At 41.8% G+C, this 288,358-nt stretch overlaps 8 protein-coding genes across 20 annotated transcripts in view; 4 read left to right on the top strand and 4 right to left on the bottom strand.

Annotated features, from left to right (window-relative positions):
• The window catches only part of hdhd5 (haloacid dehalogenase like hydrolase domain containing 5), a 4,688-nt gene extending 4,131 nt beyond the window's left edge, over positions 1 to 557 (bottom strand). The window contains exon 1 of the mRNA XM_037767901.1: positions 183 to 557. Coding sequence (XP_037623829.1) covers positions 183 to 293 — 111 coding nt within the window. The 5' untranslated portion in view covers positions 294 to 557. The remainder of the gene's footprint in view (positions 1 to 182) is intronic.
• A 2,113-nt stretch (positions 558 to 2,670) lies between these two features.
• ccdc77 (coiled-coil domain containing 77) lies at positions 2,671 to 9,185 on the top strand. Of its 3 annotated transcripts, XM_037767898.1 has the most exons (13): positions 2,700 to 2,782; positions 3,989 to 4,007; positions 4,087 to 4,135; positions 4,510 to 4,696; positions 4,826 to 4,968; positions 5,501 to 5,597; positions 6,226 to 6,316; positions 6,563 to 6,654; positions 7,444 to 7,592; positions 7,811 to 8,051; positions 8,222 to 8,347; positions 8,465 to 8,617; positions 8,877 to 9,185. In XM_037767898.1, the coding sequence occupies exons 3-13, from the start codon at positions 4,101 to 4,103 to the stop codon at positions 9,021 to 9,023; spliced, it is 1,461 nt and encodes a 486-aa protein (XP_037623826.1). In that variant the 5' UTR covers positions 2,700 to 2,782; positions 3,989 to 4,007; positions 4,087 to 4,100; the 3' UTR covers positions 9,024 to 9,185. The 3 variants fall into 3 exon arrangements, with proteins under 3 accessions (XP_037623827.1, XP_037623825.1, XP_037623826.1); XM_037767899.1 differs by lacking the exon at positions 3,989 to 4,007 and having other exon boundaries at positions 2,671 to 2,782; positions 6,566 to 6,654; XM_037767897.1 differs by lacking the exon at positions 3,989 to 4,007 and having other exon boundaries at positions 2,671 to 2,782.
• Positions 9,186 to 10,309: 1,124 nt separating this feature from the next.
• Positions 10,310 to 35,988, top strand: ush1c (Usher syndrome 1C). 2 transcript variants are annotated; one of them, XM_037767893.1, is made up of 23 exons: positions 10,310 to 10,417; positions 12,754 to 12,821; positions 15,245 to 15,388; positions 15,634 to 15,772; positions 17,149 to 17,257; positions 17,380 to 17,404; positions 17,515 to 17,572; positions 17,671 to 17,859; positions 17,955 to 18,014; positions 18,489 to 18,545; positions 19,709 to 19,851; positions 21,410 to 21,475; positions 21,886 to 22,034; positions 22,769 to 22,818; positions 23,093 to 23,257; positions 23,445 to 23,561; positions 28,167 to 28,232; positions 29,254 to 29,295; positions 31,927 to 31,980; positions 32,113 to 32,212; positions 33,547 to 33,656; positions 33,889 to 33,944; positions 35,552 to 35,988. In XM_037767893.1, the coding sequence occupies exons 1-23, from the start codon at positions 10,382 to 10,384 to the stop codon at positions 35,562 to 35,564; spliced, it is 2,016 nt and encodes a 671-aa protein (XP_037623821.1). In that variant the 5' UTR covers positions 10,310 to 10,381; the 3' UTR covers positions 35,565 to 35,988. The 2 variants fall into 2 exon arrangements, with proteins under 2 accessions (XP_037623821.1, XP_037623819.1); XM_037767891.1 differs by lacking the exons at positions 22,769 to 22,818; positions 23,093 to 23,257; positions 23,445 to 23,561; positions 28,167 to 28,232 and adding an exon at positions 22,249 to 22,304.
• A 2,334-nt stretch (positions 35,989 to 38,322) lies between these two features.
• Positions 38,323 to 100,349, top strand: abcc8 (ATP-binding cassette, sub-family C (CFTR/MRP), member 8). Of its 3 annotated transcripts, XM_037767847.1 has the most exons (40): positions 38,323 to 38,479; positions 42,356 to 42,518; positions 45,317 to 45,458; positions 46,549 to 46,670; positions 48,894 to 49,060; positions 51,632 to 51,874; positions 55,348 to 55,536; positions 57,242 to 57,406; positions 57,511 to 57,666; positions 61,440 to 61,574; positions 62,822 to 62,984; positions 64,770 to 64,810; positions 65,356 to 65,501; positions 67,747 to 67,861; positions 68,877 to 68,996; positions 70,249 to 70,321; positions 70,428 to 70,533; positions 75,608 to 75,640; positions 77,846 to 77,884; positions 78,274 to 78,372; positions 82,257 to 82,341; positions 82,693 to 82,773; positions 83,639 to 83,776; positions 84,042 to 84,167; positions 84,317 to 84,413; positions 84,878 to 84,946; positions 85,795 to 86,033; positions 89,050 to 89,216; positions 89,747 to 89,974; positions 91,227 to 91,319; positions 91,872 to 91,974; positions 92,430 to 92,543; positions 93,285 to 93,405; positions 95,157 to 95,287; positions 95,382 to 95,460; positions 95,648 to 95,756; positions 96,403 to 96,506; positions 97,858 to 97,991; positions 99,346 to 99,408; positions 100,062 to 100,349. In XM_037767847.1, exons 1-40 carry the CDS (start codon positions 38,459 to 38,461, stop codon positions 100,197 to 100,199), a joined length of 4,857 nt encoding a protein of 1,618 aa, XP_037623775.1. In that variant the 5' UTR covers positions 38,323 to 38,458; the 3' UTR covers positions 100,200 to 100,349. The 3 variants fall into 3 exon arrangements, with proteins under 3 accessions (XP_037623775.1, XP_037623776.1, XP_037623777.1); XM_037767848.1 differs by lacking the exon at positions 84,878 to 84,946 and having other exon boundaries at positions 38,324 to 38,479; XM_037767849.1 differs by lacking the exon at positions 38,323 to 38,479 and having other exon boundaries at positions 42,420 to 42,535.
• A 2,051-nt stretch (positions 100,350 to 102,400) lies between these two features.
• kcnj11 (potassium inwardly rectifying channel subfamily J member 11) lies at positions 102,401 to 104,412 on the top strand. Its single transcript, XM_037767909.1, has one exon. It carries the CDS (start codon positions 103,067 to 103,069, stop codon positions 104,237 to 104,239), a length of 1,173 nt encoding a protein of 390 aa, XP_037623837.1. The 5' UTR covers positions 102,401 to 103,066; the 3' UTR covers positions 104,240 to 104,412.
• Positions 104,413 to 109,828: 5,416 nt separating this feature from the next.
• mob2a (MOB kinase activator 2a) lies at positions 109,829 to 181,088 on the bottom strand. Of its 4 annotated transcripts, none has more exons than XM_037767920.1 (5): positions 180,533 to 181,088; positions 119,462 to 119,622; positions 117,307 to 117,400; positions 112,915 to 113,039; positions 109,829 to 111,736 (listed from the first exon to the last, which is right to left on the bottom strand). In XM_037767920.1, exons 1-5 carry the CDS (start codon positions 180,547 to 180,549, stop codon positions 111,417 to 111,419), a joined length of 717 nt encoding a protein of 238 aa, XP_037623848.1. In that variant the 5' UTR covers positions 180,550 to 181,088; the 3' UTR covers positions 109,829 to 111,416. The 4 variants fall into 4 exon arrangements, with proteins under 4 accessions (XP_037623848.1, XP_037623847.1, XP_037623846.1 ...); XM_037767919.1 differs by lacking the exon at positions 180,533 to 181,088 and adding an exon at positions 151,053 to 151,601; XM_037767918.1 differs by lacking the exon at positions 180,533 to 181,088 and adding an exon at positions 147,507 to 148,031.
• A 15,967-nt stretch (positions 181,089 to 197,055) lies between these two features.
• Positions 197,056 to 246,207, bottom strand: dusp8a (dual specificity phosphatase 8a). 4 transcript variants are annotated; one of them, XM_037767878.1, is made up of 7 exons: positions 245,914 to 246,207; positions 238,651 to 239,065; positions 225,432 to 225,570; positions 202,094 to 202,260; positions 201,819 to 201,978; positions 201,383 to 201,506; positions 197,056 to 200,790 (listed from the first exon to the last, which is right to left on the bottom strand). In XM_037767878.1, exons 2-7 carry the CDS (start codon positions 238,885 to 238,887, stop codon positions 199,560 to 199,562), a joined length of 2,058 nt encoding a protein of 685 aa, XP_037623806.1. In that variant the 5' UTR covers positions 238,888 to 239,065; positions 245,914 to 246,207; the 3' UTR covers positions 197,056 to 199,559. The 4 variants fall into 4 exon arrangements, with proteins under 4 accessions (XP_037623806.1, XP_037623807.1, XP_037623808.1 ...); XM_037767879.1 differs by lacking the exon at positions 245,914 to 246,207 and adding an exon at positions 245,601 to 245,743; XM_037767880.1 differs by lacking the exon at positions 245,914 to 246,207 and adding an exon at positions 241,307 to 241,510.
• A 2,829-nt stretch (positions 246,208 to 249,036) lies between these two features.
• ptpn5 (protein tyrosine phosphatase non-receptor type 5) lies at positions 249,037 to 267,767 on the bottom strand. 2 transcript variants are annotated; one of them, XM_037767888.1, is made up of 14 exons: positions 267,425 to 267,767; positions 263,836 to 263,944; positions 261,959 to 262,235; positions 261,265 to 261,387; positions 261,057 to 261,152; positions 259,987 to 260,243; positions 259,720 to 259,912; positions 259,177 to 259,261; positions 258,764 to 258,843; positions 258,414 to 258,551; positions 258,173 to 258,283; positions 254,870 to 255,030; positions 254,437 to 254,550; positions 249,037 to 251,518 (listed from the first exon to the last, which is right to left on the bottom strand). In XM_037767888.1, exons 3-14 carry the CDS (start codon positions 262,226 to 262,228, stop codon positions 251,425 to 251,427), a joined length of 1,722 nt encoding a protein of 573 aa, XP_037623816.1. In that variant the 5' UTR covers positions 262,229 to 262,235; positions 263,836 to 263,944; positions 267,425 to 267,767; the 3' UTR covers positions 249,037 to 251,424. The 2 variants fall into 2 exon arrangements, with proteins under 2 accessions (XP_037623816.1, XP_037623817.1); XM_037767889.1 differs by lacking the exon at positions 267,425 to 267,767 and adding an exon at positions 267,248 to 267,401.
• Positions 267,768 to 288,358: the final 20,591 nt, after the last annotated feature.

Raw genomic sequence — 288,358 nt, 5'->3', positions numbered from 1 at the left:
ATACAGGCATATTCAGGCAGACAGAAAATAATGTTGTTGTTTTTTAACATTACAGCATGTAAACATGTTCTAGTAGAAACACAAAATACAAGTATGAACCTGAAAATGAGCACGATATGGGACCTTTAACTTTGTCTTCATTCACCTCTATCTTAATGTAAATAAAGTTTGCATCTACTTACATGGCTGTAATTTCGTGAGGTCGAAGGCGAGATGTTGACTTGTTTTGCTGCTTCCTCACAGCTGGATTTCAGCAGCTGCCAGGCGGTTTTCAGAGACCTTATTCTCTGCATGTCTGCGGGCACTTTGTGAGTAAAAGCCGGGCTGCTAAACAAGAGACAGTAAAAGCTCAGAGCTGAGCTACTAGTAGCTGAGTTAACGGTAACCGGCTACCTGCGAGTGTAGAAATGAGTCATGGTAACAGTGAGAGTGAATACTGGGCTCAGCGTTATCTCCTCATGGCTGGTAGTGTAGTTAGAGTAGCTGCTGCCATTATTCAGTAACGTTACACGCTGACCGACAGTCTGTAACCTCTAGTGAACGCGCATGCGCAGAGCCGGTTCTCTACCGGAAACACTAGGTTTGTTTATGATGGGAGTTTATGTAGAAATGAAACCTATAATATATAATAAATATATATAACCTCGCTTAACTGGAACTTACATTTTCATTTTCAACATTAACACAATGTAAACACATAAACACAATTTAGACTTTCTGTAAGATGTCATAATACAGTATATTTTCAGTGTAAAGTAATGATGTGATATTAATAAATATTAATAAGACAACAATAATAATAATGTATTAGTTAATACATAATAAAAACAATAATAACATTGTTAGTAAAAAATTAAATATATAGTTGATATATAAAGTAAACTCTTTTTAATAAGAACAAATGTTACTACATTTGTGAACATACTTGATGTTTAAATTTTCAACATTATAAACACAATTCAGACTTTCTGTAAGTTGTCATAATACAGTATGTTTTCAGTGTAAAGTAATGAGGTGATATTAATAAATAATAATACAACAACAATAACAATAATTGTATTAGTTAATACATAATAAAAACAATAATAAAATTGTTAATGAAAAAAATAAAATATATAGTTCATATATACAATAAACTCTTTTTATAAAAACAAATGTTACTACATTTGTGAACATACTTAATTGAATCTGCCTTCATTTCATTTAAGTTTTTAATGAATTAATTTATTTACTAATTTTCTCTTTCATTGCCTTTGTCCTTTCTGTTTTATATTTCAGAGCCGGTTATCTACCGGAAACACTGTAGGTTTGTTTATGATGGGAGTTTTTGTAGAAATGAAACCTAATCCCCTCTTAACTGAAACTTAAATTTTAATTTTCAACATTATAAACACAATTTAGACTTTCTGTAAGATGTATGGCATTGATGTATGTATATATTTATATTAATATTTAATCATGACTTTTTATAGTGCTTCCTGTATTGTTATGTATTATATGTAATGTATTGGTTTTATTTTTCCTTTTTATTATGTGGACCTTGAGTCTGCAATAAAGTTTGAATTGAATGTCATAATACAGTATATTTTCAGTGTAAAGTAATGAGGTGATATTAATAAATAATAATAAAACAACAATAATAATAATAACAAAAACAATAACAATAATGTATTAGTTAATACATAATAAAAACAATAATACAATTGTTGATAAAAAATAAAATATATAGTTGATAAATACAATTAACTCTTTTTTTTTTTATAAAAACAAATGTTACTACATTTGTGAATATACTTAATTTAATCTGCCTTCCTTTCATTTCAGTTTTTAATGAATTCATTTATTTATTAATTTTCTCCTTCATTGCCATTTTCCTTTCTGTTTAATATTTCAGAGCTGGTTATCTACCGGAAACACTGTAGGTTTGTTTATGATGGGAGTTTATATAGAAATGAAACCTAATCCTCTCTTAACTGAAACTTTAATTTTCATTTTCAACATTAAAAACACAATTTAGACTTTCTGTAAGATGTATGGCATTGATGTATGTATATATTTATATTAATATTAATATTTTTAATATCTTTTAATCATGACTTTTTTTTATAGTGCTTCCTGTATTGTAATATATGTAATGCATTGTTGTTGTTGTTTTTTTCTTTTTTTCTTATCTGGCCCCTTGAGTCTGCAATAAAGTTTGAATTGAATGTCATAATACAGTACATTTTCAGTGTAAAGTAATGAGGTGATATTAATAAATAATAATATAACAACAATTGCAAAAAAAATATTTATTAGTTAATACATAATAAAAACAGTAATAAAATTGTTGATAAAAAAGAAAATATATAGTTGATAAATACAATAAACTCTTTTTTTTTTATAAAAACAAATGTTACTACATTTGTGAACAAGAACAAAGAGGGTCAGGTCCGGGTAACAATAATCATAATACATTAATAACTGCAGTATAATAATATAATATAATAATGTAATATATATATAACCCTAACCCTAATATATATAATATAATATAAATAATTATCCCTTACCATCTTATATTTGCCTGTGTTATTAATGTTTTCATGACACTTCACCACTCACACAGTGCAGCAGCCCGGCCGGCCGCTGGAGGGCACAACAACGGAAAATAACAACAACAATTTACCACGAAGAAGAAGAAGAGGCGGTAACGTCCGGGTTTCAAAAGCTCGATAGCAACGATCACATCAACAACAACAAGCTGCCAGACCCCGAGGAGTTCAGTGTTTACACACTCTGGGTATGTAACATGTATTAATATGTTAGCCAGAAAACACCAGAGATACATGTACTTTAGCCATGTTGTTGTATTTATTCATGTGCTTCCTTTATTTTCGCAGAATCTGAAGTTACATCTGTAAATACATATCATGAGAGACAGACATATCTGCTTTGCAACGATAATAATGGACATTGTGAATTTGTTTTACTCATGAAGTACAACTTCATTCTGCTACAACTGAGTCTTGTCTTTTAGCTGAACATGTGTCAGAGTTAAAGTGTGTTATACTTATAAGAATAGTAGACTTATTACTTAATGGTAGATAACCCATGGCAACTGAAATACAAAGTGGATACTTTCCTTATAGATATCAATCAATCAATCAATCAATCAATCAATCAATCAGTCAATCAGTCAAGCTTTATGTATATAGAACCTTTCAAACAAGTCAAATTAAATTCAAAGTGCTGTACAGACAAAAATGTAGAATGTTAAAAATTGATTTAGAGACTAATGCAACACCAAAACAACCAATATAAAAGTTCATTGAATAAGAGAGCAATAAAAGATGGGTATTTAAGATAATAAAAGATAAATAAAATACAAGGAAAATAAAAATAACAATATAAATAAATAAATAAAAATGATGGAACTACACAAAATAAGCAGATTTTATAAAAAATAAAATAATGACATTTTAATAAAATAGAATAAAAGAGATAATGATCAACAATAAAATGTTGATTAAACAAAATATAGTAAAATAAACACTATAATGATGATGATAAATAAAATAAGTATAAACAATAAAACCATAAAATTATAAAACATAAAAGCCAGACTAAATAGATGGGTTTTTAGTTTCGGTTTAAAAATATCAATATTTATTATATATATTTATTATATTATATATATATTTTAGATAGATAGATATATAGATAGATTATTGATCCCGAGGGAAATTCAAGACAGTGTGTATCACATTTTCCTTTTACATTTTACTAACTTTCTGTTACCTCGGATATCCTAACCCGTATCCCAACACCTCTTGAGTATTGGCATGTTTGACAACAGTCTTGGACAGAGGTTTTGCTGTAAATATCTCCGTATTCAGTTAATAATGATTTCTCACAGGTGCTCCCCAAGCTGACATCTCTGTATTAACATGTATATTCCATCTCTTACTCAATTTGCAAAGCTTTATCTGCTGGCCTCTTGTTACAGAGTTGGCCGTAGGAAATCGGTGAGTGTTGGACCTGCAACAACAAACCATTTTGCAATATTGCTGAGTGACAGTATTTTTTTTCCACTTTTGTTTTCAGTGTTGTGTGCTGGGATGGGATCGCCAACAAAAGATGCTACACCACACAGGTAGGACCACATAATCAACAGGAGAACAGACATCCTTGTGGTCTCTCTGCAAGAGAAATGTTACTGTAGCACTGAGAGTGTCCATTGTGAGAAAGATGCTAAAGCTTTTAACTAATCTCCCTGAATGATGCTTAGACTTATTTTCTCAGTCTGGTCCCCCACTGTTAAAGTCCTAAGTCTTATCCCACATGGATTTAGTCTCACTCCTTAAGTGGGTTTTAATGCCTGGGTAATCATTCATTTAAATGTTTTGCTGTTTCTAAAATTCGTTGCAGACATGTACTGTACATGCACAGAATATAATGTTATATGTTAAAAGATACCACAGGCCTTATAGTTGAGTCCTAATAAAGTCTTTTCTTTTCTTACCACAGAGCCAACATGCGTACCCCTGGTCGAGAACCTGACTCCCCACTTCCCCCCATCAATGAGCGGCTGGCGTACCTCCGCCCCTCAAGGGAGCTACTGGAGTTCTACAGACAGAAGATCGCCCAGTTTGACGGAGAACATGAGGAGCTGCTGCAGATGCTGGAGAAGTACAAAAGCATCGCAGAGGACCAGGTGAGACAAAGCCAGGAGTCGTATGTGATTGCTTTGTATGTGATGCTGCTTTTCAGGTATGACGGAGTATATTCACCTTTTTTTTTTTTTAACTGATCTTCTCTCCGTCCTGGAATTATTATACCTCAGCATAAACTACACTGGGAGGTACGACAGCGTGAGGGAGAGATTACGGAGCTGCAAAACGCTCTGAGTGACATGCAGGTCTACCTTTTCCAAGAGAGAGAACAGTCTCTTCGGCTGTATGCAGAAAATGACCGACTAAAGATCAGGTGGGTGCACGGTTGATAATGAATCCAGCAGATATTTGAACATGTGATAGCAGGAAAAGCACAGGTGTTATTAATATCATTAATAATTAGGGTTTGATCACTGACAGGGCTTACTGGGACACTTAAATGTAACATTAATGTTAGTAGTTATTAGTTCCACCTTGAATGTTCCTGAAATTTTGCAACCATAGTAGTTATACCTGTGCTTTTCCTGATATGACAAGTGTAAATGCCTGTCATATAAAAAAGGCCTATTAGATGTTAATAGGTTACTGGGCTATATGATTGGCTGCCATTGGACATACTGCTGCATATTATTTCTGATGATTTAAAGCCCTTACAGACTGCGTAGGCATATACAAACTGTTCTTGATTGACCGAGGTGTAATCAGCCAGAGTAAAAGAAAACACTAGTGTTGGTGCGCAGGGCCTTTAATATCTGTCTCACTCTTCAGTATTGTATTACCATTATTCTTTTTTTCTTTGCACTTCTGTACATACGAGCTATCTAACCTAATTCACTGTTGTACAGAGAATTGGAGGACAGGAAGAAAATCCAGCACCTTCTTGCCCTGGTGGGTCCTGATGTAGAAGAGATCACATATTTCCATCGGGAACCTCCTCACAAGGTACACATGTTTATTTCATCATAGACCTTTCTCACAGCAGACGTCTTGACCTGTCAAACACAGGTGCCTTAATAAATACTGCATTGGCTGGCACGCCTAAATGGAACAGAGCCATTGTTGATTATTTCCACCTGTATTTTTCCAAAATATCTGCAGTGAAAAAGTTTGACTAACCATAACATAATTACAATGTAATTTCCTGTATTTTCAAACATAATTTTCAGTGAGGGTCATTACTCAATTTTGTTCCACTTACATGTATAAGCAAACTGACGAAGGAATGCTCATCGCTTGTTATTTCTAACAATAACTTGTGCTGTAAGAGGGCATGTAAATTGGCATGTTAAATCTCATAAATTGCGATTTTGTGTTTTCTGACTTGCTGCTTACTTGACTACATGACTTAGCTATAGCTCTAACAGCGGCTCAAGAAGTCTCCAAACCTTTGCCTGCATATTTGAATGACACAGTGACATATAAATACTATACGTTTTTTCTTCTTTTTTGTGGGATGACAAAAAAACAGTCTATTCCACTGTGATTAAGTCTGTGGCCGCAAAAAAAGGCAAAGAAAAAAAAAATCAATGTTTTGAAGACAGCTATATGTGATGTGATGACCGTATTTCAGGTTACTGTCAGACAGAAGAAGGCTGAATCCTGTTCGGAAGAAAATCTCAATCTCAGGCCTACAAAGTTAAGACCTGCTGCGACCAGGAAAGGTTTGCAAATGTCTTTTCTACATTTATTATTTAAATTGTGTGAAATGACTTATGAAAGATGTGAATATGATTATTTGTTGTTTGTTGTGTTCTTTAATCAAGATATCAACACTATTAACGTGTTTAAGCAAACCTGAATAATGACAGTATCTGATCTGGTAATGTTTTCTGTTTAGTCAAACTCAAGCACAGTAAGCTTAATTGCTCCAGACAGACTGTGCCATTCTGATTTTATGTCTGTTTAAGCAGAGAGCAGCAGGAAAACAAAATCAGCAGACGGGGTAAATGGAGAGAGCCTGGAACAATACAAGAACGACAAACAGACGTTGTTACTACAGGTAGGTCTAGGTGTCCACTTTCTGAATGCATATGTTTAACAAGGGACTGAATTTTGTTTTCCCCCTTCTCCTGTCTTCATGGCTTTGCTGATGAGTGTACCAACCATAGACTGTATATATACAGTATATTGGAGCCAGAGTCTGCGCAGTAGGTATCAAGGTCCCGCCCACACATCCGCCCGGGCCAATCACGAGCCGAGCATGGCCGCAGCTTGTTAGCATGAGCCACCTCACTGCTACATTAGCAACACGGTAGCCGTTTAGTTTGAAAGACACAACAACTAACCATAATATCTCTATAACTACATTCATGATCAAATTGACACGTGTTCTATTACACAGACTTGTGACGGTTATGGAAAGTTAAAGTTACATCTCCTCTCTTTACAATTCCCGAGCCCGCGGCTCAGCAACTACTTCACTCAGAGCAGCTGTCAATCACAGCTGTCAATCATGACGTCTCACCCCCTTTTTATAGCATCAAATTACTAATTAAAACCAAACTTATCGGAAAAATGAACACTTGAACATACATCAGTGTGATAAGAACTACCTAAAATTACAGAAACCGTATTTGGGAAAATGTTATTTGATGTGTACTTTGACTTTTAGTTTGGCTCATGTCCCATCCTCTAACATGGAGGGGGTGGGATTTATGACCTATACTGCAGCCAGCCACCAGGGGGCGATCCAGATGATTTGACTTCACTTTTGGGGAGCTGTCATGTCTTCCATCTTTATATACAGTCTATGGCACCAAGCTATTATTTTTGTGGCTCATGTTTGCAGGTGGAGGCTCTGCAGGCTCAGATGGGGGAACAAACCCGTCTGGTTAAAGAGCAGGTAGAGTCTCTGCTGGAGGATCGAAGGATTCAAACAGAAGAGGGACAGGCACAACGACAGAGAGATCAGGAGCGAGTCACAGTTCTGACTGACAAGTGGGTCTGCGTTCTTAGTCGTTCACAACAACTGTACTACAGCTGACTGTATTTTAGGAATGATGCTCTTTCAACCCTTTTTCACGTTGTGAAAGGTGGATCGTGACTTGTTTTTCTTCTTTCTGGAATCATACTCATTACTTTAAATGTTAATAAGTACAGTCTTCAGCCTCATCTCAATGTATAACTCACCCTTTCTCTCACATTTGACACCTCAGGCTCCAGCGAACCCAGAACCTGTTGTATGAGAGCACCAGAGATTTCTTACAGCTAAAGTTTGCCACACGGGCTAATGAGAAGGGCTGGATGGTGGAGAAAGACCGGCTGCTGAAGGAGCTGGACTCTTGCCACAACCGTCTGAGGAAGACGGGCCCAACGTGGCAGCCCAGCAGCAGCACAGCCCTGCTCCTCACCCGGCCTCAGCCAGAGTTACAGCAGACACACAAAGAGGAGCTAAAAGTAACATAATTTATATATATATATTTTTTTTATATCCCAAAAGAAGAACTAAAAACTTAAAAGAAATCGTTCCTGCTAAATTATCCCTTTTGTAAACAAGCTCTTATTGCTTTGAGGTGTTTGTTGGAGTTTTTTTTTATTTACCTTTTTTTTAAATGAATCATCATCAGGCAATGCAGGAGGATCTGAAGCAAGCCCACCGTCTGGCAGAGATGTACAGAGAGCAGTGCATTACGCTGGAGACAGAACTGTCCCAAATCAGAGAGGAAGGGGATGTGGGCAGGGAATTATTTAAGGTACTATGGTTGGACTATACTCATGCACATCTCTGGTTGATTGTTCATATTTTATGGCGATCCCCAAGTTTCTTGTTACTGATGTTTTTCATCGTACCAAATCCGTTTGTGTGTAAGGACCGTTCGGACAAAATGGCCAGGCGTCTCCAGCTGATGACTCAGCGCTATGAGGCGCTGGAGAAGAGGAGGGCCATGGAGGTGGAGGGCTTCAAGACGGACCTGAAGCACCTCAGACAGAAATTCAAAGATGTCGAAAAACAACTCCTCAAGGTAAAAAGACTTTCTGAATAGTCTACTAGTGTCTTGATCAGGAGAATATATATTATATTGTGATTTCAACACAACACGCATGTTTTGAGCTCTTTCAAAGAAAATATGTGATGTGAACAGATCATAAATTATTACCTTTTATTAAAGAAAACTAAATTAGAAATAGTTTCACAATTGTCGCCTCCAGCCTTGCATTCCGTTGATATCATAGTTAACATTTAAACTGTTTAACCAGGTGTATATGTATCCACTGTTTCAGGCTACTCTGAATATTGGGCCCAACCAGGACTTAGCCATTCTGCATGAGGTACGCCAGACCAACAGCAGGACAAAGAAGGTTCAGGGTGAGCTGCTGGCGCTGAAGGCAAAGATCTATGGACTGGAAAACGAGCTGAGGTTTAGCTGAGGACTGGACTGTGGTGTCTCCTGTCTGCCTATAGAGGACGATCTATATGAGATTTATCCCATATGTTTGTGCTACTGTGCTTATTACTGAAACTTAGAGTGAATGTTATTTCTATTTTGTACTTTTGGACTAATAAATATGTTTTGCTACAATGATTTTAAATGAACGAGCACCCACAGTTATTTACAGAATGAATTCTGCAAACAGGCTTCTTCACAGCAGACATCTTGAATTGTCATAGCAGGAAAAGCACAGGTGTGATCTGTTCTATTCAAGTGTCCCAATGAATGATGGGTAACACATCATTTAGTGCAGCTATTCTCAACCACTGGTCCGAGACCCACTGCTGGGCCTCAGAGCCCCACCTAGTGGGCCGGGAGGTACTGCCAAATGGTTAGATCAACCTCTTCAAAATCCAATGGCCACTGTTCTGTTTTTTTCAGAGGTTGTAGCGGGCGGGTTTTAAAGCTACCGTAGATTAAAGGATACTGGAATGATATGAAACTAAAAATCCTAAGGAATCCATCGGTCCCAACCATGTCATGCTAGCTTTTCGGGAAGGAGGCTAAATAACACTTCAAAGTTACGCTAAATTTTGGTGAGGAAAACCGGTCATGGCCATTTTCAAAGGGGTCCCTTGACTAATGACCTCAAGATATGTGAATGAAAATGGGTTCTATGGTACCCACAAGTCTCCCCTTTACAGACATAAATGTCTCGGATGCAGTGACACAAAATGGAGCGTTTTTTGAAACGAAAAGTGATGTTGGAGACAACCCTGCATCAGTAAAAGCGCCAAAGCGTGTCGAGAGGAAATATGCCCCTGAATAGTTTGGATTCATAATGTCAGGCAGTGATGGGTGAGGGTAAGCTGAATATGTATGTGGGTCATTACACCTAACTGTGGCATATAACACATACTTATAGCCCAGTTTGTCATTTATTGGGGAAAGTGGTCCTTGAAATTATTTTAACAATCAGAAGTGGGCCTCAAGTTACAAAAGGCTGAGAACCCCTGATTTAGTGGGACAAGTTTGCTTAAAAACAGAAAGTAAGTGTTTATCCCTTCAAAATAAAAGTCTGAATTTGAAATGTGTGGGAAACAAGAAGTATCGTTATATTAAAAACAAATGGCTTATTTACTTGAGAGTAGAATAGTTTTTGTAAATATTCAGCTTAGTCGTATTCATTACCCAACCTATTTTATCCTCGTTAATTGTGGTCTTAATCTGAAAATCTTAACTGGAAGCTGTAATTGTACTAGGACTAGCTTGACGTGCTGACGTCAGTCCAGTCTCCAGTCAACCTGAGATCTCACGTTGGTGCGTCTGCTACTATCTCTCTACTATCTCTCAGCGATGGAGCGCAAAGTTGCTCGGGAATTCAGGCACAAGGTAAGAAACAAACATTGTTTTCTTGTTATATTGATTTAAATTTCTATTAAATAGCCTTTTAAAAAGCTTTGTGTTCCTACCTGGTTGTCACCTACCTGTCTCAGGTGTCTCTTTCAGTGACATAACAGTTAACAGCTAGTTAGGCCTCATGATAAAGGAACAGTTTGCTAAAATCACTCAAAATGTAATTTAAGAGTAAATCAAAAAGCAAGTTTATATAAGTTTAACACGAATTAGAAGTTGTATGGCAGTTGTAGGCTAGATTCAGGGTTAAAGTATAATGTAACCTTTCATAACTAGCCTATATATCTTGTCCTAATTGTTTTGTTATCACTATTATGTAGTCATTTTATTTCTTTATATTAATCTTATCTCTAGGTGGAGGCCTCAGATAAGCCCAGTGTTTTTTTTTTAGCCTCTTCCTGCACTGTATATTATGTATTTATGTTTTTGTTATGTTGTATAGTCTTAAATTGTGCAAAACAAATAAACAAAAAACAACAACAAATAATCCTATCACTAACTATAGTTAAAACTATAATAGAAAAAAACTATTAGAGTTGCTAATGGATGAGTTTTCATTCAACTGAAATAACTTATTTTCTTGGATTGTCTAGGATGAAATTAATTTCATAGTGTTTTTGGTCTTAAAGTTCCCACAACTGTTCTGTTAGATGGTGTTTTATGAGCATAATTTGAGCTACAGTGGATCTATTGTCTGTTCTAATAGAGGACATCCTTTCTGTATCTGTCCCATGACTGCTCTGGCTCAGGTAAACATCATACAGCTGAGTTAAATAATTTGAATCCATGGTATGTAGCTCCATAAATTAAGCACACATTATACTATGTTTTGTGCTTGGTGTTGGCACATAACAGCCTGAATAGGTAACTATGAGTAAAACAATAAGAGTGGAAGGGAACATGATATGTTCAGGCTGTTTCAGCCCACAGAGCATGTAGGGATCATCACACAGCCATCTGTGCTGCATGGAGGCAGACAGGCAGGCAGACAGGCAGGCAGTGTCACATATTGCTGGCTGCTCTCAAAGGGCATCTTAGCATAAGATAATGTAGACCGTGTCAGAGATGAGCAGCTGAGCGGAAGGGATGGGACAATTTACGGGTTTAATTAGAGGCTGAGGGGCCAACAGGGCACAATCAGGCTTTGTTTCTTTTTGGGGACATTATCATAGTCACTGTATCTCTGTATGGTTGAGTGTGTGCGTAGTTTCATTGTACATTCACAGAAGAATTGCATTTTTATCGGTTTTGTCAATTTATATCAGGTGTTTTTTTTCCTCTGGGGGTTTATTGTATGTGCTGCAATCTATGTACAAAGTTATATATTTTATTCTGTGAAAACAATCTGAACTTCTAAACTAGACCGTACACTTTTAAAATGGCTATCTGACTGACCAATGATCTCTTACCTTATTGGTTTATGGTGCCAAAGTCTGCATGCAGTTCAGGCTGCGGGAGTGGCTGACTGTGCTTCACTAGAGACATTTATGACAGTCATAAAGACCACGTCACGCACACACACACCCACAGCGACCTCACAGCAGAGTCCATGTAGTGCAGTCTTACATTTATGATAACTATAGTGAGTCTTAAACAATCTACCAATGCTTTAATCCCTACATAATATGGTACAGAAGTGTCTGAATGTGCATGTTTATATGAGTTTTTGCTCTCTATAAGACTTGAGTACCCACTGCTTTAGAAGAGGTGTGTGTGTGTGTGTGTGTGTGTGTGTGTGTGTGTGTGTGTGAGTGTGTGTGTGTGTGTGTGTGTGTGTGTGTGTGTGTGTGTGAATGTTGGGTGTGAATGTTCACCTCTGTTTTGTGTCTGAGATGTAAGATGACACTGCTGACCTTCCTACTGCAGCCTCTCTTCAGCTGTACTGCCATTATTCCCTCCCAGTGGTGTGATGGTTAGGGTAGGGTTGCCCATTATACCTGCTTTAGTCCAAGGAGCCTCATCATCCCTAAAGCGTTCTTTGAACTACCACTCTGATAAAAAAAAAAAAAAGCAACTCAGGTTGGATTTGAAGCGCGCAGCTTTTAGTTTAGGACAGATTTAGTCAGACGAAGAGTGAAATGTGTTATATCAGCGATTGGCCTAAGCGTTTCCTCAAAACCCTTCTGCTGCAGCTGAGCCACCATCAGGTTTGTATAACTCCTAAACACACACAGGCACACACTGATGGCTCACCCCCCTGTGGTGTTGACAGGACCACAGGAGAGAGGTACAGTGTGTGCTCGTTGCCTGACATCTCTTCTGATTCAGCGGTGAGACGAAGGATGACACCAGATGTTTGTCCTTTCTTGTAGGTGGAGTTGCTGATTGAAAATGAAGCAGAGAAGGATTACCTGTATGATGTCCTCCGCATGTATCACCAGTGAGTACCATCTGTCACTGTTCGCTGTGGTTTAAGTGTGCGTTTGTCTGTGAGAAAGTTGCATTTTTGAATTGTCTCTGTCATGCACGCATCTGCATATTCACACCTCTATGTTCCTATATGAATAAAATGTTGATGGTTATTGAATAGATTGTGTCCTTAAATAACTACACTTTGAACCAGAACTGATAAAGTGCTATTAGTAAAGCCCATGTGTTTCAATATGTGGTATTTAGCATATACAAATATGAAAAAAGACAACAGATAAACGGCTACTTTTGCTCTCATTTGCTGCAATGTCTTCTTGTTCCATGTTAGCTGCAGGTGAAATGATGCCTTTTAACTTCTACTAACACCTCACCAACTTTTAAAAGGTTCATGATTAGTTTTCAAAAGCTCCTTATCTTTTCACACCCATTTCTGATTCACACAGACCTCCAGTTTAAACTGTGTGCTCCGTCAGGGTTTCTGATAACAGACTGGTCTCAGAAGGGTCTAGGTTGGGGGGGCTGCAAGTCTAGGTTTCAATTAATCTTTGTACAAAGCCAGAGCTCTGTGGCTCCACCGGTTAAGCCTCTGATCAGTTTCCACTGTGCTCCGACAAGCCTGGCCAGTTATCCACAAAAGCTCTTTTTATGTTCATCCTCCAAACAGGGCTGAAAGACACTTGTTAATAATTTAAAGAGGAGGCCAGGTGGACAGATTTTACACAGTAGCTTTTAATTTGCTGCTTTAATTGCTGTTCTAGTTGCCTTTTGACTTCCTTATGAATTGTGAAAGAAAGATGATTGGTTTGTTTTTTTCCATCAGCATTTAGATATTATAGTTATATACTTTACTGTAGTTTAGAATTGAATATTAAAGGGGAACTCCAGCAATTTGACACATCAAAGTCTGTTTACAGGTCTAGGGGAGTACTACTGTATATGTGAAAAAAAAGTTGTATAAAGCCTTTTGAATGATGTCACTTGAATCAGCATGAGTCACTTGAGTCACTTGAGATGTCACGGTGAGGACATTTTCCCACCGGTTAATAAACTTGTGACAATACCGGTGTTACTGATTACACTGGACATTTTACAAGAAAAGATGACGCTCAACATCTATAGAGTGCTTACTTTGATCTTCTGGTCGAACTTTCCCTGTGGGGTCGCAGCTTTCCAACCGGCGCTGCTGCGACCTGCACACCAGCTGTGACCGCTCCATCCTCCTCACAGCGCTTGCCTCATTAACGTTATGGTTCCCTTATAGCATTGGGTATTAAATCCGAAATGTTGCCAAATAAGCGCTTTTGCTTTTCGCTTTGACACCAAATCCTCCGCCATCGCCTTGTCTGTCAACTCTCTCTTATCCCGTGTGTGATTTCACTTTGCTTTCAGTTTGTAGCGTCTGTCGTCCGACTATGTGTTGATAACACAGCGCTGATATGTGAAAATGAAACAAAACGACGGTGGGGGCGGTGGGCAAGTCATGTAATCGGTGTATGCCCGAACACTGTGTAACACTGTGTAACACTGTGTAACACCGGTTACACCGACTACCGGAGCAAGCCTAGTCTGAAGACTACACATTTGAAAAAGTAAAACATTTAGGGGTGTGGAGTTAGAAAGAAGTTACCAGACTTCAGGAGTGGTTGAGTTGCATTGTGTGTAATGTAGACACCAGGTTTTGACAAGGAATAAGAATGTGTGGGATAAAAAAGACAATATGTCTGGTTCCGTTGCAGCAATTTTGACACACAAAAAAAATGCCCATCTTAAGTCCAACAATGTTATAGGAGTGCCATGCTAAATCAGTGGAGTACTCTGATAAGATCTTCTGAAGGTCATTATTATTACTTGTAACTTTAGACTACAGTTAATATCACACTCAGTATCTCTAAATCTGACCAGTCGATATCATAAAGCCTGGCTATGTGCATACTATAAAACAATGCAAGTATTGAATTTTTCCTCCAGAATTACATTCTCGTCAGGGTAGAAAAGCCTCTGAAACAGCACCTTTGGAAACCTAAAACTCTATAGTGCAGTGCTCTTGTGATGTGTTGATTTGACTTCATTCAGAAAAACATCATCAGATAGTAATAAACAAATGAATAAAACGAGCAAAGAAAATTTCCAGTGTTATATCGGATTTCATTATATTGTCAGGTTTTTGTCTACCCCATGTTCAATTCATTCTCAATTCTAGGTTATCATACTGGCATTTATTGGCAGATAACAAAACATTTTCATTTCCTTATTCTTGTTATAGTAAACTGCAGTACAAACTGTATTTCTACTACAAACCCTATTTCTTGTAGTCACTTGGACTTGACCAGGGGACCTTATATTATATAGTATCTTCCCATAAGGTAAAGTCATTGTATTTAATAAAAAACATACAAAACATAACAACATAGTTGTGGCCCTCTCCTCTTTCAGGTCGATGGATTTGATAGTGTTGGTGGGGGACCTGAAGCTGGTCATCAACGAACCAAGGCGCTTGCCCTTGTTTGATGCCATCCGACCTCTCATCCCACTCAAACACCAGGTGGAGTACGACCTGCTCACCCCAAAGAGGTCACGGTGAGTACAGCATAGACTCATGTCCTGGTACTGGTTTATATCTGGTCTGTATCACATACGTATGTACCTACCTAATGTAAACACCCTACAAAGATGATTCTATACCATAATATCCCTGAGCATCCCCATGCTCTCTGTAGTCTCCTGGTTTACATACTGAAACCATCCCCCTTCTCCCTTTTTAAATGTTACCTGGCTCATACATCCTGTTTTTATATCTTCCTCTCTCTCTCCTGATTGTGCAGGAAGCTGAAAGAGGTGCGTTTGGATCGGACACACCGTGATGGACTGGGTCTGAGTGTCAGAGGAGGGCTGGAGTTTGGCAGCGGTCTCTATATATCTCAGATTGTCAAAGACGGTCAGGCCGGGAATGTCGGCCTTCAGGTATATTCGTATGATTTAACTGTGATGTTTCCATTTTTATTTTTCATTTCTTTTTATATTGCTGTGTATGTTTACACTCCTAAAACACAAAATGCTGATTTGTATTATTTAAAACAAATTTTAATTTAACCTTTATTTAGTTAAAGTACCAAATAAAGAGCTATTCGTATGTAGAATAATTATTTGCCATGATAGTAGCAGTAGTTCTTTTAATCATATTAGTTTTGTTTAAAGTATACCAACACTATTTTTATTCAGTTACATGGTATAAATGTGCATACATATATATTGTATTTCATTAGTGTGTTTTTGTATATAACATGCCATACCAACCAGTATATTTATTAATATGAAGGCAAGGGACCCATTGTTGTGTCTGTGGAGTGGGTCAAATTAATTTTCTAAGGCCATGTGTCTTATATGTCAGTCATAATGCAATAATCCACTAGGTGGGGTAAAGCACCATGTTTTTAAACTCTCACAGAGCTTGCATGTCTGTCACTGATGGTCCAGTTTCACCCAGATGAACATTAAATACAATTAACAACTTCTGTCATGAAAGAAAAAGTAAATATCCGGTTTACTATGTATTAATACAGATACAGACACTGTGATTCATTGTGTATTATGACAGATGTGCAATACACTTTGTAACTACATCCAAGGTGAGGTTAGTGTCCTGTCTGATATCTGGACAAAACACAGAGAGACACAGCCAATGTAAAACATGGCAGCATTACTACTGGTACTTATGGAAATGTTAGGGGGAAAAATAAATACTTTTATTAAAATTATTCTACATTCAAAGGAATATTGTAGTACAATGCATTATTACCTGCTAAAAGACATATCGAGTAGGTTAGCTTAAAATGTATTTCCTTAGTTATTATTCATTTTATTTATACAGATGAACATTTCTAAATATAGATAAGCAATGCAACAGATGTACTGTATGTAGGGCATCTAGCTGAGGCTAATTTGCAACCCCTGCCCGTGGTCAGGCTTTTAAATCTAGTTTGAAACAGCCAAACAAATGAATTGATAAAACTGAATCAGGATAAAAACAACAGAACAGATAAAGCCGACGTGTGTATATAATGCATATGTCTATGTCCGTGTGTGTATTGTACATGACTGGAGACATTGGCATATACGTGTGATAGCTAAGCTCAGTTATGTAAACGGCTAAAACATCTAAATGTAAATAGATGACACAGATCAGATCAATAAGTCATTTTGTGTGTTGTATATTCAACAGACAGGGATGTAAATTGTTAGTGTAGCAATAACTCCATGTCTCGATGGTGTGTAAGTGCGCTTGACATATTGAAAGTGAAGGTGTCATCCATAACATCCCATCCTGTCTTGATTCACAGGTTGGTGATGAGATTGTGCGCATCAATGGATACTCCATCTCCTCCTGTATCCACGAGGAAGTCATCAGTCTCATCAAGACCAAGAAGATTGTGTCACTCAAAGTCAGGCGTATGTCATACAAACACAAACTCGTTTTCCAGTAGCATGATTGATGTGCATCAAAATGAATATTGTTTATCATCAATGGCATCATTCATTTGATTTTATTTGTTGTTTTTCCATATGTGCAGATGTGGGGATGATCCCAGTGAAAAGGTAAGATAATTGTAATATGGTAATATAGTTTCTATCTGCTGATTGAATGGTGAAATGGAGAATTAATGTGCTGAGATTGCATTCTCATTCGCTTCCTTTCATTTCTCCAGCTCATCAGATGAACCCCTCAAGTGGCAGTTTGTCGACCAGTTTGTGTCTGAGTCAGGGGTAGGAGACAGATTTAGTTTTTGCTTCAAGTTGTTTTTCAGTTTCAAAGGTTGCATCACATCAGCAGACAGCTTATGAACTTTCTGTAACTGCTGCAGGAGAAAAAAAGCAGCATTGCAGGCTTGGCGTCCATTGGAGGCAAAGAAATCAAGGAGAAGAAGGTTTTCCTCAGCCTCGTGGGTACCAAGGGTATGGGCATCAGCATCTCCAGTGGTCCAACCCAGAAACCTGGTATCTATATCAGTAACGTCAAGCCAGGCTCCCTTTCTGCAGAAGTTGGACTTGAGGTGCTCAGAATGACCAGAACACCTCTATGAAAGTGTGACACTCGTATACTCATGTACTGCTGTGAACTACATCTATGTCTTATCCCAAAATGTAGACTGGAGACCAGATTGTGGAGGTGAACGGGGTGGATTTCACCAATGCAGACCACAAAGAGGTGCATTTTTAATTAATTGTCCACTTGCAATAATGGCAGCTAGAGTCTAAAGTCATTTTTATTTAAACATAGATTTACAATTTTATACATTTTGTCCTTTTTATCCAAAGCACCCACAGCGCCATCTGTTTTAACTGTGCCACTGGCAGTGTTTGTTCTACGCTCAGCTCACTGAGCTGCAGATCCACCGCCAAATTAGCGTTTAACCAGCCAAATGGTTTTGCAGTAGAAAAGAAATCCCTCATGGACTGTTGTTTTTCTTTTGCCAAAGTGTCTGATGGAGAAAACAAAGCCTGCAGTATTTACCAGGATTTGGTTGTAATATGACACCCTGATAAATACACATAACACATACGTCACACAGGCCTTGTCTTTCTAAGAGACTGTTGTTGTATCGCCCTTAATTTTATTCATGAAATATATCTTTGAAAATAAAGGGGCATTATTTGAAGTTTTCTGTTATCACATTCCCAGGCTGTGAGAGTCCTGAAGAGCAGCAGGAGTCTGACGATTACTGTTCTGACCGGAGCTGTAAGTACACTCTAGCTGCATTATGTTTAATGAAAAATAATAATATATTATAGATAATACTATAATCAATACTACATTGTCTTTTGCAGTTCAACTCATAATTCTTGTGCTTTTTTCTCATATAACTCTTGTGAATATTGTTGAATTCACTCAAAGACACAACATAATGCATCACTGACTTTAAGATACAGTATATATGATCACATCTGTATATGAGACACTCAACCCTTTAAAATTAATAATCCTAGATAAAGTGACACCTATGTGTTTCAACAGGTAGAGTATTTACATTTAAAGGGATTCCCAGAGATTTCCAAGTCTCTGGGAGATAAAATGTCTCTAATGAGTCAAGAAGAAATGCATAGTAAAGTTAAGTTATAATCATGACATAGTGGTGATAGGCAAACAAAATGGAATATATAAAATGCCTTGAATTGTTTTGCATATTGTGATCGGGATCACATGATAATATGTAGATGAGGAAAAACCTGAGACACAGATAAAATCTGCGCCATTACCTTTGAATCCACTTATGAGGAAATGTATTTCTCTCAGAAGGTAAATCAGTGAAGGGATTTATCTGTTATGGATGTGGGAACACAAACCCTTTGCATTCCTGCACCCCACAGATTAATGTGTGTTTTATTTTGGAGACATCACATCATGAGCCTGTGCCTGCAGGAGCAACATTTATCATCCATCAAGTCACTCGGCAGGTTGTTTGCCCTCGGGACTCAGTGACGGCGACTGTGTAACCGAGACAAGCAGTCCCCTCTTATTTACTGTTTTCCTTGATGGCTGTCTGATGCATTTATTTATGTGCATCTACATAAACAGGGAGCCCTGCAACAGAAAATATTTGGGACTATCTACAGTACAGTATTTCTTTTCTAGTATCTATTTTATATGTTTTTGTACCTGCATATATATAGTAATTATGTACTAATTATAGAAATGCTCACCCACTGTCGATCAATTATTCTTAGGTTGCGAACGAGGCTTCAAAGAGGACAAAAACAGACATGTCTCCTCTCTCCCTGGTTGGGGACGGAGACTTATTTGGGCATGCCTGTTGGTCTCCAGAGCCCAAAAAAGTTTTTGGACCCCTGCTGTACACAAAGTCTTTCTCTGATTGTCGTCTCTGGCTGTTGTCACCCTCTCAGGGCAGAGATCTGTTCATGACAGACGAGGAGCGTCTGGCAGTGGAGGCCCGCAGGGAGCTGGACAGGCAGGAGCTGATGCACCAGAAGAGGGTGGCACTGGAGACCAACAAAATCATTAAAGAGCAGCAGGAGAAGGAGAAGCAGTGAGTGAACAGCACAAAACTTTCCTCTTCTTGAAATCTACCCTTCTTTTTCTGTCCATCCATACGTCTGTCCGTCCATCCCATTCTCCTGAACGCGATATCTCAGGAACGCTTGGAGGGAATTTCTTCAAATTTGATTTGAGGATGACCTGATTAGATTTTGGTGGTAAAAGGGTAAAGGTCAAGATCACTGTGACCTCGCAAAACACGTTTTTGGCCATAACTCAAGAACTCATATGCTAATTTTGACGATTTCACACAAATGTCTGATATAATAATGAAGTGATGACATTTTGGACAGACATGGATGCAAACTGCAACTTGACTGGCTGGCGGAGGCGTACAACAAGCTGTTCTTGTTGTATGGCAGAAGAATGACAGCTGTCTTGTTGTACCTGTACACGAGACAGATGTTTTAGTGTTTGTGTCGTGATGTATGTGAGGTATATCGTCTATCTAATCTTGAAATGTAAGAAGTAGTCTCCATGGTAGTGCAATTTTGATCTAATTCAGTTTTAAAAATTATTGTCACACAATCCTAAATCATAGCACAATTACAAAATAATATAAAAAGAGAAACCATATTTATTTCAACGACAGTTTTCTTTCATTTTTGACCAGTTAGGAAATCATTTGATGTATACACACAAGGTTTAACCGAATATGAAATACCCCCCCGCCCCCCACACACACACACACACACACTTGCACAATTAGAATTCATGCTCTACTTCTCCAAAGAAGCTCTGCAAGTTAAGTAGCTTCAACTCTGGCTGCCCAACAAATAACTAAATCCTCACCCTGAAATTGAGAACACTAACTGATAAAAAATTGCTTTACTGACTAGAAGCAAGTGTTTGTTTTCGGAAATTAGCTGACATTTTGACACAGCTCAACATAAAAATCCAATTTCAGCTGCAAGACTCAGTTTGTCTAATTAACTTGGCGGATAGCAAGTCATCACCCAATATCAAAGGCTTTGACTGACATTACTTTGATGTTTTACAGAAATCCCTCTGTGCATTTTAGAGGCAGCCTCCAACGTGTTTGGTCAGTCAGTGCCATATTCTGGATTTACAATAGCCTGGTTCTTTCCTTTACCTTTGTAGATCAAACCTTTCCTGTCACCCCAAATTCAAAAGCCTCAAATGCATCCAGGTCATTGCATGACCTCCTTACAACACAACACAACAGACAAACCGAGTACTCCACATGTGTGAAGATAATTTCCCTGTCAACTAGGCATATGTTTCATGAACATACATATATTTGGTGTGAAGAAAGTAAACAGGATTTACATTGATTTTTCCGTCTCACTGAGGACCTTATATTGTTGTGTTGTTACATCACTTTATAGATTTATGTTCACAGGCGTTTGTAAATTCAGAGGACAGACTCTTCTTTTCGTTTTCTCTGGGGATGAATAATGGGATTGCATATTACATGTTGCAGGGCTGACACTCTCAATTGCAGCCATAAACTGGATATCTATAGCCCCGTGCTATAGCATGTTGAGTGGACAGAGATTTATTTTGTATATTTATTATGTGTTTAACAGGAGAAAGATGGAGATCTCTCAGAAAGCTGCAGAGGAAGAGGAGCGCTATAAAAAGGAGATGGAGAAGTATACAACTAATATTGCATTTTTAAAGAGGACTTATTATGCTTTTGTGCTTTTCCCCTTTCCTTTAGTGTGTAATATAGTTTGTTTGTGCATGTAAAAGGTCTGCAAAGTTACAAAGCCCAAAGTCCACACCGAAAGGGAGTTACTCTCCCCCACAGAAACACTGCTCCTGAACTGCCTGAAACACCTTAATTGAAGCCCGCCCTTTCTTCAAACAGAGCGTTTCAGACAGAGGGTGAAAAGAAGTGCTGCAGCACAGCCTGTATGAGAAAAGTAAAGTGTTTGGAAGTATGCACCTGAAAATAAGCATAATAGGTCCTCTCTTTAATGTCCATAAAGTGCAAATTCAGTATTGTTTTGGCACGTATAAAATATCTGACATCTCTCATGTGTTTTGTCGTCCTCTGTAGGATTGAGGCGGTGGAGAAGAAGCACAGCAGAGAGTGGGAGGAGGACTGGGGAGCCAAAGACAGGCCCAAGAGCCCTAAGAGCCCCCGCACCCCAAAGAGCCCATCACCCGCCCCACCTGACACAAAAACCTCCAAGGCCAAGAGTTCTCGTAAGGATACCTGAAAGCGTCTTCGTCTTGAAATGCATGAACACTCTATTTACTCCTGAACCTACGTATTTACTTTTCCTCTGAAACTATAGAGTTGTAGAAGTTACTCTTGCCTGGGTTTCACCTCATCTCTCCTCCTCTTTTCCGCACGCTCTTTGTGTCTCTTCCTGTCACTTCTGTGTGCTGTGCTGCTTTTTATGGCCTCTTCTCTAAGCTGATGAAGCCAGCTCCCTCACAGAGGAAGACAAGGAGGAAGAACAGGATAGACAAGTGAGTCTGGCGCCTCAGCTGCCATTGTCACAGCTGTTGTCGGGAGGATGTTCGTGCACACTGGCGTACACACAGACTGGTGCTAGATTTCCTTTGACAACCAAAATGTAACCATTAGAGAGCGCTCAGTATCATTTCAATCAGTTGCATTTCTTTGTAAGATGCTGCTGAAAATTAATGATACACAACCAAAATCAAGCTTTTGAAAGCTGTCTGTTTTGCATCACTAAAACGCAGTTAGCATCTTTGGTTTTCAATGTAGTTATTCAGAGTGCCTGAATGGAGCAGGCTTAATCTTTTTTTCTCATTTTTCTCTTTGAGTGCTGTGTTGTGGTTCTTTAGTGTGATGTTGTATTTGTTTTATTTAAATAGATGCACTGCTTGGAGTTTGCTGAGACTGTGTTAGACATTGGATCTTATTTAACAAACTTGTGAGAGTCACCTGTGTTCATCTCCGTCCTCAGCATTTGGCTGGTTTTATCGATATGAGGGAAAACTGCCGTCACTCCGCAAGGTACTGTCAGCTGCCTGAGTACAGTGTGGTGTGAGAGTGGCTACAAAGGAAAGATAACCTTATGTCATCATGACAAAGTGGCTGTTACATATTCAAGATCAGAGCTTTTGTTCTTAGAAATATTTATAAAACTTCCTGTTGTTTGTTGGGCTTTTTATCCATCATACTCAGCCTGGTGTCACTAGCTAGTTCTGCATGTCATGCTGTGTGGTTTGGAGTGGCAGATTTGTCTGTCCCCTGCTTTTATTATTTTGACTAACTGATGATACATCAGAAAGGAGAAAAGAAGAGGAAAAAGAAGAAAGTGTCCAACACGGACACACTGCAGGAGCAGAGAAAGAACAAGAAGGAGATGGAGTTTGAGCTGAAACTTGCCAAGGAGAAGGAAGAGATGCATGAACGAGAGAAGCAACTGAAGATCAATCGGCTGGTTCAGGAGGTACGAAAAGAGGGGAGTGGACTTGTTCTTAAATACTGAACAAAGTGACAATGTGGCTCAAACCATTTGATATTTATAATGTACTTTATGGCAGAGTTAACTTTCAGGGTGTCAAGCTGAGCATGTGAATGTGTGTAAAGGGCTAATTCCTTTTGTCTGACGCTGCCCGGCTCTGCCTCTGTGCCAGGTCTCAGAGACGGAGAGGGAAGACCTCGAGGAGTCGGAGAAAGTGCAACACTGGGTGGAGCGTCTTTGTCAGACTCGGTTGGAGCAGATATCCTGTGTGGAGAATGAATCCCCAGAGGTACAGAGTGAGACCTCCTCTGTCCAAACTCTCTCTGCACTCAGAGAGCTATGTTATAAGCCATTTTTTTACTGTTGCAAGGAGATAAATAGGGCTCTAATAAGTAGCATAGCATTGATGATCACATTGAGGCAACTCCTTCCCGCCATTTTTAGCTGGTGACAGTTCAGAAAGCATTTCTTCCCAGCCATTAGAATTCAGCAAGGTGGGGTTTACACCACTATGAATGCCATTTTGTTACTTTTTCATTTCAAATGTTAAGTTGCATGATTTATATGATGCATGTGGTGAATGTGTAGTTGGAAATTTTATTTTCATCTGCTCATACCACTAAAAATAACTTATTTTTCAGCAAGAAATTGGTAGGAAAGTACAAGAGAGGTGTAACATTATGAATTTTTGAATATAAATTGTGAAATACCACAAATAGACAAAAAATACCCATGCTCTATTATCCCATTCCCATTTTTATTCATGGACATGACAATGTTTTGGCACAAATGATCTTCTTCAGGTAGCCGCAGACCATTTGTCATAAAGCGACAACATGTCCATGTAGAATAAAAGACCAACAGGGAATGAGACGATAATCTGCATGAAAGAATTTATGGTTTGCCTCCTGAATTGTTTAAAAGGTCAACAGAAGAATTGACACGAGATGAAACAAATCATTTTTCATGTCATTGTGACTTTAAGCTCTCCCCGCCGCGCTCTCCTGCTTTGGCGCCCAAGGTGAAGCGTTTCGCTGGCGGCCTCCACCTGGCCACCACTGATCTGGATGACATTAACCTGGATGAAGTGGATCAGAGCCTGAGGGGCCCTCTGAAGAGACTGGCCCCCACCCAGGCCAGCACTAGCCAGCCTCCACCTCCCTTGCCTCTCCCTCCACCCTTGCCCAAGCTGAACCCCACAATACCCAACTACTCCCCTCCCCCCTCTCGAGCGCCCCCTCAGCGACGGCCACCTTCACAACCCAACGCTAGAAGACCTCCCTCTGCCCCGTCTACCTTGACCAACAAGGGGCGCAGGCCTCACCCTCAGCCTCCCCAACCACAACCCCAACCCCCTCGCCAACCTTCCTCCCACTATCCTCCTCCGCCTCAGTCGTCTCGGCCTCCATCCTCCCCTCAGCCTGCTCCACGGCCTCCTCCGCCACCACCCCCTCCTCCACCACCTCCTCCGCCTCCCCCTCCGCCCCCACCCCCACAACACTCAGGAGAGCAAGTAGGAGCCCTCAGCGGGTACCGCCAGCATCAGCACCATCACCTCCAACACCCTCCCAGTCCACCAGAGCACAGGAGCGAGTGGGAGACAGGCGGCTACCTGCCAAGAGGAGGGCTTTACTCGTCCAACACCAGTGAAATGTCCTACCCCTCTAGTCCAAAGGTTAGAGAGATGATGTGTTGGATTGGCTTTTCCTCTTTGTATAATTGCTTTGTTGATCTGATAGATGGCAACGATTCTTTTTTTCCATCTATAAAACGTTGCATCAGCAGTTTAAAGAAATATGTAGAGCGCTCAGAGAGTTTTGCATTTTCAAGGCGGCAGGATTCTCTGTAATGCTTATGTTTATGTGCATGTTCTGTTTTATGTATTAGTATGTTTTATGCATGAAGAGAGAGCGAGACTCCGCATTAGCATGACTGACTTGTGCAGTCATTGATTTCCAATTTACTTCTCGCTGAGGGAATGGCATGCAGAGATGCAGTTTCTTGTTATTGATGTGTGCTTTGCCTTGTAGCTGTGTGAATTGTTATACAGAGTGGAGTGTTGCATTGTGTGAGGTGCTGATGAAAGCAGCATGTTGATTGCTCATGAGAGGAGCTGATTTTTTAAGAAGAATGCGTGTGCTCGCATTTGTTTGAACATTTGCATTTCATCCAATGGGTTATGCATTGAATGCGTTTGAAACCTCATGCCATGCTTTGATATCTGAGGAGATGGGAGTGAGTCTGGGTGATATTGGGTGATATTCCTGCAGTGCTCTCTGCTCTGTATGTGCCAGGGGGCTGAAAGATTCATTTTATTTCACTGTGGTTCAGGTAATGAGAAATACCTCCCATGCCAGCCATATTTCCACCTCAAGCACCCCCTTGGTGAGTGTCTTTCTGTAAAAATATAATGCCAAGTTTTACAAACACCCCTTCCATTTTTCGTAAAAATGATGAGCTTTATACATTTTGTGAAATCTTATCAAAATAAGATGCTTTTTGTTGTAAAATGACTTATTGAATGAACATACTGTATGAATCCAAACCTATGCTCAGCTGTTGCATGGAAACATGGTCTTTCCCCAATAGCAACTAGCTCCTAGTCCCCCCAACCAGAGGCGTCAGATGGCCCCCGTCATGTCTAAACCTGTCATGCTGCCGCAGTCCCAGACCCACCGACCAGATCCACTCAGATCTGCACTCCGTTCTGATGTCCTGGTATGAAACACACCACACTGCAATCACCAGCTCCCTGTATAAATCCTCCCTCATTCAGCGTAATAGGGTCCTAAAGGATTCAGACACCTGACACAGGAAGCCATCATCTGGGTGAGAGACTCATCTCTGCCTCTTTTTTCAAGTCTTCCAGACTCTCCAGCTGTTTCGCAGAAAGCCAATCTGCAGTTATTAGATCACACAGGGGAGCCATTTCCCCTTCTTGTCAAAAAGCTCCAATGAAACTGGGCATATTGACTATTTTTCAAACAGCATTTACTTTAGAGAAACCCTTTCCAGTTCCAGTAACCCTCTGCATCACATTAATAGCACCTGAGAGCACAACCACACACTTCTACTTTCAGTTCGGCAGCACTTCTGCAGCTGGAGGAGAAATGCTCCGCTGAGAGGCACCTTGCCTGTAATAGCTGAAGCAGGGGGCGCCATAAATCATTCACTTTCCCCTGACATGTTTTACCCTAATCGTCAGAGTGGACTACACTGCTGCAGCACACAGCTATGCTATTGATGTTTATAAATACAATATTATATGTTGTTTTTCATAAGCTGAATTGAAAGATGCACATAAAAAAATGCTTCTAAGTGCTTTATTTTCCCAGAGACTGTGGTGTACCATATGCTGTAGTATTTACAAAGGATTTCTGTTGGTCATTGTTTTTCATCGGCCTGGAGAAAGGGGCCAAAGAACTTAAAGGATAAGGCTGTTAATAGTATTTAGTTTTCTTATTGTCAACAAATTCCATGAAAAGACCAAAACCAACATTGAACTGATCTACTAACAAGCCTGACATAACTTATTCCTCTATTGGACTTCCATATGTTGTGCAAAAACGATTAAACAGATGCAGACATGTTCCTTTGTGACAATCAACATGAGCATTTGAGCCAATACATCATCCTGTTATCCTATTATCCCATTATGTCTAAGTGACTAATGGAGACAACACTTTTTGGAATTGGTCCAGTATTGAGGGAGAATGCTGCAGCCGCTAAACAAGCTGTAATGTAATCATTTGGGGCAACCTGGTACCGTCAGTTTACATCCACTAAAAGTGCTTGTTTTTGCCACTGACAGGTTCAGATTGTTATTATTAGTGTCTGACAACATTATGGAAAGTAACTTACTGAGAAATTAAACATTTTTCCTACCTTTTGCTTGATCCGATCTGTTTGTTGTGTGTTGTGTGTCTCGCTCTGAGAAGTCTTGCTCAGCTATGACATTGAAAATCTTTTAGATAACACTTAGCTTTCTGTAGTCCAACACAACAAACTCTGACATCACCGATGTCCTGTGGCACTCCTCTCTCCACTCTCACTCAGGTTTCCACTGTTGTCTGTCGTCAGATACTTATAATAACAATCTAAGCCTGTCAGTGGCAAAAACAATCACTTTTAGTGGACGTAAAATGATGGTACCAGGTTGCCCCAAATGATTCCATTACAGCTTGTTTAACGGCTGCAGTGCTCTCTCTCAATATTGGACCAGTTTCAAAAGGTGTTGTCCCAATTGTCGCTTAGACACAAAAACATGGGTCCTGGTTGAAAAATAATTTAAGCAACGACTGAAAATACTCTCCAACAAATGCACTATTTTCTACTGTTTGAGTAATGTTTGCTAAAAACTAGAGTCCAGCTGTTAAAGAACATTTTTTAGCCTTTTTTAAAAATGAAACTACTGGACTATTACATAATTGGTTTTGGTCTTTTCATGGGATGTCTTGACAATGATAAAAAATTTAGTAGCCAGTCTCAGCCTTTAATCACAATACTGATCTTAGTTTTGTAACTTTGGCAATTGGACCAAAACTCTTCACATTTTTATGATAGATATGACTTTTTATATATTGTTAGAAAGAATTGTCTTTACCTACAGTTGTATAGCGTGGTTGACTCACCCTCCAGTGGTTTAACTTCTCACCTTGCTGCAGTGATGTATAGGTGTACTCCATGGTGCGTCAGTACACCGGCCATCACTGTTGCTGGGTGTGTTCAGAGGCAAAGCACACTTAAAACGTTAAACCAGAGAGGGTTGTAAAACACTGCTAGTTACTCTTTAACATGTATGGTATGTATATAGAAAATAATTACAGCATAGGAGTGAGGGTTGTTTTTGTTTTTATTTGCTCGCTAAAAGCTGCTACCTGGTCTTGTGTTTCAGCCTCAGGAAATGCTGAAACGAATGGTGCCTTTCAACTCGTCTTTTAAATCAAACAGCAGACGACAAGTAATCCATACCTATCGCCACCTCTATTGATTTATTGTTATACTCCTGAGTGCTTTTTTCTCATGTTCTTTCTGTACTTTGTCTCCGTGTTCTCACACACCAGGTTTCCTCATGGTTGTCTTCCTTTATTTTGTCTCTTTTTGGCTGCATCACTTCCTTTAGGTGTAGCTTTTGCATGAGTGCACTTTTATTGATTTGGAGCACACAACAGTACTGTGAACATGCAGTGTGGGAATGTATGTTACAGTCTACTGTTATTGGTTTTGATCTTTACTGGCAACAGATGGTTTGTACGTAAAGGATTGTCCTCCCACTGGTTGTAATCTGTATCTCTCTATGTTGGTTGGTCCAGCGTGCATTACTAAAAGAAAAGAAGGTGGCTGTTTTACCTTTTCTTGTATCTGCACTTTGCTTAGAGACCGAGAACATCAGTCTCATTAGATTTACTGTATCTATTATTCCAAATAGCGCATCAGTTAGATTTGTTTGGGCTGATTTCAACTGCTGCCTCAAGACACAACAAATAAAAACGTATATATTACAATTGGGTTCATTCATTATGGCCAATGTTGAGCAAAACAACAGGAAATGAAGAGTTAGATTAATGTGTGTTTATTCTGCAGGGAGAAAATGTCTCTCTGAGTCATGGTAGCTGGATAAATGCAACGTCCTTTGTTCTGTTTCCTTCCCCTGAAATTAAATGGCTGTCGACTTTGGTAGGAATGATTAGGAATTATTTTCTGTGCGTGCGCTTGTTCCCTTTAATTATTCTTGTCATTATTGAATTAAAGTGTGAGGCTTTGAAAGCCACTGTGCTTTTTTAATAATTGGCTCTGGGGTCTCCATGGTTTCCGTTTGTTCAGGACGGTATTAAAACTTTAACATAGAACTGGTTGTCAAAGGAAATCTTGATACACCGCTGACATTCACAGAGATTTCTTAGAGATTTTCTTTTGTTTCATTGTGTCCACCATTGAAGTATTGATCAGTTTTAATGAACTGCATGTTGATTCTCTTCCAGGGATTTCAGAAATACGAGGAAGGTTTTGATCCCTACTCCATGGTATTGTATGCCTGTTCTTGTTAGCACTACAACAATGCAGAAAATGCAACACATATTTGGCAGTTTAAGATAGTGGAATAGAAAGTAGTATTTAGCTAACAGGCCTTAGCTCCTGCTAACTAGAAATGCTAGGATCAATGAACCAAAACAGCTAATGTTTCTAAAGGTTACAAAATATGATATTCCCATATCAGCCATTGTGAATTATGTTACACCAGGGATTCCTTAAAACTAGCATTGCAACAACAATTAAGACAACTTTAACAGTTAAAACATTACAAAATAATTACACATAATTGCATTAACTGTCAGGGTTCAGAAGGGAAGTTAGCTAGACCTGCGAATTTATTGATAGCTAAACAAGCTAACTTCTGGTAGCTAGCTAGTGAGTCAAACTAGTCAATTAACAGGACCTATTATGCTTATTTTCAGTTGCATACATATATTTTGGGTTTCTACTAGAACATGTTTGAGTATGTGCCAAATAAACCGCTAGGTAGGTATTATGCAGATGTGTTACTTGGTGACATCACCACGTTACAGAACAAAAGCCAGGACTTCAAGCGAGGCGTTTCAGGTAGTTCAGGAGCACTGTTTCTGTGGGGGAGAGTAACACCCTTTGCTGTCCACTTTGTGACTTTGCAGACTTTTTACATGCACAAAAACCTATATAACACATTTAAGGAAAGGGTAAAAGCACAAAAGCACAATAGGTCCCCTTTAATTGTCTATTTCCAGTTTGTTTACCTAAAGAACATGAAGAACTCTCCTGAGGTAAACTATTCTGGAGCAGCCTCTCTTTATAAGTTATAGCTTACCATGGTTAATAACTCCCAAAGGGTATATTATACAGACGTAGGCAAAATTGTTGGTACTCTTCCGTTAAAGAAAGAAAACCCCACAATGGTCACTGAAATAACTTGAAACTGACAAAAGTAATAATAAATAAAAATTTACTGAAAATTAACTAATGAAAATCAGCTGTTGCTTTTGAATTGTGGTTCAACAGAATCATTTTAAAAAACAAACTGATGAAACTGGCCTAGACAAAAATGATGGTACCCCTAGAAAAGATGTAAAATAATGTGACCATAGGGACATGTTAAACTAAGGTGTGTCCTGTAAATAGCATCACAGGTGTCTTCAAACTTGTAATCAGTCAGTCTGCCTATTTAAAGGGTGAAAAGTAGTCACTGTGCTGTTTGGTATCATGGTGTGTACCACACTGAACATGGACCACAGAAAGCTAAGGAGAGAGTTGTCTCAGGAGATCAGAAAGAACATTATAGACCTTCATGTTAAAGGTAAAGGCTATAAGACCATCTCCAAGCAGCTTGATGTTCCTGTGACTACAGCTGCACATATTATTCAGAAGTTTAAGGTCCATGGGACTGTAGCCAACCTCCCTGGACGTGACCGCAAGAGGAAAATTGATGACAAATTGAAGAGACGGATAATACGAATGGTAACCAAAGAGCCCAGAACAACTTCCAAAGAGATTAGAGGTGAACTCCAAGGTCAAGGTACATCAGTGTCAGATCGCACCATCCGTCGCTGTTTGAGCCAAAGTGGACTTAATGGAAGACGACCGAGGAGGACACCACTGTTGAAAGCAAATCATAAAAAAGCGAGACTGGAATATGCCAAAATGCATATTGACAAGCCACAAAGCTTCTGGGAGAATGTCCTTTGGACAGATGAGACAAAACTGGAGCTTTTTGGCAAGTCAAATCAGCTCTATGTTTACAGACGCAAAAATGAAGCATACAAAGAAAAGAACACTGTACCTACAGTGAAACATGGAGGAGGCTCGGTTATGTTCTGGGGCTGCTTTGCTGCATCTGGCACAGGGTGTCTTGAATCTGTGCCGGGTGCAATGAAATCTCAAGACTATCAAGGCATTCTGGAGCGAAATGTGCTGCCCAGTGTCAGAAAGCTTGGTCTCAGTTGCAGGTCATGGGTCCTCAAGCAGGATAATGACCCAAAACACAGCTAAAAACACCCAAGAATGGCTAAGAACAAAACATTGGACTATTCTGAAGTGGCCTTCTATGAGCCCTGATCTAAATCCTATTGAACATCTGTGGAAGGAGCTGAAACATGCTGTCTGGAGAAGGCACCCTTCAAACCTGAGACAGCTGGAGCAGTTTGCTCAAGAGGAGTGGGCCAACATACCTGTCGACAGGTGCAGAAGTCTCATTGAGAGTTACAGAAATCACTTGTTTGCAGTGATTGCCTCAAAAGGTTGTGCAACTAAATATTAAGTTAAGAGTACCATCATTTTTGTCTAGGCCAGTTTCATTAGTTTGTTTTTTAAAATGATTCTGTTGAACCAAAATTCAAAAGCAATGTCTCATTTTCATTAGTTAATTTTCAATACATTTTTATTTATTATTACTTTTCTCAGTTTCAAGTTATTTCAGTGACCTTTGTGGGTTTTTCTTTCTTTAACGGAAGAGTACCAACAATTTTGCCTACGTCTGTACGTCTCTTGTTTTTTGCTGAGCACATTTTCAGGGAGTAGACAGACATTCTTTATGTTGGTATCTCTGTTTATTGTTTTACTACTTACTTAGCAACTGCAGTGTTGTTTTTTGTTTTCCTCCTCTTCAATCCTTTCTTTGTTAATAGTTCTCCTCGGACCAGATTGACGGGCGAGATGTGAGACTGCTGAGAATCAAAAAGGTACTGACTGCATCTTCTGCCTTCACTTCAGATAACTCACTTTATTGACGAGAGGAATCTCACATATCACTTTTAAATTAGATTTCTAAAACATGACTGATGGTGTTGATGCTTTTGTTCATTGTTCTTAAGATTGGGCAGCTTGACATTGCTCTGGAGGGAGGTGCAGACTCTCCCTTGGGAAAGTTGGTGATATCTTCTGTGTATGAAGGTGGTGCTGCTGATAAGCACGGTCAGTTCATTTTTTATTTTCAAATATTTACTTAAAGGGTAACTTTGGTATTTTTTTAAACCTGGATTTTCCTTTTATTTTACCATGTTATTTTGTCTAAGTGACTAATGGGGAAAGCAATTTTTTAAAGTGGTCCAGTATTGAGTGAGAACACTGCAGACGGCAGCTGCTAAACAAGCTGTAATGTAATCGGTCAGGGCAGTTCCACACCATCAATATAATACAATCCACTTAAAGTGCTTGTGTTTCCAGATTGTTATTATAAGTGTCTGACAACATTATGGAAAGGACCCTGAAGAGAAATACAATGTTTTTCTTACATTTTGCTTGATCCGGTCTGTTTGTTACTTGTTGCCAGAAAAATTATATCCACTAGATCAGTGTCCGTTCTAAATGTGCCTGGTCAGAACAAGCTGAATGCTTGGCCTCCGGTATTGCTGCTTGCAGCTTTCTCGAGAACCGCTCATCAAAACAACTTCATAATCGATACTTTGCTTCCTTGGGTCCTGAGCAATACACCTGCCATGACATAGTTGCGTCCCCTAGCAGTGCTAGAGTATACACGTCATTTGGGTGCAAAAGCTCACACGAACATCAACAGAGAGCGAGCTGTACCCAGCATGCAGTTCGGCGGTGTAACAGTTAATGTAGTGAGCGACGCAGAGCGAGCTGTACTACCCACGGATGTATTATAGAACTGGATACTGGACTCCAAGATGGCGCCTATTCAGTCCATTCAGAATTGCTCGCCTGGCGCATACGCCAATAATGTTTTCTAGCTTTCGGGTTACTTACAGGTTTATGGGGCCGACTGAATATGCGCAGTGATGTGAATCCCATCATGCCTCTGGCCCAGCCAGCGTGTTTGTACACAGCGGTGACATCATACAGAAAAAAAGGGTCCTCGATCACTAAACCCGCCAAGGGTGAAGTCGATCGGAAGAACTGTTGTCGAGAAAATCGAACGACAGGCAGACAGACAGACAGTGAGACTCTTTCCATTTCAGTTAGATGAACACTGCAAATCAAATATTAGTGAAAACATTTTATATATGAATGTGCCAATGAATGACACATGCTTGTTGACTTTCCCTCTAGTGCATACCGTTGAGACAGATGCAGCCGTTTAGATGAATTTCCCCACTTCAACACTGCATCACTGTGGGGGACAACATGTTCATGGTTTACTTGTTTACTTGAGTCGATGGAGGGATTTTTGTGTGCCTCTTCACGCAGTCTATATTTATCTCTGCAGTTGGCACTTGCTCTCTGTGCGTCACTGTTGTGAATAAACATGTTTGACAGTGAACCATCTCTGATGTGTCTGTTTGCAGGTGGCGTTGTACCCGGAGATGAACTAATGGCTGTGAATGGGAAGATCCTGATTGATGCCACATTGACTGAGGGACAAAACTCTCTGGCTCGGGCCTGGAATAGTGGAGGGGTAGGACACAGATCAGAGGAAAACTAAATGCCATACTTTACACACATTACATACATTATTGTTTACCCTAGTAGCTACAATAGCAGGGTGTTTAATTGATTGTACTTAAATCCCATCCACCTTGATTGATTGATTGTGCTTCACACTCTAATTTGCAGATTCAGTCAGGCTTCATATTTTCTATTGCTTCAGTCAAGTGCAAAATGAAAGTAAATTTTGTTTTTACCTTTAGGACTGGATCGATGTTGTGATTACTGTTTCCCCTCCGAAAGACTATGAAGATGAAGTGTAAGCATTCCTGATCATTATTTATGTTCTAGTCCAAACGTGTATATAATAATGTATTTTTCATATATACTGTTATTCAAATGCACATCTGGTGCATTTTTGTGATAATTTTGGCCATAATCTAATTTAACTGGCCCAGTAGTGTACAGTATTGTGACTGTGTGGCTTGTGTGTCTGTGTGTGCATGTATGCAGCCCTAAGTCAGCATCAGTCAGTCCCACTGTGAACAGAAAGGTGTTTGAAGGCAATGCAACACTGTACAGACACGGCTACCTACTTCAGCACTAGCGCTCCCTCTCCTCCTACCTCACCCTCGTCCCGGTAATCAACTTAGTCTTCAAACCTCCTCCTCCTCACTGCACGTCTCAGAGGGGATGTTTGGTGTGGCATTTGTTTTTGTTTGGCCCCGTTCTCTGTTCTTGAGCACATGTGACAGTCTCCCTGTCAATCAGAGGGAAACGAGCAGAGTATTTTGGTATTTGTTTCCCCTCATCTTTGTCAAACTGTCAGATTTATGCATTGCTGTTACAGCTTGGTTATTAAAAGAAAAGCTAGTGTGTTAGTTAATGTATGTAGCATATACAGTATGCAGTTTTTCTGTTTGAAAAATGCCTCGAGGCGATGTTTCTTAATTGCTGAAACACGTGCTCTACAACTAAACAGCCATGCTATTCTAGTGAAGACATTTATAGCTAATGCAATCAGTGACCCTTCCCACCATATATCTGCCAAGTCCTGACCCAGTGAGCCGTATATAAACACATATGTACAGGTGTGGCCTCTGTGGTATTGTTCTGGGTCGTCAGGTCATGGCCGCTGATAGAAGCAGGCTTCCTAGGACTCCTGTCAGCCTTCAGCAGTTGGTCTGATTGATGTTGTTCCTCAGGACTGTTAGATATTCTGACATACATAGGCACTAAGTGACAGCGGGTGGTCTGTAGGGAGGATTCCTCCTCTGCTACAGTAAAAATTCACATGAACCCAGTGTTTGATCAGGGTTATTCTCTAAGTTGACATGATAAAGTTTAAATAAGTTATTTCCATGGCCTAGGAAAGTTCGATCAATATTTGTGAACATGAGCTGCTCTCTCAAAGCCAGAAACCAGAGAAGTAAGTCTCAAATGTGTGATGTCATAGGGTATAAAATGTGGAGCTGCTCCATAGACAATGAATGGAGACTGATTTTGTGGACCCACTGAATGTTTGTTTTCTTTTTTATATCCAAATGAGCTTTATTCACTTTAGTGTTGTGAAACAGAAAATATATATACTCATAACATTTCCCTGGGTGCTCTCAGTCAGACTCTAGTTTTTGGATTTGGGAGACAGTTGTTCATGTTTACTAATATTTTTTGGACTGTCTTAGACCATAAGAATAACATGTATGAATTTTTAAAATGGGCGTATTTCCCCTTTAGGCCCTAATTATCTTATGTTTCTAAAACTCACCTGCATGTGTCTTGGTCTGTTGTGTTTAATGTGCAGTGACTGAAGTAAGCACGGTATAAAAAAATCTTTTCCTCATGCAGGTTTAACATCTTTTATTTGGTGCTACTGCCATGGTTATCTTACATGTTGCTTATTAATTATTTTTTCTCCTCCTGCAGAACGTTCTTCTAGTCTCATCAACAGCCCGCCAAGAAAACCACACTAATGAAGAAGCTTTTTATTATTGATGATTCCTTCAGGATTCACCGTCACACTGAAGATGGTCTTTTGTTTTTACTCAGCATCACTATAACCTCTGTGTCATGTATCAAGATATTGACACCTTACAGTCGACACGTATCCCCACTGTCTTCTTTTGTTAATCCGGTCAATATTCAGTTGTCTCCAGTAATCTTCCTCACCTCTGTCAAGCCCGTATGAGGTTGACCTCATTTAGATCCGCACGGCCACGCTGATTGTTCCTACAGACATCTGTCAGTATAACAATGAAGGGCAAATTAAAACAGGCAATAATCAATAGCAGCTCTGTAATCTGCATTTTCAAAGCCCCAATAAAGGACTGCTCATGATCACAGAATTGAGATTCTGTTGTGCATACAGATTGTCTGCTCCCTCTGCTTTGCTTTTTTTCATCTTGAAAGACAAGATATAAGTTAATGTGTAGATTTGTGTGCTTTTATAGGTCCTTATTTACTCTCTAGTTTGGCAGCCAGGCTCTGCCATAGGATTTTTTCTTATTGTTTTAAATCAATTTCAAGCCAACTTGTGACTTTATGTCCATGACTGACAATGTAAAATTTCTTAGTTTCTAAGTTATATTATTTTGTTTCCCCCATTTTTGGTTGTTTTAAAGGTGGATAAACAATGTTCTACTCATTTACAAGGAGCTTGAGGTAATAATGTTGCTCACATGCATCACGTCCTTCACCTTCTCTATCTGCTGTTTTCACCTGCTCTGCATCGATTCACGTGGAGCCTGGGGAGCCATGTAATTTTGTAATTAAATGTCCACAGGGGGCAATAGAGCTCCTTCTTGAATACCAAGCTATACTGAGTGAGGGAGTCCCAGCTGTGTTTATAATTCTGCTTCTAATGAACCAGAATCTCAGTAAATAGGCTTAAATCAGATGTATAATCAGAGTTCATGCCTGAATTGTGGTAAATGTAAATTTACCATCGTGAATTAGGTTACACAGATACCTTAAAACTAGCATTATAACAACAAATAAGTAAAATATAACAATAATAATTACACATTATTGCATTAACTGTCCAGGCTCAGAAGGGAAGTTAGCTAGACTTGCAAGTTTGTTAATAGCTAAATAAGCTAACTTCTGGTAGCTAGCTAGTGAAATAGAAATAGACTATTGTCAATTTGGCTTTTATTTTTAAAGAGGACCCATATGCTTATTTTCAGTTGCATACGTATGTGTATTGTAGGTTTCTACTAGAACATGTTTACATCCTTTTAATGTTCAAAAAATGCTTTATTTTTCTCATACCGGCTGTGCTACAGCACCTCTTTTCACCCTTTGTCTGAAACGCTCTGTTTTAGCTCCTGATTGGTCAGCTGGCCCACTGTTGTGATTGATCAACCGAATCAAACTCTTCAGACTGCGCTCCAGCTCCGCTCTAACTAGCTTTGTCTTAGGAAGTGTGCCGAAACAGCCGCTAGGCAGATATTATGCAAATGTGTTACTTGGTGACATCACCACGTTACGGAAGAAAAAGCAAGACTTCAAGCGAGGTGTTTCAGGCAGTTCAGGAGCAGTGTTTCTGTGGGGCTGAGTAACTCCCTTTGGCGTGGACTTTGGGCTTTGTAACTTTGCAGACCTTTTACATGCACACAAAAAAAAACTATATAACGCACTAAAGGAAAGAGGGGAAGCATAATAGGTCCTTGTTAATTGGTTATTTCCAGTTTGTTTCCCTAAAGAACATAAATAATTGTGTGAACTATTCTGGAGCAGCATTCTTTATAAGTTATAGCCTACCATCCATGGTTAATAACTCCAGAAGGGTATATTATAAGTCTCTTTTGTTTTTTTGCTGAGCATTGCCATAAACACATACTGTACATAGAGAGTAGAACTCCATTCTTTATGTTGGGGAGCCATACAGTTTTGTAATTAAATGTCCACAGGGGGCAATACAGTGCTCCTTCTTGAATACCAAGCTAGAGAGAGTCCAGCTGTGTTTATAATTCTGCTTTTAATAAACCTGAATGTCAGTAAACATACTTAAATTAGATTTATAATCAGAGTGCAGGAGTGAATTGTGGTAAATGTAAATTTACCATTGTGAATTAGGTTACACAGATATCTTAAAACTAGCATTATAACAACAATTAAGTCAAATCTAACAATAATAATTACACATAATTGCATTACCTGTCCAGGTTTAGAAGGGAAGCGATACTAGACTTGCAAGTTTGCTAGTTTTTGAATACCAAGCTAGAGAGAGTCCAGCTGTGTTTAGAATTCTACTTTGAATAAACCTGAATGTCAGTAAATAGGCTTAAATTAGATTTATAATCGGGAGTGAATTGTGATAAATGTACATTTTAGTTCATCTTAAATAAAAAAAAACGATAAAAAAAAAAAAGAAATCCATCATGTAATGTTACCCGTGTGTTGCTTCGCTGTGCAGCATCCCACCACATCAGTGTTATATAACCGCTTTACATGATGACATACATGTACGTGACTGCTGTCTGCTGCGCGTTTCAACGTCGCATCGACCAGCTGTTGGTGTGTTTGGTTGCTACTATAACCCGCCGGTCGACGGTTCATGACAGACACCAAAGGTGGCCTTGGGTGGAACATCTGCCCTCCTCTTCCTCCTCCTCCTCCTCCTCCTCCTCGGTACTCGGTTCAGCACCGTGGACAGCTCCTCTCTGCCTCCTCCACCCTCACAACACCGCCTGCTGTTGGACGCTCAAACACAAAGTGGGACATCAAGAAGTCGGCTGCTCTGTGGACACATGAGAGACCTGCAGGCTGGGAGATTTTTTACCACCTTTCTGTTCTTAACATCCGAGCGACGGATGTGACAGTATTGAAGAGATGATCTCACGATATAAACCGGTAAGTGCTGCTGGTGCTGCTGCTGGTTGGTTGGTTGGTTGTGTCACCTGGTGTCTCACACTGATCGATACTCTCACTTTGCACTGCTTTGCATTTCATGCACAGCATTATAAGGTGTTGACATTTTGAAGTATTTCTCAATTACACGCACACATAATATATATATATAAATACCCACCGAGGACATAAATGTTTTCATTTGCATACATCATTTTGCAGATCTAAACTGGACGCAGATTAAGGCCTATCCTATATCTAATGATGTTACAAGTCATTTTTAGGTCACAGTTAGTTAAGGAATCCCTGTGTGTGCTGTAATGGGATTATACATCACTGGGATTCATGATCGATACTCTCACTTTGGAAAAGACATGAACTGCTTTGCATTTCCTGCACATGCACAGCATTATAAGGTGTTGACATCTTGGAAGTATTTCTCAATTACGCACACATAATTGTATATAAATACCAACTGAGGACATTTTAATTTTTTTAATTTAATTGTTTTTAATTTAATTTAACCTTTATTTAATCAGGTTAGTCCCATTGAGATTAAGAACCTCTTTTCCAAGGGAGACCTGGCCAAGACGGTCAGCAGCAAGAACACAAAGTTGCAGACGCAGACACAAATAGAGATAAAATACAATTCACAAACACTAAAGCACTCAAATTTGCATTAAAACAGAACTATCTTAAAACAAATGGGGGGTCAAAAAGGAACTTTTCTGGGAGTCAGCTGTACAACAAGGGGGCTAAAAACATTGGCATGCCATAGAGTCTGCTCCTAAAGCTTTCATTTTAGATTTAATAATGTTTAATGATACATAGACATAGATGTTTTCATTTGCATACATCATTTTACAGATCTAAACTGGATGCAGATTAAGGCCTATCCTATATTTAATGATGTTACAAGTCATTTTAGGTCACAGTTAGTTAAGGAATCCCTGTGTGTGTGCTGTAATGGGATCATGCATCACTGGGATTCATGTATTTCTTAGGGGCGAGTTATGGGAGAGTGTGAAATATTGGGCTGTTACAGTGTGGTAACACATTATCACAGCCAGATGGAGGACATTTTCATTCTTTGAATAGGCCGAGAGAGACCTGGATTTACATAGATCAATGCATGATACATCATTCAATTCAATTCAATTCAATTCAAACTTTATTGCAGACTCTAGGTCCAGATAAGAAAAAAGAAAAAACAGCAACAACACATTACATATAATACATTACAATACAGGAAGCACTATAAAAGTCATGATTAAAAGATATTAAAAATATTAATATTAATATAAGTATATACATACATCAATGCCTTACATATAAAGACCAGTGCCTCCACAGCTGTGATTGGTACCGTGTAGTGCTAAATCTGATGTTAGACAACCGCAAGATTATGTCATTCTCAGAGTGATTAAGCTGGCATATAATCATTCACCTCTTTCCCTCACTTTACTCCCACAAACAAAATCACCACAGTGATGTCTGCATCTGTGCTACAATGGCAGAGTCTGTTCTGACATTTATCGATTTTAAGAATGCATTGTTCTTCATCTTTGCTGTAAGCCCCTCAGCTATACTAACCTCTTCCCTTTCTGAGGGTCTCTGTGAGAGGCCGCTGCTTTTCCTCTTTCTTTGTTTCTACACACACTGAAGCTTCAACTCTCCCCAGGCAATCCACTGATGGACAGTGCTTATCTGTGATGTAGGCCACCACAGGACTATAGCTCAGCCAGTTTTCCCAGCTGTAATAAAAAGATAGTAAAACAGACACAGTGCATGATAGAGCTGTTACCTGTATAGTTGAGATGCTGATTCCAAGATGAAATCCATTCTCATTTATGTTGGTGAAACCCCTGCTGACAACACATCTGGTTAGTCGTGCTATGCTGTGCCATTTGGATAAGCAGATTCCAGTTGTTTTTGGAATCACCCCTCTTATTGGCTTCATTTATTAAAAATCCCATGTCTGTTTACTGTCAGCTGGTGTCAGTATGGTCTTCAGAGTAAGAAGATAATTAACGTGTGACAGGAAGTGAGAGGACATGGGTGTACATTGACCTTCAATGTATATCAGAACTGCTTATTTTCTCTACGACGGCCTGTCAAAAGATAACAATTGTGTTTTTCTTTTCCCTCAGTAGGCTACTCCTTCAACCCTAAAAGAGAAATCTGGACAAAGCTATGTGCTTGCAGTGAAAAGCTTAATCTGTCTGCAGGTTTGCAAACCCCACCGAGAAAAAGCTTGCAAAGACATATGGCAGCATTCACACGAACAATCCAACATTTCATGTTTTTCCTAACATGAAGATAAAGTCAGACTACTACAGTGGACTGTAATGGAAAAGTAAACAGCATCGCTAGTCATTTTTAGGACAAAATGAAATAAACATACTACATAACATTATATCATATCAGGAGCTATGATAGCAGCATGTCTCTCTGAGACGTTACGTCTAATGCAGAATGCAAACCTGCAGTCAAACAGGCATTTAAATGGGGGGAAAAAAATGAATGTCTCTTTAAAGTTGGTCCCCATCAAGAGCATTTTTATTGCTCTTATAAGTGTGGTATTGCAAGCACAGGATCACATTTTGTTAACCACTTACAACAAGAAGTGTTGAATACATTATCGTTTACTGTATTCTTATGTTACCTCAGCACATATCTGTGTGTGTAAACAATCATGTAAACTGCTCCTTTACATTTAAGCGTATCTCCCTGTTGTTATTATGTAAAGGTCACCGTGGCGTGGATTACATTAAACATAAATCATTTCAACCAGTGAGAAAAAGGCCACGAGTCTGTTCCTGTTGATACATGGATTATCAAAATCTGCTCCCATGTGGCTCTTTGCTGATCCCTCTGAGCAAAACAGCTGCCATTGGCTGCAGCGGGATCACTCCCTGCAGGACCGGACGGACGCACAATGCATCCGCTAATATTTTATGTCTATTTCTTTTTTTTTTTATGTGTGCAGCATATTCTGTCACCGGTGTGCTCCTTCTCTTGTAGGTATAATGTGAACTCAAGTAATAAACAACTGAGGGGTAGAGTTATGTAGTTCCTGAAAACGTGGTGTTGGGATTTAGATTAGAGCGCTTGCTCATGCTTCACACGTACCTTCTTCACGACGTTTGTACTGCTCATTCAGCAGCTATACCCCCCCATCTCTCTCCTCTCTCCTCTCTCTCTCTCGCTCTCTTTCTTCATCATTCACTGCTCCCTCCTGCCTTCGCCCCCCCTACCTTCAGTCAGTGGCTCTCAGTCCTCCAGCTCGCCTGCACACTCTTCCCATTCTGCTCTCGTTCTCCAAGGTCGACTTCGAGCTCTGGTTTTCAAAGAGACAGGAATAGCAGGCGCACTGCAGAATGCAACCGCTGCTCTAGCTGTGTGTGTGTGTGCTTGGTGTGTGTGCTTGGTGTGTGTGTGTGTGTGTGAATGCATTCCAGTGGAGCTGTGCAGCGCCGAGGGAAGCTTCAGTTTTAGAGGATGTCTGAGGGCTGCGGGCAGACGGGATGCAGATGTTTCTCACCAGCATGGCAGCTTAGTCTGCCGGAGAGAAGAGAGAGCTGTTACCGCTGTTCTGGACTGTGACTGCCTCTGACCCCCATCTCCCTCCTTCCTTCCCTCCCTCTCTCTTTTTCATTGGATCCGATATTTGGGAGCTGGATTTGAGATTTGAGAGAGAGCAGGAAGGAGATCACTTTGGGAATTATCTCTACTGAAGACGCCATCAGTGCTCCCTTTGAAACAGACGACATGCTCTGAGAGTCTCTATTTAAAATCTCTCTGTCTCTCCTTTGTCTCTGGTCCTCCTCCCCTCCTCCTCCTCCCCCTCCCCCTCTTCCTCCGGCCGGTTCCCTGCAGAGTCCCGGTTCCACCATGCCCTTGGCGTTCTGTGGGAACGAGAACAAGTCGGTGGCCTACAACGTAGATGGGGGGGTTCTGAACAACGGCTGTTTCCTGGACGCGCTCAATGTGGTGCCACATGTCTTCCTCCTCTTCATCACCTTCCCCATCCTCTTCATCGGTGAGTGTCGCTGGGAGGTGAGATGCTCAGCCTCTTCGCAACACACCTCCCTGCCCCCACACACACACACACACACACACACACACACACACACGCACACACACACACACACACACACACACACACACACACACACACACACACACACACGCACACACACACACACACACACACACACACAGAGATGATATATCAGCACAACTCTCTGAGGATCTGTTGTAAGACTGATGGGCTTCAACATGCTCTCTATCTGCCCTACACACTTTAATACACTTAACTTTTATTTTATGAATGAGCTAGTTTGACTGAGTTAAAACACGTTCTCTGCAAGCGCTGGCTATCCCATAGACAATATTAGAATTATGAGTCTCTTGAGTATAGTAGGTCGAGGTAAGGCAGGACATATTTCTTGAGCTGCAAGCAAATGTGACTCCTCTGATGAATGTACAGAGGCAAACAGATGCCATTACGCTGATATTAGGTTACACCAACGTCGCTCTCCTTCCTGGCTGCTGGCCATTCCATTAGTGTCATCATCGGTGTATATCAGACCAGCGCACACTGCTGCTGCTGCTTACAGTCACACATGCTCCTACTTCATCATCTACCCTCTCACGTCATGGTGTATGCACACACCATGTGTACCTTTTTTCAAGCAGGAGCAACACATTGTCACTTCATACAACTGGTTTGACAGTGGCTCTGTTGTTCATTGAATATGCAACCTATATATCTGATTATATTTAACACACAGAGACATTAACTAACACATTACAATTCATTCTGTTTGGTTTGTCTTTGAACTGCATGCATACATGCTTTCATGTATTAGCTTACTAGATTTCTATTTTTTTGTTTATTTGTGATTTGGATGTTTTTGTAGTAGGATATTCTCCCACACTTCAAATTTCAGTGTTATTTCTGTCACTATGTTATGTGTTATATATATTATGTTAGATGACGTTAGATGACTCTTTAGCCATGCTAGCGGCTTGGCTCTGTGGATGGCAGTGTCGGTCTGTCCAGACTGAAAAATATCTCAACAACATCAGATGGATTGCCATGAAGTTTAAACTAAGATAATAAACATGGTAAACATTATACCTGCTAACCATCAGCATGTTAACATAGTTCACAGAAACGCTATGGCTGTAGACTAATACTCTTATTTTGTCTCATTCACAAGGTGAGATGTTCCTAGAAACCCTGTTGACGTTGCCTCCATAAATGTTTCTCATTTTTAAAACATTTTCCTTCTTTAACAAGAGCAAAGAAATTCAACTAAATTATGCTAATTAGCAGACTGAAAGTGGAAAGGCAAAAGCCCTCATTAATAGGCAGTGTGAGTCTGTTGTTAGAGGATAACCCAAGATGATCTGGCTGGAAGCTGGAAGCTGGAAGCTGCAGTGATTTCTCTCTCTCTTCTGTCACCTTGAGCTGCACTGCTTTCACTAACAACTTTGTCACCAAAGACAAACCTCAGGGGTCTGTCCACCTTTACAAAATGTATTCTGCGCCCCATTCTGCCCTGCAGCTATATACTGTAATGTGTTGCTCTTTACAGTGCTGGCTCATGAGTAATAGTCACATCGAGGTAACCAGGATTCTGTGGATTCATGCACCACAACACCTTCATACGGCAGTTTGCTTTACAGTCAGAGAAGAGGATTATTGTACCTCACTTAGGGCTGCAACTGATGATTATTTTCACTATCAATTGATCTGTTAACATTTTTTTTCAATTAGTCAATTCATTATTCAGCCTATAAAATGTGAGAAAATGGGGAAAAATGTCCATCGCAGCTTCCCAGAGCACGAGTTGACGTATTCAAATGTCTGTTTTTGTCCGACCAGCAGTCCAGAACCCAGATGTTTCATTTAATATCACATAAGACAAAGAAAACCATCAAATCTTCACATGTGAGAAGCTGGAACCAGCGAATCCTTGGGATTTTGCTAAAAAAATGACACTTGACAACAATTAATTGACTATTCAAAGTAGTTGCCGATTAATTTTCTGTCAATCGACTAATCATTTCAGCTCTAACCTCAGTCTTCTTTACTGTCAAACCAACAACCCTGAACATCCCACATTCCTAATAAGCTGCTGTTGGCCAAATGAATATGAGTGTTTGTGTGTGTGTTAGTGTGTGTGTGTGTGTGTGTGTGTGTGTGTGTGTTGTGTGTGTGCGACTCCCAGCCTGTGCCAACACTTCTCAGAGAGACAAATGGTCCAACAGCTAAGGTGCCAACAAGAGAGGAGTCATTAACATAATCTTGTTTGCAGAGATGTGTTTTATGACTCACATTAATGACATAAATTGCACTTTGATGACTGAATCATTGTTATATTATAGTCTGAGTTGAGACAAACACCTGGCAAAGTGAAGGGAAGGGACAAAGAACAAAGGACAAAGAAGCTGTAGACACAATAAGAGCTAAAATAATTGACTTGAGGTTTTAAGAACAGCAGCCATCTGGCCACTGTCATTGGCTTACCTGCCAAGCATCGAGCGATGTGATGAAAGTGATTATGAGAGCACTGTCATGTAGCTCATGATGTTCAAGGTGGCACTGGGAGTAGAAAGCACTAAATCAAGACTGTTTTTGAGTTGTTTTTTTTAGTGCAAATGTACAGCTACTCGCTGATAACTGAGTCAAGAAAAAAACAACTTTACATTTCTGACTGATCTACTGAAGTCCTTCTTTTATTTTACTGTCTCTGACTGTATGGTCAAAGTAATACACCCCTGATGCGTTTTTTATTTAAAACTTGTATTTCCTGTCTCCTGTTTGAGGCTGGGGCAGCCAGAGTTCAAAGGTCCACATCCACCACAGCACCTGGCTTCACTTCCCTGGTCACAACCTGCGCTGGCTCCTCACCTTCGTCCTGCTCTTCGTCCTCGTCTGTGAGATTGCAGAGGGCATTGTCTCCGATGGGTATGTTTGACACACTAACTAATCTAACCTGCAAGTGTAGGTGATGTCTTTGTCCTCTGACACAGATGATTAAATTGTTCCAATTATTATTATTTACTCACCTTTAAAAGTTTTGTGTAAAACACTTTACAATAATTTGAGTGTATTCATGCTACAATATAATAATGAGCCATACTGCATTTTATTTGGTGTTATTTGGAGTGTGCTGCTTCATTGTTGGGTGACGGTGGTTTACTAGTCACCTAATCTAAGACTATTTGACACCTGGGATGGCAGGTGATTACAATTAATTGCAATTAACACTTCACTATTTCTCACCTTCATCTCCAACTACCATGCAACCAGGCTCTTCAGATTAACCCAATTTCAAACAGGACTAAATATATATATATTTGTTTTTTTTCTATAGTATATGCACAGTTAGTTTATAATTGATTTACTTTATATTGACGTAAAAAATTAACATAGAAGCAAAAAAAAAAGGAAAGCAAGTATGTTTTTTTGTTGTGCAGGCATCTGTCATGTTATAATGTTGTTACAGCGGTTTTCCGACCATATTCTTTACTAAATATATTATTATTATATATATATTTTCCAATATGTTTTATCCTCCTCTACCTTCTAACTCAGCAGCAGTTTATAAACCTTTTGTCACTGAGGTAAATGTCAGAGAGTTCACCTGCCAATCACAGGTTTTAGGCATGTTGAAACCCAGAGAGACACGGTTTGACAGATAATCCATCTCTGCCCTTTCTCTCTTTAAATCTCCCATCTCCTTGTTATCTGTTACCCTCTCCTTCTCTCTGCCTGGGCTATAAGTCCTGTTGTTGTCTAATGTAGTGATGCATATAACAGGATCCAGTAAACACTCAGGATTACTGTTTATCAGCCGTTTCTGCAGACTGTGGAGGGTAACTGCATGTGAGTAATTGTTACTGAAGTGAATAGAGGAGCTCTCCATCTGCTCTCCACTTCACTGGTCTTTTCACACTGACTTCAGCGCTGTTGCTGAAAGAGCCTTTCACAGTTGTGAGAATAATTTTGTGCTGACTCTAAGCCTTTTCTTCTTTTATCTGGTTTTCATTTGCAGGTTCAGCCAGTCCCTCCATCTTCACCTGTACATGCCCGCAGCTCTGGCCTTCATGGCTGGCATCACCTCTATTGTCTACTATCACAACATCGAGACCTCCAACTTCCCCAAACTACTAATAGGTACAGTATTCTTAAATTCAGCTATTCTTTGTTTATTAATCATCCACACTCCCCCTTATTGTTGCATCAAAATTTGATTAAGTCTTGTGAAAACATTGCTGGATAGTGATCAGGGCTTGCAAAGCCTGGATGAAGCAAACTATTAGGTCTGTACCGAATGTCATTTTTCTATTGAGATTTTCAAAAGAAGCTTTTATGTCTGTTGTTATATTTTATGACGTGATAACCCGAAAAAAAAGCTGGAGAAAATAGATCTTTTGCTATTGTGGTTATATAAATGGAAATTATGGTGCTGTTACATTGCTGCTAGTACACTCCGTTAAAACAGGTACATAACTCCCTTTGTGTGCGGCAAGCAGGAGAGCAAACAGTTTTGTTTTTTTATGATTTATATTTTATTAACGTTTTAGCAAACAGTTTTTTGACCGTAGTGAAAATGTTGTTTTTGAAAGGCTAAACGCCAACAAACGTGGATTGAAGCAGAATATTTCATTACATACATTTTTTTTGTGAATTTTGGAAATTAATACATCTATCTTTTTTCAAGACATTTTGAGTTTTGGACTTTCCAACGCTCTGGAGTGATTGGAAATGTTTAGATCACACAAGTCAGAAACAATCCTATGCAACCATCACTGGAATCTAATTCTACAAATAGTATAATACTAATAATATGAGTGTAGCCCAATCTTTATTAGCAAATGTTCAGAAATACCGTGTTTAAAGTTTAAACAGAATGAATAGACATACAAAAAAACAATAAAAAAACAAAACAAAGCTGCACAGCATTTAAATGTTGATTTAGAATTTTACTGTCAACGTTATGAATGAAGCTTCGAACTATTTGGCACAGCCCTCCAAACTATGTAATATAAAACTGACCCTTGTCATCTATTTTACCTCGTAGTGTCAGAACAGCAGCAGATTCAAATTACATAAGCCCCTTAGGATGATATATAATTATAAACTGAGTCAGTGCAACCGTTTACAGATGAATGGTTCATTACAATCAGACAAGATTGTAAAATGATTGAGGGCATTATCATCTAGTGTAATTGTTCTGCTGTGGGTGGATATTAATTATCCCTTTTCATTAGGAAAATTAGTTTCTGGTGAAAGATCTGCACAGTTTTCTGTATTTTCAACAAAAATAAATTCCTTGCTTGTGATTATTTTCATTGTAACCCTTTATGACCTGTGAGAATTAATACACTATAATAAAACATCCCCATAGCAACAATATAGTGTTTTCATGTTAATTAAGAGATACATTAGGACATACACTGTATTCTTCCTAGTCAGCTGTTAACCAGTGATATCTCTTTATAGTTCTGTATCTCACCCATCTATTGTGAAATGCATCAGTTAACATTATTTCACAACAATATCACCCTTCACCTTAGTCCATTAGCTTCCATCCCATGTTTGCCCCTGTAATGATCACCCGGTTGCTTCTCTTCGACTGTTAATACTCTCCGCACGCATCATTAACTCATCTAGAGTTCAGCTGTCAATGCTTTACTCGCTACTCCCATCACGGCGCTGAGCCATATCACAGTCAGTTTCTTGATGGAAGTTGGTGGAGCGGCGCTGGGCTCATCATTGCATGAACAGAAATTAATCTTATGTATCGAGACTCTACCATTGACCTGCACGCTGCCACTATTGTCACGGTATAGATGCTCTTCATAATAAAGAAGTAAACTCTGTATAACAGTCCGAGTGGATGATCTTATTACCCTGCAGTGTAATCGTTCCCTGACAGCTTTCTCATCTTTTATCACAATCAATCTCTCAATATTTGCCCCATTAAACATCTTAAACTGACTAAAGATCAAAAGATCTACATGGAGTGAAGACAATTGACTTACTTGCTATTTACTGGATTAAAGTTGACCTTGAAAGCTGTTAGACACACATCGCTGAGGTGTTGCTGTTGACATCTGAGGAGAGGAGGAAGGCACTTACTGTATAATTAATAGGGAGCACTATAGTTAAAAGGACTAAAACAAGAAATTAAATGATGCCTACATAGAAAACATTACTCAGTAAAAAACATGAATTAAGCCATGGCTATATAGTTTCAAACAAACTGACAAACATTATTAAACGCCAGCTCTAAAATAACAGTTGGCCAGCTCTAAAATAACAGTTGGGTTATTTATCCTTTTGGCTTGTCCAGTGATTTACTGTCTTTTTCCGATCCCTGCTAAATCTCCTCAGCCCTGCTGATCTACTGGGTGCTGGCCTTCATCATGAAGACCACTAAGTTTGCCAAGTACACCGAGCATGGCATCGGCCCAAGGCAGCTACGCTACTGCCTCACCGGACTGCTGATGCTGCTGTATGGACTCCTACTAGCTGTGGAGATCAGAGTCATCCTGGGAAGGGTGAGTCTGTGTGTGTGTGTTTTGTTTCATGTGTGAAGTTGTGTGTAGCCATCTGACTGTTGAAGGTTTTTAGCTTTAGTCACCTCTTTCTTCTTTTATTCTGAAATCCAAATGGCTCCAGTGGTCAGGGATCAGTAAAGCTGCCCAGGGTAAGATAAAAAATAGGTTGGATGCAATGAAACTACATGTTTATTTTTCCTTGTCACAGATGTTGAATTGTTTGGAAATTAATGTTTATGTTGGTGCGTGTCATAGTGGTGAATGTAGCAATTCATAGTGAAGGAATAACCCGTTAACGCAAATTCGTTTTAATGCCACTAATTTCTTTAAAACATTAATGCAACTTGCAATTTTTAGGTTGTAGCGCGTCTCAGATTTAAAGCTAGAGTGAAGATACTGGTATGATATAAAACTTGAAAACCTAAGGAATCCATTGGCATACTCGCTTGTCGTGAAGGAGGCTCAATAACGCTAAAAACTTATGCAAAATTTTGGCGATGAAAACTGTCATGGCTATTTTCAGAGGGGTGAAAAACGTAGAAGAAAACGTCAGACCTTAGTCTGAAGAAGAGCTTGTGCTTGAAACTTCACCTATTAAGATGTGCCAATAAATTGCACTTAAAGGGAGCTACAATGAACAGACTTTTATGTGCGTGACCACTTTACATTGTTTTCAAAGGGGTCCCTTGACCTCTGACATCAAGATCTGTGAATGAAAATGGGTTCTATGAGTACCCACGAGTCTCCCCTTTACAGACATGCCCACTTTATGATACTCACATGTAGTTTGGGGCAAGTCATAGTCAAGTCAGCACACTGACACACTGACAGCTGTTGTTGCCTGTTGGGCTGCAGTTTGTCATGTTATAATTTGAGCATAATTTTTATGTTAAAGGCATGATTTCCAATTATAAATATATACATACATTTGCATAAATCAGCATATTTGCCCACTCCCATGACGATCAGAGTATTAAATACTTGACAAATCTCCCTTTAAGGTACATTTTGAACAGATAAGAAATGTATGATTAATTTGCGATTAATCGTGATAAAGAAATGTAATCAATTGACAGCCCTACTAAAAACACATTATTAAAGGAACAAAAACTCAAACTTCTCAAGAAAAATGCAGCAAAAATAAGGCAAGAAAAATAGAAAAAATCATAAAAAGGAAGGACAGAATAAAAAATAAAGATAACAACATGAAAGCCAGATCCTCTCAGCTTTATGAAACCGACAATAAGAGCCTCAGGCTGCCATCTGGCTCATACTGTACGTGGTTCAAAGGTGTGCCAGACTGCTGCCACGCTAAACTGTGATCAACATCTTTAAAACTGATTTTGACAGCTGAGGAAACTTTTCATTATCTGGCTGTATTCTATTGATTGCAGAACAAACCAATCACGGCCACATCTTTTGATTATTCAGTTTTTTACATTTTCGTCATGTAACCCTTTTTGAACAGGAACGAGAAAATGTCAGACTCTTTTTTTCCTCTTTTCCTCTGGGCAATTTAGAGTGTCTTTGTCGCGGTTAACCTCTGCACTGAGCACGCGTCTGTCATTGGATCTGACTCCCCTGGGTGAACAGCAAAGAAAGGGGTTCTCCCATCATGCCCTGCACTCAGTCTGTTGAGGCACACGCTCTAAACCTTTTTCACTGGATGTGTAATTCTTTGAGCAGTACATTTTAAATTAGCTCTTTCATAGGATTTCTTTGGTTATATGATCAAAAAAAATTTGCTTTGTAAATGCATTGTTATAATTCAATGTTACTTAAGTGATTTTCAATAATCCTCTCTTGACATTGCTGCAAACTGCTAATCCTTCAATTGTTCAATCAAATTCAACTAATTAATACACTTCAAAACATGAATTTGCAAAACATAATTGGTGTATATTATTCTTATCTGGACCCATTTTAAAACAAAACCACAAAAACAGAATATTATGAGGCTTACAGTATAATGAAATAAATATAATTTGTGTTTGTGTGTATAAATAGTAACCAGTATTTGGACGTGTTCTTTGATTCATCTGCCAGTCACTGACCTAGTTTCCATAAAGCTTAAAAACAAGCGTCGACTCTGTTTCACTGTCTTCATATGATATTTTGTGAAGCTTAATTTCACTGCACCACATTTATTATTTTCTATTTCTTCTATTCTGTTGTTATTTCTATTCTGTTCAGCCTAATGGTTGTGAAAGGAGAACATATGTAATGTCAAGCTTTGCCGAGATTCAGCAATTGCCACAGTGACACCAGACAACCTGTAATTAATACACACTAGAGACAATTTATCTTTCAGCAGCTATAATTAATCCTACTAATAAGAGTGTGTTCAACTGTCATATCCACTGTGTTGTAGCTCTAATATGCAGCTATGGAGTACATTATAATTATTATCTCTAGATGTTGTCACAGTTGAGCTGATGTTTCTGTTTCATTGGATGTCTAATCAGCGTTTGCGTGTGTTTATATTCACCCTTTATTTTCAGGCCACTGCAGATGACACAGTGAGTCGAATACTAATTCAAAATTGTCTTCCTTTCCTTCCTTTTCTCACAGCGCTACATGTGTTTCGCCAATCCCACAGAGGTGAAGCCCCCAGAGGACCTCCAGGACCTGGGTGTTCGTTTCCTGCAGCCCTTCGTCAACCTGTTGTCCAAAGCCACCTACTGGTGGATGAACACCTTCATCACCGCCGCTCACAGACGACCCATCGACCTCAAGGTCATCGGCAAGCTGCCCATTGCCATGAGAGCCCTCACCAACTACATAAAGCTACGCAAGGCCTTCGAAAACCAGAAGGTTAGTGCATCGACTGACTGGTTTAGTGTTGGTAATCTCTTCTTCTTGGGCAACATGGGATTACCGCTTAGTGCTTGAATCATTTTAGCCCATAGACAAGTGTGAAAAGGCCTCATAGAACACACAGCTCAACCAATACAATGTACATTAGACGTATCACATCAGTAAATGTTTCTTGACTATGCTGTGCCATTTTCCACCACGTGCATTTGCAAAGAAACTGAAGGGCTCCTCTTCATTCTGTAATATACAGAATGTATAAAAACAGCCATTATAACATTTTCTTCAGATCATTTCAAATGTGGGAGATCTGTTTAATTTTAGATCTGAGATCCTGTAACTGATGTGGTAGAAATCAAAAGCTTCACTCTGCTTCTTGCGTCATTGGTGCTGAATAAATAATCGTGGATGTATCAGGCAGTGGTGCAGATGGCAACAGAAAGTGGTAGAAGATGGTCTGTATGTTGGAAAGAAAAACTGGAGAAAGTGAGTGATAATATTGGGCTGTTCCTCCCATGACTTGTAGTTTCTGTGAGAAGTGAAATGGTAAATTATTTTGTACACAAATGACAAAGCAAATGTCTGCATGTGAAGGGTCCTGGTGTTATTTTAAGCAACGGGCAAACCAGATTACGAAATAGGAGAAAAGTGCTGTCTCATTCTGAATGTGGTGATTCATCAATAAATCAACTTGGATCTCCCACTCACAGACACAAATAAGAATATACAGTAAGTATTTATGTAAGAGCTTAGAGTGCAGCTCAAGCCTTGTTGTGCCCCACTTCACTTCACTTCACTTTGAGCCCAGTTGATAGTTTAACCCTCTTAATAAATGTTGTTTGTAATGTTGAATTTGCTATTTGTTGGTCAGTCCTATATGTGCATGAAGTGATATGGGAATCTTACCGTAGGTTTTTTTGTTTGTTTTTTGATACAGCTGTTCTCATAAAAGACGCTGATCTCTGTCCTGTGATGACGCAGCCCTGAACTGGGACCATTAAACTGTATCCAGACGTCACAGAGATAATTAGTCAGTAGTGTAAACACTGAAAATGTCACCGTGCCTTCAAACATGCACACATCTCAGTCCTATTAAGTTGTCTGTTATTTGGAAAAACACATTTCCACTTCACAAATTGAATATGGTTCCTCCACTTCATACCTTTAGAACTACTTTTGTGAAACATTTTTGTTGGTGCTGTGTCAGAGAGGTGCTGATTAAACCTTAAGCTTATGATTTGTAAGGCTGCTGTCTTTGGTGGTGGCGTTTTGGTTTGTTTTACTGTATGCTGTGAGGTGTTTTTAATATTTTTGTCTTCCATGAATGTAATGGAGGTGGAGAAAAATACTAGACACCTTTTGTGCCACAGTGGGTCAGTGGTTAGCACAGCTGCCCGGCCAGTTCGGGCCTTTCTGGGTGGATGCTGTCGCTGTATCTTTGTGGGTTTCCTCTTACAGTTAAAAGACATGTAGATTTAGTGAACTGGACACTGTAAATTATGATAGACTTCCCGTCTTGGGATTACCTCAGGCTCTCAGCCATAGCATGCTGGAATACTTGAGCCCCCTACGACTCTAAGCTGGTATATAGTAGAAAGTGGGTGGATGGATGGAAGCAACAAGGATTTGATGGTTTGATGAAATGAAATGAAATCTAAGTCGCTTTGGACAAAAGTGATGCAATGCAGCACAATAAAAAAGACTTAAAAAAAGGTTTTTCACTGAGTGTATCCCCATATGCTCTCATAAGCATATACCCATTTATAAATGTACCAATAGAATAGCTACTATTTTGACAATCAAACAACGCTTCCTCCCATAAGATTAAGTATTTACACTTTTTCAGTTCCTCCTCTTCTTTTGCAAAATTGATACATGGGCTAGTTTGCAGTACAGCTCTTCAAAATTCATAAATAATGTAGATGTTTGGTAGAGAATTGAACAGGTGGATGAAACTGCTTTTGTCCCTTCTGTCTATTTCCACACTGCGCTCGTCCCAAGACGGTGTGTTGATCCGTCTTATTAATTCAGTCTGAACTGGGGATGTTGCCGTGCTACATATCGTTTCTCCTTCTTTCCTCTCTCCCTCTTTTTGCATCTCCCTCTCCGTCTCACTTTTGGAGCACGTGTGAGGGGTCGGAGGTGAAGGGCCTACTGTACAGGGTCATTGTTTTCCAGTGTTTGGGAGGTCACGGAGATTCGTCACTGCTGCATGTGCGTCCGGTGTGAACGCAACCCCACTTCCTTCCGGCAGAAGCGAGGGATGAGAGGGATTGAGAGATCCCAGTGGAGAGGTGGGGGGGTGGTGGTGGGGGTCGGGCATTAAGAGGAGAGCCCGGAGGCGACGGGTCATTCCCATTCTACTGTGAACGAGGCGACATCCCGACCCCTGTGGGGGTGAAAGCACTGCACTTCATGGGAAGCTAGTTTCACTCTGCGTGTGTGAGAAGAAACGTCCTCCTTCCTTCTCGTTTGAACCCAAGGTAGAAAGAAAGGATGTGTGGGTGTGTGTTTGTTTGTGTGTGACGCGCGCAGTGACACATGTTTCTTATGAAGGTTCAACAAGAGCTCTAATGGAAATATAGACACACATGACGACAGTCGCGTCTGTTCTCACAGTTCTGTGAATCTCACACACACACAGTGGAAATGTTCTGGGAGTGTTTACTGCACCGTGACAGTCCAGATGTTTTCCTCTGATCATTGCTAACTCACTGAACCAGGCTGTTGTGTTGTTTGTGAAATTAATATATTTTGAACGTTATAAATCAATATAAATTAAGATCAGTAGCTCCTCCAGTCTGCCTTGAAAAACATCAATTTAATTCTCAAAGTGATTTCTAATGACTTGACATTTTCTTTTGTCATCTCAAGTCATTTTAAAAGCTTGTTTTCATTTGCTGTTTAATCCTCATCCTCGTCCAGCATCATTAGTTATAGAGCAGTTAAACATGCCTGACTGAGCTCCACTGTGAAACTCACCATTAATAACCACATCCCACGATGCAGCAGCAGCGGGAAGGATGGCAGCCCCTAACTTGACCTCATTCTGCCGGTTTCTGTTGCAGTGGTGGAGCGACTCTTGAGTTAATGGTGTCGATTCAGCTTTTATGTTCAAGAAATTACTTTCTCTTGCTCCGTTAGCAGCCTGTATTGTCTAACCTTGCTTCCTTTTCTTTTGTTGTGCTGCCAGTACAGCTCCACAGAGAAATGACTGTTCATAATATTTTGGTAACAAACCAGTTTACTCCTCGCTTCAACAGCAGCCTTCTTCATTACACTAATGGAACAGTGTGAATGTTCTGATAGCTGATGATTTATGTTTGTGATTTAGATTTTAAGAGTCCAAATCCTTTAAAGTAGACAACATCCTTATTCAGTCACTGTCGATTAGCTGTATTCAGCAAATCCTCCTCAACGTATTCACTCAGCATGCTGATATATTTCCACATCTGTCCCCTCTCTTCCCCCAGAGGCCTCAAGGGACAACACCCCAGAGCCCAAAGTTGATCTGGCAGGCTTTGAGGAAAGCATTCGGCCGACCTCTCATCCTCAGCATCACATTCCGCTTCCTGGCCGACCTGCTGGGCTTCGCCGGCCCTCTCTGCATCTCCGGCATCGTCCACCACATCAGCAAGGACAACCGCACCAGTCAGCAGCCGGTGAGGGGTCAACCACACTGCAATGCACACAATAGGGTAGCATAGAATAACATAACAGAGGGAATAAAACTCTATGGTTCATGAGCAAATGTGGCTGTTGAATTGGTTACTTATTTTCACTCGTCACAACATCATCATCAACATCATCACCTTCTTTATTGCTTGTGATTTGTGATAACATCTGAAATACACCCCATTCCCTGAATAAGGCTGTGAGATACAGTCATAAGCTCAAGAGCTAGTAAGTAAAACTTGAGTTTAGAATATTTGAACACATTGTAATAGAGAAGTGAAATACAGATTTTACATTTTGTGTGTGCTGCCATATCACACCATGTTTTAAAGTTGAAAAATGAAACAACTCTGTCTCGTCTTTGATTAATTTTCTGGTTAAGTTTAGGATGTTTCACCGAAATCTTGCAGTCAAACTTTATATTGTTTTCTTTGCAAAGATAAACCAGTCTTCAGTCTTTTTGCCCCATTAATGGATCCCTACGTTCTGTCTTAAAGACCCTAAAAACTTGGTTTCAAATCTTTTGTGTATAACATTACACTCATGACTAAATAGGCAGCACTATAAGCAAAATTTGGGTAAAAAGGTTATCCTTAGTTATTATCTATTAAGAGCTTCATCCGAACTGTGTGTGGTTTGATCAGATTTGACTGACAGTGCTGACGGCATAAGCAAACGTCCACTTCAAACCAGTGAGATGAGCACAGACTGAGATTCTGGGGAAAGGTTAACTCTTCCTGAGAAAGCATGTAGATGTTGTCAGAAATAAACCCAGCTTCAGTAGACCTGACAGACACGTCACATGGCTTCTTTCTGCCTCTCAAAGGTCATCAAAAACGTTTCATGAGACGTTCATGATGCCCTCTCTCCCCGGTACACCTGCCTCAATGGTGTACTAATTTAATCCTCATCAAATATTAATGAGGCTTATTGCTGGCGGGGCTGTCTCGGTTTCTTAGATTCCACACAGCCCAGACGGCCGTATCAGACGGCCACTCAGGCATCCTTCTGTAAGAATAACTCTTCCATTATTCGTTTGAAAGTCCCATCCACGCGAGCCAGTGGAATATTAAAAGTTAATTGGAAAATGGTTAAAAGACTTGCCAAGCATTCAAAGTAAAGACTCTCGACGGTGTCAGTTTGGAGAGAAGACTGAAAATAGGCCTATTAGTGACAGCAATTGGTAGCAGGATACTGTTTATGGGCAGTAGGATAAGAAAGAGACCAGATAAATTTCAAGGATGAGTGGAGTTGAGGCACATTTCTAATCAATAATTTGTAATCTCTCCTGAGTGAATGATCTCTCCCTGATGCAGAATTAATTAATCTTTGCAGGAGATACCTTAGCCGTGTCTTGTAGCTGAAACACATTCTCATTTGGTTTCCAGCTTAGACTCCACATCTCTGCTGCTGTGTGATACTCTGAGGGCTCCACTTCGCTTCAGTTTTATTGAGTTTCACATGCGATGTTGTCGCCTGCTGTGAAATGGAAATGATGCATTTTAAATGGATACCCTCGACTTTTGAAGTGAATTGGAACAATCTTAGTTGAAGGCCATCACTGACAGAGTTGAATCCAATCCTGCAGAGTTCAGCTTGTGTTACTGACCTTGCCAAGGTCCCTTCCCATCTAACAATGATAAACTGATCGATACCTCTACCTTCCCTCTCCCTACCTGTCTGTGCTTCCAGATGAGGTTGCTGGGGATCTATTTCATTTCCTCCAAGGAGTTTCTAGAGAACGCGTACGTGCTGGCCGTGCTGCTCTTCTTCGCCCTGCTCCTGCAGAGGACCTTCCTCCAGGCCTCCTACTATGTGGCTATTGAAACAGGCATCAACCTGCGCGGGGCCATACAGGTACAGCACATACTCCATGTAACACATGACTTTTTACCAAAACATTATTATTGACTCTCTACTGTTTGTCCACATGGTGGTGAATGTGGTTGTCTTCTCACCAGACCAAAATCTACAACAAGATCATGCGTCTGTGCACCTCCAACATGTCAATGGGCGAGTTAACTGTTGCTCAGATCTGCAACCTGGTTGCCATAGATACCAACCAGCTCATGTGGTTCTTCTTCCTCTGTCCCAACCTGTGGGCCATGCCAGTACAGGTAAGAAACATGTTTGTTTACTCTATTAAGTAATCTTGCGTTCTCATGTGTTATCTCTGTAAGAGCTGTAGCCCCGACTTGTAGTTACCTTTTCAAGTAGGCAGCGCACGTCAGCGACATGCGTAGGCTTCGTAGCTACGCCGTAATCCCTTAACTCACAACTATGAATCAATTTTACATTGCGTTACAATGCATTGTGTAGTATAATTTTGTTATTTTTCCCATTTGCTGTCTTTCTGTTATTGCATTGCTCTTTTGTTGTATTTTGCTGCACTGTTTATTGAAGTATATGTGCATGCCGCAAATATTTATTATTTATTTTTATATTATTATTATTCAGTGTGTTTTATTTTCTATCTTATGTTATGTATTCTATTCCATCTTATTTTTTATTTTTTTTAATCTTATTTATTTATTTTACATTAACTATGGTATTCTATCCCTGTTTTTATGTTAATTTTATGTCTTGTTTATGTATTTTATATAGCTGCAACAATTAATCGATTAGTTGTCAATTATTAAATTAATGGCCAACTATTTTGTTAATTGATTGATCAGTTTGAGTAATTTTTTTTAAAGAAGAAAAAGTCAAAATTCTCTGATTCCAGCTTCTTAAATGTGAATATTTTTGGTTTCTTTACTCCTCTATGACAGTAAACGTCTTTGAATTGTGGTCAGTCTTGGGCTTTGGGAAACACTGATCAACATGTTTCACAATTTTCTGACATTTTATCAACCAAACAACGAATCGATTAATCAAGAAAATAATCCACTGATTAATTGACAGTGAAAATAATTGTTAGTTGCAGCCCTACTATTTTTTTTTTTTGTGTTTTCAAAGGTGTTTGTTGCTCTGCATTTTTTCCACTGGATTGTTGTGTTGTGTTGTGCTGCATATACTGTATATCATGGCATGCATCAGCCTCATGAAGCAAAGCTCACTTTACGATCATGTGGGGAATAAAGGATTGTACACAGAGATGTGAAGGCTGAGAAAGGAGCGTCAGGTGTTATAGCCCCTGTGGGAGTTAGAAAAGATACACTGCAAATGTGTGCAGTCGATTGCACTCCTGTGACCTTCCCGCTTGGTAAAGCTGTCCTATAAATGGATTGTGTAATTCATAGCACACAGTAGTACTGTATAAGCAATGTTATTATTCATTTAGTATTAAGTCCTCAGGAGAATTTAGAGGTGAAACCAGACATCCCTGTAAATCATAAAAATAATATTTCAGCAAACCCTGGAGGTCAGTTAGTTTCTCAAGGAAATGCAGCGTCCCAGGAAACCTGCTGGATATACAGCTTTGTCTTTGAAACTGGAGTTTATTTTGTTCCTTTTTCTCTATTCCTTCTGCTCTATTCGAGATATTCTCTTGTCATATTTACCCGCTGTTTCTTTCTTCCCTCTGGCCTCTATCATTTCATCCATATCAAATGTGAAACCAATTTTGCCTGAAATAGAAATACATTTGTTACACACATTGCCACATTTACGTTTACCTGCTGCTGCTGCATATTGTTCATTTATTTACACTTCATGTCAGTGGAGGTGCATGGAAATCAAAGCTCTGAGAAACCAGAGATAGCTGGCACGACTCGGAAGAACAACAACCATAGCTGTGGCAAAGATGACTGAGAATATATGAGGATTTTGAAGCCTTTTGAATACTGATTGACCGCAAGACTTTAAAGAACACATTCATTTCATGTTATTGTCATTTAGAGAGGGAAATGGAGATGATTTAGACATAGAAACACAATCAGTCACATGATATTTTTGACGGCAAATAGTCGTACAACGCTTTTGTAATTCAATGTTGGCATAATGTATATAATGTGCCTGCTGATTTACAACCTGTTAAAGCAAATCTTTTCATTAGTGAAGTAAACAGATCTTTTTTTTGTCACAGCAGCACAGGTAAAACATTATTATTTCATTAACAATGGCTAAATTCCATCAAGTGTCCCAGTAAGCCAGTGAGGCAACTTGCGCAATACCAGGATCCTGGAACTAGCCCACCTAAATGTAATGCAGCTGTTTTTAATGTTGTCTCCTCCACTTCTGTTTTTCCTGCTATGACAAGCCAAACTGTCTGCTGTGAAAAAGGTCTTTTATGTATCAAAGGCTCAGTAGACTGGAGCTACCAGCTTATTTAGCTCACATACTGTGTAAACGAAACACACGACTCTTTTGCTCAAATTTATTTCAGTGTCTCCAATTTCCCAAGCCTGTCAGGTTTAGACATTCTTTACATTTTAAGCTGCTGCAGTTAATTAGGAAGTAAAGGGTTTAAAGCTGCTTATTGAATCGCTTGTAGGTGAGATAATCACCAATTACAGAAACATTGTTAACATTTAACTCAAAGCACAACTCTGCCTAAATATAGCCGCTAACATTGTTTTTTAGACATGAGGTGTTGAGGGAAATACTGCAGTTAGGAAGCAGTATGGCAAATTAGAGAGAGTGAAGATACTGTTACTGTATGCAGTTTGAAGCTTTCTTTGTATTACTATGGCAGGCGTGCGTGCGTGTGTGTGTGAACGTTTATGCATGTGACGAATGTTGCATGCACCGTTTTGAGAGCTGCACAGCAAATTTTATTGTACAGAAAAATGTTTGCAATGACAATAAAATCATTCTATTCTAGTTTTACAACCACACGCTTAAGTCAGGTGTGATTTATGTGAGAAGCTGACTGAAACCACGTGGGGGTTGGTGGCTCCACAACTTAACATTGCCATGTAAATGCCATGGTTACATAAGACTCATACCTAAGAGGCAGCCAGCCTCTGTAAAAAGGTGTTAGTTTTTATAGAGTTATTAAAAAGGAACTGAAATCACATCCTGCTGTTCTTCAATCCATCACTCACCTCGTCCCCAGTGGCATGCATTATACTGTGACAGATAAAAGAGAGACAGGGTGTGTGAAATGTCATCCATCTCCATCTGGTTCTCTGTGTCCTGGGGATTCCTGAATCAGGCATGTGTTCAGCGTGATGCCAAAGACGGTGGGTTGGCTGGCTAGGAGCCAAGGACAGGTGGAGACGTGACTCATCTCTGTTGTTGGACAGAGAGAGAAGAGAGAGAGAGTTAATATATGTAGAGGATGAAAAAAGCTTTCAATTTGATCATTCGTAATTCATTGTTCAATTTAGTGATGTTGGATTAAAGAGTTGTGTATTTGAAATCCAGAACCTTGTAAAAGATGTGCTGCTTTGCTTTTTCCTTCACATGTAAGCATGTATGTCAGTGCCTTGATTGGAGTCTGACAATATCACATCATTCAAATCCCTCCTCAAAACCCACCTGTTTAAACTGGCATACTCTCTCTAGTACTCATCCGCACCCATCATATGTGTCTGTACAAATATGTCTCTGTCATGTCCTGTTGTTTTAATATTGTTTTATCTGTCTATGTTTTAATTGATTCTTGTAAGGTGTCCTTGGGTGTCCAGAAAGGCGCCACTAAATAAAATGTATTATTATTATTTATTATGAATGTCAGTGTGTACATCCAGTTAAATAATGTCTCTTCAAAGGCTGCAGAAATGAGGGTTTTAAGCTGTATGTCCCTTGCGTGACGTATTCTTGCATGTATGCTCAAGGTCACTGCTTCTCACAAAGCGGTGCACTGTGGTGGTATGGTTTTCAGACGGTCAGTGGGGAGCGTTGTGTAACTGAAGACCGCCTCTTTGGAAACCTTGTATTTCTTATTTTTCTCTCCACAAGGTTAATATATATATTTTCTTTCTTTTTTATCCTCAACTCTCAGATAATTGTGGGAGTGATCCTGCTCTACTACCTCTTGGGAATCAGTGCCTTGATTGGAGCGACCGTCATCACTGTGTTAGCTCCTGTACAATACTTTGTGGCCACAAAGCTTTCCCAAACACAAAAGACCACCCTGGTGAGTAACATTTATTGGCTCTTTGCTAGCGGCTTTGGATGGCAATGTCTGCTGGCTGGGCAGGCAGTTGTGCGGTCAGTCCACCACTTTGGTCCAGACTGAAATATCTCAATAACTATTGAATGCATTGCCATGAAATGTTGTACAGACATTCACGGTCCTTAGAGGATGAAGCCCGCTGACTTTGGTCACCCACTTACTAACGCCACCATGTTTTTAGAAAAATGTTGCATGAATTTGTAAGAAATTTTGTACACACAATCAGGGTGACCAGAGGATGTATCCTAATGACTTTGCTTGTTGCTTGCTTGATTCTCCTGAATTTTTAGCTACCATCGGCAGGTCAGATTTTTCAGCTTTCCTGTAAAATAGCTCAACATCTACTGAATGGATTGGCACAATTTTTTGGTACAGACATTCATGAGCCCCTGAGGATGAAATTGGACTTTGGTAATCCCTGACTTTTCATCTAGTACCACAATGAGGTTGACATTTGTTGTTCAGAGTGAAATTTCTATAGGATGGAATACCATGCAATTTGCTACTCCGTCATCGGGTCAAAACTTCAATTTCTACAATACTTTGGTTTACTTTGCAATGAGCATTAACAGAAACATGTTATTCCACCGTGTGTGGTTACCAACAATCTATTCACATGTTGAAATGAAATGCAAACAGTGTCTTCAATGTGTGTGGGCTCTGAGCTGCGTCTGTTTCAAAGAGATCATGCAGAAACTTTGCAAACAGATTTGGTCAATATTGGTTTGTCCACATCACCAGGTAATGAAGTGGATGTAATGATGGTGTTGAATCGTGACATTACATGCTTCTCTCTCTCTCTGTCTCTCTCTCTCTCTCTCGCTCTCTCATTTTGTCTCTCTATCTCTCACACACGCACACACGCACGCACACGCACACACACACACACACACACACACACACACACAAACACCTCAAAACATAATTATTTATCTCCTTGACACAAGATATCACACAAGGTATACTCAGTTTGCCTCAAGCCCACTGCTACAAAGCAGCTATTCAATAAGCCCAGTCAAACGTAATGATACTGTTTCCTTCAGTCCTTGATAGAGCATGATGTTATACCAGGGAAAAACACTTTTTTTGATAGCTTCGATGTTTGAATCGGCAATTGAACCCAGGAAGTAGAGGTGATTACGCTCATGTTGCCCTCTGGCTGCTCCTCTTCATGGTTGTTTAATCAAAGTCTTTTTTTCCACTTGCAGGAATACTCCAGTGAACGTCTAAAGAAGACCAACGAGCTGCTGCGGGGCATCAAGCTGCTGAAGCTGTACGCCTGGGAACACATCTTCTGTGACAGCGTGGAGGGGACCAGGGGCAAAGAGCTCACCAGCCTGAAGGCCTTCGCTCTTTACTCATCCATATCCAGTAAGGCATTTTGCTTCCTCTACACACACTGAACTTTGCTCCTTCACATTTGAGCTTCATGAAATAATGCACAAAATTAAATGTTTCTTCCTCAGAAAAAACATCCACAGGAAGGCACATAGCTTTAGGCTACTTCACTATTTACTTGGCCAGTGTGTTTCTATTGTAGTTCCAACTTTATTGAACCTCACAATTTCCAGTCAACATCTATAATTCAACACATAAGTGTAAAAATAACTGGATGTAAAGGTAACTAATTATTTATTTACGGCTAAAATGTCCCATTTACAGTACCTAAGATGTAGCTGCACAATATGGTCACTCAATACTTATTTGTTTTCTAAAGATTGCTACCTTATCTTCTTCCAGGTGAACAGCTGCTACAGTCTGCATGGCTCCAGTCCTGTAATAGACTGTGTCCGATCTAAATTCAATAATTGCAGATTTAAAAGGAGTAAGCGTCAAGCGACCATAATTTCCTCCCTGCCGAGAGGGAATAATGGAATAAAACAAATTTCATGACAGTAATAGGAGCCAAGATTTATTCACCAATAATTCAAAGCTGAGACTAAACTGTCACTGCAGGAACAGCTTGTTTTTATCTTGACATCCATTCATTTCTTTGATAATATTTCATGACATTTTGAATATACTGCATAGTAGACAATGGAGGAATCACAGAAAAAAATTGGAAGAAAAAAGGAAAATTGTCCTTACACGGGTCTGTTGTTATTACCTAGTATGCTCTAGAGCTACAACTTATCGACTGAAAAAATAATCTCTGTAAATCATCAATTAATTGTTAAAGGTCCAGTATGTAGGATTTAGGTGGATTTATTGGCAGAAATGGAATATAATGTTCATATGTTTTCATTAGTGTATAATCATGTGAGATTTGTTGTGTGTTCGTTAGCTTAGAATGAGCCCTTCATATCTACATAGGGAGCGGGTCCTCTTCATGGTGTCCACCATGTTGCTCCACCATGTTGCTCCACCATGTTTCTACAGTAGCACAGAACGGACAAACCAAACACTGGCTCTAGAGAGAGCCTATCACATTTTTACATTACCTGCAGGCCACCGTAGTTCTATGACACGCTTGAAAAGGAATGGGTGAGCAGAGGGGTATTCAGTTGGTTGCAATCTGTAACCTCACTACTAGATGTCACTAATCCTACAAACTAATCCTTTGACGTAATTTTTCATTCAAAAATGGCAGAAAATCATGTTTTTGGCCTCTCAAACATGGAGAGTTCCTGCTTTTCTCTGTTTTATATCATATTAAACAGAATATCTTTGGGTTTTGGCCTGACAAAACAAGACATTTAAAGACATCACCGTGGACTTTGAGAAACTGGGATGGATATTTTTCAGTATTTTTCAGACATTTTATAGACCAAACGATTCCTTGATTAATCTAGAAAATAATGGTTAGTTGCAGCCCTGGTATGAACTTGCAGACTGCTGATCTAACAGAACAAACCAGTCTTGTATTTATGAGTCTGTCTAATTGGTTACAAAAAGGTTTATGAAATCGAAAAATGTTGAATATTCTCATCCCATATGTAAACAAGTAATCATTCAATTTAAATGAACCTTAGAAAACAAAACAACATTTTAACAGAATATCTGAGTTGACATGGATGAACTACTGCCTTTTTGTGAGAATGTACCGTAGCAATAGAAAAAAAATAGTTCTTCTCTACTTTACATTGTTTATTTTCACTGGTTGAAGTCTTGTAACATGCCTTCACATTCTCCTGTCTGTTTCTTTTCTGCTTTCAGTTTTCATGAATGCAGCTATTCCTATCGCAGCTGTGTTGACGGTGAGTTTATATTAGCTCTACCATTAATTCACCTAAATGTAAATTATCCAATATGCTCGAAGATGCTTATAGTTGTGTCTAGTTAAAAACCGAGCCGATAACTACTGAGCAGAGTGCATCCTGTTGACTTCCCACTGTGTGAAGGACAGAGCAGAGACAGTGCCAGCGTCCAGTGACATTTCACAGTGACTCTCTGACAGCATCACACTAAATCCTGTCTGTATTTATAGAAGTCCTTCATGGTTGTAGACTTGAGCGGTGACAAATTAAAAAAGTCCGACAGATACCAAGGAGAGGGGCGATTATAAACGACAGACGTAGACAAGTGATTCATCTTTGATTCGATGTTATCATGCTCCTCAAACTCTAACTTAATAGGACGTCTCAAGTTCAACAGCAACTTGATGCTGACAACCAGAGAGGGATTTCTGTTTCTCCTTGAACGGGCCTCGAGAGACTATCAGCCAGTCAAACAGTTCAACGGTTTAAGTATCTAAATCCATGAGACTAACCTCAGTCATTCTGTCCTCCCTCTCATCCTGCAGACGTTTGTGGTTCATGTTCACATCTCTGAGGACGCTGATCTGTCCCCAGCTGTGGCCTTTGCCTCTCTGTCCCTCTTCCACATCCTGGTCACCCCGCTCTTCCTGCTCTCCAGCGTGGTGCGCTCCACCGTCAAGGCTCTTGTTAGGTGAGAAACTAAAATAGTGCAATGTCCGATTTATTATCTTCATGCAGATTTCTTTTTAAAATAATGACAAAGAATGCAGTTTCATAATCTGAGCTAGGAAAGACTGGTTTGTTTTTGTTTTTGAATGTTAATTGGTTATGAAATAGTCTTGCGGAAGGAGATGTTAACTGCGATAACAGAAACACTACTGACAATTAATAGAGTAGTGAAAAGTCACATTATTAGACGAAATGCTTGACCTTTTCTTGCAGCCATTATTGGATCGACCTTTCTTCATGTAACGAAGTGCTTAATTTCTCTGTTGTTTTAGTGCACTTGTCTCTGGCACTAGAACGTTGTGCCTGTTTATTTTCAATTAGCTTGGCAGTCAAGACATCTGTTGTGATTAGGCTGCTGCAGAGTTACAGATCTCTCTCCCTCCGTTACTGAGGATGCACAAGTCAAGAACTCTCCATGTGATGAAGTTGATGCACAGTGTAGTGGAGGGTATATGTAGGTATATGGGGTATACGCACCCCTTTTTCTGTCGGTTTACAGTACAGTATACCCACCTATCGGCCAAAAAGCCATTGGAATATATAGGAGAGTATAACCATATCCTCTTCGGTAACCTACTTATCTACCTACATGTATTACACCCTATCAACGACCACTACATCACTGCTTATGTCTGCAGAGAGGAGTGCTAAACTGCACAAGATGTCTTGATACATTTTAGGTAGAAAACAAGTAACTTGAGAATGACGGCCGGGTATCCAGCGTACAGCAGACTTAACTTTCTAAGGTAAACTTTCACCACTCTTAAAGGTTAAGTGTTCATAAAAAGGCAATAGAAAATGAAAAACACAACATACTGTACTGAACATTAAAATGGTTCCCCTGAGCTATGAGTGAGTATATAAGTGCAAAATAATTTAAGTATTCGCTTTCCATATATAATTAGACAGGAAAATGAGACAAAGAAAAAAAAAGGAATTTTCAACATTTGGCTGTTTGGTGAATAACCTGAGGTGGTTATTAAGGCATCTAGATGTATAATCTCTACATGTGGATTATTAACAAAATCAATTATAAATTAATTAACTGCTTAAAAAAAAAAACAGTCTTAGAAGGATGTCTCATAGTCGATGAAGCAGAACTGTTTTCCTTGAGACTGTACAGGCAATGAGAGCATGTCACTTTAAATCCCATCATCTCCGTCTTTATGTCTGTGAAAATGATCACAGGTCAGGAGTGTAATGAGATGGGATGATTAAACTGACATCACACATTTTCTGTATGGGCCTTTAGGAGGCCAGCTAATACAACTGTGCTGGTGTACAATAAGCACCTGATTTTAACTATAGTGGCTTTTCTTTCTTGAATGCGGAAGCTGCCTGTGATCCTTTGAGATGTCTATTTTGGGACTATGTGATCTGACACACTTTGTTAGACACCAGGAATAAAAAAAGCTTACAGTTTATATTCAGTTTATCTTCACACCTCAACATGAGAAAATGTCTCTGTTGTGGGAGAAAAGGCTAATTAGGTAATATTGTAAATGCAAAGTCATTGTGCAACTTTAAATATATTTAGAGTTGTCATTTGGTGCTGAATAAGCATCAGTTATTCTTCTTGGACTGAAACTCTTCATGTTTCAAAACTCATTCTCATTTCATAATGCTCTTGTGATAATATCCATCATAGTGACGTCACTACTGCAGTGTATTTGCTCTAACACACAGGCTTCACTGTGACATGTTACCTGTACTTCTCTACTGTATACTGAATGTCTTAATCAATGAGACTTATGGTCACTCAGATGAGTAAATTGAAGGGAATGAGTTTCAGTGTCAGATCTGACATTTAGCACAGATTTAGTAATCAGATTTAGATTACCTGTATCAGGGGAGCATTTGTTCTCATTTGGGTAGTGAAGTAGAAATTAGGTGATTTAGCTCAGAGATGTAGAGTTATGTGAGCGTGTGTGACAGGGAGAGAAAGTGAAAGCTCGTTGTTAGTGAACCATGTCCCATAGATTTTCCAATTTGTTTCACTGAATGAACGACGTGACAGCAAACAGCAGGGATGCTACATGAATTAAAGTGATCTCATTCAAAGTCTGTGTTGCTTGTGTGTGTTTACTGTGGTAGTTGAATACAGCATAAATGATCCATTAGTATGCTTTGAATATATTATACAGATTAATTTTAGTTTTCATCATTTAGTGACTTGATTTCTCTGTTTCTTTCTGTTTAATCTTTAGCGTTCAGAAGCTCAGCGAGTTTTTCTCAAGTGATGAGATTGGAGAGGAACAGGAGCCCAGAGCGATGTTAACCTCTGGCTCCAGCAATCACAACCAAAATAGATACCAGGCTGTGGTAAGTACATGTGCACACGTTTTTTGGGGTTGGCTTGATTTAGGCAACAAGGTAGACAACGTCTGTTTCCAGGGATGTTTTTGAAACGTTTTTATTCATGACAATAACTCACAAACCACAGTGGGCCTATATAGATATAAAGCATGCTATTTTAATCCATTTTTTAAATTTAAGTAATGAAGTAGCGCGATGTTTTCACTCTCTTGCCTTGTCCTTTCCTAATGTGGACACATAGGGGATGTGATCATACACAACAAAACAAAAGGTTAAATGCTAATTTAACATGGCAGATTGAAATTCCCTTTTCAGTACCATGGATAGCACCACTCAGCCAGGTGTACCAAAACGTTTATGAACTTCAATAATAAGAAAATAATCACTAAAAGGAATAGCACAACGTGCTGTCAACATAAAATAAATAGGCTACAGTATATGCGTACTTGTCAGTCTGCTTTGATGATGACTTCTGTCTTCCTTTTCTGCTTTCCTGTGGAGGGTTCATCATGTGTCGCCCCTCTTTTACCCACATCTCTGCAAATCTCTGGACCAACCCCTGGTCCATTGACTGAGATGAACAGTAGACTTTTCAGCGTTGAGACGTTCATCATGTAGCCTAGACGTGGTGTCTTCTCTTGACACACAAGCATGAGCGCTGACAGTGAAAGTCCATTTCTGATGTTATTGTTGTTTGCACTATAGACAGTTCTCAGATGCAGCAAATTACTTAGATACATTTTTATTTTAGCTATTTTATAGGGTCTATTGATGAAGTAGCATTAATAACTGTGGTACCGGCAAATCACAACCTGTTTGTTTCTTACTATCCCCCCTGCCTCTGCGTCCAGACTGTCTCACTTTGCTGTGAATGTTGTTTTCTTCCTCCACCTTATTGTCTTCCTATTAATATCCCCATTTACCCCTTTGTGCGTGATGTTACACAACCCTCCTCTAGTCATCCTCTAAACCTTTCCCTTCATCCTCCTCCTCTTCCTCGTCTTTGTCCCGACACCTCAAGCCCCTGAAGGTGGTGAACCGGAAGCGCCCCCCGAGGGACGACTGGAACAACTACAGCTCACAGGGGGACCATGAGGGCGACATACCCTTCCAGGACGTGGACCAAGACATCTGTATCAAGGTGAGAGAGAGACAGACGGACAGAGTGTGTCATCCTCCACCAGATGCCATCTGGTCAGAAACAAGATGCAATATTCCTCCAGGTTTTATCAAAAAGCTGATGTGGTGATGTAGCAGTTAGAATGGTCTTTACAATTGTGAACATTTTACCTTTTGTTAAAGGTCAATCTTTTCAAATTACACAGACTGAGTTAATGGGGACAAACAGACTCTCTCTCCAGGTTTTGTTATGACCTTTAGAGATTTCTATGCTATGAAGAACAAGAATCAGTGAATGATGTTTTATAGTTTTCCTGTTACGTTTTCCACCCTCTGCTGGTTTGGAATAATCCAAAAGATGTTATAGATTAGAAGTGTAATTGTAAATTATTCCAATCAAAAGGGAGCCTGAAAACACAGAGCTTTTTACGCCTCTCTGTGGAGCCTGAGGGAACAGAAAGGCACAGCTGGTCAGAGAGTGTTAATAAATACACTGATGTTTTTTGACTGTAAAAAAGCTTCAGGTAAATTGGTTATTTAAGATGAATGCATTTGAAAATGAATATGAACCTACAGAATAAGTTCTTTTCTGGTATTTAAAGACAGCAAATTAAAACCATATCTCATATCATACATATATAGTCATGGGTGTGAAATGGAGATTGACAAGTTAAAAGAAGAACAATGCTTGGACTTTGGATGAATGCCCAGACCTACATCTACATAGTGTTATATATATACTGTATTTTATACAGTACATACTGTGCCTATTTTTTACGTAACAGATAAATCCCATCCACAGTATCTCTGACTTTTCTGAATGGAGACTGATTGCTCTTCAACAGCCTTTTCAGATTTGAAATAAATGGCCTGAGGTTTCGTCATCACAACACAGTCTGTACGTCATACCGCCGAATCGCAGATCACATTTTGACAAAACTTGGAATGATTTGAATAATTTCTTGGCACTGCTGTTTTCAACGTTGCACTGACTTGCACTATCGACATTTGTTATTAATGTAGGAGAATTATCTTTCTAGCTCTGGACAATTTCAAACTGCAGTGATTCGCCTGCTCAATTAATTCTCTGTATGTCAATCATACGAGTGATTCGCACCAGTACCCTCCTTCCCCTGCATTAAGGGAAAAGGAATGAGGTCACATTTACTTCTTATTGCCTCACTCTGCACCATTTTGGATGGATGGCATGTTTACTGTTTACTTGTTAAAGAGCGTGTTAATCTCAGTTTGAGTCTGTGCTCTGCTTTCCTCAGATAACTAGCGGTTATTTCACCTGGACTGATGGACCACCAACACTTTCTAATGTGGACATCAAGATTCCTTTTGGTGAGCATCAGGCAGTGTGATGCACAATCAGCCTCCTCAATTCCTCTCCTTATTCGTCTCCTTCTGTTACTTACCTGTTTACGTCATTGCCTCTCAAACCTCTCAGGTAAGATGACTATGATTGTGGGCCAGGTGGGTTGCGGAAAATCGTCCCTGTTGCTGGCAGCGCTGGGAGAGATGCAGAGAGTATCAGGAGCAGTCAGCTGGAACAGGTCAGTTATACATTCACTGTTTTCTGTCTATGTCAGTCAACTCTGATACTTCAGTTAAAGCATTTTAATCTCTTTTTAAATTTAGAGGATTGTCTCATCAGCCGGAGAGACTGAGAGGTACTCTATGTAGCTCTAATTAAACTAAGAAAACAAGGTCCTCTTTGAAAATAATTGCAATCATCCTCTAAACATCAAGTTGCCAGATGGTGCAGGAGGATGACGCTAATCAGTGTTTGTCCTAATTATCTGATATTTAGTGTGATTAAGTGTCTCCTGTGCCTAAATGAAATGACGCACTCTGTGTTTGAGGGTTTCCCTTCAACAGGGAGGTGCTGGTGTTATAAACATAACAGTATCTAAACAGCAGTCGCCCCAGTATATTAACCACCTCCCCATCCATTCAATTACAGAGCAATAAGATACATGTGCCCTCAGAGAAATCCATGTACCGCATGTTATACAGTTCATTCTCGTAATGAAATTCAATCTAGAGGTGAAAGGTTAATTTGAAGAGGTGCTCCTCATGGAGACTCGGACCATCCTGGTCAATATCATGGCAGGTTTTTCTTCCTCATACTCCAACTCATGCTTTTTAAACCTCTCTGGTAATTGGTATGTCAGGGAGCTTTTATTTATGTGTTCTTGCAGCGATAAACTATACGTCCCTGACAAGGAATCGCAATTAGCATCAAAATCAGACCTCTTAACATGACATGGCAATATAACAAATTGATTTGTAGGTCAGTGAAATAGAGCTGATATTGCAGCTTTTATGGCTGATAGATAGAGTGTGGTGGAAGGTGAGGATCCTTTCATGCACCACTGACCCTAATTTAGTCAAATGCAGATGGGGAAACATCCCAACAGACTTGCTGTGGCTGCAGGCCAGAAACCCACCGTTTACAGAAGACACCTAAGCACGCCACGCTAACTTCAAACGTCTCATTTCCATTAAGAAACTCTCCTAAAGTTTTGGACTACATCTAGTTCATATTTCTGTAGAGGTTGAATGCACTTGTTGTAAGTCACTTTGGACAAAAGTGCTTGCCAAATCAGTGATTTCACACCTTTATAGCTGGAAACTCCTCAAAGCAAAGCAATCTCTACTTTGGACCTCTTGTAACAGGTGGTAAATTTCTGAGTTACGAGCAGTTTTATATATATATACTGTATCTATACAGTATATTCTATTCTGAAAGGTAACTTACAGTTTGTTTCAGAGCTTTTGCCAAGCGGCTTTTCTTTCACTCAGTTTATGCGATTTAGATATGCAACTTTAGTCACATGTCATGACTCACTGGGTAGAGCGCATACTATTAAGGCTGAGTTGGTACCGCAGTGGCCTGGGTTTGAGTCCAGCCCATGTCATCCCCTCTTTCTCCCATGCCTTTCCTGTCTGTCTCTCTCACTATCAAAATTTAGCAGAAATGCCCCAAAAAATGTTAATATACTACAGTGTAGTTCACTGTACATTAGAGCAAGTCAGGTGGATATTGCTATGGCAGTAAGGTGTATGATTGTCCATAGGTGTTATGATTAATTGTGCATTGATGCTTGAATATATATTTTTAATTTATATTAATTAGCAATGTAATGTGGATGGTTCAGTACATTTTGTGATTATGATAGTGATTATTTGTGTGTGGACTGTTGTACTAAATAATTTCTCTGCTCTGATGTAACCTTCTGCAGAGCACATTTGAAATAGCTCGGCTGAAACTGAATACACATATCACACCCAATGCATTCTGGGAGTCATTAGCCTCTATCTCCTGCATCTGAGTATCTCATCACCTCCCCAGCATAGCGCCGATATCAGTCTCCATATGTCAACAAAGTTTAGTTACCCCCTACTTGTTTCTCGTGGTGTCCCTGGCAGTCAAACACACACACACACACACAGTTCCTCCTTCTGTCCTGATGCCAGGGCCGGGCTGGCACGCCCTCTGATATCAGGCTGGATTGTCGACCCTGCTGGGTGCTGAACCCTCTCACTTATCATGTGTCCCGGGGAGAGACTAAGGAGGACTTGTCATTTAGACTGTACCCTCCTGAAGTACTCAGACACATTAAGAGGAGTTTGTCTTTATGTTCCCACTATGTAAGTTGTTGTTATCATTGTGCTGTGTTTCAGTCAGGATCATTTAGAGCTACACATGGATGAAACGTTGTATCTGGGAGGGTCTGCAAGTGTGCAACAGATTCAGCGCAGAACAAAAACCAGCAGATACAAATCACTGAGATAAGAAATGCACATAAAGCAAATAGAGGATCAATGAGGCTTGTATGTGCCTGACAGAAGTAAACAGCAGCATGACTAATCAGAAGAGTGTTTGATTCGTTTAACAATGATTTGTGGTTCAGCTGTCACTGATCAGCTGTTCATGTCGTCATAATTAAGTAATGAGAACTATTTTGGTTACTTGACACATATCACATGATCTCAGCAGATTGAATTGCCCAGTTTTCATGGACGTTTCATTTTTCTGAGCTCTTTAAGGACTTCTTGTCCAAGTTGGTCTTTAATGTTGAAATTGACCTTTTGGAAACAGCAGTTGACAAAACAATCTCACCACAAAGTCCACTGTTCGGTCAACTAATGTTTCCAAGATCAAGATCAAGTTTTTCGTCAGTGAAGTCACTTCTTTTATTTGCTTTTCCTTGAACTTTAGGGCAGTATGTAACATTGATACAATACCACAGCAGTATGACAACATCATCAGGAACAAGTTGTGCTTTATGCTTTTAGTGTCTCTATTCGCTGTGTTAGTCGCTTGCTTTTGATTCGTTTTTGATGAGATAAAACTTGCTAGTGGGTCAAATTACAGCTCATGATGGACGGCATCTTCCTTTTTGGTGGGGTGACGTGTTTACCAACGCTGTATTTTCCAAACACAATCCGTCATTTCCATCGATGGGACCCCCCAACCACCACCCTTCCTCACCCACCTGCTCTCTCACTCCAAATATGGCATAGAGCAGGGAGCGTCTCTCTCATTAAAGTGGATGACTATTTGTAGCTTGACCTCAGTATCCAGTCAAAGCAGTGCAGGTTGGATGTCTTGTGTGCAGAAAGGACCCGAGTCTCAAAACTTGCCAGCATACTGTAGCCAGTTGAATAGCGGGGTTGGGACATAAACTGTACCTGCTGAATTGATTAACTGCAACACATCAACTGGTTGACCCTGTGTCCCAAACCAGAGTGGTAAACGAGCACTTTACTTTATATTGTTTGTAGCTGGGTTTCAGTTATTGAACTAAAAAACAAGAAAAACAAGTGAAGAAAAGATCTTCTTTAAGAGACTAAAATTAATGTTTGTTGACAGCAGTATTATCAGTCACTATCAGGCGTGGTCATCACAATGAACATGCACCATTACTCCCGGTCATCATTAGGGGACTTAAAGTTTTAAATGGACGTTTAAGTTAATTAAAAGATAGTTAGAAACTGTGGGAAGTTCCTCAGCCTGGCTTTGAAGATTAGACTTGAGTTTTTTTCGCTGCAGATAGAAACTCGTTCTTGTACGACTCCCTCATGAATTCTCCTCTAACGTGACCTTGAGGTGTTGATTGACGTGAAGGGGGAAATAGTCCTCGGTGCTTCAGTCAGAGATGAAAGCTATGAGCATGATTACTCTGTTTTACGATGGCTGCAGGATAAAAACAATCAGTCGTCCATTCAGTCTTCAGTGTTTTTCGAGTGTCATTAGGTCATAAGGGCTGATGAGGTCATTTTCTCAAGGGGTGTTTCCGTTGTGTGTTGTTAGAAACTGCTCGGTTTAGCCCTGATACCAACAACAAGAAAACTGATATTTGACATGTTGATTTTTATGTTGTAATCTCACCACATTTCTCACTTCAGAACTTCTTGAAAAAGCATTCGTTTTCCAAATTGCCCATATTATGTATTTATACTCTTGCCACTTGCCATCTTATCATCTTCGTAACTTGTAACTTCTTCAAGCTTAATTCTCAAATTCATTTTTTTAATACCAGACAGATCCTTCCTTTGTAGAAAACCAGGCACAGCCGGTATTCCTTGAGATATCTTGGTGCACGGATATGGAAAGCCAACCTACATATTATTAACAGCTCGCTATAATTTCAAACTATATATAATTATTTTTTTAATCTCTTGTTTTCCTTTTTATTTAAATGGATTTTTATTTTACTTAATTTAGGAAGAGGACCACTACATGAGCTTACAGTATATGGCTTATTAGCCTCACTTGTCTTATCTGTTCACTTCTTTTTTTCCCCATGTTGTTTAAATTAAAAATAAAATTACAAAGAAAAACAATTTACTTAAAAATGTGTGTTATAATTTTGCAAGTAATCAAGTAAGTTTCTTTATTTTACTTTATAACAAAATATTGAATATATGTAAAACAATAAATAAATAAAATAAGATAAATAAATAAACATACAGCTAAATACAAAAATGTACATTATGTTTTAATATGTTAAATTTTTTTTTTAATTTTCACTAATTCTTAATTGCTTGTTTTATAGATCTTTTCAGTTTAACACCTGCTGTATAGAGTTGCTGACACTGTTCACTTCAATGTCTTTTACACAGTCAGTACACACGGGTGTTTGCATGTATGTATGTGGCATGTCAGAGCTTCATGAATGTCAGTCACCAGTTCACTTTCTAACAGCTGCTGCACTAAACTGTTGTAAATCAGCTCTCGCTCTCTGAGAGTCACCTTCTCAGGATGAAAGAGGTGTCAACTTAGCAAAACTAAAAATACACCGCAGCTTCTACTGAGCATGTGCAAAGCTCAAAACAGCCAATCAGATCTTAATGAATTTTAGATGTAGGAGTCTGAATGTGAATGGTTATGTGCATGTGTGTGTGGATGTATTGTATGTGTGTACACTTTGACACATTTAATTCTAAAAATAAGAGTTTATTTGTTTTTAAAGGCCTTTTCAAATTACATAACCAGCCTTCATAAATATCCCCTGGCATCTGGGAGTTTACATTGTATTTTTACAACTTTTGATAAGGAACAATTGCAGAATTGTTAGATAAACTTCCATTTATATATTTTGTCTCTATTTTCTGCAGCCTGCCAAACATTGACTTTGAGGGAGATCAAAGGTAAGTCAGAGTAAACTTAAACTTTTTTATTACATGTATCATATACATACAGGTATATACATTAAATGAAAAATGAGTGAAGATGAAAAAAGCCCAAGCACCCAAACCTAAAAATAAACCAGTATCATCACATATATTTTAATCGTGCCTTAAAGGACAATTTCACGCTTGAAGATCTGAGACAAAAGTCAAATACATTAAAAGATACCTGCAGCTTGGAAGTGCAAACATGCTGCAGTACACTATTTTTGATGAGAGGAAAGACATTTGATTCAGCTGTTTCACACAAAGGATAGTGGACAGACACTATAAATCCTTGTTATAAATAAAGCTCTGTTTGACAGTTCATTATTAGCACTGGTTAAGCCAACGCAAATAGTGGGGTTATTTTAGCGCATTGGATTAATTGTGGAATTATTGTTTATATTTGTAACTCAACTGGCCTTGCCATTCACTGTTTTTTTGCACTGGAATTAAACACACACACACTAAGGCATCCATGTCGCCCTGCGTATGGCAACAGTATGTCAACCGAGCATTTGACAGCTGGTGTCTTGTCACTGGCTCTTTCTGTCTAACAAGACAGATAACATAGGAAACTTTTAGCTCCTTGTCTATTGATAGCATTATTCTATAAGGGTGTGTCCACAGAACCAAGAACTGTCTGCTGAATAACAGTATAGGACGGCACATATGTTTGTTTCTATAGTCGGGACACAGTGAATAAAGACAGTGTGCAGTGTAAACAGAATACTGCTATGTCAATTAATTTAATAAAACAGTTTTCTCAAGTACATCATCATCCCATAAACAATGTCATGTTACTTGGAATAATTATTTTAATTTTTGCACTTAAGTCATTTCAGAGCTCAGATTTGATAAATAATAGCACTGCTCAGGGTTGGTTTTATTTTATCATACTAACATACTTCCAAATACTATATATATACCCAGTACAAAAAAACAAAACAATAAATGATGAATGATGCATGAAACTAAATCAAAATATAATAAATATAACTGAAACATGACATGGGATGAAAACTTTAAAACTTAACATAATATATAGTATTTATTATAGTAGTCTTGGCCACATTCAACTTTCAGGGCTCCATAACATAAAAAGCCTAAAGTAAAAGCCTACTCCCTCAATCATTTCCAGCTATGTATTACTCGTCACTCACAATAAATTATAAAATTATTCATCCACAGTATTTATCATCTACGTGATTGAAATCTAGAAAACAAATCCTCAGCTCACTGGGATTTTTTCTGGTGACTTGAGTATTTTTAGCCCACCCTGTCTCTTTGCTTTGTGACTGGCGGCGAGAAAAGCTTCGGACAAAATCAGGGTTAGACACCGCTGTCTAGTCAGGAAGGCAGAATGGCATGTATGTGTGTCACCTCGACCCCCAAACATACTAGCCAGTGAAAATGGAGAGTGAAGGAATCAAGTAATTTCATTGAACTTCCCTTTATTTCCCTGGACAATCAGCGTGGCATTAGAAGGCCTCAGCAGTCCCTTTAATTATTTACAAGCGCCAGTTCCTCTCTACAAAACAGAAAGTCAGATCAGTCTTTCTGGTTATTTGATATAAGTCTGCAAGTTTCTAAAAATAGAAAAACATTTACATATTTTTTGGGAAGTTTAGTGTGTATACAGTTTCAGCAAGTATGCACAAATCATTCTCTTCTCACCTCAAACACCCTGCCTTTACAGTTATAGCGCAGCTTACAGAGAGACACATACACTAGATGAACAGGATACCAGCGAACAGCAACAAACATCCCGGCGGCCACAGACCCCGTGTTGACGTACTAATCTAAGCCCGAGGAATCAGATCCTGTGAGAATTGAATGCGTCAGAGTCCAAACGAGTTTATGCTGATTTCCATATCAGCAAATTACAGGAAGAAAAATTGGGAGTGGGAGGGGGTGGGGGGTAGGGGTTATTTTTAGGGAGGATAAGATCACAGCTAATGATAGATGTGTTCATGTAGGGCAGTCGGTGGCCTGTTAGTGTTTGGCCTGTGACATGATGGCAATAGTGAGGGAAGAGTATACGGGTTATTGTGTATGTGTTTGTTTTCTGTTAATCATTACAGGACGGAGATGGAGTGAATAATCAGCTTATCTCAGAGGAAACAGTATTGCTTATTTAATGGGTTTTTGTGTGTGTGTGTGTGTTTGATACTTTCTCTGCAGTCCCACAGACAGAGATGCAGCAGGTGACGGAGAAATCAGGTGAGCTCAGACAATAGTATGGCGGTCTCCATGGAGACGCATCATCATTATCAGCAGAGCAGCAATCCTCATGCTTATCTAGAAAGCCGCTGATAAGATAATAGAGAACAAGATATTCCCTTTGCTCACATATTTACCCCCGACCCTCAGCTGCATATTGACTTCACAAACACACCACAGTCTCTAATGATCTCTGGACCAGCTCTTTATGTACTGAAGTTATTATCATGCATCACCAGCCTCTGAGGCTGAGTCACCGTGATCCAGAGGTTAAACAGTTTCTTAACCTTTGTCTGAAACAAAAGACTGATTAAGAAGTCAAATTGAAACATAGAGAGCAGATTATTGATTGATTGACACTTCTGTGTGTGTTTTAAAACCTCTGGTAGGAAGAGAGGCGCTGTGGCCTACGCTTCCCAGAAGCCCTGGCTGTTGAATGCGACAGTGGTGGAGAACATCACCTTTGAGATGCCCATGATCAAACCAAGGTAAGACTTCATACCTGCACCAAACCAGTGGTTTAACAATGAAGGATGAGAGTGTGTTGCACTCTGCAAGTAGTGGAAACAGATGTGACTTAAGCAGAGATCATTTTTTGTCCAAGTTTTCTGGGTAATTTTATGATTTTATTTTATGACACTAACGAGATGACAAGAAATTAGAGAGAGGTGGGAAACAACATACATCACAGGTCCCTAGCTGACTCAAACAGGGGCGGTTGGTGCTGTAAACCCAGAGGCCACCAGGGCACAACAACCAGTAATACATTTAATTCATTATGCACACATAAAAGTGAGCAAAGTGATGATGGAGGTGCAGCAAGAGGAGGAAACAGACATTTCAGCTAAGTGTTTTTAATCAATGCAGAAATGCGAGCTGCCTACAGACAACTATTCTTGAATGTTCCTCGATGAAAGGATGACAAACGGCAGGTCAAAGGATGGATTTTTTGTCTGACTGTTGTATTAGAATGCATTAGTTTTAGCTAGGTGTACCTGATAAACTGACAACTCAGTGTAGTGGGAGGTCAGGCATATGTTCCTTCAGCATCATCCTTGGCCCATGTAAAGATCTGTTGATAACTTTTTGAGATTTTGCGCTAACTGTATCCAATAACGGACAGACAGTCTGGCTATTACTTGTTGCCTTCGTTGGTTGGGTTGGTTAGGTTTAGGCATGAGGAATCAGATTGTTTAGGGTAAGAATATCATGGTAAGCCAAACAGAGGTAGAGTAAGGCGGGTCATGTAAAGGTCTGGTGACGCCATTCTGCTTAATAATTAGCCATGCGCTTCTGTTTGTTGTATTTTCGGAGCAATGGGATTTCGGAACAATGGAAAAAAAAAATTCCGGGATAACAGGCTGTCGGACAAATGGGCTTTAAGTCCAATCGGACATTTTTCAGACTATTGGGTTTTGTAATAATGGGCCGTTGGAACAATGGCATGGTACCGGTGGAGGTACTGATCTCAGGGAACACAGACATGCTCCTGTAATTAGTTGATTTGTCAAGGTTGCATTCCAACATCCTGTTTTCAATGCAAACTCTTGTTCTAATCTTTTTAGTTTTCTCTTGATTTGTATGTTTGTGGATGTGCTCCGCATAGAACAACACTTTTCAGACTGTAGTCTTGCATTAGTAGCCAGTGTGTGAAAGCTGCCTTCCCTACATTGATTACTGAATTTCATTTGGATGCTTCAGTGCTGTCACTGTGACACCCATAATCACATTAAAACTAGCTGTCTAAGCCTGTGCTAGCCTCGAAGGACATTCCCCTTTAATTGTAACACAGTAATCAATGTGTTGTCAGGCCAAGCTATTAAGCCAAAATAGAGTCAGTAACCTTGCTCCCTGAGGCCGCTGTGGTAATTTGGATGTGTTGACGCCTGATTAAGTCCACACTTTGAGTCCAGTAAAAAAACAAAACTTCCCAAGACTTCCCAAATAACCTGTTTTGACACAGAGACACCTCGAGCCAGGATTTGTCTTGGCTGAAGGTGTCTTTTCGCTGTGCAGAGTGTCTACAGTTTCACTCACGCCTGGCTCAACAACATATGCTGTTTGTTTCGCCTGCGGGAGCAAATCAAAAACACACACATTCCCTTTTAATGACACACTCAAATCAGTCGTACGCGATCACAATTTTCATCCTCACAACAAATGGACTCTCTGAACGGTCAGTTGCTTGGATTTATGGTTGTGACCTGGCTCTCTCTGGGTCTAATGGACTGTTTTCATATCATACATCTAATGGGCCGCTGTGGTTTGTTGCTGTGGAGATGTTTACCCAACCTGCGCCGCCTCTTCACGCTGTCTCCTCTGTCTTTCTCTTCACACATCTCTTTCTCTCTTTCTACCCCGTCCTGTCCTGCTGTCTGTTTAATTCCTGGCAATATCCAGAGAAGCTGACTCACTTTAGGGCAGCAGCATCAGGTGTTTTAAAAAAAAAGATGCTGTAGGGTCGAAGCTGTTTAATTGCCCATGTTTGCTGCTGCATCACTCATTAATTAGCACAAATTATACACAGTTATTTAACACTTTTAAAGTTGATAATGTCTGCTCCTGCCATGATGCATCATTTCTGGCTTCGGAGGTACAACTGCCTTCATGAGTGACCATGTTTATAGCTTGGCTTTTCCACAGTCTTTCAAAATAACATTATTAGCATTGTCATTGTGAGCATGTTAACATGCTGACATTAACATTCAGATCAAAGCACAGCACACAAAGTAGAGCCTCACACAGCTGCTAGCATGGCTGTAAACTCTTGTTAACACAATATTTAACTTTATTATTAACTTGTCATTTTCCAGTGACTTTTGGCGTAAGGTGTGTCTTACAGTGTCCTGCAGTGTTGTAGTCAAGACCACCTAAACCAAGACCAAGTCATGACCGAGACCAGAGTGTAACGAGACCTAGACAAGACCAAGGCAGGGCGCGATGGAGTTGCGACCAAGACCAGACCAGTGCGAGTCCCACACTGCATAACACACTATAAAATGTGGAACATGTCATAGGCACTCCTCAAATTGATCTGAAAGATCCACATTCCCATAAAATCACCCACAGAAAACAAAGACAAATTCCACTTTTATTGACAGATATATATGTGTGTGTGTGTGTGTGTGTGTGTGTGCGTGTGTGTGTGTGTGTGTTTGCATGTGTGTGTGTGTGTGTGTGTGCGTGTGTTTGCGTGTGTATGCGTGTGTGTGTGTGTGTGTGTGTGTGTGTGTGTGTGTGTGTGTGTGTGTGTGCGTGTGTTTGTGGGTGTGTATATAAGTGTACCATAAGAAATATCAGTAAAATAATCAAAAGGCATTGCAGAGGTGAATTTTATGTGTGGGAATTTTCCTTTGTTTTCTATGAGCAATCACAGTAATGACGTTGACAAATAAATCAGACAATGCACAGACAATCTCTGCTGTCGTGGTCTTGACCGGTCTTGAAAGAAAATCCTGAGTCCTCTTTGCCTGAGACCGAGACAAGACCGAATAAAAATAAGGTTGAGACAAATCCAAGACCTTCAAAAAGTGGTCTTGAGACGGGTCTCGAGTACTACAACACTAGTGTCCTGTTTATAAGACATTCAGTACTGTAAACCGTAGCCATGTTGTTGCAAGAGATTGACTGGTTCTTATATTTGAAACAAAACCATCATGTGACACACTGTGGATTCATAAATCTATGCATGGATAATTGTGATTTGTTAGATTCAGATTAAGAATACAGTAGGTCACATCCCCTTCATTAATATGTTCATTAAAAACTCATCAGATAAATTATGCAGACTATTTAAAACAGGATTAATCCACTTTTTCTGAGCCATGATACTATATTTTTTAGGTTGCAATGTTCACAAAGCTCCATTGATTACAGAACCGTCAACCTGTCATGTGTCATGTGTTTGTTTCTACTGTAGTGGGTAACTTGAGAAATGATGATACATTTTAATGAACAACATGCGATTCATTTAAAATCTGAACATGAATGAGTGACTGATGCAGCATTGCGCTTTGTTCCCAGGGTGTCTCTGTGGTCTCTGAATCTGCCTCTCATCTCTTTATTCTGCCCGTCTGTTGAAGCGAGTCTGATTGAGCGCTCACGGCAAAATCTTTCAAGAGGCTGCTGAAACTCGTTTTTTTCTTTTCATTTTCAGTGTTCGTGGCTCTGTTCAGACGTTTGTGGGTTGTGTTATGCATAGATAACAGCTAGTTATATATGAGATTCAGTATGTATCATTTAAATGAATTTACTGTCTACATTATTAGCCAAGAGGTTAATAATGAACAGGCCCATAGTGTCCTTGTGGCTGGTGTTAGCAGCTGATCTCTGTCCTCATTTGTATTCTGTCTCTGTCTCTACTGCCCGCCAGGTACCAAGCTGTCATCGAGGCCTGCTCTCTTCAGCCTGACATCGACATCCTTCCACAGGGGGACCAGACTGAGATCGGGGAGCGGGTCAGTGTCACAGTAAAATCATCGATTTTCTTTGAATTCCTCTGGCGTCTTGTTATTTTCCAGATCTGGCCATTAGCTCCCACTGTGGCTCACTGTATTGCAGAATCATTTGTCATCATTACTGTGCAGGATTTGATGTTTGTGTGTAGCGTATAGGGAGTTGGACTGACCTTGTTCAGCCAAAGCACTGTCATGTTGGATTTCATTCATGCACAAGTAATGCGGGAAATAAACCGTAATCTCCTTTATTACTCTGGGGGAAAGTGCTACATGCATTTGTGGATGTAATCATGTTGTTCAGGCCTCTTTGTAGTAAAACCTTGTAATGAAGTTTTCCGCCCTCTGGTGCAGGGTATCATACTGTCAGGGGGACAGAAACAGCGCATCAGCGTAGCCAGAGCCTTGTACCAACAGACTCACGTGGTCTTTCTGGTGAGTCTTCGTCTGCACGCACGGATCTTCGATTGAAAGTATGATTTCAGTTGTTGGATTGCACCTTTAATTAACCTTGTTAGCAGACAGTGTATTGGTATTCACAGTGAAACATTGTTTGTGCAGTTTTACCTGAAGACTCCTGAAGTGATTCTATTTCTGATGCCTTCCTACGTGACAAAAATAGCAACACGCTCTCTTAAGCTCAGCTGCAAGGCCAAAAAGCTCAATGCAACTTTCAACTGACAGATTGAAAATGTCAGCTCCTGCTGGATTTTACCGCCTCTCAGTTATTAATAATCACTTTGCATTAAATTGTTATAACTAGGGCCTCATTATTGATGAATCTGGAGATTATATTCTTGATTAATCGTTTAGTCTATTAAATGTATAAAAAATTGTGTAAAAAAATGATATTCATAATTTCTCAGAGGCCACAGTGATGTTGGCAATTTGCTTGTCTTGTCTGACTAAAGTCTAAAGCTGCAAGATATTCAATTTACTGTCATATATGACAAAGAAATACAGCAAATCCTCACATTTAAAAGCTGGAACCAGCAAATTTTGGGCATTCTTGCGTGAAATACGAATGAAACAATCAATCGAAGTCATGTTCTTCTGTGCACCAATCAGACAGCTGTCAGTCAAATCTAATCAAACCACACCCAGACAGTCCTAATGAAGCAAATACACTGAGTTATTGTGTACTAAACTACTAAACTCTTAACAAATAACAACTAAATATGTTTATTTCCAAACTGTAACTTTGATTTTTTTTGCGTATTAAGTCCTACATATTTAATGTTAAAGAGAAATTCTTATTCCTAATAAATACTTATTAATGTCTGTTTATATATATTTTTAGGATGACCCATTCTCTGCCTTAGACATCCATCTGAGTGACCATCTGATGCAGGACGGCATCCTCAAGCTCCTGAGAGAGGAGAAGAGGACGGTGGTGTTGGTCACACACAAACTTCAGTATCTACCACACGCAGACTGGGTAACACTTGAATGTTTATCTTGGCTCTGGATAATCTATAGCTTTACAGACTCGTTTTCTCTTTAATAGTGACACTAATTGATAAGATTGTCCATTTATGATGCTGTTGTATTATTCATGATGAAAACATTTCATTTGGGATGCAGACAGTTTATCTCAGAAAGATCCCGGAGTGCATAAAGATTGATTTCCAGTGTCAGCTAATACTAAAAGATTGTTTTTCCTCTTCTCTTCTGCACCTTTGTATGTATGTGTTTTTTATTAGATCATTGCCATGAAAGATGGCACTATCCAGACTGAAGGGACTCTGAAAGACATCCAGAACTCTGAGCCTGACCTCTTTGAGCAGTGGAAAACCCTGATGCACAGACAGGACCAGGAGTTTGAGACGGTGATTAATGACTGCACATTCAAAGTGTTAATGAATCCAGTGCTGCTTGGAATGAGTTTAATTACCTGGATGTTTGCTTAATGTCTCACCAGATTGTAGTCTTTAGTATTCTGGGAAGAATCAAGTGTTTATCTTTATGTCTCCTCCAGGAGACGGATGCAGCGAGTATGACAGATAAGGAGAGGAAAAACCTGCGGAGGGCCATGTACTCCAGAGACGCCGCCAGGACTGAAGAGGACGAGGAAGGTGAGTGATCACAGGAAACAACAGCTTGATTACATGTATGTATGACTGCAGTCAGTCCTTTACTGATTTTGGTCTTATTATAATGAGTATGTGTGTGATAATAATAAAGGCGGAGTATGATTTCCCTTCTCCTGTTGCATCTATTTGCTGAGGAGCAGCACCTCTTACATTACATTACATTAAATCTTAAGCTCATCAGCTTATTTTTAATGCTAACACATGCTGCAATGATTTGAATGAATACAAATTCGCTGGGTCTGGTGTTTCATGTCTTGGCTTCTCTTTAGGCTTTCTCAGCAACCAGATACAGTATGAAACCATCTCCTCTCTAGCACCCCCCTGCTGTGGCTAAACACTGAATCTGATCCTTTATCTCTGCTGTTGAATGTGCAGCTGTAGTGGGAGGTGCTAAGGTGCAGTGGCTGTACTCTTTATCTGTTTTCTGTGTTGTCTCCCGTGTGCTGGTGGCAACCCTGAGTGGACTTGTGCGATGTCTCCAGCACAAGGTGCCGCCCTCATGTTCGATCGAGCAGGTGTGGCCAGAAAGCATGGACTGAAAGAAAAAAGAAAAAAAAAAACGTCTGTGGCATCGTGACGCTGCAAGCGACTCACAGTTTCTCCCACCATCCATCATTTTCCCCAAACATCTGTCAATCCTGCTCCTCAAGAACTACTTAATGCCGGCATGATTGATGATGGTAGCAGTAGTCTGTTTTGCCCTGCCAGTCATCATCTCACTTTCCTTCCCTCTACTCTCCTGCTTCCTCTCTGCCAACGCTTTGTAGACTGCCCACATGCAGCCTCGTGCTCCAAAGCTTGCTGCATGATGTGATATGATATATTTACATCAGGGGTGGGGAGGAGGCGGGAGCTCGTTAGCATTTGCTCCTCAATCCCAGTCAGTGTGTCATGGCTGCTCTGTTGACCCAGAAAAACACGCCATTCATGAGAATGACCAATTTGCTTGGTGTTTAAGCACATTAATGTGGATGCTGTAGCCTGTAGCACACTTTCTCTGTGGTTTCTCCTCTTCTTTGGCCCTCTTTCTCTCTTATTTTTTCTCTTCTCTTCATGTCCTGTGCTAGTAATGGTTCTTCAGACACATCTGAGAAATGTATCAGAAATGATGACAGAAAAAGGACAGAGAGAGAATACGAAGATAATGAAATATCTAGGAAGGAGGGTAGGAAGAGGAACGTCAGAAATGTCAGAGAGCATATGAGCAGTGAGTCACAGCAGAGGGGACCACAGTTCAATACAGAAATAGTCTTTTATGTAAAGCACAGTCATGTATTATAAAATGCATCAATCTATAACTCACACTTAAATATACTGAACCAAGACTCTTAATCACTTTGACTCGTCTTTGTCTTGATCCCAGAGGAATCACTGGAGAGCGACGATGACGACAACATGTCGCAGGTAATGCGTCAGCGTGCCACCATCCCCTGGCGCTCCTGTGGCACCTACCTGTCCTCCGCCGGGGTCCTCTTGCTCACCGTGCTCCTCCTGTCACAGCTCCTCAAACACTCCCTCATGGTTGCCATCGACTACTGGCTGGCACACTGGACATCACGCGTCATCGGGGCCAAGACAACTCGGAACTGTACCGTCGTCCAGGTGAGCGACTAGATGATTTGTTGTTGTCCTGTCAAAACGCTCTTTGTTTTTGTGTTGATCAGTAGGTTTTAGTGTCATGAAGTGTTTTCCTGCTTTATTGTCGCTGCCTTTACGGGGGCATAGATAAATAGTTTAAGTAATTTTCCCCCTAAAATAGCCACACATTCTCTAGTTGTAGCTTCTCAGTGAGGCTTTACTGCTTTTCTTCCTCTGTGCCATATCTGAGGGGTCCACGAGATAAAGAAGGAAAAAGAAGCTAAGTTTTACAACACAAATTTGAATTCCTATGTCTTATCTTTGCATTTTTTGTAAATATTGGATAGTTTTGGATCTGTGGGCCTTGAAAATGTATGAAAAAGACACTATTTGAGAAGTTTGTAGGTCAAACCTTGTGACTCATGGACTTCTGACACTTCTATTTTGAAGAGGTCACAAGTCAAAAAGGATGTGAAGCATTGTCTTATGTGGGCGTAAACTGGATATTTTTAGGTTTTTAAACTGTTAGTCAGAAAAAACAAGCAATTTAATCACTGTGGGCTTCAGGAAATTTGTTAACTATTTTCTGACATTTTATAGATCAAACGATTATCGATAAATTGCAAAAATAATCTGCAATTTAATCGACCATGAAAATAATGATTTAAACAAACTCATGTATAGAGAAGTAGTAAACAGTTGATCATATCTTTTTTTTGCATCCATGCTGTAGTGAAATTACATAACAATTTTCTCACTAACTCTCCTGTGAATCTCAGTTGAGCGGAGCTGACCTAAAACACAAACACATACACTGCCAGCTGCAGATGGACCGTAGATTGTTCAAAATACCTGCAGAAATCATATAACTATGATCTCTGAGGCTTTTAGTCACAACTGATACGACCTGAAATAAACCCTTATCCTGAAGTGTGCTTGTGAGCGAAAGACAATTTGTCACCTCCACGAACTTCTTTAACCTCTATTCACTTTAAAGCTCGTCTTTCATCAGCGACCTCTTCCCCAATATAGTGTCTAACTGGCACTCACACACACAGAAAGCATACACACATTCAGAGAGAGCAGAGAGTTGCAAACACACTCGTGCTCAGAGACAAAATATCTATACCGGCGAAGGTTAAGCTGCGTCGGTCACACGTCGGGGCCACACCAGCTGTTGGCAGCTTATCATGTTCCAGGACCAGTGAAGCAGCTCTATTATTAATAGTCATGTGTGTGTGTGTGTGTGTCTGTCTTAGTTTTGCTTGTGTGCGCACGTCCTGTGAATTGTTACACCAAGTCACATTTCACACAGTCATGCAGAGGCCAAAGACGGAGTCAACCGGGGTTTGGGGGACAGCAGTTGGAAGTGCACTTTTACCTCCTGTCCAATATGAACAGTGCTGTAGTGTCTCCTTCGCTTCTCTCTTTCTTTTCCACACCCACGCAGACATGTACAGTTAAGTGCAGATTGTCGCTTGAATGCCAAGGACACGTTGTTTGGCTGAGCTTCGGTGTGCATTTGCCAGACTTATCTAATCTGTGGTGTGCTGTAGACTAATCCATGTGGGGACACTCAGATGTCCTGTTGCATGTAACTGCCAGGCTGCTTCCTGACAGCACAGACAGGGGGTTTGAAACCAAATTTTCACTGTAAAGGCACATACAGTTGACAGATAATTTGCAGAGTTTCTGTCTTTCTTAAAGTCTGAAAATAAAGGCGCAAAAAGAGGATTACACAAGTGGAAATTAATTCTTGATGTTTCTAGTGGGGTGCTTACCGCTCCTCACTCGTACATCACCTGTCGTCTTCGATTTAACTCCCTCCACCTCAGGAGAAGTTCTCTGTGGTTCACGTTCATTGAATGTTGGATGCTCAGATTTGTTCCAGAGCATCACATGAACGTCACACAGCCGCCGCCAAAATAAAATGCATTTCATGCTGACATAGATGGTTAAAACTGACGTCAGTGTCCTGATTGAAAAACGTTTTTTAATTGAATTTGGACCCATTTAATCCAAATTGGATTTTAACTGGTTGTATTTGAATGTCAGTAGAAAAGTTTGAGTCAGTATCAATGAAAGCACAAAAAGTCCTAGTTGAAGAAAATGGAGAGAGCTCAGGACAGAACAACATCTCTAAACAAAAGCTTTGCCGGATCAGCTTTTACTGTAACAGCCCAGACACACCAAACCGACATCAAATAAGTAGCGGCGGCAAAGGCCGACTGTTATATCGCCACACATCGCCTGTGTCTTGGCCAAAAAGTTGTACTTGAACGCACTGCAAAGACCACAGCCGACTACCACATACGTTTTGTGCCTTCGTGAGAGGAAATAACTCTCCCTACCAGCAGGCGGCAGTATTCTGTATTCGTCATTCAAAAAGGGAAACCGGAAGACCGAGGACTGCAGATGTACATACATACGATATGATACGTACATGAGTTTGCCTACACCACTCTCACTCACCACTTCATTCCAGATGGCTATGTTGTTGTGAAAATATCCGTGTATTGGAACGATAAGATGAGATGAAGATAAAAAAATGAGAAGAGCCTTCTGTGTTTTTCCTCTTGACTTTACTCGTTTGCTAGCTTTCCTCACTTCCGTTTCTCTTCTCGTGCACTAATTCTCTTAAGCTGAACAGCCAATCAGAGTGATTTCTCTCACCGATGGGCTTCGTGGCCGATTCTATATGCTGAATCGGCCAAAAAGCCTCTGACACGGGCAGACTAGAGCCGATGGTGCGGGACACACTGGAAAACCTAGGCGGACAGACGCTCACCGACGGCCCAAAATTGGACTACCGTCTGGTGTGTCAGGGCCTTTAAGCTCCACTGGCTTTTGTCACATTAGATAGATTGTTTTATAACAGCCTCAGAGTTTAATTATGCTTATAATTACAGTGCAAGCAAACCCTGCTCTCTCTCACTTTCTCAAACACACACACACACACACACACACACACACACACACACACACACACAGCTGCAGTCATGTCTTTAATAACCCTGTCTCTCTCTCTCTCTCTCTGTAGGGCTGTGTCTTCAGTCACTCGTGGTATCTTTCGGTGTTCAGCGTGCTGTGCTGCCTGGGCATCGTCCTGTGTCTGGCCACCTCCGTGGCTGTGGAGTGGACCGGCCTCAAAGTGGCCAAGGAGCTCCACCACGACCTACTCAACAAGATCATTCTGGCCCCCATGAGGTTCGACACTCAGTGTGTGCTTGTTTGTGTGTGTGTGTGTGTCTGCCTTGTGACGTGTGAAGGAGACAGAGAGATGTTTGCTCGCTGATACTGTGTGTGTGTGTGCTGAAACAGATCATTTAAACAAGGTAACACGGTTAAAAGCACCTTTTTTCGCCCCATTACTCAGAGCACCATCTGCTTTCCTTACGCAAAACCATGGCGACATCACTTGCATTAAGATGCTCACATGCATATGACACACCTGCATGTACTATGTATACACTCACGTACACAGCTGAATAAACAGATGTATCTCACATGAAATAATTCATTCAACCAGCTGACTGCACAGCACGTCTGAGCAGATTCATGTTGAATATTATTGTCTTGTTGTCAAGATGTTGAAATCTCTAAAATATAATGATGGTCTTTAAGGATTTAGTATATTATAGGAAGAATGTAAGCTTGGAAAATAAAACTGTTTTTAAATGAAATTATTGGATATAAACTGGATTCTGAGGGTAAATAAAATGTTGTCATCCCTCCAGGCTGTTTGAGACGACTCCGCTCGGCAGCATCCTCAACAGGTTTTCCACAGACACAAACACAATCGACCAGCACATCCCCACCACCCTGGAGTGCCTCTCCCGCTCCACCCTGCTGTGTGTGTCCGCTCTGGGCGTCATCTCCTACGTGACCCCCGTCTTCCTCATCGCCCTCCTGCCGCTGGCTGTCGCCTGCTACTTCATCCAGAAATACTTCCGTGTGGCCTCCAGGTGAGTCGGAGGGACGGATATCACAGACGTGTTGTTCACTGTATGTTTTCATCATCACACCAAGGTCATGTTCTCGGTGGGAACGTGAGGGTTTTTGCGATGGAAGAGGAGTTTACGTTCTACAGTTACACACAAATAACACAGGAGGGGGCTTTAAATGCTGATTCTGGTATTTTTTTATGACTCAACATATTTGAATTTGACTTTTTCGGCCCAAAAATATTTTAACATTTCATTGAAGTAACAGGTAGTATGTGTTTCTCCACCATAATTATATTCCTGGGAGTGTGGAGAAGGCTTTGAAATGGCATTTAGATCATTAAACGGAAATATAATAGAACAGTTAAATAAGTAAAATGGTGGGAAAAAAGATTTTATATTTGAGACAGAGGCCCTGCGACTTGGGTGAGCCGATCACAACTGGACAGATCTAAGTACGTCTGTTCACACCTGGCATTAGAATGCGTCTTGAGTGACCGCTTGTGATCGGATCTCACTTCCCCGCTCTATCTGAAAATAGTAGGAGTAAATACATGGCTAATACAGCGGACGTCGCAACGTAATATTACAGGAATGTCAGTAGTGATGTCCTACCTATTCATGAATTTGGGTACATTATATTAATGTGTTTCCATGCTGCAAGGCTCATGTCTGCCTGTCTATTCACATGAGGAGTGCAGAGACCCGCGGATCTAAGCGGGACGTCAGTTGAGTTTTCGTACAAACTGTGTGGCCATATGTGGCCCAGACCACCTCCCAATGGGGTCTGAGTGATCGGATCTCAATGCGTCCTCAATGCATCTTGAGTGCGTTCACACCTGTACTTAGAGCTGTCTACTGTCTACCTGGATGCTTGTTAATGTCAGGTCTGAACAGGGCCAAAGTCCCCTATTAGAGTTGACAGATTCCCCACAAGGAACAGAGTTTTTGTTGAATTAAATTAGATTTATTTTGTAAAAATTAAAGCCCTGACTGGATGTGAGATTTGTCTTTTAAGTCCCTGTTTTCACCAGTGCTCTATTGCTTTAATTTCCCATAAATATTGAACACATGCTGAAATGCATAAACCCAAACCAATGAACGTGGCTGAGAGTGGTATGTATGTCGCAGTGAAGCCAGTGAAGTGATATTTCATTTGATTCAACTGTTCTCTGTGTCTGTACCACTGTCCAACCTTACGACCTTTGATATTATTTGAACTTTGCTTCAGTTGATATTTCCCTCTCCACCGTGTCCTCTGTCTTCCGGTCAGGGACCTGCAGCAGCTGGAGGACAGCACCCAACTCCCTTTACTCTGCCACTTCTCTGAGACAGTGGAAGGTCTCACCACTATAAGGGCCCTCAGGTAATTATTACTAACAGATCCAATTATAGCATTATAGCACCATTATAGCAATATAAGTAGGGGATTAATGCTCAACATTAAGAGGGATATAAACTCTCAAAAATGTGCTTCTTGTTACTTCGCTTGGATGTTGGAGCTTCACTGTGCAGGATGATGTATGTGCAGAGTTCGACACTAGAAGGCTGTTTTCACATTCATTGTCTTCCAACCTGTCTGGAGTTTAATATGTTTAATATGTTGTCTGCATAGTCAGATATTGTTGAAATGCTTAACTTATTTCAAAAACCTGATATTTTCAGAGCAATTTAGACTAATTTCCTTTTCAAATGATCATTTCCATAAAGACTTTTATTATAAATATATTATTTAAATACTATTTAACTTCCTATAATGATAATAATATATCTATCATTCAAAACACAAGTCCAAAAGTTTAATAATTCATGAAATATATTAGCATTAGTTAAAGCTGACTGTAAGCCAGTCAGGCAGGTCGGGTCTCGGGACATAAGAGCACAAATGGAAATGAGACGTGTCTTTTTCCATCGGCAGGTATGAGCCCAGGTTCAGACAGAGGCTACTGCAGTTCACAGACGCCAACAACATCGCCTCTCTCTTCCTCACAGCAGCCAACCGTTGGCTGGAAGTCCGAATGGTAATGATCCGTCCCCTGTTTACTGCTTTAACATTCAGATCAGTCCTGTTTACTGTTTGACTGTTTGTCAGACAGCAGCTGGTTCACATTTTTGTTGATGTTGCTGGCTCCCTCTGTTGGGATCCTGAAAAACTGAAATTTTTCATTGCTTTATTAACCTCACACTCTGGGTTCATGTGATGTTTTATGTATCGACTGCATGCGGCTCGCAGCTCATCTGGCTTCTCGTGTTTCACAGCAGCAGAGGAGTTAACCTTCAGATATTTATGGGTTCATGTGCATAGATGCATAAGAAAACACACAGGGCTTTTGGGCAACATGTCTGTCTTTCTTATGTGTGTTGACAATAAACTGATCTTAAATAATGGATCTGCTTTTATTTTATTTACCTTTTTTAATTATTCAGCGATGTATTAACCTCCTACTGCAAGTTGACATTGTCTCTCTCTCTGTAGGAGTATATTGGAGCCTGTGTGGTGTTGGTGGCAGCCGTAACCTCCATCGCTAACTCTCTCTACGACAACCTGTCTCCCGGTCTGGTGGGGCTGGGACTGACGTATGCACTCATGGTGAGACTGTGTGTGTGTGTGTGTGTGTGTTTTGTTGCTTGTTTACCTGCACTCTTTAAGGACAATACAGGTGGTTTTACACATTTTAGCTGCAAATTTTGCATATTCTATGTGATCACCAAACTTTTCCAAACTTTATATTCATTTGCCAATAAAGAATAAAGTGTTTTGTTCTGCCCTTTAACTATATTTTTCACATTTTACTATATTCACAACTCATTACTTTGGGTTTTAATTATAAAGAAGACTTTTTCTGATTATATTGAATATTAAAAAAAAATCATACATTTTAAAAATACCACTTACAACACAAACACTCTTTGGTGGGAGACAGATGGAGAGATTTATAAAGAGAACAACTAATTTGCATTTTCTTTTCTTGCAACAGAAAATACAACAACTTTTTAATACGTAATGTGTAAAAAATATGTAAAAACCAACTGAAATCTGTTTAAAAAGTTCTGCTTATTTAAAAAATGGTAATGAATTAATATAAACTATACAATACAAGATGATTGTAAAACTTGGTTGTTTCTAAATATATTGTTTCTGTCCAGTAAAAACAATGTGACTTCAAATTTGGTGAATTAACATTATCAGATAATCTGAAGAATTCAACATTGAGAAAATTGTTCTAGATGTGTCATAAAGCTAATGAAGTGTGTGGCTACAGTGACATTTACCCAACTTCCCTCTCCTCCTCCTCCTCCTCCTCCTCCTCCTCCCCCCTCCATGTATCAGGTATCCAACTACATGAACTGGATGGTGCGTAACCTGGCAGACATGGAGGTACAGCTTGGCTCAGTGAAGAGAATTAACGGCCTGCTCAAGACTGAACCAGAGAATTACGAGGGACTGCTCAGTGAGTGCAGCAACACACTCACAGTTCCTTCTTAATTTAAACTGCCTTTCAACGATTCAACAGGTGCACAACAAAAATCATATCTGGTTTCTTGTCTGAGGTTTTTGGCTGGACCGCAGCAAGGCGGGACGGACTTGCTTCGTAAATAAGAACGTCTGTCATTGACTGACTGACTGAGTCACTGAGTGAGTGATGAAGTTGCACCATTGGTCAGTCGAGTGTTGGAGTTTCCCCATTGGGCGCTTTCAAAATAAATAGGCCCGACGGTGTTTCAGCTGCATCTTTGCCTCCACCATTTGATCCACTGATCAATACATAAGTGGTTGTTGCTGCTGCTGCGTGAGACTCAAGCAATTTCAACTTTTCACCCTGGATACGTACATATTAATGTTCAGAATAAACAGCTGACATATCTGAAAATGATTAGTCTACCACTTAATGTGTGGTGTTTTATTCAACATATTATTAATTATGCCTCATGTTCCAGATGTTCATACTCTCTGTCCTGAATCAGCAGCTGTCAGTACTTTCTCTGCACAGAGTTTGATTTGATCTCTTTACCTCCACACAGTTGTTGCTCTGTGCACACAAGAGGACACCGCAGGCTCATTTTTCATGAACCCAGCGGTGCGGCCAGATTACAGTCAGGTGCACCCTGCCAAGTGTGTCAGGAGTGTGTACTTTTGGTAATTTTGTGGCCAGGTTCCCGTGGCACACAAGGTGGGATCAGAAAGAATGTATAATTATAGGGGGGTGCATGGGAGATTGTGACAATCATGGCCAATCACATCTATTACTTTCACCCCCTTTTAATCACAGGGATATCCCCGTCATGATACACTGACAGTTTGGGAATCCTTAGTTTTGAACCCGAACAATCTCTATCACGTCATGTCGCTCATCACAGACACACATCTATCTGTACTATAATTTGCTATAGGGTATTTGTATATAGGTTTATGGGTATGTTCTTTAAATTCTGCAGCCAGAAATCACAAGAGAAGCTATTCCTACATTTGGTATAGTGGAACATTTTTGATAATGTGTGGTGTTATGCATAAAAACTGTTGTATCCAATACATTTTCTATACATTTCAGTACTTCTCAGTGTGGTGTGTTTTGTTGAATATTGAAGAAACAGAAAAAAAACATGTCTGAGGGTTAAGAGTTTTACTTAATGTATGTATGCAATTACGATATACCCTATAATCTGCTCTGCGTAATAGTGGCTCTACAGTGACATCATCTCTCCGGTTAGAGACGGCAGATAGAACAGATACCTGCTGCCTCAGCTGGCTGTAAAGAGACTCCCCATAGTAAAGGAGAGGCCTTCAGTATAGTACTACTAACTGTCACAGTGTACACGGTCCAGCCACGTACTAGGTTTCGACCTGGCCTTGTTGTGATTTCTTCCTCACTCAGGATGAAGTTTAAAGTTACATTTACTCCACATTCATCATTGTCAACCTAAGGTATCATAATGCTCACGAGTAATGTATCTTTATCCCACTTTTATCAGTTAATGCCTTTATATCCCCAAGTAATCTATCTCACATGCAGGTTTCCTTTCAGCCAAAAAGGATTCTGCAAAGAGGCCAGTGGCTTTTTAGCATTAAAATACATTCCTAATTAAAAAAATCTTAATCCGACACCAATGATCACAAATTTAGAGATGACAATTATACACCATTATATCGACGGGTAAAAAAGGTGAAAGCTAAAATCCACGGATGTTTCTGTGTCTGTCTCAGCTGACTCTCAGGTCCCTGATGGCTGGCCTCGAGAGGGAGAGATCAAGATCCAGAATCTGAGTGTCCGGTACGACACCACGCTGAAGCCCGTCCTCAAAAATGTCAACGCACACATCAACCATGGGCAGAAGGTAGCCAAACTGAGGAAACCTGCGAAACAAAACACAAATGCCAGATAATATGATAAATGAATAATGATGATTTGGACTTGTTTGTTGTTTTCAGGTGGGGATCTGTGGCAGGACGGGCAGCGGCAAATCCTCTTTCTCCTTGGCCTTCTTCCGCATGGTGGACATGTTTGAGGGTACAGTAAAACATCAACGCTTACATCTAACTCATTGTAATGTGAATTGTAGTTCATTAAAACAACTATTCAAAAACTATGAGAAGGTTTCTACATGCAACACTAGCAAGAAAATACTTCACTGCACTTTGTAAAGTAGTGTGTGATGTATGTTTGCATGCGGTTCATTATTTTTTTTCCTTCACAGGGAGGATTGTGATCGATGACATCGACATCGCCAAGCTGCCTCTGCAGACCCTCCGGTCTCGCTTGTCCATCATCCTTCAAGACCCCATCCTGTTCAGCGGCGCCATCCGGTACGTTGAACTTCACTTCACCATCAGTTTTCCCAGCAGGGCGACTCATCGCACAGGTTTAGATTTAGTGATAATCGAGTTTTAGGAGAAGGGAGAAAATACAGAGCGATTCCAGTAACAGGGCCAGCTGGCAAACTGTGACACACTTCAAAGACACTTATCTGAAACATGAGTAGAGCTGAGGGTTTGTAGATAAGAGGACATTCCTCTGAAAACTCCACAGGAGGGGCTTATTTTTAGACTTCAGCGGCAGTGACCATAAAAGCTTCCTTTTGTCATGCTGGAGAAGAACAGATAAGGATACATTTAGAGCAGCTGTGTCATGCTGTCCGACTGTAGTTTGGGGTATTTCTGTAAGTCAAATAACATAAAAGTTCTTAAGTGTAAAGTTTATTTACATATTTGGAAAGAGAGAGATTGGGGAGTAATAAACGACAATTTCATAAAGCGACTTTACTTCAACTAGATCGAGATCATGATGACATTTAAGTGTTGAATAATGGGAAGGGCTTTAGGTTGAGGATACATTATGTATCTAATAAAGTCCCCCAAAAGTGTATTAATATGTGTGTATGTGCTTGCATCTGTGTTTACGCATGTTTGTGTGTGTGTGTGTGTGTGTGTGTGTGTGTGTGTGTGTGTGTAGGTTCAACCTGGATCCAGAGATGAAGGCTACAGATGAGATGCTCTGGGAAGCTCTGGATATCGCTCAGCTAAAGCCTGTTGTTAAAGCCCTCCCAGGAGGCCTGGGTGAGAAAATCTGTGCTTCTTTTAATGTGTGTGTGTGTGTGTGTGTGCGTGTGTGTGTGTGCAGCACCATAACAAAAACACATGAGCCCCTTTCCTGCAGCACAGAGTCGGCACATTTTAACATCTTTCATATTGAGGATACGTATCATTTAAAACGGACAACGAAACTTAACTTAACAACTTTAGAACACCGGACACAGATTCAGTCGACGACAGTTGCAGACTGCAGCGGACTCAGCATCAGATCAGATAGTAGCTGAGAGCCGTGTTCCTCTCCAACAGACGTAACCTACATACATGATGAATGTGTGGTATGCTGATGCATGCCATGGGGCCTCCTCTCTGCACCGTATCTTACTTTAGCTGCTGCTGGTTTGCAGTTTATATCTCAGTTCTTTATGTCTCCGTCATCCTCTACACTTCTTTATAAAACAACAGAGAAACCACTCACTACTCTGGTAGAATAAGAGACTACTGCTGCTGCTCCTCTCACCTAATGTATTTCTGCTTTAGTCAATGTGACACTGACAAATGTGAGTATGTTGACGTGTGACACTCACTGCTTTAATTTATGTTCACCGGGACAAGATGTCCCCTGAGATACTGATCAGTAACTCAGAGGTTAAGGGCCAATTCATTTAGCCCTTTAATTAAGTTAAAGTGACAGTCCAGGTAGAGTCTTGTGTTGCATGTAAAGCAGAACACAGTTAACTGCAGTGAGTCTTTATTACTGCAGTGATGCTGACTTTTATAAAAAATGTACAGTTGGAATTAAAACTTGAATGTTTTACTTCATTATACTTATTTAATGCTAAAAAACAGAAATAGAAATTTTTGATTTGTCATATCTATATATAGAATTTAGTAAAATATTTTTATAATCTTTTGCTTAATATAAAACCTGTAATTTCATGGTTCTACCTCTCTCTCTCTCTCTCTCTCTCTCTCTCTCTCTCTCTCTCTCTCTTGGTTCCTGTCTATCTCTTTACTATTTAACTGCCCAATAAAGATAAAAATGACAAGCAAAGAGAGAAATATTTAAAACTAACTACAAACTGTAGATCACTGGAGAGCAGTTTAGTTTTTCAGATGTCATTTTATGACTTGACCTCATTTGTAACACGGGTGTGAATGGGAAATCAATAAGATATTGATCTGTAAGCCAAGAGTTAATGGCCAATTTACTTTGCCCTCTCATTTAGCTAAAATAATAGTGTAGTGACATTGTAATGTTATGTATAAAAAAGCCTCTGATTTAAAATATGTTAATTGTATATGAATGTACATAAATATGAAAACTACACATTTACGCATTTTATTTGATGTATTCTTTTTATATATATTTTTTCAGATGCCATGGTGACGGAGGGAGGAGAAAACTTCAGTCAGGGTCAGAGACAGTTGTTCTGTCTGGCCAGAGCCTTCGTCAGGAAGAGCAGCATCCTCATCATGGACGAAGCCACTGCGTCCATCGACATGGCAACGGTCAGTGTGTTTTGGTTACCAGATCACTGTAAGGTGGTAGAAAGGCATGCAGAGGGAATTAGCAGAAAAGGGAGGAATATGATCCCTTCATATTTCCCCTTTTTGTGAAGAAAATTAGAGAAACTGAAATGGAGGCGATGGTGGAGACAAGAGGATTACACAGTGTGAAGGGGTGAAGCAAAGTTCACGAGGTCATTTTCATCTGTAGGCACGAAACAAAGAGAAAACCACTTAGCCCAAAGACCCAATCTGTGTTTTTGACCTTTTAAAATCTAAGGATGTATTGACATGTAATTGAAGAGTTAAAAGTTCTAGACAGAAAATCTGCATTTTCTGTCTTTCAAATTTTGATATAATAATTTAGATGTCGTTGTTTAAAGGTCCCATATTATAAAAAAGTGAGATTTTCATGTTTTTTTATTATAAAGCAGGCTTAAGTCCTATATAAATACTGTGAAAGTATCGAAACACTCAATCCACAGGGAAATACACACAGCCCGTATTCATAAACTCTGTATTTGAATCAAGCCGTTAGGATTTCTGCCCATTCATGATGTCACGAATATACAATATTTAGATCCTTGATACAATTTTAAAAGTAAACTTTCTAAATGTGTCCCAGATTATTTCCTGGTTGCAGTGTATGTAAATGTCATCAGCTGACAGGAAGTACACATGGACCCAAACTGTTGACTAGCAATGTTAATGCAATTCTGTTGCAATTCCGTCAAAATGCACTAAAATGGAGCGTTTCAGACAGAGGGTAAATACAGGCACATTCAGGCAGACAGTATGAGGAAAATAAAGTTTTTTTTGAACATTAAAGCATGTAAACATGTTCTAGTAGAAACACAAAATACAAGTATGAACCTGAAAGTGAGCATGATATGGGACCTTTAAATCTGTCATTATGGCAGTGATGGCGGGTTTGGGTCATGGGTTTGCACCTTTAACTGATGACTTTTTAAATAAGAGGAGGATAAAAAGAAAGCTGGAGTGGAGGAGTTGTGCATGACGCAGAAAAAAAATACTTTGAGCCTGAGGGGATCAGTGTTCTTATACTTAAGCCCCTCTCCTGAATGATCGGTCACAAAGAGCGACATTTCTAGCTTACAATAACATAGCTGCACTGCCCTCGAGGGAAACACGGTCGAGCGTTTCATCAGGGTCACCAAGATGAGGAACAAGAGAGGTGACAGTTTGAAAAATAAGCCTCAACGGGGTCGAACAGTACAAAGGAACATGTTAACAGTTAAAATGACTCTTTATTTGACTTTGTCTCCCACGTGTATTTCTGTTTTTCTCCTTGATTCTCGGTAAACCTCCTCCTCTCCCCCTGCCTCTGTCCTCACAGGAGAGCATCCTGCAGAAAGTGGTGATGACGGCTTTTGCTGACCGAACAGTAGTTACTATAGCAGTGAGTATCTCCCCCACACCGTGCCAGGCCTATTACAGTAAAGCACGCAGCTCTCCCATTTCCCCCTTGAGAGCGCTGACCTTTGTCCTGCACTGCTGATGCAGTTCTTGTAAAGTGATGCAAAGCAGCAAACAGATGCAGCGTGGACAAAAAAATATATCTGAAGCATTATGCTGAAAAATTAAAAAGGTAAGAGAGAAAAGTAGGGGACGGGAAATCAGAGCAGATGCCACATTTCAGGACAATTTTGCCTCTGGATTCTTATTCTTATTTTATGATAAAGTAATCGAAAAGATCATCCATGAATATTAACTTGTTATGACATTTAAAATGTTATGACATTTTAATATTCATGGATGAATATTAGGAATTCACTTCAGACATCTCAGGTGAACTGAATCAAGAAAAAGGAAGGGCAGCCAGAAGCCTGTGATGACTTGAAAAGGCTCTGGTATTTTACTGTTGAGGAACATTTTCCTGAACCAGAACCTGTTATTTCATCTCCTACTTTAACTCAACAGACAGTTTTATTACATGTAAATTGTACTTATCCGTGTAAAAATTACATTTGTGTGATAAAGCATTGATATTTGTTTCAAAAGACTCATTTAGTGTCAATGTAGTGACTGCTTTTCTCCCCCTCCGCCACACAGCATCGCGTCCACACCATCCTGAATGCCGACCTGGTGATTGTGATGAAGCGGGGGATCATCCTGGAGTACGACAGACCCCAGGCTCTGCTGGAAAAGGAGGACAGCGTCTTCACCTCCTTCGTGCGAGCAGACAAGTAGCACAAGAAGACAGGAAGCATTAATGGAAGACATTCAAAGTGCAATTGTCCCAGGGAAGATATATTCCTTTTATTTTTTAATCATGAATGTATAATATTTGTACATACAAATAGTTAATTCTTTGTTAATAAAAACATAAATTATCATTAACATGTGTTGTTGGGGTTTGTTTGGGTGGGAATATAAGGACTGGGATGTGCTTGTGTGAGTGAGACTTTATGACCTGTTCCAATCAAATGAGTCATCAGGGGATTGCAGGTTTAAAACGAGCTGAGGAATACGTGATGCTGTCCAGAAAGACGAGGCAAAGAGCCAGAAACACAGCATAGTGATAATCATAAACTCAGGGGTGTCACAGTGAGATGAGCGTCTGCGCCTGCTGCAGCCAGAACTGACATGTGACATTAGAAAGTTATATGGAGACCAGAGGAGCAATAAAATAAAGTTTCCATGGGTGGTATGGAAATGAGAAGGAGCCCAGCGAATGTTAAATCCCAGGACTGTGTGTAAATGAAAAGGGGCCCTCTCTTTAATCATGTAAAGTGAAGTTTATAGCAAACAGCCTGGAGATGATTTACTGTAAAGTGCCCTATATTTAACCCATTACATATTCAGCTGCCTGTAGCCTTTTAGGCTTAATGTGTAATGGGCCCACTCCTGCATTCAAAGAAAAGAAAAAATAAATAAATAAATTAAATTAAATTAAATTAAAAAATCAATCAAATCAGGGTCACATTTATGTCTAAATAATGGGGGAAAAAATTAAATAAATAAGTCAAATATATACATACATGCCTGCATATACACACAAATATATATATATATATATATATATATATATATATACAGTATATATATACATATATACACATATATACATATACACATACATACAGTACATACACATACAGACAAACGTGTACATACATACATACATACATAATCATAACATATTCCCAAGAACCCTATATATTTGGGGTGCCATGTGGAGAGAAACAGAGCACCATATCAGATTGACAGATAGCTAATATTGATAAATATAGAAATAGTAAGAGTAATTCTATCAGATAAACAAATACACATGTATATATGCCCTCTCTCTAATCATGTAAAGTGAAGTTTATAGCAAACAGCCTGGAGATGATTTACTGTAGAGTGCCCTATATTTAACACATTACAGTATATATTCAGCTGCCTGTGGCCTTTAGGCTTAATGTGTATAATAGGCCCACTCCTGCATTCTCATTGACAATCCCAGGAAGGGCACCACAGAGATGGTGTAGGGAGGGAGGAGGAGAACTACCTCTCCACCTCACAACGTCTCCATCTCACGTTACTGAGCTCTAGTGAAGTGGTGGAGTCAGCACAGCAGAGCCAACTGCACCACTAAAGCCGGCCTTCTCATCCAAACAGTGGCGGCTGGTGGAAATGTTTCTATAGGGCTGTGGTGCCACATTCAATCAATTTCAGCAAACATCCCGGTATGATTTAATGCAAAAAAGTGAAGGTAACAAAAACACATTATTACTTTTCAGTTAAATAATTATTATAGATATTAATTATTAAAATAAACAATTATTTTATTCCAACAGGAGCAGTAAAGAATGGTTAGAAAAACACAACAGTATAACATGTACTCAGTGGTGGAAAGTAACTAAGTACATTTACTCAAATACTGTACTTAAGTACAATTTTGAGGTACTTGTACTTTGAGTATTCCCATGTTCTGAAGAGAGACAGGGGACGTGCAGGAAAACCATATAGAATAGAATAAAATAGAATAGAAAGCTTTATTGTTATTGTATTAAATACAACGAGATTCACAGTTACCACTTCTGGTCAGTGCTTTAAAACAAATACTTGACAAGACTAAACGAGGCAGATAAAATATATAACAGATAAAACACACACACACAGTTATAAAGCAAATAAAACAGGTAGAGTAGATGTAATAAATAAATATAAACAGAAGTGTTACACTAGAAATATAAAATATAAAAAATAATGTAAACAGAGGTAATTGCATTTGTAAAATAGGTAGGGTAGATGTAATAAATAAAATGTAAACAAAGGTAGTTGCACTTAAGATGTATATTGCATCATGGATATATTGCACAGACAAATGTATTCACATTCAGTGTATTAATATTGCACAGATTTATTGTTTGTTCAGTGTCCATATGGCCCAGGGAAAGAAACTGTAACTATAACATATTGTTATATTACTGTAACTGTAATATATTTTGCACAGATGATTTTCTATCATATTGTACACATATTACTGGGTGCATTCCATATTTTAAACACACAAATATTGACAATTCGTATAATTTATTATTATTATTATTATTAGTAGTAGTAGTAATGTTTTTTTGTGTGTGTCTGTCTGGCTCAGGGTGGGGGCGGTGTCACTGCATCCAAAGGTGATAAAAAAAACTCAGCTCAGAGGTGCATTTTGCTCCTGCATCAACATTTTTACATCTCACTGAATTTCGAGTGCGCACCTCCAGTGTGTGAACGATTCACTATTCATGGGACTGGTCGGTGTGGTGCATCTAATGCCTGGTGGGTCGGTCGGTCGGTGGGTGGTTTGTTTTGAGTGACTGCAGCAGCTGCGGAGCTGGAAGAAGAATTTCCTCTCCTGGGACTTGGTGGTTGTGTTGAGCGCCTGATCTGGAGGCAACGTGAGGAGCGCACATACCTCCAGAAAACGCACAACAAGACTCTTCTATCCTGCAGCTGCTGATGAGAGGAGAGCTGACCGATCGGTGAGGACAAAGACACCAAGAAAGAGGAAAATCATCTTTCAGCAGAGGCACAGAGACGACTCAGTATACCTGAAAAAGGATCCATAGCATGGGAGCGCTATGTTGTCCAGGAAAGGACTCATTCCTGAGGATTACCTGCTCACACGTCTGGCTGAAGGTGTCCTGCAGCCGAAGCTGTTCAAGGCCAAACCGAGGAAAGCTCGCTTCGTCTCCAAAAACGGCACCTGCAACGTTGCGCACACAAACATCCGAGAACAGGGTCGATTCCTGCAGGACGTCTTCACCACTCTGGTGGACTTAAAATGGGTCCACACGCTCATCATCTTCACCATGTCCTTCTTATGCAGCTGGCTCCTCTTCGGCATGATCTGGTGGCTCGTTGCGTTTGCGCACGGAGACCTGGACCAGAGAGGAAACGACGACTTCATCCCGTGCGTAACCGACATCCACTCCTTCTCCTCGGCCTTCCTCTTCTCTATAGAGGTCCAGGTGACCATCGGTTTCGGAGGTCGCATGATCACGGAGGAGTGCGTCTCCGCCATCATCATCCTGATCGTGCAGAACATTGTGGGTTTGGTCATCAACGCCATCATGCTCGGGTGCATCTTCATGAAGACGGCGCAGGCCAATCGGCGCGCGGAGACGCTCATCTTCAGCAAGCACGCGGTGATCTCCGTGCGCAACAACAAGCTGTGCTTCATGATGCGCCTCGGGGATCTGAGGAAGAGCATGATCATCAGCGCCACCGTGAGGCTGCAGGTGGTGAGGAAGTCCACCACGGAGGAGGGCGAGGTGGTGCCTCTGGATCAGATCGATGTACACATGGATAATCCAGTGGGGACTAATGGGGTCTTCTTAGTGTCTCCTCTCATCATCTGCCATGTGATGGATAAAGACAGTCCTCTGTATGAGCTGTCTGCGTTTGATCTGCAGCATGACGATATTGAGGTGATCGCGGTGCTGGAGGGGGTCGTGGAGACCACGGGCATCACCATGCAGGCCAGGACCTCCTACGTGTCGGAGGAGATCCTGTGGGGGCAGCGCTTCGTGCCCACGGTGTCAGAGGAGGACGGCATGTACGCGGTGGACTACTCCAAGTTCGGCAACACCGTGAAGGTGCCGACGCCCTGCTGCAGCGCCAAGAAGCTGGATGAGACGGGAGGCATCGCGAGGTTTAAAGTGAACGAGGGCGTCACCTTGAAGGCGACTGTGAGGAGGAGGAGGGGGTCCACGGTGGTCCGCAGGTCCAGGGTGGAGACTCTGAGTCCATGATGATCTGTGTGAACCATGTCTGCAGGATGGAGACTCTGAACTCATGATCTGTAGACCAGGGGTTACAGCAACCTGCGGCTCTTCAGCCCCTCTCCACTGGCTCCCTGTGGATTTTAAAAAATGGAAATGAATAACTGTTTTTTGTTTACATTTTCATTTTTATTTATCATCTACGAAGTATTAGGGCCAGATTGAGGAAAAAAAAAAAAATCTGAGATTTAGTGAATAAAGTCATAATATTATAAAGTAGTAATTTTATGTGTTATTTTCTTTTTTCCTCGTAAAGTTATGACTTTATTTTCGTAATATTACGACTTTTTTTCTCGTTAAAGGGACTATTTGTAAAATCAGAAATGCTTGTTAACAGCGACACCTGTGGCCGTTAAGTCAACGAAAGTCAGCATCGGGCTCGCGCTTGTGCTCGCTCTACATAGACATGAACGAGCATCGCTCAAAACAGTGAGGCGACACACGTCAGCTAAAACCACAATATCTCTCTACATTTCAGCTGCTTGGCAGTAATGTTAGCCGACCAGACGGAGGTCTCTCCATGAATCACTGCTGATCCTAGTGTTGGCTTTTCCTGCTTCAGCCTCCTGACCTCGGCCGGAGGGAACAGGGGAGACACCGGCACCCGGTCGGAGACGATAACGTTTCTTGCTGCGGAGCCCCGTCACTTTACAAGACACGGGAAACCTCTTTTGGTCTGGAGGAGCTGCAGCATTTATTTCTGCTCAAACGTCCACTGTACATTCACTAGATATTCTCAGAGCTAAACTAACTCTTCTGCAGTGTGTAGTGTGCGCCCATGAACGTGAGGTGGAGCGAGAACACACGCATTGTGTGAGTGAAGGCAAGCAGTCTGAACAGCGCAGCCACATGCGAGCGCGCATATGGGAGCGCGCATGGGACACCGACCCGGTAGATTTATACGTGTAAAAAGTTACAAACAGTCCCTTTAAGTTATGACTTTATTCTCGTAATATTACGACTTTTTTTCTCATAAAGTTATGACTTTTTTTCTCATAATGTTATGACTTTTTTCTTGTAATATTATGACTTTATTCTGTAAATCTCAGATGTTTTTTTTGCCTAACATGGCTCTTTTGACAGTAAAGGTTGCTGACCCCTGATCTATGTGAACCATGTCTGCCAGCATTTTATATGAGAATTGATTATTTAAGTTTGAGGATAGTTAAATGACAGAAATAATATATATTTTATAATTAATATATGTAATGGAGTATACCTGTAATCAATAATCCACATCTCTCTGCAGTCAGATGTATACAAACATCAACACGCTTTTTAACTCAGGGTCACAGAATGCAACTGAGAATTAATGATGAGATGAGACTGTTATAAAACTGAGGAGTCCTGGTACCAAGAATGAACAGAAATTAAGTTAAGAGTGATTGCATGAAAAATAAATAAAGGAGAATGCTTCATGTAAAGTGTGTTGTGGATGGAGAGGCCAAATTATATGATTTTTAAAGGGACATTTAAACACAATAATTTAGCAGGCCTTTTACAAGCAGAGTCCTACTGATACTGGAGGTTTGAGGCCGATATCAATTTGAGTTTGTAAAAAACAGTAATCAACATTTCCGATAAGGATCACTTCAATTTGGTTATAAAATAATTGAGATCAAGAACTTTGCAAGACATCTTGCAGGTGAATAGGCCTACACGTCGTCATTTCTTCTCCAGTGCACAAGTTGCAATAGTGCAATAGTCATTTCAGCATTGGGGGGGATTTTGAGCATCAAACACTTCATTTCCCGCATTCTGGTGAATTTTTATGCACCAATTTATGGTGGAAATGTCTTTATTTATGTAGAGAAAAACATAATTCAGGTGACAATTCAAAATAGATAAATATAATGGAATATAATGCACTAAGGCTCTCAGGCTCTGTATTCCTTTCAAATATTTATATTTTTTTACCATATGAACATAATACACAGGGAAATTGTTATGCTATTTTTGACATACAATACTATGACTTTTTCACATACCATACTATGATTATTTTTTTAATTATTTTTGACATACTATACTTTGACTCTTTAAATACTTTTTTGACATAGTATACTATGACATTTTCATGACGTTTCGACATACTATACTATGGCTATTCTATGCCTTTTTTAATATACATAAAATACTACGACTCCTTTTTATTGTTTTGGACATATTACACTTTTTTTCCTTTTTTCGACAGACTTTTTGACTTTTCTTGACATACTATGCTATGACATTTTTATTACTTTTTAAGAGCCACTATTCTATGACTTTTTTTTACTTTTTCAACATACCATAATATTACTTTCAGACTTTTTTTTTTACTTACTATACTATGACTTTTTTATTACTTGTTAACGAAATACAATACCATGACTTTCTTGTTACTTTTCGACATACTTAACTATGAATTTTTGACTTTTTTTTTACATACTTTACTATGACTTTTTTTATGACTCGTTATACTCGGTATACTATACTAAGACTTCTTTTTTTTTTTTGACATATTATACTTTGACTTTTTATGACTTTTTATGACTTTTTTTTTTCTCAACATACTCTGACTTACTTCAACATACTATACTTTTTTTTATTTTTTTTTCAATTTACTATACTATTACTTTTTGGACTTTTCGACATACCATACTATGACTTTTTAAAACGTTTTTCAACATATTATACTAAGACTTTTGAACATACTATAACTTTTACGAAATACTATACTATGACTTTTTTATAACTTTGTGACATACTATACTATGACTTTTTAAACATATGATACTTTACTATGGCCGTTCTATGCTTCTTTTTTTTACATAAAATAATAAGACTTCTTTTCTCTGTTTTTGACATATTACACTAACTTCTTCATCTCTTTTTGAACGGATTATGACTTTTAATTTTGACATGCTAAACTATGACTTTTTATGACTTTTTACAAAATACTATACTATGACTTTCTTTTTTACTTTTTCGACATATGACTGTTTTTTATTTTTTCTACATACTATACTATGACTTTAAATTGTATGCCTCTTTCACTGTTCGACATACTGTACTTTAACTTTTTTCCTATAACTATATTTTTTTTTTAAAAAATACTACAGACTTTTTTTTTGCATTTTTTCGTTAGATTATGACTTTTTTAAACTTTTGTTGACAAGCTATACTTTGACCTTTTTATGTCTTTTTTTCGACTTACTTTACTGTGACTTTTTAAAACATCCTATAGTATGACATTTTAGACATACTATACCACGACGTCTTTATTCATAGTATGTCATAAAAAAGTCATGGAAAATAAAAAAATATTAAAAGTTTTAGTAATAATTCAGTGTCATAAAAACGTTGTAAAAGTCATAATATGCATGTCATAGTATGCCATAAAAATGTCATAGTATAGTACGCCATAAAAATAAGGATAATATAGTATGTCATAAAAATATATTATAGAATGCCATAAAATGTCATAGTATAGCACCCAATGATGTCATGTTATAAAAAGTAAGATAGTATGTCATAAAAATGTCTTAGTACAGTATGCAAAAAAAAATCAATGTCATAATATAATGTGCCATAAAATATCAAAGTTTCCATCTTTGAGAGTTTAGCACCATCTTCTGGACAGTCATGGAGCAGCAGCATCTTTCCCACATCATCTTGGTTAACATCTTCTATGCCAATAAAGAACATCATAAAAAATGCCATAGTATACTATGCCATAAAAAAATAATAATATTGTATGTCATTAAAAATGTCATAGTATAGCACGGCATAATAAAATACTAATATATAATGCCAAAGTAGTTTGCCAAAATAAATGCCATAAAAATGCCACAGTAGAGTATGTCATAAAATGTCTTAAAAATGGCATAGTATAGAATGCCATAAAAAAAAAAAATATATATATATATATACTATGATTTTTTTAAATTTTTCCACATACTATACTATGACATTTTTTCGAAATATTATATTACTGCACAAAAATGAAGGTTGATCTGTCACATCAGCCACCTACCTTATAAACCATGGATGGCTCCACTCACCTCTCTACGTGGCTGTGTCAGCTATGTCCAACTTACCGACCATTGGTCTCCATCCATTCCTTGTCACTGGTGCAATTTCCTCCACTAGCAAGTGACTGCGCACCCACATGTCTGACTGCAACACCAGACGCATATTAGTCATTACAGCTTCTTCTACCTGCCACAAGGCCACAACCTGAACTCATTGAACTTCCTGACTCACTGGCGCCCCCGTGTGGACCGGCTGGATCAGACATGAGACACTCCTCTCAAGGGATTCCCACTGTGACCAGGTCACAGCATTTTCTAAAGAAAGACAAAGGGCTGTTAACCAATAAAACCATAAAGCAGCAGTGGGTAGAAATGGAGCAAATATGATTTAAAAAAAGTTATTTTTATAAAACGGTCACTATATCCTGACAGTAGAGCATTAGACTGGTAATAATAATAAAAAATCATGTGCCTCTGTGTCCTCCGGTGCTCCTAATGCAGGGGTCAGCAACCTTTACTATCAAAAGAGCCATTTTAGGCAAAAAATAAATAAAAAAATCTGTCTGGAGCCGCAAAACATTTGAGCATTGTTATGAAGGTAACACAGCTTATAGTCTAAGTACATAGTATATAAGTCTAATGCAGTGAGGGCCAAAGAGCAAATGTACTACGGAGTATTAGGGCCACATTGGGGGGAAAAAACATCTGAGATTTCCAGAATAAAGTCATAACTCTACGAGAAAAAAAGGTGTAATATTACGTGAATAAAGTCGTCCACAGAGAGCCACTGGAGAGGGGCTATAGAGCCGCATGTGGCTCCAGAGCTGCAGGTTGCAGACCCCTGTCCTAATGGCATCTACAAGATTTCACAGACAGGAGGAGAACAACCAATCGGAGCCTAGCTGGAGCCTTGCCGTCTATCACTCGCAAACTCTGATCAAACGGTCAAACTAGGCAGCCCTGATCAAATATGAATCAATATAATATAATATAATCTGTTACTGTAACGCCTATTTTTCCCCTCAGATGTTTTCAGAAACATCTTGTAGTGTACTGTTTAGCTGTAAAATGAGAAAGTTTTGAATATTGTTAATGATAGCAGATCCACACTCCATATCAGTTGGTGGCCATGATGCACCAAATCGTTGTTTGACAACCACCTACAAACCTCAAGAAAGAAGAACACCTAGGACTGATCCATTACAATCCTGTAATATTGAACTTGCCTTGTTTGATGCAAGGTCTCTCATCAACAAGAAGTTTATTTTAAATTATTTTATTACTAGTTTTAATTTGGATTTTTTTTAAGGTTGGTGACTATGATGTCATCAAGATATTTTTCATCACAAAGCTCCTCCAGACTCACAGAAGACAATACACAACTTGTTTTTACAGGCTGAGTAATTATCCTCATGACTAATAAAATATGTGTAAAATTAGTGGAGTTCCCCTCTAAAAATAGCATCATGTTTACGAGGCTCATGTTTCTTTCCTGTTACATAGTTCACTTACACAGACACACGGATACAAAAGACAAGAGGCAAGGTGGCATTTCTCTCTTTTATTAGATTATAATCCGCAGAGCTTAAAATATTAAATTGCTTTTAACTTAGTTAATAATTAAAATACATAAAAACGAGAGCCAGAACTGAAGAACCCTGCAAAAAAAAAAATTAAAAATAAATAAAAAAGGAGAATTATAAACCCAATCCTCCTCCATACAGAGGCTATGTCTGACAGAACCCGCTTGCGATTCTTTGTACAGTAAAGTCCAAGCAGACTGTGCATTTTCTATACATGTGTAATGATACCATTATTGTTATTATTTCTGAACTAATTTTCTGATAATCTTTTTTTAAAAAGCTAATTTTTAAAGGGACAGGTAAAAAACAATAAACCAGAAGTGGATATTTTTTTAGTTTTGTACTGGGAGTACTGGTGACTGTTAAACAGCAGAGCAGCTCCACACCATCTACTCCTCCCACCCCTCACTCTGTCTCCATCTGTGCCTCTCTGGGCCTGCAGACATTACCTCATGTCTTTGTCCTTCTGTGCTGCTGGAGGGGGTGTCGGTGGTGGTGGTGGTGGTTCGAGGGGCTGCTGCTATGCTGAACACCAGCAAACAACTGTGATTCAGCCTCATACGGGCACCAGTCTGTCTCAAAGTATCGACTCTCTGATCAGATTAAATATCTAACATACAATCTTTATATTTTCTTCTCTGTCTCCCTGTTTCTGTTGCGTTCTCTTCCATGTTTGCTGCCCTCTACAGGTAGGCTCTGGGACATGTCTGTTAGGGGTACAACCAGGTGATTATGTGACTATACTGTAGTTAAAACACGATCTACATCTGTCATAAGAAGGATTGAGCAGTCTGGTGAACAAGGGACAGAGAATGAAAAAAAGAGAGTTAACTTCTCTCTGGCAGCAGTGACATATTCTCTCAGGTCCTGAGTAGGAAGCGCTTTAATCATCCCCCACATAAACAACCCAAACAGTGATTGGCTAGTATCGCCCCGTCAGGCAGTAACGTGGCTCCCTACTGGCCAGCGTAGTGGCCGTGCGCCTGCAGGCCGCCTCCCGCCGCTGCAGGAGGAGGGAGGGACGAGCCCGCAAGGTGAGCAGAGACGCCTCTTCTCCACACATTAACAACACTGTACAATAGTAGGTTGAAGCAAAGCAGAGCCCCCTTCCTGTACTGTATGTTAGGTAGAGGATAGAGGGAGGTGAAGGGCCTGTGGACACACTGCACCCCTCCCCACAACAAAAAATAAAAGTGAATAAAACTTCAAAAAAAAAAAAAAAAAAGTGAAATAAAACCAAAAAATAAAACATACACATACTTTTTTGTTCCTAGTTTAAATTGCAGAGAAGATGGGAGGGATTTGCCCCTGGGAGGAATGCTCACGCCAATTCCTGCTGGCGTGACAAACCCCTCCCCGCTACCCCAAACCCCCCGAAAACCCTCCCCCCCTTCCTTCCGGCTGGTTGGTTGGTGTCGTAGCGAAATATAAGGGTAGTGGAAGGTCTATAAGTCCTGCTGGCACCGAGGAAGGGGGCCAGGCTGTCTTTCCTTCTCTCCTCTATCTTATCTTCAATCACCCCCGGGGCTGTTGTCTCATCGCCGCCCCCGCTCATCTCTCCGTCACGTGGTTTTGTGAAGAAGGGGAGGGCGCTGAGGCTGGGGCGGAAGGGGCTGGGGTGGGCGCGGGCGGCGGGACAGGGGTGCAAAGGACTTCGGACAGGTCGTCCATGATACAGGTCTCCTTGGGGTCGACCAGGTTGAATTCCCTTACGAAAACGATGAAATGTGCATACAGAGTGTTCAAGTGGCCCTGCAGGTCCAGAGCCACCGTCTCTTTAAAGTGCGCCCAGTAGAGGTGAGCCAGCACGTGGAACAGGTACCGGCAGATCTTCTTTACCAAGGACTCAAAGGAGTTAGGGAACTCTTTGCCTGAAGGGAGAAAAAAAGGAAACAAAGATATGTGGATGAAAATGGGTTCTATGGGTAACCACGAGTCTCCCCTCACCGTTTGAGTTTGCCATGTTATGATTTGAGCATTTTTTACGCTAAATGCAGTACCTGTCAAGGTTTCTGGACAATATTTGTCATTGTTTTGTGTTGTTAATTGATTTCCAAGAATAAATATATACATACATTTTTATAAAGCAAGCTTATTTGTCCACTCCCATGTTGATAAGAGTATTAAAACTTGACAAATCTCCCTTTAAGGTACATTTTGAACAGATAAAAAAGGGTGATTCATTTGCAATTAATCCCAATTAATCATGGACAATCATGTGACTAATCACTATTAAATATTTTAATTGATTGACAACCCTATCATCAACAAATCCTGTGAAAGACCAAAATAAACAGTTTATAAGTCTGTCTCTTGATACTTTATGTACAATACAACACAGCCAGTTTGTTCCTTTGCACTGTAGTATTTAGAAAACGTTTCTCAAACAGGAAATAGTGCATTTGTTGGGGACTATTTTCAATCCATGGATTAAAACACAATTGGTGCTCTAACATCTCTATTTACAGCAGCATGATGGAGTACAACTCAACATAAACTACAGTGACCATGTTCATAATAATATATACTCTAATGTCACCCAGCGTGGTTCATTGCTGTGTTTTAAATGTTTTTTTTGACAACAATGGAGATCTATGGCAAAGAGGAATAATTAATTTCATAGTTTTTATTTTCATTTCTTTTATCAAGATTTTTAAACAATAAGAAAAATATAGAATATCACCAGTCTTATCCTTTAATGACTACAAGTGTAACCCCAGACCTTTTGATAATATAAAAGCTGAAATGACTACTTGATTAATTGATAAGTTGCTCAAATAATCACAATATTTCAACTTTCGCTCTGGGATTATTAATGTTTTGATAATACAAACCAAATGATTAATCAATTAATCGAGACTTGAACCAGCAGATTAATTGACAGTGAAAATGATTGTAAGATGCAGCCCTAAATAATATCACTATAATTTCTTTCAAATGTTTATTGTTGGATCACCATTCATTTCCTCTATCCATCTGAAGCAGCAGAGGGCAGCAGTACAACATCAGTTACTTCTAGGAGACAGGGAACCTTCAGATGGGAACTCACCGTATTTTGTAGGAAAGATTTCCTCATCTGTGACCAGTTTCTGACAAAGACTCATAACGAAGTCGACATATTGTGGAGCAGTGCACTTTGTCTTCTTCCCCCTCTCGTCATACCAGTAGTATATTCTAGTAAGAGAAAGACAAAGCAAACAATCCTTAATGTCAAGTACGCCTTGCAGAATAACATTGAAGACATATACTTGTGAGACACACATAGAAGTGTTTCCTGGAACAAAAATGAAATCAAGCAGGAAGAGGAAACGCATACAGGTGTCATGTGAGACATAATTGGCCTGTGACGCATCACCTGGGCCAATTTCATCATTTAGGGAAAACACAGATTCTCTGTGACGTTTCACTTTGTGCTTCACAATGAGGAAACGGTCACACTGGAGCTAAATGAGTTGTTATTCTGGGGCTAAGAAAGCTTTCACACTGGCACAATCCAAAGTGGGCTAACCATGTCTTTAGCCCAGGGCTTTGTTGGTCCTGCTCCGGAGCAGGGTTAGACTTGAGTTTGCGGGGTTATCCCCTGAAAATCGACTAAACACGAGGCTAAAAGTTGCCAGAGTGAAACAGGGCTGAAGTAAACAATACAAAACAAAATGTCATTCTAAAATGTAAACATTAGTCACATGTTCTAACGGACATTTAACCCAGCCAGGGTTAGAAGTGCAGTGTGAATCATACAGCCCTGGCCCTAAGTTAACCCTGGGTTAACAATGTGTGTGTGAAAAGGGGCTAAGTTATCCCAGGGTCAATATGCAGTGCGTAAAGCCCAACTATCTCATACCGACACATCCTCATCCAGATATCATGTTTGCATGTTTTCATTCCAGTGAACTTTCTGAACTCTGTGCCCCTGAGCTTTAATTTCCTGATGGGGCCAAATTCCCTGCTGTTACAGGAGTTAACGGGACGCCGACCCCCCTCTCAGTCCCGCTGCTAATCAAACGTTTCCGGAGGGGGTGACCCAGATAGCTGAATTGTAGGCGGGCGGATCGGAGTTATAGTTAACAAATGTCAAACGGCAGGTCAGCAGCACAGAGCTAGTCACGCTAGCAGGTCAGCGGACACCTTAGAAATAGATGAATGAGCTAACCAGGGTGAAACAGGACTGGCAACCACAGAGACAAAAGGCCGGCTGACTGGTCAGCGATCAGTCAATTAATAAGCTGATGAAATGGTGAAAAGAAATGTGCATGCAGGTGTTACTGTTAGCAGTGTGGGTCTGCGAGGTAGTGGGGCAGACATTACAAATCCTGAGGAATGTAAAGCGTCCACACATCTGACCCTGCAGGAGGAGACCTGCTGACCACAGCACCGGGACCAGACTCTTACAATACACTGACTCACTCAGGATTAGACGGTGTGTTTATGTGTGGGAGAGACACTGACTAAACTACAAACATGCCTGCTCCACTACTTCATACCCACCTGGACATGATGCAACTATGACCATATACAGTATGAAGCACTGCTCCAGAGGATGGTTTATTTACTGTTTATGAACACACGAGTTGGGGTTTGATAGGATTTTATTGAATATAAATATTCATAAATTGCTTATTCAATTTATGCAACTTTTGCTTACTTAATATTTAAAAACATAAAAATGGTTTTGCAATGGGATGAATTGGGTTCATAGCAGTCTTATAGTACTTTTTTGAATATATGTGTTTTTTTCTGTTTTCTTGTATTATTTTTAGTTATTTATTATATATATATATATATATATAGATATATATCATATATCTATATATATATATATATATCATATATATATATATATAAAATCTCTTCTTTCTTCTGTAATCTCCTAGATATTGTTTTTATTTTATTTTGAAGGTTATAAGGTGGGGTAAAGGGAGCATGAAATGTCATCGTGGTGGGAATGGTGGCACACTGTACATTGTGGGGACAAATAATTTATACATTAATATGAGGCTATATGATATCTTGCTACACCTGCACAGTGTGTATGTTAGAAGGATGTAATAAAAGCAATGAAACAACAACTATTACTTTAAAATGTACTGACTCTCCAAGGACGAAAGTTCATTAAATGTTTGCAATCGAGCTAAATGACTTCCTGAATGTTTTGCACACTCTTTGCAAATAAGAAATTAAATATTTGATAAGAGGTTTGTAAGGACACTTAATGAATCCGTGTATTTTACCAACTAAATCCAAAATGGAACTGGCTATAAGAACCCAACGTTAATGAACAGAGTGAGCACATTACCACACATCTCCCTCTCTCTCCCCCACACACACACACACACACCCATCTATCCACCCACCCATACAAAATGGGTCTAAATAGCTACCAAATGGTTCCGCTCCCTCATAGCTCATGGAAACATTTTCTTCCAAAAATAGTGCTGAGCTCTGCCTTCGGGCAGGGGCACTGACGCTGCTGCGACTGTGGCTCAGTCAGTTTTCACCACAGACGGGGGCGCGGGTGCCAGGTCCTGCACGGGCAGGAAAGGGTGGGGTGCCGGGCAGCGGGCAGCGGGGAAGCTACGATCATAAATGGTGGGCCTCGTCTTAGGAAACGCAGTTTTAACAGTAAGAGTTTAACAAAAATGCATTAAACATTTTAGCTGAATCCGGAGTGGAGCCGTGAGAAACTACAAGTTCAACGTGTTTTTAAGTCATTACCTCTGTTTTCTGCGGGTCAATAGACAGCGCAAACAAAAAACATGTTAATCTGCACTGCTCTCTCCCCTCTTCACATACCGCAGGCGAAAGCACATTTGCTTTTTTTCCATTTCTCAGGGTGTGGGTTGGTAGCAGTAGCTTAAGGTGACAGCAGTGGAAAAATCCATTGTTGACTGAGAGGTTAACTCGTGACAAGTTTGTCTCTCACACCAACTGTCATAAGTGTTATTGCTCAATGGTTGTTTTGTTCGTCATCGATGTCATTGTCATATTTTTATCCAGGGGTGAGCGCGTGGATGAGCGCATGCATTTGTGGACTGCATGTAATGTGTTAAGAGCTGTGTAGTGAGTGTTGTGGTTTCTCAAAGTGTGGGTAATCAGGTTTTTCCAGCCTTCAGTATACACAGGGGGGATGACTGCTTCACTCCAAAGACAAGGGCTCACACATAAAGACGGCAACCCGCCCTGACAGGGCAAACTAGTTAGATAAATGCTTACAGTTAGTCACCTCCTCTTCTGTTTATGTGACATTAATAGGCCTCCATGTTATGATAATCCTTTAACATTAACTACTGCAGAGGTATACCCTGCTTTACTACACACAGTAGTAATAAACCACCTTTTACTATTAATTATTTAACATCACAGACATTTTTCAAAGAATCAGTCTGGTGACTTCAGAGCGGTATGAACCTGCGGTGTCCAGCCCTGGAGCTGGTCTTACCACCGGAACAAATGGAGTTACAGACGGACTCCTTTGGTAACTGTTTGATCACAGCACTCTATCTAGGCAGTGTGTGTGATGTGAATATAATGATGTTAGCAGACTTCAGATAGCAGCACAAGAAACAGGCTGGACCGCAGGGGATGAAGGGTGAAGCTACAGCAGGTCTATCCCCAGTATGTCTTCAGTCTCTTGCTGCTCTGCTCAGTGATCAGATTTGATACAAACTAAGCCTAATAATGCAGAAGCTGCACTGGATGTATCTGAAACTAATCGAGGTCCAGGGGTCAAAAACAGAAAAATAATCTAGATTTGTCGTCCCATTTTTTAGTTAATTAAAGTCACTAAAAAGATGAACACATGACATGATTCTTTGCGGTTTTTGACCTTTGGGATTCTGCCTTTTATCTGACTCAAAATCTGTGCATCTTCTTCTATAATAATGACGTTATCAATGAGTAGGCACAGTAGCAATTTCCTGACTGGTAAACAGGGTATTTTTTCCTGGGGTTTTAGAGCACAAACGACAGCCTGAAAACTCAACAAATAATAAAAACAGTGTGTCTGACTGGCTGGTAAGAAAAATAGGGAATTGTGTATTAAAACAGACCCAATTGATTTGTCTAACTCAGACGGATGAAGCATCATAGTGGATTATAGTTTTAAGACTTGAAAACATGTGAAGCTATTGTTTGAATATGCAGTGCTGCAGCACAGACACAGTAATGACGGAGTCACAAAGATGCCGTACTCAATGTACAACAGCCCTTATGTAATCATACAGCTCTCTGCAGTACATTAAAAGCTGCATACTGCACATTCCAAGATGGACTGTGTGGGTAGTCTAAAGAGCAGAATTGACCTGAGTGCACTCTCTGGGTCGAGAGTTGTCCCTCGCTGACCGGGGGAAGCATCTCTTGATGAATTAACCAATTTCTGATAAATAAACCAATGGGCCTCGGCAGTTGAGCGATGAATTAACCAAAAGCGGTGGAGATAACTTACGTGTTGCAGGCCGTCATGGCTTGACAGGTGTCCCCAGTGCAGAACTCTGAGATGGTGCTGTACTGCAGGTTGATAAGATTGAAGAATGTTGTCGCTGTGGCAAAGATAACAGAGAGATTTCAGAGCATGTTAATCAGCATTTGTCACGTTACACGGAATTAAATCATAAAGAAGACACCCACATACTTTAGTACGCCACAATGATGTGAATAACTAAAAGAGGAATATGGTCAAGTCACGTTTGTCGTCTGTCACTTTGAACAAAGGGACGGGCACGGTCACATGCACACGCTAATCGATCGCATACTTCAACAGTGTGAGCCTCAGAAAAAATGGAAATAATGGGAGGTGACTGCAGCTTTCACAACCCTTTAAGTTGCTGCACCAGTCACTTAAAACTGAAACAGGTATTTCTGCCACAAGGGGAACTCCTACACAACCTGTTATGCTGCAAAACAAAGTATTAGGGACAAATCTGGGGTGTATTCACGCGAGAAGAAATGTATCCGTCAGTCAAAAATATTTGTTTTGTGTGTTTGACGTATGTTTGACGTATGCAGACTCGTGAGAACTTTATGGTATAGTGACACTCCTTAAACTGTATGGCTTTCTTTCTAAACACTTAATTTACTTAAAAGCTTGCAACAACATATTGGAGAAATGGTATTCTCATTCATTTTTGCAGAAAACATTCAGTGTTGATGAGAGTTTTTTGTTCGAGCTGAGCAATGTCAACATGATCATCCAAAACTAGATGAAAGAATTGAATTAATAAGTAGGCTAATCTGATAAAACATTGACAGTTTGATGATTGAAAATGGAGAACTTCATGCACAGGATGCACTGGTATGAGCCATATTTTCTGTTTAACCTGCAGCTTATGAGGCTTAAATACGGTGGAAAAATCTACTATGATGTGAAGCAGAAGCAATGACGGCCTAATTCCTTTACATTTTCACTTGTTCCAGTGACTTTTGTCTGCTGCTAATTCTGTCCCAAAGTTACTTTCTCATGCTGAGTAGCTACTGCACAGTTTCTACCCAAACAACGCTGGGCGGTCTGAACAAAGTAGGCAACCCTTTAAATAATAATTTAAGTAATGATTTATGCTTCTGCACTGAACCTCTCTGAGCAGTAGCTCTACTGATCTGGCTCCAATTTGTGAATACAGATATACACTATGATTATCTGCTCAACATGACAGATAATCATATATCATGCTGAAATTACTTTCACTTCCTTCCAATGAAAAAACCAAAGGATACAATTTAAAAGTAGCACCGTCCCACGGGAACCCCACAGGACCCATCCCCTCTTTTTTCCTGCTCAACAAAGTAGCCACCAAGTGAGAAAACATCCGGTGAAACTGCTGTTGCTGTTTGTACATGTGGGCAGAATGAAATGGCTCCGATCGTTATTGATTTGGTTAAACAAACTATTTCATCAAAACATTGCTCAGCCCTGTTGTTTGTGTTCGAGCTTACATAACGTCCAATTTCAACACATTACCATATGAAAACATACCGCATCTGTTTTATATAACAACGTTTTATCAGTCTAAACTAAATAGGAAAGAATTCTTGTTTTTTTTTCCCTTTCCTTCGCGAGCACCTGGTTTGGATACAAAACGAAGTCAAGGAGACAGACAAAATAAAGAGTCTCGTAAGATCGATCAAGCAGCCAGGCCGCAGTGAGTTTACAAAACTCCAGAAATGATGCTCGTAAGGACAACTATAAATTTCAATGACACTGCACTGAAGCTGGCAGTGAACGATGGTGTTTAAAGAATCGCTGCGTGGTGTTACTGGGAACAGGCTCGACACTGTGCCAGGCCTGGATCATGTTAAGGGATTGGATCTGTTAGAGTTGCAGCTCTAGCTCCAGCACCACTGGAACATCATTTCATCTTCAGACACGTGCATACCAACTTGGGAAAAACAATTCCGAACCCTTGACGAAAAATTTTAAATAAGTCGGCGCAAATACTGAGTTTGACTAAAGATTTTTTATGTCATAAATAAGATGATACGCCCCTTTCACATTTTAACAATGACTGTCTGTACAGGACATTATCCTCAGCTATGTGTCTGACTGTTTGAGCTGCTTTATGTATCCTACATATATTCTATCATTGACTATCACAATAGTTACTCACTGTTGCTGGCTAGCCATTCGTTGAGGTCTATCTCTCTGGGCAGCACCACCAGCTCCTTGAGGTCAAAGTCCACCACACGGATTTTTGTGTACTCCAGCTCCAAGTACTGCTTCTTCTCTTCTGCCGGAGGCTTCTTTCCATTTGGCTTCGTCTTCGACTTCCTGCAACGCACATACAAGAAAAAAGAGGACAGGTTAAGGAGCAGCTGGGGACTTGATACGGGCAATAAAAGACAAAGGAAATAACAACGCGAGATTTCAAAACGCCTCTTAAGAATGACGCAAATGGTGCGTTTATTGTTTGATTGGACACTGTAAAGAATGGGAATGAATGTAAGGGTCTTTGCTGAACTTTTCCCAGACAGGTCTACATGATATATGTGAAAACATATATGATCCAACCAGATATTCAGGTAGCCAACTGCTGCGCCAAGCACTGAATGTGGAGGACAAATCAGCACAAGCTGGTTCTACAGTGAAACTCCACTTGATGAACTGGGAAGTCAGCGCAGGTTATTTGTTGTGCATTAAATGCACTGTAAGTGGAAAAAAAACCTACTTGCAGACAGAACATTATGTAGATACAATAGCCTGAGCTCAGGCACAGAGATCTATAAAGCATAGACAACTGAATCTCTTAACAAGTTACAAAACACAATCTTTCTGTGACTGTGCAAACTGAATTGCAGCAACCTAAACAGACCAAACAAAGAGTCCTCTGTTGCTGTACCTGACCCCTAACTCTGACCTCTAACCTAATGTTAGGTCTATAGCTTCCACCCAGACGGCCGTCCCCAGCGCCTTGTACTTCCACTGCTAGTTTTAGCACGGGGATGTTATATCACACTCTTCCTGCACTTCCAGGGCTGTAACCTCCCGCCTGCTTCCTGTCTGTATCAGTGGAGGCAGTGCAATCTGGGGTCAAAGGTCGAAAGGCTTGATACATGAGTGAGACAAATAAAAAGAGGCACAGTTGTCTGGGACAATCTGGGACTAATATACTCGACTGCCCAACAGTCATCCTTCTCCAGTATTCTCTTCAAGGCTTTCCTCATCCTGTAATGACTTTGTTCCTGTTCCCTACATCTTTATTTTGCTCCATCTTGACTCTGCTACCATTGCTTGGGTTTGCTTAAAGACAAGGGAGTTTCAGTTTGCTCCCCTGAATTTATTGTGCTTTTGTTGACCCTCATTTCCGCTTGTCTAGCGCTCAATCTCAAGTTCTCACCCTTCCTCTCTCCACACCCTCCGTCTAAACACAATGATCCAGCCATGAGTTCTTGGCTCTCTCCTTTCCCCTTTCCTTCCCAGTCACACTCCCAGAAGACGGCAACTCTGGCTCCTGGACCGGCGAAAGCTGTTCAAACAGCACTAATGACGAGGGATCATAAACACTGTTTCCCAGCAGCAGCCAAAACCCTTCTCACTTTCACTCAGACTCTGCCGCTACTATCGCTGGACTTTACAGGAAAGAATCAATGACTGCTGGGGTTTCTGCAGGAAATTCACAGTCCACATGCAGCCAGAGATATTAGAAATATATGTAGAGAGAAAGGATAGAGGGGGGAGCGAGAGCAGAGGGGGAGAAAGGAATGAGAAGAGGAAGATCGACAGCAGCCCAGCTGATATCCATGGGAACTAATAAACACTTACAAAACATGACAGGACTGTGGAGCACGAGGCCTCTTGGCCGGAGCACAGTGTTCAAAAGCTCAGTTTAATTCCCCGCTCCAGGAAGCGTCGCCCTGCTTTCCACCTCAGCAAACAAGGGAAGGCATGTCAACATGTGGATGCATACAGAGCCAGCAGCCGTTTACTATGTAAATGTTTAAGTTTCCCCCTTTACGTCCTTTACAAGTCAGCTGTTGTCTAATTTAGCTGTCAGTAGAAACGCTTAGCTGTAAGCTGCCTTTGGGCCTCCAGTGAAAACGTTAAGATCGGAAAGACCAACACTTGCACGATCACATTCACGGATACACACGAGACACTGCTCAGGTTCTCATTTGTTGGGTAATGATTCATCAAGGTATTCTGCTCTTCCTATCAGGCAGCTCCAGAGCGTGTTCTGGCCTCATTTTAAAACTGCTGGCTAATTATTAATGAGTGGCCACTTTCTGTTTCACCTCCTTTCTCCTGTTGCTCTCCTTTTTCGTTCCGTCTCCCCTCTTTGTTTTTTTGTTTTTTTTTTACAATATCTTGTCTTTATTTAGGCTTGTAGGCATTTCTTTCTGCCCTTTCCTCTTCATGGCTGCAGGCTCACCTGTCCAAACAGCCTTTTGTTCAGGGTCAAAAGCCTCAAGCTTCGTAGTTCCATCCTTGATCTCTCTTTTCATCTCTTTCTGCCCTTTCCCTTCATCTTTCTATCCCCAACTATTATCCTGTCCCATCAGCTTCCCATTTAACTCACCCAACCAACTCTACCCTGACTCACATTTTAATTACAGTTCCTTTTTTTCTCCTCAAGGCTCCCTCCCGTGCCTGTTTTTATCATTAGTTTACTTTCTCCTTATCTCTGTCTGCTTCCTTCTCCCATTAAAAACAAGACAAATAAGACCCTCCTCCTGCTCATGAGGGCACAGACAGATTCATGTGGTTTGAGCTACATGTTCCGTCATGTGAAAGAGCTTTACCCGAGGAGGATAGAGCTTCATCCACATCCACGATACCGTCAGCTCTCACAACTTTTCAAAGGCACTGCTAAGCCCCTCAGAAAAAAAGGCTCCTGTAAAAGGTTCAAGTCAGTTCTTACGCCCCCCCCCCCTTTCCTTTTGAAAACATTCTGTTTCACTGAGCTATTTCCTGCCGCTTCCCCTCTGTAATTTCATCATTTTCCATATAAACGCCTCCTCCAGCTCTTGCGAACATTTGTGTGGTAAGGGGAGGTGAAATTCTGGAGCCATTAGTTTATTTTAGGATAAAGAAAACTTCCTCTCTGCCAGCACTCCTCCCCTCATACGTACGTAGTCTGTCTTCGCTGCAACACACACACAGCGGCTTTGTCTGTTCTTGGTAAAGTTCTCCCAGGCAAGTCTTTGCCATAAAAGGCAGCAGATGCCTCTTTCTCCCTCACCAGATCAGCGACAGATCAGGGCAGGCCAGAAGGCAGGAGTGGAGGGGAAGTGAGGCCATGGCCAGGGCCAGGCACATGTCTCCGAGGCGGGGGGACAGCAGCCACAGCTTGCCTGGCACAAACAGGGACCGGTCTTCTCATACAGACTCTGCAATCCAGAAAACCTGGTCAGGCTCGGTGGAATAACACGAGTCTAGAGAGCCATGAGAAAATCCTGTGCGCAAAACTGATGTCTTTTGAACCTTTCAAGTGGAGGTGGAGAGCGTGAAGCAGGAAGACAGACATGTTGGTGTTTATCTGCAATAAAAAACAATAAGGAAATGGGGTTGTATAGTCGGGTGACACAGGGGTCAGTGCAGCAGAGCTGAGGAGTGACTGACCTGACAGCTGTTCAACTCCATCAGTTAGCCACTCTAGTCCCACAGTAGACAGTAGTCCCTTTCTCTTTTCCCAGCAACACCACCTCCCCCACTCCCCTGCTGTCTTCACTCACTACCTTTCCTCCTGTACCCAACTAATACACACCTGTGTCACGAACACATATACACACACACACACACACACACTAACACGCATCTCTGGCTGTAGCCCCCTCTCCCTTTTCACGGCCGACCGACCCAGCTGGTCACAACAGCTGCGTCACGAGCCCGATCCCCACAAGAGACCTCGAGAAAATCCAGAAGAAGCGAGTCCTGTCTGGTCGGAGAGAGTGCGTTTGTGCAAGTGTCTGAAAAAGTTCTTGTGTGTGCACGCAGTCTTGATTTAATGTGTGAAACATACATCTCTTTGGCCTCACACTGGTGCATATATCAGCAGCTGTATGTTAGAGGACTGTGTGTGCCTGCTGAATACTGAATAAACTTGGTTCAGAAATAAACTCGGTGTAAAGAGGAGCAGCCCTCTGGCAGGTACACCACAAGCCTTTCTCATTACGACAACCTGGTTCCAATTAATGCTGGAATCACTCGAGGCCACATTACAGAGCTATGCTGGAGAATTAGTTTAAGTGCTTTCTCTAAAATACTACAATTTGCCACTAAAGAGCTCCCCCTTCTCTCTGAGCAACCACACCAATACTTAAAAAGGGGGGAACTTCAGACCATGCTGACTGCTTTTTTCATACTTGGTTATCTCAACACCAAAACACGCACCCATCGACACTGATACTCATTCTACGACTTTAAGCGTCTTTTGAGTCCCTGAAAAGTGCTATATAAGTCAAATTTATTATTACGACTTAGAAACCAGAGATTTTCTGTTTTGATTGGTGCTCTCTGTGACTGAATACAACTTAACTCTGAAACCTGTTTAACAAAACCCAAGTTATGACTTTCCCCTTGAGTCTGCCGCTCATGCCAAACCCTATATTGCACAACTGCTTGAATTGGCCTTCTGAATTGCAGAGGAATATAACTATTGACATATGTATGCAGTTAATGCAATCTGCGGGGGTGAACAGCACGTGCAGCCATCCAACACTGACAACAAAAAAGTCTACCATCTTCTCTAAGACGTGCTAGTGACCTGATAGACTTGCTTTGAAAACAACTTTAAAATACAAGACGTTTTTGTTATCTCTCTGGAACAAGAAGAGGCGCTCCAAGGTGTAAAGACATGCGTTCCATGTCAACACCTGGCCCTAATACAGTACTATAAAACAGCCCATCTGTCTATGATAAGGATTTGAGAGATAACAAGCACCACAGACAACAATCAGAGGCCTTATACCCAGGAACACCAGAGAAATCAAACACTTCAGACTGACCTTTAAACAAACACCTGATAGGTCAGAGAAAGAATCAATCGAATGTCAGGAAGTTGCTCCCCCCTTTATCAACTGATTGTGGGGTTCACAACGTTCAAGGTTTAAAAAAACTGTAATAAAACATCAATAGTAACAGGATATCGCGCCAATCTCTGCCGATAAGACTAGAACTGAGTGAATGAACTCTGCCATTTTGTAAAAAGAGCAGCTTCAGTGGTGGAGGATCAGTTTTCTCCAAGCCTGGCCTCCCGATCTATTTCAGGATTTAAATTGAATAGACTCAATGGCTCTTTTCCCCGAAAAACCACAGACGGAGGAGAGCAGGCAGTCTGAGCGCACCAAAGCTAAACCACAGCAGCCATTACGGGGCTAAAAAGAGACTGAGTTAAGGATGGACAAAACCAGAGGTTCTGCCTTGCAGTGCTTAAATCTACAGAGTGACTGCTCCGTCAAAGTTGTTCCTGAAGTTTTTCTGTCGTTTTAAGACAGCACTGATGCACAAACACAGTCAGTAATGTAGTTTAGTTCTGGAGTGAAGAGATAAGAAGGAAACAAAAACATAGAAGACCCAGCTGCCAACACTTAATCAGTAGCATCACCGGGGGCGTCAGCAGCACTGTAAATCAGTAAATGAGAACTGTAGTCAAGGTGCAGGCCTAAACATGTGCACACACACATACACACACAGAGCTAATTCAACTACTGACCATAGTTCTGGCTACCTCCTCTTCCCCTTGTCATCCTGTGCTAAATCCCATTCAGTGGCTCTCAGGCCTGCAGAGTATGTAAGGACCCCCTGCCAGCACTATAATGGAGCCTCATCAACATCACAACACACGTGTGTGACAGGAAAGTTTTTTTCGAGTTGAGATAAGACTGGGCTGAATGAGATTTCTCTACACACTGATCAATCCCATCAGTCCATCTGAATGGTTACTGAATAAAAAAGTAAACAAACAGGGAATGGGTGTGAGAGGATTTGTTCCCCACACTATTCAAGCAGCTATTAAGAGCAAGAAACAGATAATTCTGAAAAGGGGTTTACAAGGGTACATATTTACTCTGTGCAGACTGGACTGTTAAAAGCTACCGTAAATATCTTTTCCAGTCTATTCATACCTGCATCCAAGCCAAGGGCATTCAACCATTCACTGGAGGAGGAAACTGGTTAAAAGTGGAGCCATAAACAGGTCTACGGCGCCCCCCAACCCCCTCATAAAACCCCAAACTATGCATCCTTGTTAACTTTGATGAAGTGTTTTTGTTCAGTTTTTTTTTTTAATTTGTGAAAATCCCCTTTTGTTCCTTCCAGGCATAAAACTTGAATGTGTATTTCCTTATTAATCAGCTGCTTTCTCAAGTAAGGCGGTTGGGTTTCCCAGTAAAAATGGGAGCAGCAGAACTTGTCTCTACCTGTCTCAGGTCTTGCAACAGACATAACAACATACTGTACAATAACACTCACGGCCGCATCCATTACATCCTGCTTACAATCTCCTAAGCGATCCTAAGATGGTGGATGTTCTCCGCACTATCATTCTCTACATCTTCACAGAGACAACAATAGGTCTTGAGGCATTATGCCCTTTGGGCTGCAGCTTGAAATCACACCTGTCCCCTGACTTGAAAGGTAAGAGGAAACTTCACCAAAGCATCAACAGGACGACCCGTACCCTGGAGGAACACACTCATAATTGACTGCATGTCTTCTTCAAATGACACATAAATGGTTAACACAAAAACTGGGTTACATATTTGTGTAATTCACAACCGCTGTGACGTGGATATTTCTTCTTGAATTGTATTGATTGATTCACCACAGGGATTAATCATGTCTGGGGTTGTTGTTGTGTCACTTTGTATGACACACAGATGCACTGTTAACACTCCTATTTGGGTCATGCATTCTTCAAGTCTTACGTCCTTCCGTTGTGGCTTTTAGATGGCGGCTAAAATAATGGATTTATATGGTATTTTTAACCATTAAAATATAAGTCAAGATGCTTTCCATTAAAACAAAACAACCTAAAACAAACAGTAAGCTTATGTTAATACTAAAAAAAGACAGACGAGAGCAATCAGATGTTTCATTTCTGCTGCACGATTATGAAAAAATATCTAATTGCAATTATTTTGACTGATATTGTAACTGCGATATGATTTGTGATATTAGAGGGAATATTCATTTTTACATCTTTATTCTCATTTTCATTGAAAAACATATTCAAATGATTATGGAGTAACTTTTGTTTTCTTAAGCCTTTAGAATATGATGTGTAGCCCAGGACATTTCTGCAGCATGAAAATATCTAATATAAAATGGTATTTTGACACACATTTCACCTTTAACAAATAAAAAATTGGTCGATTTCGATAAAATTTCGATTGTGCAGCCCTATTCAGTTCTAGTCCTAAATTATGTTTCACCTATTTCCTCCAATTTTCAGATTATAATGTAGCCTACAGTGTAAATGGGATGCTCTGAGATAGGGTTCAAATAGGATTAAAAGGCTCAACCCTGACCATAATGTGCTCATTTATCCTTATCCTTTATCTATTAAAAAATAAATAATTTGAGCTCTGATTTAAAATGCTTCCCTCTTTAAGTTGTGTATGCTAAAACGTTAACAGGCGTCTTGAATAATTTATTAGACTAGATGAGGAGAGAGTGTCACATTTCTCTTTGCTCTTGTTGAGTCTTGTGAGCTGCAGCAGGAGGAGGAATGAGGCGTTCAGGCTCCCAGTACCGGGCTGGTAAATTTAAGTTTATAATCTCTGTCAAAGCAACTGGACGTCTTTAACATTGTAATAAAACATGCTGAAGATAAAATACGACGTCGGAAAAAAATACAAACATACAGTCCACAAGGTTTATGGCTTCTGCGGGAAAAAAGCAGCATTATACGACGCAAAACGTTATTTACTCGGACAATACGGCCGATAAAAACATATAAACTATCATATTAACAGTGCATGCTCGACTCTGAGGTTTTAGCAGACACCACTTTGTCAAGTTAAAATAAGTAGTTTTTACCTTAGCACTTTTCCGACTGCCTGAAGCACCATTTTGCAACTTAGTCCGTTTTTGGAGTTTCTCTGGGAGTGCATGTCCGACTTGTCTCCAGAAAAGGAGCAATAATCTCCGACCATAGTTTTAAAACATTAAAGATATGATGTCAGAATATCTCCCGTTTCAGATTATGGAGGTGTAGTCTGTCTGAATCACACTGGGGTTTGATCTATCTGGAGCTCTGACTCTCACTAAACTACTCAGCAAAAAAGGAAACTTTGTCAAGTTTACAGATGTCCCCTCCTCCTCTGTCCTTTGTTGTCCAATCAGAGAAGAGGAGAGGACCAGGTGGGCGGGCTGTGGTGACGTCAAAGTCTGCCCATGTGGACGTGGTTGGTGCATCTCCCTGAACTGTAGTTACAATGTAGCAACAGGTGGTCAGCTAGTAATTGAGGACTACAATGGAAAAAAAAGGTGTTGCTGCTACATAAGCATGACTTTTACAATGACAATACAGGGTGAAGCAACAGAGAAGAGCTAGTGATACATCACTCCTAATGTAAATGCACACTAGAAATTTGACTCAGACTGTGAAATGTGGTTGAAAACTCCAGAAAAAGCTAGTAAGTGCACCAAGATTATTTTGTCAAACCACTTTTTTAGTTATCCTCATTTTCAAGGGGGCAAAAAACATCTCTGTGATTTTTTTTTAGCGTTGGCTAAAAAGCTAAAACTTTCAGATGTAAGATTTAGGGCGGTCCCGAATACCATTTTTTTGATGAAAATATAATTTACTCTACTTGTATGTTAGGCTCAAAAGCTGGCTACGGTGAGTTTCAGCAGGTTTACCAACACAATGCAGCTTACACACAACCTGCAGTTAAAAGTGTGCGTATTGTCACTTCTTTCAATGTGAGAACTGGCGCCATGTTAAGCGCAGCGTGCACGCAGGCACTGTGGGGTGACATTCCTCGTGTTGATTGTGAACTTCACCTGCGTCCTGTGACAGGCTGACGGCAGGCCTGACAAGCTCAAACATGTCAAAGCTGAAGAACCAGCGAGGGGAATCGAAGCCTGTTAGAGAGCCAAAGGCAGATTCATAGGTATATCTAGACAGGTTTCTGTGCATGTATGTGGGGCGAGGGAATTGTTTGGAACAAGTTTCACATTATGGTTTGAAGAGGGCAATGTGAATTCTAATTAAACCGTCAACAGAGAGCTGAGCCAATAACACCTAAGTATAAAATGAACGAGAGGAAATGAACATTGGGAGTCGACTCATGAGAAGATTACAACTAACGCTACGGAGCTATCATTCCCTCGCCCTTCTTCCCTCTAATTACTGCCTCCCAACAAACCTCCTCTCTTATTCTCTCCTCTATTGCTCTCTTCACACATTTCTCCTCCCTTTCTTGGTTTGTTTTACTCGCCTCTCCCTCTCATTGTCTCTCACTTCTTCATCTTCAAAAAGTCTGTTTTTTCCTCTGTCTCCTCAGACAAAACTTGTGGGGCCACAGATGTGAGAAATACTGGACCAGCTGGCTGCTGTAGCATGGACACACACACACACAAAGACACACTAATCTCTGGGATCTGTGCAGCTATGTGCACTCCTCGTATGTGGGTGGGTGCAAGTAGCCGAGTGAGGGAGATAAAAGAGATTGTGAGGGTGTTGTATGTGAAGACTGTGCTTATGTGCATATGTACGGGAGTGTGTAATGTGTGTGTGTAGTGTCTGCAGACGTGCTGGTGGACTGTTGGACCCTCTGAGGCGCCGCTTGTTTATGTTTCAATGTGATCCACAGAAATGATCTGAAAGAATTAGAGGGACAGTGGCGCCTCTGTACCCGCATCATACATGACTGACTGCCCTCCTTCTTACCACACCACTCTACTGGGGTTTGGTGAGTGGAGTCAGGTGATCCAGGGGCCCAGTGAGTGGCTCCTGCTGTGGTAGCAGTGGTGAGGAGCAGAGGGGTGGGGGGTGGGAGGGGAGACCAGAACAGGGCACTGACTTTTCCCCCTGGTGCTAAATATAGCATCGGCCTGCCTGACCTGGCCCATAAAGAATACAGAGAACAGTGCAAAGAGGGAGGGGAGGAAGGACATGCCGTATGTACGTGGGTATGCACAAATCAGCGACTGTGTGAGAGCAGGTGAGTGACTGAGCTGGTGAGGGGTGGGGAGGACTGGGGTTGTTGTGTTGTTGTGTATTTTGATGGTACATGTCCACAGGGGCGTTTTTTATCGCGAGGGATCGCCTCGCTTCCCAGCATTGGACGCTTGATGGGCTGCCACTAGACACAAGGCACCTGATTGGATGAACGCTTTCCATCGTGGGCTGCTGCTCCCAGCTTTCAAACCGGAACCAACATGGCGGCTCGTTTGGAAACTTTCTTCTCTTATTTCACGAAAATAGTTCACCGGAATGTGTTTCTGAAAATATTTGATGCGACAAATAAGTCATGCAGTTGCTGAATCTGTCTTTATTTTGGATCGACAACACTTAGTTTAAAAGTTCCTCGGAGGTTTCCAAAGGTGGCGAGTCGCGCCGAACGCCCCCGATTTGCATAAAGTAGCCTGGACATCAACTTTATGCAAATGAGGAGCGGGCGACGTGACGGTGCGTGTCTCGAATCCCGCCGTCACGCTACCAGAATGCATTGCACGGCTGCTTAACATAGAAAATGAATGGGAAGCGTGGAAAGGATAGAGGCTGTGGACACGTACCTATGAGCTGAGTTTTTCATAGCAACTAAAATGTATCCGCATCACTGAGTATTGAAAACTGTACAACAAATCGTCATCAAATGTCTGGCCAGCTTTGTAATCTTGTTTCTTTGGAAAAAAAAAATACCAATTTTAATCGGTTTCATTTCAACAAAGTTCTTGCACGGCTGCTAAATATACAGTATACATACCATAGCAAATCATACGTACTGTATATAAAGAGTTATGTGATATACTGTATTACAGTGTAAAATTGTTAATACATGAAGTAATCATGTGCTACTTGTGACCACCCATGAGAAAGCAGTGTGTTGCTGTAATGGAAATCCCATGCTCAGGGAACTTTCCATTAATTTGCTTCTAACTATTGGATGCGTGCGGTCTGAAAATAAAAGACATCCATTAAAGATCACTGGGGCTTGGCCTGGGCCTCTACACTCAGTGCGGAGTGCTTTAATGAATCAGGCATGAGGGTTAAAAGAGCAGGTGGTTTTTAACTTAAAGCTGCCTTCTCTTTGGTTAAACAGGTAATATGTAGTAACGCCTGTAATTTGTCGCGTTATGCGAGCTGCAGGCTAACAGAGCAGATGTAGACAGAGACGGTGCCGCTGAGCTGCACAAGGCGGTCCGTCTTACACAACGTGTGACGTAGATGGAAACCAACGGTGACATACCATCGTCTGGAGGACAGAGGTTTGCTCCTTCTTCTCTGCTATCGTCACAGTCATGTTCCCTTCCACCATGCAGACAAGACATGGCATCACTCTATCTGACACCTGCTCCCATAAAAACCAGATGTCCACTGGCACTACGTATATTTATCAGGGAGCATAGTGGCAAAGATACAAGTTGAAAACAGCCTACTTCCGATTACTCATTACTTTGTGGGACACTTTGGGTTACATTTAAAATTTTAAGGGATACATAACAACTTAGGGGAGAATAAAAGATCTTTTTAACTAACTGAGTGACTTTTATCAGTAATAACAAGCTGCTTCAAGTATGCCGCTCTCATCAAAAGACAACAACCCCCCTGGAGATACAGACAGACAGCAAAGACCCAGATTTAATTAGAAAACTCACTCACTCATAAAAAAAGAGGGGAGGAGAAGAAATAAAGGCTGTGTATGGAAACACTGTGACCTCACTGGTCTTGTGACTGATGGATGTGTTAAATGATGACTGACGAAATGACAATACGCACGATAACTACAGCGATAACTGATCAGACCAACAGATAACACGAGGAAAATAAAGGCCGCGACGGAAAAAAATGCAAGTAATTCAAATCATTACAGCGCTGACGTTATAACGCACCAGTTAGGAGGCGGTACTATGTTGAAAGAAATATGTTACACAGGTATGTTAACAGCTCAAGAACAAACTTGTAACCATCTGCTGATATAGGAGAGAGACAATGGACTACAAACTACAAAAAAACCCACATATAAACATGAAAAGATGTCCAAATGAGTAGGACATTTTGGGCAAAGTGTGTTGGCCTGCAGCGCTCTCTTCACTGCCGAGAGAGATGGATAGCTGGCCCAACAGGTTGGGTCTGAAAGTCAGCGGACATTCCACTTATTTGAGACAAAGCAAACACTGATTCCAGGCCAGCAGCAGATGAGTCACAACCGCAGCAGATGCGTCTTGGGGCCTGGCAACTGCTCAGTCCCTGCCCTACCGAAGCACATCTCCAGCCAATCACAGCCGGGATCAAAATGACAGACGGGTCGGACGACCAACCGTGTTAAAACCAAAATGAATAAATAAAAATCAGAGCAGTTCCAAGTTGCTCTGTAAAGACCTTCAGTTTGGCATTGCGTTCTGGGTGTGTGGGAGTGGTGTAGTATGTTTAGGTAAGGTCTTAGCCAGTGAAAACAGTGGACACTGAAGGTCTTTAGTGCTTGGGGGATTTCTATAGGCCCGGATAAAGGTCATCAGGGCCAAGAGACACTCTGCACGCTGAACCCAGTGACCCAACCAGCAATACCAACCTCCTCAATTAGACAAAAGAGAGACGTTTCTGCTGCCACAGCTAAAAAAAAAATTAAATTATAGCAAAAATATATTATCAGCCTGCCACTTTCTCCTTCTAAAAAATAAAAGAACTGATCCTAGAAAAGACAAATCAGCCAATCTAGGTCCCAGAACCAACTTTACCCTCTGTGTGCGCTGCATGAAATACTGAGTATGTGTGGCCTGTACAGTGACTGTGCATTGTCAGCATCAAACTTGGCAAAGTAGCAGGAGTTTACCTCTGCACTTCATGATTTAGGGAACCTTTTGACTTTTTTTTTTTTAAATCATATATCAGTATTTCTTTGCCCTATCCTCTTTCTCTCCCACTTTAAAACCTTAAAGTCCTCTTTCTCTCTTTGCATGTGCGCCCCTTCTCTCCCTGGTTTCATCTCTCCTTTTGCTCTGCATTCCTGTCGGGGAAGGGCTGCAAGCAAAGACACGCCGTCGCTCTCTGCACACGCAGCCTGGATAAACAAAGGAGAGGAGAGGAGCGCTGAGGAAGAAGAGCAACATGAAGAGCGAACGAAAGGAAGCCAAGAGCAGGAGATCTAAGAAGTTTGGTTTGACTTCTTGTTTGGGAGGTAGATGTGTGTGCACCTAATGAGCAAACATATTAGGGTTCAACTTCACGCTCCTTTTAACAGCAGCGACGGCACAAAGGAAAAATACTCGACTCCCTAATTGCCGCTGCACTCATAATCCCATTAGAGGTCAGATTAGTTCGGATTTTGAAATGTTTAAACTGTTTAGGCATATTTTCTGGAGCGATTTCAAAAAGGAAGAGAGAAGTATGTTTGGAATACAGGAGGCCGTGTTCTGACTGGCTTGTGACTGATGCAAGATGGAAGACAGGAGATGAGAAATACCAGACTCGTGTCCAGACGTTTATAAATCACCATCTCCATGGATACTGCTTAGATTAACCACTATCATATCAGCGGGAATGGGCCAGAATGGAATATGAAGAGGAGGGAAGGATGAAACGGGAGAAGGCAACGGACGAGGAGGAAGGAAGTGAGAAAGGGGGAGCAGTTCAGATTAGTTAAGCGAGAGGGGTGAAGAGAGGGCACGGGAGGAAGTGAAAAACAGAACAGAAAAAGGAGAGTAATAACAGAAGTTAGGATGAGAGGAGTGAAAGAGTTTGGCTCAGTGTGGGAGGTTGTCACAGCATGCCCTGGCCGCTCGCTGCACTCCTCCTCCCAACATTCCTTAGCAGGGGAGAGTCTCGATCCATCCCATAATTCACCACCTGGGTAGCCAAACACCTGTCTGTCAAGTGTAAGAGCGCACATACCCGGCGTGTACCTGTGAGCCCCGAGGCTCAGGTGCGAGGTCAGCTGAGATATAGTGGTGCAGAAACCGACGGAGGCGACAAGGTTACCACTTAGCGGTCAAGGTGGAAGAGAGACAGGTGAGGTCGCTGACATGTGGAATAACCTGTGTCACGCTGCTGCATCGCAGGTTTTCAAAGCACGGCCAGAATGTCACTTTGTCCTCAGGCCGCCAGGTAAAAGGGGAATGGCGATGAGGCACTCTGTCCTGCTAGGGTCGCGCCATCAAAGTCATGAGATTAATCACATGACAAAGGGGACAAAGACAGTGTGAGGAAGTGGGCGTACTGTGCACTTATATAATGACTTATGGTACATGTCCACAGGGGCGTCACTTGATTGGACGAACGCTTTCCCTCGTGGGCTGCTGCTACCAGCTTTTAAACCGGCTGCTTACATAGACAATGAATGGGAAGCGTGGAAAAGACGGAGGCTGTGGATACGTACCATCATACCTTATAAACAGAGGAGCAAGAACCCATCATTGTCAGGTAGTAAGAGGATTCAAGATAATGTGAGTTCCACTCATAAACACTCAAACTACCCTTTTAGTTGAGGTTCGGAGTTCATTTCAGTTGAGTTCATTGTTGAGTTTGGAAACAGGATCAGAGAAAACAATCTCCCCACATGGTCCATTCAGTAACTGCTCTGGAGCTTTTGATCAAATCAAATTATCAGCAGATGGAGTTTGCCCAGTTGTCATGGAACTGTGTTCGTATTTCCTTTTTCCTTTTCTCATGATATTTGAGTTATTACATTTGCGCACAAGTGTAAGTGTTTGCCTGCGTTGTGCCTCGTGCATTGCTGGAGGAAACAGAAAAGGTTACTGAAGGCTACACACGGCTTCCCAGAACTCTAATAAACCTCAAAAAAAGGAAAAGAATGTGGCTTTTCCTGGGAATAGTTTGATAACCTTGGCACTGAGGACACACGCACACACACAAAACCTGCTGATCTCCCGACTGCAGATAAAATTCTGAACATTTCTAAGCCAAACCAAAACATTACTAACAGATTACAGCTCCATTGTAACACAACAGTGCGCAGGGTGGTTTGGCTGTAGTGCCGTGCTTGTGTGAGAGAGAACATTCCTTGTTTTATACACAAACACACACACACTAGTCCAGAGACAACTCAGGTGTGAGAGCAACGCTGCCATCTGCTGTCACAAAATGTAGGTGTGCACAGTTTATACATGAGGCAAGCGGAGTCAATTTTGAAACCTAAAGAGCAGCTCTGGAGAGAAGTCAAAAAGGAAATTAAAACTTTTTTTTTTTTTGCATTAAAGTAAGAAGAAAGCTGAGAGTAGGCTACATCACCAAGAACAGTACCGACCCTTGGAAAAGGCCTCTCACTGCAGACGTTGTCTGAAAACTTACAGAACCTCACAGCTAGTTTTCCATTCCACTTTTCCATTCCAGGTTTTATAATGAGGGTGTGGATGCTCTGTGTGCTTTTTTGTGACACTTGAAACCTAACAGGCCCTATGCTGACGCTAGACGCCAGCATCCTTTGAAGACTGTAAAACTTAATGAGTTACTTTCCACTACTTGTGTGGCTACAGTAATACAAAGAGCATAGGAGAAAGCAGAGTGTCAAACATTAAAATATACATGAAGGTAATAGTATAGCAGTTATACAGTGAAACCACTGAGCAAGGAGAGGTGAGGTTCGGGGGCAAGAAGACGGGAGTTTGTGACGTAAAGAAGACGTGCAAAGGGAGTTACGGTCAAACATGTGCTACTGTTTGCTCAGGAGCACAAGAGCCAGTCTGAGAGAAGTATAGAGAATAAAGGTGGAGGGGGCTGGATGGAGGAGAAAGACCGTCATGGAACACAGGGAGAGATGGAGGAGGCGAAGAGGAGGTGGCGGTAAAAGGACCGGGGTAGCGCCCATGTTTGCACAGGATGTGTGGGGTGGGGTATGATGGGGTAGGCCATGGGGCTTCAGGGTGAACAGAGCTCCCTTTTCATGGTACTAAGAAGAAAAAAATAAAAGAAGAAAAGCAACAAAACATGAGAGCAATGCCAGCGTGGATTTCCAAGTCTGTCTGAGGCATAGACTGTATATAAGAAGTGGATAGATGTAGTCACTGTGATGTCACCCGTTGGTTTGTGGACTGACGTTTTGAAGACTTGAATTTGGCATTTTGGCCGTCGACATCTTGTTTTTTTGCAACCAGAAGTGACAAGAGGGTGGAGCTAAGTACAACCGATTGCTGAATAAGACATTTTTAGGCAACCAAAAAGGTTATAATTAACTGTCATGAACTGAAAACATACTGTGAAAGGGTTAAAGTTCGATGAAAGCCGGACAACGTCGTGGTAGAGACCTGTCAATCAGAAGGTAGCCACGCCCTAAAGCATACACTACTAATATATGGTCTATTTGACTCTAAATGGGACCATCATTTACTAAATGACCATCATGCTGTATTGAGTAATCGCTAGACTTCAAACTAACGATTGAGACCATAAACTCATGTTTACAATGTTTACTGAGGTAATAAATCAAGTGAGAAGTAGGGTCATTTTCTCATACACTTCTATACAATCAGACTTCTTTTTGCAACCAGAGGAGTCGCCTCCTGCTGGCTATTAGAGAAAATGGAAGTTTAAGGCACTTCCATATTGGCTTCAGTTCTCAGACCCTGGAGTTGCGCCCTGTTCTGAGGGGAAGAAGCCCTCAGTTAAAGGAGCAGAGAGAAGAGCTCCAACAGGCCAGAAGGTGAAGCGCAAAATCAGACTCATCTAACACAATAGTTAGGCTCTAAAGTCTAGTAGAGGCTCTCGAGGAGTTGGGACAGAACCAGACCACACAAAGACAGCACTGTAGCGACTGTTGGTGGGGAGTCTTAAATGCGAATGATGCAGAGATAAAGAAGAGGGTGTGGGGTTCATGCACACAGTTTGGGTGGCTTTCTGTTTTCTGCTCCGAGGTCTTGCATGCCCACCCTGATCCAGCTCATTAACTCCTAAGTGAGGGCATTTAGTCACAGATTTCCTGTCGAGGGGAATGTGGATGTAACCCATAGCGCTTCCCAGAACAGCCTCCCACTAACACACACAGACTTAAATGTACAGAATGTTCCTTTAACATGGCGCTGATGGCCTGATGATAATACAGTGGGGAATGAGTGACTGATTGATGTCAAGCAGACACAGTTCATCTCTGCTTGAGTGACTGTGTTGACATATTCTACATATCATCACTGTCTGACTGAAACAGAGCGTGACCAATGAAATGAGGCAACTATGTGAACAATGTTTAAAATCTATATACCATAAAGACAGGTATGGCACAGCATCATCCTGAGGTCAATCTGAATCCAAATCAAAGGAACCATCACGTCAGCAGAAACGATAATGATTTAAAAAGCAGCTGATAAGATCAACACGCTGCCTAAAGAGCACAAGTCAAATCCTATTAGTTCGCTTCTTAAACACACGGCAATCTGTTTCTAGGTATATTACATAACTCGTGCAGCGAGGCCGCATTCTATCGGCCCGCGAGATGCAAACAATAACAAACAGAGATGAGGGATGAAAGGAGAGGTTAAGGGGACCCCTTTCCCAGGGGAAAGGTCTCCATTTCCTGCATCAGCAGACAGCACAACTCCATCAGACTGTCTGGCATGTGAGCAAACAGCGACATTGGTGTTGGAGTTGTTATTTCACCCCGGCCAATGCCCTGTTTGATCTTTAACCCCGAGAACATGGAACTAACTGACCAGGTCTAAACTTGCTGAGCTAATGAACAGTAAACACGTTGTACAGATATATATATATATATATATATATTTGAATAATATTCCACAAAATGTACCATGTTTTCATAGTATTTCCAAGAAAAGTATCTTTTGTAAAGTTAACATAACTTTTGTACATTTATCAGCGTCACTTTATATCTATTTGACAATTCCATTTTAAATCAGTGTTTCAATAGTTTTGAATTATCTCAATATTTGGGGTGACATTTTTAACATTGTTTTTTGTAATTAATGGAGAAAACTGGTCTGGCTGAGTATACAAAGTTTGAGTTATATACAAATAACAACTGTTTATTTTCATGCAAAGTAAGCATTTTTGTGAGATATGGAGGAACATTTACACAGAGTTAATTTTAAGAAAAAATTACAATAGAGCTGCAAATAATTAATCGATTAGTTGTCAACTATCAAATTAATCACCATCTATTTTGATAATTGAAAAATGGGTACAAATTCTCTGATTCCAGCTTCTTTAAATGTGAATATTTTTTGGTTTCTTTACTCCTCTATGACAGTAAGCTGAATATGTTTTATGGACAAAACAAGACATTTGAAGACATCATCTTGGGCTTTGGGAAACACTGATCGACATTTCTTTTTACCATTTCTGACTTTTTATAGACCAAACAAGTAATCGAGAAAATAATTGACATTTATGGACTATGAAAGTAATCGTTAGTTGCAGCCCTAAATGACAATATCAATGGTGGCAGGCTAAATAACAGAAATGCCTCTCTGTATTCGCAATACAGTTCAATAGTACCATGAGCTACATCCTCCACACAGTTGAATCAACACCTCTCTAAAACAGTTTACACAAAAGCTGAACATTATAACCTTCATGAAGGCAGGATTTATTATAGGACTATTGTATTAGACTGCTGTACAGACACTGTATCCTTAAGGGTGAAACTTAATTTATCCTCATCTCCTGTGTTGGCCTTCCTCCATTGTCAGATTTCCTCTGAATCTCTCATCTCAGAGAATATCTCAGTGAATGACGTGGGCTTCTGAGAAAACTCTTGTGTTCGTGCACCGTCTCATTAACACTGTTTCCCACAGATGTGAGTGTGCGACCATAATGTGTCCATCAGATCAAGTGCGTTTAGTACAGTAGCCGTTATCTCCGGAGAGAATCGCCGGAGTCGTCACGGCAGCAGCGGAGAGAGTCTGGTTGTCTTTCAAAACAGCCAACCCACATCTGCTGCTCTGTTTATCACAACACCCGCACGGTCAAACAGGGAGAACAAGGACATTTTCACAGGAGAGTACAGCCAGTGCCTCCCTGATAGTCCACCCACCCCCACACACACACACAAACACACAACAACAACAACGAGTGGTGCATATTAAAAAATAATTAGTGCTGCTTACACATTCTCTCCGAGTACCACAGTTCACAAGGTGCTTGATTAAAAACCATAATCAAATACACTCACAGATATTATCTTTTACCCGATTTAAAAACAGCAGGCCATAGTGCATTCTGTTCTCTCAAATAGTGATGACTCAGGGACGTGAGTATAACAAGCAAAAACTGAGAATAACAACTCAGAAAGTTACGAAAATAGAAACTTCTTAAAGGAACAATATGTAGTACTGACAGCTAGTGTTTAAAATGAGTAACAGCAGTCCGCTCAAATTTTCGTATTTTGAAGGTTACCTTCTGGACACGGCTGCATTAGCCTCTGGCCAGCAGTAATAGTCGGAATCACTTCACCAGCTTTGTCTCTCAAATACTCGCTGCCTTGATAACCCAGCTGCACACGGACCACAGAGAGATGCTTGATTCTTTTCAGGTTGGGTAAAATCTAACGGTAACATTATCTCTGTTGATCCAGTTCCTTAGCATGCTTCCATGGCTGCAGAAGGCTGTGTGCCAATTTGTTTCATATGTGGCAATGGGGTGTTGAAATGGGCACAAACGTGATCACACCGGCAAAAACAAAGACCAGACGTTCCGGACCGGAGCGGAAATTTCAAAAGGAGAACATACTGGCTGTAGCATTGTTGTCGGAGAAGCCAGTATTTCAATTTAGCATGTTTCCTTAATCTCTGATGACACATCATGGTCATTTTATGATTTATTACAGTCAATATATTACATATTGGTCCTTTAAAAGTATGGGTGTTATTCCAAAAATCTTAAGAAGACAAGCGAAAAAAATTAAATAAATTCAGCCCCCGATGACTAGACGAGATCTCGCCACCATCTGATAGCGGAGGAAACTCTGGTCCATTGTGTGAGTTTGATTAACAATGAGTAGATGGAGATGTAGGAAATGGTCACACCCAGGATTGGGCAAAGGGGTGAAGAGAAGCATGTGACTGAAGGAGGCCAACAGATTAACAAACTAAAAATCAAGCTGGTGGAAAATATGAGCGAGTCAGTCAGTGCTCCCTGTAGGAAGCTCTGGTGAGTACGCCTTGCTCTTTGTGCTTTTTAACCTATGATCAGCTTAGAGGAGTACCTACGATAATGTGGGTGTGTGGCAGGGAGCAACACCTCTCCTGGCCAGAGAGGAAGACTGATCTCTCTAAGGAAGATACTTAGAAGGCAGCGGTCGTGATTTAATCACCAGGACATCCACCCCATAACAACAACAACACTGTTGCCACCAAACAACAGCAGCTGAAAAACAAGAGCTAGAGATGGTTAATCCCATCACACAGAGCTCTGACGACACACACGGGCTGAGATGAACTTTGTTTTTTAGACAGAAGATGTGTTCCACCCAAAGACTTGTTTTCTGGTAATTAGCTACGACAGCAGATCATGTTGGGATGTCAGTAAATGTCAGTCTCCGGGGACTAATCAGGCGGAAAAACACACAGCGTGTGTACGTGTTTGGCAGAAGGCATAGTGGTGTTGTTAGGTAAGTTGAGCGTCATGTGTTTCTGTGTCAGGGCCACAACAGAGGAGAGGAAAGGGCGTACTTGGGAGGAGGGGGGGGGGAGCTTGGAGACAAAGAGAAGAGGCAGCAAAATGTTATGGAAATTCCTGGACACAAAGCCACGCATGTATTTGCGCCTTGAGGGCATTGCTGAGATGACAGTGAGACCACAGCGAGGCCCGGCCCTTTGTCAAGAGTCTGGCATGGAGGAAATATTAGAGCATGTCCTCTGTCAGTCTGCTGAGTATGTAAGGGAGCCAATACTATTGTGTGCATACAGATTGACTTTTTTACACATATGCTACCAAACAAAAAAAAATGCCTGTCGTCTATAGATGGCGCATCAATGAGCGAGGAAAGGAAGTGGGCGGAGGCAGCTGCTGCTGGTGTTAGAATGAGAAAAATAAAAGAGAGACGGACAGAAAGGAGACACAAGAGAGGTCAAATCAATAGATGTCCTTGGAGCTGCGTGAGCAGTGTGCCCCTCCATTGCTGCTGCCGCACAACGTCAGTTCACCAACGATGAACAATCACATTTTTCTTCAGCCCCCCACACATGTATCTACGGTAAAGGATGAGCTGTGGCGGGGAACAATATAACCTGACCCTTTTTATGGGCAGATGAGATCAGCGGCTCTTAACACTATGAAGTCGAGCATGTGTGTGTGTCTCTTCGCCAGGGGATTCAGATGTAAACAAGCCTCTGATTGGCTTAAAGAACTAACTGGCTCCCACCTGGGAAGATGAGCTTATGCAGTGACATAATTTCTCCCAGATGGGGGATAGGGGGGGGGTTGCTAGTCCATTGTGCACATCTGTCTGCAACACAAAAGACTTAAATAAAAGAAGAAACACTGAATTCAGAAGTGCTCCAGAGGTACAAAAGGGTATTTAAGGTTAGTCCTTGTTTGGCCGGCAGCCTCCGAGCTCTGTAAGCGAACATAATAAATGTTAAGAACGTCACCTCAGAACCTGCTGAAATCAGCACTCTGCAGCTTCCCTGCTCGCTCCGGAGCAGCCTCTTCGGCACAGCTACTCTCTGATTAAATATAGTCTCACAAAAGAGGTAGGTGAATGTGTGCGTCACGAATCGGAGCATGACGTAGGTGGGACCCAGCTGTGCTTTAAGGTATGAAATATGACAAATCTGTTGATAGTAAAGTTACATTTCCGGAGGCAACTTCAAACCTTCCTTGTCTGTTTTTCTTGTCTTCCTGTCTCCGGTCTATCCTTGGTAACAGCGCCATGTCAGATGGTAGATAATTGAAACAAATGAGGGGGCACAGCTGCCAAAGGCACTGCAGCACAGAGGCAATTACACAGCTATGCAGGCAAGTGTGTGAGTGTGTTTTAGTTTGAGACGGAGAGCGAATAAGGAAGGCTTACCTACTCACCACCACCTTCTCCGTTCAATTAGGCTGCACCAGACCACCCGCCCGCCCTCCCTCTCACTCTCGCCTGGGACAAACTCCACAAACAGGAAGTGAGGCGCCCAGGCACTTCCTGTCTCCCTTTAAAATGGGCCTCTTGTTCCCAGAGGCAGCGCGGAGAAGCCATGGGCTGCTGCTGCTGCTGCTGCTGCTGCTGCTGCTGCAACAACCGCTACAACCAATTTCCCTGCCACCTTTACAGCACATACAAACCCTCTGGGCCGTTGTTTTGATACTGAAATCTGTCTAACCCTTTTCCTGCCACCTGACCAACCTACAAACTGAGCCAGACACAATGAAGCCATTCTCCACTTGCCAATTGGGCCACCAAGCAGCTGTGAGATTTTCCATGCCTACAGGGCACCTGCTGCCTCACACAAACATGTTTTACTCCGCTACGCAGCACATAGTATTTATCTGATAACCACATTAGGTGTTCTAAACATGTAGTGTGTTCCTGGGTGTGCTATGGTTCCCTTTTCTGAATATGTTTACCTGAATTAAGTTGTTTCAGTAACAAAGGAGCTGCAAAGGCGTCTGGTGCTTTTTTATTTAATCGTTTGCATGACTGCATGCTGACTGTGTGGATCTAAATGCGGAGGTGAGGTTAGTGCAAGGCCATCTCTTTCTCCATCTCCTGAGCCAGCAGGACTAGGCTGCTCCTGAAAACACACACACACACACACACACACACACACACACACACACACTGTCGGTGTTATGCAACTGGCCTCGTGTGTGAGGCCTGCCCTCCGCAGTGACTGGAGGGCAGATGAAAGTAGAGAAGGACAGTCAGTCAAGTCAGGAATGACAGACCTATACTGTGCACTGACCAGCCAGTGTCCCTCCATAAGAGTCTAATGTAACACGTGTCCTGACAGGGTCAAGTAAACTAAAGATACCTTGGGCAGGGTTTATCTGTTCTCCATTATGATTAGATGAAAACGGCATTCAAGCTCAGAAATCTAGTGGAACTTGGGGAGGAAATCCATAGACAAAGAAGACCAGACAGGTTATGTACAAATCTGATGTACTGTTTTTCTGAGCTGGGCTCATCTCAGTGAAGACATTAGCTTAAGGCAGCAGTAGGTGAGATTGGAGCAAATATGATTAAAAAAAGTTATTTTTATAAAACGGTCACGAGGCATTACAGTAACAGAATATTGATTCATATTTGATCAGCTCTGCCTAGTTTGACCGTTTGATCGGAGTTTGCAAGTGATTGACAGCTGCCTCCGTTGAATGAACAGCCAATAGGAACGCTCTCTCTCTTTCTGAAATGACCTGTGATTGGCAGAAGTCTCCTGTCATGGGTTAGATTTTCTAAAGCTTGAAAACAGAGCCAAGAGGAGGTGCAGAAATCTAGTTATCTCTCAGAACACTTGAATTACAATATGCTGAAAGGTTATTATGGAATTTTTGCCAAATGATGGTAAAAATATTCTGCCTACTGCCGCTTTAATGATGAGTAACAGGGATTGTCTGCTATACGAGCTCCACTGAATCCTACTGGTTGATTTTGGACTGCATGCCCCTTTTTTTAGGTGGAGTTTGGGTGGAGTAGTATGATATACATAGCGGGAAGTTGGGTTACAGTAGAAACAAGAACAGATTACACAGAATGAAAATCTAGCAGATCGATATGTTTCCTGGAGTTCTTTCCTAGACATTGATTTTCAACAGACCATCAAACTCTCATTTAAAAATGAAAGGGTTTAACTTGCTGTTTAGTTAAAGCCAGAATGACAAAGCAGCTTGATTATACAGTGCAGCAGCCACAGGAAATAAAACCATCCTATTCCTCCAGGCAACGCTTTGAACAGATAATGATTTAGCTAGCTAAAGCAGCCCAACTTTCCTCAAAGACCGGAGCATTTCATCTTAATTCAGTTCAGCCCCGTCTGAGTGACAGGCAGCTACGCGAGGAGGGAGTCTGCTGGGCTGAGGGGAACGAGTGTGGGGTTTGTTGGTGGAGAGAATGGCGTCCTTGTTGAGCTGCACGCCTCAGCTCTGTGGAGGCAGCCAGGCCTGCCAAAGATAGCCTAATGAGAGACACATGGAAAACAGTACGGGTCTGCTCTGCTAATACAACGCACACAGTATGATGATAGTCAGAACTATTGTTCCACACCACACATTTTACCAACTGATCCACTGAGAGCATATACACACACACAAGCCTTTGTCATGTGATGGAGCCTCCAGGTCTGAATGTGCCTGCTTTCCAGCTCAACACGTCAACAGCAATATATCATATGGGTACAGAAACATTAAACCTCGCAACAGAGAAGAAAATTGGATTTTCTGTTTCATGCTGGAATTGTGTATGGAGCAATGATGGCCACAGCTGAAACCTTTAACGTTATTGTAGGGGGGGAACAGAAAAGGGCAGAAAATTGAATAAAGCTCAATGAGAACTTGACCCAGGATTCAACTCTGGCTGTGGTAGTTGCCTCAGGACTGTTTTGAAGGAGGCCCTGGAAAATTGATCCAGTGAGTTTGTGTGTGTGAGAGAGAGAATGTGTTTATATGTGACAATGAGCATAGGTAGAGATTACAGTGAGGGGTCTAAGACAACTTTCAATGGTGTCACAAGGCTGACAGCCCAAACAAAAGCTCAAAATGCAAAGCTAGGCTACACACTTTAAAAGGTACAGTGTGTAGGATCTGGCGGTATCTATCGATGAGGGTGAGGGGATTACAACCAACTGAAGCATCTCCCGTGTGCCAAGCGTGTTGGAGAGCTACGGTGGCCGACGTGAAAACACGAATGGCTCTCTCTAGAGCCATCTGGAGCAGGGCCAGTGCTCAGAGTGAGTATGTAAGTGGGAAGTGAGTGGTGAAGCAAGAGAGAGAGAGAGCGGTGGCGATGGGAGTGAGTAACATAATCGACTCCGGCCCAAGCAGGAAAAGTTAACAGTGTTTGGTTTGTCCATTCTGGGCTACTGTAGAAACCGCCTCTGTTAAGAGGACCCGCTCCCTATGTAGATATAAATGGCTCATTCTAAGCTAACGAAAACACAACAATTCTTATTTTCGGATGATTATGCAATAAAGAAAACAGTTATTAATACAATATTCCATTTCTACCTATAGATACCCCTACATGTTACACACTGGTCCTTTAATGAATGCAAAACTAATCAGAATAGTCACCCTTTTTTTATTGTCAGACTTTTTTCTGCTCTTTTGGTTACATATTAGTGCTGAGAGCGTAAAGGCCACGTCTATATGTTCATAATCATGAAATAGTTACCGTAAGAATACACTTTTTTTTCAGTCTCGATATTGGACCACTGACACTTAAATCCCAACCAGACTGGTTAATCTGTCAACAGACAGCAAACACATGGTGCGCATGAGATTAAAACAGTGTCACACATGTTAGACAATACTACCGTCATTTCCATTGCCAAAGAGTCTCTTCAAGCAAACCCAGTAAAACCACAACGTGTTGTTTTAGGGCTGCCCCCCTTTAGTCAATCAGTCGACTAATTGGTCGTTTTGGTCTTAGTAGACTTAGATTTCTTTAGTGTATTAGTCGTTTTTTATGTTTTTTTAATGCTAATTTCCAAGAAACTTATGAGCACATCTCTGGTAAACACAATATTTAAAGTGGTGCTTTTGTGTGATTCTTTTTGGAGAAACTCAGTTTCACCGATCTGTTGATTAAATAAACAAATTGATTAGTCAAAAAAATCGTATGAGTGCTAGTCGACTAAAAATTTCTTTGCCCTAGTTTTTATACTTTGCTTTTTGTACGTATGAAACAAATAGGACATAACTTGTCACTTATTTGTTAGCCATTCCTCCTGCTTCTAGTCTTTTATGTTAAGCTAAGCTAACTGGCTGCTAACTCCAGCTTCAAACAAACAGACATTAGAGTGGCATTGATTGATGGCATGACTTTTCATCTAAATCTTGGCAAGGAAGCAAAATAGCATATTTCAAAACTGTCAAACATTTCCTTTAAATAGATGCTAAATCATTTCATATGGTGTATTTACGTGCATGTGATGAGAAAATTGCTTCTAATAATCTTCATTTGCTTATGATAGTATACATAATTCAAAATTAAATTAAACCGAGATATCATTCTACTATATTTATGCAATTTAGTAGGAATGTCCTCGACCAAAAAAATTCTTAGTCGACTAACACTCGTTGATTTAAATCAACAGATTTGTAAAACTGAGTTTCTCCACAAAGAATAACACAAAAGCACCACTTTAAATGTTATGTTTACCAGAGATGTGCTCATAAGTTTCTTGGAAATAAGTCATTCAACATGAAAAAAGCACAACAACTAATCGATTAAAGAAATCTTAGTCCAAAGACCAAAATGACAAATTAGTCGACTAATCGTCTAAAAGGGGCAGCCCTAAATTTTAGGCTGAATTTGTTGACTCTTAAAAGTTCTTAGCTAAGTGTATCCTGCTTTAATTCAACTAGTATAAAACAATGAGTCTTTGCTCCTGACTGTAACATACAAAAAAGGGAAAGGCTGAGATATGAAGGCCAATTCCAACTTATTTTACTTTACGTCACACGATGACAGACTGTCCAGTTGCTCCGTTCTAAACCGGATAATCAACATTAGAGTTGAAGCTGTTTGACGGAGGGATGGCGGGCAGTTTCTACTCCACACAATGCTACTGTTGAAAGCTGAAACACCGGAGCCCAGGGGACGGAGGGCTGGCCCGGGCCGAGGTCAACGAGGACCTGTTTGGATGGGTGTGCCTCCAAAAACACACATCAATCAAGCCATATAACATCACCACCAAGCTGCCTGATTGGCTGACGGAGACGCCGAGGCAGAAGAAACGCTAAAAATAGAAGTGACGGCCCATTTTGGCTTAATGAGCCCATGATACATCAATGCGCTGTCCAGGTCCCACCCCTACCTTGATCATGACTGGGGGAGAAAATAACATAAGTACTCCTGGCACAAGCCACTGCCTTCACAAGGCTTCTGTGTGTATTTCACCGAGGCCTACAGTACCTAACACATGTGCAGCCTCACAGATACATGACACACATAAACGGCAGGCTGTTATTCATACTAAGAGTAGCAGTGAAGTGTAAACAAAGTTCTGAATCACAGCGAGGCCTAATCTAATCCAGCTGTGCTGCTGTGTGTGCGTCTGTGTTAAAGCTACAATTTTAGCCTCGCCATCAAAACGCTCCTTAGAGACCTAAAATGTTATATTTAGATTTTATACAGCAGTCAAGTCAGGCTCGGGCCGGCTAACCCCAGAACCACAAGAGAGGGGAACCAGAGCCTTTCTGCTCCGACTGCCAGAGAGCCGAACCTCAATCATCTACCCTCTCTATGAAGCACAACAACCAGTTATATGATGCACGGTGCAGGCTCTCCAACAGTTGTTCCAGGTAGGGAACCAGAAAGAAGCTAAATTCAGGTGGTAATGACCGGAAAAAAAGAGCAAAGTCTGTTAAGTCAATGCTCTGCAAACAACAAAAACAGAAAAAAGCACCTCCCTGTCCCCTTGTAAGGGAACACTGTGTCCAAACAAACAGTGCAGCGCAGCCAAAAGGGCAAAAGAGGAGGATGAGAGGAAAAGTTGGACAAGCCAGACAGACTAGCTGACTTCTGGCTGCATGCCATTTCACTGCAACTAGCCCTCACCTACCCTCCTAACAAACTCTGTACCCAGCGACATCTAACACCCCCCCCCTTAAATCAGCTATAAGAGGATGGCTGTGTGCCATCATCGTCCCTCTGTCCTCTGCTCCCTCCTCCTCCTCTTCCCGTCCCATAAGTCAAGATACCCCTTGTGTCTGACTACAGCAGAATCTCTGCCTGCTACCACAGCACTGTCCTCAAAAGTCTCCTACAAAACCGCAGCATCAGAGACAGAGAGAGTGAATGGGGAGGAGGAGGTGGGGCTATGTCAGTTGAAGAATGCTGAAAAGCCAAGTACGACGTAAACAACAACAACAATAACAGTAAAGGGGAAGGAAAGGTCAAGAAGGGTAAAACAGTAACAGTGACTGAGTTAACTACCGATAGAAGAAGCAGTCGCAGCACACCAGAACCCCCATCCAGTCCGGTGGCGAAGCAGAGCCTGGGTGACGAGGCTCCGACCCAGAGCACCCTTCCTCCCTTTCACCTCCTCGTCTCCGCCGTTCCTCTCCTGCGAATTCTGCTACAGGTGCAGCAGCAGCTCCGGCATAGCACCCTGTGTAATCATACAGCTACTGGAACGGAGGTCACGCAAGACGGACAGACGGACGGACGGACGGACGGACGGACGGATGCACGCAGGTCGATCAGGGAGTCAGCCAAGCAAAGCTTTCAAAACAAAAAATCATTCATAAAACCAGACGCACTTCTCTGAGCATGTTTCTCTTTCTCTCTCTCCTTTCCAACTACTGCAACTGCCTGTCTGACTTTCACACTCTTGCACACTCTCTCTCTCCGTCTCTCTCTCTCGTTCCCTCGCTGGCTCCCACTTGAAAGGCGGGAAGATTAGCTTGGCAAACAGAGTCCCATAAACAAACTGCTGACTGCTGGGCAGCACAGGCTGGACTGCAGAGAGGGAGAGTGAGAGAGAGAGAGAGAGAGAGAGAGAGAGAGAGAGAGAGAGAGAGAGAGAGAGAGAGAGAGAGAGAGAGAGAGAGAGAGAGAGGTGGACAGAGGGACAGAGAGAGAGACACAGTGAGAGAAAGAGAGGAAGAGAGCAATCTCAGCCATCTGTATACATCCTAAACATCTTATCTCCGCCCATCGCTCACACAGACCAAGCACACACTATTTGCTAAATATGACTCCCAGTCAAATCCTGTCAAACCTCTCGGGACAGTTAATCAGTGCAGCAGCAAGTTGACGGCCCCTACATGCTTCTGAAGTGATATGTAACTAAGCTATAACAGCAGATGGCTAAATGTCAACCCTTGAGTCAACACCGAGGAGGGTCTGAACACGTGAATGGACACGCAGCACAGGATGCACACGTATAACAGTGACTCTCCATTCACACAAATGATGCAGAGGTACGGGATGGGAGGGGCTAGCGCGGAGACAAGCCCCCAGGAAGCGAGCCAATCGCTGCGGAGCACTGGTGTTGTGATGTGGGCAGATAAGGTGAAGGACACACGGGGTGAATCATGGGCCTCGTTACATCTCTTTCCCTGCATCGTTCAATAAGAGCAATCACTTTCCTTCACCCTCTGCTCTTCACTTGCTTGTTTGAACATCAAAAGACACACACACCAACGCTTTACAAAGGACTGCAGCGGTCAGGTGTGTGTAAATGCTGCAATCCAAGGCTGCAGTCAGACGCCGACACAGACTTAGCCGACCACGGCGAAGGCAGCCGACACCGCTGAACACTGGCGCTCAATGTCAAACCGGCCGCTCTGCTCAGAGGAAACAAATCACTGCAGCCTGCCGAGGAAACGACTGAAGGTCAACAGAGGCGGAGACGACAGACACCTTCACATGTAGCGACCGCAGGGGGGCCATTTCTGCTCTTATTCTGTCGCCGACTTATCAAAGAGCTCCTGAACACTGAGATGTATTTAACAGTAGCCAGAGCTAGCGGAAAACACTGCTCATCCTCCCTCTGCTGCCTCTCTCCGCTCCTGTTCTTTTTGAGATAAAAGATGACAAAGACAGACCGCAGCAGCCCGGTGAAGCACTTCTACATCCCATGACGTCATTCCCTCCTCCAACACCTCCTCCTCCTCCTCCTCCTCCTCATCCTCCCTGGAGGCCTGTCACTAGGAGCTACAGCTAACAGGCCTCCTCTTTCACTGTTTAATTACCTCATCTCTCTCACCTGCACACACACACGCACACACGTGACACCATCGCTCACACAATAGTCGCAAAGGGGGGGGGGATAGTAACACACACTTTTCTTGCACACACTTCCTAAGTGAAAACAGAAAGGGGAAGAACGGAGGAGGGGTATACAAGCGATAACATCATTCTCGCATTTTCGGCTGTGTGGTGAAGTGGGTGTTTGGCACTCATTAGCGCCCTTTGTGTTTCACTACCTAAAAGCCAGGATGTGGGTTTTGTGTGTGTCAAGTACAGCGGAAGGCCATATGCCCTGTAACAAGGCAGAGGGGAAAAGGAGTGCCAGGGGAGTGTGTAAGAAGTGAAACTGCCGATAAATTAACTGTCACTTTTTCAACAATATGAAAGTTCTTGTGGGTCACCCTGTGTGTGTGTGTGTGTGTGTGTGTGTGTGTGTGTGTGTACTTCCTCAAACTTTTGGGCCTTATCATAAAATCCAGACAAAACAATAAAAGCAAGACATCCGCTGAATTCAAGAAAGCCGTGTGACTTGTCCGGCGGATGGCAGACGGACAAAGAAAGTTTCTTATAAACTTGTGACTTGGAGAGATAACACAATGAGGGGAGAGAGAGAGAGAGAGAGAGAGAGAGAGACCGAACCACTGGGCAGAGGAAAGACCCGACTCGTGACCGGGTTTAGAAACGCCACGATATGAATAGAGGCCGTTGCAATCATGTCAAGGGAAAGTGGGTTAGGGGGGGAAGAGGCGGACACACATAAGTGCACATCATTCACACATACACAAACACATAAAAAGTTGCTAGGTGATGGGACGGCAAGATATTTCTGTGGCGGGGAAGGAAAGAGAAAGATAAAGAGGCAGAGGAAGAGGAGAGATCATTTTGCTCTTTTCCATAATGGAAAAGAGGAAACAAAAGAGAGATCCCACCCCCCCCCTTAAAGCGAGACAGACAGGTTTCTCCTGATCCAACCACAAAGACTGAACTACACGTGGAAGCCACACTGTTAAAAATCAGGGGACCCTTGAGAGGACATTAAACTATCAATGTCCGATTAGCCACGATCAAGTGTTCAGAGGTCATCGAAAACTGAAAAAAAAATGGGGCAACATACTGTATATTTGCAATTTAAAAATAACTGCAAGTTCAAATTTCACAGTGATTTTTCATCAGATGCATCACAATAAAGAAGAAGTAGCCCTCATGGTGCAGCTTGTGTGTGTGCATTTAGAGTCCCTACATTTAACCGGCATCAGGCTAAAGAACGCTTTTGTCCATCAGTCCATCTTGTTGCTAAATAATAATTAATGTGCTGCTAAAGACATGTAAATCCAGAAGACAGATGGTAATTTTGTAATGGGTTATGTATGAATAATTGTGATGTGTTTTTGTCTGATGGGTCTGTCTGTCTAGGGTAACAGTAATGTCTAATGTATGTGTATTTTTTCCTCAAACTGAGCTGCCTATGGATGCAAAATTAATTTCAGTGCAAACTGACAATAAAGTTGTATCGTATAATGCTGCAATAAAAAGTCTGCTTTAGCATTATTGAAGTTACCATAGGATATTAAAGAAATACCAATAAAGAGACTATAAAGTCCACCACTGTAAGCCTCCATGGAAATATCACAGACAAAGTGAACTGATGTATGAGCTAAGCATAGTAACAAACCTCCCTCCTCTTCCTCTCTCCTCCTCTTCCTCTCCATATGGATAACACATTATCAAGTTACCTCTGCGCACATTACATTACATTACATTACATTACAGCAGCCTCTCTCTTACCTATTTAGCGTATAGGACCCGTTCCTTTTAAACCTCATCCTGGACGACAGGAAGCGGATAAAGAAATCCAGAGTTGACGGTGTTTCAGCTTTTTGTCGCACCCCGAAAAGAAACAGCAACCCCCCGCCGTGTCTCTTCTCTCTCCTCTCTTCTCTGGACGGCTGCAGAGCAAACACACGCGGAACAATACGGAGTTGCTCCTTGCAGTCCCTTTCTCACTCCTCCAGCACCTTTTCCCTCTATCTTTCTTTCTTCCCTCTCCTCCTCCTCCTGGGTTTAGTTTCCGTGGGGCAGGGTTAACGACTCTTCAGTCTGCTGCAGGCGTTTTCCATTGAAACAATGAGAGCTCGTATCGGTCCGGAGCGATGCTAAAACCTCGTGATATTAACACAGAGTCTGGTGGAGGCTGGGTCTGCTTTGTGTGCACAGCCTCGCTGACGCACACCACCGCGTTTTCACTCCCGAAAAAAAACACCAAATGCAACTTGAACCTTTTCTTTCAATATGTCCACATGTAGATGCACTCCTCTGGCTCGGTTCGGCGACATGAAAACCAACTAAAACAACGTCCAAATACCAAATAAAAGCATTTATGTATTACAAGCCGGCAAGCCTTTTATATGAAAAATGAGAGCCAGCTTCCTTCTTTCTTCCCCATTCACAGTCCTGGGAAAGCTCTCATGTTTCAACAGCGTTTCCTATCTGAGGAGCTATATATATATATATATATACACACATATATTCCTCCATATGTTCAACACAAAGCAGACTACCACCACCCCACAACATACAGCTCCTGTCAACGCCTGAAGAGTGAGACAGATTTAAGGCTAAGAATAGGGCTGAGGATCCATTAATGCCATTTAAATCCAAAGAAGCCCTTCCAAGTAAGTGTAAGTGTCTTTCTAATGGACACATACACAACTCACTTTACAATTGGTGATACAGGAAGCTGGTAAACATGCTCCTGTAGCAGAACTATAAGGCGTTTAATTGATACAGTATTAAAGCAGCAGTAGGTGAGATTGGAGCAAACATGATTAAAAAAAGTTATTTAAAAAAAAAAAAAAAAGGGTAACGATATCCTGACAGTAGTGCATGAGACAGGTAATCTGAAAAAAAAAAATCATGTGTCTTTGTGTCCCTCCGGTGCTCCTAATGGCATCTGCAAGATTTCACAGACCGGAGGAAAACAAGCAGTAAGAGCTGATCTGGAGTCTGCCGTCTCTGAGCAGCTTCACTTGCAAATTCCAATCAAACGGTCAAACTAGGCAGCGCTGATCAAAAATAAATCAATATTCTGTTACTGTAATGCCTATTTATTGCGTAAAAATGTTTTGAGAAACATTTTGTAGTGTACTGTTTAGCTGTAAAATGAGAACGTCTGTGACCCGGCAGCCATGTTGAGATCAGTTGAGGAAATACCAAACACCGCCCACCAGCCGGAGCAAAAGTTCTCATTTTACAACTAAACAGTACACTACAAGATGTTTCTGAAAACATTTTATGCAAGAAATAGTTATTACAGTAACAGAACATTGATTCATATTTGATCAGCGCCGCCTAGTTTGATCAGAGTTTGCGAGTGATTGACAGCTGCATGCGTTGAATGAACAGCCAATAGGAACGCTCTCTCTCTGAAATGACCTGTGATTGGTCATTCAATTTTTTAAATCCTGAAAACAGAGCCATGAGGAAGAGCAGAAGTTCAGTTTTCTCTCAGAACACTTGAATTACAATATGCTGAAAGGTTATTATCGAATGTTTGCCCAATGATGCAAAAAACATTCTGCCTACTGAAGCTTTAACATATATCACTGGATCAAACTAAAGTAGATTATAAGAGGATGTGGTTTAATAAAGACAGAAATAATGGCTTTCTGGAAACTATACTTAAATTATACTAATTACAGGTGGTCATTTGCCTTGTAATGATGGTAAAACTGGAGGTCTACCTAATTTCAACCTGCCATTACTGCACCAATGAACTCTTGACCTCACACCAGGTGCTGGTGAGGACAATGACCAAATGACCAATAACAATGAACCATAATAACTGGCTGGCTAGTGAGCAACATCCGTGTTTTGCAGCATTTTCAACATCCTCTCTGACACACACGGCGAGAATTGACGATAAAATGAGCTGCAGGAATGTTAAAATGTGGAGGAAATGACAGGCAGAATAGAGGTGATACTGACTGAATGACTTTACAATGATAGAGTGTGATCTTTATCACTGCTGCTGCACCCAGACCCTGATGTATGCATTCCCCCAGGAAAGCAAGCTTGCTGCCTGATCTTTGTGTGTACACTAGATACAGCTCAGGTGAGTCAAAGCTCTTGTTTTGTCAAGTTTGGATTTGTATGGTAATGGGTAAAAAAAAAAAAAAAAAAGGAGAGGTACAGAGAGGTTGGAGAAGAGAAAAAGATGGATGGATGGGGGGAAAGGGAGAGCGGGAATATGTTGAGCAGAGGGCCAAACCACAAAGACTGAAAATGGAAAGACCAGATGCTGCTTTTCTTACAGCCAATTGAGGAAGCATTGGGGATGGGAGAAACTGGATTCAAATCCAGGATGTAATGCGCTTCAGTACTTGTCAAGACACCCCAAAAATTATGTTTTTAGAACTTTTATGAAGCCATCTGCTGGACGTGACTTGAAGACAAAAAAATAAAAATAAAAAGAAGAATAAAAGGAGCTATTTTCAGCTGCAAGCTTCAAAACTTTAAATAATCTCCATGATAATAACGACAGATTAATTAAAAGGACAGCTCATCTAAGAGCAAACATCCAGTTCAAAGAATCCTGAGCACCATGTCCATTAAAAAAAAAAAATCTCTATGACAAAATTAAATGTCTCATTAACTTTTGTGCGTATAGGTCTGGAGGGATTACAGTACAAAATGATGACTCCAGGCAAGTGGTAAATGTAAGAGCATTCAGGATTATTCAGCATTACATCATGGGAGTGCGCTGCAGTGTGTGTGTGTGTGTGTGTGTGTGTGTGTGTGTGTGTGTGTGTGTGTGCGATTCCTCCACTCCCACAAAAGCACTCAGGGTCAGTTTCAACGGCTCAAAGCTCGTTTATTACAGTAAGAGCAGCCTGGCACCAGAACTGCTGATCAATCGCATCACTGCTGCTGCTCAGTCAGTCACTGCAGAGTTACACAACAGCCACTGGAGGGAGGAGGAGGAGGAGGAGGAGGAGGAGGAGGAGGAGGAAGATGGTTAACAGAAGATGAGAAGACTCTGGAAGGTATGGGACAGAGAAGGCTTGGAGTCTGGATGGTGGAAGGAAAAGAGGCTGAACACTGCAGACCACAGAGGCACAATTAGCCTGAGCTTTATTGATGCAGTTCAAAACAACCCCCCCCCTTCTTTCCTCCTCCTATTCAGTCTCATTCTATTCCTCCTTCCTGCACTTATTCATCACCGGCACCTTAACTTCCCTTGATTTTATTGCTCTTTTTGCAGCCCCTTCATTAAGCTAATTTGAGCTTTCTTGCGTCTTTCGCAATCCCTATTCAAGCCTCCTCTCTCTCCCTCTTCTCCCTCTTCTGTCCATCCAGCTCCCCACATTCATCTTCCTGTTGCATGTTGTGCAAGAATGGTGTGAACTTTAAGTGTGTGTCCATGCATACAAATGGCGTTAAAGGTTTCCAGTGTCGATGCATGATGCCTTCTCTTTTTTCGTTTCAGGAAGAAGCAGCAGATTTTCCCTGAAGCTATTGCTATCGAGGATAAAATAAAATACTTGTCTCTTTTTCTCTGCCGCGTTCCAAAGCGACAGAGAAGCTTCCAGAAAACAGTCATCGCTGGCTGCAACGCAGCTGTGGAATAGCCCTGGCCCCCTCCACTCCCACGCAGGCTTTCCAGGAATACACGGCACAGAGTCAAACGCCGGACCGCAGTGTACAAACACACACACAAATGGACACACGCACACACTGGCTCCAGCAACTTGAGTGCATGTGTGAGAGGAGAGCTTTAGAGAGACTGTGTCACTGCATGCGCCAAGCTCTCCAGCACAGAGGTGATACTGACAGAGAGCACACAACACTTCCTGCTGTAACGCCAAAAAAAGAAATGAATCTTATGAAACTGCCAACATATGTGTGTATTACGCAATTTGATATACATAGGCTCTTGCAGCCAGGTACCAAGAACGTACTGTTTCTCTCACCCACACACCCTAAATATGTTTTAGCAGCACACACAAATAAACACACAGAGCACAGTCAGAGGTATATGTGAGCTGGGGCCATGCCAAAGGGTGCTGTATGAAAGGGCCTATATATACGGCAAGGCTGGGTGACGCCAGTCTGTCTGTGCGTCCGTCTTTCACATACAGTCTGGCCCCATAGTGAGAGGACGCCACTAGTATCTCACCCTTTATAGTTCCCTCAGTGGGTCTGTCTCTCTGTCTGTCCATTTAGTCGCTCTATAGGCTCCCGTTGCTTGTCAGTCTGACAATCTATCTCCACTAAGCTGAGGTAGCTTCCAATAATACAGTCTGATGCTGGTCTATCAGTATATATAGAACTTTGTGAGAGTTAAGTGGGAAAAGGTCAGTGATGTTGACATTTTCTCAAATGTCTCTTGGATGCCCCCAAAGGCAAATGTTATGTCTAAGTATTTCTGGGCTCTGCACCCAATCAGTATTATCTTTCTTTATATCTAGACAGCTTTGGTTCCAATTCAAATACCAGGAAATGAAGTGCAACCTTACCCATGCACTGATCACTGCTCAGGCATTTTGAGAATGTAAAGCTGCAGCGCCAGCTTTGGAAAACCCATCTAATTTATAAAAGAAAAAGTCCCACTTTTTTTTCTTTTTTTAAATTTTCCATAGTTATTTTACTGCTACAAGAATCTTATGAGTACAGTATATATCAGTGAAGACACTAAGGTGATATTAGTCTGTAGGTTCTGGACTGTTGGTCAGAGAGCCAGTGACATTTTTCACCTTTTTCTGACATTTTATAGAGTAAACAATTAATCTAAAAATAATAATCGATATAATAAGCAATCAATAATCAATAGGGCTGCTCCTTCTTAGTAGATTAGTTAATATATCAGTCGTTTTGGTCTGAGTCGACTAAGATTTCTTTAGTAGATTAGTTGTTTTTTATGCTTTTTTTCATGCTGAATGACTTAATTCTAAGAAACTTATGAGCACATCTCTTGTAGACACAAGATTTAAAGTGATGCTTTTGTGATTCGTTGTGGAGAAACTCAGTTTTACAGATCTGTAGATTAATCAATTAAACGACAAAAGTGTTAGTTGACTAAGAATTTCTACGGTCGAGGACAGCCCTATTAATCGATAATGAAAATAATCCTTGTATTTTTTCCTCAGAATTTGCATTTAAGGAGCCTGAAGGGAGTTTACATTCTACATTAAAAAACTAAAACACAGTGGGCATTTTATAGGCAGGTTGGAGTATTTTAAAACTCAATATCTTTAGGTTTGACTACTTTAAGGTCAGCAAAATAATTAAATAAATTAAATGGTTCAGTTTTTCCCCACTATAATTTAATACCCATCAGTGTGGAGAAGACTTTGAAACACTATTTAGACCTTAATGTAGGGCTGGAACTAACAATTTTCATTATTGATTAATCTGTCAATCATTTTCTTGATTAATCGATTAGATGTTTGGTCTATAAAATGTCATAAAATGGTGAAAAATGTCGATCAGATGACATCCTCAAATGTCTTGTTTTGTCCACAACAAAATTTAGTAAAGACACCAGAAAATATTCACCTTTCAGAAGCTGGAATCAGATAATTTAGACCTTTTTTTCTTGAAAAAAACTACTCAAACTGATTAATCCATCATCAAAATAGTTGCCGATTTATTTAATAGTTGACAACTAATCAATTAATAATTGTAGCTCTACCTTCATGTGTGAAAATATGTCTAAATTTGGCTTTTTTGTGTGTGTTATTCACATAAAGAATCAAATATAACCTAAAAAAGAGAAAATCATTCATTGTTTGAACTGTTCACCAGTCTGCACATCCATCCTGTGACCGGTATGTCACAAAGGGACACTGCTTAGTGAAGCACTGATATGTGAAACTGCTGCGGACGGTGGGACTATGACGCCACCTATTGTTAACCAGAAATAATGCATCGCTCATGTGGAGAGAACAGACCAGCATCTCCCCTTTCTCATTCTCTCTCTGGGGCTGCAGCATGCTGGGCCTGAGGAGCAGTGATGAGAGAAAGGCAGCAGGCAGAGGTGTAGCCAGGCCGTCACTGATGTCCTGTTGACTGGTATGCAGTCTGGTATTGCTGGCATGTGAATAAAGGCTTTGCACCAGTGATGGAGGGGAGGATAGAGGATTAAAAAAAAAAAGAAAATAGAGGAGGTAAGGAAGGAGAAGGAAAGCAGCGTGGATGCCTCAGTGACGTCTGGTATTGCTGGTATGTGAAAGACATCGAGGGCATGAAATGAATGGAGGGAGACGAGGAGGAGCAAGGTCTGTAGTGGTAACAAAACCATGAGGGCGATTTGTTGAGCACCCATATAGGATCCTTTGTGGAGAAACACATTTAAAAGCTTCTGGGCTTGTTCCTCAAAGCATACTTTCAGTGAAGAATAATAAATCCCAAAGAGAAGACTCAACCATCAGTGTTTCTTTAGCATTGAATGACTGCAGCATGCAACCACCGATAACTCATGTCTTGAATATCCAAATTACCCCCGAAACTTCACTCGAAAATATAAAAAAAGACTGTGCCTCAGCACAAAGAACAGGACTATTGATCTCTGTGTCTGCCTCTGGCTGGTGGTGGACTGGTATTGCTGGTTTAATACTGCAGCCGCTTGATACAGTCATGTGATACTGGACTGGAAAGAGCCAACAGAGCCCGGTGCACACTGGGAAGGCCTGCAAGCCATGATTATGCAACAACAAAATCTGATTTCATGCTCATTGGAGCTCTCTCGCTCCCTCTCTCATTCTTCCTCTTCTACAAAAATCTTTCCACTTTTATCTACATTTCTCTTCCCGCGAGGACCAACTGTCCGCTACGTCTCTTTTCCCTTTAAACGGTTTCCTGTCACTCATACATAAAACACAGAGAGAGCTGAGTATGCACCGCCCTCTCTTGGAAAACAGTGAACTCACATGACCTGCTAAAATCAATATGATTGACCAAACACAGTTACCTAACTGCTGACAGGTAAGCATATTTTGCCCAGTAGCATATAGCACATCCCTGCCCATATGGACAGTATTGTGAATTGGACATGTGCTGCCCTCTTGTGGTAATATTCTGTTTACAGAAACCTATCTGTTCTCCCTGAAGTCAAGAGCTGTGGTTTACCAAGGTCTACCAAGGTTCGGAAGAACATCAGGATATTAAGTTCAAGGACATTTCAGTAACTTTCAAGGTCATTTATATTTAATTTCCTTTATTAGGATCCCCATTAGCTTCTTCAAAACAGAGGCCTTCCTCCTTGGGGACCCATCATACACCAGAACTTTCAAAGTCCTATTTGGGGATTTATTTCACACACCCACAAGTGACATCATAGGGGCCAGATTGTTTTTAACATCATTAATATTGTGGCCAAATCAATGCAGATCTCTGTCAGAGGTTCACAGACTTCAGGCGTATTAATAGATTTGGTGTCATTAAAGTAGCTTTATTATTTTTCTAAAGAAGTAGTTTCATGGCTCTTCATTCATTCAAGTCTTAGATCAGCAAATGACGCAGGAATGGACGCAGACAGATTGCATAAGTCAGTAATGGATTCAGTAGGGATTTTCTATTTCTTATTATAACTAAACTCAACATGCTACTGCCCCAGATGGTATTATTTAATGCAGCTAAGCTAAAGAAAAACTATGGATCACAATAAACTGTAATCTCAAGTCTACAACAATGTACAACTATGTGTGGATTTTTATTTTCAAAAACCAACAGCTCACTGTGACTAAAACATCCTAAAAATTGAGCTTTTTACAGTCATATCCTTGAATGACAGATGCAGGAAAGAACACACCACAGCCACACTTTTAGATTGTTTTCTTAACTATTTACAAAAGCAGCGATAACGTGACCTGTACTGATCCGCAAACACTGACAGCAGCACGCTGTGAACGACGTAGATCCAAATCCAAAAGATATGAAAATGTGAACTGACGTTTCTTTTAATGTATTCAAATCTCCGGACTCGTCATTGAGTGAAAACGTCACAGAAAGCGTGCATTGAGCACATGTAGCAGCTCTGAGCGGATGTTAGAAAAGTCCATGGCCAGGTAGCGAACATCCTGGAAACGGTTCCTTACCCTCATGCACACACACACACTGCTGAAGTGTGCACTCCACAGCTGCAGGCGGTTATGCCAGCTGGTATGTGCAGTGGCGTGTGTGAAATTATCCAGTCTCTGCACAGTCTTTGAAGAAACCAGTGACCTCTAACCACCTTTGACCACAGCTGCTCACCTCTCAGCTATTAGAGATGCACTTCAGATAGATAACTCTAATACACCAGCTTCAGTGAAGGTCTCATTGTAATATAAGGCAAGAGGAAGTAATATATGACGTGGTCGGCTGCTAGGAGCAAAACAGAGAAGAAGCACAATGAAGAATTCATGTGCGTTATTAAAGTTTCTGAGGAATAAATGTATTAAAGGAAAAATCCACCTTAAATCGTGATCACATTTACCATTCCTGTTGATAACTGCAAACGATAATAGTACATGGCTTGACATCACATCAATTTCCCAGAGGCCACTTCACTACACTGTCGAATTAACAAATCTCAAATATGGCACAAAGGCTAATTAGCAGTATTCAGGCAGGCAGTGCAGCTGCACAGAGCCAGAGTGGTTATTGCTGACGGCGGAGGGGACACGTTGACTAAGCCAGACGGAGGAGACCGAAAGATAGAAAAAGACACGTGCGGTTAGAGACGGAGCTCACGTTGTCGCTTTCTGATAAACCGCGCAGAGTGACAAGACGCCCAGTTGGAGCCCGCATGAGGAAGGCAGCACTTCCTGTGTTTGTGCATCTCACTGTTTGCTTTCCCTTCAGCGCCAACGAGTGACGAAGACTTCCTGCGAGCTCACTGCTCCAGACTCCCTGGCCTGGCGGAGGGAGGCAGAACAATGAGGAGGAAAGGAGAGTACGTTACAGTACAGGGAAGGGCAGAGAGGGAGATAAAGGAACAACACACACAAGCAAAACGCGAGGCCATATGCAAACAGAGGCACGGATACAGGTGTACATGAGGACACACACACACACCCAGGCCAAACAAGCAAACACGCAGTGAGGCAAGCACAGATAACTGCAATAACATCAACATGAAAAAGGGGAAGCACAGAGACCAAAAAAACACCTCAAAATGTTTGCTTCCATCATTCAGGCAGCGTCAAACTACACCAAACCTCACTTCAAAAATATCAAACACATTGCAGTAGAAGGCTTCACTTTTCTTAACAATAAAGAGATCTACTACTACCACACAGAGGTTATGTGATTATGACAAAAGTCCAATCTGCGTGCGCTGTATTTCTGCCCCCTCCCCTCTTCAGGCCCTGAGCAACACATGAACTCAACAGAGCGGACCAGAACCCCTGACCTACTGTTCCTCTATGAGAGGAAACGGATGTGGGGAACGTCTCATTGTCTCTCACTCGCACACGAAACAAACGTGTAAAGTGACACATCAACCAAAAGGCTGAGGACAGAAACAGCTTACAGAGCGGATATCCAGCACACCACTTATACACATATAGCCTCACCCAGAGCCATACATAGATAGATCTTTACTATTTCTATCTGTCCCTCTTATCAAATCCTGGCTTGTGGAGTAAAGTCAGGAAGGTCACAATGACTCTGTATTGAATGTGTCAGAATATATTTGATGATTAAAGGGGCACCCATCATGGCTTGGGCTTTGAGAGTACACATTTATATCAGACAGCCTGTGTTACTACCTGGGGTGTGGCTTGTGAAAGAGAAGCAGGGGAAGTCCAATGAAAGATGCAATCGAGTTGCATTATGGGAAATTTAGGATCCAGCGTTTTTAGAGCTTGATGCTTACTTGGGACTAAAAAAAACAGGATAACTCAACCATTGCTTGTTTTTGATTTTGTTTGTTATTATTACTCAAGGACAAAAGTACAGAAAGGAACAGAATAGCAATACCACCAGCTGAAAACAACAAAAATAAATTTAAAAAAAACATGTTTTAAAAAGTTTGACAAGTCCCCCAATTGGAAGTGCAATACCAAATTGTTGGAGTACTCTTTTAAGAGCTGGTTTGTCAGTGAAATCTTGCATTTTCATTGTAAAATGGCAAAAAAAAAAATGGACAACAAGGGGAAAACCAACCACAGTCGTCCTTTCTGCAGGGTTTCTGGACAATATCTGTCAATATTTTGTGTTATTAATTGATTTCTAATAATAAATATATACATACATTTGCATAAAGCAAGCATATTTGCACACTCCTATGTTGATAAGAGTAATAAATACTTGACAAATCTCCCTTTAAGGTACATTTTGAACAGATAAAAAAATGTGTGATTAGTTTGCGATTAATCCCGATTAACTATGGACAAACATGCGATTAAATATTTTAATCGATTGACAGCCCTGGTTACTATACTGTACTTCCAAAGGAACACAATATATCAGATATTGCAAAAGAGAGCAGCAGATCTTCACATTTGAGAAGATAAGGTGACTAAGCCGATTCATCCATTATCAAAATAGTTGATAGTAGCATAGTTAATTGTTGCAACGCTATTGGGATTCCTGGATGTGGCTCAAATATGCATCTGAACTAAGGATCCCTCTCAGCATTCAATGCCTCCCCAACAGACACATCAAAACACAGAGGGAAATTACAAAGCCATCTCAACTGCACCTTAGAAACAGGTATGTTTTGACATGTGGTTATATTAGTTATGTAAATGTGACTAAGTCAAGCTCAAGGCTGCAATGCTGCACACAGAACAAGCAGCACTGTCAGTGATGATGACAAGCATTAACTTGTTGCATAATAATTAGACAACACAAGAGAATGTTGTTGGCCGCTTCTCAAAAAGCCAAGCACAACCAGCACTGCTCTGCAGAGGCAACATGTAGGGAGGACCCGAGGATGAAGAGAAGGGCCGAGTAGCAGAGCAGAAGAGAGACGAGGGAAGATAAAGAGAAACAGTATGCAAAAGACAGGAGGTCAGGAGTCGCCGTTCGCTTCACAGATCGTCTCCCTCCATCGCTCTTCATGTAGGCTAATCTCTTCCATCTCACCTCCCCGAGCTGGCCAGCTCACTTAGCCTCATTTAACCAGCTAACGGCCGGTAATAAATCAGCAGCACACTCCTCTCACCTCTAATCTGTAGTAGCCTGTTCTGCTCCGCACACTCCCCCTGATATATGACTCAGTCCACTCGGGCTTCCAGTGCGAGGCAGCTACTGTAGGTGGAAAAACTCTGCTGGGAGTACGGGTCAGACAGCAATCAGAAAACGAGACCGGAAAGTTAAAATTAGAGATAAAAGGATGAAACTGGAAAGAAAGGGAAGGCGGAACAGACTTGGACTGCCCATTTTCTCTGTTCACAGGCTGGAGTTTATATGACTTTTCATCAACATCTCTGTCAATATCTTCGTCTTGTCGTATGTCTCATATTTTATATTTATAAAAATAAAGGCCTGACTTCTTAGATCCAGTAATATGAAAACAAAAATTAGGGCTGAGTATCATTTGAAGAGTTTTAAAATTGGTGCCGATACGGTTTTTGAGTTCCAATACAAAAATGATTTTTTCAGATACACGTTTGATTCTTTTTTGCCTAATGCAGCAATGTTGAATAAATAACTATAGTTATATAGTCTAAAGTTAGCAAAAAGTTGCCCCGTTTAGATTTAGGGAAATATCTGATCAAATAATAAGTAAACAAGCCTATGAATCTGACAAAACATTCAATGCTAACTGTCAATATTTGACGTTTTGTATACTGTGTTTTATTTGTTAACGTTTTTACTGCTTTTTAAATTATTATTGTATATTTTTGCTTTCTTATTCAGGGACCTGAGTACTAGATTTCATTCCCTTTTAAGTATCAACATATTCTGAAATGACAATAAAACTTCCTTGATAAACTTCCCTTGAAAGCTACTACGAGAAACTTTAATTTCGTGTTGATTTTGGGGGTCCCTGCGGACAAAAGTGGTAGTGATTCAGAGCACCAGAGTCCCTTTAGGAAACCTCTAATTTTACTGCAGCAGGGTCTCACATTCGGCCCCGCACAGTCCCGGTTCTGGTTCTCCCGTGCCTCCCTTCCCTCTGCTGCTGGCCGGAGGAGGAGCCGCTGCTGCCGAGCTCGGAGCTCTCCACCTCCCGTCGGAGCTCCGACTGCAGGTTGAAGACGGCAGCGAAGCCAGATCTGAGTCTGTCAGCGGTGGGCCGGTCGCTGCCCAAGGCCCCGCTGGAGTCTGAGCTGAAGGGGTTTCTTCTAGTGAACCTGCATGATTGTGTCTGAATTTGCGCGGAATCCGACCCTGTGACAAGCATTAATTATAACTATATAGAAATATCCAATCTTCTCGCTGATGGTCTCGTTTACTTATGTAGGTCATATAGAGGCGTCAGTATTAAATTGAGACGGTTTCATAACCAGTTAAAAGTTCCTCACAGTAACTTTAATGCTACTGATACAACAGTCTGTATTCAAAACTACTGAGGTTTGATACCCAACCCTGAAATTAACATGCTAACTAGATGAGTTTGACGTTTAAAAAAAAAAAAAAAAAAACTCAATAAAGTCCAATCCCACAGAATCTTACAGTGCCTAGCTTGTTAGTTAGCTTGCTAACTCTTGTTTAGTCTGTCAACCACCAATTACCAAATTACTTTTGAAGTATCTGAAGACACTGGAGAAACCGACAGATACAGTACACCTGTCACTTTATGACTTGTAATATGTTATACATTTCAGTGAAGCTCTCGTGTTGACAGATTGAGTTTGACGTGATGGTGAGAAGAAAGTCCTTCCTCCCTTCCCCTGGCTTCCTGGATTAAACTGCTGGCCTCGCTCCCACGCCTGTACTCCTCATAATACCCCGTGTTTACAGCCAGTCTTAAGCGCAGCTAGCTTTTAACCTACAGTAGCTCCTAATGCTACCAGGCTGTTGGCTCGGTGTTAGCATTTGTCACGAGCCGCCCAGCTCAGAGACCACCGGTGATTAAAAAGGCTTTTAGAAAGGTCACGTTTAGCAGGTCTACGGCTGGGAGCGCACAACAGAGAAGAAAAGGCCACTGTTGTGACATCACGCCAGACAGCTGTGTATGCAAGACCTTGACTATGTTATAATGAAGTACTGTGTATGTGTGTGTATGAAGAGTACGGCACACGAACGGAGCATGTTCCCCAACGTGGCCCGCTGTAAGCCCTCAGTCAGTCAGACTTATCCGTGTTTACACACACACACACTTCCTCAAGGGGGTATCAGAGGCCTTATAGGGGTCAAATCCTCTGTTGTGTGTCTTGTGTTATTGTGTTGTGTCCAGCCTTGAGCTGTTCTGCCTCGCTCCCGGGAGGCCCAGTCAGCAGCTCCCATACAGTGACCCTAACCCAGCAGCGGAAATCAGACGACCCTGAACACCAGCTCCCTCTCTGCCTGCTCTCCCTTTGCCTTCATTCCAACTTAGTCAAACTCTTCCCTCAAAACATCTCTCTCCCTCCTCCTCCTCCTCCTCCTCCTCCTCCTCCACATCCTTTTTTAGATGTGAAGCACCTCATGGAGCTGGCTCGTGACACGCTCACAAACTTGCACAGTCATTTTTAGCAGGCTGCAGAAGGCTGTCCACTAGGGGTGGGAATAAAAATCGATTCACCTAAGTATCGTAATTTTTTTTTTTTTTATGATTTTGAAATCTATTTTTTAATGCCAGAATAAATATAAGTGCCTCATTATAGAAGGAAGTTACCGCTTTTATTGTTGTAGTCCGAGTAACTTGACATCATATCCATTTCAAGACCGTAGTGAGCCAAAACCATGGATGTATTATTAGAACGAGAAAGCAGAAAATGACAGAGGGTCTGCATGGATAGTTGGATATGACCTGCACCCTCACATTTTAAATCCAAAGTGGTAAACACTACACATACAGTAAAGTATGGAAATACTTTGGGTTTCACACATTGCCAGGAAAAGCAGAGCTAGACATCATGGCTAAAGCTGCATGCGAACTCTGTCATGGACAGGTAACGTTATCTTACTGCGGTAACGTGTGGTCAAGCCAGCCGTCACTCTCATCTCCGTGGTCAAATCAGCCGACACTACAACCGTAGAGCACCCATATACTGACATTTATGTTAAATGCATTGAAACGGCCCCGATGGAACTGACCGTAGATGTAAAGAGAACGGAGCTGACGGGAGAGCTGGCGAAGGACTTGGCAAAGTTAGAGGAAGTATACATGTGTGACTACGTCCGGTTTTCTGATTTGTCTCCAACTACATACAGATATCAGTGTATGATTCAACTTTTCCCCATGGTCTAGTGTTAAAAAAGTTGACAAAAATCGCAATAAATCGTAGTATCGAATCGCAATACTTGTAGAATCGGAATTCTTAAAAATCGCAATACATAGGGAGATAGGTGAATCGTCCCAGCCCCGGTATCCACGAGGTAGCCTGTGTTAGATCTGCAGATGTAGAAATGCTGATGTTGCATCCTAAAAGAAAAGAACATCATAGCTGCTGTAGTTTTAAAATTAATTCATCATGTCCACTAAATCTGTAAGTCTAAACTGCAGCTGCTGTTATTTTCCCTGCTGATAGGTGGCGCAGTTTTGAAACCTCAGCAGCACTAAGTGATATCGGCTGGGTGTGGATTTGGGTGTTTTGCATCAATTATAGTGTGTGTCCTCCCTTTAAGATCATCCCACATCAGAGCTACACCCTCCTCCCTGCTCTCTATCTCTGTCCACATGCTGTCTCCCTCGCTTGGCTGTCATGGTGGCAGGAAGTTGAGGAGATGTACAAGCCGCGTGGGCAGATCAGAGCCATACGGCAGGGTTGTCAGCAGACACATATGAAACATATGCTGCGGCTGGCCTGTCAGCTATTAAGCTCTATCTATCGCCGTCTCCCTCTAATCTTACCGCCTGCATTGCCGCTGTTTAATTTCTCGCCTCGACCGCATCCACATGTGCTATACGAGCGTTAACACACATACAGTATGCAAGTACAAACACACACACACACACAGGAAATCAATTTCTGTTGCTATGGGTTGCTGAACTTAGGTCTCCTCCTTGCATGCCTTCTGTTCAGTGATCTCTTGTTTAAACCTGTCCAACTAACCTCAAAAACAACACGCCTCGCCACGCCCTGCTCATGTATTACAGTAGTCAGTAACACCTGACACTTTTTAGTGCACCGTTTCTTCCTTGGCAGGTCAAGGCAGTAAGATAAAGTCCATTTTTCCTTCTTGGCTTTTGTTTTATTTTGTTTCCCGGCACAAGATTATCCTATGATACTGCTGCACCCTCATTACTGATAGTGAAGATCATGATTACTGTATTGTTTACTGGTAATGTTAATGACCTGGGAATTTACCTTTCCCATACTCATTAATTTATTGTTAGCCTCTCAAAGAGAGAAGCGTCAGCTAAGGAAACACCTTTGTGTCACTTAAATCACATGCATGAGCAACAACAGACAATAAACGGACAGAATAAGAGACACACTGTACCCAGTTAACGTCTAACTGAGTTTAGAACAACTTATCTTTAGCTCTATTCCAGTACTTCAAAGTTGGTGAGGTAAAGACAACTCTTCACAGATTAAGTCTTAAGGCTCTGACACACCAAGCCGTCGGTCGGCAGTCAGACAGTTTGGGGCCGTCGGTGAGCGTCCGTCGGCCTAGTTTTTGCAGTGTGTCCCACACCGTCGGCTCAAGTCTGCCCGTGTCTGAGTTTTTTTCGTCTGATTCAGCATGTTGAATCGGCGGCGCAGCTCGTCAGGGAAAGAAGTCACTCTGATTGGCTGTTTATCTTAAACAAATCAGTGCACGTGAAGAGAAACAAACGTGAGGAAATAGCAAGCCAACGAGTAAAGTCAAGAGGAAAAACACATTCCAATACACAAATATTTTTACAACGACATTGAATCCATCTGGAATGAAGCTAAGTGAGAGTGGTGTGAAAATGGTCAGTAAACGCTGCTTTGTTTCACGTACGTATCATAACAACAGCTTGTATAACCGCAGTCCTCGGTCTTTCGGTTTGGCTTTTTGAATGACGAATACAGAAAACCGCGACCTGCTGGTGTGGAGTTATTTCATCTCACACAGGCATATAACGTATGTGGTAGTTGTCCATCGTCTGTAGTCTTTGTGGTGTGTTCGAGTGCAAATCTTTGGCCAAGACAAAGGCGACATGAGGCAACACAACTGGTGGCCTTCATCGCCGCTAGTTCTTTGATGTCAGGTTGGTGTGTCAGGGCCTTAAGAGGAGTAAACGAGGCAATCAGGATGCACACCACCCATGACATAATTTGTACTTCCTGTCCACAGCTGCTGAAGAGGAAGTTCACAATTGAAAAAGGTCAAGAGCAACTCCCTCACTCAAAGTACAGTAGGACGTCTTTATATTCCCATCTATCATGTTCAGTATGAGGGCTCACATCATTATCTACACTTGACTATTTTTTCCTCTCTCCTTCCTGTCCTTTATTGTCCCGGGTGTTCTCAGCATGGGCTCCGCTGCAACTCCTGTAATCCCATTTAGAGAGGGTACCCATGACACAGGGCTGATCCATATACAGGCACACAAACACTAACATGCTTACAAAAATGCAAGATTGCACACACCTACACATACAACGTAACTGCCAGAGGGGAAGGGGTGGGATGTTGATTAAAGGGGGATAAAGAAAACAGCGGGATGCTGAGGAAAGAAGAACGTTTGAGAGTGAAAAAAATGAGCTGGAGGAGGAGGAGTACAGCCTCGAGTACCGAAATGAACTTGGCTCCCCGAAGCGTGTGTGCTCTTAAAAGTATGTGTGTGTATGCTCGGCTTGCCTTTCCTGATGCAACGCAGAGATCTCTAATCCAATTACAGTTCAGACCAGCCTAGCGGCCTAGCCTCAGCCACCAAGGACAAACCGAGCTAGCTTACACCGACGCTAGCAGCCCACCGGCTCTGCACAGATTCAGCAGCTCACCGCTCAGCCGATGCCTCGCCCAAGGGTGCTGACCACATCCCAGTGAAAAATAAATGAAACCAGAATTAAAGGCCTCCTCCGCCAAGACAAATTAGGTCTCTTATCTCACTGGTTTGAAAGAGGACCTGCTCTTCTGTCTTAAAGTTTTGGGTATCAAGATCCAGAGAAGCTCTCCAATGCATTTTTGTCTCTCTTTCTGGTGGCTTTCCCTCCCTTTCTAGCCTGCACACAGCTCCAAACTCCATTTCCCTCTCTGTGTCACCGGCGGCTGGGGCCCCCGCTGTTAAATCTCCCTCTCTGTCCTCCATTGCAGACCTCTGCTGTTTCTAATCTAGCTCTCTGACCCACGTCGCCTCTTCCCATTTATCTCCATATCTCACCTATCGCCTATGCGCCACTATCGCTTCCCTCCTCCTCCCCTCGCTCTTATACCCTCACTTTCTATATTCTCATGCTGCTCTCCTCCTTATCAGCTGCCCTCTCTTCCTCTGTCTGCTCTTTCTTTTTCTCTGGTGTTTTCAATTTACACTGCTCCCGTCCCCCATCTCCCCCTTTTTTTCTCCTCTGGATTTCACATCCCAACTCAGTCAGGGATGTTGTCGTTCCCGTTTGTCTGTTAGTTAGCCGGACAACTAAAAAAACTTGTGATCAGATTTTAATGAAATTTGGTGGAAAACGATACATGATGCAATTAGGTTATAGTATTATAATAGAGGCGCCTCGTCTCGTCTGTAATAAAGAGAGAAGACTGAAGACTCTCAGAAGAAGTGATTCAGCTTTCATGAGGTATATTAAGCTTTGGGGAAAAACAAGCAGAGACGCTAATTTCCAAAACTGTGAGGGCCGATCAATAGGTTAGACACCGCATTGTGGCTCTGTGGGATAATGAGGCTTGTTTACTGACAAGGATTATACATGTGCCTACATACTGCGCCACTTTATTTAGCGTTACCGCCCCGTTTACATCAAAACATTCAGCAGCTCTTATGATGAAATATAATGACACAGAAATCTTACACTTGCTTGGAAAAGGCAAGTGTAAATTAATAGATTATCTTCCCAAAGAGGAAATGGTGTCATTAAATGTAATTTATAGCCATAACTGAATCTTGAAAGACTGCAACCAGTCCTGAAATAAATGCAGCCAACTGTTCTGCAGAGTGTCCCTTGTGGGTGGACGGAAACAACAACCCTAAATCCTGCTGCAGGGGGTTCGACTTATTTTAGCTGATCTTAAGACAGCTCTGGCTGGCAGCGGTCCATGACTATGATACTCTCTGACAGAGCAGTAGCTGCTCCCAGGCCTGTGGCAGCCAGTCCTGCTGCTACTGGAAGAACCAGTGAAGTCCAGTTTGGGAGAGCAGCTGATTAGTCATGACTGCCCCTGCCCTCTGTCAGTCTTTTCTTTTCCCCCGTCCGTCCATCTGATGGCAGTGCCAGTTGTTTGCGCTGGGCAGGGCTGCCCAGAGCGTTACGAAAGAGTAAACACAGTCGCAGCATGGTGCCACTCTCCTGCCAAGTGAAATACAGGCAACACACACACACACACATCCTGACACCCCGGGCCACGGCAGGAGAAACACAATAGTGTGGCCCAAAATGAGCAGAACATCAAACTGAAAGCGATAATAAAATGGATCTGCAGATTTATGAATCTCCAAATATACAGGCATATTATATAAAAAGAGGTCTATTGCGCACCTAAGTGGTTACCACACCATATGCATCAGAGGCTGCTGGTTAAATGTCAGCAAACTGTGCCGTTGACATTGTGAAATGCAGCCTATTCAAGCTTTTGAACAGGTCAGGACCCATTCAAGTGGGCGGAGAAGCTTCACAAGCGCAGCCAGCAGTCAGCTATTGAGTTGGGTTGCATTCGCAGCCTCTTGATCCATCCACAGTATTAAGTTGCACCATACTCACACAGCATGTACTGTCCTCAGGCTTTTGAAACCTCATCTTAGGCTCAAACATACTGGTGAAAAAGAGGCAAAAGCCCCACACCTAGCAAGAGTTTCCATCTCAGTTGCTCACGAAAGTGCTTAATACGGCCGTGCGTGCATTCGGATTCTCCAATTATCCACTTATGCATATTCAGTGAAAGGCAAACTGCAAAGTCATTCTGGTATCACGTTCATTTCTGGGCCTCTCCGTGTCTCCTGCCTCGGGGAGAGGGAAGGGAAGACAGGGAAGTAGAGAGGCGTCTCGAGAGACAAACCAGAGTGTACAGCAGTATTTGTGTGTGTGTGTGTGTGTGTGTGTGTGTGTGTGTGTGTGTGTGTTCTTGTACCCAGGCTATTTGCTTCCTCAAAAAGGCATTCAATAGAGCCTTTATATCTGCCTCAATGATGCACACCGGTGTCCTAAAAACACATCATGATACAGCATTGTGTCTTCAAGCCGGGAGAAGGCTTACTTGAAATGTATTCAGACCTTTTCTCCAGAAACCAGCTAGTTGAAAACCACACTGCAACATGACGGTGCAATATTTCATATATTATAACTACGGCTGTCAAAGTTAACGCGATAATCACAAGTTAACGCAAATTTGTTTTAAAACTGTCATGGCCATTTTAAAAATGGTCCCTTGACCTCTAACCTCAAGATATGTGAATGAAAATGGGTTCTATGGGTACCCACGAGTCTCCCTTTTACAGACATCAAACCTCAAATTACGTCACTTTAGGAGGGCACTTCTGTATCGACTGATGGAGCTGCCAGTCGTGGTTGTTACTAGATCAACTACTTGCTCTAGGTGTCACCTTCCTGTGAAACCCGGAGTCATCGACACCTCTGAACTATAACAGCTGAGCTCTTACGGTGTGGCGACGACCCCGCTGCTCAGTTTTTCGCTCTGTTGTGCTACTGGGGAAGAAGAGGAGGAATCTGCTACCGTTGCCCCCAAAATAACAACGCAGATGTGATGAGCGGCGAACACCTCCGGAAGTCTGATGTCAGAGATGGGAGCTTGTTTTGTTTAGACTCTGCCCCTCCAGCTCTGCTTTGCTTTCCACTGTTTTCCTTCCTTCCCAAAACTGCACAATGAGGCTTGTACAATATTACTCTGCATATAGGCTATATCCTCCTACATGCTCAGCTCCAAATACAGATAACACCCTGCTAGCTTCTGTTGTTAAACATTTCCCGGAGAGGACCGAGGCCCGCCCTGGGCCTGTTCAGCGCTGCCTTGCTCTGTGCGGCTGAACAGTCCAGCTAAGGCAGCAGTCAAGCACGCAACCGTCTCTGCACATCAGCGTCCCGAGAGAAGGAGAGAGAGAGAGAGAATTAAAGGGAGAGAGAGAAACAAACCAAGCCAGGGAGTGAAAGACGGAGTGAGTTGGAGGGTTGAAAGTGACTAAGATGCCCTTTCTGGGGAGTAAACAAACCAACTAGCCTTCTTGTCATCCGGCCAATCCCTCAGCACGGCAGCACATCATGGTAGAATAGCCAGAAGCATGCTGCTGAGCCCAAGGCCAGAGTCCAGCTCCATTATTAAAGCAGGGTAGAGTCGATCTAAGCTTCAACTGGAAACTGAGGCACATAAACCAATGATGAGAGAAATATTAATCTCTGTATAATTGATTGCAATTCAATAGAAATTCCTAGGAATGCACCGATACCGACACTGGATCGCATATCAGGCCGATACGGATTCAAATAGCTGGATCAGTGACAATGGGGCCGATCTATTCAATTCAATTTTATGTTCATATATACATTATATACTGTAATTTTAATGCCTGTTTAAGTTTTTACCAATTTGTTAATGCATTAGAAAGAGTTACATTTGAATTTTAATTCTTGTTAATCTTGAAGATTTTTTATCAAGTTACTTGTGTACAAATCATTATTGAAATAATGATTAATTTATATCTATGCATTTATTGGTCACATTTTGTTTTACAATATTAGGAAAGCAATGTTTAAGTCAAGCCTGCAGTTGCCTTACACATAACAGAATGATCCCAGTCACTTCCACAAAGTGAGGCATACAGCTTGTTAATTAATAACTGGTACCGGATCAGTACTCGGTGTCGGCCGATACCTAAAGCCCAGTTATCAAATCGGTATCAGGACCGAAAAAGTCAGATCGGTGCATCCCTAGAAATTCACTTCAATACTGTTTGAAACTTTTCATTTTTGTTGCTGAACCAACTGCATGGCAACATTGGAGGTGCAATATTAAGTGGCCTTTCTAATATTTTTTTAAGTAAATGCAGTTGGACAAACTACTATTTTGCAATTCTCACAGAGTTGAGTCAACGGCAACACCTTCAATTTTTCCGAGACACTGTGAAGCTTCACAAAAAGTTACAATAGTAGTTATTGCCGGACAACAAAATAGAGTGATACAACCATAGTGAAAAAGTATTTTGGGAACTCTAGTGAAAACAGAAAGGCTCAGGCCTCCACAGAAAGTCGAGTACAGTTTGATCAACAGCTCAACTCCAGTATTGACATGCGAAACTTAAACCTGTTAATGAATAAGTCATGCACCTAACACCATCAGTCAAAGGAAGTCACTTCGGGTGTAGTTTTTCTCAGGCTTCGGTGCTGTGGAGAGCCGACGTGTGTTGAGATACTGGGCTAACTGCCACCCACAACACGAGGCGAATTTGTAAACCCACATCGTCACTAAAAGGTTTGGCTGGCTTGCGTGGTCTTAACAAGTCTTGGCCTGGGCATGCCTTGGGTGTGTAGTCGTAAAGCAACTTTAGAGCCAGACACAATAAATTGATTCTTAATAGAGCGGGATTCTGACTGTGGGCTCTGACACACAGAGAGCCAACAGAAGCTGTCTTCACTATAACAGTAACAAGCTAGTTAAGAGGCTCTATTTCCCTGGCGGCCACCGAGACCCTCTGCTAAGCTGACTACTACACTGACCTCAGGTCAGCCCTAATAACAGCACAGTGTACCAGAGAAACACAACAAATGATTGTCAAGCTAGAAATAAAGACAGCAAAGTCAGACTCCATCCCAGTCTAGACCACGCAGCACGGTGACAGCGCTGGTTAGTTTCTATTCTCCAGCAGGTGACTGCTTTGAGCCTCTGCGGTGCGAGCAGCGGAAACAGCCACCTGAACTGTGTGCAATAGTGTGTGTGTGTCTGTGTGTGTGTGTGTCTGCGTGAGTGTGTGAGCGCTGGAGATGGAAATAAAGCCGTGGGGTTGCATGAGGACAGTGTGCAAAATCCCCATTGGGAACATCTTCATAAAAACAAGTCAGAAGCATAAAAGGGATGTTACTCAAACACGCAGACTCAGAATGAAACTACAACCACCGCCACCCAATGCTACCAGACTTTCTCATGCTTGAGATTCTGGACCGCATGTGGAGATCAGTTAATATGCAAATAGAGAGAGATTTCTGAGACTGATATATTTAGAAAGAATTTGTTTGAAAGACATCATTTCTGTAGACCATTTAACTGGAAGATGGTTGCTAGGAATCTGCTTCTATGTTATGGCATTTTAAATGTTTCATCTTTGTACTTGACAGTTACCTTTTTCCTCACTGGAGTTTGGTATGTTGAGTGCCACTAAATCCTACCATACCCTCGAGCTTCATCGGCAATCGGACACATCAGAGTTGATATATTCAGAACACTTTATTGCTGCGATCAGGAACAACATCCTGCACTATCCTCCTGCAGTAAATAGCTACTGTCAGACACCACAACACACTCCGTCTCCCACTGTAGAGGAAGTTCAGCAGCCTATAAGTGCTTCTTGTGAATTCCCCTTCTCTTACTGCCATCAGACCGAATCACCTGACGTTGTCTTAACTCTTGTTAAATCTCATGTCAACTGCAGCAGTTTCTGGTTCAAAGTCATTTTGACGTTTTCCAGAACAGACCTCATAGTTCTTTGAAGCAAAACGCCATCTGATTGAAGTTGCACTTGGTGACGTTTGAAATGTTTTGACACCGTTGCCAATATGATACCTACACGTATATTTCATCATCTATATAAACACATGCTTTTTTGATACCTTTTTTGGAGGAAGATAAACGTTTTTTTCTCTACACAAGAAACCAAACTTCTCAAACATATCTTATAATAACTTCACCAAAAATGCCAAAATAGTCTGATCGAAAACATAAATATACAAAAGAACTCCAAACCCAGCCTTAAGATAAATTTGCACGTCAATATATTTTTTGTTGCTTTTCTATTGTTTTTGTCATGAATACTTTCATGCAGAACGCGAATATTGCGCGGCAAAAAAGCATTATCATTGTTTTTCCAGAATGAGGTCAATTTTCCGAGCTTTCGCGTCATGATTAAAGGCATCAACCAATCACGTTGTGCGAAACGGGTTGAGATGCGCCTATATTTATGAAACAACACAGAGGCTCCGTAGTGCAAACCAAGACGATAAACGTTATTACTCCTTTCAACCTTGACAAAGAAAGCACAGACCAGATCCACTCCTTCCGTTCTTACCTTTTACAATAAAAGCCCAAGATATATAATATTCACAGGCAAGTATTTTGTATTTTTGTGTTGTTTATTCGTCACGCCCCCAGTGTGTAAAGGCATTTAGTCAAGCTTAGTTTTTTGTCATGTTCCAAACAAAAATCGCTCTCTCTAATACGAGAACCTGACAAATACGATAAACATCATGCCTAAAATGTATTACCCACAAAATGAGAGGATACAACAAGCAAGCCCTTTATTACTGGAATCTTTCATACCATTACTTGCATTACTCCAATGATGCAGGATAATGATACGCTGCCGATACACCATTAAGTCGCAGGTGATGCAGTGCGAGCTACAGTAAGTGTAGCCTACATTAAATCTGACTCTTGCTCAGGTCAGGCAGCCTAAAACGCTGGCGCTCCATTTAGCTGCAGTAGTTTCCATTCTCTCTCGCTCTTCGTTCAGCATTACCAATCCATCACTCAAAAGCGAGGGGGATTAAACATCTGTCAAAGCCTGCCCATTTCACCCAGCAGGAAAAGACACATTTAGGCGTCGCGCATCTCTCCGGTGATTTAACGTCCTGTCTGACTCTGCATCCGGACGAGTGAGGTCACTCGGCTCTGAAATAGTGCGCTCTGTCCAAAATAAATACACTGAATGTAGTTTGCAGACACGTTCTTGCTTACATTTAAGCACATGCTGATACACACCATTACTAAGAGGTGCTATTTGTGGCTTCCTGCTGAAACCACAGGAAAAAAAATGTTCTTGTGAATTTGCCACCCACCGTAAGCCCTCTTATCATTGTCTCTATATCTCCTTTCCTCAATCTATCCACCATTAGTAGGCCGTCATCTGCTACAGACCTCCATTTGATTCCCTGTGGAGCTCCAACCTTCCTATCAACTACTCCGCCCCTTCCCCCCACTTGCTAATATCCTCCATTTTTCCCCCTAATCAACCGTTCCATCAAAAAGCATTCATATCCCCCTCCTCCATCGGTCGAAAACCCGCTGTCTCCCATTCCTCCATCCCTTTAGATCACCCTTTTCCCCTCATCAGCCTCTCCCCTTTCATTCATCACGCCTTTTTCCTCCCTTCATCTGCACATTTCTCCCCAAATCAGCTGCTTTCACCACTCCATCTCTCTTTCTTCCATCATCCTCTCTCTCCTCTCCTCACTTCCTCTCCTCCATTGGTCCCGGCTGTGGCGTCCTTCACCCCGGGTCTGAATTCAGAGTGATTACACGCTTGGTTAACTCATTCATGGACTCCACTCTGTCAGTGACGCACGCTGGACGCATGCCCGCTCGCTTTGCATGCATTCAGCTCACATACACACCTTAACCCGCATATATAAACAGTAGGTAACGTGCAGCTTTAACATGAAGGTAAGCACAAATTCTTAGCATGCAGAAACGCCATCAGTCTTGGTCAGAGGGGAAAGGAAAATACATCTAAATAGAGAGCTGACAGTCAGAATACATTTTAGATACCCTACTTAACTTGTCATGAATAAACTATTTTAGTTTATATATAAACATGACTCATTTTCTGTGAGGGTATATCGACGCAATGACTTATTTAAAAGGGTGTCACCGCACAAAAAAAGATTCAACATCTTAGATTGAGAGTCAGTGTGAATTAATACCAACTACATTTAGTAACATCCATGATAATCCTGGCTGTGGCCTTCTCTTTTAATCGTTTGCAGTTCTTCTTTGCTCTCCACACCTCTTCTAACACCAAGACACAACTGGGTGTTGCTTTTGAATTCCTCACAAATCACTAAGCAAACCAGTTTAGACAACTTTTGGGTGAAAAATTATCATTATTTCACGGGAGTGACTGGAAGGAAAAGGAAGCTGAGGTTAAAACCTATGAATCATATTTACAGCTGAGAGAAGGGATGTAACTTGAGACAATTCGATGCAGGAACCGGTTACCAAAACCAGGAAAACCAGTGTTGGAAACTTGAGAAAAAGAAAAAAAGAAAGCTTTCAGAGACCAAAACTCCACAATTGTTTTTGGTTGCGACTACATCATGTGTTCAAGATTATGGCAATCTGTGTGAAATAGCCATGAAATAAACATGATAACTTTTCTCAGGTCATCCAAATTTACTGTTTACCAAGATTTGATGAAATTTGTGGCAAAAGATGAGCGAGACCAAGATACAGGAGAACCAAACTGTTCCGGGAAAATTAGTTTTGCTCATACGCCTTACATGAAAAGGAGTTATAACTGAGAATGTTAACAGTTTTATAAGTGGCAATGAGTTGGTGTTTTCTGTTAAGCATTTTCTCAGATATCCTGCGGACAAACTAACAGAAAGACCAGTTGGACCAGAGGTAATAGTAAGTGAACACCAGCACTCTGGTTGGGGGGTATAGAGGGACTCCATCGTTATCTCACAGCCAAAATGTTCCGATGTGAAGAAACACCCCTGATAACACGCCACCACCCTTCCTCAGCCCCAATCGGCTCACAAAGTGCTGCGGCCAGCCAGCCAACCTGTCAGCCAAAAGAGAAATCTCACAGCGACACACCTTACTGTGCAAATCCAAACCTTTTGTGCTGCTACGCCAAAGACCTGATGTTCTCCTTTTTTGGAACGATATCTGATCCAACCACTGTGTTTCAGAATTAAGCATCACAGGGTGAAATTAAATCTTATGCATGTGCATGAAAATGTGTTAAAGCTGCAGTGGGTAGAAAAATGGAGCAAATATGATTAAAACAAATTATTTTTATGGTCACTATATCCTGACAGTAGTGCACGAGACAGGTAATCTGAAAAAAAATCATGTGCCTCTGTGTCCTCCAGTGCTCCTAATGGCATCTGCAAGATTTCACAGACCGGAGGAAAACGACCAATCAGAGCCGAGCTGGAGCCTGCCGTCTCTGAGCAGCTGTCAATCACTCGCGAACTCCGATCAAACGGTCAAACTAGGCAGCGCTGATCAAACATGAATCAATATTCTGTTACTGTAATGCCTATTTCTCTTCTTGAATGTTTTCAGAAACATCTTGTAGTGTACTCTTTCGCTGTAAAATGACAACGTTTGTGACCCGGCAGCCATGTTGAGATCAGTTGAGGAAATACCAAGCACTGCCCACCAGCCGGAGCACAGCCAATAGGAACGCTCTCTCTCTCTGAAATGACCTGTGATTGGCAAAAGTCTGTACTAGATTTTTTAAAGCCTGAAAACAGAGCCATGAGGAGGTACAGAAGTCTAGTTATCTCTCAGAACACTTGAATTACAATATGCTGAAAGGTTATTATGGAATTTCTGCCCAATGACGCCAAAAGCATTCTGCCTACCGCAGGTTTAACATAGAAAAGAAACACATCGTGGACGGTGATTTCAGTCCCCTCCTTTACTTATAGGCAAATATGACCCAGACAATCTTTAAGTTTGCATAGCAAACAAATGTAAATGCAAGACAACACATCTGAGTTCTTAGATAGCAGCCTGGGCTGGTCACTCATCACACAGGTTAATCCTGAATACAATGGACTTGATGTTTGGCTGTATAGCAGGTGTCAGACTGAGACAGGTGTCTCATAGTACTGACCACCAGCTCTCACTGAAACCAATTACTCCAGCCGTCTCAAGCCAAAATATGATAATACTTTATTGTCAGACACAAAACACACCTTATGTTACTGTACTGTGCTCCTCGCCTTAGTGACAGATATATATTGAGTTTCAGTGAAATGAACCAACATCTCTATAATGTTTATTCATCTACCTATCTCACAAGTATGAGAGCTATATATCCTCCCATCAATGAGCTCTGTGGTGTCCCCAAAATGCAGCACATTAGGTAACATTAAGTTAGCATGACTGGTTGGTCCCAGCAGCACCTTGCACAGGAAATAAACTCAAAACCGCTGCGTTAGCAACACTGACAGGCTGCTAACATTACACAGTTACACCATGTAAAAATACAATGCAAATTAGCATTGTAACAACAGAGAAATAATCCACCAAAACACAAATTTCCAAACTTTTTCCCCCCAGCTTATATCTCATAGTACTGACCACCAGCTCTCACTCAAACCAATTACTCCAGCTATCTCCAGCCAAAGACATAGTGACAAATCAGCATCATTAACTTCAATCACCTGCACCATCAAGGCAAAAAAACAAACACACAACACCTTAGGTTACTGTACTGTGCTCCTCGCCTTAGTGACAAATATACATTGAGTTTCAGTGAAATTACACAGTGCCATCAACCAACATCTCTGTAATGTTTATTCATCTACCTATCTCACAAGTATGAGAGCTATATCCTCCCATCAATGAGCTCTGTGGTGTCCCCAAATGCAGCACATTAAGTAACATTAAGTTAGCATGACTGGTAACTGGTCCCAGCAGCACCTTGCACAGGAAATAAACTAAAAACGGGGACAATAAAAGTATATCTTATCTTATCTTATCTTACCATCAAGGCAAAAAAACACACATCACCTTAAGTTACTGTACTGTGCTCCTCGCCTTAGAGACAAATATACATTGAGTTTCAGTGAAATTAACCAACATCTCTGTAATGTTTATTCATCTACCTATCTCACAAGTATGAGAGCGCTATCCTCCATCAATGAGCTCTGTGGTGTCCCAAAATGCAGCACATTAGGTAACATTAAAGGTCCCATATTATAAAAAAGTGAGATTTTCATGTTTTTTTATTATAAAGCAGGCTTAAATCCCATATAAATACTGTGAAAGTATCGAAACACTCAATCCACAGGGAAATACACACAGCCCGTATTCAGAAACTCTGTATTTGAAACAAGCCGTTAGGATTTCTACCAAATTGTGATGTCACAAATATACAATATTTAGATCCTTGACACAATTTTAAACGTAAAACATTCTAAATGTGTCCCAGTTTATGTGAATGTCATCAGCTGACAAGAAGTACACATGGACCCAAGCTGTTGACTAGCAATGTTAATGCAATTCTGTTGCAATTCCTTCAAAATGCCTGAGTGTTTCAGACAGAGGGTAAATACAGGCATATTCAGGTCGACAGTATGAGGAAAATAAAGGTTTTTTTTTGAACATTAAAGCATGTAAACATGTTTTAGTAGAAACACAAAATACAAGTATGAACCTGAAAATGAGCATGATATGGGACCTTTAAGTTACTGTACTATGCTTCTCGCCTTAGTGACAAATATACATTGAGTTTCAGTGAAATGAACCAACATCTCTTGTAGTGTTTATTCATCTACCTATCTCACAAGTATGAGAGCTATATCCTCCCATCAATGAGCTCTGTGGTGTCCCCAGCATGCAGCACATTAGGTAACATTAAGATAGCATGACTGGTTGGTCCCAGCAGCACCTTGCACAGGAAATAAACTCAAAACCGCCGCGTTAGCAACACTGACAGGCTGCTAACATTAGCCCCTAACGTTGCTGTGTTAATCATTCCTATAAATAGACAAACCTCTACAGACAGACATATTCTCCTCACAACCTAATCTGGGCGCTTCCACCACCGGTAGCTAGATAGATAGCTGCAGGCCACACAGAGAGATGCCCCAAAAACACCGCCTGGCTCCGGGTAACCCGGGTAACCAGCAGGCTGGCTGCAGGATGACAACCAGCTTAGCAACCACAGCTAAGCTAAGCTAAAGCTAAGCTACATGCTACCCTGCTTGTGTGTCTCTCATATTAAATGTGTTAAAGTGGAGGGTTTTTAACACGACAGTGCACCTGTGTAGAGCTGAGTGTGGTGCTGAATTAGCAGTCAGTATAGAGAAGACGAGAGGAGAGTAAAGCTGGCTGTAGGACACCATAGCTAGCTGGTCTGTACTCACCCCATTAACCAGTCCATGGCGCTGTGCTGGAGCTTAGCTTAGCTGACGATAGCTGGCTTGGTTAGTGGATGAATCCACCAGGAGCTGGAGCTGGAGGAGCTGGAGGCGACCTCCTTTACTTGATCCAGCCACCACCACCACCACACCTCGCTGAGTCCCGTCTCTCTCTCTCTCTCCACCGGGGCCCGTGGCACCAAAACGCCGCTTAAACTTTGAGCGCTTGTCCTTGTTTTGATCCTCAGCTGCTGGCTGTAACACTCAGTCAGATCCGGCTGTTAGCTGGTTAGCAGAGGAGGAGAGCTGCATTGACTTTGAAGCACGAAGCTGGAGGAGAGGAGAGAGTCTGCTGCCTGGTGTCCTGGTGTCTCCGGGTGGTGGTGAGCTGTGTGGCGCCTTGTCTCTGTTTGGGATGATGCCGCCGCCGCTGCTGCTGCTGCTGGTCAGACTCGGTAACCTCTGTCATGCAGCCTTGTATGGCTGCTGGCTGGTCTTACCGTGCTACTGGCTGCTGACAGCCTGAACCTCCACTGACTGGAGCTGCTGCTGCTGCTTTCTGAGCAGAAGGCTAAAACCGGAGTCCGGAAGTAAACACACAGACCCGACCCACTCTGTCTGTCTGTGCTGTGCGTAAAATGCGCGTCACGCAGGGCTGGATGAACATGGAGGAGATGGTGGGAGCAAGTTAAAGAGAAAAAAAGGTAATGTATTTACTTATTTTTTATTTATTTGCACATATATAAAACTGCACAAAATCCAGTCAATGAAAAAAACAAACAGGAAATGTGTTAGGAGAGGTCAAGAAGCTGTTTATCCCCTGGCATCTGTTATTTAGTCTTGTTGTTCATTTTACAGTTTTGCACACGTCTTTGTAATTGAACCTGTATGACCAGTTTGTGAAATAAAGGCAATAAAAAAATACAACAAAATGTCAGTTTGTTTTGACTGTGAAGGCAATTGTAGACATCTTCTACTTAAGACATTTTAATGAGAATGTGATTTTATTTTTTTTTATTTTGTTTATTTGCACATATATAAAACTGCACAAAATCCAGTCAATGAAAAAAAAAACAAGAAATGTGTCAGGAGAGGTCAAGAAGCCACAGGCTTATACAAAGGACCTCCCTCCAACCCCAGGAGAAAAAAAACAATAACATAAAAGGAAGAAAGATCTAAACTAACATCATTTTAAAAATACAACAAAAAGTACACAAAATGTGCAGAAAAACCTAACCAAACAGTGGAAAACAATCCAATAAAAATAAAATCACATCTGCAGATCACATCTGCTGTTGACATACCATTGGGTTTAAAGGTCTTATCGATCATTTTTTTTATGTAGACGAATATAAAATATTCAAGATTCAAGATTCAAGCCTTTTATTGTCATTGTGTGGAACAACAAAATTATATTGTGACAATCCCATAGGTGCTAATGAAAAGATAATACAATAAAAAAAAGAGATAATGCAATATAAATATAAAAAAATATTAAAGATAATACAATATAAATTATAAAAATACAATATGTATATTGATGAGATGACAGTTTTGCCAGATTACAGTTCTGTGTAAGTGTCCATCAGATAATTATATAATTATTACACAGCATCATATAATTATTGCACAGCGTGATCGGCATGTTATTGCACATATCCGTAACAGAATATAAAATATAAAATAATACAATAATATACAATATAAATATATATATATATATGCATATATATATATATAAACATCTACAGAGGCTATAGAAAGGTGCCGAATAAAATGTCTTCCAGAAAAAAATATGATTGTGAATTAATAATTGTTTTGTTTATATCTGTGGAAGATATTTGACGTTTGGTTCCCACTTCTAACAAGGCTTGTGAGCCAATAGTAAAACCACGTTGTTATCACGTTGATCTCTGGGTTGGCGATAAATGGCTGAGATTGATAGTAAGTGTCTGGCAACGACTTGTTGTGAAGTAAATTCAATGGCACAGGGGAGGGGGAATGCGACATCTAGTGGCTGAATGTTATCAATGTTATCACATTTAAAATTTTTATAGCACATTAGTTGTCATTTTATTCTCGGGCACTGGTGCCCAACCTCAGGGTCGCAAACCTCAAAGAGTCCCAAGATATGAGGGATTGTGGCGGTACTGAGTCAGAAGACTGAAAAACAGTTCCCATCCACATAATAATATAAAATAAAATGCCTTCTTAATAATAATAATGAACAAATGCCTCTTCAATAATGAACAAATGCCTCTATATTAACAAACAATTAAGGAAACTGAAATATTGGTTTGTGTTTTTCCTTTTACCCTCCTTTAAAGTTTTCCCAAATAAAATACACTAAAAGAAATGGGTATAAAGGGTTTCATTGAAAATCAACAAATGAATAGAATACAAAAATACAGCCTACAGGCGTTAGGCTATTGTAAGGCAAGCCAGATCGTCGCACAAATAGTACCTAAACGTCCCAGTGCAGGTAACCTAATTGGTTGGCACTTAACTTGTTTCCCCAACTAGGAGAGTCAACACTCTCAACAAACAAAACACAAAGATCACAGAATCCCAAAAGGGCCCAAAACAGACCAGAGTTTCTGGTAAAGCTGATAACACATGTTGCAGTGAGTGAAGGAGAGATCAGAATGACACTGGGTGTGCAGTTTCCCTCCTCTTTTAAGCCCTACAGAAAGGGCGTCGTTACACCCTAATTGGCCAAGAGGGGAATGCACCAAGCTGCTCTCAACTATCATTTAAGAGCCAGTCCCCACACCCTGCGCAACAGGTGAACTGAATAACCCTCTAATCACTCAGCAACTCAACCAAAAAAACACCAGGGAAAAGGAAACAACAGCAAGCACCAGAGAATTGGCAGCTGCCACAGGATCACCAGACGATAATAAAAACTTCAGGACATTACAGAAAAAGTCAAATGAGACAAATCCGAGGGGTCACAAGTAGACATCGCTTTATTTAAAATAAAGTTGTAATCAGTCCATTCATTACCACAAACTAAATGACGAAAGTTTGGGGCCCCGGTATTACTCCAATTTTGTAATACTGGGGTCTCAGAGTATGTGGGCATTTAATGAAGCTGCCATTTACAGTCTGCTATGTGCCAATGTACTTTACTGTGGGTTGGAGGTCAGCAAAGTTTTGCACCAGGGCCAAGCAGTTAGTCTGTCCACATCTTTGCCTTTAGTGAGCCTCCTGTAGTTTTCATCATTATAACATATAGAATAGAAAGAACCCTCCAAACAGAGGAATGTCATTGGAGGCCATAAATCTCAACAGGAAGGCGTTCATGTGCACTGACCCCTCACTGTGAACCTGTGCAGGCAGAGCAGTTATAATAATACCATCATCATCAGTATCAGTTATACTGCTCTGCTTGTTCCAAGACACCGACTGTCCAGAGGCAGAAGGGACTCTTTTTTTGTCCTCATCCACTTTAAAGTCTTTAGTTAAGTGACGACCTGCCTGCCATTCAACACGTCATTCAGTCAGGCAAGATGACATTTGATCAGTTAGTGTAGATTAACATTTCACTAATCCAAAGAGCCAACACTACCTCACTGGCCTGATCTGTATACTGAGAAGTAGTGCTGCTGAAACAGTCGATTAATTGATTAATTGATCGGGAGAAACTACATTTTCAACTACTTTGATGATTGATTAATCTTTTAAGTCAAGAAGGTTGCAGAACATTGCTGGTTTCAGTTTATCGAAAGTGAGGGTATGCTGCCATTCTCTGTTTTATATGATTGAAAATGTTTACGTTTTGGACTGTCGGTTGAACAAACAAAGATATTTGAAGACACATTGAGCACTGAGAAATTATGATGGCCGTTTTTTACTATTTTCACTAAGCGATGAGTCGGACACATAATTGACCGATTAATCGATAATGAAAGTAATTATTAGCTGCAAAGGCGCATTGTTTTTTTTTACAAGATACTGTATCTGCAACATAATTTTTGTTTTTAGTGACCACACAATAGTCCTTGTTATTTGCCATTTTTTCCAATTCAGGAGTTCTATTTTGGTACAGGAATATATACATAATTCATCATGTGCCCCTGCCTTACCCATAACCCTTGACCATTTATCTTATATAGCTTTTAATAGCTCCTTCCCTTCTTCCAGTCCCTCTTCTCTTTCACCCATTTTCCCCTTTAAGAAAACCATCAATTAGACAGATGCAGTCTGCAAAGATGAGATCAATATGTACTTTGCCCTGCAAAAAATGACTGACTGGTCTCCTCTCTTCCTGTCTGCCCCTCTCTCTGAGAGACCATTAGAGCGAGACGTATGGTTGTCATCAAGTCCTCACACTCCTCTCCTCTCTTCTTTCTCTGTCTCACCCTCTCCTCCCTTGTTCCCCCTCCTTCCCTTCCTCCTCCATTCCTCCACTCAGCATCCTCGGGCTTCTATAAATAACAGTAGCACACAGGTGACAGAGAGGGCATTCAGAATAGGAGCCCTGTTAACAGGAGGCAGAGCCACGTGATTGGCCCGTTGACACTCCAGCGCCCTGCTGGCCTCCAATCAGATCAGCGAGAGGCGGAGTCACAGTGATGATTGACAGGAAGCTGGAGGCAAAGCTCAAACCTGATGTGATGCTGTCAGCAGCCACATGGAGGCGGTGTGGGATGTTTGTTGACACCAGGCCTGTGCAGACATCACACTGCATTTACTCAGTCTCAGCTTTACACTTCTAATTATGTTTTAGCCTAATTACTGGAGGACTCAGCTGGTCCAGGATCCGTGGCAGAAGTTGTCTTCCACTCAGAGACAAAATGAAGACATAGACACATTGTTTCTTTCCTGATACACCATCTAATAACAATAATTTCCACACTGGGTTCATATATTTTGAAAGGAAAAAGATCAGAGTTCAGGGATCATTCCTATATGACTAAGGTATAACATGAGACCATAACATGACATCTCCAAGAGACAGCAATTAAAGGGTTGGTCCCTCCAAATTGTAAACAACATATTTTTTGTTTAGTATCTACAAGCCCTCAAAAGTTGTATATTCACATATCTTTGGATTGATCTGCATTTTTTATGTTTGGTCCAAAATAGACTGCTAGACTGCTATATATTATTATAGTACAATGGATGTTAATGGTATTTAATTTGTAGTGCTTTCATCAGAATTACTTTCTACATAAGAGACAATGCCCTATGAAAATCCCTCTGAAAACTATCGACAAAGTATTCTAGGATTAAAAGAGCTTTTAGAAAGGTGCTGAATAAAAGTGTGTCTTTTCCTGAAAAAAATATTTTGATTGTGAATTACTCATTTAAAAAATGTTGGCAGGTCCAAAATATGATTGTGAATTAATAATTGTTTTGTTTATCTGTGTGGAAGATATCTGACGTTTGGTTTCCACTTCTAACAAGGCTTATGAGCCGATAGTAAAATCACATCGGTATCACGTGGTATATCACTGGGTCGTCAGTTAGTGTGGAAACAACGGATAAATGGCTGAGATTTATGGTAAGTGCCTGGCAATGACTTGTTGTGAAGTAAATGTAATGGAACAGGGGAGGGGGAATGAGACATCTAGTGGCTGAATGTTATCAATGTCATTAATAGCATCTTAAACAATCCAGTTTACCTGTTCATCACTAGGTGCCTTGCCCATGAGCATCAGGTCAGACCTACATGGTTATTTACCAATGCAAATAGAAGCTATGGTCTCTCTTGTAGCTCTTATTCACAGAACACATTTTAACATATCACAGTAGGAAAAGCACAGGTGTAAATAATAAAGTGAATGATGGCTGAATTCCATTTAGCTGCATTGTGCATGCTAGCTCTCTGTCACACTGTCATGGCTTAGAACAGAGCCATTGTTACGGCCCATTGCTGTTAGCAGCTACAGTCTTCCTTCTCACCATCTCCATTAACTCTTTTTGACACCCACAGTTGATGACACACTTCCATTACCACATTCATGACAGCATTGCAGCATGACTACACTGACCTATGCTCAGTCTGAGATGACCTAAGATCGGTCCGGCGAACTATGTCTACCTCTCACAAGGATACGAGCCACAGAGTGTTTTTCAGAGGGCCGGCTGGTGCCAGTGATGCGCTCTTTGGGAAAACGAGCCGGGCTCTGGTCAGGTGCTCGTCTGAGTTAGCCAAGGTCACTTCCTGAAATCCATCCACCCGTCAATACTGAGCCATCCAGTGGTCGATATGTTCCCATTCTATCATAACAGTCGGTCGCTGCAGTGCATGAGAGAGGTCTGCGTCAGTTCGTCCTGTACTAATCTGAGAGATTTAGTCAATGAAAACATCTCTACCATGCAATGCAATCTAGCAGCCCTCCATTAAATACTACCACTGTCAAACTTATTAGATTAAGCTTGACAGTATTTGTTTTGTTATGGATTCCATATTATAAACTGTACCTTATTACACCTTGCAGTATGTTTGCAATGTATTACAATAGGCCTTTGTCAAAGCACAGGTGTAACCTTAAATGACCTTGTCCCAATGAGACACGTCAAGGAGCCAGTATGAAGTCATTATCAATGTTATTAATTACACCTGTGCTCTTCCTGCTATGACATACATACAAATGAGAAAGTTCCTCCATGGTCACAGCAGAGATGCACAGCAAAGGTGATTTGATGTTTTTTATTGTAACGACAACACGGTCTTTCAATTTCACTATAGACCGTTTCAACGGAATTGCATCGCAAAGCAGAAGTTGGGTCCATGTTTACTTCCTGCTTATGTCGTTCACATGCACTTCAACAGGAAATAAACAGGGACACATCTGAAATGTTTACAACTGTGACAACTAGGACGTGAAAGCGTCCATGACAGGACTTTCTGACTTGTCTTTGTAGAAAAGCACAGGTGTTACTAATGACATTAACGACGGCTGCAGCCCATTCAAGGTTCCATGTGAGCCATCGTTCATTTTATTATTTGCACCTTTTCCTACTTGAACGTGTCAAAATGTCTTCTGTGAAGAAGGTCTATATGACAATAAGTTATCTGTACATACACACATGAGCTTCAGTGTTTGTATGAAGAGTGGCGTATAACCTGCTGACTCTGACACACACACACACACACACACACACATTTAACACCTCAAGATTTTTTCTTTGTCTAAACTCTAATAAATAGATCCCAGTGGTTATCTATTTATCTTGATGTTGTAAGTATGATCTTTCAGTAGCTAGGCTGCATGGTGCTTAAGAGAAATGGAGCTCTATTTAGGGGGTGGGGGGTGAGAGTTGACATTATTTATTTATTTATCTATTCATTTTGGGGGGTATTTATGATAATAATAATAATAATAATAATAATAATAATAATAATAATAATAATAATAATAATAATAATAACAATAACAACAATAACAAAAATAAAAATAATAATCATAATAATAATAATAATAATAATAATAAACTATGTATTTGTTGTTGTTAATAATTTCCAATGCATATCTTTAAATGCATCCAATACATAAAAAAAATAAAAATCTAAATAAATATTCTGAGAACCCCCCCCCCACACACACACACACACCACACATACCTGTACATCAGCTGAGTGAGGTACTGGCTGCCCCGTGACTGATATGATTTATTCATAGCTGGCAGCGGTAACTCAAAAAGCCATTAGGAGGCATTAAAACGGAGATACCTCACATTACTCTCACATGAATAATAAATGTTTAATAGATGCAACAAAGAGCGTGTACGCATGTGTGTTTGTGTGTTTACATGAATTACACAATAATTGTGTCTTTTATGTCCTCATAAAACTAAAACTATGTTTTGATTGGAAGTGTTTGATTCCAAAATCCCACCAATATTATTAAAAAAGAAAAATGCTCAAGATGAGCACGGTACCTTGCTAAGTGTGAGATTATGATGATAATAAACTCACAATTAGATATTATGTCTTTTCAAAAGTAAAACACAAGTGCAGTAATCTTAGTGGCTTCATGCACACAGGCACATTTGTGTGTGTGTGTGTGTGTGTGTGTGTGTGTGTGTGTGTGTTTGTGTCATAGACGTGTTTACTGTTAGCAGTCTGATCTCATCACTGATGGATTCATTTTCAGTTTCACAATGATGATCACATAATACAAGGTGATGATAATGGCCTCTCGCATGACTAGGTTTCATATTGTCGGCACCGCCAAGTCTGTGTCGATTCAGTGAGTATATAGCTAATGTGTGTGTGTGTGTGTTTGTTCTTGTGCTTGTGTCATTGCTGGCTCCGCACTGACGGCTGATGTCTTGGCATATGAGTCAGTCTCAGCCACATTACTCATGTCTGCAGACCTACCTGGCTCCAGCGCTCCCGTCCTAGAGAGGAGGCGAGAGGTGGAGGGAAGAAGGGGATGGATTTGAAACTCCAGGTGGAGATTCAGCGCCGTAGTGAGAAACATGGGGGAAGCTGAGAAGAGATGCAACAGATTTAAGAAAGAAGGGAGAGAAGTGAAACCAGAAGGACTTGTAGACCAAAGGCACTGAGAAATCACAACTTGTTAGTTGTGATTTTCAGAAAAATGGAAGAGGTCAATGCACATCAAACCCATCCAACTACAGTAGTCTACAGAACAGTCAAAGCATCCTGTTTTAATGCAGTGCATTTTTTCATGCATAAAGTGATACATCCCCCCCTCCTTTATTTTGTTTCAAGCAAATCAGACATGAAGTCATTTTGCCAGAAGCAACTCAACAGAAATAGCCTGCATGTGGCTCTGAGGTCATGGGCAAAGAGAGGAGGAATGATAACAGAGCGGCCGCCACAGACACGGTGTGTCAGCAGCAAACAGTCTGCTGTGTGTGAGATTCAGCCTTTGTCTTAACAACATATAAGTCATCACGTCGTTGTGCTGGTTAAACCAGTTCTCCCCAAACACCAGACCTCAATATGGGCGAGTGTTTACAGTGGAAATAGATTTTTGTTTTCCAAATGGGTCTATTTTAAGGCAATATGGTATTTTGTGTGTATAACTTCTAAAGATTCAGGAGACATTCAAATCAACAGAAACACAAAATTGTGTCCCTGCTGTACTGTAGTACTGTACATTTAGTTTAAAAAAACCTGTTGCCATTTTCACAAAACAATGTTTGATATTTGTGTGAGATAAACTGTTTGATTTGCTTTATCAACTCGTTAAAATATAAAACATTTTATATACAAGTAGATACCTCATGGCCACAACATGTTGCTCCCTTACACACAGTGCTGGTACTTTACACAGATCTTTTTGTTATATCATTCTATCATACAGTATATATAATATACAGTATGTCCCATGTAAAAGTTGATGGCCATATATTTCCAGAAAGAAAGACAAATCCCTGCACAGTTTACTAACTTTTCATTTCAATTATAATCTATTTTTGAGTTTGAAGCTTGAAAGAGGAAAGTATTTTACAACAAAATGTTTTGATAAATATACAAATATTTGCCTTTTAATGGAAATGTTATTGAATTTGGCATAGTAAAAGTAAAATATCTAAATATCTACTCATTTATTTATTTGTTTTTAATTCCTTCCCTATTAGTACCACCTAATTTTTATTTTTATTTTTATATTTATTTTTATTCTTTTTTTTTTAAAAGTAACCGCCATATTACAAAAATGATTTATATTCATCTATGTAAAAAAATCCCTTTCACCTCAGGTAATGTACCTTATCGGAAGCAAAGTTTTACCCCCGATCCTCTAAAACTGAAAACAAGTTAATGGATTTAATGGAAAATTTTAATAAGTCACAATTGATAATCCCAATGGATTATCTTCAATTTAAGGCAGTAGGAAAAGGAAAGTATAAACATGAGTGCAATGCTAAAGTTTGAACTTTCCCAGAGGACCTAAACACTTAAAAAGGGGAAGTTACAGTTCTTAACGGCTTAGTCTTTAAATGGTTGTGCTGTTTGCAACCGGAGGGGAAACTATTAACACTTGCGCATTGTGTCAAAGCCAAACCTGCAGTGATTATAGTTTTCATACTGGCACAGATCATTCAGAGAGATGAGACGGTGTCTGACCCCGTGTCAGCAGAGCCACATCCACCTGAAGCACCGTCTTCTTCGGTGGTGGTCCGGGGATGTGGTTTTGGAGGTGCAGACGCTGAGATATGGGATATGCTGTGTGTTGCCGACTACAGTGGCAGGAATAGTGTGTGTGTGTGTGTGTGTGTGTGTGTGTTGACGCATTGATGGGGTTCGGACCTGGGCAGAGTGCTGATGGGGCTGATGTTGGGAGAGAGAGAGAGAGAGAAAGAGAGTTGCAGTTTTTTCCACCATTAGAAAGACAGAGACAGATGTCAGCACCACCGGCTGCTTTAGTCAGCACTTTGAACATGCATACACACACACACACACACACACACACACACACACTGCCAGTGAGGAGGGGGTGCCCCGCTGTTACATACAGCACACAGAGAGGAAATGAAGATACTTTCTCTCTTTTTTTCTCTTTCTCCATTCATTTAGTTTGGTTGCTGAAAACAGAAGCTAAGCGAAACCCGAGGACCGACGGACTGATGCACATTCAATCTGCCGCTCTTTGACTGGTGGAACAAAAGTATCGATCGCCTCTCACCTTCCTGTCAGGGGGGACAGGAAGCTGCTGAGTTTGACTGGGAGCCAGCAGTAGGTGGCAGCAGTCAGTTACACAACACCTGGCTGAGTAATCACAATGACTGACTGTCTGCTTTCTGGTGTCTGTGCACAAATCAAGCCACTTTACACTCCATCGCCTCCATAGATAAAAATTAAAATTGAACCTCAAATCAACCCGATGGATCCCTGATTATCACTAAAACCCATTCCTGTGAGCACTTTTCTTGTTGTCCATATCAAGGCTCCAGACAGCACAGTGTGCTCCTCGCTTTGTTTTCCACTGATTCGCCCGTCTAGACACCCCCTCTCGCCTTGCTGTAACACTGCGGTGTGTAATATGCAGGTGGCCATGACAACACTAACTGCATTAAGTTGGATTACCTGAGGCCTGCTGAGCCTCAGAGCCAGCCAGGGCTTCCTCCTCACCACAGGCCTCCCGCATACACACACACACACACACACACAGACACACTGCTGCAGAAAACGCACTAATGATCTGCCTGCCTTCATTTATTCAGCTCATTTCACTGCGGTGAGTTGTAATTCATGCTGAAATGAAGACGGACTCATGAATTGTGCTTATGACTGCACGAGGGCAGCAGCAGGAAGAGAATATTGGTCACATATGTTTGTTACGAAGGCTCTTGTTGGCCTGGCACAGAGGAGAGGGGAACTACCACAGGCCGCCTGGCCTCCCAGCCCACAGAGCTCCAGCTTTTACCCGCTTGCGTGAGAGATGGATGGGGATGAGAGAGAGGTTAGAGAGAGGGAGACAGACAGAGAGAGAAATAGTAGGACGAGTAGGCTGCCAGAACGCAGGGTTATATAAGGACAAGAGTTTTTTCCATGGAAAAAAAAGGGCAAGAAATGCTGTTTGGAGTCAGTCATCCTTGGTGACGCGTGGAAAAGAGTGGAATGCTGTGTGCTGACGCAACTTTCGAGCAGCGATCGTGTGTAATGAGTGTGTGTGATGAAAGGGTACGAAAAGGAGCAGCACGGAGAGAAGAAAGAGAGGACGAGAGAGCGGGCATGTTCTGTGAAAATATGCGTGTGAGTGCACTTTGGATGTGTGTGCACATGTGTGCAAGTGGAAAAGCAGAGAGAGAAAGAGCCGTAGCATGCTGACGTAACAGTTCCTAACTGTTTCCATATAGAAGGCCTGAGACGAGGCGCCAGGCAGCCCCTCAGCGTGGATACGTCTGGTACCCATCAGCCGATGTGAGAGCGAGGATACACACTCAGACACATGCACGCTCGCTCGCACACATAACACACATTCATGCACACTCAAATGCGTCACACTTTCAGTGTTCAATTTAAATTAGCTTCACTGGCGCTAAACATGACCGTTCATTCATTTACATACACATAAATGCATATACGCATTTTCCATGTAGAAACACACACATGCATATGCATGCCACATCTATACACACACATACTGTTCAACAAGCAGCAAACAGTACATTCATACAAACATGCACATACATAAAGGTGATAAATTAAAGGAAAAAACAGCCTAAATGAGAACATGGAACAATTAATTGCTTAATTGAATAATTGATCGACAAAAACATTTAATTGGCAATTATTTTTGTAAATGATTAAAGGTGCTAAATTTCATATTCAGAGCATTAATATAGCAGTAAACAACCATTGTCTATGTAAAGATATAGAGGAGTAATATCTACCTAAGCAGAGAATGAAGTCACTCTCCCTCTGTGTGTGTTGTAATCAGAGCTTCTCTGTGTTTTGTTGACATAGCCGGGCCGGCCCTGCAAGCTCTTAGTGCATGTGAGCTTGCCCCACTGGCTAACTCACGGCCACCGTGCACTGCTCTCATACGTCGGTTACAGCTGATAACGCCGTCCCGACCGACAGCGTCGTCGTGGAAGCATAGCACCCAACCTCCGGTTCCACCCCAGGTTAACACTGTTAGCCGTGTCAGCACTTTCGCTGTTGTTTGCACTGTTAGCACCGTTAGCTGTGAACCGCCGGCTCAATGTCACCATGTTGAGGGCCGTTGAGAGGCAATAGAAATGCTCCAAATCCCGTATTTAGCACCTTTAATTATTTTTATTATAAAAAATAAACACATTCTCACTCCTAACTCATCAAATGCAGCCGCTTGGTCAGTGCCCCTCGGCATCAGAGACTGACGCACGGGTGACCCTTTTTACGTTACTTTTGGATGGATCAGGGACGGCGTGTCAATATACGCTCGTTACATGCATAGTGTTCTTTCAGAATGAACTTTTGTTTTCACAGGAAGTTAGGTTTAGGCAACACAACCACTTAGTTAGGGTTAGGAAACTGTCAAGGTTGGGGTTAACTTCATCAAAGTGACTAAAGTCTGACGTGCCAAAATAAGTCAATGTTACTTTTAGTTTCACAAGAGACACGAACACTGGTCTCTATACTATACTATACTATACTATACTATATTATATCATATTATACTACGTCGCTTGCTCCGACTGTCAAATAACGCCGTGGGTGGGTTTACATTGGAGTTAGTTGAAAGCCCGGTTCGTCACATACTGTTGCTAAAGGGTGCCTCCGTGCGTCGGTTTCTGATGCCGAGGGGCACTGACCAAACGGTGGTATTTGATGAGTTGGGAGTGAGAATGGGTTGCAAAAATACCGAACGTTCTCTGGTTCCAGCTTCTCCAGTGTGATGATTTGCTGCTTTGCTCTATTTTGTGTCATTGTACACAGAATATGTTTGGGATTTGGACTGCTGGTCAGACAATGCAGGACATTTGAAAGCGTTTCCCAGGGCTTTAGGACTGAGTAAATAATCAGCACGTTGATCAATAATGAAAATAAGACACTTCACTGGCTGGATTTTCCTTTTTCACCCACCTGTATCTGAATCATTCACATACACACAAATGCATACACAATTACATGTGAACATCTCTTATGCATGTATAGAAATACACACGCAAATGTATGTTGTCAATAAAGAAGCAGTTAAGATATAAATGAGAACTAAACAAAAGTGATAACTGTGCAAAATTGCATCAGGAATCTATTTCAGGCCGCTGAAGGAGTTTACAGTACATTGGCAACAAGAAACCTGCAGAGAAGTGCAGACTTCAGCACAGCGCAGGGGAGACTGTCGACGGGCAGGTTACCCGAGATGCAGATCCATATAATACGAGCTGAGGGCACCTTGAAAAACACTCACACACACACACACACACACACACACACACACACACACACACACACACACACACCCACACAGAGAGGAAGCATATTGTGAAAGGATTATCCGTTATGATCCAGGTGATAAATACAGACAGCAACATGCTAGGCAGGCCGCTCATGTTAGAGAGAATGAAAGTGAGAAAGTGGGATTTACACACACACACACACACACACGCACACACACGCGCACACACACACACACACACACACACACACACACACACACACACACACACACACTGACGGAAGAGCAGAGGGACTCAGCTGGAGATGCTGATAATGCCATTACCTCTGCCTGTCTCCTATTGGATTCAGTGAAACACTCATTAAGACAGCATTGTGCCCACTGAAAAAGGCCAAGGGCCATCTGGTTTTGCATCCGTGTGTGTGTGTGTGTGTGTTTGCTCCATCTTCTCTGCTGCTTCTCCTCACCTCATTCGTCCCGTCCCAGAACAACACGCTGGTTGTTCTGGCTACATCGAACCAAACGGTGGGGCTTTGGGAGGGATGCTTTTGTTCGCGGAGAGATGTTGTTTTGATTGCACGAGGTGAAATCCCACCATGACATCATGAAACCAAAACTGCCTCTGTAGTCAAGCCCCCATTGAGGGGACTCGATGAATTGGTCCCCCCCCCTCCACACACACACTGGATTTGGACGCTGTTTTTTTGTAACATCAGTGTACTCTGTGTCCTCTGGGGACAAATAGCTCTCTTTGTCTTTGTCTTTCTCACACACACCACTACCCCACCTCATTCTCTCATCCCCTGGAGGTAAGCACTGTTCAAACACATCACATCATTGACAAACACTGCACCCTCACCAGCCGCCCTCCCACTCCTGTGCTGTGCCCGCAGACAGTCAGGATAAGGAAGAGGTGCGTGGTTGATGTGAGAAGAGGAAGCAGAAGAATAATACCAGACAGACATTGAGTCAATCTGAGAGAAGACAGGGAACAACAGGGTGACGTTGTCGCTTCTCTATTCTCAGACACAGATGTATCTATATATTCTTACATATGTCAAGATGTGCCTCTGGGTCTCTGTGGAACTGAATCACCGATGTAGGCACAGACCAGTCGCCAACCTGCACTGTACCTGCATATTTCTCCTGTTAGTAGTGAGCTAACACAAGAACCTTTGTATTTCTAATTTTTTACAATTCAGCTTCTGAGTCCTTATTAACAGCTAACATTCACTTCTGGATGTAGAACACGTTCAGTGACCCTGTAGACTCTGAGGTTCAATAAAGCAACCAAGGAATCATACACACACATTTACAGTGATGTAAACTAACTAAGTATATTTACTCAAGTACTGTACTTCGGTACAATTTTGAAATACTACTTTATACTTCTACTGCACTACATCGCAGAGGTAGATATTGTACTCTTTACTCCACTACCTTTATTTGATACTTTTAGTAGTTACTTTGCTGATTCAGATTATAACTACAAAATATAATCAACAAATACATGATGAGGTGTTATTATGGATGAAGATAGCCTATTTATTGAACCCTTGGTGAAATTCCCAATAATACAAATAAATATAAAGTAGGAAATGACTAAATGAGCTCCACATTTGCCAGCTGCAACATTAAAGTGATGAACACATTAATTATATATATATATATATATATACATATATCAAATTATAAATATATATATATATTATTTGCATAATGAGTACCTTTACTTTTTGTACTTTAAGTATATTTTGATGCTAATATTTTTATACTTTTAAAGTAAAATTGTGAATGAAGTCTTTTACTTGTAACAGTATTTTTTGTGTTATTGCTACTTTTATTTAAGTAAAAGATCTGAGTACTTCTTCCACCACTGCAAATTTATTAACTTGAGTAATTTTTTGCTACTTTGTACATGAACTTCACGACCTTTCAGAGGGTAATATTGTACTTTAGGGAAATATGTGAAGTATTTGCTTTCTTGCAGAGATTTACACAAGAAGAGTGATATCAGTCTTCTTGTCTAAATCTCTAGATTTTATATAGTAAATATAAAGCCAGCCAGCAGCAGGTTAGCTTAGCTTAGCTTAAAGACTGGAAACAGGTGGAAACAGCTAGCCTGGCTCTGTCCAGTCCAATATACAACATATAATGTGTTAATCAATTAGCTTTAGATGTGACTTTTGGATGGAAACGACAGAGCTAAGCTAGCTGTTTCCAGTTGTAGCCTCATATTAAAGTACATTTAGTTGATGATACTTTTGTACTTTTATTACAAAGTATGATTTTCAGAGATTTACTTGCGAGTACGAATATTTTTACGTAGCAGTATCGCTACTTTTACTTCCTTACAGTTGTGTTGAATTGTCTTCCGATCGTATTACACTATAAGGAATGATTTGATGTAAACTTCATAATATGGCAAGCATGCCCTTGTATAAAGTTATTTTGAACACATCTATTAAATAATTCACGATCCCATCGGCATTTAGAAGCATGCGGCACAGTCTGGAAAAAACAAAAAAATCAATGAAGCTGTGTTTTGTGGTTGGAGTGGAGTTGGTTAAACACAAAATCAATAGCAAGTCTCCAGGACTCGTATGGGATGTCGTAATGTGTTGTTCGTCTGTTCGGTGGGATTCCCTTCCCGACCCCGTTCAGCCCCCATGCAAGCACACAAGAAGAAGAAGAAGAAGAAGAAGCAGAGAGGAGTTTGTATTTTGTCATGTCTGTATTTTTGTCTCATTTTCACAAAACATGTACAGGGGAAGGAAAAGCCTTTCAATAGAACCTGAGGTATTTTTGCGTCAAGCAGCCTAAGGTATCAGGATTTTCTTTTAAAAACTCATCTAAAGTCATCAGTGTTCTTAGATGAGTTGCTATTTACACAACATAGTAATAATAATAATAATAATAATAATAATAATATTTCGATAACAACAATTTTAGCAAATGGGACAGCCTGCATCATCTTTGTTACATGTCATAAATAATTCTAACAACATTTCTTAAAAATATAGGGAGGAGGGTGAGGAGAGGAGAGGTTGCTTAAGCCTCTATCTGAACTTACTGTAGCTGCAGCAGCCCAAGGTCAAAGGTCAGAGATCACCAGAGAGAAAAGCTAATCAAGGGTCAAAGGAAAAATAAACACATTTTACATTATAAATAAATAACCATCTCGCACCAGGAGAGCAAAGTTTTCATTTCTTTCACCTCAAGAATATGAAGATCCGCTTTTTTTTCCTTTCTGTTTTGTTGCGCTGTTTTGAATCAAAGCTTTGGAAAATAAGAAATAAGAGCAAAAAAAAGACAGAAAGAGAGAGAGAGAGAGAGAGAGAGAGAGAGAGAAGGAGAAAGCGAGGGAGCTTTACGGACATGCATTGTGCTGATGTACCAGCAGCTGTGTACCCTGTGCCGGGCTTGGCTCACTGAAAGATCTCCTGAGAATGAACAAAAGGGTGTGTAGGGCCACCTATGCTTTACATGTGTGAGAATATGTGTAAGTGCATACAGTATACGACGTGTGTGTGTGTGTGTGTGTGTGTTGGTTTCAACTTTGGTGATGATGATGGCAAACTGGTTGGTGCTGGCTCGGAGAGGACACTTGGTGCGAGTCTATAGATCTCAAACTTGTGAAAGAGCGTGCGTTTGATGCATATTGTTGTTGTTATGCGAGAACTCGTGACACTGGCGGAAAATGTTTTTACCATGTATGAGCAAAGTATGTCCTCCTCTGCTGCACACTGTCAAACAAAAAATGTAGTTAACGCTTGAGCCCTCGATTGTGATAAATCCATGAATATACACTACAGAGATCCAGTTCCAGTGGGATGTCTGTATCATCCTCCAAATCTCGTTGCCACGTGTGTGAGGGGGTTAACTGAACCGGGTTATCAGAAAGCAGAAAAAAAGTGCATTTCAAAGTCATACATCACTCTCCCCAAAGAAGGAACAGCACATATTGCTTGCTTGAATTTGTTGAATGTGTGTATTTGTTTTTTGAGTGTGTGTTCATAAATACCATACAGCAAATAATAATAATAATAATTCAACAAAAGAAAAAAAGAAATAAATCCACAAAACATTATATTATTTCTCATTACCAGAATGAACCAATACAATAAATTAAAACTATAACTGAACAAAAAAAGTCCATTAGAAGTCCATTAAAATTGCTATATATATTCATATTGTATATATAGTATTTGTCTGTCTGTAGTCAGCCTTTCTGGTGCATGCTCAGTGGTGACCATAGATGGTGACTGGGAGCAATGGGAGGGGTTGTGGGGGGGGGTTTATAAAGGAGCTGAAGGGCCGTTATAGCGAACCCTCGCCACCATCCCGAAATCTCAGTCCCCATCACGCTGTTAACACTGGAAACAAGGGAGTCAGGAAAGACACGCTGTGCTTTAAGGGTTTGGGGGGACACTGCCCGTTGCTACGAGTCTTCAAAAGTTTTTTCAGCAACAAACTGCTGAGGATCCTTCATTGTTCGGATACAGTACCGCCGTTAGATCAAGTCCTTGGGTTCCTCTGCCTTGTGCTGTGGTGATGGTGAGGAGACGGTGCTGTTAAGGAGTCTGTTGTTGTTGTCTGATGTTGTTATGCAGAGTCTGTAGCAGGCAGAGACACTGGGAAGAGGGGGGGGCGGACGTAGCCGTGCGAGGTTGTGAGGCTTTCTGACACTGTGGCGAAGCTTTGGGAGGAAACATGGGGCTTGGTTCAAAATCACAAGCTATACACCCACTGAAGCACACTACATCTGACCGCAGGCGAGAGTTTTGTGTCCCAACTCTGTCAAAATAGGGATATTCTATATAGTGAGGATGCAACATGACACTTGTCCTGGGTCGTTTCTTTTTAATCTGTGACAGAGCTCAGAAAAATGAAGAGTTTCAGTACCTACAGTCCCCCCCTGTACCCCACCCTCCCCCAGACTTTTATTCAGATTTGTATGAGAGTTCAGGATGGCTAAGCACCACGTCACAGACTCTGTCTCTCCGGTGCGAATGCTAGTTCGCTTGCTAACCTTTTCACATTAACTCTCAGCTTGTGTATCTATTTGTCCTTCTCTCAGTTGGAGTCTTTAACACTGTCTTTGAGGGGAGCACGAAAAAAAAAGCTTCTTCTTCTCCCCGTCATATGTCCTCTTGCACTCCCTCTAACCAGGTCCATTTTTGCCCCCAAGGGACATCCCTGATCATGTCCATTATCTGTCAGGATACCTCGATGATCTCCATGCTCCCAGAGAAGCTCGACTGCTTCCCGATCTTCCCCAGCTCTTCTCGGGATCGCGTCTCGGAGATGCCCTCCTCAAACTCCATCTGACAGCTGCGCCGCTTGAACTGCTTCTCTGACGCAGGCCCGCTGTTGTTCGCGCTGTTGGACAGGGTCACTGTGGAGGACGACGACGATGTGGAGTCCCGGTGGTCTCTCTGTGTCTGCGGCGCCGAGGACTTCTCCCTCTGGGATTTGTCTCGTAACCGCACGCCTTCGCTGCAGCCAAACGCCACGTACGCCGAGCTGCTTCCGAACCTCACCGACGACTCCTCTCCTCCTCCGTCCCGTCCTCCTCCCAGCTCCATCTCTCCCTCGCCGCCCTCCACTGCCCCAAAGTGCCAGGGGGCGTCTGTGGTGGGGGTGACTGGAGTGACGGGAGTGGTGGCCTGGACGGTGTCTCTGTGTTTGGTCCACATGGCCCCAGAGCCCACGGTGGGCTGGGAGGGTAGCGACAGGAGCAGGGAGCCCTTTAGGTTCTCGTCCGGGCTGGGGCTCTTGTGGTCCAGCGACAAACTGAGGGACTGTGGAGGTTGGTGCGGTTGGGAGTGGACTGGGGAGCTGCCGGAGCAATGCTTGGGTTTCCTCCTGGGCCTGGATGAGGAAGAACCAGACCTGTGGACCCCTTCACTTCCTCTGAGCCCCAAACCTCCGATGCTGCCCCCGCTGCCTGGTGAGGGGAACGGTGAGTCGCCGGAGCTGGGGCTGTCTAGGACGGGAGACTGGGAGCAGACACCGTTGGAGGTGCCCGTTCCCGGGCTGTCAAGCTTGAACAGCTTGGGGACGTCTTCAGAGTGTGTGGGCACCAGGCTGGGGCAGGTGCTGGGACTGTTAGGGGAGTAGACCGACTTAATGTCCAGGGAGAAGGAGCGTTTAAGCCGGTTAGTGTCCATGATCCTCTCCGCAGAAAGGTGCAGGCCGTTGAAGCCTTGCTGGAGGGAGGTGGGTGACGGCAGCTTGGGTTCTGGCGGGATGTGTGGATCTGCTACAGACGAGTCATAGTTGCTGTGGTGGCCGTTCATCTCGCTTTGCTTAGTGCTGTTTTCTGAGATCTTGTCATCAGAGGTTGAAGTCAAAGCTTGCAAGATATGCAGTTCCTTCTCAAACTCCAGAAGCTGACCCAGGAAGTTGAAGTTGGGGGATATGGACGGTCTTCGGTCCTTTACAAACCTGTAAGGAGGAAAAGAGTTGGAACATATTAGTCACAGGAAAACAGTTTTAAAACGGCAGTAGGCAAAATGTTTTTGGGCAAAAATTCCATAATAACCTTTCAGCAAATTGTAATTCAAGTGTTCTGAGAGATAACTAGACTCATGGCTCTGTTTTCAGGCTTTAAAAAATCTAGTGCAGACTTCGGCGAAATGGTCAAACTAGGCAGCGCTGATCAAATATGAATTCATATTCTGTAACTGTAATGCCTATTTCTCACCAGAAAGTTTGCTCCAGCTGGTGGGCGGTGCTTGGTATTTCCACAACTGATCTCAATATTGCTGCCAGATCCCAAACTTTCTCATTTTACTGCTAAACAGTACACTACAAGATGTTTCTGAAAACATTTGAGTTGAGAAATAGGCATTACAGGGTCAGAACTTACTTTTTGTACACTAACTGTTTCGTAGCAGGCATCTAACAATTTAATTTCTCACGACTGGGGAGGGAGAATGAGAAAATGACGTCTAGCGTTACTTTCAACAGCAAGTTGCCTTTTTACTGGGGCTGACACCTTAGCTCAGCTGGTGGTGGGTGGGAGGAGCAAGCGTACCTGTAGGCATCATCTGATGACAAGCCCATTGTCTTCATGATGTATGCAATGGCGATGGTTGCTGAACGCGAGATCCCAGCCAGGCAGTGCACAATGACTCTGCAGTTTGACACCTTAGCTTTGTCTGTTGTTGGGGGGGAAACGAACAGATATGAATACACATGGTTAGCACAAAGTGTCTGGAGACAATCAGTGTCCATTGAAAGCAAACTGACATTTCCTGGAAGAGCACAGGGGGGGTCACCTTAACGGATGTGTTATTAAACCTGCCACTATTGTTACCTAAGCTGTGCATGAGCGTTTATTAACTGTGACAACATGCGGATATGTCATATTGAATATCACGGCATTAGAGACACTTCTCTCAAGTTTGCTTTGTATTGCTAATCTTCAATCCAAACACGTTATTGTTTTACTACATTTCCGCCCCTCTTACCTATGAATTCATTAGTTTTCTCCAACCAGGGGAGCAGTTTCTCGCAATAGTTGTCATTGACAGGGATGCGCATGAAGTGGCTCTCGCTGATGAAGTCTGGCTTGGGGCAGGTGTTGCTGGCATTCAGCACATAGGTGATACCGTTCTGAGCCATCAGATCCTGCAGAGATAGAGATAAAAAATTAGTTCAAGGTTATGTTTTGTTGCCAGGTAACAATAACAAGTCTTTCAATGACGGTGATAAAATGAGTGAAAAGACGCAAACTTAATTCTACCTTGTTGAGGACGTCCTTCTGTGAGCCCAGGTAGAGGTGTGGCAGGATGCGGGTGGGCCCTACATTAGCCACAGGCAAGCAGGGCTGGGACAAGCTCATAGGCAGAGCAGTGGCAGGTTTCCCTTCGCACAGGCCGGGGAAACAGGAGGAGAAAGCAGCGAAACCTCCTGCAGAGAAAGAAGAGAACGGGTTACTAATGATTTTGCACGCAGCAATCACACACACAACACACTCTACAAAGACTCCCATGAACTCATCGAGAGCACCATTAGCAGACGCTCTGTGGGCTTTCAGAGGAGAATCTGGGCTACAATGTCTGGGTCTTGCTTAGTGCAACGGGAGCATAAAAAGAGGCTCTCTGTGCTTCTGTGTGCGAGTTAGGTTAACTGTTGGGCGGCCAGGAATGTGTGCGTCTGGCCCTTTAAGAGGCAGGCGGCTCCACTTTTGGCATATGTGTGTGTGTGTGTGTGTGTGTGTGTGTGTGTGGCTCTGTTTCCTGCATGAGCTCATGTCCTGTAGCAGTGCATTGCGTCAGGCTGGGGGAATGAGAGAGGCCACAGGTGCAGGGCCAGGACAGAGGCCCAGTAACATCCCCCTGACAACCGCGCAGCACACACACACACACACACACGCGCGCGCACGGTCATACATATGCACACACGTTAACAAGAAGATACAATCTGAAAACATGATCAAATAGTCAACATATGCTCAATATTCACTCTCGCTGTCTGTAAGTCTCCGTCCACACACACATACAACCCACCCCTGCACACACACACACAAATACCCACACTCATCATTACTCTGCAGTACGGCGGTTGTATAACTACAGGGTGGGGGCCAACGAGAGGAGGTGGGGGTGAAGTGTGTGTGTGTGTGTGTAGAGGAGTGGGTAATGACCTCGCTGAGGAGTGTGTAGAGTGGTAGGGGAGTGCTTCAAGGAAACCCTGAGCCCCAGAAAAGAGATTAGGACCTAATCTTAGTTCAGCCCTGCCTGACCCAATCTGGGACCAAATGCACACAAACACACGCACACACATGTACACGCACACACATGCACGGCCACAGAGTGAGAGTGATTGAGACATGACATCACTGTTCTAAAGTAGCACACACAGCACGGCACAGGCAGGACATCGCCTTCCGTTGTAACACACACCCAGCTGCGCTACTCATGTAGCAACGTCTGGCCGACACACACAAACACACGTAAACACACACACACATACACACACACACTGCTGCAAAATGAAGGTTTTGCAAACGCTCAGAGGATAGCAGCTTTGGTATTTTTGCGCTATTTCGCAACACCGCAGCTTCTGAGGCTTCATCCTCATGACCCAGAGCTATTCTGGGTGCACTGTCCCTTTAAGAGCAAAGTGAAGAAGGGTTGTCTGTTTCCAGCTATTAATGGCAACCGGCGGAGCAATGACATCAGCGCTCCACATGGGGGGGTGGAGTGGAGGGAAGGGTAGATGCATGGATGTAGAACGAGTGGTCAGATAACTGAGATACAGGAAGGAAAAGCTTAATGCAAAGAATAGCATGTGCGTATATGATCCAACCTTTTTGGCCTCTTTAGAGTAGACTAAACAGACATTTGTAGTTCACAGTTTGACTTTAGACTGTGCTGGCGCTGTACAATTTCCACAAGAGGCCCTTTCTAGTGATCCTACTATGGGCGGTGCTACACTAGTGTCAGTAATTGATAAAACAGAGGGAGGAAGGGGTAGTTCTTTGAAGGGTTTCTTCCTGGTTCCTCTGTTCCCAAGCTGCTGGTGCACACACACACACACACACACATGCAAAGAAAATAAATGGTGCTACATATAGCCCCCCCACTACACACAGGCATATATACTGTGTCAGTGTGAGGAAGCGGCATGTTCCTGGAGACACTTAAATCAACAGGAAAAGCCTCACGTCACACTGCAGCTATTTCCCTTTCTGAGCGAGGACATTGTTAGAGAGTTGTTAGAAGGACAGAAGACAGGACGTTCCACAGTGGAGACAGAGAAAGTGTGTTTGTGTGTGTGAAGGGAAGTGAACGCATGAATGAAATTACTTGCGCCCTTTGACCGTGTGTGTGCGTCTGGATTAATGATTACACCGGCGTTTGCTGTAGGTGACCTCATCTCGTGTTAAATAAGCATGAAAAATGGCAGGAAGAGTGGCGAGCCAGCGTGTGGACTGGGAGGGTGAGTAAGGGGTTACCGGCACGAAGGGAGGCTGAAGTCAGAGATAAGAGAGCAGGACTGAGTGTGCCTGCCTGCTTTTCTAAGGGCCATTACATTACAGTGACATTACGTCAACACAATTACAAACACCTTCCTTGTAGTCAAAGTTCAACGCGGCCGCCGCAAATGGATGTTAGTCACACAGGAGATAGCGTGCCATTGTCACCTCGTCACCTGAGCCCGCTCTACTTAAGGTTGCCATGACAGGCCGAGGAAGGGCAGTGATGTTGATGACAGTTGGCTCATCGTGTCCCCACTGAGTGCTGTCAAGATGGAATAAAACACGCACAGAGCGTCCAAAGGGCAGACAAACACACACAAGAGCGAGCACCAAATAACCCAAAGAGACATAGCCTCACATTCTCCAAACGACAACGATGACACATCTGTCCATTCCAATCCGAGCGCACACATAACACACACTGTACACTCATACTGAGGTCACTGAAAATACCCTGTGACACACACCAGCCCAGCTGTCTGTGAAGATGACATCAGAAAGTCAACTGGGAGGGATGAGTTCACCTTCAGCGCGGCGTGATAATCAGAGGAGGCTAACAAGCTGCTTCATTGAACTCAAGAGATAAAGCTTCAAAAGTCAGGGAAACTCCAATATGTATCAAGAGGTGGCTTTATGCTCGCCGGAGGGTGTATCCTACTACCCTACAATTACATCTGAAAATTAACACACTGAACAGAAATATAATTTCCAGTCACATGCTGAAGTCGTGACCTTGTGCCACACAGAAATGCTAATTCAAACTTTAATTTTCGGGCTTTCCTGATCACGTTTTGTATCATGTACTTCTGGGAAATGTACTTGGACAGGATGTGACTAACCTAATTTTGAACACACGCTACAAGAAAAAAAAAGAGAAAAAAACATTTGAGTAGAAAGAAAATAACACAACCGGGAAAGAGGGCACTGTGTCGCCATGGGCAATGCTAGCCAGCGGTGACTTCCTTTTTCCGTTTTCCTCTGCCCACTTCATCACTTATGCAACTGCTTATTTTCCTCTCTTGGCCTGTCATAGCTGAAGCACTCAGGCCTCCTTTGTTCGCTGGTTCCCCCCTCCTCTTCATCAGTCATTTCCTACAACTAAATACTCACATTTAAGAGTGCAGGTTATTATCCCGCAGATGTGAAAAATGTTTGGTGGAAGATATTTGGATCAAATTCTGGCTTTTTTTTGTGCTGCTGCTGCTGCTGTGAATCGATGCAGAGAGCTGGAAGATGAATGGAAGTGGAATCCCGGAGATATTGAGCGGACGACCAGAGACACACAACACCTGCCTGGCTGTTATGGTTAATGGGAGCTCTGCTGTTACATCACTGCTGCTGTTGGTACAATTGACTGCCTCGTCAATACAAGCTCGCTCCCTCCCTCTCGCTTCTGTGTGTGTGTGTGTGTAGCTTCCAGTTGCCCTCTTTAACTCGTCTGTTAATGGAGAGGGGGGGACGCACACAAAACAGTACACACACACACACACACACACACATACACACACAACCCTCGGCAGCCTGGGGGCATTGATCTGCCTGAATGAGTCCCCCCGCACCCCTCCATTGCTCTCCTCTGTGGTTCATATCGGGGGAGACATGACGCCATCCTCTGTGCCCCTCCAGCTGTCCCCTCCACTATGAGGGGACATTAGCATCTCAATGTGACCCCCTCCCTCCCCCCCCATCACCACCACCACCACCCCTCCTCACCCTCCCACCAACATGACATCATTGCACACATGTCCCACTCAGCTCCACAAAGGCCGTGCTGCAGCCTGGAGAAGCGATGGGAGTGTATGTGTGTTTTAGGGGGGAGAGGGGGGAGGATAGAGTCTGTCAGACGTGTGTAGATTGACAGACCATAGATGAGGTAGTGGGGATGATGTCATCGCTTTTCACGCTCAGGTTGATGATGGCCGGGAATGACTGAGTGATTAGCGTGTCATCCTGGCTGATGGTTAAACTGTTTATTGTTCTTCTATCTCGGTAGACAGATAGCGGGAGTGTGTCACTTTGATCAACTGCTGTTTCAGCAGCGCCGTGTTATTGCAATACAGGACTGTAAAGCCTCCTGTAATTTAGCCTGCATTCACAAGTCTATTTCCACAGAGACGTGTCGAAGCGACTCGAAATAACCCCGTGACAGACGCAATTCTATTTTCACCTGCTGATTGCAAATGTGTGATTTTTTTGTTTTTTTTTGTTGCTAGCGTTCTCCGAGAGTTTGACTCTTCCAGCTGCAAAACCTCGCTGAGATGGGATGCACATGTGCACACAAAGAAACACACACCTATCAGCGTGAAGTGTGGCAGGTGTGGAGGGCTGCTGTGCCGACTGCTTTGAACCGGCTTTCTGATATGCATATAGCGTCCACATTTGCATAGAAACTTTACAGCCGTATATTTATGACCCAAAGGATCCAACTAGAACACCAGCATCATAATGACTGAATAGGTAGTTTGTGCAAAATGCATGTAAGTGTGTTGCTATATGAAAAGGATTTTTCCTTTCACAGCAGCTCTGCATTGCCTCATCGCTCTGTGTGAAAAGGTGTTATGTTAAACACCTGCAGTGCACACTGCACACATATTGATAACATAATCTCCACAAGACACCATTCTGCAGAGAGAGAGGGAGAGCAGGAGCGAGAGAAAGGCCAAGAGCAGAGGAGAAGAAAGAGAAAGAGAAAGAGCCTTTGTGATAGTTTTACATCTCAATGACCGCAGGCTGAGAGAGCATGAGCACTATGTCATACCGTGGGTCACGGCTCTCATTCTTCCTCCCCCTGAGCCCTTTTTCTCTCCTCTCTTTCCTCTTCATCGCTTCTCGTCTTCATAATGTCATCCCCTTAATCCTCCTTCTTCCCATTCTGTCTCTCTAAACACATTAACTGCGCAAACAAAAAAGGTGGGAAAACAATTAGCGGCATGTATTCTTTTAAGCCTGTTGTAGCAGTAAATCTCACTATTGATCCTGTACACGTCCTTAAAATTCAATTCACGTCTATCTTTCTTTTGCAGTGCGCCTGGACTGGAACACCTCAATACCTGAGGGCCCCTTTGTACTCATCTGCAGTGCACACACACTGTTATCAGGGGCTTTCCCCTTCAACTGTATGCAACAGTGGTGCATTTTACAGCCCAGCACCCAGCCACGTCTGTGTTTATATCACATTAAATCACACTCTTTGTATGTATGATAGCTTCTCAGTACACAAAGGCCTACATCCTCAACATGTTACTCGCCAGGAGGGATGTTCTCACACACACACACACACACACACACACACAGAAAGACACACACACACACACACACACACACACACATCACTTCTCCTGCTCTCCAGATTCCAGGTGGATACACACCTCGTAGTTCTCTCCCTTCCTTCATTCGGCGGACCCTGATCTTCAGCCTCATGTCTGTGTCCTGCAGGTCCGGCCAAAAACAGTCCTCCGCTGGGGTGATCACCACATCCAGAGGCATCCCCCAGAACACACTCTGTGTCCAACACACACACACACACGCACGCACACACACTAAATGGAAATGTTCTGGTGCCCCCTCCTTCAGGGATGGAGCGAGCCACGTAAAAAATGTCAGAACAAACAAACAGGAGTGTTCTCCTTTTCTAGAGGGCTGATTGGGGGTGAGCCCAAAGTCTGTGAGTGTAACAATCCCAAGTAGACCAAACTCCTCAAGTCCACTCTGGTCAGCTGTTCCAGTGTCCAGGCTGTGACCCTCTGAGAACAGAACCCAGTAGAACAAAAAACTAGTCCAAGATGTCTGTGGACGCGCTCCTCAAGTTCACCATCTATGGCCAAAAAATCCCTCCAAATGACCACAAAAATTCTTAAAATGCTCCTGCATCAAAATTCAGTAATTCTGTGGTTTTGTGAAGAATGGTCGCCACACAGAGAGCAAGAGGAAAAACAAAAGTCTGTAATGCCTGTACGTATATATGCCAGCTGTAATGAGCCTGCAGCTGGTCTACAGAGCGCCTGTGTGTCTCTCTGAGCGCTCTCTCTGTCTCTGTGAGTCCACAGCCAGAAGAGCAGCCCACTATTGTTGTGCTGCTTTGCTCTCCCAGTCTCCCATTCGCTCTGTCGCTGGCTTACACTCCTCCCTCTCCCTCCCTCCTCTTCTCTCTCTCTCTCTCTCTCTCAGCAAAGAGGATGACGGAGCTGCACTCTCTCCTCGAGCTCTGGGGGTGAATGAGCTCACTTGCCGTGAGCTCAGACTCTACCCTCCCTCCCTCACTCCTCCTCCTCCTCCTCCTCCTCCTCCCTACCTCCCTTGCACCCTCCCTCTCTTGTGGAGCCAGCGCTCCGTCATAGCTAATGTCTAAGGCATGTAACCACATTCCTTACTCACCCAACAAATATGCGGCCACCTCAGGGGCCTAGCTGTGGAGCAGGATGGAGGCTAAAAGACGCGGCCATAAGGCTGTTTAGTGGACACGTTACACATGGCTACAACACATGCGTATTATCTGTGTTGTTGATAACAGGGAAGAAAGGAAAATGCTTGTCTTGATGTGCATGACAACATGCTTCTTAAGGTGAAAGATAATGTTTTCTAAGTGTTTGTGAACTTGACAGTTTCAATGCAATAATAAATACATGAAATGCAGATTTATGCTTTTCAAATGCCCCATATCATTTTCATATTAAAGCCAAACAAGGTTCTGCACCTTTAAGAAGCTTGATTGCCTTAAATGTACTGTAGCTTCAGAGCACATTACACTCACTGCAGAGGGGGATTAAGACTGTCAGTGTGTTGAAAGCTGATTTGTCTCTGAAGGTGAGGGAATGTGTGCGACTTCACCACGTTTCCTGCGCTGGTTCATGTCTAACGCGCCTGTCTTTGGACATTGTGTTCTCGTGTTTGAGGATGAGAGGAGACAGAAAGAAAGTGAAGCTGTAACAAAAAGGAGGAGTAGGAATAGAGAAAAAGAAACTAAAGCAGACTAAAGAGGAAGGGAAGACTGGAGGTGATGAGAAGACCAAACAAGCTCGTGGTCGGCAGCCATCATCCCATTTGACAGGCCACAGACTTTTGGTACTTTACTATGGAATGACAAACACGTAGGCCACAAGTCCAGCTATGGAAACAAAGGATTCAACATAACCGCTGGAGGAGACTGAATGTTAACACATTGCTATGCAAATACAGCTACTTCCAAGCCCAAATAAGTTAACATAGGTTTGTATAACATGATCAATTTAACATGGCGCTTTGTTTTAGCTGCCATTTTTTAGTTTGTTCAACTTCTTGCTGATAATAAATAGCACGGATTCTTTAAAACAGCAACTGCCATGAGTGAGCCAGTCAAACGTCCTGTCTGACTGTCTGTTCAGTCTTAGGTTGAGACATCACGGTACACTGGTTACATTCAAACCAGGTCAGATGGGCTTCAAGTGCATTAAGTCATCGCCACAGCGAGCCACGCTCCAGAAAAAAAAGGCAAATAAGCTTATACAAGATGTCTAGTTAGGGGGCCAGCTGCACGCTCACTGGCTGACCTCATCTCATCGCTGCAGACCCCTGAATGATCACACACGGGTGAGAACAGCCTTACGTCACCCCTCCGCTCAACTGTGGGTCACTGAGCGAGAGGGAGCGGAGAGAGGAAATAGGTCACTTGGTGATGATGAGCTTTGTGAAAAATGCAGACATTGGTTTTGGGAGGATGTCGAACCAAGAACAAACACGGAGGATTACGCACATGTGCACACACACTTTGTGTGTCATCTGAAGCTGGTTGGAGCAGGTGTGGCACTCCACAGTGGTCAGCTAGGGTTATTACACTTCAAACGCGCCGATCATCATCCCGGTTTGAACGCACACCTCGGTTTGGTTGTTCTGTCCGTGTGGCTTGAAGCCATAAAACCAGCTTTAAAAACACTTGACTTCCTAACACCTGCAAACCCACAGCAGCAGCAGCAGCAGCAGCACTGGAGAAGCCAACAGCAACAAAACAAAGTAGCTGCCGGTGTTTTAATGGTCAAACTCTTTAGGGTTCCTAAAGCAAACACCATGGTCTCACTCTTTTCACACCCCGCTCCTCCTCCTCCTCCTCCTCTAGTCCTCAGCAGGGTAACAAGGCTCAGAATAGTAGGCGTGTTAATTAGAGGATTACAGCCAAGACGCTATAAATGACAGCCAGGCCTTTTTTATTGACTGCACATGTGTGCCCTGCTGCGACAGAAATAGGTAGGACGGTCACTCCGGGCGTCCCCCCACCCCCTCCTCCTCCGCTGACATCTCTGAGATTTAGAGCGTGCTTTTATGGTAGAGGGCTTGTTACTGGGACAACGCAACAGTTTACACAGAGACCAGCCAAAACAGACAGGGAGAGAAGTGGAGATGAGCATGAAATAGCGGTGCAAGACAGAAAGAGAGAAGGTGTGTAAAGGCCAAAAGGGGCCTTAGAGACCAGAACAACATGGCACAGCCGGTCTGCTGCGCTGGAAGTCAGGCGTTGTGAATGGTGCAAACAGGAATGGAGAACTAATGTACAGGCAATGAGGCTGTTAGATTAACATGTGAAAGACTTTATCTGCACCTGATGAGATTACTTTTTTATCATTCTAATCTAATTTTGTGTCTGTGAAGTTGAAGTGTCGTGAATGAAAATATATCATTTACTGCAGTAATATTGAAGTAATGGTACTGTAAACTGGATGTTGCCTGCTATCTTCTCTCTGATCCATTGTCTTCACTCTTTTACACTTTGCCTGCAATTCTTTACTATACTTAATATTTACTCAATATTATATATGCATTTTGTACAGTAGTAACTTAATATTGTAATTAGGGCTGTGTATTTGCAAGAATCTGGAGATACGATACATATGATACAGGGGTTACGATTCAATATATTGCGATATATTGCAATACTGTAAATAAGTTGATATATTGTCGATCTAGATTTATATTCTATGCAAAAACCTACCATGTAAGTTTGTGCTAATGTCATAATATAAATAAAATACTTTTCATTTAATACATTTCATCAACGCCCGAACCAGCGCTCACTCCCTGGTCAGACAGGCAGCGACAGGAGCGTCATCCGACACCACAGATCATCTGTCAGGATATCAGGGGAAAGAGAGTCGTCATTCTCCGGATAGGGCAGGTTAGGGTGATGAGTTAATGTGTGTGTGAGTTCAGCTGTGTGTGTGTGTGTGCAGCCATGTGTTGCGGCCATGTGTGAAGAGGATGCAAGGTGAGAGGAAGACAAGAGAGGACATTGCTGAGGGGGTCAGACAGGACCGGGTGGACATTTATTTGCTCCAACATACGTAAACACATGCATGTGTGCACATGCGTGTGTGTGTGCGTGTGTGTGTGTGTGTCTGTATGTGCATGTGTGTATTGGTGTGTGTGTGTGTGTGTGTGTGTGTGTGTGTGTTGATAGTGCTGGTTGTCAGGGGATCAGTAACAAGGCTGCTCTTGCAGTGATGTAATGCCTACAGGAGAACACAGCTGCCATGCCTGGGGGGTGAGGTAGTCACCAGGGGAGGGAGAGGGGAAGATAGATAGATGGATGGAGGGATGGATGGAGCAAATGAGGGTGGGGGAGGAGAGGAGGGGGAGATTAGGTAGCTGGGGGTGCTGGAAGTAATCGGGGGGTGTTTGAATCCAGAGGGAAATGGGAGCTGAAATGATGTAGTCATATTGCAAAGGGACATTAGTGATGCAGTGTGTGTGTATGTGTGTGTGTGTGTTTGTGTGTGTGTGTGTGTGTGTGTGTGTGTGTGTGTGTGTCAAAAAGTGCAGTCAAAAGCCTGGACTGATTCTAACGCTAGTAAATTTATTCTTTGATTAGATATTGATCTAAATCAGAAAATTTTTCTAATTTAAAGGTTTCTATTAGAACATGTTTACATGTTTTAATTTTCAGAATGCCTGGATATGCGTGTATCTACCCTCTGTCTGAAACACTCCGTTTGAGCACATTTCAACAGAATTGGATTGCTAGGCAACAGCTTGGGTTCATGTTTACTTCCTGTCAGCTGATGTTATTCATTTAGGCTTAACCCACAATCACATACGAAGCACTACATACTCAATATGTGTACTTTCATTCAACTTTTCTGTGAATAAACAGTAGCATGTATCTTTTCGGACGCACTGAGCAGTATTTATCTCGTCACTTCTCGTGACCAACTTCATGTGACTAAAATGACTGTTAAATTGAAGCGTTATTGACGTTACAGAGCTCTCCGTCAACGTCTGTTATGAACGTTGTCGTCACTACCGTGTTGCATTTTGGGATATTTATGCCGCTGTAGTGTCCAGCGTTGCATACTTTAATATTTCACTGGAGATAGTATACAGTTTGTGTAATATTGGTTTCATACTAAGGTTTTGGACATACTTAAATATCTCACATACTGTTTTAGCATACTAAATGGCGTGTTAATATGGAATTCCGGCCACCATTGTATATTTATGACATCACAAAATTACAGAAATCTTAACAGCTTGTGTTTTAAAGGCACAGTTTCTGAATACGGGCTGTGTGTATTTGTCCATAGATTGAGCGTTTCATTACTTTTACAGTATTTATATATAACCTGCTATATAATAAAAAAGACATGAAAATCTAATTTTTTACAATATGTCGGGACCTTTAAGACTATATTTTATTTAGGCAAATGTCTTTATTACAGGTGCATTGAGCAAAAAAAGAAACATTTATATTCCCTAAACTAAGGATCCAAAAAAAGTATTGTTTTGGTTTTGCATTGCATCAAAAATTTCACACAATATCCAGCACTAGTGTATGTGCAGTATGAGTGTGGCTTCCCATCAACATTCATTAGAACTCTCTTCTTCCCGTTTTCAGGGCAGATGATGACGTCAAAAAGAAAGTGAGGATGTGAAGACGAGAGGAAGATGGAAGGGAAGTGCTACTTAGATGTAAAGAGCAGACGGGAGGAGGTGGGGGGTGTATGCGATTATTAAGGCAGCACTGATGTACCACTTGGCCATGTGTGTGTGTGCTCATGCATGCCGTAGTTTCATCTCTATCTGTGCAGCCTGGAGGGAGGTCGGCACGCATCAGTCATGCAGAAGACCCCCTGCCCTCCAAACAACTTAACCCCCTGGAGGAGCTCTGCACCCCGGGGCTACTGCAGCAGTAAATCTACCTCACTGGCAAGAAATTAGTTTACACACACAGATATATATGCACACACACACACACACAAAGAAAGAGAAGAGGGTAAGCTATCAAACACACCAAGGGGGGCTTTCAGGACCAGACGGGCCCTCATAAACCAGATGAACTACTTAAAAATCCCAGTAGGAGATGCTCAGCGGTGTGTGTGCGTGGATAAAAAGGGGGCTGTTAACACTCAATATGAAATGCTGCTGGCCACCGCAGGCATGTGCTTACAGTATATGTTTGCATGCACACAAAGCCTGTGCATTCACTTTGTGTAAAAGTGTGAGTGTATAAAGTGAATGTTAATTTTAGCCGAGAGTGAGATGGCTAACAGCTGTTTTGTGAGGTGTGTATAGATGCATGTGTGTGTGTGTGTGTGTGTGTGTGTGTGAGAGAGAGAGAATAAAGAGTGAGTAAGAGCCATGCACATTAGTCTGCAGGAATGAAAAGATGAAGAATGTGTGTGTGTGTGTGTGTGTGTGTGTGTGCGCGCACACTCTGCTTTCGTCTAATTTCCCCAGAGGTGAGTTTGTCTACACAGGTTCACTTGAGCATAACGGATGGTTGTTTCATTCTAAATGCTAATGGCCTGAGCTGGGATGCACAGGGTTTCCTCGCAGCACTTAAAGGCAATAACACCCTGAAAACACACCTCAGCCCTCACTGTCTCTCGCATGTCTTGCACTCACACACACACACACACACACACACACGGCAGCAGTGTAATAACTGCGCCGCTCCAACAGAGAGGAGCTGACAGCGTATCAGTTTGTTTTTAATGAGTTTGTACCGCCACTACATGCAGACTGACAGGCAGGTCTCAGATCAGTTCAGTGTTAGTTAGCTCCGATCAGCGCAGCAGGCAGGCTGACAGGCACATAGTCCTGACACCAGCGCTGGAAGCCAAGCCATCTGGTCCTCCGTTGGTAACACACGCACGCACACACACATACTACAAGTGTCTTGTCTACCTGTCTCATAATATTAACAGTCTCAGACTGATTGTTTCTCTGTGGTCTGTCTGTGTCTGTCGCTGACTGGTATGATCCGTTTCCCCCCAATATTCTTTTACACAACAACTTCTATTATCTCATCAGCACACGCTGCATGACTCATGGCACAACGAAAGGCGTGAAATGTTTAAAAAAAAATGTGACTGCCAGTTTTTCCACTGACCTCAAATGCATATCAGTGCTCGAGTAGTAGTATTTTCAAATAATTCTTTTCCAAACAGAAATGTAACTTAAATATTTCTGCTGATATTCTAGTGATATAAAATTTTAATTAATTAGAGCTGTAACAATTAAGCGATTTGTTGTCAACTACTAAATTAATCGGTAACTATTCTGATAATCGATTAATCGGTTTGAGTCGTTTTTTTGAGAAAGAAAAGGGCAAAATTCCAGCTTATTAAATGTGAATATTTTCTGGGTGCTTAACTTCTCTATGACAATGAACTGAATATCTTTGATTTGTGGATAAAACAAGACATTCTGAGGACGTCATCTTGGGCTTTGGAAAACACTGATCAACATTTTTCACCATTTTCTGACATTTTATAGACCAAACAACTAAGCGATTAATCGAGAACATAATCGACAGATTAATCGACAATGAAAATAATCTTTAAAATTCACTGAAATACCAATACCAAATAAAAGTTTACGGAACAGATTTAAAAAAAAATATATAGTATACATAAAAAAGACAAACTCTGCGCATTAATTTATAGAAAGTGAACACATGACTGAACTTCTGGTCATTCAGCAGTGCCCTCTCACACACAGACATGCAGCAGAAGTAAGGCGTCACACCCTGGAGACTGCATTTGGGCGTACAGGACATAGTGACAGCGGCTATCGCAACACCCGCGGTCAGGGTTGGCTTTCCTGCCATTACAGACCCTGGAGACTGTGTGTGTGCGTGATTGTGTCACATCCACAATGTTGCAGTGACATCACTCCGCCAGCTACAGAAGAACAATAGAGAAGAAATGACGCGATGCCGTGAGAGGAACTGGGCAAGCTGTTTCTGTGAGCGCCCTGCCAACGCCTTTATGGTGCTTTTAAAATTATTTTTAAAGCGGGATGGTGGGACTTCTGGACTGTTTTTTTTTTTCCTAAGACACTGTTAAAGTACAAATACACACAAACACTCCCGACACACATTTGTATACATACATGCTGAGTTCCCTAGGCGTCTCCCTCTTTCACCCCGGGGAGCCCTGATCTCACATTATCAGAAACAGGAAATAGTTACACAACAGAAGTGGGAAGTGGCCTCTCTGTAGGCTGCCTTCATGTATGCATGTATGTGTATGTGTTTGTGTGTGAGTCACTGTGTGTTTGTGTTTATGTGAGCGCAGAGGGGGGAAGATATCAGGAGGACCGGGAATGATCACAAACTGCTGCATTCCTCAATCCGGGGCCGCTGGCTCGCCTGGAACTCCAAAATTAGCCTGTTGCTGTGGCGATGGAAAAATCTCCCGCTTTTATCAGGAAGCAGTGGCAAGCCCCAGAGGTTCAGCCCCAAGGTTTGCGTGTGGTCAGCATGAAATCACAGTAATAAGACCTCTGCTACACGTCTGTGTACATACCAGTAAAAGTGTTAAACCGCTGAGGATTTAAACTCTCTGCTCTGCTACAGGCTATTAATCTACTCATTGCCAATGAGCCTAGAAAAGAAAATCCCTCTGTCTTTTTATGGAAAATTATTAGCAAACTGCACATTAAAATAGATTTTCTCATACTGTAACACACTTCAGGTGGCTGCCAAGAAATAGAACCTCATCCACATGGCGGAGGTGCAGTCTAAATCTGATTAAAATGGCTGAGAAACAAAAAAAAAATGAGGTAAATAAGGAAGCAGCGCTGCGGTATGCCAGAGATAAAGTGCATCAGCTTCAAAGCATCAAGACAGCACGGTGATAAACAGGAATCCACCATTGTTCCAGGGAATGACGCTATGACAGGAGCGGCGGTGGGCAGTCCGAGCACGAATGGAATCTGGTGGACGAGGGCCAGCTCTGGGTAGGATAAGCCAGCATCATTTATAGCTACTCCTTTCCCAGTTTCTTCTTCTGCCCTTGGAAATTTCCACTCCACATGTGTGTCAGAGTCATCAGGATTAAACGCTGCAGTGGTAAACTGATGGCGCAGCAACCAAACTACCGAGCGCTTGGCCCAAATTCACGGTGAGGTTCGAGTTATGAGGTGCTGATGTTGGGTGGGGGGGCGAGGGAGGCGTAGCGCAGAGAAACCGGCCCTGGGTTAGCATGCTGTTCAACTTCAGCTCCTGTTGACCCGATGTGTTGACACTGCCTAGGTAACAGTTTAAACAAACTATTTTTATTCCGTGCTGGATGAATGCGCGACGGGGGCGGGTTGGGACGTTCAAAAGGCTTCTAGATAGATTTCAAATGCAGCAGGAGCCAGAAGGTATGCACTGTGAATGGAGTGTATACACAAAGCAGCTTAAACAAGTATGGAAGAAGTATTTAGGGCACTGTGGTACAAGCACTGTCCCACAGGAGTCCTCCACAAGCTTTACTTAGTATAAAACAGGCAAACTGCATCTTGCGATTCTCTGTATAAGATCTACACTTTGTTGATTTTTGTTATTTCAGTCATGCTTTACAGCTTTTTTGTTTGTATCTTGAAACAAACACAAGTATTTAATCTTTCTGTCTTTAGTCTTACACAGTTATTTAATGTAGCTGTGATATTAAGGGTTATTTTCGGGGAACACTGAAACATATCCAAGACTTTCTTTTCTCTGCATAATTTGAGTTATGCTCAAATTTTACACTGATCTTCTTAGTTTGAGGACCTAATAGTGCATGTTGTTCATTCTGTGTGCATACAATACAGTAAGAGATGAACAGAAATGTTAGTCACTTTGCTTATAAGCACATCTGAGCTTAAATATTGTGCGTGTGTGTGTGTCTGCACTGACGTCTCGAGCTCTAATCTTTATCTGCGCTGCTTGGGATTTATGCACATCTCCTATGCATGCATCTGGGGGAAAATGTCTTTTTCTTTCCTTGCGTGCTGGAGTATATACGTATGACTGTGTTCCACTTGTGTGTGTGTGTGTGTGTGTGTGTGTGTGTGTGTGTGTGTGTGTGTGGCCCCTCCGAGCCAGCGAGGGACTCTGAGTGATGGAGGAGAAGGGGAAGAGGAGCAGGAGGCAAGCAGAGCAGTGAGATCACGTCATGGTGGAAACATTTGGCAACGGCTCACATAAACACACACACACACAGACGCATAAACACGCACGCATCACACCGTGCATGCAGACACACACACCACACACACACATGCTGGCCTGTTTTTGTTCTCCGGTTTTTGAGGCAAAGAAGGGGAAAATGACATCAAGCTCATCATGTGAGGCCAATGAGACAGACGAGGGAGGGGGTGAGAACACTGGCAGAAACAGAACATTGTTACATAAAACTCAACTCGGTACAGGCCTCCTCTGGGCCCTGTTATCATATTATGTGTGTCCATATGTGCACGCATTTGCTCGCTCGCAGGAGTTCGTGCGAGTTAAGTGTTTCGCACGACCCCTCATCAAGGTGCAAGCCTAAAAAAAGAGCTCATTACATACCTGCAGAGTGACTGTTTGCAAGAAAACAGAGCATTGAGCCGCGGTGCAGCTCCAAGGCTTCTCAAAGTCTGCAACACTTTTCAGAGCAAGGAGGTGATGTCATAGATATTTTTGTAGGCCTTTTTCTTTGACCTTTGTGCTCCCCTGGTGCTGGCTGGGGTGGGGCCGGTGTGTGTGTGTGTGTGTGTGTGTGTGTGTCCTTGTATGTTTGTGTATCTACAGGCCAGGGTGAGAGCACCGAGGCCACTGGCGCCAGATGTGACGACCGCAGGAGTCTGGACCTAAAAATAGAGCTGTGTTCTCAGCACCGTGAAACAGAGGAGAGGAGAGAGGAAGGAGGAGGAGGAGGAGGAGGAGGGGAAAGAGAGGAAGAAACAGGGGAGGAAGGTAAAGGGGCTGAAGAAGGAGGGATGGAGAGGAAGGCGAGGTCATTGAGAATAATGTGTCAGATCTCCCCGGGGAAGGTGAGCTCACCTCCTAATGGCACCACTGGCTCCTTCTCAATGAAATCATTGATCTGCTGGAGCTCCCCACGGCGTAATGGAGAGGAGGGGGGGAGGACGTGCAGAGAGGGCAGGTTAGGAGGTTAAGAAGAGGGGGATGACGGAGAAGGTGGAGAGAGGAAAGACGAAGGATGGAGGAAGGGACCTCAGGCACACAACCTCTCTGACCTGCACTGTGGCCAATCACAACACACCCGGAGGCGCAGAGTGGTAAACAACTGTCACTCACTGATCATGTCAACCTGATCTCAGACACACAGGTAACTACAGCAACTTATGTTCCCGTCCAGCCCTAAAAGGACTTGAGATGGCGCCGTTGGCAGCAACTAGAGAGAATGCACTTTCTGTAAGAAGCATTTGGCAGTTTCTAATCACATAAAAATGTGTGATCCGTGTCTCTCTGGAGAATCCTGCGCACACTTGCACTCTTCAACTCTGCAGGTGTGCATGCACATCTGTATGAGTGTGATTCAGAGGATGTGGAGACTTGCTGCTGGGCTGCAGAAGGAGAAGAAGAAGAAGAAACCATAGAGCGAGACTTTCAGCTCTGAGGAGGCTGACGAACACCGCACAGGGTCGGCATGACGGCCTGTCTCAACTGAATGAGCTCTCCGACCACACACGCTCTGACTGACAACGCATGCACACACATGAATGCACATAAATGCAGCCAATTGAACACTTGTACCCACACACACACCCACTGGACCCACATGAACACACACACACACATTCAGGATGAAATGAGGAGTATTACCTCATCTCCTCAATGGCTCTCTTCCTTCTGTTTTGTCTTTTTCTTTTTCTCACACGTGCACTCGCAAACATTGCCTCATGCGCGTGCACGCACTACTTCATATGCACATATTCATGCACACATGCGCACACACACACGGACACAAAAACACACACAGTGACACAAACAGACCTCCTTATGTAGCTCATTGGAATGTCTCTGTGAACGGTTGCATTGTGAGATTAGGCCTCCCACGATTACCTCACTTCTTCAGCTTCTCTCTGATGCACACGCACGCAGACACACACACACACACACACACACACACACACACACACACACACGCACACACTCAGGGGCCGCCGCCCCGTTGTATAACAGCACAGGAGAATGACACATAACTGAATTGACCTTTGTACCTCCGTCGGTGCAGTCACACCCTAACCTGATCTCATCAAAGCCCCGGGGTACACAGCAGCTCCTGTATGTGTGTGTGTGTGTGTGTGTGTGTTCGGTGTGTGCCGGAGAAAGAGAGAGCGAGCGAAAGAAAATGGGAGAGAGGCACCTTTCATCTCCTAATACCTCTCATCAGTATGTCATCGCCATGTCTCGTCCTGTGTGCTTTTGCATCGAGCTGGCAGGCTGACAGCGTGGGAGTCGTAAAAATCTGTAAAAACCAAAACTGCGTCTCAGTTACATACTAGGTACTAATACTACAGTACGCATCGTACATAAATTATCACAGTATGCTGTTTTTCAGTTATACAAGTACAGTATATCGATCAAACTTTGGAGACTACTGCCAATCGAACTTGAGAAAGAGGAAGCAAAAGATTTAATACTTTATTTTATGTTTCCTTTCTCACCACCATAAATGTTATATTTTTTTTCCCAAGTTCTGAGCATCTAGGGGAAAATTTCCCAGCGTGCAGTACTCAGAAATAAAGCGAATTCAGTATGAAAGTATACTTAAATCTGACTTGTCACTTTTTAGTGTGAAAGCATCACACATTCAAAACCTGGTTAGTTCGTACATAGTATGGCATGTGACACAGCTCACATGTCACCAAGCCTGTTTGGCTGTCAGATCTACATACCTGCTAGTCTGGATTACATCTTGAGGACACATCACGTTGACCGGTGAGCAGCTAGTTCTGCTACTAATAATCATATTCATTATCAGCTAATCTGAAGATGTTTTTGGTGGTTAGTTGATTAATCATTTAGTCTATACGTATGAGAAAAATGAACAGAGGAAAGCAGGAAATCATCACATTTGGGAGTTTGGAACCAGAAAAATGACCTTAACGATTAATCCCTTATCAAAATTGTTCTGTTTTTTTTTTCTTCAATTCATGATTTGTTTTGAATTATGCAAGTTTGTTAATAATTTCCAATGCATTCCCTTAAAACCAATAATATTTGATCACAATTATGAGTACTAATGTACGTATGTAAGAGAATATGGAGAGAGGAAAGCAAGAAGTCCCCACTTTCGGGAGTTTAGAACCAGAAAATGTACCTTAACGATTAATCCCTTATCAAAATTGTTCTGTTTTTTTTTTTTGCTAAATTATTAGCAATGTTTGTATTATTTTTATTTAATTTATTTGTTAATAATTGTTTTAATTAATTAATGTTTTGTTTTTAATTATTCATTTTTTGTTAATAATTTCCAATGCATATCTTTAAAACAAATTACATCTGATCACAAAAAAAATTGTTCTGTTGAATAACTCATCATTTTAGTACTCATAATCAATAGTAATTGGGGACTGTAAGTTAAGTCAGTGCTCAGACGCCAATGCAGAGAATCTTGACACGTCCGGCACGTACCGCCATCCTTCACCTCTAACTCATTTCCTTGTGCCCTTTTCTCTCCTTTCGCTCTCTCTCTTTGACCCGGTCGTGTGGCGCTTTAGTAATCCCGCGAAAAACACTGGCAGATGGCGCTCGGGAAGATTAGGAGCGGTGTTGCACATCTGCAAACTCCACACACACACACACGCACACGCACACGCACAGGCACACGCACGCACGCACGCACGCACGCACGCACGCACGCACGCACGCACGCACACACACACACACACACACACACACACACACACACACACACACACATATATCAGACGGATGAAATACACACCTGCCAACCTGCATCCCTTTCCCTACACCTTCATTTCCTCTGCTGTTCCCTGTCAGCCGATTCTATAATCGTTTTTTGCATTTGTTCTATTTTCCCGTTGTACTCATTTCCAGTTGTCAGCTTTTACAGTATTTCCACAAAATGTGTGCGCTATGAATAAAATGCATTGTCATTTTTATCACCACCTCCCATCCTCTTGAAATCATTCTCATCCAACTCTCTTTTCATCTGCAGAACATGAGTGCATATCCCACTCTTTCCCTCTCTCGCTCTCTTTTTCCCTTTTTGATTATAATTCTCTTTCTATTCTGTCTAAAACTGGAACATGAGGTTCAGATGGCAACATCAAAACATTTCATCCTGGCAGGCCTACATCAGAGCCGATGTGACGCATGACACAGCTACGCAGTTGGCATCGGCTAACACACCACCTAGCTGCACACACTAGCAGGCAGTGTTGTCTTTGGTTTGGCTGTGTGCTGCAGATTGGTGGGAAACACGCAAACTTTAGACCCACTGGGGAGGCAGCTGGCTCCGACCAAGCGATGTTCTCCTCCTCTACAAAACACACACACACAAATACACACGTTCAAACATGTACACACACAAAGTCTGAAAAAGGCAAGACACATCAGCCTGAGCTCCGACTGGGTGAGATCACTGCTGTGGTAAAAATACTGCTGCTGTCCTCAGAGAGACATGTTTCTCACAAACACTTTCACACAGTCAATGAAGTAATAACGCAAACATACTGTGCATTTGTACGTACGCAAAAATACACACGCACGCACAAACCTTTTCCAACTGCTACCCCCACCACATCCTGCGTGAATATATATTTCAAATTAAACACATTCGCTGCCCGGACTACTTGTCTCATTCACAAAAACAATGGCCCTGTTGGGACACGGCTTGCTCCATGATATCATCCGCATGTAGGAAGCAGTTTGCTTTCTGGGCCCGAGTTATTGATTATATAGTGAATGGAGAGAAACCTAAGAGGAGTCACCGATTGTTTTTCGATCAATACGTTCCCAGTGCACGCACTTAGGTTGTGTAACACGCCATTCAAACAGCATCCTTCCTGCAATGAATCCCCCTATTTTATGGACAATTGAGGTCATTTAAATTTAGCTTCAAAATGTGAAAATATAAACCCACTTTAGAGATGTGTGTTTTTTCAAGACTGTGCTCTAATCTCCATTTGGCAAGCTTCTGTATAAGTAATAGTTAAGGCAGAAAATCCTCTCCCCCCCGAGATAAAAAAGCTCAGTGATTATTCTTTTATTTACCCTGTCCATCCCATTTATGGCTTCTTTTCTTTTCATCTCTCCATCTGACCCTCATTCCTATCCCCTCCCACCCGCATTACCTCCCACTTGATTTGCAGCAATGTTACGGTGTGTACTGTACGCGTGCCTGTGTGGTCCGCATACGTGAGGCTGAAAGTCAGATATGAAGTCATCGCAGGAATTATTAGCATCATAAATCTGAGGTTCAGTAGAGGGGCAGTGGGAGAGGTGGAAAAGAGAGAGGGCAGGGAATGAAGGGAAGAGGGAAAGGAGGATTACTGTTACTGCAATTTTAAACTACCTTGAATCTTTAAGAATGTGAGAGGGGGAGTAAAGCCAATCAGAGCCAGGAACGAGAGTAAAGACAGATAAAGAAAGGGAGGGAAAAGAAGGGCCTCTAACTGTTATTATCAATTAATGCATCCATCAGGTTTTAGCCTGTAATTTATCAGAAAATAATGTTACATGCCTGTCCAAATTTTCTACAGCCCATGGTGATGTCTTCAAATTACTTGTTCACTTACTCAATTACTTGTTTACTTGTCCGTAAACTTTCTGTTATTCCATCTAAACAATCCAACAAAATCTACTTCTGAAAACATTTTAAGAGAGAAACAGGCTATGCCACTGCTGAATCTTGTTTCATTTTAGAACTAGATCGCCTAGTTTGACAGCTTGGTCCAAGTTTCGTGAGCCGGACGCATGGCGCTGGACGGGCTCATTTGAATAAATGACTGTTCCTACCTTTTTATTTTGAAAGAGAAACGGCCAATAAGGAAACTCCAACACTCGGCCGACCAATCGTGTAACTTCATCACTCAGTCAGTCACTCAGTGACAGACTTTTGCGTTTGTAGGGCCCTCTGCGGTCCAGCCCAAAAAAATACTATCCTCTTATGCTTGAGGTGGCTGATGTGTGAAGAGTTTGTTCTCACACTTTGAACCACTGCAGCCTCTAAAGCTGAGTTCACAGATTCTTTGTACCCCAAATAGAACGACATCCACCCTTTTAGACCACAGGCTCCTTGCTTTTGTTGATTGTAAAACAAAGAACTGAAACCCATGATTTAAATAGTCTCCCCCGTACATATATTTTCTAATTAGCATCATGTCTCGTCAATTAAAATGATTTAAGAAGCATTGTTCAAAAGCCTGGCAACCATGTCCCCTTCTCGTCTCTCACGCCATCTCTCTCGTGAAACTCTGCAGCTTCCTTTGACACAGGAGCAAATCCTGCAGCGCTCATCATCCGCATGATGTCATACACAAATGCATGCAGGCACGAATGCATGCATGTGTGCACGTGTACATGCAATGCCCCCCATCTACCCACCCACATATACGCATACACACATCAACATCAAGTATGCACAGACGCAGGCTGCTAGCTCCACTGACCCCAATAATACAACCACCCAAACAACAGCCAACGCCATTGGCTGAGTCCTTCTGGGGAATATTCTCTGCCACTGTTGTCGTGGAAACAGCAGAAGAAGCGGGGACAGAAATGGAGGAAGTGTGATTTTTTTTCTCCTGATGAAACGTAGCGAGAGTGAGCTGAGGAGGAGGGAACCGCTGACAAGGGGTCTTTCATTAAGAAGGGTATGATGTCTGATCAAAAAAGCTGAGGAGGAAAATCCTGGCTTTGGAGACAATCAGCGAGTGTGTGTGCATGTGTGTGTGTGTGTGTGTGTGTGTGTGTGTGTGTGTGTGATATCGAACATGGTTTTGTGTGTGTGTGTGTGTGCATACAGTACATGTGGGTGTGCCCAGCCTAAGCATGTGTTCAGTACATCTCTGTGACTAATTGTGGAGCCCGGGTGCTTTGAGGCAATCCTCGACATCTATGAATGACTCATGAAAAAGCGTTAATCTCCCAGCAGAGCGAGAGAACTGAGAGGAGGAGAAGAATGGGGATGTGGGGGGATGCGGAGAAGAGAGCAGAGATTTTTGCCCGAGCAGCATGCTTCTGCCGTCTCATTTCCAATCCTGACTGAGGCAGATTACGCTCCCCCATTCTGTGCTGACACATTTGGGACGGACTCGTAAGCCTCTGCTGGTGGATGTGTGCGTAATGTCGTCCCTTTAAAAAGCTGCAGCCACCGCAATCGAGATGTTATTAACTCAACGAGGCTATTAACAGTCCTGCTGGGGCTCAATTATAAGTCTTAGTGTGCTTAGTGGACACTATGACAGGATAATAACTGTGGTAAATAAGGCCAGAGGATTGAAGTTAAGCTTCAGCTTTATTTCAGTGATGCTGGGTAAGAGAACGACTCCGGGGGAGCTTAAACATCAAAGAGTCATCAGAGAGGCTTTGTATCTGAGCTTTCATACTTCCTCCTCTCCTTCCTATCTCCACACATACCTGTGAACCTGTGAGGGGGTGATTACTGCCAGTTAAGTTATGAGGAACAACTAGTATAATGTGAGGAACATTTGTTGAGCTCATCAGTGACATCTGCTGACCAAAATGTGGAATGACACAAATCAGGCTGTTGGGGGGTGAGGTGAGGAACACCTGCCTGCTGTACAATAGGAAGTGGGTAATAAATAGAGAAATGTCTATTCTAGATGAAGGAAAAACAAACACCGCCATCATCACACTCATACTCCACACACTCTCACGTACCGGTGAGCAGGGAGACTTTGTGGAAGGTGCCCTCCAGCTTCCCCATGAGGATGTGCACGAAGCCGTCTTTGGACAGGTGCCCCGCCTCTTTGGAACTCTGGTCATAAACCACAACTTCCTGCTTCCTGCCCAGCTCCACCTGCACAAAGGATAAACAACAAGGAAGAGAAGAGAGTTATGTTTCAGTGCTGCCATGGAAAGTATGCCAAGCATCCAGCGCCAACAAGGAAGATGGGGGTTAGTTAATATGACTGGAATTAGAAGAATCTGATACTGGAGAGTGTTATTGAGAATTCATTGCATCACACAGAACAGTCTGTAAAATAAACATATATATATTTTATCAGACCAGCTGATAATAAACCCACATACACATTTTTTTTTTTTAGGGGGTCTTTAGGGGGAGATAGCACGTCAACAGTACATGACACATAGAAGTGGTGTACGTCATTCGAAAGCTGGGAACCTGAAGATTAATTTGTGTCAAGTTGTTCTAGTCATAAATCAGAAATAAACATGAATGAATGAATGAATGAATTATTAAAATAAATTGTGAGAGTGTATAAGGGTTTAGAGCATTATGATAGAAGTATATGATAGCCATTCCCATGCTCTATTATGTCTCATAATTTGTTGAGGCAATTTTGGGGTTGATACCATTTGTTGCACAGATTTGGTGCAAAATTTAACCATTTTTAACCACTCGGGAATTTACCAAAATGATCAATAATCCCTTAAAAATATCACATTAAGACACAAAAACCTTGAGGAACACCATAGAAAAAGCCATGCTGTGAAAAACGTTTGAGTTCTACAAGAATTGCATTTTTCGGCGATTGGATGGCGAGCACTTCTGTTCTGGAAACTGCTCAGAAACCCCCTTATTGTCAATCTACCTAGGAATGCCATCCCTTCTCTGAATGCTCTAGGTCTCTAGTTTGTGGCTGTAAAGTTTCATGAGGCTGTGATTATCCTAGAGGTCACCACAGGTCATTTTATACAGTGTGTTCAAGTTACAATGAAATGGCTACTATGGGGACTAACACCATCACACATGAATACAATTGGGCTTATTGGATCCACAAGAGTCTCAGCTTTACAGTCATACTAAATGTATGCAACTGTCTGACCCTGAGATAGTTTCTTCAAACACTTGACCACTCTGTTGCCCTAATAAGCAGCAATAAGAAAAACAAAATGAACTCAGAAACACACTGCTGGGAGTTATGACAATAAACACTGTCTTTATGGATGCTAGTGACTGCAGCACTAAGCAGGATGAACTACAGATGATGCTAGTGTAAGTTATGCAGATAAACCATAGGGTTATGTATAATGCATTAGAACATTATGCATTAGTTTGCACAGTGCAACTGTGACGGTAATATTTACTGTGCAGAGAGGGTTTTTTGTCGTAATGGGAGGTAATATCAGTAAAATCATAATGTTGCGAAGGGTGTGGGCGTCCATCAATGCATCAGTGTGATGCTGTTTGTATCAGAAAGATGAGAGGGTATGAGCATGCGCCAGAGTGTGCCTGTGTGTGCCTGTGTGTGTGTGTTTGAATGAGAGCGTGTGAGCATGGGCCTGCGCACAAGCACACACACCAGCCAGGCTGTGTTGTTCCCCATGTTGTCAGGCAGGCTTTGGTCACATGACCATCAGGCAGCGCCTACTGCAGCTATGAATCACTGCATCATTGAACCGCCACTGGACAGGAGAGGAGAGAGGGGAGGAGGAAGGAGGGCGAGCGAGCGGAAGGGAGGGATGAAGAGGGTGGGGGTAGTGGAGTAGTGGGGCAGGGGGAGATGGAGACGAGATGGAGAAAGATGCAAGTGAAGAGGAGGAGAGGGAAGAAGAGAAGGCGGGCGGAGGAGAATCAGAAGATGGAGGATGAGACAGGACGACCCACATTGTTTACCTTAACATACATCTTCTGAAATGTGCAGCTGAATAGCCGCTAGCTTCCAGGCAAAACTGCACTATTTTTACGCATGGCCACCCTTTCCCTACCTCGCTCTCTGTATGCTGAGAGGCACACTGGGGATGATAATGTAGTTCATGGTATACACAGTCAGCTACACGGTGTGCATAGAGTGTGCCTGATTATGTTTCTGCTTGCAGAGCAGCTGTGGCACAGCGCCTGGGCAGACAGCCATGCAGGTGATTTAGACAGGACAAGGTCAGCCTCTGAAGACCGGTTACAAGTAACTCTGGTCCAGTAAAACCCGGTTTAGCTCTGCTCGCCTGCATCCAGCACCAATACTGAAGTAAAGGCATTAAAAGCTGAGGCAGAAAACCTGATCTGTAGCATCGATTGTAACTTCATACAACTTGCTTTTCTGGTGTTCAAGATATTATGATGACACACCTGTGATGCCTAAAGAGGTTACCACTAACGTCTTCAAAGTTTTATCTGTTCACGGTTTAGAGAGGGGCCCTGGCGGCCATAAAATGCTCCGGGTTTGAGTCTGGCTGGGGAACTTTATTACATGTCGTTCCACATCTCTCTATCCCCTCGTTTCCTGTCGTTTCTCTACCCTCGACTGTATATTGAAGTCATATAATACCCCCCCAAAATATTTTCTTAGACTTCTAAGAGGACCTATTATGCTTATTTTCAGGTGAAGACTTGTATTTTGGGTTTCAACTACAACAGGTTTACATCATGGATGTATTAACAGAACTGGATACAGTGTTGGAGGCGGGGCCCCATTCATTCCTATGAAAGTTGCTCAGTGGCACATGGAGAGAAAATGACTCGACTTCCGCCCAGAAAAGTACCCAGATCTTGGGAACATGGAACATGCGCAGCAGCGTCCGCTCGGTCACATGACTCGGTCACGGGGTCCCAATGTCACGCCGTCGTCACGGCTTAGCGCTCCAGCCTCGGTCTGGGTCTCATTCACATGAACAGAGGAAGGGAAATAACTCTGGATTTGGCTATTAATGCGTTTTACAACTTTTAAAAACATTTTTTTTTAAATAAGGGCTATTAGAGTGTCCCCACTGGGTAGTTGATTCACCTCAAAAAAAATTATCCACTGAGTTACAGACCTCTATTTCCCAATGTAAGTCTATGGGAAAAAGTATTTTTGGGCCCAATGGCATCACGTGACGGACACGGAAATTGCAGTACAGCCGTTTGGCCACCACGAAAATTGGGATCAACGACCGGCGCTCTTCCTGGGGACTTGGTTTACATGCTTTAATGTTCAAAAATACCGGTCAGTCTGCTCTGATTGGTCAGCTGGCCCACTCTGTTGTGATTGGTCAACCGAACCAAACTCTTCGGACTCCGCTCCAGCGCCGCTCTAACTAGGTTTGTTTGAGGGTGTGCAAAAACTAGCAAGCAGGTATTATGCAAATGTGTTACATGGTGACATCACCACGTTACGGAAGAAAAGGCGGGACTTCAAGCAAGGTGTTTCAGGCAGTTCAGGAGCAGTGTTTCTGTGGGGGAGAGTAACTCCCATTGGCCTGGACTTTAGGCTTTGTAACTGCAGACTTTTTACGTGCACAAACAACGATATAACGGAGAGGGGGAAAGCACAAAAGCATAATAGGTCCTCTTTAACACAGTAGACCTGCGATAGTATCTAGCTCAGAATATGCTTACATACAAAATACTGCACAGCCAGGTGGCTGAAAGCATTCGTAAGTGAAATATGTCAATGCAATGCTATGCATTTAAAACATAGGGTTTCCTAACTTTAGTCTTTACCTGCCCTTAGCACTCATTTATGTGTTATATTTCCTTCTTACATGTCCATCTTCATGCCATGTTTTAAATCTCCTTCACCCTCCATCTTTACTGACCCTGGATAATTTTGGCTAATAATCCTAATGGGATCAGATCTAATTTGGGAGCCTGATCTCGACGCTTGAGGATTATAGGCCTTTAACTATACATACATGCACAGCACAAATACTTGGCTTGTTTGTCAGCTGCACGGTGCAAAAAGTTTTGCCTCTAGGGCAAAAACAAGCAGTGGGTGATACCTGCTTAATGATTTCATAACTTACACTATATGTGATGTACTCTATGTCTTCTGTTTATGCTGTCTGTGAAACTATTCTGTACTTACTACATGACAGACCTAGTATCTCACTCTCTGGAATTACTACTGTAACTTGCATTTTCTTGAGGTCCTTGGGGTTTATAATGATTTGTTGGTTACAAAAAAAAAGAGGAATATTCAAATTCAACTGGAAAGGATGGAGTTAACAGACGGTTTCATCTGTATTTTTCACTAAATCCATACCAAACGTGGAGGATTCATTCAATGTTTCAGCTAAGAGGATGAAATTACACCTCCACTCATTCCATTTGAAAGTGTGCAGCATCAATATTTAATAAAAGTGTATGAATGATAGTTAAAAATAGTATGATATACTGTAGATCCTGCTTAGATGATGCACTAAAGCTACACATCCAGCCTAGTATGTGATATGCATAGAGTTTGCTGCAGTGTTAGAGGTCAACGACCCGAGGGAGCGTGGGGCTGGCTGTCAGACTGCAGCAGTAGTACAGATCTCTCATCCCTCTGCAGTGCTACAGCATCACTACTACTACTGTGCTCTACTGCCCAGGCGCTCTGACGCATGCACACTGCAGGTAAACAAGGAATGCCACTGGCAGAGAGAGGGGAAAAGGAGGGGCCATGGAGACAGAGAAGGGGGGAAAACCAGGAGGATATGAGGAAAAGAAGGGAGAAAGGAAGCCCAAGAAGGTGATCAGAGAGAAAGTTGAAGCAGGATGATCGGAGGGATAAGAGGGAGGAGGAGGAGGAGGAGGGTGCAGCAGAGAGGGACAGAAGGTGGCGTTGGCAGACCAAATGCTACGATCCTGCAGCACCCCTGAAGGCTGGCATCACAGCAGGACAGAAACAAGGATTGGTCAAAGGGGGAGAGGCTATTTTTCTCCTGTCATTTGCAGAGGGAGACGGCAAGAAAGAGTGAAGGAGATTGCAAGGGAAGCAAGAGACAGAGCTGAAGAAAGCCAGTAGGACAAGTACTGAAAAAACAAGAAAATGTGGGTGTAAAAGAGAAAGAATGAAGGTGTTGGGCAAGAGACAGAAGTCTCTGCTTGTTTCTTACTGACCCTGTGTTATAAAATATAAAAGGAGTGGGAGAAAAACAAGGTCTGACAGAAGGCTGCGAGTCAAGGCTTGGCCTTACTGTCAAAGCTCCTCTATAAACACACACACACACACACACACGCACGCAAGCACGAACACACACACACACACCATGAAACATAGATGACGGGTGGCAACAAAAGATATCTATGGAATCGTGGAAACACAGCCCCGGAATATGGTAAGTGTTTGCGTAAGAAAGTAAAACATGGTTTCCCCTGACCTCAGCACAGTGCCACTGACCAGTGACAAGGTCAGTGCTGAGCAGGACAGTATGTGTGTTTGTGTGTGAACTGGCCTGTGACACAACATCAGCACAAACAGTCTAAAAATGGCCCCGCATTCCTGAAGCGCAGTCCGGGTACTCTCAGTGCGTCCTTTCTGGGATGTCCCACGGAAAACCAGTAAACTGCAGTATGAACTCGCTTCAACTAAACAGTGTTTTCAGCTCAGACTGTGAAAATAAAGCTGTTTGGAGCCTAAGATAAATAAAAAAAATACAGTGTGTATTTTGAAGGCACAAGATGGCACTGTGTGCAAAAGTCTGCAGTCAACACTATACAAATCACTCTTTCATTCACTTATTATTGATTGATTTGTAGGCACATTTTTACATGCTTATTATGTCAATGTGGTTACAAACTGGCTTAATGGTTGTTGGGCGCTCCCAAAACATGCAACACCTGACACTTCAGTACATTACAACCTAATAGAGGACCTGCTGCAACAAGCAGTGACCTCTCCTAGCAGTTGATCTGTCAGTTTGAGACTCCGCCACACACGGTGTGACATATACCACTCGCCGCTGTAAAGATACCCCCCCGGGGCCAGATGATGTCATTGACTGGCACTGGCAGCTGCCACTTCCATGTATGCTTGTGTAGGTGTGATATGTGTGTCACAGATTTCTTGTACTTCTATCCTTGTGAGGACCAAATACAAAGTAGTTCTGGGTTTATGTAACAGGTTTGTGTTTAGACTTGGCATTATGTTTAGGGTTTAGATTAAGTTTAAGGCCTATGGAATAATGTTCTTAGTGGAAAGTCCTCAAAATTACAGTATTAAACATAGACTGTATATATAGATGGACAACTCGTCTCCACTTCCTCCCACTGTACAAAAGTAAAGACAAAATATCCTGTACACGGGAGCCCACACACCCGACCGAGCTAATCATGAGCCGAGCACGGCTGCAGCTTGCTAGCGTGAGCCACCTAGCTGCTACGTTAGCACCACGGCAGCTGTTTAGCTAGAAAGACACAATGATTAACCATAATATCTCTATAACTACATTTATGATCAAAACAACATGTTCATTTGTTTGGTGTGTACTTGGAAATTTTAGTTAGGCCCATTTCCCATCCTCTAACATGGAGCGAGACCTTATGACCTATACTGCAGCCAGCCACCAGGGGGCAATCAAGATATTTTGGCTTCACTTTTGGGGATCCGTCCTGTCTCCATCTTTATATTCAATTCAATTCAATTCAATTTATTTTTGTATAGCGTCAAATCACAACAGAAGTTATCTCAAGACGCAATACAGTGTACGGTTTTAGACAAGGATGTGAAAATGTGGCAGGGCTGTTGAAAGTCCCTGATGACTCTGTGCATGTGCAATGTGAGGTCATCACTGATCGTTTAAGAGATGTGGTCGCCTGATCTGGTCACACCCTCACACCACTGAATGTCACAGTACCTTTAACACACACACATACACACACACACACACCAGGCCCCAAATACTGTAGGTTACACATTCAGATGTAAGTAATGTCTGGAGACATTTACTTACACTGTCTACACATGTCTCTGACTAAACTGGTGTCTACAAAGAGCACATGCATGCTGTAGATCCGGTTATACCAAGTCTTCCTCCTCAATTTGCATACAATAAAAGCCACATTTCAAAACATCTATGAATCATTCCCTCCATCTTTCATTTACGTCCATGAACTAAAAGTCTATTTTAACATAAATGTTACTCCTTCTTCGCGGTGTGTGTCTATGTCAAACAGTAGGATCTTTAAAGCAAACAATGATTCATGCCATGACCTCATCAAAGCAAACACATGACATATCCGGCTCTGTAGAAAAAAACCACCGACAGCTAAAGCGTCTTTGTTTGAACTCGGCAAAGGGAAAAATGTGAATGAAACATACAAAAAAAATCCCAGAGTTTGCCCTCTGGGTACTCTGGGAAACAATCCACGCGGTGAGTCACCGACTAAGTTCTCAGTTCTGCTGCTGCTGTCAAGACAGATGACACATGAAACGCTCATGTTTTTGTCCCTCATTTTGAAATGGTGTAGTTACTGGAAACGTCTTGGTACAGAACAATACTATTATGAAAACTGTACGGTGTTTTCCAAAGACATTACCAGGGTCTTTTCCCTGTGTCTGGCACTTAAATAACAGGCAAGTTTATTATTACACAACCTCAGGAATACTCGCCCTTGATTCTTTAAAATGATCCACGTATTTCCCATCGAGTATCATTACAGCCTTGCGAAGAAGATAAACACAACATATGGTGCGTCATAAGTGGAATTGATGGGGGATCTTCTTCGTTGCATAAATGCATTAGTTGGTCACGTGCGGTCTCCCCCTGTGCTCGGCAGCAGGGGACTCAGCCGATCCTACCAATTAAGATCACAGACGAGATCACAGAACCATCGCCTGGCTCTCTTTATTGCTGCGTTGCCATTATACCAAACAACAATAATTGTGCTACTGTTTATTATCATCATCATGACTAATATGTTGGCACCACAACACTTGCAGACATAATTGTGTAATTACAGGTGCGGGACTTTACTGTAAACAATAGCGCAAATAATGAACGCATGATACAAACGGCAAGCCGCAAGATTATGGCTGCAACTAAAAATTATCTTTATTACATATTAATCTGTTGTTTATTTATCTTTTGGTTTATACAGTAAAACAACAAAATAGTTTTAAATGCCACGTATCACAACTTCCCTCAGCTAGTGTTCAGTTAAAATTGCAGCAACAAGCAGTACAGAAATTAAAAGTATTCACTTTACAGTTTGACAAAACAGAAAAAGCAGCAAATCATAACATTTGAAGAGCCCCGAAATATTATGTTTTTCTTGAAAAATTAATAATGATTATTTGCTTTTCAAATATTGTTGTTGATTAATTTTCGGTCAATCTGATTGTTGATTGTCGTTGACTAATTGATTCAAAGCTACACCAGTGTCATTGATTTACCAACCCAAAAGATCAGTTATCAAGTAAAATAATATGCACCGATCCAATTAGTATCAAGCCAATTCTCAAATCTGATACAAATACTCTCTTTATCCCAAATTTAAAATCTGTACACCACACTGCTTGGAACTCATTGTAATACGATTTTTATTAGTGGAAACAATACATTTTACAAGAACACTGACAAACATTAAAATTAAAAATGTTTTAAAACTAGGGCTGTCAATCAATTAAAATATTTAATTGTGATTAATTGCATGATTGTCCATAGTTAATCGCAATAAAAATTGAAAATTAATCGTAATTATTTAATTAATAATTAATTATTCTTATAAACATTGGAGTGGGCAAATATGCTGCTTTATGCAAATGTATGTATATATTTATTATTGGAAATCAATTAACAACACAAAACGATGACAAATATTGATCCAGAAACCCTCACAGGTACTGCATTTAGCATAAATCATATGCTCAAATCATAACATGGCAAACTGCAGCCCAACAGGCAACAACAGCTGTCAGTGTGTCAGTGTGCTGACTTGACTATGACTTGCCCAAAACTGCATGTGATTATCATAAAGTGGGCATGTCTGTAAAGGGGAGACTCGTGGGTACCCATAGAACCCATTTTCATTCACATATCTTGAGGTCAGAGGTCAAGGGACCCCTTTGAAAATGGCCATGTCAGTTTGTCCTCGCCAAAATGTAGCGTAAGTTTGGAGCGTTATTTATCTTTATTCTGTCCAGATATCTTTATCCCTTAGGTTTTCTAGTTTCATATGACAGTATCTTCACTCTAGCAGAGCCCACTACAACCTAAAAATCACAAGCTGCGTTAATGCGTTAAAGAAATATTGGCGTTAAAACAAATTTGCGTTACGGCGTTATTATCATGTTAACTTTGACAGCCCTATTAAAGAGGTTTTAAATGTGGATCAGTCACATCTGGCTGATACCACAATCGACCGTCGGATCAAACTGATTTTTGACTTTACATTAAAAATGCTGAATCACAGCCACATTTATGGCTCTATTTGTCTCTCTCACAAAAACTACAAAAGACTTGAAACATGCTAAATTGTGATTATAAATATGACTCTCTTTGAGTAGGCTGCTGCTGTATTCTCTCTACTACTCAGGATCCCATTGGCCTCCGTGGCTGCATATACAGGAGAAAGGGTGCTTCCCGAGGCTGGCTGCTGGTAGTGAAAACCTCTGGTCCATCTGTCAGGCCTGCCTGGCCGGCTGTCCCCGTCACAGCAGCAGGGATTAGCCGGGCTTAAGCCAAGAAACCAGCCGCCTGCCCTCCAGCCTGTCAGAACAGGCACGAGGAAGCCCCGTCCCCGACTAAGCCTGTGCCATCCCTAACCCAGCAGAGGTCCACCACCACCTAGCCTACTGTATCCAGCTCTCTCTGACCTACATTAATAGTGAGCATTAATAAAGAGGTTATGGAGGGATGGGATGTGAAAGGGAGAAGAAAGAGGACACCATTTTGATTGCCACTGCGCTGGTCATAGATGTTCATTCAGCTCAGTTAACTGAAGCGTTGGGAGCCTCTATGAAAGAGGGTGAGTGCAGCGCCTTGGGGGATGCAGGCTATTAGTGCTCAATGGGATGTGAGGCGGGAGGCAGCCAGGGAGGAGGCGGAGGCAGCAGCCCAACCATGAATACCCTCAGTGCTGCTCTCCCGCTTCCTGCATTCACTTCCCCAACAAAGAGCCACAATGGTGTCCTTTGCTGTCTTGGCTGGCTGAGGCGGCTCCTGGCGATGCTCAGAGCCATGTGGGGGGTAGGAGAGGATGGTGTTTGTATGTGTGTGTGTGTGTGTGTGAGGGGTTAGCTGGGAGCCGGCTTTAACACCGCACAGCCCGTCTGCACGTGCCCAGCCCGCGGCCTGCCAGTGGCCGCACAAAAGGGATGATGTCATGCTTAGCCAATAACAAAAGAGTCTGGGTCCGTCGGGCCCTCCTCTCTCACACGGCTAGTTCCAGCTTTATCCAGCCTAGCATTAATCGCAAGCCTTATCCTCTTTACTGGGGGTGGGGAATGGATAATAACAAACCAGCCATGGGGCAACACGAGATATAGGGAGAGGAGGAAGGAATAAATGATGAAGGCGTGGGTCGGCGATGGGAAGCTGCAGGCTGTGGTTGTGGGAGACGGACAGACGGACAGACAGAGCTGTCACGAGATTGAAAGTGAGAGAAATCAGGAGGAAGCACGGCTCTATGGGGTGCCACAGTGTGAGAGCTGCCAACCACAGGGCCCCACACAGAGATGGAACCAATAGCATAGAAACACACGCTCTCCAGCTGCAGCTTTTTTAACATCTCCAGCTTTTCTTTTGTTCTTGTTTCTATCTAAATCCGTAGACTACAACAGTAGGTCATGCATCATCACCACCCAAAAATAAAACTGAGCAAAACTGGATCTTTTTGGTCGGGATGATCACACATTCTTGCAGGATTTCCCGTGTGGCCTTCAGGCTTAGCAGCATCTTTTGTATCCAGGTACGTGTAACTCAGGCTGGCAGAATGCACCAATGCAAGAGGTGTTACAGAAGATCCTTGTCCAGTTAATAGTGGCACACTTTGAATGAGAAGAAAGGTATGTGGATTCAACTGCCAGAAGCCCTCGCAGTAAAGCTGAATTGAAACTAATTGGTATAACAGAGAGTCGGTGAGAAACAGCAGGCGCACGGGGACTCGCAGCCAATGTACCAATTATATGGACGCTATTAGCTGAACCGAAGGTCATTTGACGTGAGAAAGTAACAATAATCCACAGTTCTCCTCCATTTTACCACCTGACCATGAGGAAAGTGTCAGTCACCTACAAGCATGAAGTGTAATCCAACAAGGAGCGGCAGAGCAATAATCTCAAGCAATAATGTATAATTATTTGCCATTTGGTGGACGGGGCGTGCTTTTTGGCGATTAAAGTTCTTTAACTGTGCACAAAATGGAAAATACAGAGTCAGTTTGTTCACTACAACTCCAGGACTGATGCAGTATATAAAGGACATAAAATGGTAGCAGGTCATAAATCATATTCATAACTACTGTAGGTTTAACAGACTGAGATGCGTTACAGCTCAGACTCCTGGCTACCAGGAAGTCAAACAACAAAAGCAGTTTATGTTGCCATTCAAGCCCAATGTGTCACACCCAAGAAAAAAAAATTCTATCACCTGTTATGTGTCATCGGCCTCTATGAATCAGTGTTTTATTGCGTTGGGCGTAGCGTGTTTAAAAGTTAAATGAAAACCTAAAAATAACAGAGTGAGTGCAGCGAAGGAAGAGGAATCTCATCTACCATCTCCGCAGCTTTGTTGATGTGTTTGTCCAATCGTGTAAAACTGTTGGGTGATGTCTGTTTGCACGCGCATACTTCATGAGGGCACATCCCACACATAAAACACACAAACATCTCCCGCCCTCCCCTCCCGCTGAGGTTTCCCCTCTCAGAGTTCCTTCAGTTTCACACAGCGACTAAAAATACAGGAGTCAGCGTGCCACGGGTGGACAGGCCATGGAAAAGAGGCTGTCATATTCAGAGGAGAAGTCATGGAAAACGGGAGGATCCGATTTCAGGGCCACTGATAAGCAACAAACCTACAGTACGCCCGCCAAATATAGCACCCACTGATGTGGTGCAGGCTTCGGCTGAAGCACAGAGGAGGCCGATCTGGAACCACAACAGTACACGGGTGAGGCTGCTGGAAATATTCTGAGATGTTAGGGAGGCATTGCTCAAAGACACTTCAGCAAGGTGAACAATTGTTGACATAGGAACTTCAATGTGAGACCTCTGGTTTAAGGAAAGTCTCTGTTCCTACTACCCCAACTTGTTGTAAGTATGTCACAGGAAAATCTTGTAAATCCCCAAAATCTACTACAACCCTGGCATTTAAAGTCGAATGATCAGATTTTTAACTGGGTGTTGTTGGTCTGTTGATAAGGGAATTTACTTAACACACAAAACACCACATTTAAAAAATGACAGATATCAAAATCTTGACTTGAGTCATAATATCAATGGATTCCTGCTGAAACTTTAAAAAACTGTATTATACAGTATTTGCATTGGGATGGAGAATTACAGGAGAATATCAACATTCTCATGTCCGTGCAGTTAATATAAGGCAACAACTAGCTATGGCTGTCAACAAATATTCTAAATTCGAAAATATATTCGAATTGACAAAAAAATGATATTCAAATGTGAAAATGAATATTCGATTCGCAAGTAGGAAACTTTCAGGCGATCTACCTCTGTTTTTATTTCTGTAGTGAAATGAGGAGGTATCTTATAGATACCTCCTCATTTCAACTTCACCAGCCATTCCTCATCCATTGCGGTGCTTTCAAAACGAGCGACAGGAATAAATAGAAACCAGGAGTCTGATAAAAGTTCTGCGTGCCATGCTGCGCAGTGCAGCCAGTTAGGACACGGTGTCATGAACATAATGTGCAAAAATAGATAGTTCGAACCTATGTGTTTTTTAGATTAAATATTGAGCGTAATTTTTGGCAAATTTTGACAGCTCTACTGTACAACCAGCAGCCACTTAACTTAGCAGAAAGACTGGAAACATGGGGAAGCTCCAAAGCTCACAAATTAACACTTTGGTTGTTTAATTTGTGCAAAAACCAAGAAGTAAAAATGACGATTTGCCATTTTACATGGATTATGTACCAGATTATTAAAATGAGTGTCTTGTTCTGTTAAGCAAGGTGAAAGCTTGCCACACAGAAACTTTAAAGGAAAGGCTCTCTAATCACTGGCATCACATCCTACCACACAAAAAGCATCAGCCTGTCAGATCTGCTTACCTTCACCTTGCCGTTCGGTTGCAGCAGCTCAGTGACTGACACCTTGTCCTGCTGCAGTCGCCTCTTCACCAGCTTGGAGCAGCAGACGTTGACCGCACCTTGCACGTGCGACGCATTGTACTCAGAAAACGTCCTGCTGTCAATCACCAGCAAGCGGCCCGTTCCTCTCTGGATGAGGCTCGCAAGTCGCTTGATGTCCATGGCGCTTCGCTTAGTCGGCCCTTTCTCCCCTGCCATGATGTAGGATGGGCGGAGTGGTCACAGAGGACACGGAGGAGTACGGGATGGGGCGTGGAGGAAGAGGGGGTAGATGAGAGAGAGGGAAAGGTGGAGGAAGAGATGGGGAGGAAGAGGAGGAGGTGAGGTCAGTGGAGGAGGGCTGCCACTGGAGCAGGCGCTGAGAGATCCATGGTGCCTGAAAAAGAGGAGACAAGGAGAGAAGCTTCACGCCAGTGCAACAAATAAAATCATTCGCTCCTAAGCGACGATGACAGGATTTATGTCGTATTAATTTCCGAACCACACACAAGTGCACATTGTATTTTTATGCACTGTATTATCTTTAGCTGGCAGACTTTGAGCACCTTGAATATTAAAAATAGCTACAATGCTTAACACAAATATAAAAGTTATTTATAGGCTCAAAAGCCAACTGGATCATCCGCTGGGATTTATCAGTCCCGAGATCTGAAGGAATATCACACATCCAAACACAAAGCCAAAGACTTAAGATAGACATGCACAACAATAAAACGCGTGTGAGTGTGCGCGCGCCTGCATAAGTGTGTGTGAGGGTGGGTTGTTGTTGATCGAGGGTCTCTTGGTAGCTCATGAAACAGGAAACTGAGGGCGTGAGATAAATTAAGCTAGGGGATTTCAGAGAGCAGGTCTGGACACAGGCAAAACGGCCCGTGTGACATCCTGTGTATGTGTGTGCGTGTGTGTGTTCCAGAGAGCCGTCCATAAACTTGATGAACTGCCTCCTCCTACCTATCACTACTAATCACTCTGATATCCCCCCTGCTCACATTCACCTACATTTAACATGATACGCACACACATGCAATCATTTATCGGGGTTGAGTGATCATTGGCTGCGTGTGAGGAAAATAGTGTGCGAGGCGACACATGACCATTACAAAAAAAACAGTGTCATTCTTTTCAACATATAAACAGAAACTCTGTGTAGATTGAGGAGCAGTTCCTTGGTTAACCAGGTGTCATGCGACAAGTGAGAAGGTCAGAATGTGAATGCAGTCGCGTTGTTTTATTCATCTACGGGGCACATGGTGTCATGAAAAATGAATGGGCCTCCTCTCATTTACCCCAAAGCCTAAATGGAGGTTTAAACCTCGGCTGAAAAGGGAGAGTAGCGGTGTAGAAACAGATAGCGGAGGGAGATAAAGTAGAAAAACGCAACAGCCTTGGCATGAAATTAGTCATTTCAGCAACATATTCCTAAATGGAAGAGGGGAAATGGAAAAAAAACAGCAAACAATAAAAATAAGGAGTCATGTTATGCTAATAGAAGCAGAAGAGAACTGTCTATGTGAAGCAGAACAGCGGTGAGAAGGTGGGCGAGAAAACAGAGACTGAGAGAGAGGAAATGTAGAGAAACTGTGTCTACTGATCGGTAGTGTCTTGGGAAGACGTCCAGGCAGCTCTGCAACTTTTCACCTCTGTTCTGACACCGCCGCCGTGGAGAGAGAGAGAGAGAGAGAGGAGGGGGGTGGGGGTGTAGCAAAGGATGTTATTCAGTGAGGATCTCTCCAGCCTAGCAACTCAGCCAGCTCAAGGTAAGGGAGGGGATGATTGTGAAGATGGGAGCAAGGAGGAAAGAGATGAAAAGAAAGAGACACATAAAGGGAGAAGCTGAGACGGGAAGGAGAAATCGGCCACACTCGTAAACTAACTTGCAAACGACTGCACCAAACTTAAGACGTGGATGTGGAGTACAAAATGACATGAGATGTGTTGCAGTGTCGTTCATAACAGCAAATGTCATGCATCATTCCACTACAGATCAACAAAATAAATCATTTTCCCGTCACCCACACGGAGGCCTATTATATCTCCTATAGGCTGCTGGCCAAGCCTGAACATACATGTACACGTGCTGTTGCTGCTTGGCAACCTGCCTGATGCAAGAGCAGCAGCCCAGGAACATGGAAGAACATCTAGATAGACAGCAGCAACTGCCTGCACTGTAAACACACAGCCTGCTGTCGCAGAAAGTAGCTACACTGGGTTTGCAGACACAAACAAGGCACAACATATCCTGGTTAAATAAAATATAGGATAGTAAAGTCAGTCAATGAAGACTGAAGGTATAATACTCTGCACAAACACAATGCAGCGTAGTGTATCTTAAGAAAGCAACACAGACAAATACGTCTAATCCAGCTAATCTGATCTAATCTGTCTGTCTGTCTGTCTGTCTCGTCGTGATGACTGGATGCGGGTTTCTGCATTAACGCTTAAAGCAAAGCACAGTTTTGTGACCTGCAGCGACACACACATACTGAAACATTCCCCACTTTTCCCACAATGTGCACCCCAGCAGCCCTTCTGCAGAAATATTAAGCCTTGCTGCAACGCCAGCGCTGCCCTACTACATGCTACATTACGACCTGCCCCATCACCTGTTATATCATACCTTATATGGCGCCGAGCCCTTTAGCCGAGCAGCTAACACCACAGCTTCCAGGCAGGGGTGTGAATCTTTCTCTCTCTTTTTCTGTTTCCCTTGCCGCTGCTGAGCACAACATCTGACGCTGCATATGTCTAATGGCGACTGCTCTCCCACCACCACCCGCCCAGCCTCTCTCTCACTTTTTCCTCTCTGAATCCCTCCTTCCTCCTCTATCACTCTCTTTCTTGCTCTTGTGCAGTGAACGGGGACGGGGAGGGGAGGAGTGTGCAGGTTTACATGTGTGGCGTGGTAGTGAGAGGGAGAGAGTGGCGCTCTGCATCTTTCTACGCCGCGAGACAATCGTCCTACGGTAGCCTCGTTGTCAGTGGACCCTGTTTGTGTGGACAAGGATGGGAATGAAGAGAATAGGAGAAAGTCAAAGGAAAGGACACAGAGAGAAAGATAGAGACACAAAACATCAGAATATGGAAAGGGGGGGATTATAAATGATACAGAGAGGGAGCACGAACCTCAGTGCGCTTACTCAGCATAACAACAACAACGCGACCCCTTATGCAAAACCATCTTTCTTCCCCTATCAGGAGCAAAAACAAACAAAGCTCCGCGCACTAAAATAGGCAGCAGCCAGGAGCTCGCTGTGAGGCTCTGGCTGAACAGAGGAAAACAAGCCGAGAGGAGAGAAAGCAGAGACAGCGTGTACAGGCCCGGAGCAGATTCTGTTGTTGCCATAGAAACAGCCCGGTTGGAGTGAGCAGGGGGCACGGGGAGGGTGGTGGTGATGGTGATGGTGATGGAGATGGTGATGCTACTGGTGCTGATGCTGGATCAGGATACAAGAGAAGACTTATAAAAAGAGATTCTCACAACTTTAGCTGTATGACTACATTGATAGTTATCAAGAGATTTGTTCTCTGCTGGTTCGGTCTGACCCGTTCTACTCTAGTCTGAGAGAGCAAATGTATTAGCATAATTTTTTTTTTCTATATCTGTCCTGAGCTGCTTGAAAAACAACATCCTTGTTCTGACTGCTATTCCAAAAACGTAGTCCACGTGCAAACATGTGCACATGTCCAAAGATGTAGGCGAACGAGGATGTGCACCTTAAAGATGAAGTAATGCGGTTACACCTTGACGAGGCTGAAGGCAAAAGAACCGGATCAACAGGTTCATTTTGAAGGATATTTCAAATCTAGTTGGGGAATTTGAATATGTGAATGTACGTACAGTGCTTCAAAAAGTACTGGAACTTCCAGTTCATCAAAAGCACGAGAACCATGAACACTAAGCACATGGATTTATACAGAGCTTACACATCTAACCACAGAAAAAAAGTATGACGCAAGTATAACCATGCCATTCTCATGTCTAACCTGCTATAAAAAAAACTTTTTCTAAGAATACAGGCGCACAAATCATCAACAGGCTTTACTGTCACTCTCTTTACAGCTGATAACAAAAGACTAATAATGAAAAAAAAAGCTCCTTTGTAATAGGGCAGTAAAACAAAGTTGGGGAAGTAAATTTATCTCCATAAAATGGATAAACCATGCAGACATATTCATTAAAAAAAACCTGAGCTAAGCATGATGATGGCTCAATAGTGCCATATCATAGATAGACTGCCATATCAGACATCAGTGAGAGAGGCAAACACAAAGAGAGCAACTGGAGGGCAACCAACGCTGATGTAATACCACCCCGGACCGGTTATTCATTAACTCCCTGCATAACGTCACCTGTGGCCACAGCCTCGAGTAAACTGATATAAAAGCTGGCTCTTCCATTCATTCAATGAGAGACATGAAATGTTTGTTTAGACCACAAACAATGACATCATCAGAGCATCTCATTGCCCTTTACTCTGTGACGCAGGCTCTTTCTCGTGAACTAAAAGCTTACATCTGCGTGTGTTTACACACTGATTCTTTTGGCTATATGTGACCACAACAAGGTACTCTGCAGGTATTAAAGCCACCAGACACCATCAACACAAGGCTGCTGGAGGATTACACGGTCACCAGTTTGTAGTGGAGAATTTAATAACAACAATTACAGATCACGTTTGGGTATGCGGACATGCCTTAAAAAAATTGCAGGATTCGTTATTAGGTAACTAGAACTAGTCCAATAAGAATACAAAACAGTTTTATATGTTTTATATCTATGAGTATTTCTAACCTATTTCCTGACAGCTTTGCGTTACATTATCTGATTTCTATACAGATAAGGTGATATTTCTTTGAAATGAAGGAAAATAACCTTGAGTATAGAACTGCAACAACAAAAAATATTTTCATTATCATTTAATCTGTTGTTTTCTTTAGGGATGCACCGATCTGACTTTTTCAGTCCCGATACCAATAGCGTTACCTGGGCTTTGGGTATCGGCCGATATCGAGTACCGATCCAATACCCGTGTTTAATTTATAAGCTGTATGCCTCACTGTGTGGACGTGACTGGGATCATTCTTTTATGTGTAAGGCAACATCAGGCTTTAATATTGCTAAATACATAGATATACATTTACTGAATTGTTATTTATTATTAAAATAAGAACTGGTAAGAAATCTTCAAAATGAACAGGAATCACATTCAGGTGTAAACCTTTTAAATGCAGCAACAAATTGGTCAATATTTAAACAGTAATTAATACTCCAGTATATAATGTATTTAAACATAAAATTGAATTGAATAGATTGGCTCCATCGTCACCGATATCTGATCGAGCTATTTGCGTCGGTATCTGTATCAGTGCATCCCTATTTTTCTTGACTAATAGATTAATCGCTTGGTCTATAAAAGGTCTGAAAATAGTGAAAAATGTTTCCTCAAACTCAAGGTGCTGTGTTAAAACGGCCTGTTTTGTCTGACTAGCAATCCAAAACCCAAATATATTTAGTTTACTATCACACAAGACAAAGACAGCCAGCAAATCCTCACAAGAGATAAGCTGGAACTAGAATATTTTGTTAGTTTCTAGGGGGGAAAACAGTTCACGGTTAATCAATTGTCAAAATAGTTGCAAATCAATTTTCTGTCAATAGACTAATTGATTTATTGTTCCAGCTCTAGTTGAGTGAACTGAGGATCCTGATAGCAGCTGCAACTCATCTTAAATTTGATCTAAACACTTATTTATGAATGCCTACTATATGTGGTTGATAGTAATATATTCGAGCAGCTGGGCGTAAATAATAAATGTGTTGGTCACAAATAGGGTTAGTAGAGTGACAGGCCTGGAGTGTGTGTAACACAGAAATGGCATACATGAGTGGTGCTGTTATCATGTAATTTGGATAAATCAATCCCTGGTCGGAGGAGCCCTGGTGGAGCAGAAGCATCATCATACAGTAAACAACATAACCAGGTATAAAGCCTTCTGGTGCCCTCTAATCAATACTCTCACAGTAGGCTGCAGGGTCATATAACAAGCTGGGACTACCCCGGACTCTACCATAACAATAATCACGACATGGATACTGATGCAAATAATACCTGACAGAAAATACACTGTATGGCCTATAAATAGTGCATAGTGTTATCACTATTATGTAGTCATATTATTTCTTTATATTAATGTTGTCTCTAAAGGTGGAGGCTTCAGATAAGCCCATTGGTTTTTTTGCCTCTTCCTGCACTGTACATTATTCATTTTTTTTGTTGTTATGTTGTATAGTCTTAAATTGTGCAAAACAAATAAACAAAAAAACATAAATAAAAAATGAGGAAAATCCATTCATCTTTTTCATATGGAGGCTTCAGATAAGCCCAGTGTTTTTTTTGCCTCTTCCTTCACTGTATATTATTCATTTTTTTTTGTTATGTTGTATAGTCTTAAATTGTGCAAAACAAATAAACAAACAAAAAAATAAACAAAAAAACATAAACAAAAAATTAGGAAAATCCATTCATCCAAAAACTGCATATTCTCAAATATTGGGATAATAAAGACACAAAGAAATACAGGCTATGTGGCCTGTTTGATAATAATGATGATGGAGGATGATCGGTGGTATAGCGCACTATAATAAACCGACCTAGATTAGAAATAAGAATAGAACACAATGCGGACATCGGCCATTGCCTTGATAAAACGTTGCATAAATAACATAAAGTATGTTAAAAATACACGTTTATGGAAAAAGGTTCTTGTTGTTTGAGTGGGGAAACCTGCCTTATAGTGTTGTTATGACGCGTGGATATGTCCGCATGCGAATAATGAAACCATTGAAGATGAGATGATTAAATTAAACACAATATATATATATATATATTTATATAAAATATATTACCTACCTTCAAATATTGCACGGTAAACGAGTTTGTCAAAATAAAAGCATCAGCCTGGACGGGTTTAATTCCCTATAATAAGACGGGCGCGCACATAAAGGGGGAGTGCGCGCTGACAGACTCGCCGCAGCAGCAGCAGCAGCGCGCGGGGGGGGGGGGGGGGGGGGGGGGGGGGGGGGGGGGGGGGGGGGGGGGGGGGGGGGGGGGGGGGGCACGAGCACAGATAGCAACCGTTGCTAACGTATAAAGCTAGCTCTGTGCGTAGCAACCAGCAACGCACTTCTTCTTAACAACACTTCTACTACTAATGAACACTCACCTCCACGCAGCTCCTGTGTGTTATTCAGCTGTCCTCCATGTATGTGTGAGGCAGCGGTGTCTTCATGGTGTTTCAGCGGTGTTTACCTGGCTGTGTGGCGGGGCACGGTGCGGCTGACAGCGGCTGACAGCACCGGAGACAACCGAGACATGAGAGCGAAGTGACAGCAGGCTACAAACCGCTCTCCTACAGCCGTTAGACTGGTAGAGGAGCGTTGCTAGGCTATAGGTAACGGCTAAACGAGTACTACTGTGTGTGTGTGTGTGTGTGTATGTGGAGGGGGAAGAGGAGGGGGGTTACAGAAGGTGCACTTTAGCACTTTCTTGAACTAAAGCGATGAGGTCATGGTTCAGTAGGGAGAAAAAGAATATGAGGTTGACGTCACCTCCAGCCAATCAGCGCAGAGGGCTCAGGGACTGGGTGACGTCAACGTTGTGATCCGCAGATTAAAGGGACAGTCCGGCTTTTTTTAAAGGAGACGCTGCAATCATAACAATGAGCCAGTACAGTCCCAGTGGTGCAAAAAAAGAACAAAAAAAACAACATCAACAAAGACAGATTACTTTTTTAAGCAAATTAGCGTTATATTGTGCTGATGATTATATTTTTAGTCAATAATCTGATATTTTTTGTCAATAAAAAATATTTTTTGTCAATAACCTGATATTCATTGTCAATAACCTGATATTTTTTGTCAATAACCTGATATTTTTTGTCAATAACCTGATATTTTTGTCAATAACTGGGTGACGTCAACGTTGTGATCGGCGGATCAAAGGGACAGTCCGGCTTTTTTTAAAGGAGACGCTGCAATCATAACAATGAGCCAGTACAGTCCCAGTGGTGCAGAAAAAGAACAAAAAAAACGACATCAACATCAACAAAGACAGATTATTTTTCATGCAAATTAGCATTACATATTGGGCTGCACGGTGGTGCAGTGGTTAGCACTGGCACCTCAGCAAGAGGGTCGCAGTTTCAAATCCGGCTTGGGGCCCTTCCGTGTGGTGTTTGCATGTTCTCCCAGCGTCTCCGGGTACTCCGGCTTCCTCCTACAGTCCAAAGATAAGCAGGTTAGGTTAATTGTTGATTCTAAATTGCCCGTAGGTGTGAATGGTTGTCTGTCTCTATGTGCCCTGCGATAGTTTGGCGACCTGTCCAGGATGTACCCCGCCTTCGCCCAATGTCAGCTGGAATCAGCTGCTCCAGCTCCAGCCCCTCCGCGATAAACGGTTGCAGATGATGAATTAGCGTTATATTGTGCTGATGATTATATTTGGTCATAATGATCCCTTACTGGAATGTAGCTTTGAGTTATTTATTTGTTTCACAAAGATTGCTAGAATAATATACAATGGCTGAATTGTTGGTGCCTTCAAATTAAACTCGTGAGCTCCTGTTTACAACATGGGAAGTTGTGTACACGATCTGCTTGGCTTTCAAGTGGTTAGGTCGTGAGACACGCTATGTCAATTCACTATGTTAATTCACTATGTTAATTCACTATGTTCATTCACTATGTATATTCTGTATTTCTATTCATTGTTTTATAATCTTTTTGTACACCTGTACCTCTGTATCTGAGCTTTGCTGCTTTGACACCTGAATTTCACCCCGGGGATTAACAAAGGTTCATCTTATCTTATCTTATCTAAGCAACGGCAATATTAACGTTACTGTCCGCGTCTAGAAGTCACAGAGGCTAACAATTTAGCAAGCTAGCAAGTGGGTAACATAATGCAGTAAATGCAAAGGCATAACGACAGAGGAAAAGGATTAAGAAGTTGAGAATATAAACATTTTCTTCAGACATGTTATATAATTACGAAGAATTACAATATACGACTAAAATTATAATATATTAACTTATTATGCACCGAAAAATTAACTTCCGTGGCCTCCGCCATTTCTGACAACATCCACAAACACATCACAAGTCGAAAAGTCAGAGCTTTCAGAAACTTTCCACCTACTAGGTTATGAATACCGCAAGAGGGGGGGCGTTCATATGGACTCTTCTCATGAATACAGTAAACACAACCCCATTTGAAGGCATCATATGTTCCTTCGTGTTAACCCAAAGTCTGGTTTCCTCACAGATGTTGCAACATCAGACATGTTTTATGATGATTTAATGGCCCTGCACACCCACACAGGTGCGTTCAATTACCCTGGCTGATTAGACCTCTAATTAGGAGGAAGTTGGGTGCAGCTTTCCTGGGATTTACATTATGTCACAAATCTACTAAACAGAATGATAGAGGAACTAACAGGAGAGTGAGTGGGATGTCAATCAAGCACAATCTGTACAGCTCACACAGCCCTGAGAAAAGCTCTGATCCGGGAACATGAGTGAAAACACCTGTGTGTGGGTGTATTATTGGTTTGTAGATCATGAATATTTCATATAATTCAAACATATTCTGATCTTTTATATGGTTTACAGAAATTAACATTGTTGTATCCACAGTATCACATTCGTAGCTACTAACCTAAATAAAACTGCTGTTATAAGTGGGTGTTAGATGTTTGAATTCAGTATCATGAATGGACCTTTTTCACAGCAGACATTTTGACTTGTCATAGTAGGAAAAGTACAGAGGAAATTGATAATATTAATTATTATTAATTATTAACAGCTATTCCAGTGAACCAGCATGCACCTTTAAATGGAATGCAACCATCATTAATGTCGTTAAATACACCTGTGCTTTCCCTGCTATGACATGTCAAAATGTCGGCCGTGAAAAAGGTCTGTTTTCTTTTGTTTGATTTAAAGCCTTTGTTCTGTTGCTCTGCCAACTCAATGTGTTAGTGAGCAAGCACATGAATGCAGGGTGAAAAAGCTATTGGCAGTGTGTGTAATTACATTGTATATACTGACACCTAGTGGTAGAAATATCTAACTTCACACTGAGAATTTTTGCAGGTGCAGTAAAGGTCACATCTTCAGCTCAACACAAAGCCAACATAGCTTCGGCATAATCATACCTTTAAATCTCAAAGCTATATTTTCATTACAGCCTTTATATTTTTAATTTTGAGCCAGAGTAATTAGCTTTACTGATGCTCTGGTTTAAAAGGAGGTTTTTGTGTGATTGTGAAGAGAGACAGCAACACAGATTCATGAAAATCTACCTTTATTTGGATGCAAAAACTCACAACTTAAAGCGATACTGTAGCAGGGGAGAGGAATACTGATTGCTGGTTGGTTGTATGTCTGACTGTTTGGCTATTTCGTCATCCCCGTTTTGATCATCAGAGGAGGACCTTAAGCATTGAAAACTAGCACTCAAAACAAAAGTTGTTCAGTCGAGTACACTGGACATTATCAGAGGATTATGTCAAACGTCTGACAACAGATAGTAGCTTTTCTTATCAAGTCCTATTTTCCTGTAAAAGGTAATTTTGGCAGTTTAATTTGCTAGTTGATTAGATGTTTATAAATTGGTCCGAGTCCACACAGATAACTCCATCCTCTGATAATGTTCATGACTGTTGATCTGATAGATAGAAGTTGTCTGAGTGTGATTTTTTGTTACATAGAAAACTGTCTTCACTGTTTTAGCTGCCTTATACACATAGCAATTATTTCTCATGTTGTCAACTGAGAGTGGCCCAGATGGAATCGAGAGGGGACTGCGTAAAAAAACTCAGTCTGAGGTAAAATTCTCCAAGAAAAAAACGATAAAAACATACACAGAAAGCAAAGCATATTAAAGCAAAGCCTAAAGGCATAAAGTAATAATACTGAAGACTGAACATAATCTATTTATTTTTCTGTACTGTAAGGTAACTTAGGTAGTTGTCACATTTTTGTTCTGTCAAATCTTGCAATATAAACCGATGGTTTGATCCACAGTATGAGCTACATTCCATCATGGTGTAAACGGAAATATACACAAGGCATCTACTCGAAAGGATTGTATCAAAATGTTCTAAAAATATCTCTGGTTGGTTTCACAAAAGCAAACTGTATCAAAAGCATTGGCCGAGAGCAAGCAATATAATAGGCTTAAAACCCTTTTACACAACAAAAAGCAGGACAACCAATCACGTCGCTTTGATTGTGGACCTATGGAGTCCCATACAGCACATGCAATCCATTAAACTCAACACAATCAAAACACAATACGGAAAGAAAAAAACTTTTACGGCTGAACATCAGAGACAACCTTAGTTGGTCTATTGTGCTTCATACAGATTTAGGCCTGGCCTGTCTATACAACAATCATGGGCTTCTCACTTCACGGATGTGTTCAAGCTACTGTTGAAAGCGGAGACATCACAGAGCATGTAACTCTGAGGGCGATCATGATAGCAATGGGACATTTACAAGAAGATTAGCAGTATGTGATGATCCGTCATCAATTCATGGTGCATTTTCTTAATGCAACCTTTTTTGCTTTCCTGCGCATTACACTTCCCTGTGTGTCTATGTCAGATTCTCCACAGCTTTGCATTGATTTTTCCGACGGTCTGAGTCTATTCCTGGCCTCTGTCCCCTCAGTGTCGCCGGCTCTGTGACGCCTCCGAGTGTACGTCTATGTGGCCTTTAATGCTGGAGTTGTTTACTGTAAACATCATGGGGCCATGAGGACTGCACAGGCAGCATGGTAAAACTGTAATACTGTAGATTGCACAGAAATCCTAATTAGTTAATTAATAACCTAATTGTTATACATTCCTATGTTCCATAACATTGCACATGCCTTTAATGAACACTTAGCACCATGCAACCTGAAGATGAGGCGGCTCCTGAATGCATCAAAAAGTTGAAACAGGCCTTCTATAATGATTTTTTTTTTTACATTAAAAGTGAGAGTCAGTGAGAGTCAATGAGGAAAGATTTTCACTTATATTTCATGTGAACTTTTACATCTATATAGTGTTTAATATTTGGCTGGCATTTGATCATTTCTGTAGATTTTAATTATGCTGGCACTTACAGTATACTGCAGAGGGCTCTTATTATTGACTCTAACTTTGGGAGACTGAACTTGAATTTCCTCTTTACGGCAAACTGACACCGCTGCAGGTGAACTGATCATACTTCCGTTTAACCGTTTGATAGCTGTACATACAGTATGTGAGGGGGCTAAGTACTAAATGAGGCCTTGAATGACAGTAACATGATACAAAATCCTCAGCAGTGCAAATGAAATGATGTCAGGAGGGCGGGCTTGGATTATTTCGGGGCCTGACTGTTACGACTCTCCAGGACTGCGTGGATTGATGACACTAAAGTGTCTGATCAGGATTTTTGGGGGCTCCAATCTCCAATCCCTCCTCCCTATGTTTGTTCTGCTCAAAGACATACAGTAAGCAAAGCTTTCATGTCAACCATTCAGTCCTGTCTGAGCGAGCCTTTCTTGGGTGAAGAGATTACCATGGTTTGAACTTGTTAAAGGGTGAGATTGAGATGATGCTAGGTACAGTGGTGCATACCACCAGAGGCGGCACAGTGTACAGTGGTGTGTCTCGGTCTGGGTGTGGCTGTTAGCGCTCACTCTACTCCTCGGCAGCGTGAGGCAGCTGCTTCTCATACAAGCTGAGGACGTGATGAACAAACTGGTACTGCTCGCCCGTCTGGATCATCCCGCCCCTGAGAAACATACACAGAAACACACGCACAATATAGCTGGTCAGTCAGTCCAGCACTTTGGTCCAGACTGAGATAACGATAACAATATCAATAACCATTGGATGGATTGCCACATAATTCTGCAGAAAAATTCACTTATCCAGTGAAATATCTCATCTTTATCATCATTGGCACACAATTGTGTACAGGCATTCATGATTCCCAAACAATGTATCCTAATGACTGTAGTGATCCTCGAGCACCACCAAGAGGTTGACATTGTGGTTTTGAGCAAAATTGCCATGACATTTAGTAAAGACATTTGTGTTCTCTCAACACGTTCTCACCCCAACTCCTAACATACCACCGTTTGGCGTCACTTTATTTTCGGCATCAAAACCCCTACAGTTACCATTTGGCGTCACTTTGGGATTCGGCAACAAAACCACTCTAGTTAGGTTTAGGAAAAAACAACATGGTTGGGCTTAAAACTACTATGTTTGTAGCCTTCAGTGAAAATGACACTGAATGTTGTGAACACGGGACACGAACAGCGGTCTGCCGGATGAAAGCCTTGTGTTTGTTGGACCCATACATCTCCCCTCCTGCCCACCCGGTGTGTCTCTTTCGCTCTTTAAACTATGTCACCACACTCCCGGCGTTCTTTCTCAGAGCGCTTACTGCCGCGGATGGGTTTACATTATAGTTAACGGAACGCCGGTGCGTTTTATACCGGCGCTAAAGGGTGCCGTGTGCGGCGGTACTGAACGCCGACGGCCGTGACAAAGCCTTGGTATTTAACACCCTGGGAATGAGAACGGGCTGGTTCTCCTCAAAAATAATTATAATAAGTTTGCTGACCCTTAACGTTTCCTCTGGCACGATCATCACAACATTTTAATTCCTCCAGAATTTTGGTTTATACCTGCAAAACTAATCACATTCCCATCAGCCTCAGTTCTATGTTATGTTTAGTATCAATTAGCAAATGTTAGCATGCTAACATGCTAAACCTATGCCTGCTTAACATCAGCGTGTTTCATTGTGAGCATGTTAGCATGCTGATGTTAGCATTTAGATGCATACATAGATCTTTGGTATGGCATTCATCAAAAGCCATGTGTACAATGTCTTGTAATTGCTTGTGAGTCTCTTTTGTCTTAAAGGACCAATGTATAGCATTGAGGGGGATCTATTGGCAGAAATGGAATATAATATTAATAAGTATGTTTTCTTTAGTGTAAAATCACCTGAAAATAAGAATTGTGTTTTCGTTACCTCAGAATGAGCCGTTTATATCTACATATAGAGCGGGACCTCTTTAAAAAAAGTCCGCCATGTTTCTACATTAGCCTAGAACGGACATACCAAACACTGGCTTGAGATAGGGCCATTCACGTTTTTGCGTCAGCCGCTGTAGTTCTCCTACACGCTTGGCACACAGGAGAAGTTTCAGTTGGTTGCAATCTGCAACATCGCTGCTAGATGCTGCCAGATCCTACACACTGTACCTTTAACATAGTTTGTTGCTGCAGCCCAGAGCTGTGTAGTTGGTCCTGTCTTACTGTAAGGAGCAGTTCACCCAAATTTCAAAATGAATTTCTTGATATTGAAATTCGAAACAGAGAACAAAATAATATAGACTATATGAGTACTTTGGCTACTTTTGTTTAGGTACAGCAAGTTTTACATGTTTGTATAATAGAGGGATTTCTTTGTTTCTATACAGTACATGTAATTACTGAAGCTGCTTATTCGAAACTTCACTGATGTCTCATGTGTTGAAGTAGCCTCCATATTTTCATTCCAGCTTTAATTTTTACCTTATTGAAGTAAAAGTGTGTCACCATTTAGCAGCTCCAGCAAATGATATACAACACATTCTCATCCCAATTGTCCTTCTCAAACAGCACATGTATCACAATAGACTATGAATTTTGATTTGTCAAACACAGGTGTAACTTATAACACCAATAATGACTGCATTCTACTCAGGTATGTCTGGGTCAGAGCAAAGCTATTGTGCATGTAGAATATCTAGCATGGCTTACTGGGACACTTAAATGGAATAGAGCCATAAGGAATTAGTTATTAGTTACATCTGTGCTTCTCCTGCTATGACAAGTTACAATATCTATTGTGAAAAAGAGATCTATTAAAGTGTTTTGGAGTTAGAAATATTTTGTGGCCACATTTGTCTCATGAATACTCCGGTTAACTTACTTCTAGGGTGTCCTCATGACCACTTTACTTGGCTAGAAAAACACTTCAATCAAGCTGCATATTGCAAAAACATTTAAATTACGCTGAATATTGCAAGAAGGCTGTGATTGACTTTAAGGGCCAGTGATTTGATTACATCTAGCGGTGAGGTTGCAGATTGCAACCAACTGAAACTTCTCCCGTGTGCCAAGCGTGTAGGAGAACTACGGTGGCCGCCGCAAAAACGCAAAAGGCTCTCTCATTAGAGCCAGTGTTTGGTTTGTCCGTTCTGGGCTACTGTAGATACATGGCGATGCAACATAGTGGACTCTGTGAAGAGAGGACCCGCTTCGTATGTAGATAAAAACGGCTCATTCTAAGGTAACGAAAACACAAAACAAATTATTTTCAGGTGGTTATACATGAAAGAAAACATACTTATTAATATCATATTCCATTTTGACTAATAGATCCCCCTGGAATGCTGCACACTGGCCCTTTAAGTGGTGTAACACACTGGTTGATAGTCCTATAAACTCAAAATTTTCACAGAAGTTAAATTTTTTTTCACAATTAAAACTTGAGCTTGCAGCAACTTACTGTAACTCGTGATTTGAAACCACCAGATCAACAGAAACATACGCTAACCCTTTTCTTTTCCCATAACAAACAGAGATTTGATGCCAAGAACTAAAGATAGACACGATGAGCATGGATAAGGGCTAAGAATATCTCACCTGTCCAGACGGAGCTGGCAGGTGGTTCTCAGGATGTCAACCACACCCTCGGTCCTCAGCTGCTTGCACAGGATGGAGGTGGCAATGAAGCAGCCGGTTCGACCAATTCCAGCACTGCGGACAAAAAGTTAGAAGGACGCAGGAGTAAATGGATGGATCAATGTATTGATTAACACTGATCCCATAAATTTGATTAATGCTAAATCTTCCCTGGGGAAATCAGACAGCGGAGGATTGGAAGAAAGCAAATGCTCTGATGCCAAGTCGTTAAAAAAACAGCAGTAAAAAGGGTTCATCTAATATGAAACTGGGCAATATTCCCTATGTATGTATATTATCAACATGGGTTTATTAAAGACCTTTTGACGCAGCTTCCTGAACACATGTTTAACTCTTTATTTGTCCATATATCACAAACAAGCTACTTTTGTACCTGCAATGGACAATTATAGGGCCACTGGAGGGCGGGGCTTCCTCTCGGGCCCTTTCCACTTCCTGCACCAGTTCCAGAAGAGGTGGAGCCTTATCTGGGGTCTTCTGATCAGGCCACGAGGTGTACCAGTACTGCCGCAGGCTACGCTCCTCTCCCCCACACTGGCACATACACAGACACACACAAACGGGCATTCAGGCATAAAATACGGATGTGTCCATGATGCGCACACATGTACTTGAGACAGACTCACTGAGAATGATTTCTGATCAGCCTGTAGCTCTGCATGCATACCCAAATTGTTACCTTGGTGTTAGTTGCTACGACAACAATGAACGCAGAGCAAGACAGCAAAAAACAGTGAGGGTTATAAAATATGAGCTTACATAGTCTATTCCTCTATTGCCTGAACTGTAACATAATCAAATCTATTCCCTGAATGTCAGTCTGACGATAACCATTAATCCAATCCAGATAAACAACATAAACAACAAGCTTTTAACTTGAATAAACAACAAGCTTTTAACTTGTAGAGCACAGTTATATAATGATCCCCTGGAGCTTAGCAATCAGATACAGGCTGCATTTACTGAATTATCATGTTTGGTTTGCTGTCAATGCCACCATGACCCCAAATTCGATATAATGGACCCATCATGAGCGCATGAATGGAACCGAAAAGTGCAGCTACATCAGGAACGTTGCATAAACTATTGGTTCTCAACCAGGGGTCCGGGGACCCCCAGGGGTCCTTGACGGAGTTCCAGGGGGTCCCCAGAAAAATGGGGAATAGTTTATTTACTATTTAATTCACTATAGAAGTGAGCTCAATGTGAGTTAGAGTCATAAGAGTGACGTTACGGTCACAAAAACAAAAACTACCAAAATCTTTTCCGATGAAGGTCCCTGAAGCGATATTTGGGTCAGTGACCTAATGTGTAACAATTTACACAAAAAGGGTTGAGAACAACTGCCGAAACCACCGCCCAACACACACATCTGTGGTAAGTCTGTATGCACGTTGATTAGTTTGATGAACAAGGGCGGATCCAGACTTTGTAAATATCTGGGGCTCAGCCCAAACCTAGGGGGGTCCGAGGGCATCCTCCCCCAGGGAGATTTTTTCCCATTTACGGCAGCTATATGCACTATTTTTCCATTTGATAATAGAATACGTAAAATATCTGTACATCATTTGGGAATAACTTGATAGTTGCCGATGAAAAAAAATATCCTCCTGTAGAGCCTACGTCCTATTTTGTATCTATTTGACCTCCAACTGTCTTCATCATTCTGAAACCATAACACAACAAATGTTTGGGATGACTAATTTTCACTCGTGCCACCTAAAAAGTAAAAACAATTGTCTGATGTTACTATTTTTAAGTTACATAACATAGGTAGGTTAGGAATTTGGCGTAAACAGCATTACTAATTTTGAAAGCTATTTTTGTTAAACTATGCTGGAGTTGAGTTCACAGAATGGAACAAAGACCACGCCTCATACGTATCCCATTTCCGCAGCTAAAGTATTTAAACAGACCTGATCCATTCACTTCCCCTTGACTCAGCTTTCACATTCCTCCCCCCAAACCCAGTTTTTCCTTTTTTCTTTTCTCTCACCCTTCTTTCTCTCTCGTTTGATTATAGGAACCACTGGGGGCTCTGCAAACATCAGAGCTCACGAAGAGACTCAGAGTCTCGACAACCCCGGTTCCCTCCGCCTCCAGCCAACACCGGTCCATCACCGCTCTCCTACAACCATACTTCTACAACACCTCTTCCCCTCATGCCCCACCTGCAACCCTTCATCCCTATCCCCTCATCCCTTCATCCCTCGACCACCATCCCTTCATTCCTTCATCCCTCGACCACCATCCCTTCATCCCTCATCCTCCTTCCTAACCCATTCCCCATTCATCATCATTGCTCCCCTCCATCTCAATATGTAATAAACTATTACTACTAAAACTTTGTTAGTGAAATTAATGTTAAGATGACAAATCTGCTACATTTGAATTCATGCCATAATAATCTGGGCTGCTCTAATTGCAAATCAAGGATCCTCAACAATGCCAAGTAAATGTGGTCTTCGATACTCAGAATTTGGTCAAGACGTAGCGGACATAGATGGCTATATTTCTCCAGTAAAAGAACTTTTGCTCCATTCATTTGCTGGTCCAGTCAGAGAGACTTAGGGGAAATGACACAGAGTTGAAGGTATTTTAAAACCTAAACGATTCGGGGCTTTTGAGAAAACATTCAGGGCTGGAGCCCCAGAAGCCCCCCTTGCTCTGCCCCTGCTGATGAAAACATTTACTTTGGCAAAAAAAGAAAACTTGGGTAGTGTTTGCCTGGCATGTTGAGAACCCAGAAACACAATCTGATGTGATGGCAGACAAGTCGACACTACAGTGCTTCATGTTTTTATTACATAGTCTAATATTACTCTGAACAATCATCTGAAAAAAGAATTTCGACACACAGTCAGCCAGTTGTCAACAGATATACTGCAGGTAAGAGTAATTTATTGGATTTATTTGTCCAGATTTTGAGATATCCATCTATGAGATTTTTACTCCCACACTAATACAATGGATATGACCACTGAAAGTCAGTATTTTAAATACTAGATGTTTGGTAGAAAGAAGTTCCAATGAAAATGGTTCACTGTGAGTGCTGTGAATTATACAGAATAATGAACCATAAAGTTCACATTTGTGGTTTTGAGTGAAATGTCTCAATAACTATTGGGTGGATTGCCATGAAGCATGGTACACACATCCATGTTCCCCTCAGGATGAATCACAATAACTTTGGTGATCCCTGAACTTTTCATCTAGCGCCTTTTGTCTGGGCAAAATTTCAATTGTCCAATACTTTGGTTTATGACCAAATACCTGCAAAACTAATGACATTCCCATCAGCCTCAGCTAAACTTTGTGTTTAGTGCTAATTAGCATGGTAGTTTGCTAACATGTTAGACTAGATGGTGAACATAGTAAACATTGTATCTGCTAAACATCTGCATGTTAGCATAGTCACTCTTAGCATGTTAGCTGATATGTTACATACAGCCTCACAGAGCTGCTAGTGTGGCTATAGACTCTTAGTTTTCTTTTAATGCAACGTTTCAATGCTGTGAGTATCAGAAATCAAATGACCTGGATCCCGCTGGAGATAAATGCACAAATAGTATTTTTCCAATTCGTTTGAACTGACCCCTCAACTTGTTTTCAGCATTGTTGTGCACTATATTCACCCTTTTTTGTGTGACATATTAACAGCATTTCTGTGTCGTACCTTCAAAGTAAACACCCTCAGACTGTAGTCATCCTCCTGGGTTACCGTGACGACGGTGATCTCGATGCCCTCATGGGTCACAGTGTCCTCAGGCCAGTACTCCGCACATTTCTGCAAAACACAATGGACATTACCGGTGGATTTTTTTAACTATCCTGTTACCAACTTATCTGTCCATTTATCCATTAATGCATCCATCCTCATCATCATCATCATCATCACCATCACCGCCCGGCCTGACCTCGTTTTTCTCCTCCAGGTTGGTGATCATCACTATGATTGGGCATCTCTCCTGCCACACCATCCTCCAGAAGTCCCCAACTGTGTTCACGGTGGGACCCTGTGTGGCAATGTACGCACAGTCCTCATCCCCATAACCCTGCACAAACACACACACACACACACACACACACACACACACACACACACACAAACACGCCCAGTCTTGTCACATACAATTATCTGTTTCTACTAACCGTTAGCAGGACACACATTGACAATGCAAGGTCATATCCATGGAGAATGAATAAAGTTACAGTTGCTGCATCACAGAGCTGTGCTGGGGCTACAAATGCACATATTTCCACTTACTTTGAGATAATTAGCATTGATGTAAGTAAGGAGGAAATCGTCTTCATCCTGTGACTTCAAGATCACTCTGCTGTGTGTGTCTGGAGGTGGACAGTGTGAGATTAATGTGAGAAAGAGAGACAGATGGGTTGTAGTTCAAAAAGATGACAGCAGAAGAAGATGGGAAATAATATGAATGCATACACACTGCATCTCATCTTACGGCTCGGTTTTATTACAAGTTGGTTTGTGTCTTTTTGTGTGCTGAATCTCAGTGTGAGTATCAATATTCTGCTGCACAGAGAAAGACCTTTTACAAACACTTCTGAGCTAAATAGTTGATGAGTATGTGAAATTATTAAAGAGAAACAGCACGAAAAAGCAGTTTTTACAAAATTTACAACCGCACGATCTCTTGTTGCAGCAGTACTCACTGGGTAAGATGGTTTTGTAGCGGTTCTTTCTCACCAGCCCCGGGTAGTTGTACTCCTTAGGGTCCACAAAGTTCATGGGAGTTTCCTGCCGATGGTACACAGAACAATGGGTGCAATAACAATCAGTCCTTGCAGAAATGGAGGGGAAGTCCTAAGCATGCCTTCTACTAAGCAACACTAAGAAAATAATATCCAACATTAAGTCCTTCACACTAAAGTGTTGTCTAATTGTACATGATTGAAACTCTACGGACAACTCATGTGTGGTCTTGAACGCACATCTTTCTGCCTAGCAGACGCTGGAATCCTCTGTGGGTTTTCGTATGCAAATATGCCTGTATCTATCCTTCCTTCGCCCACTAACACACAGTGGAAAAGCTTACGGGTGTGTGCAGAGCTCCGCTGGGTGTGTGTGTGGGTGTGTGCATTTGTGCCTGTGTCTATGTGTGTGTGTCAGTGTATGTCTTTTTTTCCGGTGAGTCTCTGTTCATCCCTGTTAATCTAAAGCGTGTAGGTGGGTGAGCTGCTGTTGCTGCTGCTCACATAAAACTCCGCCTGCAGGCTCTGGTCATCCATGGCCCGTTCGTGTAGCATGGCAGGGGTCAGGCTGTGCGTTCCCTGTCGGAGGTACTCCTTGGCCGTCTGGTCTCTGGGGGAGAGCTGGGCTCCGTAGCCGTAGGGCTCGGTGCAGCCCGGCGAACACATGTCCAAGGTCAGGGAGACGTTGGAGCCCCTCCTGTGTGACACATATTGAATCATACAAATGCTTCTCATATTTCCATAAATACCCTCCTGCAGCTCAACTCTAACCTCTCCTGAAGCCCCACTGGTGTGACAGTGAGGGTGATGGCGTCTCCATCCATCCTGTTGTCAATGCCCATCTCAAAGACCGGCGTCTGGGGCACTGGGTCCATGTCCAGTAGATCCTCCTGAGCGTCCGTCCACTCTGACAGGGTAAAGGAGGGCTGGCGGCTCACAGACTGACGCCGATCGCCGATGTCCCGCGGCACTGTACCTGACGACCACAAGCCAGTGCCGTAACGCCACTTGCACACCATGTGGACGACCTGGCAAGAGGTGAGTGGGAGGAAATGTGTATCCGATTTATCTGCCAATAAACACATCAATCAAGCAAAGAACTAGTCAATCTGCAAATGAAGAAATTAAAGATCCAGTCAATCTTCTTTCTTTCAGAGTCGTGTTCCTTGATGGTAAATTGCAATACTTCAACATCCACCACTCGGTGGGTGTCGGCCTCAATCAGGGCTGTCCCTTGTCACCGATCCTGTTTGTGATTTTCATGGACAGGATCTCAAGGCGCAGCGGGGGGGAGGAGAGTGTCTGGTTTGGGGACCTCAGAATTGTGTCTCTCTTTACAGATGATGTGGTTCTGTTGGCTTCATTAGACCGTGACCTGCAGCACGCACTGGGGCGGTTTACAGCCAAGTGTGAAGCGGTCAGGATGAGAGTCAGCACCTCCAAGTCTGAGGCCATGGTTCTCTGCCGGAAAACGATGGATTGCGCCCTCTGGGAAGGGCCCCAAGCGAGGGAGTTTAAGTATCTCGGGGTCTTGTTCACGAGAGAATGTAAAATAGAGCGGGAGATGGACAACTAGTAAGAGGCCCCGGGACAGACCCAAAACACGCTGGAGAGATTGTATATCTTGTCTGGCCTGGGAACGCCTCTGGGTCCCCCAGGAAGAGCTGGAAAACGTTGCTGGGGAGAGGGACATCTGCAATTCCCTACTAAGCCTACTGCCCCTGCGACCCGACCCCAGATACGTGGAAGAAAATGGATGGATGGAACATCCACCATAACCTCACATTCAAGCAGAAATTACCAAATGTTTGAAATTTTGCATAAAAACAAGATTTGGGTACCATGATAACACAGATGGCCACACCAATGCCTGCCGTTCCATGAACAATCCAGTTGTGCTCTTTGGTGTTCACAACCTCCCTCATCAACACCATGGACTGGGCAGTACAGAGAGAGAAAGATAGGGGAAGAGGCAGTTAGACAAAGTCAGTACTACTACAGTCTCCATCCAAAACAAACAGCTGGTTAGATCCGGGACACGACACTTACGTCCACTCCAAAAATCGGGTGGCAGGGTAAGATGAAGCCAAGGTAGAAGTCGATGACCTGCAGGGCTTTGTAGATGGAAGAGAGAGGTCCGTTTCCTTCCACCACAAAAAACACCCAGTACCCCTGGGAGGAGAGAGGGAGGGGAGGCAGACTGTCACTGTGAACTCTCCTGTCATTCATGCTCTGGTAATCACGCAGCGCTGTGGCTGCTCTCAGGTGAAAAGAAAAGAAGACGGTCTATTACGCAGGCATAACAAATATGTAAATTGACCACATGATGTCTGGTGTCATAATCATGGCAGCGTTTAAAAGGCTCTTATTTATTTTTATTTTTTTACATATGGTAATGTTGCATCTGTCAACTGAGACAGAGATAAGAATACAAAAGAAGAATCGAATTCTTGCCCAGAAATAATGCCCTAATAAAGCACACTGTCAAGTAAAAGAACTTTAGAGAATATGAATATGTAATGACGCATATGATAAGAAAATCATTGTGAAAAAAATACGGGTCAAGTTGATAGAATACCTTGTGCTCAAGTGTCATTTGCATTGCTAATGTTGCAATTACACTACGGTGGATTTTTCATACTGATCTGCATCACTGAAAACCAAAGCTTGTGCAGGAAGGTCATCTCAATCTAATTTAAAGCAGACATTTGAGTAAAAAAATCAAACAAGTGATATGACATACCGTGACTTGGGAGACGGCAAACAGTGCAGCCCAGCAGTGGATCTCAATCACCAGCGAGTACACCTTGCGCATAAACACTTCCTCTCCCTGCGGGCTTTGGCCCCCGGTGGGCCCATCTTTGCATTGTGGGAGCCCGTCTTTTTTAGGGGCTCCATCGCCTATTTTATCAGACTTTGTGGGCTCATCGAGCCAGACGGGGTCCTCTTCGGGCTTCAGGAAGATGGAGTCCTCGGTGTGGGAACGGGTGGAGCTGCTCAGCCGGCGGGTCATGATCCCCCTGTTAAAATGAAGGATATTTGACATGTCTTCTCTCTGTGACCATTAGCCTGTTACAGCTGGATTCTGACTTTATTATGTGTTGCCATGTATACAATCTAAAAATTCAAACAAAATACTGAAAGATTACGAGTGTGTTCTCCAAGAATGTCCAAAAGACAGTTTAAAGGAAATAAATACAATGTGTGTGCTTTAGTTGTTACTTTAAAGATGCTAAATTTGAAATTCAAGGCAATAATATAGCAACAAATAACTATTTGCTAATGATATAGAGGAGTAATGCATGTTAGTGCATGCAAGTCCCGTGTGTGTGCACCACGTGGCTAGCTAAGGGCCGCCGCTCTGCACTGCGCTCATACAGCGGTTACCGCTGATAACGCCGTCCTGACCCAAGTTGTCGTCATAGAAGTGTAGCGCCCACACTCCGGTTCCCCTCCAGGTTAGCTCTGTCAGCACTGTTGTTGTTGTTTGCACTGTTAGCGCTGCGGCGTTAGCTGCCGTCGCCGTGTTGAAAGCCATGTAGAGGCAATCCTTCAATCAAAGATATGCTCTGAATTTCAAATTTAGCACCTTTAAGCCCTTATCAGCACAAAAAGTCCAGTGTTGGATGTGTTGTTTTCTGTTTTTGAGACCTCTGACACGGTGTTAGATTATAAGACACTCTGCGTGAACAACATTTTGCATGCAGACATCAAACTTAAAAAAATAAAGTTTTTCTGTCTCAAGATAATTAAAAATTAAAAATTAAAATTCGCAAGCAATCACACTTCAATGCTTTTGGTCTTTGTTACTTATTGTTACTAATATAACACACGTGCACAGGCGACAATTCAACAAAACTACGCATTGATTTCCAGTTCAGTTGCATCCTAGTTTTTTTACTGATTTTTTTTTTTTTTAAATGAGCGTGTATATGACAGAAAGAGTTGCATTTATTCCACAGGCCTATTGAGATGTATAGCTAAGCAGCCTGGAGTGGCTCTCATCTCCGGATCCTCTTGTCTCCCTCAGATTGGACTCTATTGTGTGAATGTGTGTGTGTGTGTGTGTGTGTGTGTGTGAGAGAGAGAGAGAGAGAGAGAGAGAGAGAGGCTCTATTGTGGAGAGATGAGTCAGGGGTAGCGTGTTTACAGCCCTGTCCGTCGCCTTGGCAACAGAGTGGCTCTCATCCCTCTCATCCGTCCTGAGCATTATCATCTACTGACAACACACACACACACACACACACACACACACACACACACACAAACACACATACAGCCTCTCTGTATCAGTCAGCAGTGTATTCAAAGCCCTTTTCCGCCCTGCTCTTTTGTCCTTCAACCATTAATAAAGGTGTTTTGCACATTTGGCTGATTACCGCCACGTGGTGCGTGCGGATGTGTGAACGCGGGGGCCCGTGAGAGTGGTGGTGTGGTGTTTGTGCACATATCACTGTTATTTGAATGTGTTGCTCATGGCTAAATTTGTCACCAGTGAGTTTGGAACAAGTTTTTAGTTGTTGTTTTTTTTATCAATGACTACCAACCAACAATGCAGATTAAAATGACCTTCCAGTTGGCTTACTGGAATGTGAAAAAAAAGCCTGTCACATGACTCACCTATGATAGATGGCAGGGAACTGGGGAGGGAGTCAGATCACATGATCAAGTTAAATCCTGTATCCTGTGGCAACCAGCCGTTGTCAGCCATTGTGTGGCAGAGTCAAATCTGAAAGACAGAAGACAAACATTACATAAAAATAAAGGAAAGAGAGATGAAGCAGCTCATTTAAACACACCGTGTATCTAAATGTTATACAGTAAGAGACACCATGTGACTCAAACTGAACTGGTCACGCTGAGACAAAGTTGGGAATCTTCTAATGATGGATCAGAGTAGCACCTTTGTCAGCTCCCAGCTGTGGTTTCATGAGTGGAGGATGGTGATGTAAGGTGACACAGAAACTGTCAATATTTCTCCCCCTCTCTTTCTTTCTTTCTCTGCCTCTCTCTCTCTCTCTCTCTCTCTCTCTCTCTCCCTACGAGGCGGGGATGATTCGAGCCAGACTGAGCAGACACCCTCAGAAATACATTCAGATTGCTCCAGTCGAATCAGTATGCATGAAGTCAAGCCTTCTCCTCTCCTCTCTCTCATCTCCCCTCCTCTCCTTCTGTGCCACTGGACCCTGTTGAACGAATGAGGTGAGCTCAGCGGAATATGAGACCACACCAGTAGCAGGAGCTATGTCTCTCTGTGTGTGTGTGTGTGTGTGTGTGTGTGTGTTAGAGAGAGAGAGAGAGAGAGAGAGAGAGAGAGAGAGAGAGAGAGAGTGCAGGTGTTGAACAGAGGGGAGCTGCTTTGAGTCCTTTTCTATCTCTCTTTGCTCGCTGCAAAGGTGGTTTTGAAGTGATGACGCCAGTTAGCCCGGCCCGTAGTCATGGCAACGTGCATACATACAATGTACACACACATACAACACACACACACACACATAGATTGTGTTGTATAAGCTGAGAAAGTTGAGCGTGCTTCCGTTTTTTAAACAATAGATGGACAGGTAGATGAGTGGATGGAGGGATGAATGGGAGGAAAAGCAGCTCTTTTTTTGTGTGTGAAGGTTGTCTGAGGCAATGACGCAGTGAGGTTGGCGTTTTGGTAACTGTGGCAACCAACATACTGTAGCACACACACACACACACACACACACACACACTTTGGCAGGCGCACTGCATGAAAAACGAAAAACACAAACATACATCTGCACTGGGAGAGCAGTGACAATAATAACTAAAAAAAATTCTGCCTCTCTTTGCTTTGATTCTTTGAGGTAAATATCTTTGTTTTTTCTGTCGCTCGCTCTGGCTGCTGAGCTTGGTGAGTTGTTTGGTACATTTAACCAAGGCTGGGGCTTGGATTTATTTTAGAAATACTGAGGTCAAGAGTCCCACCCTCACACCTTTTGACCAGACACCAAAAATAAAGACACAAATTCTTTAAGAAACATTTTTTTCAATGGTTAACCGTTGTATTTAATTTCCCAACATGCCATGTCAAAGTCTTTTCTTACTGCCAGGAATTCTGGTAGGTAAATACTAAATACGTTTTTATTTACAGAGGTCGTATAATTTATATATAGTAGCATAAATAATACTGAAAATCTGAATATAAAATGTAATGTTCCCCAGTACAGGAAATAATACTGAGGACATGACCTCTGTGTCCTCAGTGGTGAGTATGGCCCTGCATTTAACCCTTTAACAAACCAAGACTCATTTGTTTTTATGGCCACACCGCCCATTAAATGGAAATATTCTAGATGTCTTGTGCATCATTTTGTACACATTTCTCACAAATTGAGCCTCATTTGGCACACATATTTGGTATCTTTGGAGGTCCTCGCTAGAATTTAAGATAAAGTTCTGTGGGCTTGAACAATGGTGGTAGTTGTTATTACTGTAATACCTATAAATGATAATAAGCTGGTTTTTTTTTTAGTTTATACACAATGTTCCTGTTGATTGTTGGGGAGCTCATAACACACAATAAAGTTGTTATTAAAAATTACACAAAATGAGAGCGTGACCGACAAAACCAAGCTGCAGCAACAAACTGAATAATGTAGCAGAGGGAAGCAGTTTGACTTCAATAAAACACCTTGGACAGTCTAATGATAAACAAACTCCAACACCACCATTCAAGCTGAATATAATGTACAACCAAGGTAAGTGGATTCACGGCAAATAAGTCAAACCTGACAACTGATTCAACCTATTTCCTCGCCGAAGGTCTACTGTCTTTGGGTCCTTACAAACACCACCCCCTCAGTCTTCAAATAGAGTATGTGTGTAGCGTTGCCATTGATCTCCGTCCATTCAAAGCACCCAACATCCAGCTGAGTCTGAACGGAGCCATACAATAAGCCTCGGCAGAACCACAGGACCGGGAAGGACTGTCTGCTGACAGCTGTGTTAAAGCTCTTTCCCTGCAATCAGCAACAAGGGGAATTAATCTGGTTTATTTCTTTATTTTTTTCCTTTGGTGACAGCTGGCTTGAGTTTTTATGGACATTCCTGATGCTCCCAGTGTGTCCGTCTGGGAAAACAATGTCTGCTTTTCTATTTTTTTTTATAAATGGTCAGGATTTGTTTTGCTTTTCCCCCACAAATCTCATCATTTCCAGGTGAATCAAAGTATCGAGCGTGTTGTTGAAGTGCTGAATGTAGCAGGGAGACGAGGTAAGAGGAAGCTCTTACTGAAAGTGATGACGGGATGGTAACGTGAGATAAAGTCACGAGGGCCCAAGAAAACCTGCCTCATCAACCTTTCTCTGTCATACACACTCACACAGATAACATCTTGATATCAATACACACATAAGCCCACAATGACCTTAGAATCAAATACCCAGCAAGCCTTGCAGCATCCTCCTGCATATCACAGAGACAGATAATCAATCAGCTCTATTGTTTACATACACTCCTACAATCCCTTGCAGCAGCTTCCAGGGGCGTTTCAAAGAGAAGTTTCATTAACAAGTGTATAAACTTACAATTCAGCTTCAGCTATACTGTATGAATAATTGAAATGTGCTGCATAGCGAATTGATTTGCAGCCTGCTGGAGATAAATATGGATTACTGGTGACAAAGGATTGCGTTACATGATTGCATACTGCATCAAAACACCAGTGCAGGAACGGCTTTCTCTGGCAGTCATTCATGCTAAAGACAAAACACCATTCATATCACGTACATGGCTACGGTGAGCTAGAGCGACCACACAGTGCAGAGCTGGATGGATTAGTAATGAATCACCCAGGGAGGTGGACTGTTGCATCTCTCTCTGGTAACTCCCACATTGTCACAGAGACATGATACAACACAGAGGAAATCAAGCTTTGAATAATAATAGATGGAGAGAGGAAAAACACACAGTCAGAGCAGCACCGAAGAACCAACCTGTTGGCAAATGATCAGCTTTAATAATCAGAGAATAAACACGTACATACAGATTCTCCATCACACATCCCTACCTTTTCACAGCCAGGAAAGCGCAGCAGCCATATGAACCGTGGGGGCTTTTGCTGAGGAATTGGTATTCACCTCATGTCGCACAGCCACGGAGGGGGAAAAGAGAGGGGAGAGACAGAGGAGGGCTGGAACAGTCACTCACCCAGAGCCTTAAGTCTGGTTAGGATAAGTCCTCTTACCTGGCTGAGCCCGTCTTCACATCGCCATCTGCCGCTCTGCTCCCTCTGAGCCAAAGGACCAGGAGCCAAAACACCAAGAACCACGGCAATCCCTTTACTGCTCCTCTGTCTGGGGGAAGAAGGAGTGTGTTTGCATGCAAGAAGGAGACAGACTGACAGTGTGTGAGGGTAGGACAGGCAGAATCTACCAATGTGTGTGTGTGTGAAAGAGAAATATACAAAAGTCTGATGGTTTTCCTTTTGTTTGTATCCTGGAGGAGAGAGAGAGAGATCCACAGGCGGCAGCTTCGTCTAGGTATATGCAGCAAGAGGCTGTACGGTAGCCTTGGCAACAGAGCCAGAATGAGGGACAGTGAGAGAGCGAGCGAGGGAGCTGGAGAGCGAGAGAGCGAGAGAGAGGGATGTGTGTGTGTGCATGTGTGTGTGTGTTAATCACATTGTGGGCACATAAATCTGTTCACACAGTCACATTACGGGGACTCACCTCCAAAAGATCGCTCCCACATGATAAACCATTACGTTTTAGCGTTAAAGGATGAGGCTTGTGATATTAAATATTTTAATTATTGTCAACAAATGCTATAAAAATGCCGAATCCAACAGCAAATGTGTCCTATACTGGTGAGTATTGTGTCTCCAAAGCCTGATATATCTTATTCCTCTGTGCCACAGACCTCGATCGTTGCTGCACTGGGTGACATGTTTCTTCATTACCATGAACATGGGCACTGTAGTTTATTTTGAGTCAATCCTACATACGTACACCGCTCTGCTGCCGTAAACACTCATTAGAGCATCGCATTTGTATTAATCCGCAGCTGAAAATAGTCCCCAACAAATGTACTATTTGCTTCTGTTTGAGAAATGTTGGCTAAAAACTACAGTGTCCAGCTGTTCTAGGAAATTCTTTAGCTTTTTTTTAAAAAAAAAAAAGAAAAGAAAAATCATAATTATTACTCGTTATAAAGATTTATGTCTTCAGTCAGAATGAATGGGTTTGGACAATAAGAAAATAATAGAATATCTCCAGCCTTATCTTTTAGAGTAAATATGTTCTTCTTAGTGACAACACGTGTGCGTGTGTGTGCGTGTGTGTGGGTGGGTGGGTGTGTGTAGGGGAGGTTGGAGTCGGATCATAACACATCATCCCCCCACACACACACTGTCACCTCCTCTGCTTCCAAGTTGGCTCTGCCACCCACCTCTCACCCTCTCACCCTATTTCTCTTGATGATGAGCCCCCACTCATCATCACCCAGGTCTTTTTCCGCTATCCATCGTTTTTTGTCATCCCTATGCTCTCGTTGCTCTTACTTATCCTCTCGCGGCAGTCCCTCCTGCTTCCTACGCTCCCCCCCAGCTCCCTCCTCCTCTCTTGCTCCCTCTCTCTCTCTCTCTTTCCTTACAACCTCCTGTCATTTCTTGTCTCTCCCCCCTTCAGTGTGCTGTGCTCTCTCTCTCTCTCTCTCTCTCTCTCCCTCCTTCCTGTCTTGCCATATGGTAGCCTTTCCCTGTCAGCTCTCTGAACTGAGTAGCAGAAAACAGCCACTATAAATACTGGGGAACACAAACACTACGTCCATTTTTTTTTTTCAAATTCAAATTGGCTTTATTGGCATGACCATATAGCAATGCCAAAGTATGTTGTGTAAGGTTTACAATGTAGCCTGTGTATAATAAATCTGAATGTAAGAAAAAGACAACAAATGGTAGCCTATGCACATTACTACACTATACACTGCTGTACTAGTGTACATTACTACAGTATACATAGTATACTATGATGCAAACAAAGCATTCAAATGTGCTGAATGCAAGATCGGAAGCATTTCTATTGCCTCTGCAAGCCTCTCAACTTGGCGCGGGCTGAGGCGGCATCTCGCAGCTAAACGGTGTTAACAGCGCTAACATTGAAAACAACCACAAAAGTGCTGACAGAGTTAACAGTGTTTACCTGAGGGGGTACCGGACGACGAAACCGACGATGCTGTCAGTCGGGACGGAGTCATCAGCTGTAATCGCTGTAAGAGAGCAGTGCAGAGCAGCGGCCGTGAGCTAGCCAGTGGGGCACGCTCACATGCACTAACATGCACTACAAACGCGCACGGCCCGCTCGGCTATGTCAGCAAAGCACAGAGAAGCTCGGATTACAACACACACAGGGTGAGTTGCCTCCGTTTCACATCCAGCAGAGCAACTTTAGCATTCATTTGGAGTCTTATTTCTAGTCTCTAGTCACTCTCCACCAACTCCTGAGGGAAATATCTGGCTCTGTGAAAAGTTCCACAATGTTGACCCCATGATGGCACAGACAAGGCAGATGAGGACGATAAGAGTGAACCAAACAGGAAGGTTTTGGGCTGGAAAACCAAAACAATGAGCTGAAAGATGCTAAAAAGCTCCGTAGAGCTGAGGCGAGCTGCAGAGTCCTTAACCGTGAGAACCACAAACTGAGACAGACATAAATACAGACTGAGTGAACAAAACCTGACCAATTAGACTGGTTGATACACATACCTGGCAAAACAGACTGTGTCATTACTGCTAACAACAAGAGGTAGACAGCAAAAAACATCCTGCTACACTGCAGCCTGGAGAAAGACAGAAGTTCTATATTAAAATACAACTCAAGTACTAAAAATTCAATATTTACTCAGGGGTAAAACATAATACAATAGAAAAGTACCCTCACACTGAAATCAGAGTAACCCAAAAGGCATCGTTCGACATTTTGGAAAATATCGTAAACAAACAAGATATAACGTATTAATTAGTGAGCTTTAGAGGTGCTGGTAGGCAGATAACCCGACCTGTGGACAGGTAGTGGCTAGCTGTTCCCAGTCTTCATGCTGAGGTAAGTTAAGCTAAACGGCTAATGGCTACGGAGGATGGAATCTGCCAAAATCATAAATAAATATATGTAATTAAATGTAGCAAAAGTAATATTGAGAATAAATGTAGCCACTAATTAATTGATAAAATGTGACATAAATTGATATTTCTGTTTTAATTTGCTTCTTTATTTATTCATCTTTGTATTAATTCCCTTATTTAATTATTCTTATGTTTAGTTTTCCCTTTTATTTATTCATGTATTTATTTTCATTAATTTTTAAATGTATTTATTTATTTATGCATTTATTTTTTATTGAAATATTTTTGCATTTATTTATTTATTTTATATTTATTTTTAAATGTATGTATTTACTTACGGATACATGCATTTATTTATTTATGCACAATTTTCTCTTTGCATTTCACCCCTTATTTATTTCTCGAAACTTATTTATTTCGCAATTCTTTACTGTACACATTTCTTTTTACATTTCTTTATGCATTTCTGCCTCATTATGCAAATGAGAGGGCTAACTCAACGTGTGCCATCATGGGGTCAGGGTGCATGACTATAATACAGTATTATTGTTGCTACATTTAATGATATATTTATTTATTTATCGAGTCATTTATTTATTCATTTATTTTTTTATTTTAGCAGGTTCTGTCCTCCATAGATGGCATTTCATATTTACCGTACAGACATGAGAAGGGTATTGATCTTCTCATTTAACTCTCGGCAAGAGAATAAATACCAAAACTGGACTGAGCTCCTTCAAATTCTTATTTTTAATTTTTAAAATTACCTCTTTTTAAATTATCAGTATGTAGTCCATTATGATTAAAGTCCATTGTATATGTATATCACCTCGTCTCTTTCTCCCTCCCTTCTTTCTTCACTATTTATGACCCACTTCAGAGTCCTCTCCTTTCCGTCCATATATCTCTCCCACACACCCTCGCCTTCCCCCGCTCCAATCAACTAAATGAACTTCTCTGTCCTTCCTTATCTTCTCCTCCTCATCCCTTTTTAAAATGACCTCACACACACACACACACACACACACACAAGCACACACAGGTACACACACACAAGGTCAGTGTCACACAGTGTAAACGGTGAGTGTGAAAGCATCATCTAACCTAATTAATGATACAGGAAAAGAGGCTGATATTCAGCGGCCTTGAGCTGTCTGGTTCTCTAGCAGCTACACTGAACTGTTACATCACTTCCTCATTTTCTCTCGCTGCGCTACACATTGACACTGCATTTTTCTCAAGCCATTCTACTGTAATGTGGTGCTTGAATTTGCAGGGAGAGGAAACAGGATTTTAAAATGGTTACTTACTAGAAAATTTGGGTAAATAAGATACAGTACATATCGAATTACAACAGCATCAAAATTACCAAATTTGTCAAAATAAGGAAGATCATAATAATGAAATTAAATTCTCAGTGTAAGTCTGTGAGCTGTTGGAGGAGCAGCATACCACTAGTAACAAATGGAGGCATCTAGTGGTCCTTATGGCTCACTGCTGCTATCTTTATGAATGACTAGAAGCCAGCTGAGTCTGTCTCGTTACTACATGCTTCTGGGGTGTTTAGCCAAGCGATATTTAGTGTTGTGAGTTTTTAACAGGCTAATTGGGCTTAAAGCTTTCCTGTCTGTTACTAAACCAATGCCAATGTCAGATTTGACTGTGACTCATCATATTACATCCAGGTGAAGATGGCAGCTTGCAGCCAGCCTATCTGGAGCCATAAAACACAATCTAGCGCAGACAGGCTGGCTAATCATGCTGCACATTTGCATTGGAGGGAATCAGGGAGCTGTAAAGTGTTCATCTGATGACCGCAGGCTGCTGCAGTCAGCTTGTTTCCTCTAGACACACTGTGATACTATAGAGCGTTACATCTGTCTGTATTTACTGGAATGCTAAATGAAATATAGTGAGATGTATTCAGTCAGTCACAGGTTTAAACAAAACACAAGTCAGGCATCAAAATTAAAGGGAAAGGCCATTAATTGTTACTGATACAATGGTAACACTATAGGCCTACAGTAAGGTACACAAATACCTGTCTAAACAGTAACTGTTTACTAATTAAAGCGGATCGCTACTGATATTACAAATAAAGATCCATTTACATATCATGGGAAGTTCTACTGAGCCTGTGAAACAGCTGTGTAGTCCAGTTGGACTGGAGGGAGTTTTCTAACATCTGAGACCCCTGAAGTGTATCTTAGTTTGGGCCTGAAAACTACAAATTTACATAGAATGGAAAACCTGTGTTTAAAAATGGGGATTTCTGCAGTGACGCTGCAAAGACGGCGACAGCACAGATGCGGAAGGCCAGAAAACGCTGACTATTCAGAGCAGACAGTGCTTTTTCGGGAGGGGGGCTTAAAGGTACAGTGTGTAGGATTTGGCGGCAGTGGTGTGGTTGCAGATTGCAACCAACTGAGTACCCCTCTGCTCACTTCTCTCTTTCCAAGACGGCGGTAACGTGTGCCGCCAACTGCAAAACCGCGCTATCGCTGTTTGCCACTACTTTAGGAGCATGAAAGTTAGACAGCGTCAGGCCGTAACACGGTTTTACACTCTGCGGCTCACGTTACCGCAGTTTCACAAGCGTTTCGGAAAACTATGGTGGCTTCCGGGTAATGTAAAAATGCGAAAGGCACTCTCTAGAGCCAGTGTTTGATTTGTCTGTTCTGGGCTACTTTAGAAATATGGTGGAGCAACATGGCGGACTCCGTGAGACCCGCTCGCTATGTAGATATGAAGGGCTCATTCTAAAGTAACGAAAACACGATTCTTAGTTTCAGGTGATTATACAATAATGAAAACATAGTTATGAATATTATATAACATTTCTGCTAAAATATCCCCTGAAACACAGTGTTCCTTTAAAGAGACAGGCGCTAAATCGGAGCGTTTTAGACAGAGGGTGACAACAGGTATATTCAGACAGACCATATGAGAAAAATAATGTGCTTTTTTGAGCATTAAAGCATGTAAACATGTTCTAGTAGAAACCCCAAATACAAATATGAACCTGAAAATGAGCATGATATGTCTCCTTTAAAATCTGTCTCATGTGATTCCTCCATCTTTGTGGAAGTGTAATACTAAACTGCTTGATTAGCCCTGTAATGAATAGTAAACAAGTACCTCCCGAATGACTAATGATCGCAGTAGTACAGTAGCTTACAAGTGGACACAAAATTATAAGTAATATGTAATCTGCTTCTGCAGTAACTTATTATTATCTATTACTGTATGTAGTCTTTGATTCAGAGGTATTCAGTAACTTTGGCACTCATTCATTATTTTGCTGTTATTTCCTGCTTTACTCCTCACTCATTTCTTGGTATCCACTCTGGACTTTGTGTCCCTTGTGCAAAAATGCTGCCTTTATAAGCAAATGAGATCATTCTCATGCCTTTACTCGGAAAAATAGTTTTATGAAATAATATTTTTTTCTCCCAGTTCCTGTGCCGTTATGTAAACTACTTTGACACGTCTCTGTCGCCTGAGGAACATGGATGTGACCTTGAATGTGGTGGGAAAAAGTGACATAGCTTAACCTACTGCATTGTGCAATTTGTAATTACATACAAGACTATCACAGTTATGAAGGGAAAAACATAAATCAGTTGTCTGACCCAACACTATTGTGTTATATACAGTAGGCCAACAGTAAAACTAGAGCAAAGGGTGGTTGCAGTGTGTGTGATGATGACAAGAGTAGATTAATAATAGGGTCTCAGTTTGCCTTTGTTTATGTGATGCTGCATTGGAAATGACACAATAGTACGTGTTTATCTGTGAATGAGTGAGTGTGAGTCTGTGTGTTCTTTCCAGACCAGTACAGAAGGAGGAAAATGTGCAGAATTTATTTCATGAATCCTGGTCATGAATGCATGTGTTTGTGACAGAGAAAGAAGAGTCTATGTGAGGCTAATCTGGGAGGCAGAAAATACTGAGAAATCAGATGTCTTTAATAGAGTTTTTAATGGAGTGTGCAGAGATAATGTCTTTCCAGTGCATCTCCGCCCTCGCTGCAGGGCTCTGTCACAGCGACCTCACCACCCCACTGTTGTTAACTAGCCTATTTTCAACATCGTACGGTCCCACTGGGGGACGAGACTTCAGATGGGACAGTTTCAAACGCTAGATTAGGAGTCCCTGTTTACTCAAATGTTCAAATCCAAACAACAAGCTCTGACAGCGAAGATGTAAACACACATGTTCATGGGTCATAGCAGCGATTATGACCATTTGCTCCACATAAACAAACAAATGAGAGACTGTTATGCAGATGGAGAGATGGAGAGCAGTTACAGTGGGCATATCCTGCTGTGATAGTTGCTGTGAATCCTTTTTTTCTGCGACCATAATTAGAAACTTTCCCCATATCGAAACACAAATTTAAAGGGAAACATCCCTTGTACGCCCTTTACTGTCACAGTACAGTGTTATCCATGCTTCTGTAATGTGCAAAGCCTCTGTAGTTCTGTGAGTATGTTTAGTTTGTGAGATTGAGAAGAAAGAGAGAGGGAGGGAGAGTGGTGGAGGAGGAAGTACAGAGGCGCAGATGCATCAGGAGGAGTGAGGTCACTGATAGAGCAGCAGAAACATGGACGCTACTGTAGATCAGTGGTTAACAACCCAACAGCCCGGATGGATAAACTCAGGCTCCCTTTATTGTCTCACCCACCCATCATGTTCCAAATGTGTTCATTTGAATAGATCTTAAACTGGATGTTATTTATCACTATTGTTTTTTTATAAAGCAATAGGATAATCTTTTCATACAATTGAATTAAATGTTTAGGTCAGTTTGATCAATCAAGAGCGGCAGAAGCTGGATCTTTCAACCACTTAAAGGTGCTATTGATAGCATTGGTAACATTCAGCCACTAGTTGTAACATTCTTCCTCCTCCGTTCCATTGCATTTTCTTCACAACAAGTGAAGTGCCAGGCATTTCCCGTCAGTCTCAGACGTTTTTTTTAACACTAACTGACTACCCAGAGATTCCACGTGATACCCACATTGTTTTTCTATTGGCTCATAAGCCTTGTTAGAAGTGGGAACCAAACGTCAGAAATCTTCCACAGAGATAAACGAAATATTCATTTTGGACCCGCCCACATTTTTTCAATTCAATTCACAATCATAATATTTATTTTCAGGAAAAGCCATACTTTTATTCGGCACCTTTCTAAAGGCTCTGTAGATGTTTTATTTTTAAAAAATATATATTTGTCTACATAAAAATGTTATCAATAAGACCTTTAATCATGACTTTTAACTAAATTTCAACCATTTGTTAGTGACTTTTAGCTAACTTTTTCAACTGTTTAATACTGTTAGCTGAATATTTCAACCATTCAATCGCTACATTTAGCGCTAGATATTATATCTATTTATCTGTTACTTTTAGCAAAACTGTTTCAACTGTTTAGCCATTTCAACTATTAACTTTTAGCTAACTATTGGCCTACTCTTTATGCATTACTTTTAACTTATGCTGGCTTGCTAACTCATTTCCACGCACTCCCAATGAGGCGTTTATTTCTATTTTTCAAATTAGCTACTCTACAGTTTTTCTACGTATCCCTGGTAACTGCGTAAATACCCCCTGGGATAGTTGGGAGTCACTGCTGGAGATGATATGATTAACTGTGTCAGTGTCTGTGTCCTGTTGTAAAATAGGTCTGAACTTCACATGTTCTTCGCCTGCAGACAGTGAGCAAAGAATAGAGCCCTGTTTTTTTAACCATGACAAGAATTCTGCATGTTTGGATGAACGCTCCCTCACAACTCTCCATAAAACTCACATTATGGATGCTGTCTGACTGCGTCACGACCTTTAAACCAGAGTGCAGCTCCTTCCTTGGTTACTTAACGCCAGTCAGAGGTGAAACTTATGAAATTGGGGGATTGCCTTTTTTGGACTAGCTTGCAATTGTGCCATAGTCACCAACAACCTAAAGTAGAAGGAAAACAACAACAACAACAACAACAGACTATAGATTAATTTAAACATATTGCAATCGAAAGACAGAGTGAGTTGAATTTAGAAATATTCAAAAACTTTAAACCTTTAAAGGTAAGGCCTTATGGGAAGTATGCAACAGATAGATGGGGGGAGTATTTGTCTATAGGTCTACTTCTAATATCAGAGATGCATAAACCATGATGAGTTTACAAGGTGGAGAAGAGAAAAAGGAAGAAGGGACAGGATTGATGATAAACAATCTTCAGGGGGAAATAATAGTGTACAAAGCTGTGATCTACACGTCTATTTGTGTGCATATGTAGACGTAGTGTTGCGTCAAGCTGCAGTTCCTTAAATGGCCACTTATATAAATGCTCTTTTGATACAAATATATATTTTTTCAACAAGAGGTTATTGTCTCAATGTTTAATTCACTTGTTTTAATGTGTCTTTGTAATTTTGATAGTTGTTCCACTAATACGGAGGAATAATAGAATATATATATATATATATGTATATATATATATATATATATACATATATATATATATATATTAAAAAAATCAATAAAGGAAGTACTTTACTGTATGTCTTACTACATAGCTCGCTTGACTGACAGGTATCTCAGCCCATCACAGTCAGCTGTGGTGACAACTATTTAATCATTCCCACCTTATACTACTCCCCCTTCCCAGCTCTCTTGTATTAGGCCCAGTTATGGGTTATATTACAACATTACTCAACACACTTTGAAAGGTTTCCATACAAAGCTGTTACCAAAGCTTAGCAACGGTCTCACATATAGTATATGTAGTGAAAAAGGATTAATTGGGTATTTCCTTGGGTGTTTCCCCTGGAACTCAAAGAGAAAAATTATCTCAATTGGCAGCAGATTGTGTGAGCAAACTTCAAACACTGAATCTTTTTTATTATTATTATTCCAGAGAATTTCAGGCCATTTTTCATATCAGAGAACTATAATTTTATCACACAGATAGCGGAGGAAAAGGTGGGGTTGGGACCATATAAAAACATCCTCCCAGTTATCCCAAGCTGGGACTAAAAGTACAGAAAATCTTGTTTGTGTAGGCTATCTGATGTCAAGAGATTGTTTAAGGCCCTTAAGACATGAGATGACTCAGAAAGGAAAATTTAACTTTTTCATGTACTTAATGATGTCTTAAATTGCCCTATTGGATCATTGAAAAGGGATGTATGTGAAAGCTATGGCTTCATATAGATTTTTATGTGTATATGTCCTTTTACAACTCAAACAACCAGCAATCACTTCTACTTTTCACACACATTCTTCAACTGGAACATTTCTCAATCTTTGATAAACACCTCCAGTTTGAGTTTGTGGCTGACAGCCAACGTATATAACCATTTGGCTTAATTAGGAAATTCCTCCATTGTCTTCATTATTTGGTCTGGAGCTAGAAATGCTTTGGTTTCTTTCCAGCTGGTCACTTCAACATTGGATGGATCACCTTTTCCGACTGATATTTGAACTTGAACCGGGTCACGGCATCTGCTTGTGCTGCTCTTTGAAGCTCTCTCCAGCTTACTCTGATAAAATGTGTAATCAAAATATACAGTCAATCATCATAAAGACAACATCTGATGTAATCAGGCTTCTTTTCTTTTCACTCTTTCTTTCTTTTCTGTTTGTTCTTTGATTATAACATTACGGAATCTTACAGTTACCAGCATTTATAGACACCGTCCATACAATGTCGCTGGCTGTGATGTTTCACCTGAAAACACAATTTACATAAAAACAGGACCTTGTCTGTTCATAGGAATGTTTTTGATTTGCATTCTCTTGTTAGGCTAAGTCAACCATGGAAGGTTGCAATTCCCATTATATTTGGATATGAATGTAGAATGGAGGCAATACAGGAAAAGAAGAAAAATAACATTCATTTGCATTTTTTATTTGCATTATGTGAGTAAATTACACAATTTCTTTTGTAGGCCTACCTGTGTGTTTGCACTTCACATTGTGGGCAAGGGAAAAACAAACATGACAAACGTGTACACCTATTCCAAATAAAGCATCATGCAAACTTTATATCTTGATAGCTGTTTTACCCTTCTGAACCCTAAAGGGATCAGTTCATTCATTGTCATTGTGTCCATGTTAGCATTTAGGTCATAAAGCCACTCATAAAGCTACTAGCATGGCTGTAGACTCTTGTTTTGTTGATTACATACTCAAAGTGTAAATTCATCATATTCTGTCTCATTGAAATGTCTTTTACTTCATTTTGTGGTACCTTAGATCACTAAAGCATAAGCTATGCGCAGTAGGCCTTCCACAAAACAAAAGTAGGACATGATAAATATGTATTGGGAAACTCCGGGGTCTGAAAAGTAGCCTAAAAATGTCTTGCATTTGGTTGTATAGCTCCACCGTCTTGTGCCACTTCCGGTTCTTCTTCTCACCCAGCACAAGCCCTCAGGAAGAGCGCTGGTCATTGATCCCAATTTTCGTAGTGGCCAAACAGCGGTACTACAACTTCCGTGTCCATCACGTGATGCCATTGGGCCCAAAAATACTTTTCCCCATAGACTTACATTGGGAAAGAAACATCTGTAACTCAGCGGATAATGTTTTTTGAGGTAAATCAACTCTCCAGTATGAACGCTCTAATAGCCCTTATTTAAATTATTAGGTCCTAAAAGTTGTAAAACGCACTAATAGCTGAATCCAGACTTATTTCCCTTCCTCTATTCAGGTGAATGAGACAGAGACCGTGACGACAGCCCAAGCTGTGACGACGGCGTGATGTTAGGAGCCGGTGACCGAGTCATGTGACCAAGCGAACGCTACTGCGTCTGCTCCATGGGCCCCAACAGATGCGGAAGATCGCCGGAAGATCCAAGTACTTTTCCAGTCGGAAGTTGAGCCATTTTGGCATCATGCGCCACTGAGCAACTTTCATATGAATGAACGGAGCCCCGCCTCCAACGCTGTATCAGGTTCTCTTAATACATCCATGGCCCAGCAGCAAAGCTACATCTTGTACTGAAAGCGACTACCAGATTCCAGTAAAACGTCCGCCTAAAACGAGCCGTACAAAAGTAAAACAAAGTAATTTCTATTCTATTGTCATATTCTCCCGAAAATGGCCTGTGTTTAGCAATAAAATATTATAAATATAATACGTGTTTTCAGTCCAAAATGGCGGCAGGGGCTGTTGTCAAAAAACACCAGAGTTTTGTCTCTTTGCTTCTATACTCTTTACCCAAGATGGTGATGGCCAAAAACCAAGATGGCGACGGCCAAAATGCCAAACTCAAGGTTTCAAAACGGCAGTCCACAAACCAATGTGATTTCACGGTGACTACGTCCACTTCTTATATACAGTCTTTGTAAATGTGATACCACACCACACTAGTAGGTTATCATTGTGGTATGATAACACCACCACAACGATAGCCTTCAAACTGTATTTGACCTGCAGGAGGCTGTTATCACTATTCACACCAGACCCAGCTCTGCCAATGTAGTTTCATCTACATCACTGCTAAACTATAGACTTGTATAGGCCTAAGTATTTTGCTAAATACTATAGAGTTGTTGCTTTCAGGTTTATTTAAAGTGGTTGCATCCATTTTAATACTGGTGATTCAACAGTTACAAAGGCGATTGTTACAAATGATGCTCTCCAATATTTGGATTACACCATTGACATTTTGGAAAGTAGGCTACTGTGGGAGTGTGAACTTCCGGAGCTTGATGGTGTAGTGATATGGAGAGAAGATCTTTTGGTTTATTTCTGCAAATGTGAATAATGGATGATGTAATGAATGTTTACACAAAGTTCTTGCAAAAAAACTTGCAAAACCAATTCTGCCACTCTCCAGTGAAATGAGGTAAAGTTCAAAATTGATTTGTTGTGTCATCCAGTTTTGATATATTGCACATGTAACTAAATATTGAGACAAAATAAAAAGAGCAGTGGTGTAAAGGGAAGTTGTGAAGAACATTTTACAGCTAACAGACTAGAAATAGCCCAGTGCACTATGAAAGAATTTACATTTACAACAAACACACCCACTTCCACAACATGCCAGTATTTACAGTACAGTGTAGTCTTGTAAAGCATCAGGGACATAATGTGTTGATATTTACCATGTTATGTTGTCATGTTGTTATGTCAGACCAGCCCTGTCTCCTAAAAATTACGTTCCCATATAACTAAATTGCATTCTGAATTACGTTTGGAAGAAAACGTATTTTGTCACGGATTACGTTTGTCTTTTACGTATCACAAATATCTTTGTAAGTCTACAGACGGCCGCAGCAAGTGATTTAGTACAAGGAGCGATGTGTAGAGCAGGTGACGTAGTATATCGAACGACCGTGAATGAAAATAGAGTGCTCCAAGGGTGACGTGTTTTTGTAGGCCAACCAGGAAGTTCACATCGCCCTGGTTCCTTCGACAAAAAGCCAATGGGATTTTTCCATTGCAGAAAATAAGCTCTGTGTCAAACACACGTTTATGATACTTACATGTTTTGTTCAGCAAGATAATCTCCACAAATGAGCACCACTATTATGATTTTTGAACAGTAAATGCAATCGGCAGAAGTAAAAAGCAAACGTTAGACTGTAAACGAACTACACCACGGTCGCATGAGCACGAGTATACACAACGAGGCTGTAAAGACGGACGAGTCGGCGTGATGGCGTTTAGTAGTCCCATGTAGCCACTTGTGAACAACCGCCTTTTTCAAGACACATAAAGGCTTTAAAATCCACAAGTGTGGTATTTATTGTTATATTTCATATCGTAGAACAAAACGTTGAAATCTCTTCAGCTTCTGTTAACCAAAGACTTTAAGGCATCTAACTAAAAACCCATTCAAAAAACCCATTGACTTCCAGACGAGGGAACCAGAAGTGCTAGAATGCTAACTCATTTCCGGGTTTCAGGACTCATTCCTGTAGCACTAATAAAAATGTTATTGAATAATAACAGGTATAACAAGCAAGAAAGTCCATTACTGGTAGGTAGGAGGGGATGGCTCCAACAAACACCGCACTTTCCCCCTGGAGACCGGTGTTCGTGTCCCATGTGAAACGGAGTCATTTCTTGCCCATGTTTTTACGTAATTTTAAGCCAAACCATGATGTTTCTTTACTTAACTAGACCAAGTAGTTTTGTTGCGTTTTCGTTTTGTTTTCTTTCCATTTGCAACATTAATCACATCTTTAAAACTGTTTAAAACCACGACGGTAATCCGGGAGAAAATACCTTTCCCCTCAAAACGTATTTTGGTTATGCAGTGTAGTTGTATGGAAAGGTAATTTTGTGGGAGACAGGGTTGGTCAGACACAGGCTGGTGTACCGCACTATTTCATTATTTGGTGTAATCAGGGCAGAATAAAAGCAGATGCTGCTTACAGCAATGTAATATAAACCAACCCTGGTGTAGCACTGTAGGTGTAACCACAGTATCACTTCAGAGCACTCAGGCTAGGGGTGTTGAGGTCTAAGGTTTAAATGATGTGTGCATGTTTATGAATTCTTACAGATAACATGACATTCCTTCCAAGTCCCTCTGCCCGCACACTATCAGCATCATCTCACACATAAAACTACTTGACCCTTGATCTCTTGACAGAGGATGGTGGAAAGATGGCAGGACACAAACATTAGATAAACACAGAAAATAACATATACTGTATATGGCAACAAAAGCACAAGCCTGGAGAAGCACAGACAAACATGCTGCAACATTCCCCCAGAGGATTACATAACATTTCCTTGGAAATGGTGGGTCATAGTGACCAGTTCGTATCATCTCTATCTCCATTAGCCATCATCATCAGCAGGCCTCTTACAACAGCCATTATGAAACTGTCTGTCTCAAAGCTGTGGCAGCTTCGGCATCCAGTGTGCTATTTAAAAGGTCAGGAAATCACCCACTCAACACAGCACATCTTTAGCGATGCAACACAAGTACTAGGAGGTGTTAATGTTGCATGAAGCAATTCACAGCTAGATAAACTGCTACTTTGAAGTACTGGTAATTACAATGGTTTTCCAATTTCTGTGAAACTTAAAGTAATATTTCGCCCAAAATCTGTCTTCTGAGTATCAAGCGCTCACCTCTTACTAGAAAGGTGATTGTGCGTTGCGGAGGCTGTGCTCGGCTGTGCTCGGCTGTGAAATGGATTCACTGTGAAGTTTCACTATGAAAAAAACATCTATAAAAAACTCTTTCAAAATATTACTGCAGCTAATCCAAGTATCTGCTGTACGTTTGTATTGTTGGTATGTTCAAAAGCTTTTGAAACAGAGCTAAAAAATATGGCTTGATGCACTTTTCATGCTTTAATTGTTCAGCAATACCGTGTTGTTACGTCGTTTACATTACCAAGCAACTGTGACCTAAAGACAAAAATCTGGTCCTCTCTCTAGGTTCTGTGGTGAAGAGGAGATCGTGTTGCTCTGGCTCTACCTGTTTGGCGTGGAGAGGAGGTCATGTTGCTCTGGCTCTATCTATTTGCTGTGGAGAGGAGGTTGTGTTGCTTTGGCTCTACCTGTTTGGCGTGGAGAGGAGGTCATGTTGCTCTGGCTCTATCTATTTGGCATGGAGAGGAGGTTGTGTTGCTCTGGCTCTATCTGTTTGGCGTGGAGAGGAGGTCGTGTTGCTCTGGCTCTACCTGTTTGGCGTGGAGAGGAGGTCATGTTGCTCTGGCTCTATCTATTTGCCGTGGAGAGGAGGTTGTGTTGCTCTGGCTCTATCTGTTTGGCGTGGAGAGGAGGTCGTGTTGCTCTGGCTCTACCTGTTTGGCGTGGAGAGGAGGTCATGTTGCTCTGGCTCTATCTATTTGCCATGGAGAGGAGGTTGTGTTGCTCTGGCTCTACCTGTTTGGCGTGGAGAGGAGGTCGTGTTGCTATGGCTCTATCTGTTTGGCGTGGGGAGTAGGTCGTGTTGCTCTGGCTTTATCTGTTTGGCGTGGAGAGGAGGTCGTGTTGCTCTGGCTCTATCTGTTTGGCGTGGAGAGGAGGTCGTGTTGCTCTGGCTCTACCTGTTTGGCGTGGAGAGGAGGTCATGTTGCTCTGGCTCTATCTATTTGCCGTGGAAAGGAGGTCGTGTTGCTCTGGCTCTACCTGTTTGGCGTGGAGAGGAGGTCGTATTGCTCTGGCTGTACCTGTTTGGCATGGAGAGGAGGTCGTGTTGCTATGGCTCTATCTGTTTGGCGTGGAGAGGAGGTCGTGTTGCTCTGGCTTTATCTGTTTGGCGTGGAGAGGAGGTTGTGTTGCTCTGGCTCTATCTGTTTGGCGTGGAGAGGAGGTTGTGTTGCTCTGGCTCTATCTGTTTGGCGTGGAGAGGAGGTCATGTTGCTCTGGCTCTATCTGTTTGGCATGGAGAGGAGGTCGTGTTGCTTTGGCTCTATCTGTTTGGCGACGCCGGAAAGCTGCTTGACATCCTCCTGGATCCACCTTCTCACATATGTTCACATAATATGTATTATTTTTTTGTCATATGGATTGCCTATGTTGTATTTTCATTATGTTGTTACTCTGTACACACGATATCTATTGCACGTCTGTCCATCCTGGAAGGGGGATCCCTCCTCTGTTGCTCTTCCTGAAGTTTCTTCCATTTTTTCTTTTTTCCCTGTTAAAAGTTTTTTTTGTGGGGGAGTTTTTCCTTATCTGATGAGAGGGTCGTACTGTAAAGGACAGAGGGTGTCGTATGCTGTACAGTTTTGAAAGCCCCCTGAGGCAAATTTGTGATTTGTGATTTTGGGCTATACACATAAAATTGACTCGACTTGACTTGACTTAATTTGCACACAATACAGCACCAATTTGGGATTCAGTGTCTTGCCCAAGGACACTTCTGCATGGTGACCAGGAAGAGCTGGGGGTTGAACTGCCAACCCTGTGATTAGTAGCCGAATTGCTCTACCTGTACCACTTTCCGACCTACAAGTGACCAAGGAAGCAACAAAGAAGATGACCAGCTCCATCCAGAAGGAGAAACCAGGGATGGACAAGTGAAAGAGCCACCACCTTTCCGACGACAGAATTGGAGGGTTGTGGCCGACACATTTTGTAACTTTCCGAAACTGACATTCACACCCACTTAATATAGTGGTTGGCGAGATGTGCCGAGGCAAGAAAGTAATTGCGGTTTGAACTTCTTCTTTACACAATTCACACATCTTTTCGTGTATACGCGCCGTTATCCCCAAAGTTCCCTTTTTCGCTACATGATGGTAAAGTGAAAATTTAAAGTTTGAATACAGACTCATAAATTGAATAAAACAAACATTTAAAAAACTGACTTACAAAAGCTGACAAAGTGACGGCTAATGTGAAGGTTATACACTTTAAATTACATTATTTTATAAGCATGCAAGATGTTAAAAACAGGATTAAGGACTATTTGAACATTGACTGTACTTGTCCCGGTACTGAATCACACTACTAACTCGTTAATGTAATTTATTGTTTGTTTTAAGTCTCTTTTATGTGAAACTATTATGATGTTTTTTGCTGTTTTGTTTTTAAGTCCGTTATCAATGGGACCATCCTGGCTAAATAAAGGTTAAATAAAAATAAATATAAAATAGAATAAGAAACAGGAATTAAACATGGGAGATGAAGGAAAGGAAGAAAACATAATACTAATTTAAATCAGCTACTTACACTCCATCAGAGTATAATTTTCAGGTTTTAATCATTGAAATATCACCACGGTTTCCTAAGAATAGTGACACTAGGTGGAATGTCTGCTGTTCTTACAGCCAGCCATGCTCAAGAGCTGTCTGTTACTTGCTATTTCCTGTACAACGCTCTGTGACAAAGCTGATAAAAATGCTCTATAAATAAACATTACATGACTAGCCCATATCATGCACACTCCCATATTTATTCCATTCCTGATTGTTCATGAACAGAGAGGAGGTGCAGAAACATTCAAATCACCCTTCTACCACACTGAGCCGGCCTTTTAGTCCTTTAACACAGCGGTCCCCAACCTTTTTAGCGCCAAGGACCGGTTTAACGTCAGACAATATTTTCACGGACAGGCCTTCAAGGTGTGGCGGATAAATACAACAAAATAAAATGATACGACCGGCATAAAAACAGTGGTATATTGTAAATATAATAATAAACGTGAATGCACTGTGTACTCATATGCAACTTTATTAGCAGCGTCCTCTTAACATCGCGCCAACAACATAACATGAGTATCATCCTCTCTGCCCCCTAACGCTCTCTGGTCGCTATGGTAACGTTTAAACATGCCTACAAAAATAAGATACAGATACACCACAAAAACGAATATAAAGTGCATGAAAAAATTAACTCACCATAACGCTAAATCAATGTGAGCCCTGAGCTTGTTTCTCTGCAACGAGACGGTCCCATCTAGGGGTAATAGGAGACAGTGACACCCGAAGTGTGTTGCTTATGTCCAGTCTACTCCGTAATTTAGTTTTGGTTGCTGTCACTGCAGAAAACCCCGCTTCACACAGATAGGATGTCGGAAATGGCAACAGGGTTTTCAGTGCTGTTGTGGTGCTTTTCCCCTTCCCAAAGAAACTCTCCAAAGACGTCTGTTTTTTACTCATTTTGCTAGCTTGTGGGTTAAATTTTAGCGTTAACGTATCACTACGATGTAACGGAGAGAATCCGGTCATTTTTCAAAATAAAACATCATTCAGATTCAGATAATAAATAAAACGGAAATAATGTAAGTTATTTATTCTTTCTGTGCGGCCCGGTACCAAATGACCCACGGACCGGTACCGGTCCGCGGCCCGGGGGTTGGGGACCGCTGCTTTAACAGACTCTTTACGAGTCCAGCTCCAGCACTATACTGGTCTGAAGTCAAGCAGATACCAGCAACTGTTGCCTTGTTTGGAATCAATGGACAGATAAATTATAGTTACGATACACATGACATCTCAGGCTGCTGCTGTAATTTAGGGATTAGTAATTAGTGTTAAATGTAAAGGCCCTGCAAACAGGTGTTTTCACTCATCACAGCTGATTTAACCTCCTTCATGTTGTAGTTGGGTGAAGCTACAGTTCCTGAAGTCACCAAACTTCATTTACTTAAATAACAAAGGTATAAACAGTGTTGGGCATGTTCACTGTAATTGATTAGTCATTACAAATAATTACATTACTTACTTACATTACAATTTATTTTACAGAGCAAAAGTAACTAGTTACAGTACTCGTTACTACACACCTTCACATATTCTGTGTTTAACAGAGTAGAAATTACAAAATAAAAATGAGACCATGTGGTTTAAAAAGCGGTCAGCCTGTGTTTTGTTTTTTACTGACTGTCAACAGCTAGCTTTACATTAAGGCCTTGACACACCAAGCCGACGGTCGGCCGTCGGACAATTTGGGGCTGTTGGCGAGCTTCTCCGCCTAGTTTTTGTATCGGTGGTTGCCTGTCGGTGAGAGAAATCACTCTGATTGGCTGTTCAGCTTAAACGAATCGGTGCATGAGAAGAGAAACGGAAGTGAGGAAAGCAAGCAAACGAGTAAAGTCAAGAGGAAAAACACAGAAGGCTCTTCTCATTTTTCATCTTCATCTCATCTGATCATTCCAATACTCACCACGACATGGCCATCTGGAATGGAGCTAAGTGGTGAGTTAGAGTGGTGTGAAAATGGACGGCAAACGCTGCTTTGTTTCATGTACGTATCATGACAATGGATTGTATATCATGGATGTATTAAGAGAACTGGATACAGCTTTGGGGTCAGGGCCCCGTTCATTCCTATGAAAGTTGCTCTGTGGCATGATGCCAAAATGACTCGACTTCCAACTGGAAAAGTACCCGGATCTTCCGACGATCTTCCGCATCGATTGGGCCCATAGAGCAGGCGCCAGAGTTACAGACGTCGCTTTCCCAATGTAAGTCTTTGGGAAAAAGTATTTTTGGGCCCAATGGCATCACGTAAAGGACACGGAAGTTGTAGTACCGTCGTTTGGCCACTAAGAAAATTGGCATCAACGCCCGGCGCTCTTCCTGGGGGCTTGTTGTATATCCACAGTCCTCGGTCTTCCGGTTTCCCTTTTTGAATGACGGATACAGACTACCGCGACCTGCTGGTGTGGAGAGTTATTTCATCCCACGCAGTCGCAGAACGTCCATGCTAACTGGCTGTAGTCTTTGCGGTGTGATGGGGGTGCAGCTTGAGGCAACAACGCAACAGTCGGCCTTCATCACCGCTAGTTCTTTGATGTGGTTTTAGTGTGTCTATAGGCCTTTAGCCCTGGTGACTGCACTCCCCAAGTCCTTTATATCCTCCAACTTTTGGCCGTTAAGTCAACGAAAGTCAGCGTCGGGCTCGCGCTTGCGCTTGCTGTGCTTCATAGACATGAACGAGCATCGCTCAAAACAGTGAGGCGACACACGTCAGCTAAAACCACAATAACACTCTATATTTCACCTGCTTGGCAGTAATGTTAGCTGACCAGACGAAGGTCTCTCCATGAATCAATGCTGATCCTAGTGTTGGCTTTTCCTGCTTCAGCCTCCCGATCGCGGTTGGAGGGAACAGGGGAGACACTGGCACCGGTCAGAGACGATAACGTATCTCACTGCGGAGCCCTGTCACTTCACAAGATACGGAAAACCTCTGTTGGTGTGGAGGAGCTGCAGCATTTATTTCTGCACAAACGTCCACTGTACATTCACTAGATATTCTCAGAGCTAAACTAACTCTTCTACAGTGAGGAGTGTGCGCGCATGCACGTAAGAGAGGAGCGAGCTGAGTGAAGGCAGGCAGGAAGAGGAGCAGAGGAGCAGAGTACAGCAGAGACTCCGGCCCTGGAGACCAAAGCTACGGTCTCCCCCCCGCGTCCTCCGACCGCGGCCAACACTGTTTTGCAAGACGGGCTTCACTAGATAGAAGTTTTGGTGCTTCTGTGTAGTTTGTGTTGGATCGGGTGATTTATACGTTAAAAGAAGCTACAAACAGTCCCTTTAAGAGCCCATGATTCTTTGCTTTACGCCCCTGCTTATGTGCAGTAAGCGGCATCACTTTGTTTGGAACTAGTGAAACTAGGTCAGTAACTTTG

This window comes from Sebastes umbrosus, chromosome 4, assembly GCF_015220745.1.
Source record: "Sebastes umbrosus isolate fSebUmb1 chromosome 4, fSebUmb1.pri, whole genome shotgun sequence".
Taxonomy (NCBI): domain Eukaryota; kingdom Metazoa; phylum Chordata; class Actinopteri; order Perciformes; family Sebastidae; genus Sebastes; species Sebastes umbrosus.
The sequence above is the reverse complement of the archived record's forward strand: the minus strand, read 5'-3'. Positions and strand labels throughout refer to the sequence as shown.

What these genes read in the sequence shown, in the direction of transcription:
- ptpn5 (XM_037767888.1), bottom strand. Translation starts at nt 262,228, where the DNA reads ATGACCCGCCGGCTGAGCAGCTCCACCCGTTCCCACACCGAGGACTCC. An exon ending in TCAATGCTAATTATCTCAAA is followed by an intron (nt 258,552 to 258,763) that starts GTAAGTGGAAAT and finishes GTGTTTGTGCAG; the next exon opens with GGTTATGGGGATGAGGACTG. An exon ending in TGAGGGTGTTTACTTTGAAG is followed by an intron (nt 255,031 to 258,172) that starts GTACGACACAGA and finishes TGTATGTGCCAG; the next exon opens with TGTGGGGGAGAGGAGCGTAG.
- abcc8 (XM_037767847.1), top strand. Translation starts at nt 38,459, where the DNA reads ATGATCTCACGATATAAACCG. An exon ending in ACCTGCGCGGGGCCATACAG is followed by an intron (nt 57,407 to 57,510) that starts GTACAGCACATA and finishes TCTTCTCACCAG; the next exon opens with ACCAAAATCTACAACAAGAT. An exon ending in GCAGGTGACGGAGAAATCAG is followed by an intron (nt 77,885 to 78,273) that starts GTGAGCTCAGAC and finishes AACCTCTGGTAG; the next exon opens with GAAGAGAGGCGCTGTGGCCT.
- ccdc77 (XM_037767897.1), top strand. Translation starts at nt 4,101, where the DNA reads ATGGGATCGCCAACAAAAGATGCTACACCACACAG. An exon ending in AATGACCGACTAAAGATCAG is followed by an intron (nt 4,969 to 5,500) that starts GTGGGTGCACGG and finishes ACTGTTGTACAG; the next exon opens with AGAATTGGAGGACAGGAAGA. An exon ending in ATCGGGAACCTCCTCACAAG is followed by an intron (nt 5,598 to 6,225) that starts GTACACATGTTT and finishes ACCGTATTTCAG; the next exon opens with GTTACTGTCAGACAGAAGAA.
- dusp8a (XM_037767878.1), bottom strand. Translation starts at nt 238,887, where the DNA reads ATGGCAGGGGAGAAAGGGCCGACTAAGCGAAGCGCCATGGACATCAAG. An exon ending in AACCGAACGGCAAGGTGAAG is followed by an intron (nt 225,571 to 238,650) that starts GTAAGCAGATCT and finishes TCCTTTGTGCAG; the next exon opens with GTGGAGCTGGGCAGGAAGCA. An exon ending in TCATCAGATGATGCCTACAG is followed by an intron (nt 200,791 to 201,382) that starts GTACGCTTGCTC and finishes TCCTCCTTACAG; the next exon opens with GTTTGTAAAGGACCGAAGAC.
- kcnj11 (XM_037767909.1), top strand. Translation starts at nt 103,067, where the DNA reads ATGTTGTCCAGGAAAGGACTCATTCCTGAGGATTACCTGCTCACACGT.
- ush1c (XM_037767893.1), top strand. Translation starts at nt 10,382, where the DNA reads ATGGAGCGCAAAGTTGCTCGGGAATTCAGGCACAAG. An exon ending in CTCGGGAATTCAGGCACAAG is followed by an intron (nt 10,418 to 12,753) that starts GTAAGAAACAAA and finishes CCTTTCTTGTAG; the next exon opens with GTGGAGTTGCTGATTGAAAA. An exon ending in AGTTTGTGTCTGAGTCAGGG is followed by an intron (nt 17,573 to 17,670) that starts GTAGGAGACAGA and finishes TAACTGCTGCAG; the next exon opens with GAGAAAAAAAGCAGCATTGC.
- mob2a (XM_037767917.1), bottom strand. Translation starts at nt 127,445, where the DNA reads ATGGTCGGAGATTATTGCTCCTTTTCTGGAGACAAGTCGGACATGCAC. An exon ending in GCAGTCGGAAAAGTGCTAAG is followed by an intron (nt 119,623 to 127,329) that starts GTAAAAACTACT and finishes TGTGCGTTGCAG; the next exon opens with GAAGTCGAAGACGAAGCCAA. An exon ending in AATCTTTCCTACAAAATACG is followed by an intron (nt 111,737 to 112,914) that starts GTGAGTTCCCAT and finishes TTCTCCCTTCAG; the next exon opens with GCAAAGAGTTCCCTAACTCC.